This window comes from Labrus mixtus, chromosome 5 (genome assembly GCF_963584025.1).
Source record: "Labrus mixtus chromosome 5, fLabMix1.1, whole genome shotgun sequence".
Classification (NCBI taxonomy): Eukaryota; Metazoa; Chordata; class Actinopteri; order Labriformes; family Labridae; genus Labrus; species Labrus mixtus.
Window position 1 is genome coordinate 26,739,828 of NC_083616.1, and position 205,338 is coordinate 26,945,165.

General features: G+C 41.5%; 4 protein-coding genes and 3 long non-coding RNA genes across 8 annotated transcripts; 2 read left to right on the plus strand and 5 right to left on the minus strand.

The window, feature by feature from the left end:
- Positions 1–9,086: 9,086 nt before the first annotated feature.
- Positions 9,087–37,326, minus strand: rasef (RAS and EF-hand domain containing). The gene is made up of 18 exons (XM_061038847.1): positions 36,877–37,326; positions 32,072–32,401; positions 25,973–26,119; positions 25,050–25,140; positions 23,068–23,163; positions 22,373–22,450; positions 22,168–22,283; positions 20,213–20,281; positions 20,035–20,101; positions 19,518–19,603; positions 16,800–17,103; positions 15,688–15,891; positions 14,709–14,859; positions 14,485–14,566; positions 14,131–14,245; positions 12,621–12,728; positions 12,415–12,491; positions 9,087–11,062 (listed from the first exon to the last, which is right to left on the minus strand). Exons 1-18 carry the CDS (start codon positions 37,197–37,199, stop codon positions 10,960–10,962), a joined length of 2,547 nt encoding a protein of 848 aa, XP_060894830.1. The 5' UTR covers positions 37,200–37,326; the 3' UTR covers positions 9,087–10,959.
- Positions 37,327–52,252: 14,926 nt separating this feature from the next.
- On the minus strand, positions 52,253–56,604 carry LOC132974813 (uncharacterized). Its single transcript, XR_009673143.1, has 2 exons — positions 53,298–56,604; positions 52,253–53,254 (listed from the first exon to the last, which is right to left on the minus strand). It is a non-coding gene; the product is annotated as an uncharacterized LOC132974813 (long non-coding RNA).
- Positions 56,605–57,383: 779 nt separating this feature from the next.
- Positions 57,384–134,862, minus strand: frmd3 (FERM domain containing 3). The gene is made up of 15 exons (XM_061039126.1): positions 133,933–134,862; positions 114,137–114,241; positions 112,444–112,486; positions 107,864–107,942; positions 88,175–88,272; positions 85,107–85,230; positions 81,866–81,953; positions 79,811–79,899; positions 79,486–79,549; positions 76,502–76,590; positions 73,957–74,031; positions 70,346–70,414; positions 70,068–70,192; positions 59,204–59,444; positions 57,384–58,323 (listed from the first exon to the last, which is right to left on the minus strand). The coding sequence occupies exons 1-15, from the start codon at positions 134,035–134,037 to the stop codon at positions 57,843–57,845; spliced, it is 1,875 nt and encodes a 624-aa protein (XP_060895109.1). The 5' UTR covers positions 134,038–134,862; the 3' UTR covers positions 57,384–57,842.
- Positions 134,863–134,864: 2 nt separating this feature from the next.
- On the plus strand, positions 134,865–140,977 carry LOC132974887 (probable gluconokinase). Its single transcript, XM_061039195.1, has 6 exons — positions 134,865–135,106; positions 135,241–135,323; positions 136,325–136,355; positions 136,545–136,631; positions 138,844–138,887; positions 140,448–140,977. Exons 2-6 carry the CDS (start codon positions 135,286–135,288, stop codon positions 140,809–140,811), a joined length of 564 nt encoding a protein of 187 aa, XP_060895178.1. The 5' UTR covers positions 134,865–135,106; positions 135,241–135,285; the 3' UTR covers positions 140,812–140,977.
- A 27,467-nt stretch (positions 140,978–168,444) lies between these two features.
- Positions 168,445–171,191, plus strand: LOC132974999 (uncharacterized). Its single transcript, XR_009673183.1, has 5 exons — positions 168,445–168,884; positions 169,202–169,302; positions 169,343–169,544; positions 169,782–169,860; positions 171,118–171,191. It is a non-coding gene; the product is annotated as an uncharacterized LOC132974999 (long non-coding RNA).
- An 11,709-nt stretch (positions 171,192–182,900) lies between these two features.
- Positions 182,901–203,283, minus strand: LOC132974850 (GRAM domain-containing protein 2B). 2 transcript variants are annotated; one of them, XM_061039142.1, is made up of 14 exons: positions 203,041–203,283; positions 195,977–196,096; positions 194,609–194,696; positions 194,271–194,340; positions 192,605–192,708; positions 191,462–191,557; positions 190,745–190,816; positions 190,350–190,439; positions 190,077–190,188; positions 188,756–188,914; positions 188,404–188,479; positions 187,530–187,634; positions 186,755–186,836; positions 182,901–184,160 (listed from the first exon to the last, which is right to left on the minus strand). In XM_061039142.1, the coding sequence occupies exons 1-14, from the start codon at positions 203,187–203,189 to the stop codon at positions 184,119–184,121; spliced, it is 1,365 nt and encodes a 454-aa protein (XP_060895125.1). In that variant the 5' UTR covers positions 203,190–203,283; the 3' UTR covers positions 182,901–184,118. The 2 variants fall into 2 exon arrangements, with proteins under 2 accessions (XP_060895125.1, XP_060895127.1); XM_061039144.1 differs by lacking the exon at positions 203,041–203,283 and adding an exon at positions 197,974–198,199.
- Positions 185,932–186,748, minus strand: LOC132974888 (uncharacterized). The gene is made up of 2 exons (XR_009673146.1): positions 186,404–186,748; positions 185,932–186,369 (listed from the first exon to the last, which is right to left on the minus strand). It is a non-coding gene; the product is annotated as an uncharacterized LOC132974888 (long non-coding RNA).
- Positions 203,284–205,338: the final 2,055 nt, after the last annotated feature.

The window sequence follows — 205,338 nt, forward strand, 5'->3', positions numbered from 1 at the left end:
TCTCCTGTTTTTTTTTCTTCCTCTCCAGCTGAGTGATTACCCCTCATTAAAAATCAGAATAAAACATTGTTAGCGCCGATCGTTAGGGCGCTCTCTCCCGCCTTCCTCTCACCCGCTACTTGGTCGTTAGCACTCAGCGCCGGCACTAAACGAGCGGCCTTTGAGGAATGTTATTCTAATTCCAATTAGCTCTTCAGGCTTGGAGGAAAGCCAAGTCGACGAGAAAAACACTAAAGCGACGGGCACGCGCGCGCCAATGAGAAGCAAATAAAGGCACACACACACATGCATGCATAAACACACTGGAGTGATGTGCACGCTCATTTTCAAGAGACCAAACACACACTCAAGCGACACACACTGAACACTCTGAGAATAGCAGCGGCTAATGGCTTTGGCAGCACTCTCACAGGGACCTGAAGAGCAATTAGGCTCCAAACTACACATTGTAAATCCCCTCTGATTACCGCGTGTGTGTTTGTGTGTACGTGTGTCCGTGTGTGTGTGTGTGTGTGTTAAGCGCTGTTTATCTGCCACCAATTACCTCGCCCTGCCACAAGAGACGAACACTGGATAAATGGAATCCATAAACACACACACACACACACACACACACACACACACACTCGCATCTTTCAGTGCATGCACTACAGGTAAATGTGCACAGTCATACAGCGGGCAGGACACACAAATGCACACTCACAAACACACACTCACAGAGTAGCTCCCTTATCAGTTTATGTTGGTGCGACTGGAGGATTTAGTCACATGACCTGCAAGACAGGAGCAGCCAGGCGCCAAAACTAATTTCCACCTTCAAAGACTCCCTTATCTCCTCCTCAGACGCCGTGTGTGTATATATGTGTGTGTGTCTGCATGTGTGTGTGTGTGTGTGTGTGTGTGTGGTTGATGATCTGATGTCCTCTGACAGAAAGACTCGCAGCAAATCATGTATCACTGTCTCATCTGCATCAGCCATGCACATGCACACACACACACACACACACACACACACACACACACACACACACACACACACACACACACACACAGACAGACAGATAGATGGACAGAAAGAGGGAAATGACACACACACAGAAACACACGGAGCAGTGCAGGGGGGGAGGAGGAGACGGTGAGGTGATAACAGATAGGGCAAGTGAAGGATGTGAAGCGTGGAAGGAGATGAAGGGAGAGATGGATTTAAAGAGAGGGGGTGGGTAGGGGGGGGGGGGGGGGGACACAAAGAAGAGCCGTGCCGTGCGTCTGATTCTGTCATTTTTCTCTCAAACAACAGATTTTTTTTTTTTAAAACACAACCGTGAAAAAAGCCAAAGTTCAGGAGGACAAAAAGACAACAATCTGTATTCCAACAGCTCGCGTTTCACACGGGCTTCTGGGGGGAAGCAACTCTTATCCGACCTGTGAAGAAAAAATATCAAAGGTTTAGAGAAGAAAACAAGCAGGTGGAAGAAAAAAAAAAAAAACGGCACACCTGGAGGTACGAGCTCCTCCAGCCTCAGCAGCAGCAGCAGTATTGGTAGGGATGGTGTTGTATATTTCATGCTGCTCTTTTGAAGTTGTCCCCGCATTTTTCCACCAGCTCTTCAAAGGTCGAGGCTGCAGCAGCGTTTCATCATCCGGTACACCATGACTTTCTCCATCTCCTCACCACCACTCTCACTGATGTTTCCCTCATGATGTATTCTCTCTGTTCCAGTCCTGCCTTTTTTTTTTTTTCTCCCCTCCCTTAGCTTCTTTCTCCACGAGTAGTGATTTCCCTCAAATCGAATAAAAAATCAGACCATGTTTAATGCTTGGTGACCGATCTGTGATGCTCAGAGGAGGCACAAAGGGAACAGATAGAGCGTGCGCCTTCCTGAACTACATGATAAACCACAAATCAAAACAGACATCGGAGGATATAATGTAAGTGTGTGTGTGTGTGCATGGAGGAGGCCTGAAGAAGAAATACATGTGCTTGATGTGTTTGCATTAGTTATTTACGTTTACACTTTGTACTTTATGTAAACGCAGCTGTTTAAGTGAATCACGTGTTTCCAGGATTCATTATTTCCAGTCTAATTGTCTACCAGGAATCATATACGTGATGTAAAATGATTCCTAATGAGCTAATCGTTTATCATGTGACAGGGAGAGGACTCTCTCGTTAGTTGCTGTAATAATGATATAAACAATGTCAGATAGGAAGGTGATACTGTATGAGCGCGTGCATGATATTCTTCATGTGTGTGTGACCTAGTCATGTGTATCCTTGTGTGTATCTGGCGTGTGTGCAATGCTGTGTGCGGTTTGTTGTCCACATCATATCCATTAGCATCCTCCTGACCTGGAGCTGTTCCAGCCAATCAGATTTTAGTGTGCTGTCAGCAGGTGTCGTCAGCCCGCTGTGAGATTTATCAAAGTGACGGAGCGCACCGCACAGCACGACAGCAACATTTATCTCTCGCTCTCTTTTTCTTGCCGGCTACTCTCTCTCTCTCTCTCTCTCTCTCTCTCTCTCTCTCTCTCACTGTGCACAACACACACAGCAGAGCACCACATGAGAGTCACATCAGCATCACTTTATTTACTGCAGAAGCACAGGATGCTCATGCTGAAGAAGAGAAAGACTGACAAATCGTGTCCGACAGCAACATTGCAACATGCGCACTCACAGTATGAGGCAAAAAAAAAACAAAACAGAATTTTTATGAACCGTCATAAGAAGTAGAAAAGAAAAAGAAAGAATTTAGTATTTTTTTAGTGATGACAGACTTGCTGTAGCTCCAGTTTATGGACCTGCTCTCCTCGCTCTACTACCCAGATGTATACAAGCACACAGAACAGGTAGCATCTCGTAGGAGCAGCGCGGTTCGGCATTATTCTGATCTGGAAATGTTAGATAAAAATGTATGTCAGGTTCAACTGGCATATCAAGCAGAGCAATGCGGAACCACATTTGGCACAGGTATGTGGATTTTAACCTGCATGGAGGACCAAAAAATGGCGCTGCTAATGTTTGTTTATGGCTAAATTATCTCATTTACTTGAGTTAAATTTGCCACACTCAGCAAAGCAAATTACAGGTTTTACCTACAGAGTCATGCATGAAGCATCGTGCTCAAGTTTGACTGTTTTCTGAGTCTTTTCTGACCTTTACACTGATCGGTTACAATTTGATCATCCGTTAAACCGACTATACGGATTATCGTAGAATCGCTGTATTTTGATAATGTCATCTTGGGACCATGTAGTGTGTATCGTATCGTCAGCTACCCTGGGTTTCCTACCCCTTGTCATGATAAAGAGCTTTCAATTTGATGAAATTGTGAGGAACAACAATTGCATTTTCATATTCACATTTGGTTTGATTGTTAATAAACAGTTTATCAGTTTAACACAGTATCACAACATACCACTTACACTATTATCTCTAAATAAACTGTATACTATACTCTGTCCATGAACAAGCAGGAGCAGGAAGAAGAAAACAGAAGCCAGAAAGCGTATGTGCAACGATACCAGTGAACATAAGTTAAACAATGTGCTGGAGATGTGACCTCTGGAAAAACCATGTCCAGTCATTATGTGTCCATTATCTCTTAGCTTAGACGGATTCAGGCTGATTCACCGACAATGTCAGAAAGCATCAACATCCTACCATCACACACACACACACACACACACACACACACACACACACACACACACACACACACACATACACCATGTTTATCCTATTCTGACGGATTGTTTGGTTGCCTGCTGTTTTTCAGTACTCAATTACACCAAATGTGAAACAATAGCTTGTACACATTACACACGCACACACACACACACACACACACACACACACACACACAGACAGACAGAGAAACAAGCACACACACTCATACACACAACACACTTATCAAGTGATTAACTGTCAAACTGCACTGCCAGAGTTCAACAAAGGTCAGGATTGATTTACATAGACAGATGGAGAGCCCTATTAGATTGTGTGTGTGTGTGTGTGTGTGTGTGTGTGTGTGTGTGTGTGTGTGTGTGTGTGTGTGTGTGTGAGGGTTTTATCTGAGAAGGCGCACACACACATGCACGCACACACACACACACACACACACACACACACACACACACACACACACACACACACACTCCCCTGTCACTGTGCTCAGTGTAACTAGTTCATGTTACCATGGAGATGATGAGCTTGCTGTACATCATTATGATGGGGTCGTGGCACAGTGAAAGGTCAAAGGTCGTGGATGGCATGGTGTACGTGTGTTCGTGAATTTACATGTCGTGTGGCGACTCGTCCTTGGAGGAAAGTCTTGTGAAACTTTTTTGGCGTGAAAAATAAATCAGTTTGAAGCCATTGGTGTGTCATGGGTTGATTTGAAAGAGTCTGATGTGCAGAAAAAAGTAACAGAGAATCCAAATTAGATAACTTAATCATCATTTTATTTTTGAGTCAAATAACACACTCATATTCTGAAAGTTAAAAAGAATTTCTGTTAATGCATTTGAATTTTCAAATCAGCTTTATCATTTGAATTCTGATCACTAATCGCTTCCATACCTTCATACGCTTACCTCAGCGGTAAATACAAATGTTCCTTGAAATTTAAATTTCGACTAACTAGTCTAAAGATAAGAAAACACTCAGAAAACAGTCAGAAGTGAGCTCAATTCATCAAAAATTGTCTGCAGGTAAAAAATAGAACGCGTGCAACGTTAGCCGTGCTAGTGCCGCCAGACCTCGGCCCTCCCTTTTAACGTCCACGTTCCTGTGGTTACACGTTGATTTGCCAGTTTAACCTGACAAAGCCTACGTACATTTTTATCTCAATTTTCTAGACCAAAATACCACAAGCGCCCTACAAGATGCTATCCATTCAATGTGCTTGTTTACATCATGGCGGCAGAGCGGGGAGAGCAGGCCCATTAACCCTACAGTACTATTAATTCTGCTGATGCTGTTTAACCGTTTAGTCGACCTAACCCGCACGTCCCTTTTGAATACTGACTAATGAATCAAACTTGTAGCCGTACATCGCCTGAAATAGCGCCCAAAAAATCCATCCAAATGTTTTCTTAAAACTACAGTATCTCTGTAAAGACTACAACCTTTTAGAGAAAGACGAGAAGAGAGAGAGAAATGGGAAAGTTTTCAAAGTTGTGACGTGAACATAGTTGATCAGGTTTCGTCTTGTCCCTGCAGTGAGAAGGACGGAGCCACCTCTGCTGATGTTTACCTCAAGCAAAGTAACAGTGTTTGTGATAAGCTGGAGGGCAGCTGCTCTGTAAACCAAATCTAGGTTACATTCCTGAGTGAACAACACGTCGATATCGGCTGCTCTCGTGTGTGACAGAAGTGGTCGATATGTCAATACAGTTTCTGGACAAGATCTCTATAATGTTGCGGAGGCAGGGAGGGTCATTATGTCAGTGACTGCCTGCTTTGTGTGCAGACACACACACACACGCACACACACACAGCCACATGTCGATGGACTGCAAGTGGTGATAGATTAATGTAAATGCACTCAATCTGTTTTCCGCGCTTTGACTCAGATAAACAACATGGATGGATCTGATTTTTTTAGGGGTCAAAATGTCGTTTTGGAGCTACAGTGGGGACACTTTCTCGATGTGTGTCGTCTGAGGGTATTCAGTTGAAGAGAGAGAGAGACACCGTGGGCATCGACTGCAGCTGGAGATTATTGACAAAACATCAACAAAACAGTGTTTAGACTCTGGGAAGAATTCAGCCTGGCAACCCCCGCCGTCTCTCGTCAACTGCTGTCATATCAACTTATCAGCAGAGACGCTCGCAGACACTGCATGTGAGTGTGAACACACAGTCTGAACTGTACTTTGAAAAGGAGCTAAGATAAAACACTTTGGAGAGATATAAATACGCTCACATTCACAAACGTTCTCAGATTAACCTAATCAAGCTAATCTGTCAGATTAACACACATTATAAAACTGCCGCTAATCCCTGCCCGTCCTTTCTAGAGATCAAACTGAGCGGTCATTGAGATAAACAGAACCCAGGCGTCCTCACTGTCATTAGATATATTTCCTGCTTTAGCTTTACTGTTCCATCACGTTCTCAGAAGTCGGCCTATCCGTCGCTGCTGGAACCATTTAATACAGTTTACTGCTTTATAGTGTAGCATGGCACATGTTAATGCTGATAGTGCTACACACAGGACAGCGGCTTAAATTCTCATTTCAACCCACAGAAAAAGACACGCTTAAATACATTTCAGTTTCAGCTGGAGAAAGATGAAACATAGTCCGGTTATTATAAAGTGCTTCAGGATAAAATCTGTTTATGCTGTAAAAAAAAAATCAACATGAGAGCCTCAGGTGAAGACACATTCAGTGTTTCAGCCGTCATTTTTGTGCTTTATGTAGCCTCAGTGTTCAGTAAAATGAACTATTTGTGTGTATGCTCTGGCACTGCTTTCCAGGAGTTACTTAACAAAATAATTTATCAGTCTCATATTTACGTTTTTACATTTTGATATAAATAACGAGACTCCTTTCATGTATGTACGTGAAAAACCAGCCTCACTGTAAAGCTACAGGACAACATATAACACACAACACAGGAAGCCCGTCTTGTATAACATGAGGCTGCTGCCCTCTTGCCTGCTCGAGTGGAATAGCAACGTATTTAAACACCATCTGCTCTCATGTAAACTTCAAACAGCTTGTGTGGATGCTTTTTTTTTTTTTGTCGGGTTTAAAACTGTAAACGGTATCTTTGTATTAAAAGATGAGCAGAACTTGTACAAGAAAAGTAAGGCATGTTTATTTATATAGCACATTTCAAGAACAAGGCTATTTCAAAGTGTGACACACAAGACATCAGGACGTCGTCATGGCAACGAGAAAAAAGATACGCATTATGGGAGTGTTTAGAAAGTTATTCACACAAGCAAATAAAAACCCCCCTGAAAGGATGAAAAATTAAAAAGAAAAAAAAAGTTACAGTGCAGTGTTTTTATCAATAAAGTTTTTTATTCAAAGATTTGAATTAAAGGCAAACAGGTGTAAACGGCTGCATCTTAAGCATCCTTCATTTAAAAGATGTCAGAGAAAGTTTCGATGTAAATTATTTTAGTTTAGTTTATAGGAATATTTGAAATACCCCCCCCCCACACACACACGCACACGCACACACACACACACACACACACACACACACACACACACACACGCACACAAATCTATGATCCTGGGAGAGAGGGGGGTTGCTAACTGGGAGAGCAGGGTGTCACCATCTGGAAAGATCAGAGGTCAGAAAATGGGACCACTGGTCACTCTGATGACATCTGGACTGGCAGACTGTCTATCCAAATCCACCTCTTTGTCACACACACACACACACACACACACACACACACACACACACACACACACACACACACACACACACGCACACACACACACACACACACACACACACACGCACACATAGTCTGGTGTATCCGATGGATATCTGTCATATTGTTTGTCATGTCTGGTTTTGACACTGCGATCAAAGACCCAAATCATTTAAGCAATGTCTGGCTCATGCTGTGTGTGTGTGTGTGTGTGTGTGTGTGTGTGTGTGTGTGTGTGTGTGTGTGTGTGTGTGTGTGTGTGTGTGTGTGTGTGTGTGTGTGTGTGTGAGTGTGTGTTTCTGCTGATAACAATCAGCTTTTTACGTCTGTTAAAATATTCAGATTGACACTGATCGGATGATTTTTTTTCTGGAGAGATTTGCATATTTTCACGATTCTTCACACACTTAAAAAATTCGATGAAAAATTGTTCGAGTGTTTTAGCGTCTGTTGTGTTTGACCCTTTCTGAACCCGTAAAAGCCGAACAGTCGAGAACCTGCTCTGCCTCCTCTACACTAATATATTCATTACTGTCATTAACCTTCCTGCTACACAGTCCCCTTATCTAATTATCCCCCTTACCACAGAACACACACACACACAACCACACACACACACACACACACACACACACACACTCATCTGCTACTCCCCTCACACCCCTTCCCCACCTACGCTACCCCGCATGTTGTTTGACAAATGAGTGGTCTCGCCTCATCAAGCACATGACAATGTAAACAGATGGGAGGTGGAAACAGGGACCCGTGCCAACTCTAAACACAATTAAACACACACAAAATACACACACACGCACACGCACACACACACACACACACACACACACACACACACACACACACACACACACACAGTGCAATATCCCTAACATATGTTGCATTTATTCAAACAGCTTTGGTTGTCGGGACACTTGCAGACGCTTGGGGAGTATGGCTAACAGGGGGGTCTTTTAGAGCAGCTGAATGATCAGATTTATTGATTTCATTCCTCCTTTGTGCCTTTAAGTTGGAGGACAATTTGCTTTTGAGTTAGCAGCAGACAAAAAGAAAGACGGATACAGTAATTAGAAATTTTTCTGAATTAATCAGCTTTTTTATTAAGGGCCCGACCGATATTTGGATTTTTTGGGACTGATACCGATAACGATATTGAGGAGACAAAAAAATCTGATACCGATATATCGGCCGATATCTTCCTTTGATCTGCGATCGATAAGAAATGCATAGATATCACTAAACACATTTATTGTGTTGATCCCTCAAATGCAGTTATCAAACACTCGTGGAAAAGATTCATGATGACGACAAGATGGCCACTCAACTGGAAAGTAACTGAGCATGTACGTGCATCACCGCTTGACACTCGCTTAAGGATAATGCTTGTTGTATTGCATATAGCGCCCTCTGCTGGTGACAGCCGGAGAACTTCTAGTGTAATACAATGAAACTTAAATGAATAATGGATATGCTAATATCGGCCGATTAATCGGTGGAGCTCTAGCTTTTTCGTCTTTTTGTGAGTGTATATATTCACCCAAACACAGTACCTGTACTTCACTAATTCTCCATATCAGAGTCAGCTTACATGTTGTGCTTTTAGACTGTACATAAAAGGAGTACATAGATACTATATAGATCACAGTTCATGGGCACCACGACCACACATACAGTAGAAGACTACAGTTTATTGAGAAAGTCATTTTCAGATGTGCGTTAGTTCCATAAACAGATATTTCTTGTGACATTAACACACACGGATGCTAAAAATACTTTTTTACCGACTGCAATTGCACTTTATAACGACTCCCCTTTAAGTAAGGACAGAAGACATTTAAACTTTTAAACTTTAGCCTGAGTTGAACATATCATATATCAAACTGTATTGTGTTTTTTTGTATGGGTGGGATATGTATGTATGTATGTGTTGTGTTGTGTGTTTGTATGTATGTATATATGTGTTGTGTTGTATGTTTGTATGTATGTATATATGTGTTGTGTTGTGTGTTTGTATGTATGTATGTATGTGTTGTGTTGTGTGTTTGTATGCATGTATATATGTGTTGTGTTGTGTGTTTGTATGCATGCTGGCTGCTGGAACACCTACATTTCCCTGCTGGGATGAATAAAGTATATCTTATCTTATCTTAAAAGTTCTACCATTGAAGATACAAATTGCTTCATAGACACATGCACAGTAAAGAGAAACTGCAGGTTCTTCGGCGTTTTACTCCTCCAGACTCAAATGAAGGACACAGTCTCTTTAAGTCAGGTGATGACATCACAGGTAAGACTGAGTACCACATGGGCTCTAAAACAACATTTCAGAGGTTTCAGTGAGCCTCAATTATCACAGTTTCTACAAAGGTGCTTCTTATCATTGTTGACGACTGAAGTATTTAACACTTGTTTAAATAGACTCAATCGTCTGGGGGGTGTGGGGGGGGGGGGGGGGGGGGTGGAAGCCTGTAATCATACAGAAATACTATGATTAGATAACGATGAGGATGCTGTTTGAAAATCAAATGAGCATTTCATGTGGCGCATACTGACAGAATAATAAACTGCTGTTCAGCAGGTTGATAATATGCCGTTATTATCAGGATCACATGAATTCAAACTGAATTACAATCTGAGTTTAAGGGCTTTAAATCACCTCTCATATCATTTTCATCAATCATAACACATCATAAACGTAAATAAGGACTTGGTGCCCACTCCAAACCTGCTCATACAAACTGGGCGTATGAAAAGGGAAGTCAATTGAATAGACGTGTAACACTGTAGGGGTAATATAAAGTAGAAAATATGGGTTGTGATTTTATATAAAAAGGTCTCACTCCATAACATATTGCACCAGGGTTCATCGTATACACACAAGCTGTGTGTTTAGCTTTTCTATAACTCGATGCAGACATCAAACTTCTGTTTTCTTTTTGTCCACCGTCATACTGCACAATCCCTTTTGAACCAACACTTACAGATAACTGCTGCGGTTAATAACATGAAGCATCTACTCTTCTTAGTTTGGTGGACTAACCTTCATGCGACGCTAAAACAGTTCTCCATCTTTCATCACATGCACACAAGTTGTCCAATCACATTCCTCACGTTCAGTATCCTTCTCACACATGCTGTCTTCACTTTTCATGCTTTCTTTTTTCTTTCACTGTGAACTCACTTTTCAACAGGGCAGAGCCGGCCTGGGCAAACGGCGCATTCATACACAAATATGTGGAAGGACCTCATGAAAACGTGTGACAATAGTACAATAAAAATGCATCCTAAACATGCACAGTAACACAATACATCATGTTTAAAAAAACGTTGATGAACAAAATAGTGGCACTTGTGGAGCCGTTGATATTCTGCTGTGATCCATTGGGTTAGTAACAGTGATGATTGTGTCTTGTTGCTGCAGCTCTGCAGGTAAATAAATGTCTCATTTCTCTTTTATTGAGTGTCTGCATGTGCAGTCCTTTCCCCACTTGGGCTGAGTTCACATCAAGACACCGCCGCGTTCGAATTCTGATGAATTTGATCAGTTGCAGCAGGAGAAGTTTGGCTTTTTCCTCGGAGCGTCTAAGCTGGGGAGCTTCTGATAGTGACCTTTATCATCAAACGTAGCCTGTTTGATTACTTGCCTGCAGGAGGGAAAGAAGAGAAACAGGTGGAATATGAAATTCAGGACATAAACCAACACATTTCATGAAGGTTAACGGGGGCAGAAGATACAGCACTGAAGCCCCAAGCATGTTTACCTTCCTTTTATTTGTAATGTTTATTTAGACGACGATTGAGAACATTTAGCATGCACACAGCTGTGCAGCTACAAAGAGCATACAGGGTGTGTAGTGAATGATGTCTGCAGAATAAGAAGCACTTGTTGTTACCGTTTCCCCTCAAGATTGGTTCATTGATAGTAACATCAATCTTTATGCTCAGTAACTATTTTAACATTTTATGAAGAGGGATGTGTGGATACATTCATTCACGTGTTAGAAGACAGTTCAATGTGTTTTATATGTTTCAAAGCAGAAGATTGTTGAGCGGATATTTGGGGTTAAATTTCATCGGGTGTATGTGTGTGTGTGTGTGTGTGTGTGTGTGTCTGTGTGTGTGTGTGTGTGTGTGTGTGTGTGTGTGTGTGTGTCTGTGTGTGTGTGTGTGTGTGTGAGAACTGAAGGGAAGCAACTTGATCAGATTAAAACAATAACTGACTATAGGTTAAGTGGTAAATCGACCTGTAATGAAATCCTTCTCACATTATCAATATTTGATTAATTGCAATTAATTATTCACAGAGCTTGTACTTAATTAGATGATTTATTTAATGATAGGACTACATACATCACATTTAGCTGAGTGATACTAAACTAAACAGCACCTTTAACACCTGTGCTAGTTGTCTTTGCAGTATCTTTTTTCCCCACCAGAGGGCAGCAAAGGTCATAATTCCTATTTTTTGTTAAACAGAGTATTTACAGACTTGACATAAGGTGGTAATGATTCCTTTTTTTTTACTCCAAAAACACAATGTACCTCTTCTAATTTTCACTCAGAGTTTGAATGCATATAAGATTTTTTTTTTTTTTTAATAAATATGGCAGAAAACTTTATAAAAGGGAAATCTTTCCTTCAAATTAAAATGTACAGATGGGGCACTGCTGGGACAGTGGTTAGTGCGTGCGACCCGTGTACGGAGGCTGTAGTCCTCATAGCGGGCTGCTTGGGTTCGAATCCAACCTGTGGTTCGTTTCCCACAGGTCATTCCAGTATTTCTCTCTCTACCTGATTTCTGACTCTATTGTCCTACCTCTCCAATAATGAATCAATATTCAAAAAAAAAGTATTACAGTGTAGAATACAAGCCTCAAGCTCCGTTTGAAGTCGACTTTATTATTGTTGTTGTTTACTTTAGTAGATGTTAGTATTGATTAAAATGAATACAGCTGTTTTTTCTATTTTCATTTGAATAAAAAAAGTCGTATCTCACCTGGCCAGGTGTAGAACAGCCTCCACGGTGTTGGAACCGTCCTTGGCACTAGTTTCACAGAACAGAGTGTTGTAGGTCTGTTGAGTGAGGAGAGGAAATCATTGAAGGTTTAGGGCGTGGAATATTAGTTATGTGTGTGAATATATATATCAAATATTAAGAGTCAAGTATGGAATAAACAGTGGTGTTTATCTTTTTGGCGTTACCATGGCCAGTTTTTCTCCATAGCTGGTAGGAACACATGTAACATCCTCTGTTCTTAGATCAGATTTATTACCCACGAGCATGATGGGAATATCCTCATGGGACAAATCCTGCAGGAAAACAAATGCATCAGATGTGACATACATTTAAATAAACATAAAATGTAAAGGTTAAAGAAAAATATGGAATACAAAAAACTACATTTTGCAGAATATTTTAAACCGTTGCTCAAGCTTTGCAGCGCAGTGATTACAGTTTTTATGTTCAGAATCAAAAGAAAAATATAATTTATGATAGAAGTTAAATTATTTGTTTGACACCAAGTGTCACATTGTTTACAAAAGTGAAAGAATTACAAGTACTCAGACCTTTTTCTGAAATTTGTTTTAGAACTTCTATATAACAAAAGTTGTTGCAGCTTTCTAGGTGCAGTCTACTTTCTAATCTTTGATAAAACATCTAAATGCCAAAGTAACCTCCTGACCAGACTGATCAGATAGATGCAGCTGAGTAGTAAAATGTTTGTTTCCAAAATGTGGAGTGGAAGTATAAAATAGCACTAAATAAAAATTGTTGTTAAAAGAAGAATGTGAGACTTTTTGATCCAGTAGATGTCGCCCTTGAGCTCCAGCATAAAACCAAAACAAACTGCTGTTTGGTGAAACCTCCGCTATTCAGAAGCCTCCGCTCTCCTCCAGCGACACACCTCCAAACCCCTCTCCACTCGAGTTCACGAGGAGGAGTTATGAATTAGAACACACCATAATTAAGCAACGTTAAGCGCTAGCGGCGGACAGAAATGTTCTTTGCTTGAGCTGCAATTGCCCACAGTTTGCATTGTTGTGTTAGCATGCTAATGTTAGCACACTTTAGTTAACTCATAGGTTCATATTGCGCATAAATTGACACAGAATGATCGTGATCTAAAGACACCTGTGACATCCAAATAATCAGTGAGTATGTTCTTCTTCTTTTCTCTCGTCTTCGACTAAAACAGCTTTTTATACACAAGGCCGTCCCGATCATATAAACATGATGTAAACACAGATCTGACAACAGTACAGCTGGCGGGACTCGAGCTTCTCTCTCATTGTAGACAGTCATGACTCAGAGAAACATTTACAGGATATACTTGATATCTGCTGTAGTTACGTGTTAAATGTCGCACATTCTTCCTTTAATTATAAAATCAGTGCATGGGTAAAGGTACCTTTCACCACTGGTTTGCATAAAACATTTTTCCAGACAGCTCACAACAATAACAACAAGCCACACACTGCATGCATGAATGAATGTTAAACAGGTAACACACTGTAAGAGCACAACACAATCAGAGTTCATCCAGCACTTACAGATCGGCTGCATGTAAACAGAGAGAAAACAAACGAGATCACTTAGTAACATTTTCAGAGAATTCTTTGAATCACCATCACAGAAAAGTAGATTGGATTTCTAAAACAGACACTAGTTGTTATTTATTCCTCTGTTTGAGAGTGAAGAGGAGTGCGTTACCTCAATCATGTCCACCCACTCTCGAACGTTCAGGAAGCTCTTCTCACAGGTGACGTCGTACAGCAGCAGCACGCCGTCCGCCCGGCGGAAATAAGACTTTGCAATGCTGCGAAACCTGAGACGTGAAATAGATCGAGAGATTCACAAAAACAAATCAACCCTTATGTCTGATTTGTACCGTTATCTATCTGCTTGTATTCGTTTTTTTAAGAAACCCCACATAGGCAACAATGAGCTTTACTTAAATGTCACTGTTAAAAACACGCAAACAGTTCAAAATAACAAAAAGGAATCAAAAAATGATCACACATAAAACACACACACACACACACACACACACACACACACACACACCTCTCTTGTCCAGCAGTGTCCCATAGTTGGAGTAAAACAGCTTCTCCGTCCACAATGAGTGTCTTCATCTGGAAATCTACCCCTAAAAAACACAAAGAAAATAAAAGACAACACGTAAAACTTCAGATTTACGACTCTAATTTTCGTTTTCTTTTACAGAAATGTCCCCCTCCCCCTTCTCTTCATCTTTTTAAACAGAGATGTCTTCAGTTTGTTCTTCTTACCAAGTGTAGCGCTGGTGTTTAATTTGAATTCGTTCTTGCAGAGGCGGAGCAGGAAGCTGGATTTTCCCACCGCAGCATCTCCAGCCAACACGATCCTGTAGGCCTTCTCTGACGTCATGTAGCCCAGGTCAGTGCTGTCTTTCTCCTCTTTCTGGAGAAAAGGAGCAGAGGCCGAGTGAAGATGAAGCAGATTTACAAACTAATGCAAACTGACTGTGACTGCTTGACTGCATTCTGCAAATTCATTTCATGGAAGATGTATTTTGTCCACTTATGGATCACTGACGCTTTCCTCATTTGTATAACATCGGTCATCTCCTCGTTCACTGTTGGTTTATGTCTCATTCTACGTAAGGAGATGTTATGATACATAAAACAAACTCCAGGAGCCCCAAAGCATCAGTTAGAGACAGCAATGCACACAAAGCTTAAGTATTATAATGAACAAAGAACATACAGAAGAGTGTGCTGAGCCTACTGGAGCACAACATTAAATGTTTGTACTGGAGACAAATGTGTGTGTTTAGAAAAACAAGCTGTGTGAGTATGACAATGAACTTTAAAGTCGTTGTTTCTTTAAATGAAATTCTGACAGATGGTCAACAGAATAATTGGGAATGATCTCCTGATCACTGTAGATATTGAAATCAAATTCAACAGAGCTCTGACTCAGAGCTGTTGACCGCGACCGCTAGGATCTCCGTGCACGTAATTAAATGGCTGCATTGTGTGTTCTGTTCATCAGTATTTTGTTTTCTCCGCTCTTTTGTCAATAGTGTAATTCTGTTAAGCTACATGTAGCATTGATATAAAGACAAATATTCTCATTATAGCGTCGTAAAGTATAAAGTATTACCGTCGGGCTAGCCCACCAGTCTTATTGGAGATCAGTCGCTTAGACATTCCTCCTAACCAACCTGTTTCCCTCTGAACTTCCTTCTCTCTGGTGTTTTGATGTGATCACACGTCCCCGTCTTACCTGAACATTGATGGCGCTGAGTGCTTTTCTTTTAGTTGGGGCTGGAGCCTCGGCCACACTCAGGACTTCGGGGGCCACACTCAGGACTTCGGGGGCCACACTCAGGACTTCGGGGGCCACACTCGGGATTTCAGACGGCTTCCAGTCCAAAATGGAGCTGCTGTCCGACCCGATTGCTGATTCAGCGTCCTGTGTCTCTGCCGGCTGTGATGCAGACACATTCAAGGACATGTTGAAACATTCAACGCCCACTCAGACACAAACTTCACCTTGTCACCACGATTCTTAAAAACACCAAACCCCTGCGCAGTACTGTAGTACTGAAAACGTGTTTGAGGCTGAAAACTAGGTGTTGTTCTACATTACAACAGAATTCTCCGCATTACTTTAGGATGAAGCAAAAACTTTTAAAGTGTCTTCCTGGCTGCAGTGCTTCACTCCTGTATGTCTTTTTTTTAAATGTATTGTAAGTGTAGCTTCCATGCAAACCCAATCTCTTCTCCCAGCTCAAACTCTGGTATTTGATGGATAATGAGTCACGTGTCTGCCTACAGATCAGTGCAAATGTATGCAATCCTCTTGTTGTCTTTAAGCATATATCTTATATATATCTATCTGGTTGTTCTTTTGTGAGTTGATCAGTTTGTCCATCACTTTGGACTTGACTAAAAAGTCTAAAAAAAACTATTGGATATTTTGGTAGGGTATGATCATGGTCCCCAGTGGATGAAGCACACTGAGCTATCTCCAGACAATCCCTGTAGCGCCCCCTTGTGGTTAACATTTGTGGTTTTGGGGGAAATATCTTTTGAAAAAGTTTGTAGTGAACCTTTGTACAAATGTTGAAGCTCCCCAGAGGATAAGTCATGATAACTTGTGAATCCGTTGACTTTTGATATTCCACCGATTTCAGAGCAAACTTTCTATTGTTAACAAAATATCTGCCAGTCCAAGACCAATCATTTACTGGAAAGATCTGCTACACACGTTGTCACTATTCATACGCAACATTAGCATTGTTAACATGCCAACAGAATATAGAGAGAGATAAGAGAATAAAACTTTGCAGATGTTAGTGAATGTTCTCATGTGCTTATGAATGGACGTCTCACCTCAGTGTCACAGTTTTCCACCATCACGTTATATTTGTCGTCCTCCTTCTTCCTCTCCTCCCTCGCTTCCTCCTCTTCTTCCTCTTCTTCTGGACCTTTGACCTCGGGCTCTGATTCGTAGCCCTCGTGTGAGCTTCTGAGCGTAGACAGGCCGCTGTCCATGTAGACTTCAGGCAGGCTGTCCTCCTCACACTCACTGCTGTTTCTGCGCTTCAGGCCGGGGTCACACATGGCCAACGCCAGCGTGTCACAGCTGGGCCGGCGGCTGTACAGAGGGAAGTCCAAATCCATACGCTGGGAAAACCTGAGAGAGAGGTCAGGAAATGATCAGTGACATAAAACACAGACAGCAGCCTAACAACAGAGAACACATTCACTGCTTGTGTCTCAGTCGACAACAACATAAGTGAAAACAATGAGGAAATGCCATGAACCTGCATTCCTTCTGTTGGCCAGTAGGGGGTGATAGACTGGTTATACGAGTGAGTCTGGATGTGTAGATGGTTTGTAAATGATCATACTTCTAAGGACTCAGCTGTTTATTCTTCTGTTAATACCTTGTGTTGAGAGCATTTCTTTTTGGACAGCCTAAATATCATCCCAGTTGAATTCAAAGTTAATATAAATTACTGATCTTGCTAGCGAAGCTAACTAGCATATGTATTGTTCCAGCTTAGCGTTCTCCCTAAAATATGGGGACTTCTGGCTCAAAGTAAAACATCAAAATATAGTCCATTAAGCTATGGGTGATGTCCGCAAGTCCACTTTTTATATACAGCTCTCTTAAAATATAAACATATAAATTACCTGATGTTGCCGAAGACATTTTTTAAATGTCAGTTTTGGTGACTGACCCACATTTACACTAATTTTAAACTAAACACAGTCACCCTGTAGCTAACAACTTACTAAGGTAAAGGCCGGCAGCTAGATGTTTGTGTTAAACCTCCTTCAGTGTTTCCCCTAGTGTTTACAGCGTTGGGGGGGGGGGGGGGGGGGGGAATCTTGGTGTTCATGGGTTACTTTTAATGACAGCTGTCCTTTTCTATCAGAAAGATATCCTTAAATGACTTCTTTCCCTAATTTCCGACTATATCCACTATCCTATCCCGACAATAAAGGCACAAAAAGCAATATAATGGTAGGGGAAACACTGTCCTTTTCAGAGAACTTTTCATGGTTTACAATCTGAGTAGAAACTTAGGAAGTGACTGAACTAGAGCAGCGTTAACTGGGACTTCATAGCTTTAGCATCAAGATGTTTGTTTATAGCCTCAGAGAAAAAGATAAATATACCGAACCTGCACGTTCAACCTTATGTGCACTCTGTGTATGACAGTAGTTTTTCAACTGCAGCTCTGTTTTGGCTCCTCAACTATTGTTTATTTCTATGTTATTGTTTACTGCGTGCTCTTTTTTTTCGCTATCCTTGTTCTTTGCTGATGTCTGCATGAACTCAATGTCCACTGAAGCACTCATGGTACGACACTAGTTGGTTTACTACAAGCAGAAACCAGAAATGTTTAAAAAAAAAAGTCATTTAATTATAAAGCGATGACAGTCAACATAATTCATACACTGTAGTATTATATTAGATTAATCATTTTACCTTTCACTTTGATTGATTCCCCAAAAGCTGATGTGCATTAACTTCAGAGAAAACACCTCAAATGCTCCTCTATTTAGATGTCAAAATGTACAGCACAGAAACAGCGCCCTGGTTATTTCTTCTTTATCATATTGAGACCAAACTTTAGTCCCCAATCATGATTTTCACTTCTCGGCTTGGACAGCACCTTAAATAAATGTCTCCCAGTTATGTTTGTACTGTATAAATGTATAGTTATGTTCTGGGACGTAAACTTTATTTGAATGGCCTGTGTACACATGGTGCGCCTCTTGCGGTGGCAGTGCTACTTTTCAATACAGAGACCAGTTTAGCTCAGTGCTGTGAAACGCCCTCAGTGGCAGCTGTTTCTTGTTGCTGTGCTCGCTTCAGCCCTCTCAGTTGAAAACGGTTCAACTCTTCAAACAGTGCTGAGCTCGTCAATGTCACTTCTCCCTCATTGACCAGTCAAATCAAGACGGGCGGGAACACAAGGGTTTGTCAACAACAATGGCAGAGGAGACGCTAGTCTGACTCGTCTTTTCAAGGGTCCAATTTCCAGGTCTAGACTAGAGATGCTGCTGAGGTCAGGACATGACTCCTTAAGATTGTTCTCATGTTTTCTTGGTGATATTTCCTTAAATATTATCTGTAAATATTAAGCACACGGCTCTATCTAAAACACACCGACCTAACGGACTATCAAGAGAAGCAGAAGTGGTGAGAAGCGCTCTGACACTGTCTGCGCTGTCTGTGGACGCAGGTCCTAATGCGTCATAGTTTGATGTTAGTCACTGATGTACTGAGGCAACAATCCCTCCTGCACTGTAGATGTAAACAGAACTGATAAACCTGGTCTGATGTAGAACACCTGCTAACCAGCTGATCTTCTTCAATCTGTTGCATTTCAAACGTCTGTACTTTGATGCACATGTTAGTAATGAAATGTCGGCTGTTGAGTAATCCAGACTCGGCATCACCCCGGTGAGAATTAAACTTCTAAAGGAACCAAATAACATCCTGTTTGGTGTATATACAGACAGGTGGTACAGGTGTGGTGAGGCATGAACAGACATAAATATATCCCTGTCTGTATGAACTGAAGCTCTTACCTATCCATTAATGCATGCGATGATGTGTAGCAGATGCTTTTACTTCTGTTTCTCTTTATCTCTCCTGGTGACCCAGCAGTATTAGACTGAAACACACAACATGTACACATTAGTTTGTGTTTGTCTTTATAACCAGTGTTCAGTACTGTTATACCTGTATAATATGGTTTTTTCAATGTGTTTAAGTTACAGAAACAGGTTTTAGCATGCTCTCTCTCTCTCTCTCTCTCTCTCTCTCTCTCTCCCCCACATTCACTCACACTTCTTTAACTGTCAGAACGGTCATAGCTGACTTCATCGCTGAAGCCCTTTAGAATAACTTGAATGTGTTTTAACTCATAAAAAAAAGAACAGAAAACATCCAGACAAACGACCCAAAGGTGAACACAACATTTATTCAAAGAAGCACCAGAATTATTGTTTCAGTTCAATAAAATCAATCTTTAATTTGGAAACCAAGCTAGTTTTTGATTTTGTTGATTGTTTTTTTCTTTATTGATTAACTGTGCAGTGTTACCCTGGTGATCCTCTCCAGAGCGGTCCTCAGACCATCATTACTGTCGTGGAGTTTCCTGTTGGCTGTCCTAAACACACAAACACAAAAGTAATCATTATCGTAAACGTTTTTGAGTGTAAACAGATTTCTTTCCATCTCCGGTAGAAAAGCTCAACAACAGTCTGAGTGAGTGACTTACTGCAGGATCTCGATCTGACTCTCCAGGACGTCTCGCTCATCAGAGAAATGTTTCATGAGCTCCTCGTCTCTGCAACAAAATATTAACTCTACCGTTAGTATGAATATCAACCAAAACCACAAACACAAAGTTATGAAACTTTAAAAAGTATCAGGAAAAAATAGTTTTTAATGTTTCACAGGGCATGGTGTGCAACTTAAAGAACAAACGTATCATATTCAAACCATCCTGAATGAGCTTACAGACAGGAAGGAAAAAGAAATGTCTCTTTATCCAAGTAAATGTCAATAAAACGGGATTATCTGCAGCAGATCAGCTGATTCACTCAAAGACATGACACACATATTTAATGATGAACATGAGACACCTCAGAGAGAGAGAGAGAGAGAGAGAGAGAGAGAGAGAGGCAACAATGTAAACACTGAGATGGTCCAAAGAGGACAAGTGTAGCCCTGTTGCTTCTGTTGCTTGGCAACGCTCCTGAAGAAGTTATTGTGTGTGTGTGTGTGAAGTAGCTCCAGGATATCCTGTTTCAGCTGTGACAAAATGAAAACACCCCCCGGGAGTGAACGCTCTGTTATTCAGTCAGAGGGGGCCGAGCCTCTGTATGACTCTGGAACCAAACTTTACAACAGTGGGGTCGTTCCATGAGCAGATTGAGACCAGATTGTACAGTTTAATAGTTTTAAGATTCATCATTGATTTATTAAGGGTCATTTGGTGCATTTCACATGTGACAGAGTTTTCTCAGTGAGAAAGTCAACATTATTTTCTAGTGTGGTGAGAAAGAGGTCGAGAAAACCGGCTACACAACTTTTAATTCTAGGTTTAGACTTTCAGAGTTTTCACTGAAAAAAAAAGTGTGTGTGTGCGTACAGTAGAAAGAAAAAGACGATGTTGGAGTAATGTCAATATGATTGCAAATAACCAGGTGCTGTAAATTAGCATTTAGCTATAAACACTTAGAGCAATGCATCTGGGACTTGTGCATCATTAGATGTTACAGCACAGTTACTGTATACCCATGTCAAATAAACAAATTAATAAATAAAAAAATACATTTTTCCATCTTGTGAAATATAAAATGCATCACCTGATATAGAATGAGCGGAGAAAAATCTGTTTATAACATTTGCAAGAAACTATGGGACGAAATCCAAAGCCAGTCTGGATTCTGGATATTACATATTTAATATATATTTATGGTTTATTATAGAAAGGAAGTTATTAAGGAATGTTCACTTCTGTTTGTTCGGAAAATTAATTTCAAATAGTGGAACTTCAACATCAGACAGACTAAAAACTAATGTTGTAACTTCTCATTCTCTAAGTGAGTCGGGCACAGACTTTATTTAAAGGGCTTTAAAGGTCACTTATTATGCAAAATATGCTTGACCATGTTTTTCTAACTCTAATATGTGTCCCTATCTGTCTACAAACCCCAATAATGAAGAAAGTCCATCCTTTCTGTCTTTCCCCTGCTCCACTTTTCAGAAAATGTGTGCTCAAACAGGCCATTTGGAGATTTTCCCTTTGTGACATCACAAAGGGCAGTAACCCCTCCCCCAGGTGGGTGACACTCCCACAGCTAGGTGTTTGTTCTGCCCTCTGACTCTGCCTTCTCACCGTAAACAATAGGACATGGAGCAAGAAAGCTCAAGCCACCCAAACCCTTCCAGAGAGGGGGCGTGGTCAGACACAGCTCATTTACATTTAAAGGTACAGACACAGAAACAGCCTGTTCTGAGCAGGGCTGAAATAGAGGGGTTTATAGACATGATCAAATACAGGATCAGAGTGGATTTAGAACAAGAAACTTCAAAGACATATTCTGGGGAGCTCTGAGACTTATTAAACTTGTTAAAAAAGTATAATATGTGACCTTTAATAAATGTAAATGAAACATATGAAAACACAATAAGGGGAAAAATCAGACCAATCTGAATAAAATTCACCGTTCAGAGGTGATGCTTTGATCTGTTAGTTCTGTCTGCAGCGAGTCCATCTCACTACGAAGACACGCCACTTTGGTCTGAGATTTCATCAGCTCCTGTTTTAACTTCTGGTTGTCCTGCAAAACAGAAAGAGTTAAGTGTGTCAAAAACAATTAGCCTCTTTAAACCTAAATGACCAAAACATCGAGTCACCAAGAAATCTCACCAGCGTCAGCTCGTTGATCTTCTTTTTCAAAGCCGGGCTCTCGTCTTTCACCGTGATGTTTTTGTACTTCTCTTCAATCTGAAGGTCAGGTTCACACATAGGATTAAGATTATTTGACTTTCAGGTAGACCTACATCAGATTGCAGGATTTAAAACAGCATAAACTGAACAGTACACATATACAGTCAAACAAATCCTGGTGGAGTTTCAATCAGTGGGTTCTAGTTGAACAGGGTTCAGTGTTTCCATGAGCACAAAAAAATACATTAGTCCTGGTTTGTTTTCCTCTAAATGCACTCAGTGTTAAAAATGAGAAGTTGATTTTCCACTCTGCAGCAGTACAGAGTGTTTTTGTGTCATGAAGGACAAACAACATGATGTTTATTTGCGTCTGAAAAAAGGTCAAATACGAGCTGCCCTCTGGCAGGAAACAATGTGGTTGACGTGCTCGCACTTTTACAATAAAGAAGGTTACTTTAACTGTAAGGGCTGAGAATTGCACAGCCATAATGCTTCATCTCTTAACTTCTTTTCCCTGACATTATCCCGATGTCTTCTTCTTATGCCGATTAACTTCTGTTCACGTTACATCTCCCCCATGAGGAGTCAAGAAATCAATTTAGTGTGACATATTTACTGACTTCAGTGAAGATGTTGTGTACATGGTGTGCTGTGTAAGAGTTAAATAAACGTACCATTTGCATCCTCTGGATCTTACACTGCAGCTCACATATATCATTTTCAAAACCTCTCTGTAGCTCACTCAGTGCCGCCTCGGTTTTCTTCTTCTCCTGCACACACAAAAACATACAATTTAAATTTTTTAAATAATAATCCACATTAAGATACGTTTGTGATACTATATTTATGAAAGTGTGTGCTTCCTCTTAGCTGAGGATAGACTTTGGACGGAGGCTGCTGTGGAGTTTATTAGAAACTTCTAAAGTTTCCAAACATAAAAACCTCTCTGTTCACACACACACACACACACACACACACACACACACACACACACACACACACACACACACACACACACACACACACACACACACACACACACACACACACACACACACACACACACACACACACACACACACACAGAGTTTGTGTAGAAAAACAAACAGAGGCTCTCCTGAGTCAATGAAGTACACTTACATAAGTTTGTTCACACATATGAAGAGATAAGAAAGAATTCATATTCCTGTCTGTGTCTAAAAAAAGATCCAGCACCATAAATATTATATTACTAATAACAAGAAAATTCAATTAGTTTCTGACATTAAGGGAAGATCTAACCGAGTAGTTATGAAGTGTGGGTCATTATGTCATGGTCTTATTTACTGCTAAATTGATCTTTCTGTCAAGGCGCCGGCAGCTAGGCACGCTAACAACGCTGTGCTGATGTCTGATTAAGACAAATGTCATTAGAGGGAAAAAAATTGTTGTGGGTTGTTGATGCTCTCAAAGAACTGCCACATCGACTGTTATGTGTGCTTCTCTTTATCGTCTGTTTACTGGTGAATTATCTGTCCATGTAACTTTGCTAAATGTTGTTTAGGCCTTTTTGTAAAGTTGGCTCTATAAAAATATATATTTGATTGATTGATTGGTGTACCAAATGTGCACTATGTGACTACAAAATTCCCCCAAGAGGACAATAAAACACTGAATTATTTGTATTACTCATTTCGTTCTCTTACTCAATAAATCCAATCATTGCTAAATCAAAATAATGTCATAATCGGCTTGTCAGTTCTTGGCTTTAGGAGAACAAAAATAGGCCAACAAGGCAATAAAAATATCTAAAAGATGCTCTTTTAGCATTTTTATATTTCACACTAGTTGGTTACAAGGACAGAATTATATTAATTTGTCTTGATCCCACCAAAATCCCCCAAATCAAAACCCAAATCCACCAATCCAAATGAAAATCGCCAAGCTCCATTCCTGCTCTGCCTCATGTCCCTTCTCCCAAAACCACTTTTTATTCCCCTATTTTCTTTGTCTGAACACAGAAACCACTGGAGGCTCCATCCTCAGAGCAACACTAAGCTCAACCCCTCTGGGGTCTTCATGTTGTCCTGGCACCAGCTGACACAGGTCCACCGTCTTCTTTGTCCTTCTGTTTGTTTTAGTTTCCTGTCCCTTAATCCCTCAATCCGTACGCTCGTCCAATCATCCAACACTTACTCAACATTTTGATCTTTGCCATATATTCCGTGAAATCTTGTATTCTAAATCCATTTCCTTATTGCCGTGGTGTCAGTGAAAGAATTCAGTTTGGCTACATGTTGATGGTATATCAGCAGACTAAAACAGCCTGATTCTTTGCAGAGTATCATTTTCATCCACACATCGGTCCTTATCATCGCTATCATAAACAGCTTTATCGTTTTAAACACAGGAGGCTAAAATGTGCTTTAGCACCTTTATCTCTCTGCTGTTTCCTATCTGTGATCCACAGAGCTGTGAAAATCAGCTGATCAGCCGCCGTGTCTGGATCAGTAATCTGATATCCTGCCGTTTGTTTGACATGAGGGAAGAGCTGAACAAACGCCTCGCTTATCGCTTTGCCCACATAAACTCCAGCGAAGCACACACACAAGTGTCGAATTCATATTTTTAAAAAAAAGCAGAAAAAAGGTTTAGTAGAGGTCTGAGTGTGTTCCACCTGCTCTCGTGTTTTCCTCTCAGCAGCATGAATACGTTGGTCCATCTCCTCCTCCATCTCACTGAGCTGCATCGAGGCCTGGTCCTGCGCTCTGCAACACAACACATCCCCGAAGTTTAGAGTACCAGCTGAGATTAAGGGTTTCAATCAAACTTGTACAGATTAGACAGACGGACAGTGGGAAACTCTGCGACCTGTTTCATTAATATAATTATTAGCGCACCTGATGGCTGGGTGGGTAAAGATGCATTTGTTTGAGCACCACTCCATTTAAGTTCAACCTCCGTTTGCTTGTTGTCCCTCATGCACAGCTGTGTGACCATCCCTCTACTCCCCCACTTCTTCCTCCTCCATCACACTTGTTACATAATCTTCTCGCTGCTGGACCTGATCACTTCTGCAATCCCTTTCTCTCTCTCTCTCTCTCTCTCTCTCTCTCCCTGGTTGTGTCCTGTCTCCTCTCTGTGTTTGTACTTGAGCTTAGCCCCGTTCTGTGTTTCAGTATAGAGCACCCTATTTTTAAGGTTTCCAAGGTTTAGATGAGGTCATTCAGGCTTAAGCTTATGGCTGCACCTTTCTTTGCCTGAAATCCTTCCTGATTCAGATCATGAAGTAATCTGTGTTTAGTGCTCTTAAGTGTTCTTGACTGGCTTGAAATGGATTGACTTTATCATCCTGCATGGTCACAGAGCACCTGAAGGCATTTCAGATTTTGGATCTATTTTAAAATGATGGTTTTCTCCTGACATTTATGCCAAGCTAAATACTTTTCAAGTTACCATCATGCATGAAAAACATAGCTGAACACTTCTTCACTTTATGAAAAGTATTTAGCAAACTGAAAGTCCTTTTGGACAACAAGGCTGAATCATTTAAAAGGTACATGTGATAGCTTCTATACGTGTACTGTAGGTGTTTCTCACCGTTTGATGGCGAGGGCGAGGTTCTCCATCTCTGAGTTCTGCTGTTTGATCTCTTTGGTGAAGTTCATGATGACTTTCTCCAGCTGAGGGATCAGCCTGGGCTCCGTCAGACTGATGTTCTGGTACAGCGTCGAAGCTTGTTCATGCCTGCAACATATTCAGATTTGGACATGAATATTATTTGAGGACTTGAAGCGGTTTAAGAATCCTTGTTGGTTGTATTTCAAACAGAACAGAACTTTAAAGAGTTACTTAAACATTGATAGAGAAGGGCTTTGTTTTCTTTTTGTTTGAGTTCAAAGAAAAGTTAAACACAACTCTCCTGTATGTTCAAAACAAATCTTCAGACATCATCAGGTTAGCTTAGCTTAGCTTAGCCATGGTTTAGCCATGAACTGTATAAACCATCATCTCAGTGACGTCACCCATTGGTTTTTGAAGAGGCAATGAAGCCCAACGATGGCGGTCTGGTCGCCATATTGTAGCTGTCTCCACCTCAGTTTCCTCAAGAGGTGGAGCCTCCTGGTCAACAGCTTCCTGTCTGGCTCATCAACCACATCTCTAATTATGCAAACTAATTCATAACAAATGGATAAATGATTATCGAGACCAAAACCATATTTTGTACCAAGCATGTTTATTTCTGCTGTAAGAATTAACGGCTCTAATGGCGATTCCTTTGCTTCTGGAGCCAGCCTCAAGTGGTCATTAGTGGAACTACAGTTTTTGCACTTCTACATACGTAGGTTTTTCTTTTTTTAACACTGGAGGTTGTTGCTTTGGTTTAGCTCAGTCCTCGATGCAATGGCAGGCTGGACTCTGACCCTGGCCCTTTTAATTGGGGCCACATTTGTAAGGAACATGTCGAGTGGGATAAGCAGCAGAGCTGAGTATGTGGGTTGCGCCCATGAAGAACATGCAAAATCATTTTCCAAAATGTTTAACTTTTCCTTTCAAGCTGAACGAAAGTGAAAACTTTTTAAATGAACAATCCTGAAGTTTATATTGTGCATTTCTAGTCTATTATCATCATATTTCCATTTCGACAATAAGAATAAAAACTGAAAAAACACTAAAAAATAATACAAAGTTGTGTGTGTCCTGTTTAGCTGACAGACAGCTTCTACGGATTGTTTTTGAAATGAAACCAAAGTAGCTCTTTCATCATTTGCAATGGTCTAATGTGAGTAAAAGATGAACATCTACTTCAGACCTCGAGTGTGATTCACTTGCTCTGTGATGCTCTCTTCTCTCATCTTTATCTGCCTGTGACTCAGCGTAACTGAGTCACTGACGCTAACAAAACGATCCAGAAACCAGATCACAACGACGAGTTAATGTCGGCGTTCACGCCAGGATTTGCTGCCTCATCACTCAGTCAATCCCGTGTGTGTGTGTCATTCTGAAGTCATTATATAACTCTGTGATTAAGCTGTAAAAGTGTCACATAATGAAGGTTAAAGTGGGTCATTGGTGGACAGTCAGTTTGTGTTTGTCTTCTAACTGGGCGGACCGGTTGTCATGTTAAAACATATAGACACAGTGACATGTCTGTCAATAACTCATGATGGCTCATTAAAGAGTCAGAGTGTCAGAGACACACAAACAAACAAAGATAAACCATTGTTAGACTGACAGCGGAGGAATATCCGAAGCATTACAAACCAAAGTTTGTACAGACAGACTGTAGTTAGGTTGTCATCGGGTGGTTAAAACGTAAGGTCGTAGAAAACAATTTGATTGGATTACTTTTTTTGGGATCTATCACATGGTTAGAAAAACTTAAGTCACAAAGAAAAGGTACAACAAAATGTCAAGCTACCCAAATATAGCGTTCAAACTCTCTCAACTATTTGACTGATAAGCAGTTATGGGTTTTTGTTTTGTGATTGCAGTTTCTCTGTAACACAAAGAAGTGTTCTTTTTCAGTGTGTCATCATAAAGCCACTATACAGAAATGCTTCAACTTGATAAGAAGCACAAATATATTTGAACACCTTTAAAAAGTGAATCACCCACTGATACAGCTTCATGTTAAATGTTTTTAGTCAAACTTTTGCTCAACTGTGAGTCGACATGGGTCAAATAATATGGAAGAAAAACTCTGGCATACTATCATCTTCATTGAATTAACAGGAAATGTATTTATAACAAAGTCTAAGTGCAGAAACCTCTATGATTTTTGTTCTACAAGGCCGTGTTGGAAAGTATCCTCATGTTAATGATGGCAGCCTCTCCTTGGTTTAAAATCTCCTGATCCGGTGCCGACACTCCTCTGTCCAATCACCATGTGAACCAGTCTGCACTCATACAAGCACCGGAAGTGTCTGACCCATCTCACATCCTCCGTTCTTACCATCTGCATGGCACATGATACAAAGTCCCCAAATGTAAACTGAAAACATTTAAAAAAAAAGAATTTGTGCTCTCCTCGATCAAAATGTTATGCAAATCTTGTGCCGAACAGGGAATGTGCTATTTAAGTTGTTTAACGTTTACCTGATTGTTGTGTTTCTTTCTTTTTCTTTTTTGATTCTCCTGTGGAGGACGCTCAGTGTGTGTAGAGATGGAGTCCACGACAAATGTCCTCAACGGGACCAAAAGAAACATATCGTATCGTTACATAGCGTGTTGTGTCATAACGTATCATTTTGTCTTACTTATGTTTTTCTGTTTTTTAACGAGGATCTTTTGCAATTTGGGAAATGTGCAAAATACATTAGGATTGGGAGAATCCTAATGTATTTTTATAACCTGATTCTACACTGAAGCACTGAAGACAAGACCCATTTCCCCAAGGGGACAATGTAAGTATCGTGCCGTGTCATATCATATCGTAATGATCTTATCAATGAGGTTATTATACAAAAATGGACCCGAACATTGTTCTTAACACATTTACCAACTTCACCTACAGAACATGATGTGCTGGACATCTTTTTTTCCAAGAAATCGTGCACATAGATAATATTGCAAACTATTTTTGAACATTAACAGATACAGATACAAAACTAGATGGATGTTTTTCATCAGCTTTTCTCAAGGTACACAGATCATTTTCAAGAACTCTACAGCAAGAACAGATTCTTATACTTTGATACATTTTACCCAACTTTATAAATATGTTATTTATGGCTTTTTAGGAAGACATCGTTCTAGAGCAACTAAACCTAAAATCAGAGTATGGAGGACACACTTCACAGAAGCACTGAATGCCTCAATCAGCTGAGAGGTGTAATGTTCTCGTCCATTACATCATCCTCAGTCAGCAAACCATCATGGTATGTAATTGATTTCTTGTTCTGGATGTGTTCATCTCGTACTTTTAACAAACTTTTCTTTCATCATTTTAAAGCACACTCTGGTCTGATGCGAGCTCTGTGCTACGTTTCAGAGCTGTGGACGCTCAGCTGACTGTTACTGCGTGAAGATAAGAGGCTTCATTCAATAGATGACACCGCTGTGAAAATCAATGCAACGATGCCACGGTACAGAAACACGAGGATCGGTCCCGCGCCACACACACACACACACACACACACACACACATACATAATCATACACATATGTTTATTTGTGTGATATAAACAGACACTCATTTAAACAGATATAACTGCATACTCTCTCTAATGTTTTGAATATGGACTGCAGTACCCATTTTAAACCCTAGGTGTCAGAGTTACGTATTGCTCCTTTAAACTGCAATAGAAATAAATGGTACATTTCCGCTTCAATAACTCAAGATAGTTTGGGATGCAAAGTTTGCAAAAACAAATAAGTAATATTCAGGCAAAGACAGGATAAAGGAAAAATTGTATTCTGTTCAAACGTTTATCTTTTTAGATATAAAATGCTGCGTTCCCACTCAGGCTAAACCTCTGTAGTGTTCATAAATGAGTTTTCTTCTTGGATATCGTTCCACATGACACTAAGTATCTCCTTACTGAAAGATCACAAAGACAGTGATAATAGTTCTTTCACACATGCACTCCTGAAAGTGTATTAAAAATGGAGACAGCCTGAGTTTCTCTTTCCCACATGTCTCTCGCAGCGGGAGAGTTTGCCTTCAGCAGGCAGGAAATGACGCTAAAAGGAGGCTGTGGTGTCTGTAATGATGATAACATATCAAGGGAGGCAGACAAAGCAGCAGAGCATGACAATAACATGACAGTTTGACCTTTAAATCAATGCTTTAAATCAAGTATTCACAGTATCAACGAAAGAGTATAAAGAACACACTGAAGAGCAAAAAAAAAAGTGTGAAGCAGCTTCAGTTCAAGCACAAGAATCAAACCAGGTCGCAGTATACAAACTTCATCACCCCTGTCCACTTGCTCGAGGTGAATTTTCCTGAATATTACCTGCTGCAATCACACATCAGCTCACCATGAAGTTTTAATAAGGGGCTGGCAGGAAAATGTTTTTGGATAACTTTGGGTAAAAAAAAAAAAAAAAGATGTGTTTGCATCAAAGGTAAAATATTCTGCAGGTTTGTGGGTATGATTTTTGTTAATTTGTGAAATGTGTGAACAGTTGTGGGACAAGGTTTTGTTGTTAAATCCCCCTTTTATTGTATGTATAAAGTCACTGCAGGACATTTAGGTCTCTGTATAGAAACATTCTGAACGTGTTTTCAGACGTCTGTAGTGAAGCTGCTGACAGGTTGTTAAATATTTCAAGAGAAGAAGAACACAGAAGTCTGCAGCAGGATTTGGCTTAAAATATAAACAGTATGAGTTTTTGTCATTCAGTGTTGGTGGAAGTATGTTGTGATTAAATGATTAGGGTTAAACTAAACTAGATCATTGAGCTCTTGTTGTTTGGAAGTTTTTGCCAAATAAATGTCAACACACTTCATCAGTTTTGTTGTTTGACTGTACGACATCGTGGCTACAAACATAAGCTGAATCACATATTTTTAAATCATGAGAATGTTTTTGATGTCTTTATTTTGAATTGAGTTCAAATCAATGGGGATAACTTTCAGCTGCTAACCGTCTCTGAATCAAACCAATATCAAAAGAGGTGATGATGTAGCGTTAGAGAAACACCTGAGTGTCTATGAATATGAATCTGTCATTTTAGATTATTCAGTTTACTGCTCACTGATTTCATTGTTTATTGATTGAAATTTTGTAAAATGAAGGAAAATATCCTGAAACAATTCTGGAGTATAGTCTGGTTTTGACTCATCATTTGAACAAAATCTTCAATAGTTTAAATTTACACAACAAGTCAGTGTTTAGCATGTTAGTCTTTGACGTATTGAGTAATTGACTAAACGAGTAATCAAACAAATGATCTGAGAGACATTCAAATAGAACACATCATGCCATAAGGCGATATTTTCCTCAAACATACACAGTGAAACTCGTCTCAGAGTTTGATGAAGTTTAAAGACATTATAACTTTAAAGCTGAACTCTAAACCAAGAGTCACTTCGTCTTTAGTCGCCCTTTTTGTGTCACATTCAGGAAACACCTTGAATTTGATGTTTAATGTGAAACACTACATGTGACAAACTCTGAAGATAAAAATGTTTTCACTTATTTTACACGTAGAGATAATGAACTCTGCACTACTGTAAACCTCACTATTTAAGTAGCACAATTTATCATAAAAAAGGCCAAAGTTATGAACTCAAGTCCGAACTCGTCTGAGCTGTTTTCAATCAGATTTGAGTCTCTTAAACAAAAGAAGAAATCCATGTCAATGATTCTAATTGATCCTAAACGAGTCAATCATAACTTGATTATTTGTTTGTTAATTGTTATAGAAATAAAAGTTATAACAAAGATTTACATTGAGGTGCCTTCACATATTAAAGACTTTTCACACCAGACCACCATCACTGTTTCTTGACACAGTCCACGTGCATGTTATTCCAATAAAACAGGTGCAGTAGCTCTTTCAAGTCCTGTAATGTCTGATGTGACTCAGAGCAGGTGGATTTCCCTGTGGAGAACTTTACGCACACACTGCACTCACTGTTATACATTAAGCCCATATTTTCATATTTATCTCTGCCTGCTCAGAGGACAGGTGTGTGTGTGTGTGTGTGTGTGTGTGTGTGTGTGTGTGTGTGTGTGTGTGTCTCACCTGGGGATGTACTTGGCCTGCTCGCCCATCCTCACTTCGAAGTTCTCCCACGCCACGGACACGTCTCCTCCGTCGGACTCCATCTCCTCTCCGTATCGGTCGTTGAAGCCTATGATGAACTCCTGCAGGGTGACGGTTCCGTTCTGGTCCACGTCCAGCCGGTCAAATATCCGGTCCGCCTCGGTCGCAGGCACCTGCAGCTCGGAGCAGATGGTGAGAAACTCGTTCCTCTCGATGCTGCCCGAGTTGTCTACGTCGTAGGTGCGAAACAGGGCGCGCAGTCGCTCCTGCTCCTCTGCGCTCATCCGTTTGATAGAGGGATGTGTCTGACTGGGGGGAAAAAGAGGCGTTTCAGTGACTTACAGCTGAGACACGAACCACACAGGACGGACAGGGTTTTTATTCTCCGGAGAGCTGAAGACCGTCAAGTTTAACTCCACACTGTCGGTGCGCTCTTATCCAAACATGTCGACAGCTGTTTTGTTTTTTTATAAAAAGAACAGTCGAGTTAATCCATTTCGGACGGTCAATTTGTAAAACGTGGACACTTCTGCGTCTCTGTGTTGTCTTCACCCCGAAAAAATATGCCGGCTTGTTGCAGCCAAAAGCAAGTCTGACGGACTGAGAAGCTGCTGTGTGCGTCTCAGGTAACACCAGTCATCTGTACCTGTGTGCAGTGTGTGTGTGTGTGTGTGTGATCTCTCGATCTCTCTCTCTCTCTCTCTCTCTCTCTCTCTCTCTCTCACTTTAACAAAGCGGTCTAGGCCTCAGGCCAAGTGAAAGTGCTTTCATTGTGGGGAAAAGCTAGTATCCTGTAATGTAGTTCAATTATTATTGAATCCACCTGTATGAACTTCCTGATACACAAGAATGATATTCAGCCTTCACAAGAGGCACACAGTGTACTGTAAGCACGTCATTTGCATAACTGGGAAGGCTTGACTGCATGTTCCCACTAATAAACAAACTTTATCTAGCTAACAGTTTTCGATGCAGTGTATAAAAACTAAAATAATAAAAACAAAAAATGTAAGAAAAAACTTTCCAATACCTATATTTGAGTTTATAAACAATTTGTGTTGCAGTAAAACAGAACAGTCCTGAACTTGATCTTATATCTTTCACTGCCATGTGCCCACATACCTTTGTTTTTAACTGCCTTAAGATTTAAGATTTACTTTTTATTGTAAATTTCTGTTTTTACACTCTGTAAGTCATGCAACACACACACAGGCTGAAATATACACACATGCACAAACAGGATCCTATGCACTAATGGAGAGACGTCAGGGTGACCCACAGCGGGCGCTCCTGAGCTGGTGGTGGGGAGGGGGTTTGGGGGGGTGGGGGGGTGGGGGGCAAGTGCTCAGGAAGTGAGCTTGGTCCATATTTAGTCCGCACCGGGACTTGAGCCGGCGACCCTAGTCCCCAAGTCCCTACAGACTGAGCTACTGCCCCCCCCTTAACAACCTTATACCAGGTGGAACACTTTTATTTCTTTAAGATCCTGTTCATTTCTTCATGTACTGTTAGATAAAGTAATATAAGGGAGGCAGCAGGGCCGGACTAACCCTCTAGGTGGCCCAGGGGCCTGAAAGAGGTGTGGGCCCCTGTTAAGCTCCCTCTGTTAGTTTGGTTCTACGATTACAAAAAAAATGCATCAACAACAATTTTAACTGATTGAAGGTAAAAAGTTATTTTACCAAAAAATTACTTCACCAGAAAATTAATATGTGCAAACAAATTTGAGTATTTGGGCTAAAGTTGTTCAACACGTGACAGGAGACTGAGGGACTGGTTTTATCCATTGGGTTGATTTTGTCAGAAGCAAATCTTCACGGCTCTTTATGATCAGGTAAAATTTTGTTCAACAACTTACTTACAATAAAAAAAACACACAGTAGCTGCTAGGAAGCATTCTGCAATAGTTCCATATATACTGTAAAAAATACTGTGACTTTAAATCAACAAGAAAAAGAATAAAAGGAAACATTTGATTTTAGTGATGTAACACTTAACATTGGGAAGGACATGCAATAACAAGCATTAAGAAAATTCAAGTACTTCATCAAAGTCAGAATATGAAATAAAACAAACTTCACTAAACTGAGTAAAGTTAGTGTCGTCTTCACGCTCGTACCCAACTGTCACAAACTACCAATACACGGTGACGTCTGCTGCTGCCACACACTGAAATACCACTGACAAACAACTGCTGAAATACTCTACTTCAATACTCTTTGTTAACCATCAGGGGGCAGTATCTGCTTCTGCCTTCTCTTGTTTGATGTCTATAGCTGAAAAGAGTGAAGACTCTGAGGCAGAGAGTACGTCTTTTTTCACAACTAACACGATGAAGCATGTGAAACAACGTCACACTGGGAAGCTTGAGACACCTCAAACATAATACATGCTGCACACTTATGATCCCCTTTCCCTAACGGAGTGCAAGAGTCAGAGACACGAGTCCCAGTTCTGTAGGGATTTGGGCGGATGATTAAAAGCTCAGAGGCAATTGTTGTTATGACCAGACCTTTTAAGAACGTGAATGAAAACTTTCATTAGGGGTCATAAAGCTGAGAAACGTTAGTGTCTGTTGGAAACGTTTTGTGCTTCAATGCCAGAAACAAAGATTGCTACTCCCTGCCAACCCCCCCCCCCCCCCACATAACACAGACTCTCATCAGCCCCACAGTCAGAAAAACATCAAAGTAATGCGAATGCTGAAACTGTTCTTTATGCGTTACATTAACGCCCACTGGACTCAAATGTATTTTCTTTACATGCACTCTGTGAGTAGTTACATACACTGTAAAATCTTTTTCTCATAGTCCACTACACAGCTCCTACATTGCACCTTTTGTACATTTTGTGTTTTTGATTTTTTATATTTTACATTTTTTAATTGTATTTTATATATTGTAATAGCTTCTTATACTGTATTATTTAAGTTGTTGCTAGTTCTGCTTTATTTCCTTGTTAATTGTTTAGCACCAATACACCAAGTCAAATTCCATTACATTTTAGTTGTGCAAAACATGTATTAATTTTCTAATATTTTATTTTAATCAAAACTTAAAAAGGTCTTTATGTAAGATATTATTATTATATATTTTCATGAAGAAAACATACGCACTTTCATTGTCGGAGAATGGAAATATAAGAGTCATGTTTATTCATATATTGACTTTAAACGAACAATAGGTAGAATTGTATGACAATGTTTTCATTAAAGGTCCCATATTATGCTTTTTCTGGTTTTATATGCCCTTTAGTGTAAAAGATTTGATCTAAAGTGGATTGTTAGCTGCACTTTAATGCAGATATCTATGTTGATGGATAAATCATATTCAGAAAAATGCAGAAGGGAGTCGGTATGTCATTAGCAAGGATTGGGTTCTGCCTGCTTTTGGTTTCCGTGTGGACGGTTTTTCCTGAACACACCGAAGTTCTCTGCCGATTCCTAAAGCTGTCAGCAGCTGTAGCCTTCGATCTTAAAGGTCCCATATTATGCTTTTTCTGGTTTTATATGCCCTTTAGTGTGTTTTCCCAAGTGTCCTGTGCATGTTTAGGCACATCTATTTGCAAAAATTCAAAGTCTGCAGAAACACGGCTCCTCCTATGTCCTCCTGTTAGCTGTAGCATTAGCTGCATGTAACGCTCGGTTCTAGCCCCCCTCGATAAAAATGTGTCAGTCCGACGTCATTGTCAGTGTGAGATCACTGATCTAAGCCCATTGGCTCTTTGTGGCAAGCCCTGCAGCTCGTTGAAATTTCCCAGACTTGTGCTGAGCAACTGACCAATAACGACAGAGCGGATCGGCAGACCAATCAGAGCAGACTTGGCCCACGTGGGGTCTAACAGTGTGGGCTCAACAGAGTGTAGCTGACGGACTCAGAGCGGAGAGGGAGCAAGGAGGAGCAGTACATGAAAACAGACACTTTTTTTCAAACTTTAGCTATTGTGAACGTACAGAAGTAGGTACATAGATTAAATATACGAACCCCAAAAAGGGCAGAATATGGGCTCTTTAAAATATCTCAATTGATTGAAAATTGACTAACTCTATGTTATATATATGCACTTACATTACCTCATATATTTCCAACAGTTATCAAAGCCAAAAAAATCCGTAATTTTATAGTTGTAACGGGACGTGTCGTGGCGGCCACCAAGACAGGCACAACATGTTTATTGTTGCCATGGAAACACTGGATGTTACGTCAAAGACCGCTGCATAAGGAAGCGGGACCGCTACTGAAAACTGTCGTACTGTTGCTGTTCGTGCTGCTGTGATAAAAAACGGCTAGCAGAGAGCACTCCCTTGATTCCCTTTTTGTTATTGTTTTGATTGAGAGCCCCCTGGTGGCAGAACCTACATACTGTGCCTTTAACGCACGTCTTTATAAACATTTGAAAATCTTTAAAAATGTTTGATCAAAACACATCCTGAACAGGGTATCATTTTACGTGTCATATCGTGATTTCAGTATATTGTTACATCGCGTCTGCTAGCTTGTTGTTGGACGTGAAGTTTTCCTAGGATCGTATATTTAATTCAGTGAATTCAACTAAAGTTTTATAAAAGAAAATCTTGAAACTCTTGAAACTAATAAAAAGTTTCAAAAGTTCAAATAACTTCTTGGATTGACTTCAAAAAATGGAAGTTCTTGTTTAAGGTTGTTAAAAGAACTTTCTTTAAATCTCAGGATCACCATCAGGTAACTTCACCCTTCATGACATTTTTAAGTAATGACTTGTGCACATTATCATTTCTCCAATGAGCTCATGTTTTGATCTCTCACCTGCATATCAAATGTTCGTCATTGTCTGGAAAGTCTTCGTCACTCTTCGAGGAGTTCTTATCCTCATTCTGAGAGTCCTCCTCTTCCTCGTCGTGCCGCTCGCTGAATCCACTGATGAACTCCTCTAAGGTCACAGTGCCGTCGTTGTCCACGTCCAGACGGTTGAATATTCCCTCTGCCTCCTGGGAAGGCACCCAGAGCTCCTGACAAATAGTAAAGAACTCGTTTTTTTCAATCTGCCCTGAATTATCCACATCGTAGGCGTGAAAGAGCGAAGTCAGACGCTGTCGTTCCTCCTCACTCATTCCCCTTTTTGATGCCATTTTTTCTGCTCCCAACGTCTTTGTTGACTTAGCTTTGGGAGAAAGAGTGTTACAGTAGGTTGCAAGAAAAATGCTATAAAAGTCAGAGCCTGCTGGAATTGAACTCAACAGCAAAGTTGAGTAGTTAAACGTAACATTATTTCCTCTAAGGTGAGAATCAGAAAGGGTTAGAAACAAGTTGCCAGGTCGGATGTTTGCTCCTTGTTTGAAAAAATCCCATCACTGGAGGAGGAAAGACCGCAGCTCCAAGATACATCTCGATCCTTCTGCTACCTCTCTTAAATAACCTCCCTCCTCCTTTAAACTCCTGACAAACACTTTTAGACCCCTCACAGATGCTGTTACAAATGCTGTTAGAGCCGTGACGGAATTGAAAGTGGAAGACTCCCTGCAGGCGAGCCAAAAAGAGTGAAACAGTGTGAAGAGCAGTGGTAGAAGGTAACTATGGGTTACACAGTCTCTATTCAGAGGTTCTACATTACGCACTGGGTTGTCAACATACACGGTGTTTTAGACACTGGCTTCCTCCCACAGTCCAAAGACATGCTCGTTAGGTCAATTGCCCGTAGGTGTGGATGTGAGGCTGGTTGTCTGTTTCTTTATGCAGCCCTGTGGTTGACTGGTGAACAGTCCAGGGTGTACCCCTCCTCTCGCCTAATGACAGCTGGGATCAGCTCCAGCTCCAGCCCCCCCGTTACACGTTTGTGTCTCAGTTGTATTGATCGTTGATTGATTGTTTTTTTACCAGGAAAATATTCTCATTGAGATACAAGATCTCTATTTCCAGAGAGTTCTTGCCAAGACACTACAGGATAAAAGTTCCAGACGTAGACCAAAGACAGACATACACAAATGTTACATAAACCAGCAAATCATGGAATCAAATCAGAAGTGTTAAGCAGAGAAATATGTACAGTCGTCACATGATCCTTTATCCGAGTTTTAAAATCTTCACAGCTCACTAAATGCTCTAGTTTAAGTTGACTCTGCAACTCGGAACCAAGATGCACACTCACCAAAGACAGAGCCAGTTCTTTCATGATGAGTCTTTAAGATCGAAGGCTACAGCTGCTGACAGCTTTAGGATTCGGCAGAGAACTTCAGTGTGTTCAGGAAAAACCGTCCACACGGAAACCAAAAGCAGAACCCAATCCGTGCTAATGAAGTACTGACTCCCATCTGCATTATTCTGAAGATGATTTATCCATCAGCGTAGATATCTGCACTGAAGTGCAGCTAACAATCCACTTCAGATCAAACCTTTTCTACTTTAATGACAAATCTGCTTGATGCCGTATCATACAAGCCAATCAGCTTTCAGATTCTCTGACGGCCTGCAGAGCATCAGAAATGATCGACGTGACCGTCATTCAACAAAGAAAGATGTTTTCATCTCCCTCTCTCTCTTCTTGAGGACATGGCAAAGCTTTCCTTTTGAACTTTTTAATAATCTGCGTCAAGAGAAAATAAAAATCTGTGTTTCTGAATGAATGAGATCATAATCTTTGAATCACGAGTAACGAGGTGTTTAGGATTCCCGGCACCTCAGTTGCACTCTATGTGGATGGAGTTTTTTCAGCAATCGCCCTATTGTCTCTTGAGTCACCACATATAGCGAGTCTGAATGCATTTCAGAAGCATCACATCAGAAGCATGTTTTACCGGCACAGCTGACCCTGATCGTTCAGTAGGGGGGTTTGAGATCTAAGTTTCCAATACAATACGATAACAATCCTATCTCTGTTACCTAAATACAAAAGTATCTCCTCAGAGAACCAAATGTCCCCCCGGGGGATTAAGAACATATTTCTGGTTCTGCGTCAAAGCCAAACCAAAAAAAAAAAAAAAAACTGGATTAAACAGTCTGGAAATGTTTGCTACTTGAAGCGTCTGCTAGACGAATTGTAGAAATGATTATTGCTCACACGCTAAAACGGTTTGTTGATCTTAAAGACAACGATGTGTTGTTGAAGATTTGACCAGCCTTCAGTACAAAAAGTTATTGATCTAAGTTTAGATTTTAAAAAAGGATTATAGTCAAAAGCTAGCAGGAACCATTTGACTAAACAACAAGTACTTTTAAATGTGAGGAAAAGAGTCACTCAGTCAGAGATCGTCTGCAGACACAGTTACTCTTTGTGTTTTAAAATGCGTACAGAGGTCACTGATATAATTATGACAAGTTAAAGATCCTGATCAAAACAAGAGACAAAAAACAACAAACTTTCATAGAGTGTCCGAGTGCGATGATCAGAGAACGTTTAAACATTGATCTACAAACACACACAAACTCTTATATTCATTAATAATTCATCATTTATTGTCTTGGTCTTGTCTCGGTCTTGCCCTGCCTTGGTCTTGGTCTTGGTCTTGGTCGTGTCCTGGACTCGGAGCACTCTGGTCTTGGGGATGTCTTGGTGTTCTCTTGACTACAACACCAAGGTCAGCTGTGGCTCAGTGGTAGTACTGATGACACATTACATACCATCAGTGTGTGAATGTGTAGGTGTGACCTGCGGTGTAAAAACACTTTGAGTAGTCAGAAGACTAGAAAAGAACGATAGAAGCTCAAGTCCATTTACCATTAAGTCCAGTTGTGTGCAGATGTTTGTGTGAGAGTCAGTGCAGAGGATAAACTGTTAGAGCAGCGTTCACTTTTCTGATGTCTTCGATAGCGGGGAGACGAGCACAGCCGAAGAGATGAAGAACCTTTAACCTTCAGAGAGAGAAAAAAAAACATGAAATAAAAACCAAGCTTCATTGTAAGAGAATAAGTTACTGAGAAACTTTTCACAGAGATAGTTCAGCTCTTTTTAAAAAAATCTTAAATTCAGACATATCACATTTGTAATTACAGCAGCAGCAGCTGATCTCTTGCTGGAAACCTCACTGAACAGAAGGTCATTGTTTCCCTGGTTGGCAGTGTTAAGTTTCATTTCTCACACTGTGTTCATCATCACAAGGAGGTGGCGCCTGATCGTTGCAGGACTGCAATATGCTTGTATCAAAGCTCCACTGAATTTCATGCCGATCTTTCATGTTTCTTAATAGTATCGTCTTGAATATAGTTATGTTGAATAAAAAGGTTCATCCATGCAGCCAAGCCATTTGTGTTATGTATACAAAAAAGAACAATTTACATGTATTGACATCACAAAGATGTGAATGCACAACATTGGCCGAAATGTCTCTTTGTCTGAAGTTAAGGTGACCTAGAATTGCAAAATATGCACGAAGGCAAGTAAGTAAAAGAGCAAAGACAACAAAAAAACCTCTACATTAAAAACATACACAATTATGAGCATGAATATATTCTATAAATACCAAAGTAAAATAGTTTATTTAAGCAATATCACACACGAAGTCGAGGTGATGTTGTCAGTGCCAGCAATGATTCAGCTGCAGGTCAAAAACAAACAAAAACACACAATATTATTCTGAAAAGTTCCTGACGAGTCTTCATTATCACAAATCATCTGTTGTAATGAATATTTATCTCTCCTCTTGAATATTTACCTCTTGCAGCGTCTGCAGAGCTTCAGTATGCTCTCCACGCTGATGTGACAGAAACTCAGTTTGACTGTTTGAAGGTGACTGCTGCAGTAATTAGCCAGGAGAGTAACCCTGAAACACAAATAAATCTGCAAGTCAGCATTTTATTTATTCGTTTTGACAGTTTAAATCTTCGGATTTGTAGACAAACTAGCAGCATGGGCTGAAATGAAAATAGCATGCCACTCTTACAGAGAGTGAGGAATGACAGCGCCCCCCCCAATCCAATAGACGCCGCCCCCCCATTTCTAGAAACCTTTAATCCTGTTGGATTACGTTTGAACAACGGTGCCCTGATAAAGTTAAAGTTAAAGGTTTTTTTTCAAAATAGCGATTGGTGTAATAACTCATCACTCTCCCACTCTACTACAAAACTACACAAGGTTCAACTTATCAAAAATATTTTTGTTACAGTACATGTAATGGATCCCAAAGTAAGGGTACTGCAAAGGCCCATTAGGATGACTAACATGATCAAAAACCCAGAGAGACAATCAGCTCAGTATGTTGAGTGGGCTGTGATGTACCCTCTGTTTCCTGTGCAGGTGGAGCTGAGATCCAGCTGCTGAAGTCGTCTACATCTCAGAGCCAGAGACTCCACACCGGCATCTGTTACTGCCTTACAGCCGCTCACATCCAGGTCCCTGATACACAAACGTACAACAACTTAAAACCACAATAGAACTGTAAGGATATCAAGATCACATCAGTGGACACATAAGACTGAATGTCCTGAGTCCTGATTCATGGTCTTTAAGATTAAGTTGTTGTTTTAGGGTAAAGGTTTGACATCACTTCTTCAACATTCAGTGATATTAGTCAAATATTGTAGCTGTAGAAGTGTGTGTGTTACCTGATACAAGGTGTGTATTTGCTGATGCTGAGTAGTGTCAGGTCAGTGACTGCAGGACAGGAGCTCAGAGTCAGACTCTGAAGTTTTACACAGCTCTGAAGCAAAGAGTCCACGGCAACATCAGAAACCTGTGAAGACAGAAAGAACAGAGAGCGAATGAAAGGTCGGATTCGAACCTGGACCGCCCGCTTGGAAGACTATAGCCATGCGCCACCAGCCCCCCATCGGACCAGCTTCAAAGACAGATTCAGTGTTTTCAAACGTTCCGAGTCACAAAACGTGAAACTCACCGCCTGTAGTCCAGTCAGATTTAGTGAAATGAGACCGTTGAGCTGTGATGTCATCACTGTGAGACAGTCTGTGTTTACTCGAGGCACTTGTCCGATGTTGAGGTGCTGGAGGCCGGCACACGTCTAAAACATGAAATTGTTTTGTTTGTTTAGCTTTTTATGAATGGAAGGAATGCGTTTATTGAGACAAAAAGACAGGAAGCAAGAAAGTCTTTTCCACATCCTTCAACCTTAAAGTTTTATCTCTTTACTGAACTGTTCTGTACATGTGTGAGCAGTGGGGGTTGTTTAAAGAAAGAAATCTCACCCTGCTGTCTTTTAACGATTACAGTATCACTAGTTGATCATCCACTGTTCCTGAAGTGTGCTGTTTATCACCTCACGTGACACCGTCTGCACAGAATATGTTTGGACATAAAAATAACCATTTGTAAATGGCTGATGCTGCATTTGTTAAAAGTTTTATGCTGATTGTCTCGTCTGCTTCTTAAGCTCATAAAGAGACATAAATGTCGGTTTCATAGCCAGCTAACAACTGCTCACAGGAGCTTTAAACGTGTTACACATATTTTGTTTCGGCACTTTGAAATACAATGAATGGTGTAAGACACATTTTTTAAAATCACGTACCTTAAAAACAGTCTGTAGACAGGACGGAGAGAGGAACTGACAGCCAAACACCTCCACTGCGCAGACTAACGTGAAAACAACTCATGAACAAAAACATGGAACGTCCAGTTTGTTTCCAGAGATCTGAGCATTTAGTTCACTAGACTGTTAATCACCCTCGGTAGTTGGCACCAGAATCACGAGTCGATTTAACAAATTATTTAAACCTCGCCCCACAATGCCTGTCAGGCTGCAGACGCCTGCTAGACGAGGCTGAAGCTTCAGTTAATGGGCCTGCTGGTCGTGCTCTACTACCCTGATGTAAACTAGCACACTGAACAGATAGCATCTTGTAGGAGCAGCAGAGCTGATTGGCAGCATTTTGATTTAGAAAGTGGAAATAAACTGGCATATTGACTTGTCACATTTATCAAGGGCATGTGGATGTTAAGCTGCAGGGAGGACCGGAGGCTGCTAGCGCTGCTTATGTTAGCCACACTCGGAAAACCAAATTACAATTTTGAATAACTTGTGCTCAATTTTGACGGTTTTCTGAGTGTTCTTTTAATCTTTAGACTATTGGGTTAAACACAATTCAAGTCTGTTTAACCAACAACGTAATTAACTGGCTGGGAACATCTGGATGGATTTACAGATGCAAATAAAGAAATGTGATTGTTGAGTCAAATCCAGGAGGAAAACCAAGACAATAAAAAAGCCCAATGAAACACAACCACACAACCAAAACTCATCAGTGTATTAAGTTACAAGATGTTTCTAATATATCTGATATTATAGTTCCCTACTGCTTCATGTTTACACAAGCTTTATATTTTCAGAGTACACAGATAAACTAAGATGTATTCAAACTGACCTTTCTTTGTGCCTCATGACGAGTTTGACGAGTGGGTCATCAGTGAGCTGACAGCCGTTCAGGACGACAGATTTTAGTCTCAGCCTGCAGAAAAAGTAAACGAGAGATAAACACTGTTCATGATGATGACATTTCCAGTTTTCATTCAGCCTCCTGTTGCATTTGTTTTTGTGCTGGTCGAGTGTTATTTTATCACTGAGTGTCTGAGTTTATCTGTAAAGAGTTTGAAGATATAACACAGACTTAATGTTTGTATCTCTGGATTTCAGGGTTAGGGTTATCTTTTGCCGACACTGATTGGAGACTGGCTGACTGACTGAAAGTGTTAGGGATGATCTTCTTTTGTGATCCAGCTACAACAAAAACTGAACTAAAAGTAGCCGGGGCTCGTTGCTCCCCACAACACCGTCCAGTGTGAGCGAGGACCGGCATGTAGGTGAGCTGACCCGGCTTTATGACGTGCCTGTCTTGAGAACCAGTCCTTTCTGTCACTGTCCATTTCATGACTTTCTTTCACACTAGCTTTTTGTTTTATTTATATATGTTGCAGATTAGGATGTCTCCTGGAAGCCTGCTTTTGGAGATTTTCCGGGCACGCCCAACTGGGAGGAGAGCCATCGGTATCCCCAGGAGGAGTTAGAAAATGTTGCTGGGGAGAGGGAAGTCTGGGTTGACTGTACTGCACCTGCTGCGTCTGCTACCTGAATGGATGGATGGATGGATGTAGCCGGTTCAAGCTCTTAACAAAAGGAATAGCTTTAAGAACTTAAACAGGTACTTTATGATGTAAAAAATGAGCATATCCACCTGGTGTTTTGGAACAAAAACAATGAACACAGAGGTAGAGTAAAATGTAAAAGTCTATTAAACAGCATCACTACCACTGAGAAGTTAATTAAAAATAAGATCAAATGAAATGTACCGTATAAATATAAAAACTGACCCTGGACAGCAGTCACTCAGGGCTTTCACTCCTGCGTCTGTCGCTCCACTCCAGCTCACATCCACACTGGTCACATGATCACACAGCTGGCCAATCAGAGGCAGCATCCGGTCACCATGGAGACCAGGACCTGTGCAACTTGTGACCTGGAGTTCCTGTAGTTTACAGATGTAGATTCAGTGATTGACTGAGTATCTGTTGTTTTAAGGGTAATCATTAGCTGATACAATAAGTCGTTTATCTTCCTGCGGTCAACACCTGACAGGCGTTACATAACGCTGCAGGTGATAATGACACACCTAACAACCACTAACTCTTTTATAGAGATCATAAATAGAGATCATAAATGTTACTACCTAAAAGACAACAAAATCATTACATCATGTTTAACATTTAGTTACTACGGAAACCCTAAATGAATATCCATTCAGACGATTATACCAACACTACAAGTTATTTCTAGTAGTTTTTCTCCATGAGATGAGATTTATTTCTTCATAATCTCATGATAAATAAGCTTCTCATCTCGTGGTAACGGGATAATTTTCTGGTGATCTAGAAAACAAATCAATAGAGCCATCACTAATAACTGGTAGAACTTACATAGAGGCAGAAATGTCATCATTGTTGGACTCTAAATTAATTCAATGGACTCTTTCACACAGATAAGAATCAAAATAAAGTTCTGGAGCAAACAAATCAACCATGGCAAATCTCACAAGCTGCAAAAGCACAGCGTCTTCCTCAGAGTCGTTTAGTCCATTGAATAAATGTAACGTCTGAAGTCTTTCTCTGACCTCCATCTGTGGAGGGGCCAAAGCATAAGAGTTTCCTTCTACATATTTAGACTCTGTCATTTCCTCTGTCATGTCAGATTTCTGCAACGTCCCTCTTATGTCATGTCCCGCCCCACTGAGACTCCCTTCCTCCTGTCCGCTGTGAGGGACGTGTGAATAGGCAACTCATGAAGATTTCAGGGGCAGACTGTCCTGTAATTCTGAAGATATTTTCAGCAGTGCACTTGTGGAAAGGGCTTTAGTGATGCTGTGCTGCTTTAGAGACCTGATCTGTACTCTTTATTTGTTTTGTCGTCACTGACAGCCGGCACATGGAATCAGGGCGTGGGCTCATCTCATACACAGTGTCAATAGAAGCATAAAAAATCCAGGTCATTGGCAAATCAGAAGTATTTTTTCTTCTCAGAATAGACTCCGCGGTGGCTAATTGATTAGGATGATCCAACCCTGCAGCCTGGGGGGCGTCACTGTACAATCATGTGAAGGCAAACACCAACCAATACCGCTTTTATTCAACAAGAGGAATTCTGAGTCCCCGTTTTACCTCCAGAGAGTTTCTGCACAGAGTGAAGAACTTGGCCAGCCCCCAGGAGGAGAGTGAGGGTCCACTGCAGCTGTACAGACTCAGGCTGCGAGGACGACGTCCGCCCACGCGGAGGAACCAACGCTGTGTCAGGGTGGAGTTTTCCACTCTCACATCTCTCCCTTCACAAAGAGGTAGAGGTTAATTGTTCAGTGTGTGAAGCTGCTGAGGTGAGTCAGTGACCTACAATGTGTGTGCAGGTAGAGAGCGTGTGATGGTGCCGCTCGGGGGGGGTTATCTCACTGTGTGTTTGTCCAGGGAGTGGTCCAGTACACCGCATCACTGGAACCACTTACATCATGAGAATGCACCATGTGCTCCCACACACACACACACACACACACACATTTTGGAAATCCTACCTGGAAAAGCTCAGGACATTCCACTTATGTAATCAGCTGAGAGTGTGAAGGAATGTAACTAAATACATTTACTCAACTGTACTGAACTAGAGTTAGAGGTACAGTATTTGTGTACCTTCCTCAAATTACGATTGCTTTAAAAAAGGATTACGTGTCCTTTTTAAGCCGAATGAACCTTTAGGAAACAAACGGGCCTGCTCGCCCTGCTGACCCCAAAAAGCACGAACCAGACCGAGAAACAGGCTGTTTTTTTCACGAGGGCCACAAGTCTTTCACATAAATAAACATGGTTCTTTGAGCAAAGCCGACTCACAGAGGGTGTGATCTGCAGCCAGTGAGTGCAGACGTCTGCAGACCTGCGTCGCTCTGCACAGATCTGTGAGCGGCAGCAGAGACAGGACGGACAGCCACACCTCATCAGGCAGACACAGCCAGCGCTCACTGACGGCGACACCTGCTGGCTGACAAATGGAAAAACAACGACAACCATCTACACATAGGACAACTCAATATTACTGTCAGACACAACAGATAACTGATAACTGTGATCCTTATGTATGTATTAATAATGACAGACATGAAGGTTTCTTACTCTGTATATGTTGTCAGTTTTCTCACACTGCCATGAACCTGTAAAGGAAAAACTCTTTACTACTGATTATTTGATCATTAGGACATTGGATCTTTGTATGTTTACCCTTAATCCATAGTCTGGGCTTTTATCTACTTCAGTCTATGAAATTACCTTCCAATTACCTTTTGACATTAAGTGTCAATATGAGACTTGAACTATTTTCAAACTAAAGTGGTCGAGGTCAAAAAGCTCCAGCAACACTTGAAGTATGAAGATCAACATGATTCACTTTATTAGACTGACGTGTTTCTGCCTGTGGCCTTCATCAGGGTCAGAAAGGAGATTTAACTGTGTGCAAAATTAGGATATCAAAAAAGAAATAGAAGTTTAAATCATAAATTTGATGGTACTTTGTAAGACACCCTGCTGCACTGTGTGTGTGAGAGAGGGAGAGACTCCTGTTCAAATTATCACTAACGATTGCTGTGCTGGCCGATCAAGTTTTCATGAGACGTTTGTTCTCCTAATTTTTCCAATTGATTTTCATCTCTGAAACCAGAACAAGCTGCAGAGTCCTTCCCATCCCTCCTCACCTCTAACCTTCTCTCTCTCTCTCTCTCTGGTACACACTGGCATTATTCTCTGACAGATGTTGTTCATCATTATTTCTTGTGTCTTGCCGTTTTTTCTCCTTGATCCTTAAACTATTTCAAAAGTAAATGCATCTGGGCCTCTGATTGAGTCCCTTTTTTTAGTCAGCACATCTGGAAACATCAGGCCAGTAAAAGGGGCCGGGCTTTAAATTGAGATGTGCTGGGGCGTGTCGGTAGCCCAGCGGTTAGTGCCTGTGCCCCATGTTTGGAGGACTAGTCTTCCAATCGGGCGGCCAGACAGGTTTGAATCCAACCTGTGGTTCCTTTCCTGTATGTCTTTCCCCACTCTCTCTAGCTCCCCAATTTCTGACTCCAACCACTGTCCTGTCTCTCCAATAAAAAAAAGAAACCCTTAAATGTAAAAAAAAAAAAAAAAAAACTAGGATGTGTTGTTATTTGAAGTTTTACGGTAAATAAAGAAACTGAAGATCATTGTTCCATCACACAAATCTTTTTTAGATTTGCTGGACTTACGACAAAATGACATTTACCATCCCTAATGCAGCCTTACTCGACACACATAAAACATTTTCCAACATAAACCTCAAAATGAACAGTGGAATCAATGAGGACTTGTTTCGTGCAGCTGATGAGTCGGCATAAAGAAACTGTGTGGACAAACTGTTGTCTTATATCAGCATTAACACAAGAACACACACAGTGAACTCTTTCAAACATAAAGGAGAAAATCCCCCTTTAATCTTCTGACTCGCTGCCTGGAGGATGTCCCATAAAGTGTGAAATTAATTTCAGACACTGTTTCCTTAAAAGTAATGAAGCAAGTCGTTGTAATTAGGGACCCCGTCTAACTGAAGCCGTTCATAAGACTAGTTGAAGAGTAATGATGTCTTTATGTAATGTGATGTTAAACTCACGCACAGCTGATGATGATGGTCCTCGGTCATCAAAGTGTGTCTCTGTTTGCAGCTGACATTTGTGTGTATCCCTGCAGGCTGAAGAAGGCTTCCTTTGGTCCTCTGGTGTGTGTCTGTTTGTGTGTCCTCTAACGAGTGACGACTGAGGTCTGCAGGAGACATTTCATCAGATTCAGATTCAGCTAAAAATGAAAATAAAAACTGTTCCTACCTTTAAAGTTGGTACATTCTAATATTTTAACTGTAAAAAATGGTGAATGGACTTGAGCTTGTTTAGCACTTTTCTAGTCTTCTGACTTCTCTTAGCTCTGTCACACCGCAGGTCACACCAACACATCCACACACTGATGGTAGAGGCTGCTGTGTAGTGAAACCATCAGAAGTTACAAATCCATTAAGACACATTCATACACCGCTGACGAAGCAGCAGGAGCAACTTGGGGTTAAGAGTCTTGCCCAAGGTCACAACGGACACCCTCGACCTTCCGGTTTAGAGACAACCAACAAACTGAGCCGCCCCTAAAAACAGCCAATATTAAAGAACTGGTGAGTGTAGAGGAGGAGATATGGTCTCTGGGTACAGCATCAAATACAAATGAATGTGCAAATATCTTTGTTACCTTTTCAATATTTCATTTTTGGTTGAAGAAAACAGAGAGGCTCCTGATTTGTCACAGAGTTTTAGTGAGGCTCCACGACCCTCTGCTTTTTTCTCGGGCCCGCAGACACCGCCTCCATGTTGTCCACGCACATTAAGTCCCCCTCTCTTAGGTAACAAACCTGAACACAGACAGAGACAAAGACAAAGACAGAGGCTAATCAAAGAGAGACAACACAACTTCACATTGAGGGACGGCATTGCAAATAATGCGAGGCTATTACTACTGGTGCATCAGTTTGCTTTCTTCAAACTTCATATTCATATAAAATGATTACAAAATAAATAAATCATTTCCATCACCTGTAACTAAATCACAATAGGGCCTCTCAAACCTCCCTGATGCACATTTAAATGAATATTAATCGCTGGCGTGATTTTGGCCTTTTCGCTGACACCTCCTTCCAATTATCGGTCTATTTAAGAAACAAGATTTCTAGTCCCTCTCTCGCTGCTCTTTCGCTGCCACCTCAGAACCCACCTGTAGGCTTCGACTGGGGATTTAAGATATTATACCATCACTCAACCAAACAAACGTGAGTTGTCTGCCTGAAATAATATTGGAGACATGAGGCTTTAAAAACACAATCACAGATATTCATGTTAATTTGCGACTCATAGAGGCAATCTGTCCCTCAGGCTTGACTCTATAACTCTACCATTAATAGATGACTCTGAATGGGCTCCTGTATGACCTTTCTGTACCTGAGTTAGTGATGCATGTAGGACGCTTCCCCGCCGCAGTGACATCATCATCATCATCATCATTAGTCCATTTCTGCTCCTTAATAAGATCATCAGTCCCAGTTTTTCTTTCTGCGGTTCCCTGAATCGATTCATCGTATTTGTTACGATGAATGTCACAACGTTTGGTCTGTGCACGCTGATGAAGTGATGCCTTATTTTTATTGAGTTTAGATTTATTCATAACATGTAAAGCTCTCTTCTCTGTGTGTTTCTCTGCAGCTGTAACTCCTTCGGTTCCAGCTTTAGTGAGACGTTTTGGAGCGTCAGGATTCGACGTGGTTTGCTCAGATGTCTTTCCCTCTCTTGCAGGTGACTCTACGAGGCGTCCTGGTTCTGTTGGTTTTCTCTGCCTTGCTCTGAGGTGGTGCAGCTGATCCACACAGAGCTGATACCGCTCATAGACAGTCAGGGTCGGAGGTGTTTTCAAACGACTGAGGCTTGAAGTCTTTTCCACGTGTTCCTGTGTCTTCTCAAACTCAGTTTCACTCGTGTTTCTCTTTGCAGAAGCTAAGCTAGATTGTTGTTCTTGGTTTGTTCCTGCCCCATTTTTAACCATCCTCACATCCTCTGTTATCTCCTTAACTTCCTTCTTTGTCCCCACCTCCCCCTCCCCCTCGTACTTGACTTTACTCAGCTCAGTCCGGCGTCTTGTTTTTTCTCTCCTTGTGTCCGTTTTAGAGTTTAGTTTCAACATCTTGAGAGAGTTATTGATGTTCAATGTGGGTTCTTTGATCAAGCACGTTGCACCATTTGATGTGAAATTTCTGCAGTTTTCTTGTCTCAGAGTGTGTTTGTTGGTGGCGTCCAGGAGCTCCATAGTTTGTAATTTTTCTTGCCAAGTAGCCTCATCTTTCAGGGTAAAAGAACAAGGCGTGTGGGGATCATCAAAACAAGAGGGTTGTGTACATGAACCAAGGTGACTATTTGATTCAAGTTTCCAGACTTTCTCCATACCTTCTTCTTCTTCTCCTCCTCTTCCTCCATAAGCGGTATTACCACCTGCACTACAGAAAACATGAGGGTGGTATCTAGCTGAAGCTGATATTTTCTTCTCTTCATCAGCCAACATCAAACTCTCAGCTTTGCAGAATTCACGGTGAACTTCTGACCCTCCGCTGAGAAAAGTGTGAGCCAAGTCCAACACCTGCCTCAGCTTCTGCTGCTCGCTGAGCAGAGACTCACCGAGGAGATGAAGGCTCAGCTCCTGGTTCGTCATTTTCCTGCAGTTCCCACAATCCTCCAGGAGTTCAGACACAGGATGTCCCGTTGTTGTGTTACGATGCTTCTCCATACTTTGAGTTTGTAGAGTCGTCGGAAGCTCACATCATCACCAAGCTCCTTTTGCATTTTCTTGATACTTAAGCTAGTCTGTTGTGTTGTTAGCATGAGCTAAACAAACACAAACATGTCCTGTTAGAAAAAAGAAAAAAATAAGCTATTTGTATAGAAATAAACATCATGAATAAAATAGGTCTGTGAAATTAACAGCAGTTTGTTATCATGAAACCAATCACAAAGGTGGGAATTTATCACAACCAATGAGAACAATCTTTTTTTAGTGTAAACGAGCAAAGCGTTCTTACTCGACTTGGTACATTTTACTCGTTGGATGGAGCCTTATTTATAAGCGGCCATGCCTTCAGAACATTGTGATGCAGTCATATGAGGCTAAACCACGCTATCAATTACCCTCATATTAATTGGAGCCAAGGCCGCCCATAAAGGGGGATAAAGGGGAAAGCTTTCTGGGGCCCAGTCGCATTGGGAGGGCCCATGGAGGTTAGCAACAACTTGGTGCATCTTCATATGACCAAAATTTACTTTACACCTAAATACTCACCATTACCTCTGAAATCAACTAAAGACACATTTTATGTATTGTTGCGCCAGTAAAATGTACCATTTCAAAATTTCAGCCCCCTCTTCTTCTTTTTTGTTGTTGTAATGTTGCCAGTTGAAGTGAGCCCAGAGGGTAGCTTATGTTAGCCAGGAGGAACACCACTGATCGAATGTGCCTGTTGTTTTAAATCATTTCCTGGGAGGGTCCACTCACTGAGCCTTTCAGGGGCCCAGGCATTTCTGCGGGAGGGCCTGATTGGAGCCATTTAAGCCAACGTATTTAGATTTCTTTTGGCTTCAGAATGGGCATGTTACAAACTAATGCAACATGTTTTACAAAATACCTAATATGCAGTCTTTAGTCTTATTTTTTTTATCACACTGCGTAACCTGGTCACAATATTAAACAAAGTCATCACACATTGAAAATTCTTCTCACATGATAAAACAGCAGCTACACAAAAATCCTACCTTCTTGTGGAGTCAGAGACATAGAGATGGCTTTGAAGAAGTTATCTACTTAAAAGAAGACATGATGGTCAACAAGTCTCCCACAGTACGTCAGCTATCACCACGATCAACTCCTGAAAGCTTTAAACACTCAATGTATGCCAGAAATCTTGTCTCACTTACACAAACATCACCATGGAGACGCCAACACAAAGGTCAATGTCTCTTTCTCACCACATGAGGGAGACAAAGCTCAGGATTTCAGTACTTGCTGACAGACAAAAAATAAAAAATATAAAGAAGATATTTTTAAACTCCTATTGAACAATTATAACATGAGTATAATAGAAGTGATGACACCAGAGATTGAATAATTCACACTTTAGGCAACATATTTCAATATATATTCATCAGGGAGCTTTATTGTGGCAGTATTAACATATAAAACAATCCATGTTTTCTTTTTATAACATACAAACATTCAAAATTTTCACTTCACAAAGTTCATAAGGCTTGGTTGTCCCAGAAGACGGGGGTCATTATTTGGGGCTTTTTTTTTTTTTTGTCTTATTCTTCTTAAATTAAATCTCCCAGAGTTTCTTATTAAAAAGAGACTAAATGACAAAAATAAATAAATAAAATAATCTAACTAAACCAATAAAACAACTAAACAATCAGTCCAACAATCAAAAACAACAAAGTGACCGTGCAAGAGAATCTGCTACTGTACATGCCGACACAACACTGAAATAATACTTGTTTTTCTCTTATACCACGTGATGTCAAATAGATTTGCATATAGTCGACCTGAGTTCAAATATTTAAAATCTTAAATAATCAATCAAAAGTAAATATTGTGTCTTAGGTATTTAATTTAATTTAAGGTTTGTAAATACTTGACTCATGTCAGAAAGTTCTGAATTTGTGAAACTTCAGATATGACATCGACTGGTGGATGGTGTGGATGATGTGTTTTTTAAATCACAGTTTTATGTTCAAACAGGCAACAAAACGTGTTCTCTCAGTCCATGTTTATATACGGTTTAACACAGGATAAGTAGTTCAGTAGCTCCAAACAAGAGCTAAATCTCAAAAGGCTAAAACTCCCTTTTAAACTCAAAAGGCTGCTAACTGTTTCAAGAGCTACATGCTAATGTAATGCTACAGAGTCTTATTTAATTACAGAAACAAAAGGCCTTTAGCTGTTTAAACTGGGATGAGTGGTTACTTTCCATTTGTTCAATGCGGAGCTTTTCAAACATATTTTTCATCTTTGTCAGTAGCATGTGCCGTTAGCAATGACGTTATGTGTTAGCGTTAGCATCTAGCTTTAATAAAACACAAAGCACAATTTGAGAGACGTTTAATATTTTTCAAGCAGCTATCATAAACTAAACTTTTTTTGTGCCGAGACATAAGAACCTTTTTTTTTAGTTTACTGATGTAAGCTAACAAGATGCAATTCTTGTCAAGTTGATAGTTGAAAAGTTAAATGAGAAACAAGCTAACGTAATTCCCGAACTAAGGGCCTTTTGATGAGTGGTTTAACTGAACACTTTAGTTCTTTAAATATTTTAAACAAACTGAACATATTAACCATTCATTCAGTAGCATGTGACTTGTGAGGTTGGATATAAGCGTTACAATTTTAATGAGAGCTTTCACAAAGAAGCTAACTAGCCAAACCTTTTCAGTCTCATCTTTTATCTTTTCAGTAGTCAGTAGCATGCGCCATTTGCAATGAGTTCAGGCGTTAGATGTTAGCGTCTGGCTTTAATGAAACACACAGCGGAAGCAAAATGAAGCTAACTGCAGCCAAACATTTTCAGGCTGCTCTTGAATCTTTCCCATGCCGCCATAATGAATTGATCCTGTTTGTGCTGAGACAAATGTTTTTGTTTTTAAATTTACTGAAAGGAAGCTAACAAGATTAGCAATTTTCCAAAGGTAAGGTAATGATTAAAACAGAACTAAATAAAGAACATGATAAATGAGCTACAAGCTAATTTAATTAGCATTAAAGTGACATTTCTTTATTCCAGAAACAAAAGGCCTTTTGATGTTTGCAATGATTTGAGATGTAGTTTTACTTTACATTTACTCAGATTATTATTTCTTAACCATCTTAATAAACGAAACAGTCCTACAGTTCATTCAGTGTCATGCACCACTCGCAGAGCGCTTAGCTGTTAGTGGCAGCATCTGGTTTTATTGATATACACACAGAGCGAAAGCACAATGAAGCCAACTAGCCAAACATGTTTTCATCTTTTCCAAGCAGCCATCATTACCGTAATTGTTCCTCTTTGTGATGAGACATCGCCCTTACTGTTTTTCTTACAAGAAGCTAACAATATTAGCAGTTCTTTTCAAGTTAGCGGTTAAAATTCAACCCAAAGCACACTGCACGATGCGCTTGGGTGTTTAAATCCTTTAAACTGCTCAGATGACTGATGCCTGATTCTGATTGATGTAAAATGTCCATAAAAGCCTCAAACTCTTCCTCTTTCACCTCCCTCCTCTCGACAAGAACAGAGAACATGCATTAATCCAAGATGATGAAGACAGCCAAGCCTACATCTAAGACCGCTTTACACAGACGAGACACACAGAGGGACGAAACAAGGGACATTTGAACCCACAGTGGGGGTTTTTTTAAGCCACAACTATAAACACATTATTTACAGATGAGCGCATGCAATTTAAAGTGAGAGGTCAGCAGAAGGAGAAGAGTGAGGGAAACTCCGGTGTTAGTCAGAGGAGGATGTGGGAGAAAAATAAAGTACCAAAGCTGGACACACACGATGTCTGTACAGTTTTACATGAAGCCTGTACAATGTATTTAAAATCTACATTTTGCTGCGTGTGCATACTGGAGGAGCAACATGGTGATAGCCCCCCCTCTGTTACGTTTCATGAGATGTTGATCCTTTAAGCAGTGCATACAGATCAGCTCCATCCACCACAGTGAAGCTGTTCTTACACAGTCTGTGAAGTTGAATGCAAACGTCTTCATCATAGTGGTTTGGCGCTTTCGCTTGGTCTCAGCATTGAAGCTCAGTGCATGTACTGACAGTAGGAAAATAAATGCTTTGTCCCCAGATGAGCCTGACTCGGTTGTTACTGCATATTTTTCTACAGTACGCATAAAGCATGTTAATGCATAAAGTCTTCAGAGTTACATGATAATGCAGCTGATAATATGATGTTATAATGAAAGGACTTTGAGGATGATGTTCTCTGCAGAGGCATCCGAAGCAGATTCAGAGTACGGAGAGTGATTTCTAAAAAATAAAAAAACTGAAATACTGTGCAAGAGCTTTGAAAGAGAGATTGGCCAATCCAGACTCCATGTTTCAGCTACTGACCGCAGCATATTTATAATGAAGCAGCATGGAGCTATGATGGCCTGCCTGTAGTCTGTGCTCTCCACAGTAAAGACTTCTGAGTAATGTTTTCATATAAAGACGTAGATGCATATGTATTTGAGGTGAAATGAACCAGCGATGACACAAAACGTCTGCAGCAGTCTCTACATCCAGCTACAGACTGGGAATATGTACACACATAATGTTTCATAATAGCAATACAGCAAGACATGTATGGATGTTATGATTAAACTATATGTGATTAGATGCATTTTTTTTCTTTGTCTTATACATATATATATATTTTTAGACACATATTTGTATTTCACACATAAACTGCAAATGCCCTGTCCTGAGAAGTTGATCCAAGTCCAACAGCATTGAAACCGATAAAACAAAACAAAACAGTGTTCTGATTTTTTTTTGATCTGAAGCCATTTCTCATCAGTTCAGAGCCGTCGTACCTCAGCTGAGGCTACATCCATTAAACTTTTCCATGTCATGTTCAGGCACTGTCTTTATGACGAACAATCAACGCTCTGATGGCTGGAAGTTCCTAAAGCGAGGACGCGTTTTCTTCATCAGGGCTACAGGAGTCTGATAGTCTGATGCCCAGTGACGAGTTTGGTCATGTTAGTCCTCTTGTTTAGCGACAAATACACAAATTATAGGCTATGCTTTGCAAAGACCAACACATCTGAACACCTGTGGTAGGTCACAGTCTATAGTTAATCCTTGTTCTTTTTTATGTTGGTTAACTGAATCCACATTTTAAAATGAGTAACCTTTTGTTTTAAATGCACAGTATGACATTTAACTCAAGGGGTCTCGAAATCAAAACCACGGCTATGTGTGAAATCACACACTATGGAATAGGTTGAAGACATTTTAATGTAGAAGTGGTTTTGTTATTGTTCATCTCTGACTCTGGACCTCTTTAGGAACTTCCAACCATTGCAGCAGTGACCGTCCCAGTCATCAAACTAAACTCTGAAAACCTCTTCAGAGCGTATTACTCCCGAGAAACTTTGTCTAACTGGTCACTGACAGTAAGATGTGAAAATACTGCCATGTAGTCTGTCATAACCTTCAAACAGCTGCAGTGGTTTAAATGACAAACAGGATGCAGGATGGTGAAACAGATCTTCTTAGAAATGGCTACAAATCATTTCTAGTTTTGATTTGGTGACTAACATGAGGGTCTGCCTCGTAAGCTAAATACCTGCAGCTGAACTCCTGCTGTCTCTCTTTTGTTTGCCTCATGAGACAAAGTCCAGACAACAGACGCCCCTGTTCCTCTGAGCACTTCTTACTTCAACAACGTCAAACCCTGAATCACACTTTAACTCACTGTTTCAACACCGGTGCACATTAGCTCATGGGTCAAAACGTCACAACGCTCTCTTTAAAAACTCTGAAGGATGCACTAGTAGCCTTAATTAGTGAGCATGACATGAAGTTCAGAAGACGTTCAATAAAACACACACGTTTTCTCGTCTCAAACACGCTGAAGTTTTCCTCCTGCTGCCCTCCTTTTTTTCCCCCTAAAATGACATCACATAATCTGAAACAGTTGTAATCTGTGGTCTGTGTAAAAGATTTGTGCTCTAGCCTCTGTAGGAAACACCCCAGGGTGCTACGCGGTCAACCAACGCTGACGGTAGTCTGAAAAAATAGCTCGACACCCATCACCTCGATAAACGTCAATAAATTTACTTTTTTTTTTATTTTAGTAATCTTCTGTAAACTGTTAATTTGAAAATAAGCTCAAAGTAGATCCTCTGACTGAAAAATTCCTGAAAGATCTGGATCACATAAAAATGTACAAAACGTTAAAAACAACTTATTTAAGATTGGTATTCATTATCAATATTTCTCTTCTGTTTTTAAATATATATAGAATGTAACTCTGATGGTGGCTATTTTTGCGTTCAGTGACAAATCAATCCTTTAACCTTCTGTCCCCTCCCACTCCGTCATGACTGACAACGCTGTGCGACCAATCGGGTGCTCCGCTCTGTGGGCGAGAACCAATCAGAGTGATGTTTACCAGAGTCGGTGCATCAGCTGATCAGCATCAGGAGCAAATAGACCGAAAACAACTTCTATCAAACCAAACCAACGACTTTTTCACTTTTTTTTTTTTGGACTCTTTTTGTGACTTTCTCTCCGTCCGTTGCTTCCCTCATCTTTTAATTAACACAAACTGTTTCCATAATCTGGCTCTTCCTTTTACACTTGCAGTATTTTTTTTTTTGCCTTTTTCTGTGAAGTCCATCACCGCCATAAATGTTTGTCGTAACAAATAACTGGATCCTATAAGTGAAATGTTATTTCTCTTTCATCTCTCGTTTCTTAAAGACAGTAAAAGATGCTGCCAATGAGGTGAAACAAATCTACTTTTGTCAGGGTTACTCAATGAAATATATAGTTTCTCTTTGACCGGTTGACTGAAATCTTATAAACCGTCAAAATTAACTGATGTGAAAATGCTCTCGTCCTATTGGCAGACTCTCTCTCCTGCTGTTGAAACTGAATATAAGATTATAATTACGTGTTAAGACAAACATTTGACCTTATTTGTTTCCCTGCAGTGACTTCTGTCTCTCTCTCTCTTCAGTCTGACCACAGGTGCTCCATGGCCATGCTGATCCTGCACAGGATCCAGCGCCGCAGCGGGCAGTAATACTCGTAGTGAAACTGCTCAAACTCCGGCGTCTGGCGGATCTCGTGAAGGAACGACACGTCAATGTCCGACTCCAGCAGCAGCAGCAACGTGGGCACAGTGACAAGCAGCACGCCCATCACCACGGCAACGAAGCGGGCCACGCTGAGCACGCACGTGTTGACCCTCTCGTTGGACGACAGCAGGCGCAGGCTGCTGCTCAGGACGCCGCTCACTCTGCTTCTCGACGCCAGGCGCGTGCGCTCGTAGGCCCGGTCCCGCTCCCTCTCGGCCTCCAGCTGGGCCTGGATATCCGGGTCTGAGTGAAGCTCCCTCAGGAGCCGGGCCGGGCTCTGCACCGGGGAGGAGAAGAGGAGGTCCACCCCGCCCTGACTGTCTTCCACAGGGGTGGGCAACATGCTGGCACAGGGGCTGCAGAGGAGAAGAAAAACATCACACCATCAAATATAAAGTCTGAATTAACTTTACACAGTTTCCATCATAGCTGCTCCAAATAACTTAATAATGTCAAGACGTTTGTGTTCATGTTCAAACAGTCTCTAAAGTGTCTTATTGACTTACAGCAGACACAGAGCTCCGTACGCACGAGGCCAAAAATAAGTTCCACTCTGCTTTCATGTGTCATTTATGTTCTCATTTGTTCATTCATTTATTAGTCCTCTCTCTCTCTCACTCACTTCCTCTCAATGGTTCTTTTAGCATTTTCACTTTTAGTATTAACCAACCAGCCATGACCTTAATCATCCAATCATCGGGCTGGGGTCTCATATTTTAAATCAGTTCTCCTCTCTGATGCTGTCAACGGTCATTTTCATCCATCCTCCTCCTCCTCCCCATTCACCTCCAGCTCATGTCACCCCCGTTGTCTGGGTTGAACTCTCCAGGACACCTGATCCCCTCCTGCTACCTTCATTCAGCGCCATCATCAATGTCTACTCTCTCCAACGAGGGGGGGGGGGGGGAGTGAACATGAAGTCATGATCTATTAAACCAAAGATTTTACACTTTTCTCCTTCTTATCAGCACTAAATATTGAAATAGTTTCTGAGGGAAATGTCTGCCTCTCAAGTTGATAAATGATTCACTATTTTTAGTCTCTGTTGCTCTAATGTTTCTGATGTTACGCATTTATTACTAAAGAAAAAAGCTCCCTGCTGACACCCAATGCTTCAACGAGAGAGGTGGGAGTTCACTAAAAGAGGAGATCAAAACAAAAGACTGAAAGACGCTTAAATGTTTTCAATAAAATATAAACTAAAAGTGCTTTTGAATGTAATGAAACTCTACTCACCTGTAGACGAGCTCCGAAATGGTGAGGGGGCCGCCGCCCTCCTTGTCTTCCTCTGCTTCATCATTGGCTTTGGGCGTCTGAGGTCGGAGATTTGAGGTTTCCATGGAAACACGGGAGGGCTGCAGGTCATTGCTCGAAGCAGAGTTTCCTCCTCCGTCAGTGTTTTGTTGCTGTGTGTCAGCGGTTGCAGCTGAAGGTTTGAGAGGAGACAAAGGGACGGAGTCCTTCATGGCTACGACACCTGAGGAGGGAAAAATGAGGACGGCTTTACACGACATCATACTCTGCTTTTACAGACAATTAATCAGCCTTAAAATGAGATTACGCAGCATCATCACATGAGTCGGACAGAAAGGCATATGTTTGGGGGTGGTGGGATCATTTTTCACACAAACTGCAGATACTGTAATAATAAAGTTCATATATAAAGAAAGTAAAAGTAAGTAAAGATTACATATTCTGAGAAAAGAGAAAAGACGAGAGAATGAGCACGTCCATAATCTTCACAACACTTTACTGTAAAAAGTAGAAACTTATATATATGCACCCTTACTCGTGTTTATTCCTTAATATTTAATAACTCTTTCCACAAGTGGAAGTGTACATACCTTGTATTATTCTATTATTGTATTTTTCTCCCTTAATTTAACTGATACATATGTTTGATTTTTAACTTCTTGTTATTTTTGATAATTATATTCCTGTTTCTTGTTTCCTCCATGGGGGATCAATAAAGTTTATCTTTATCTTTATATTCTTGGCAGTCTGGAGAAAGACAGTTTTCCTTTTTCTCCTTCTATTGTTATAAAAGTTTTTGATTATTGCAAATATAGACAAAACTTTTCTATGATCTGAGGATCGATCAGCAGTAAAGACCTCTATCTTTATCACTGGAGGGTCAAAGTTTGATACATTGAGTCTGGTCGCCGAGTAGGCAACATGTTGGTGATATAGATACGTTTAACTTCCCTACTGTTTGTGTTCTAATGTTTTTTTCCCACGACATGTTTACACACCCGGATTGCACGTCAAATATTCCCGTTTCTGTCTGATTCTTCCAACACAGACTTTTGAAAAATGTGACATTTCATTGTTACTGCTGTTTTCTTTGACTAAACTTTAGATATGAAGCCAAATTGTGCTGAATTATATTAAATAGTGTTTGTTTTATTTTCACTTTCAGAGCTGACAATGAAGCTGCTGCAATGTTTTCCACAACCACTTGACTTTTTCTGAGTGTGAGTCATTGTTTAATATCTGCTGTGTGCTCCAGTGTAGTCACAGATACACAGAAAGACAATATTTATGTAGATTTTTTGCTGTGGGAGAAAGGGACAGTTGTGTCTTTTCAGTTGCAGTTATAGACCTCGGCCACACGATGGCGCTTTTTATTTTCTTTAGAATAGAGCTTCATCACACATCATCCAAAGTGATGTTTAAAGATGAACTACACATATTATATATTTGTGCTATGGATCCTGGCAAGGGACAAAAGCTGTGAGGGAGGTAAAGACTTGTATCATCATCTTGACGCAGTTTTAACTCCACTGTGTAAAAATATGAAGATTTAATGTCACTGGAGCTTCATTAAAGTAAAGTAGTGATTCCTGCTGACGTGACGCAGCCTGACGACAGAACGTGTGTGTGTGTGTGTGTGTGTGTGTGTGTGTGTGTTTTAAGATGCACGTCACTCTGAGGTGTTGACAAAATGATGAATTTGTCAGACATCACTGATGCGTAAGGTCACACGATCATCCAGAATACTAACGTCAGTGTGTGTGTGTGTGTGTGTGTGTGTGTGTGTGTGTGTGTGTGTGTGTATGTGTGTGTGTGTGTGTGTGTGTATTTAAATGTGTTTGAGTGTTGAAAACAAGCCCAGCTGTCTTCCTGCTGTGGATTAAGAAGGAGCTGGAGGGTACGTGTCCAGTGACAAAATGACTCAGTCGACACCTTTTTAATCCGGACTCCATCTCCTCATTACACCCACACACACACACACACACACACACACACACACACACACACACACACACACACACACACACACACACACACACGCGGATTAAGATATTGTTAATATTTAGTGTGCAGTACGCTCTTGACATAACACCTTCTAATACGTCTTTTACTACTTAAGACTCACACTCTTATCCAGAGAGTATAAAACTTCACAGATTTTAGAAATCACTCAAACAACAAATCTAACATGTAAGATCTGTGAGAGCGTACATCTTCTACGTTCAGCGACGAGAGAAAGGTCGAGGTGTTTTTTCGATCCGTTTATCAAAAGAGACATTGCCACAGAAAACACAGGGCCAAGCTGACTTATCAGATACCATGCCAACTGATTCAAAAACAACTTGAGAGAGAAATTAAAGGACACAAAGGATGAGAGCGGAAAAACCTGTGGAGCGAGCGGTGACAGCTACCATGGCAACAGAGTCAGCAAAGAGGCATGGAGTGGACGAACTGAGGGAGAAAGGGCAGCGAAGTTAAAAACACAAGGAGGTGGAAGAAAACGAGAGGAACAAAACAGCACAGAGGAGAGACATCTGAGAAGTCAACATTTGTAGAATCGCTGTTATGGCTTTAGAAAGATGAAGCTTGGTGTCTAAATCGATTACAACTAATTTCCAAAGTACAGTTTTACACTACATAAAGAGCAGACATTCATTATGAGAGAAATATAAAAACTCTTCCTCAAAATGACACCTGATGTTTCAAAGTGGCTTTGAACTCAAACTTGAACCCAGGACACTGATGATGGGAGATGTCGGTGCAAGCCATCGCATCTAAATCACCCTAAAATCAATAAAGCGGTTTTACACACGCACAGTTCTCCTGGTAATGTCTTGGTTTTCTCACCGGTCATATGATGTAAACGTCAGCACCCCGCTCATCACATGAGGGGAATCTTCCTGAGTATTATCCGCTACACCTCAGCTCCTGAAACTTTTCTTTTCAGATGTGGAGGGCATTTTATGCAGGAAAGTGGATAGAGTTTGAAATGGGGGAGAGAGAGTAGGGGAAGCAGCCACAGGTTGGATTTGAACCCGGGCCGCCCGCTTTGCAGGACTACAGCTTCCTTACATGGAGTGCTTCTCTTTCTCCTCCCACCATCAGAATATGCCTACACACGTGTTCTTCCCAGAAGACCGTTCTATACATTTCCCAGTAATGTTTAAACATGATTTTATTTAATATGTGCAAATCTAATTCTGACAACCTGAGAGCAGACGGAGCCTGAATTAGAGATCTCACTGAGTTATAGAGGGTAATGAAGGTACCACTTTAGATCTCTAATCCATAATATTAAGAAGAGAAAGAAATAATAGAAAGTCTATTTCTCCTCATCAGAGACCATTATGTGCAGTAAAGGACTGTTTGGATGATTATTTATAAGCTGCACTCTTATGAACTGTGTTCCTTTAAATTAAAAACGTCCCTCACAACCCGTACGCAGACATCTTAAAAAGGACGAACAATATCTTTACAGGTCAACAGAAAGAAATCTTGAGCCATTTTCTTTTTACCAAACATTACTCTGCTGGTTTAAAATACTGTCTGCTTTGCTTCCTGTAAGTGTAGCTCTTACTCTCTCCTTAGAAGAGGTGACTCCCCTACAAGGTGCAACATTCATGAGTGGCATAAAAACACACTAATGAACACACAAGCACTACACACACACACATACACACACACACACACACACACACACACACACACACACACACACACACACACACACACAGAGTTGGTTATGCAGAGCTTTTTCTCGACATGCAACCCCCGTAATTGTCAGAGCACCTTCAGCGCTCACCGTGTTCAACTGAGCTTGTGTGCAAAATCAGAGCGTTTTGTTTTACTAAACTTCTGTTCTTCTCAGCTCTTTTCCTCGTTGATTTCTACCTGTTATTACAAGTTGTTTGAAAATGTATTGAAAGATCTGAAGTCAAATGACTGCATGTGAAGAACACTTGATTTTTATTTTTTATTTTGTTTCCACAGTGCATCAGACGTTATCCTCTCACGAGCTCCTGTTACTGCGATGGATAACACTTACCCCCCCCCCCTTAACAATTTCAAGAGTAAGAACAGGATCATCTGTAAAGCATCCTTTGTAACCTGATGAGGATTCAGTTTCAGGTCAAGGACACTTGAACATGATGAGTTACGACGACAGGAGTGAAACAAAATGTGTACAGTGAGTGAAGAACCCCCCTCTGTGACCATGTATTAATGTCTACATATTTTTTAACCTGAGAAGTTATATTCAAATGTTTGAAGTTATAAATGATGAGCTCGTTATTCAGTGTACAGTCAAACTTCTATTTCAATATCTCACATCCAAATATTCAAATACCTCTTGAATCCTGCAACATGCTCATTTCCTACTTATCTATCTACCTACAGTATCTCTGTTTTTGACCATTGACTTCTTAAAATAGAGATGTAGTCTCAGCCCCCTCACCCATTGGTTTCTGAAGAGGACTCATGACGCCCAACAATGGCGGCCCCGTTATCGGAAAGGCTGACACCGACGTACTTCCAGCTAATCCAAAAAGCCTGTGAAGAGTTGGAGTTGAATGAAATCTTGGTTGTTGAGACACTCACGTCTAGCTCATGTTGCTCGTCATGTTATTGGCATATTCCAAACTATGAGAACAACACGAACAAAGCTGACAGCTTAAGGTCAGAAAGAGGATTCAGCTAATGTGAAGCCGCAGTGACAGTTGATCAATATGGCGCCCCACGAGAATGACCTTCACTGAATGCGATTTTTAATTAGTTTTCAATACAGGCTACACATGCATGTAAAGTTTTAAAAGGGCAAGGTAAACATTATGTCGTTATTTAATCAAATGGGAAATCTGCAACAAAAATGTAGACTTGAACTGATCTAAAGTTACTGATCGATGACGTGTCTCCGGTCTTAGGCGCTAGACTCCAGCGCTCCAGGCCTCCATTGACTTGCGTTAAAAGTTGCACATGCGCATTTGCTTCTCAGCTCCTGAACCCAGAGTGTAAACATGTTTATTTCTGCTGTAAAAATTAGATTTTCAATACGGCCCCTATGAAGATTCTATGACTTTCGGAGCCAGCCTCAAGTGGACACTCGAGGAACTGCAGGTTTTTTCAACCCCGGACGTTGCTGCCTGATTCAAACTTTAGACAGAAAACAACGTCTGCAAAACTGTCTTGCACTTTAACTTTTCACGGTTTCTTATTGAATAGTAAGGATTATATTGAGTAATTACAGGACACATTAGGTCTGTGCATGTTCTCACACACTCACTCAAACACTCAAACACACATTGAAGAGGTCTCTTGAGAGTTTCAGATGTTTGACAGATTACACAGACAGTTTGCGGCACGCGGTTGCCACAACAAACCTGGCAACCCAACTACGTGGCTTGAGAAGCTCTTACATTTACTGCACTTTTCTCTTCTTCAATACTGATCTGAATTTAAAAAAAAGATTTAAAGATCACACCACAAATTTACTAAACTGCAAAAAGCTGCACTGCAATCCACATGCATGTTTCTTCATGTTCTTTGACACATAACTCTGCCTTTGCCACCCGGTCTTACTCTGTTCCAGCGTCTTTGTCTGAAGTCCAGTATGGATCTCGGCGATGCGCCCCCCGTGTCCCACCAGCCGCACATAAACATCCCGTGCCGTGTGATTGGCTATACGTAGATGCAGGCTGCGCCGTGTTGTAATCTTCACCTGGCACCTCAAGGCCTCAGCCACCACCATCTGGTCATCCGGAGTCTCCGCTGGGTGGAAAACTTCCAGAGGCCCGGCCTGTCCTTCCTCCATCCCCTCACCCTCAGGCCTCTCTGGGGTCACGTCCAGCCCGAGTCCCCCTGACCCGGATCGGTCCCCAGCTCCCAGCTCCAAACCGCTCTGCATGAGGCCGGTTCCGACATCATTGCTGCTCCTGTGCTCAAGAACCTCCATCTTTTTCCCCGCGGTTACAAACCTCTGACCCAGCAGTCTGTCCCAAACTGACCGGGCTGCCAGCTGAGCTCTCAGGCTCTGATGGGTACTAACACACACACACACACACACACGCGCCTATTCATACACACCGAGAGAGATGGTGAGAGACAGGCCCCAGACACATTCTCTCTCTCTGATGCAGAGACATGGCGGGCGCTCCTGCGAATGTCAGCGATGCTAACAAAGAGTAGAGGGGGCATTAGAGGAGGATCAGGCCCAAAGCTGCACCCTCTATAAATAACCCGGTGGTCCTGGCTGCAGAGGGGCAACTAATCTAACTCTGATTACAGAGGGGGCAGGCCTGACCCTGGACGGGATGAGGATCACTTTCTTTTCCTCTTATCAGACATATGTATCTCTGATTCTCTCTGCAGCAGAGCTACTTCTCTACCACACTGACTGAGAGGGACATTGAAATGAAATATATTTTTGATTCAGTGAAGTGTGGGCAGTGAAGGGACAAACTCTAGCAGGAATATGAATAGAAGTGAATCGCAGCTGGCTTGAGGAGAAAGAGAAGACGTGTTACATCGCTAACAGGGTCTCATTTGTTTTGATGAGTTTTGGCAGGAGAGTGCATCACGCCTCTAATGTGATACATGAATATGAAGTCTAAAGCCCATAAAACACCCATGAGCAACAGCCTTAACCAAGCATTCCCTGTGTGTGTGTGTGTGTGTGTGTGTGTGTGTGTGTGTGTGTGTGTGTGTGTGTGTGTGTGTGTGTGTGTGTGTGTGTTAGGGGGGATTTGGGGAGATAAGAGGGGGACAGGCTGTGCAAACAGAACAAGGTCATCACTGACCTTGGGTCAGCTTCCTGTTTCCCCTCTTAGAGCTCAGATTAGTGCTCTGAATTTAGACGGGGGATCCTGGAGCATCTCGAGGACACTTTATCCCAGAGTCCTCGCAGCAGCCGTCTTAAAACAGTTACCAAACAACTGTTTAAATGAGCTGGACGACCTGTCATCGAACAGATTAGATACTAAATGATTCAAATGGGGACGGATTTCAGTCGAGGTTTGGTTGTACAAACATAAAGTGATACAGGCATTAATGTGACGATTAATAGACTTAAAAAAAAAACTGCTTATACTTCCTTCTCCAGACAGCTGGCCTTTTTTAAATCCCTCCCAGAGAGTGGAGAGGATACATTTCTAGAACTTTCCCAAATCATAGCATAAGATCTCCTTATCTGAGAAACAAGTTGTCAAAATTGATCGTACAACATCCCAATCTTTAGTCTGTGATATGGGTGTTCCACAAGGCAGCATTCTTGGACCCTTACTTTTTCTTTTATACATCAATGATCTTCCTCAAGTGTGCAAATATTCAAAATGCTTACTGTATGCTGATGATACTGTGATTTTTCTCTCTGACTCAAATCCTAATGTCATGAATTCCAAATTATCGTCTGATCTTCAGTTCTTACATGACTGGTTGAAAAAGAATCATTTGACCATCAATGTAAAGAAAACTGAGTCTATGTACTTTCACTCCCCCAGAAAATGTATTACATTCACTGATCCCATCACCTTTGCAAGCCAAGATCTTGCCGTCACAAAGACCTAGAAATATCTTGGTGTGCTACTTGATTCGCATCTTACATACCGTGAACACACCTCTAAACTAACTACTAAGCTGAGTCAGAAACTTTATGTGTATAATAAGATCAGATCATATCTTTCCTTCTCTGTTTCTGAAACGTACGAATAATTACCAAATAAAATGTCTTCTTTTCATTGAGTATCCAGTCAAGGGTCCACACACAGAGTCCGGAGCTGCAGGAGGAAACAAGCTATCATTACTCAGCCTGTATCCTGTCAGTGGTGCATGAGGCCCTTGATTTGATGAGCACCTCCTGCCCCTCCCAAACTAACCGACCGAGACAGACGAGATGCTTAATGCTGCAGCTCTTTGACCCTGAGCCAAGAAGAATTGATTTTGCTCTTAATGGGATGAGGGGAGCAGAGAGGAAGACAGAGGGAGGAGGATGAGAGGTGGAGAAAGCGAGGGGGGATGACCGTAAATTCTGTCAGAGGAGGCGTTAGAGGGAAAAGTAAATCAGCAGTATGAGGAGAGCGATGGCTCCACAACATGATTGTACTGTACATGTGTGAAGGTCTTAAGAGCTTGCACCAGGTCGATGTGTGAGGATTTGAAGGGAGTGAGGAGGGATAGGGGGAGTAAAAGATGGAGGGAAGGGGTCAGGTATACGGAGAGGAAGGGCTTCAAATCTGTCATGTGTGGAGCAGAGTTGTAGGTGGATGAAAGAGTAGAAAAAAATATATAACCACGGCTATAAGTCAGTAGTATGGACAGCGGAGGTTATCACTTAAGTCTCAGTAGGCAAAGGGTGAAAACATGACCCTCAAGTCTTTATTTCACTTAGATTTCAAAACGCCTCTTTCTCTCCCGGGCTGCAAAAGCCCTCAAACTGGAAATGCTTATACTCTCATCACTTCCCAAATATAGAGCGCTTTTTTATAATTTAGCACCCTATATTTTATAAAAGGCTGCTTTGATGAGCATGAGGAAAAATAACGCAGCGAAACAGAGAATGGAAATATCTTTCAAGTAATGGGAAAACCCTGGAGGGGAACCCTCATGGTGTAAAAACCCCAAAAATGGAGCGCAGCCTGAGTTCAAGCAGAAAGATAGTTCTCTCATACATTCATTTCATTATTTTCATTCAACTTAGCCACTCATTCTCTACCACTCCACCATCTCCCTGCTTTACGCCTTATGGGCGTTTACTCTTTAAGTAATAGTCCAACCCGACTCTGCCACAACCTCTCTCAACCGATCATCCTACAGCGGTCCAAGTTTAAAACCAGTTCTCTCTCTTCCTCAGTCAGTTTAGACATTTCAGTGCGATCGCTGGGACCGTCCTCCAACCCAGTCAGCTCCATTCCAGCTCAGCAGAGTTCAGATCCAGCCTCAGAAACCCCCTCCTCATCACATCCTGCATTCTTCTATCACCACCACCACCAGGGTCTAGACTCCATAGGGGGGTATCCTATCCTGCTGTCGGCCTCGCTACCCCTCTGAGTGCACAAAGTCATCATGATGGAGTCTAATCGCCAAAGACATATATATTCATATTCATCTTTTCCTAAACTGTTCAATATATAATTGTAAACTCTTACTTGAGTCTCTCCTGATTGAAGTAGTTCTGGTCTTAAGAGCTTTATTGGGAGAAACTGTACAGGGGGTTGATGTTTTTAATAACTCGTCCATATTGATTTTGTAAAGACTATAAGTTTTGTATAATTAGGCATATTGAGGAGTGTTGCTGATTTGACTGAAAGGTGGAGGCGGTTTGTCAGGAGGCTCCAACTCTTCGTCCTTTTCTAATTCATCAATAGTTAGGTCGAGTCAGCATTTCCACTACGATGACCGCCTTCATCTGGCTTCATAACGCCTCTTATGAAACCAAAGGGTGATGTCACTCAGATTACGTCCATGTTTCATACAGTCTTTGGTTGTGATCTACAAAGAAAACCTTATAATACAAACTACTCTGAGGGGCTTCATTGGGTTCCCCCTGGGCAGGGTTGCTCTGCTTGGTCACATAACTTTATCTACTACTCTTCTTCACTCCCATGAGGCTCTGAGCTCTGAGACAGGTGTCAACAGACCAGCTGATGGATGGCTTCATAAGCACCAACCCTCATTTACACCTCACCACTATAGAAACACACCGATATCAATTATGAATGATTTAGCGAAAAATGACTTGAATTAAAAACCGGTTTTAATTACTCTACGGGCAAGCATATGATACGACACAAACAGAGGATAATTTAACGTCTCATAAAGGGCAATACGAGTTAGTTAAAACATCTACAGTCAGATATACCCGCCTCCAGGTCATTAAGAAGACCTTTAAAAACATTAGAGGAAACCACCTCCTGAAGATTTAAAGAATCTTGCAACCGATTCCGGTATTCAGTAAGTTATGACTTCAAAATTGTATTTCATAAAAGAAAATAAAAAATCATGTATTCAGTACAATTTATATCATTTTGTTTCTGGACACTTTTCATGAATGTAAAGGGAAGTTTTATGGAAAAAGAAGCTTGTAAAAAAAACCTGATATTTATCTGTTTCGTGCGATAACCCTAACCCACAATAAAAAGTATGACCGGTTTAATATACTCTGATGCTTGATATAGATTTCTCAGTAAACTAACTTCTCTCATCATGTTTGTTTGTGATAGAAGATTTGAGAAGCATGCCCAGGGGTTTTAACAGCAAACATCAAAGCAAGTTGTAGGAAAAGCTGTAAAATAATTAAGAATTAAAAAAACACACACAATAGAGAAGTGCAGACTGTATGCTGTATATATATATATGGTTCACTTGCAACTTGTAACTGAGACAGGTAAGGATGGATGTGATCTACTTTCACTTTTGTGATGCATCCAAAGAATATACAGACAGAAGCAAAACAACGTTTGCAGACTGAATGAAACAAAGATTTCAACAGAACTGATTCAACCGAACAAATCACTTCTAATTGACTTCTCCTCTCCTTTTTTTCCGTTATGTCACAAATTCATGGACACACACACACACACACACACACACACACACACACACACAGGCATGGTGGTAAACTCGGGGAGGATCATGGGAAGGGTATTTTTAGCGTGCTGCGTTTGGTGTCTCCAGGGAGACAGAGGTGATGGAGGAATGGGAACATCAGCTGCTCAATTAACGCTTTCTGTCTGACACTTGTGCATGAGCTCATTGGTACACAAGGGAGAAGCCATGTGACTTCACAGGGGTCTGTGACTGAAGGGCGTGTGTGTGTGTGTGTGTGTGTGTGTGTGTGTGTGTGTGTGTAACATCTTACCGTTGTCTGTGGCCGTCTCCTCGTACTCGTTAGTGGAGGGCAGTGCAGGTACCAGCGGCTCCATGTTCATGATGAGGTTTTTATGGCTCAGAGAGTTAAAGCTTCGACTCTGACCGAACATGGCTCTGAAACACAAACATCAGCTGCTCTCACCGTTTGTTGCATTAATACATTTATCTTACATTTTTAGAGTTCTATATACTTTAATGTTTTACTACCACAGATCAGCAGCAGCATTTAGAATAATATGAGTTCAGGTGATTTGTAATTTGTCTTACCTGCGCACCTCTGGTGGCTCTCTCTGGATCTTAGAGCTGGCTTCTATCACCTCCTTTGCTACTTTTCCACTGACATGGAGACACACACATTAAACGCACAAAAACAAAGAGGTTTAAATGCTGTAAAATTTCTATTTTTCATGTCACATTCTTTTTTTCTAAATTATTCACACATCTCAAAACAGGGAAAGAATATGTATATCAGCTGCAAAATATTTATTTTATGGATAGACTGAGGAGAGTTCTCAAAAAACAAACAGTTAAATGTAGTTAAGAGATAATATCCACCTCTTAGATTTAAGCATAAAACCAATGAGAAGTTAAATAAATGTAAAGTAGATGAAACACAATAACACAGCTTGTGCAAAGATGAGAAAAGAGTCACTTTCTTCGCCCTTCTAAAGATTTAAATGATCATTTTTACATGTTTATGATCTAAGAATAAAACATTTCACAAACATGAATCATCACTGAGCTCAGCAGAGTAGTCATGTTTGTTTTTATCAGTTTTTAGGAGACTAACTTTACGGTATGTAAAGTCGGGGGAGCTGGTGACATGTACAGAGGCTGTAGTCCTCGAAGTGTTCACCCGGGTTCAAATTCGACCTGCGGCTCCTTTCCTACATGATGCTCCCCACTCTCTCTCTCTCCCTGATTTCTGACTCTATCCACTGTCCTATCTCCCCAATAAGGGCATAGAATAAATACAAAATAAACCTTTAATTAAAAAAAAGCATCAACCAGCCACACTGACAGTTAATTTTCTTCTCAAAGACACAAGTATAAAAGAAATTCAAACTGCTACACTCCCAAACCTGAAATCTTACACAGTGTAATCAAAGATATCTCATCACACTTATTATAAGCTACATTCACCTGACAAGTCCAGATAAATGTCTCTATTGTAAAAAGCCTGATTTTCTTCTCAAATCTGCAAATGCAGCAAGCACATTTTAACAGTGAAGAGATGTATCATGTTAATTAGTTAGTCCATCTCGTTTCCAGACACTTGGTGAAATAAATAAAATGTGGTGGCTGTATTGGCAGGTTTATTTTATTCATTAGAAGAAATTCAGGCTTTATTTTTGTACATCTTGAAATAAGATGTTTATCTGGACTTGTCAGGTGAATGAGGCGGCTGTTGCAGCGGCGAATGAATGTGATTGGTTACTTCTGATGGTCTCACTACGTAGCAGCCTCTCAGTCCATTTTAAAAAGTGCAAATCGATATTTTTGACAAACACTTTTTGCAGTGTAGACTCCTCAAGCTTCATTTAGATTAAAATATTCGTCTTCATTTAGACTGTTCTTTGTGTTTAAACCTCGGTATCAATTGTGACTTTCAAGTGCTAGTCTGACTTTAGCTTTATTATTTAGCCTTATTATTTTTCCTCCTATTCAATTGTTGCTCGTGATCAGAGCTGTTTCTGTGCAGCTGAGGAGGCTGTTTCCTGTCAGCAGGGTGTAGCTCCATTAGTCTGATTGTTGGGCGGTTTGAGTTTCTGGACTCTGATCGCTCAGTTTAAAGCCAGCAGGCTCCAGCAGCCCACACATTAGTCTATTGTTGCTGAGATTGATGGTTAGGTTGTAAATTAGAGGGGGGAAATGAAACATCTGGAGGAGTAGGCTTCAACCTGACCGTACAAACACGGTGCTTTCTGCCAAATGCTGGCCCTCTATACTCTGAAAAACGCAGAAAAATCCTTCATGAGGAACAGTAAAGAGCTGATCCAACACAAGTCTGACAAAGATCTCATCTGATCTGTGTTGAGAAAATTCTCTTCGTAAGAGCACCACAAATCTCTTTCTTGTTTGCATGTGCACAAACGTCAAATTCCCATATTTCAGAACAAACTCCACTGAATGCTATAACTCACGGCTGAGCCTTTAAGCCAGACTGCTTTAGCGGGCAGATGAAATGGCAGCAGGCTGAAGTGTGAGTCTAGTAAAGAGCTTTGTGTGAGAGGAGGGTCTGGGAATACAATATACAGCTTCAATAACAGACCCACAGAGAGGCTTTCCTTTGATATCCGGATCAGTAAATCACAGATACAGAGCTGGACTCAGGTGGTGACGCACAAAGGAAAGAAGAAGTATCGGGATCCGTTGATGGTGTGTACGTTTCTCAGAGCAACAGTCACTTTGATTCAAGAACTGCTGAAGTTGATTTAAGTCACATATCTCTGAAAATGGCTGAAATGAAAGAACTTTATCTCATGTAAAAGTTGAACTTAGAAGAATTGGTCACGCTTTAATCTAAGGTCACAATATCCACCACTGATTATTGATTTAGTGGCATTCTGTCTGATTATAAGTCATTATTAAGGGCTTAGTAGGACCTTACTCTACATGACGAGTCTACAGCTACTAGACCATTAATGAAGATTTACTGCTTATTGATAGTGAGTTAGGAAGTTGTTGTACACGAGCTATGATCTTAATATTCTTTGCTTAGTATTGCCCTTATAAGGTCGAAGTAAGAAAAAGTATATTAAGATCATAATTCATATTTTTAACAATTTCCTTTCTTACTATCAATAAGCAGTAATCAGGAGGGTATTGAGGGCAGCCTTTGCAATCCAATTTTTTTGGATCCATAATCCGCATAAAACACCCCGCTACGCACAGACACCTTGCACACTGAGTCCACTTAGTTTATTTTTCTATTATTGCGAAAACAGACAGATGAAAGTTTCGGAGTCAGTGAACAAACATGATTGACAACATAACATCGTATTCCTTTTTTTAACGTGTGTCAATTTTGGACTAAAAAAACTGACTCAGTGTGCAATAGTCTAGTAGCTATAAACTATGGTCATGTTGAATAAGGTATAAAGAAGTGATTAATAATGACAAATAAACTGCCAGTATATTACTAATTAGCATGCTAATAAGCAAACCTTCGCACAGCTATCTCAAACACAGAAGAGGAAAGAGTCCATCACATAGTCAAAAGCAAATTCCTGCACATGCAATCCTGCAAAAATACATTTATAAGCAACCTTTCATTAATAAATCAGACAAACAGTTTGTAAAAGAGGCAGAGCATCTTCCTCTTTATATGAATCATTCAGGAGCTAATGTCATTTTGAATGTCCACTTAACTTGAATGCATGAATTTAAAATGTATTATTTGTTACTTTTTTTAGATTTATGTATCTTAATGGTTTGTTAACTCTCAGTCAGGAAGCAGAAGTTGTTCATTTGTTTATACGTTTATTCATTCAGATTTGATAATATGATGTGTATTGGTTGCAGGCTGTCCTGTCTCTTTGATAAACTGTTCCACTGATGAAGGTCTTAGCAGCAAAACATTGCTATTAAAATGTCTTTTTGCACTTTCTGCAGTGTGCAGGATATTGCTTGCAATGACTAGTGATAGTGGAAGTTGAACTGAGGGTGAATTTTGCATCAAATCTTTCAAGTGACTGAATCCCGCGCTTCGTCTGTGTATCTCCACCTGCAGCCGTCTGCATCTCTATCTCTCACATGCGTAAACTTTTTTTGTCTTTCACTGCTTCCCTTGAACACACACTGCATATGGCTGGAAAAATAAAAAATAAAATCAATCATGCCCACTCTTTACAAAGCAAACCATAATACTTTCTCACCTGTATCTGAACCTGCTGCCTTTGAAGAAGATGTTGCTGCTGGAAACTGTCTTTATCTGACTCGACTTTGCACACCTGTCAGGGAGACAAAGATGTCATAATTATGAAGAATCTGCAGAACAAAGACAGAGTCGCTCGGCCTCGTCAGTTTAAGTCTGTGACTGTGACAGCAACTCTTCATACGACACATTTTTAATGTTCTTTGAGGTGAAGTACCAACAGCGAGTGGTCTCCAGTGCAAACGTAAGCCTCTTAGTGAGAGGAAGAGGGAGATGTTTCAAGGTGTGTTTTAAAGCTTACGCTGTGGGTCAAACCTCGATGTTACGTTCAGGATCATTTATCATGCAGAGCAGCAGGGACTGTGCCAAGGTACACACAAACACACATTAACATACCTCTGCTCTGCTGTATGTGTGTGTGAGTGAGGCCGTATTTTCTCAAAGCTCTGCTTGGCTGCCATTTCCAAACTCAATTCACTTTGATTTGATTAAGATGCTCTGATGCCTGTCTGACATGCACTCCCAGAGAAACATGAGCTACTGTCATTAAGGAGTCAATATTCATGGTTTTACAGGCAGAGGCTGTTATCAGAGAGCTTTAATAACTATGTCTTTCCTTTGTTAGCTTTTTAACTTACACGTAAAGCATCACGGTATAACATCTGCTTTGTGCCACATAGTACTCGAGAAATGTAATCATGAGCTTCCTCTGTTGTTACCGAGCAACGATAAAGTGCAGTGAATTCCTTTTGTGATATCCTCACTGGACCTCGACCGAGGCGAAGCTCGTTCAATTCTGTTTGCGCTCAACCTTGTAGCGACCATGACCGCAAAAGAAATGATGTCTCTGTTCCGTCACTTTCACCTTCACCCCAAGCTTGTTTCCATTCCTGACACGCCGGCAGTGTCGATAGTCAGTCAATAGACGAGCAACGGCCTCGGAGCGATCAGCTGCTCCGGAGTGAAAGACGGCAGCATAATACAGCAGAGCCCCGGAGAGGGAGGAAAATTATGTGTGAAAAATCCATGTGGAAGTGGATTTCTGGAGAAAGCTTTCGAATGGCAGCAGAAACTTTGATAAGGGAAAATTGAGCAGCAAAAGAATCAAAAGAAAAGATTACATTTAAATATGAATAAAAAGCTGCTACAACCAACTGTTCACCTCATCCCTTCACTCATTCCTGAGCGATGTCACCCACTGGTAACTTTATGGGGGCTTTGGGAGCTCGTCGATGGCGGTCGGCTTGCTAGAAATGCTGACTCAACCTAAATGTCAGTCAACCGAACAACAAGCTGAGAGCTGAGGCGGGTCTTAAGCCTCCAGAAAAACAGCGACACTGCACCCGTCCGTCAAGCAGGTCAGCTGATCGCCTGATTGTGAATAAAGCGTATCCTTCATTAAAATAAAAAAACAAAAGTTATCAAAAAATCCGTAGTGTGTGCCAATATAGACTTTTGCTAATCATGCCTATTTTGTTTTTTTAAACCAGGCTGTAAAGCTGTTCATTCTTACTGTAAAAACAGCTTTTTTTTAATGGGGTGTGTATGTGACATGCTGTGCTTCTGCAGGCCAGCCTCAAGTGGACACTTGATGAACTGCAGGTTTTTGAACTTCCTTGGCTTCATATTTGCGCAGCAGAGGTTGACGCTTGTTTTTAAAATTTGTGTTTATTCAAATTTGCTCTTCAGTATTAACTGGTGCTTTCACACAGACACAAACGACTTTCAGGACATTTGTTGGGTGAGCTGTGTATGTCTGATTGCAAATGGCCGAATTTACACCCCAACTTTACCCAGAACTTTCCCTGCTGACCTGCTGGTACATGCTCCGTGTGGGGTCGCGGTGAGCTGATTACCGAACACAGCATGGAACATTCAGAAAAAATACTCTGCACATATGAGTATGGGAGGGGGTGATGTTTGTATGCAGCGACCAGTATGATCCTTGAAACCCCTTCATTATGTTTTTTTTGTTCACAAGAATATTGTTCTTCACTCTTTGTTGATATTGTGAATGTGTTGAACTACATGTAGCGTTGTTATAAAGTCAAAAATTGTCATCAAATATTGTCGGACTCTGCTGCTCTGTCAGTCATTACCACGTTTCCTTTTACACCTTGTCGTGCCTCATGGGACCCCTCACCCCTGTCTGACAGGGAAAGCCTCCTGCTGTGAACAACTAAATCAGGAAGATTCTGGGGACCAGCTGCCTGTAATTTTCAAGAAAATCTAGAAAAAGACTATAGTATCCAAGTACAGCTCTAAAGTATAAAGGGTTGCCTACATGTGTTCTTGTTAACATACACGTTTTTCAAAATCCTACTTAAAATATGTCAATATGGTTTTGTTTTTAATTGTTCTTTTATCTGTACCATTATTTGATTTGAATATTGATTATTCTATTTCATTTATGCAAAGCCTATCACGCATCTTGGGAATACTTATTCATCTTTTAGGACATTTTCTACCAACAACAACTAACTTTTTATTGACAAAGGGACAATTTGTGTGTGTGTGTGTGTGTGTGTGTGTGTGTGTTGACGCACTTGTAAAAGGCCTGGTTCTCCACCCCACACTTCCATAAGTGCTTACACGCTGCAGGGGTCGATGTGTGAAATGTCAACACCAGTTTCTTCTGCAGAAAAGGACAAAAACAGGAGAAAGACAAAAACAGTGAGGATAATAAAAGAGATCACCAAAAAAAAAAAAAAAAAAAAAGAGGAGAGGTGAGAGAAGTGCTGAACACGGTGAGAGGGAGCTGTGCAAAATGCTGACCCACAGACCCAAAGTGGTAAGCTTAGCAGGATGTTGGACAGATAGTGATTTGGCCTCAATGTTCAGCAGTAAAAGAGCTTGTAGGCTGCAGAACACTGTTTTTTATGGACAGGGAGGAGGGGGATATATTCCTGTAAATGTCTGGTTTTCACTCCTGTGTGTCTGGTAATACGAGAGACCAGATCAATGCTGCTTTACAACGAGGGGAGAGGAAGAGAGAGAGGAAATACAGAGATCAATAACAAGGGAGGGAGGTACTGTAAAACAGATACAGCAATGGCTAGACATAACCATTAGTCATATTTATAAAAAGAAACGATAGGGATGTTGAAACATGAACTAGTCTAAAAAACAAAACCTCCACACACAGTTTACAGCTGTGCACTGATGCAGCTTGTTGCTTTTTCTAAAGTCAGCGATATTGCTCAGCCCCCTCAGCGTCACACGTCAGGTATTTCTGTTATGACAAACACACATGTGCTGCAGCGTCCATGTGTGAGAGTATCAGATCTGCATGTTTAAATATAAGTTGTCTTTGGTCCCACTTTGCCTGACATGATAAAAGTGCTTAGAAAGCATGACGTGACATTTTTAACCTTTTATTTATGGCAGTATACACAGAGCATCTGAGAATATCAACAGCATATACGGTTGCAGCAGGTTAATTTAACTCTGATTGAAAGGATTTTCAAGCATGTGCTGCAGTAAAAAGGCCATTTGTAAGTAGTTATCAGTTCAAAGTGGGACGGTTAAGTTCATGTGTTTTCGGCTTAGTAACACCAGTGAGGGCAGAGAGTGAAATCATGCAGTGACCTGTCACATTGTGGAAGACTCAGAATAAACTTCTGATTAATTATAATGAAAAAAAAAAACTCCACACAAATGATGTGAATGTTCACAAAAATACGAACGAACACTTACAGACACATAAGGACAAAATTAGAATAAAGATGTGAACACTTACATGACATTAAGCACATGGAAAGAGTGACACATGATAATCTATTGTTAACTGATAATGGAGATATGAAGCAGTACAGACATTTAAGAACACATGATGACACAAACAACACTGAACAGAGACATGAACGTGGTCAAGATGAAAAAGTTCCCCCAGGTCAAAGGTGAGGTGAGGGCAGGACTGTGAACAGAGGCATTTTAAATCTGAGGTTCTCAGAACAACAATGTTTTGTGCTGCTATTATTTCATGTGTTTACTCACCATTGATGACTATGTTTACACACAGAGAGAAGAGACAGAAACACAAAGATCAAACTGCATCCTCAGCCACTCATGAGTCGCCAAACAGACAAACAGGCAGACAGACTGACGGGCTAAGCAGAGATGAGAGAGCTGGTTTTAAGCCTCTGCAACGAAGAGAAGAGTTATGTGCTGGTTTGGCTGATTGGTAGATTACAGAGCAACCTGGCTGCAGCTAAAGTAAGAATGTGGGTTAATGTGTGAGAGAAACAGCAACGGTGGACACAGTCTTCTCTTTTTTTTAAAGCAGTTTAAAGGTTATATGAAAAGATATGGGGCAATGTGCACCACAGTGCTGCTCAGAATCTACCAAAGCTATGGGCTGCAGGGGCGTGTCCAAATCCTAAACTACAATGAGGCTGTGTTGTTAGAGGCTGAAATGGTAGTTTTGCTTACATTTTAGCATTTAGCATTTGAAGCACAACATTTATTGATATCTTAAATTATAGAAAAATACTTCGCACATGTTTTTCATTACACAGATGCTCAGGGAGAACTGGGTTTTTAAAAAGTTGATAGCAAAGTCCTGCACGTTGTCTTAGTTCCTAAAACAAAACTTATTAAGTTTAGGGACTAAACCATGGCTAATAAGTGTAGTTTTTTGCAAGTTAGTCAGTGTTCAGGAGTTTGCTTGCTTTTTAAGTACCTAAAATAATGACTTTGGACATACTTAAGGCAGTAATTTGTATATGCTGCCACTCTGTTGTGTTACGTTATAAAGTAAAAAAAAAAGTATAATAGCATCTATATGATACTTTTCATGTTAGTATTTAAAATAGAGATGAGTAGTGGAGACAGAAAGTGTTGATAAATTATAATAATTTGGGTTTGTCGCTGCAGGCAAACTTCCCGTGCATTAGTTTAGCCTGAGTTGGGCCACCCCAGTCAAAAAAAAAAATCTGGACACCCCCCTGCTGGGCTGGATGACAAAGATGAGCGTACGGATGAAACCTGTGTCCCAAATGCGAGAAACCTGCGTTTAAAGACAATATTTGCTCTCTGTGTTATTTTCACGTTTCCTGACTGCAGTGAAGGCGTCTCATATTTGGGCCACAGTGGACACGTAATGTGAGCGAGGAGGTTAGTCGTAACACACCCACCATCCTGTTACAGTGCATCCTGCCTGTTAAGGAGATCTGAAACAGCGACACACACACATATACAGTGTGTGTGATGGTGGACAAGATTACACAGACAAACTGTAAAGCACATTTATCTGATGTAACCATTACCCGTATGATGAAAGAAAGAAAGAAAGAGGACAGAGGATAAAACAGTACAGTAGAGTCCTACTGTGAATCTAAAAGTCAGGGGGGGGGGGGTTATCCAGAAGAACAACTCTCTACAAATGTTAGAGGTCGAGGTCATCATCATGCTGCACTTAAGTACAAGACTTCACAATTTGTTATCACAATGGAGAAAACTACACAGCAAATACTGGTGTTCAGGTTTAGCCTTTAGAGGAGACGTTCACGCAGGAGGACGCTGCACTCACCTCTTTCTGAATCCCGATGACGTAAAAGGTTTTCCCCTCGAACTTCAGCTTGCTCACGTCGTTCCTGCAAACAACCACAAGGTTTTATTCTTTTTCATGGAAGGTTTATTTTTGATCTTTTACTTTCATTTTAGAGACAGGACAGTGGACAGAGTTACTGCAGTAAACAAACAATGGGAGAGATGCCTACCATGTTGTTGAAAGGTATTTTGCTATTAAATCGACTTTTAAAATGACTATTTGAAGGTGGAAAAGTTACATATTGTTGCTTTAAGGTTTAAGGTGCCCACATGTTTCTATTTGATAATAAATGTGAAATTTGTACCATTTGAGGAGGTGGATCCTCTTGTTCCCCTGGAAGACCACAAAACCTGTGGCTGTGAATCCGAGGAACGCTGTGGAGCCTGTGAAATCCTGCAAACACACAAACACACACACACACACACACACACACACACACACACACACACACACACACGCAGTGTGAGAGGCAGAACATGGCATTATGGCATACAGGTGGATGAACAGCGGGGCGGGAGTGGGCATCGATAATCTCCATGGTAATGACACCAACACAAATCACTGTTTCGTTCCAAATGTCAACCCCCAAATTCTCCGTAAGTGGCATCAACAGCAAAGAGTGAAAACACAGAACAGTTAGACTCAGTCTGAGATCAAAAAAAAAACAAACATCAACTCCAGAGAATATAAACAAGATGTTCCTGTCACTCTCCGCATGGCTGTTCATGATATATTGACCTCCTTCGCTCTGCAGGAGTGCTTTTCTTTTCCTTCTTTTTTAGCGACTTTATGTTTCCTCACATTTTCTTGCAGGCTCCTTTTGATTCATGATCTTCACAGATCTATACGCGTGTATGATTCATTCCTAATTCTAGCAAACCAAATAAAAAAAGCAAACGACAGAATCTGAGCAGATAAAGGAGATCCTCTCCAGCAGACAGAATTATCCCTTTAATCTGCCAGGCGGACTCGGCTGTTCATGGGACGGTGTCCATATTGCGCAATCTGGCAAGGCGGAGGATGATCAGGAGAGCGGATTGTCAAATATTACTTTTCTCTATCAGATGTAGTCTGATCCATCTCTCATAGGAGTACAGGAAAAAAAACACTAGCAGTGTTCTCATCACAGTCAAATAAAAGCAAAGTTTGCAAAGTAAATGTAACCAGAGTTGTTATGAAAAGGGGAATGACGCTGACCAATCAATAAAAATATACATTTCATGAAAGTAAAGTTGCCATACGAACCAGACTTCTCTTGCTGGGATCATGTTCCCAGATATGAAAGTATAAGTAAGTATAGTAACTTAAAGGAAGAAGATGACTTTTTGATCAAAACCAAAACAACTCACGCTGCATTGTTGTGTTAGCATGCTAATGCTAGCGCTCTTTATTTTGCTTGTATCTTCACACTGCATGTAAATTTACACGACATGACTGTGTCATTCAAATAAGCAGTGAGTACAGTATGTTATTCTTCTTTTCTCTAGTCCCTCAATTAAACAACTTTTATACACAAGGGGATGAGTCAGCCGGCCGTCCTGGCGATGTAAACAAACTGTAGATACAGCTCAGAAAACATCACAGACAGTGGGACTCGGGTGTCACACTCATTGTAGACAGTCATGACTCACAGAGTTATTTTCAGAGGATATACTTGATTTCTGCTACATTTATGTGTAAAACGTAGCACATTCAGCCTTTAAAGGTAAACTCCCACACACTGTCTAACTGGCAAACATTTATCGGTTTTAGGTTGGCCTCTTGAATGTATAGTACAGAAACGTTGCCGCTAAATGTTTGTTTTCAAATTAGACAGTGTGTGGGAGTTACCTTTAAGGTTTTGATGGACACATTGCTCTCCTACACACCGGTCTTATGATATGGCTGTGCGAAGGTTATTTCTAATCAGAAATGAAAGTATGAAAAATGTGACATTTGTCGACCTTCCCTCGTATATCTTGTCAGTCCAACCTCTACTATTCCTTTATTTGGTGAACTCTTTGGTTTGCTGAAAGGCTGCCGGGGATAAAGCTAACCATGTGCATATTTGTCTGTTTAATATGCAAATTAAGAACAAGCAAGCGAGCAAAGTGTAAAGAAGACATGTGACTTTATGTGTGTAATGGAAACAGTCAGAGTGTTCCCCTCTGGGCAACATGCACGGACAACTTCTACTGAAATGAGACTCTATGATGCATCTCACTTATCTACAGTGATTTGTATGAAATACTTAAAGGTGCAGAATAAATTGAACCAACGTGGAGAAAGAGAGATTTGCATCACTTTGTATCACATGGGGACAGCACCAGGCCTCACATAAAGACAGACTGCTCAAGTGGGCGTTCTCTGGTGACGTTACCTTGCAGGGGTGAGGGTCAACTCCGTACGTCTCCAGGCTATGAGCTCTTTGGAGCATGTTCAACTCTGCAAAAGAAGCACACTGACCCCTGAAAGAGAGAAGAGGAGAAACGAATCAACACATTGTCAGTGTTAGGTAGGTGGCTCTGGATGTTTGGATGAAAGTACACTGCAGGTATTATAATGACTTTGTGTTAATACAATTTATTTTTTTGGTTTTGTTCCCCCATGAGTCCAAATTCGGGTTCAGAAGCAGGAACACGCCTAAAACCACACCTCCAATTACCCGGCAAGCCGACTTACACCCGGTCACCTCACTCTGTTTGTCTCAGTTCCTTCAACCCACCCTCCCTTCCCTCCTTCCTCATCCCTGCCTTTTCATCTCGGCACATGCCTCTCCCGTGTCTCAACATTTCAGGTTACAGTCTGGGCCGGGTAGATTAATGCTCGAGACCGAACCCCCACTCTGAGTCTCCCTTTCGCCCGATATCCGATCAACCTCCCAGACCAGCCTTAAAGATGACGGCCATCTCTCACCTACACCCCTCTCATACACATACATCTGTCTCAATATATCATACAAATTCACATTCATTCGTGGAGTGGTCCTTGCTACTGAAATGGACATTTACAACCTATATTTGCTCTGTTCTCATTGTTGTGTTTACAAAGAAATTCAATGATCTAACTATACACCATGAATGATTGTTATTATTAACTCATTGTTTATTTTTCACAGTCCGTCCTGAACTGGACACGCCCCCTTTAATGTCGGAAACATGCCATCAACTTTAGACAATAGAAAGCTTCTTCAGAGAACCAGAAAGAAAAACCACAACGCCGCTGAACCCGGGATAGATATTGTGTTGCCTTCAAGCCATAATGTTGGATGGACTTTTAGTTTGATGTTTGTTTGTCATGCTTGAGGACACAGGTCACTTCCTGTTATATATATATATATATTGTAAACACTGCAGAGGCAATGCTGCAAGTTCAATAAGTAAAACTGACGAGATGTTAATTACATTTTGTGTTAGACAGCGACCTTAAGAGAAGAGGACTCAGGCCTTAGAAGTTTTGTTTGCATTCAAGGATTTGAAAGAGATAAGAAACGTGTTAAAGCAACAACGTAAAAGGTCCCTATGTATAAAGAGTTAAAGGCTCAATAAAAGGTTAGAGGCCGTACAGAAACATAGAAGTGCAGCTGACGAGTGATTTCAAGTTGTGTCTAATATTTTATGTCAGAGAGAGAAGAATAAAAATACTGAGGCCTAATAAGCAGTGATGTTTGCATGTGTTAATACAGGTTGTGTTTGAATGTCTTATATTTGCTTAATGATGTTTTTTAACTCTGTAAGGATTTGAGTCGCTCGATGTATGAACGGTGCTCTACAAATAAACTTGCCTTTCCTAAATAACAAAATCATTCTAAAGTTTCACTTAGAAATTCTTGTTAAAAACAATGGTATTGATTGAGCAACAAGCCCTAGTGGTTATGTTGCACGCCACTTAAAGAGGCTATAGTCGCCATCGCAGCGGCTCAGCCATTTGCTGCATGTCATCCCCCACTCTCTCTCCTCCCAACATTTCCCGTCTCTCTTCAGCTGTCCTATCCAATAAAGGCAAAAGGCCCAAAATAGTAACTTAAAAAAAAACAAAACAACAATGTTGTCATTAAAATGATTTGATTTGATGTAAATGAAAAGCTGTTTAATCAACATGTTCACATGAGGAAATACAAACATGTTCAACAAAATGAGGATAGTTTTCAATCTGTCTAAGGAGCTACGGTGTGCGCTGTCTACATGCACAAACACAGCAAAGAACTGCTTTACTATAAACATACGTCAGACACCGTCTATAACATTTCATTTGTAAACAACCTGAAGTCTCCATGTACAGCTCAGTAAAAATCTACAAGCTGTTAATCCTGTCTGACGGACCAACAGAGGGCTCCTAGCATCGTCTGTTTCTGTGCTTTAGGAAACCAAGGATTTGTCTTTGATGTTCAGTAATCGCTGTAAAGTGTGACGGTCACAAAACTAACAGCATCATTCATGAGCTGCAGCGATGATACAAGTAAACAACCTGGGGGAGGGTTTCATGTAAACATCCCTGTGCATCATGTGATCCTATATACCAACAAGGCACAGAATAAGACAACAAGACAACATCCATATTTTCATCTTTATCACACTCATAGCCACATGCATGCACAAACATTGTGGTGCAAACATAGCCTTCTTCTTAGCTTTCCCCATATTGCTCTTTGTTGCACGGCAAGGACAGAACGTCGCAGACTTTATGAATGTTAATCCTGTCTGAGCATTTTTAGGGGCCACGCCATCTTCTTTCCATATGTAGATCAGAGAGAATCAATCAGGGGATCTAATTTATCCAGATCAGGCCATTTCTTTAACCTCATCAATCCTGTAAGGAAGCTTTACAAAATAATTTAACCTCAGAATATTCTGAAATGAAAAGCATGATGGTGTCCAGATATGGAAATGGAAAATATAAAATGTTTCTTCTTCCTCTGGAAATTAATGGCATTTCATTATTATTAACTTTTTTTTTTATCTGAAATGAAAAATCTTTTGCAATAGGGGTTACTGCCCTTTGTGATGTCATGACGGGAAAATCTCCAAAACAGCCAGTTTGAGCACACATTTTTTGAAAAGTGGAGCAGGCAAAAGACAGAGAGGATGGACTTTTGTCATAAAAACGGATGGTTTGTATACAGACCAGAGACATACAGTAGTGTTGGAAAACATGGTAAAGTGTATTTTGCATGATATGTGTCCTTTAATGTGTATGAGATCAGCAGACTTATTGATGTGTGTCACTTCAGAGTAGGCTGTGAGGAGAGCCAGTCTTTCGTTTGCTGAACTTCTCTTGTTTCTGTCTGCAGAGGACATTTGCTTAAGAAAGAAAATCGGATGTTATGTTAATTTTTTTGTGTGTGTATGAGACGTCCCGAATACATTTATATTTTAACTAAGAAATCTGCAACCAAATGTTTTCCACTCACACCGCCTGCCATCCAGAAATACAACAAAAACGAACGAAGCAACTTACTGCCTGCCGAGAACAAAACTGTCTCTGCAGCATGTTGTGAGAACACAGATCAAAAACCTGAGCATCGACTACTGTCACCAAAATCAAACAGTGAACTGATAACAACGATGCAGCTCCAGATAACAAAGACCTCCATCAGACAAACAAATGCACTGATCTCTTACCTCAGCTCGTTCTTGTGTATTTCTATAATCTTCCTCTCCAGTTTGAGGGACTGTTTTGGGAACAACTTGAAGTCTCTGATATAGTCTGATGGGTGCTCCTCTGGGTCGTAGTCTCCGAGCTCACCTGCAGACAGAGGGTGAAATTAGTGGGAAAATGGTAAGAAGAGACCAAGACAAAAGACAGAACTGTGTAAATGCGTATATCTTTACGACAGGAACATTTTAAGTTTTTCACGCTTTTGCAATTTAACATGACATATTAAAGGGGACATATTATGAAAAATCCACTTTGTGTTTTTGAACATATATTTGGGTAACCTGAGTGTCTACCGACCCCAAAAATGTGAGATAAATCCATCCAGTCTTTTGTTTGTGGTCTGCATAAGTCTTACAACACAGAGAAAATGGCTCTGTTTCAAATTTGCTCAACTTGTGATGTCACAGTGGGATTCTGGTAAACAAAATACCCTCCCCTCCCCTCCACCCATGGACTCCACCCCCAGCCTAGAGCAAAACTTTTGTGCAGGTCCGCTATTTTTATTCTCGCTACAGAGGAGTTATGTCTACTGGGAAAACTCAGGGGGGGCTCATTACATTTAAAGAGACACACACACCAAAACGGAGCGTTCTGATAGAGCTGGTTTATACAGGGTCACAAACCTCCTCTGGTGCTTGATTCATGTTATATTTTGACCAATGCACAGTACAGATGTTTCATTTAGACCACAGGGGGACTGTTTGAAAAGGTATAAAAGGGGTATAATATGTCCTCTTTAATGTCCTAATATTAGGAAAGTAATCTTAATGGCATGGTGTTGAGAAGAGGAACACCACTTAGAAGTTTGTATAGTAAATATGAAGCAAGATCCGGCAGCTGGTTAGTTTAGCTAAGTATAAAGACTTGAACATGTGGAAAAAGCTTGCTTGGCTTTGTCCGAAGTTCATAAAAAAATCTTCCTGACAGCAGTGATGATTCTGGAGTCTGGTGGAGCACTCGGCAAAACTTCACAAGGGGGCCCACCAACCAGCGTTCATCTCTATGATAATTTGATATGAGTAATCAAATAATTCCTTTTCATTATGTTCAGTGACTTTCATTGACAATCTTTTTCTCATAAAGCATGTGATGCTTGGTAGTGCAACAAGAGTTATAGCTTAAAATCTACAAATATCGGTGCATATCTGTGATAGAATTAGCCGATACCGGTATTCACTTGATACGCTAATATCGGCCGATACCATCAGCTGGAAGATTAATGGGTCAGGCTCTATTATATATATTGAAAGATGTTATTTTTAGGAGTAATCAGTTAACTAATCTAAGCTCCACAAAAAAACAGAAGAAACTACTACCCCAAATGTCAAACTATGTCTTTCACATGGATTTTAGAAGCCTTGTGTCATCAGCAGATTTGCTAAAGACAGATCTTTCTCAACACAGGCTGTTATAATTATCACAGCTGAAAATACTCATTAGCTTTATAGATAAAGATATTCCTTATTGAATCAAGAACAAAGTCCTAACAGACACTCATTTCTCTTTTAAATCCTTTTTTAATTAACAGGCATAATGAAGGTTAAAACAAATACTTGCCTGGAGTTTAATTAAACAGTAATCCACAACCTATATTCTCCAGCTCTGTAATCAACACCCTGACAAAGTGGGACCTGCCCTTGTTAAACAAAGCAGCCAATGATAAGCTGCAGACACGCTCTAGGTCGGGATTTCGCAGCCAGTCATACTCTGCTCTCTGGGGATACGAGCCAATCAGAGAGAGTTTGCACAGTTCACGGATTTATGTATCAGCCCGAGGGGTCTATTTATATGATACAGCACTGCTAATTCCACTCTTAATCCATATTGAAGCAAGTGGCTTTGCAATATGATTCAACATTTAAGTGTTACTACTAATTAACAGAGGGGAAAGATGTTTGCATGATTTATTTTCCATTTACCCAAGGGTGCATGCACATCTTGTGATGTGTAGTCTGTCGGAATAATTTATTTTTAACAGTCAGCTTTGTCTGTTTAAGAGATAAACAAAAGAGTCATTTATATTTAGGGTGTTTTAAGATTAAGATTAAGATTTTTATTGATCCCCGCAAGCGGAAATTTCTGTTTTTACACTCTGTTAACCATGCAACACACACATAGGCTGAAATATACACACATGCACAAACAGGATCCTATGGACATGCACTAATGGAGAGATGTCAGAGTGACGGAGCGGCCCACAGTGGGCGCTCCTGAGCTGATGGTGGGGAGGGGGTTTGGTGCCTTGCTCAAGGGCACCTCGGCAGTGCTCAGGAGGTGATCTGGCACCTCTCCAGCTACCAGACCAACTTCCATATTTGGTCCGCACCGGGACTTGAACAGGCGACCCTCCGGTTCCCAACCCAAGTCCCTACAGACTGAGCTCCTGCCGCCCAATTTTCACACCTATAGTTAGTTTGCTCTGGTCCGAATTATGGTTCAGTTTGTCACATTGTTACATAACGACCTCAAGTTTGGTCTGTTTTCACAAGGGGACATTTACAAGTGGACCAAAAGTGTGATACAGAAGTATAATGTTCTCTAATTAGTATTGAATTAATCGCAGGAAGAATCCTGGTAGTAAACAAAGACGAGTTGACTCCTGCCTGACTGCTCCGAGGCCACTTTCCAATTTCAAATTGGACTGAAAACTCCACTGATGTTGGCTCTGGTCATCGGCTCTTGTAAATATCAAATATATATATATATATAGAATATATATCATTTATACATATCTTTGTTGCCAAGTACATGTGCACATACAAGGAATTTGACTTTGTGTGTTGGTGCAAAATTAAGGAAATAAGGCAAAAACAGCGAGAAATTAAATAAAATCCAATATAAGAAGCAATTACTTATATAATAGAACATAAAAAATCTGAAAACACAAGATGTACCAAATGTGCAGTACTCAAGGTCCAGTGAGCCTACAAACCTACAACAAATGCAAGACAGTCGGGATTCAGCTGAGACATGCTTAATCCACACGAGACTGTTAATACCAGAGTCACTTCTTGTTTTCATTTGGCCTCACCCTGTATGATGCACGCTCCCAGATATGCAGCTTCAGCAAAAGGACAGAGGAGACGACCATGGTAGATGTCTCTCTTCAGCTGGAGGTACAGGAGATACCTGGAAACACAGACACGATGGAGAATGAGAAAAACTGAAAATTTAAACTCACAGTTTGTTTGATCTATAGAGCCGCAGAGTAGGGCTGCAGTACCACAGATTGATATAAAAACTTTAAAATATGAGCTGTGCCATTGGTTATCCGGACATCATGTCTCTCAAACATTATAAAAACGAATCAGTTCTGTTGTCATGTCCAATAATCTTCACATTTAACATTTCCTGAAGGTTAAAGGTGAAATCAATCAAACCAACACAAGCTGTTGTTTTTTATTTCATGTTCAATGATCAAGCCGCGTTAATTATATCATTTATAAAGTAATGCCATGAAAACAACAACTGTACAGCGGCGACTGCAACTGTGGTTTCCACGGAAACAGCATCAGGCATGCTGCTGAAAAGTAGGGTTCCCCCCCCCCCCCCCCCCCCCCCCCCCGCATTAGCAAGGAGCTGAGAAATGACAGTGTGGTGCAGAAACTACAGGGACTTGTGTTGCCATGGGAACAGACGGGTTACCGGAGGAGATGAAACCCTGACTTAAAGAAACTCATTAAAATTGTTTTGTAACTTAAGTCAAAGAAGCAGCAAAAAGACAGTATGAAACATGTATGAGAAGCTGGCTGCTCTAGTGTCGTTTCACACAGAGTCTGTCAGTAGAGGTTTACTTTGCCGCCGATATTTACTCAACCTTTTCAGTGTGTTTAATTTTGTCCTTACCTGTTTCCTCTTTGTGGCATTCATCCTTTCTCTGTGTTCTCATTTTACTCTCTGAATATCTCACACTATATCTTTTACATGCTGCTTTTTTTTAGACACCAAGAAGTGCAGTTTGTCCTGAGGGTAGAACTTCCTCTGGGTAATATGAGCTCATTTGTCCAGTTTAATCAATGAAAATATTATACATGAATTGTCTTAAAAACTACAAAATGTAGAATCTTAAAATGTTTACTCCATATTGCTCAAATTTGAGTTAAACTTATCCCCCTCTCTTTTGTGACTCAATGTTTGCCCTCCCTTTTCTTTTTTCTGTCACTTCTTCTCCCACTGTGATTCCCATCTCTTCCCCGATCATATGAAGTTTGTGTAGGTAAGCTCAGTTTTTGCTTAAAACTTTGTGACAACAAAGCAGATTTAATATATGCTAAAATTTGTTCTGAAAGCTTTAGAAATAATGGTAAACTTCCGAAGCAGAAACTTTACTTTTAGTTTTTTGCAAGCAGTAACCAGTGGTGGAGCGTGACTTTTTTGACCTGCATGGTCGAGTTGGGCCGTAATCTGCAGGTGTGGCCGACAGATTGAGTATGAAAAAGTATTTCTACAATTAAAAGTGTGGTCTGGTGATCTGGACTGTTTCTCAAATAAGATTGTATGTCATCCACTTATTGAACTGCATTTACATCAGTATTTAAACCAGTACAACTTATTTAAAAACACATTTTGAAGAGTTTGACTGGAAAGTCAAAATGCGATACTTAAACACCCCATCCATCCCAGTACTTCTGAGTTGTGCTGGAGAGGATGTGGACTTTTTGGATTTTATACACATATGTTGGGACTGCCCGAAAAAAAAAGTTAGCTTCATTAATCCACTGCTGCATTTCATCCTCATGGAGTAGTTTTAGTGTGAAATACTTGTGTGTAGATATGCATTTAGCTTGTTTTGATGCTAAAGCAGCTGGTCTGTAATGATCACATGATTACATTTTACTCGCTAATAGAAAAACATTACATACGAGATTTCATTTTATTAAGCCTGGTGATGGACAACTAAACACCACCTACAGCTCACACAGAGAGGACAGAAATGACTTATTTGTGTATTCATGCCTCGATCTACCCCTGAATAATATATTCTTCCTCTGCACGGACAGTAAATGTGCGTGAAGTGTCCGCTCTCATACAGCCTGTTGAGCACTCCAGTTTTTTCACAAATTTTACATTTTTCCCGACTGTAAGTAAACTGTAAACTTCCATCCTCTATCTATCTCTATCCTCATTGGAGGAGGCCTGAGGTTAACCCACAGGCAGCTCCAGTCTTTAAAAGCAATCACCAGGCATTGCTTCCTTCTTTTCAAGTGTGGTCTGCCGACACCAGAGGATACCCTCTCCAACAAGATGGACTCCAGCATTCGAGACAAAGCCTTTCCTCCTCTTGGCTTACATAGGTTAAACTCCAGAGCTGATCTCCTAGCTCAGTATAGGTAGCTCTTCACATGCTGAATTCAAGCATCAGAGGATTCAGCTGACTACTTCCATGGCATATTTTTAGGAGTTTTGGGCGCAATTAGATGCTATCAGGTTCGAGCAAAAAGAAGAGTTTCTTTCCTTAGATTTTTCGTAAGACGTCATTGAACGCAACTGGACAGGAGCGCTGAAGGAAGCCCACTGATCCCTGAATCCACAAGGACACATAAAGAACTCGGCTCCTGCAACCAGAAGACCCTATAGAGCAGCGCTCTGGTCGAAGATCTGAATCCCGCTACCCTCCTACTACATCTGCCAAGAAGGAACCCTGCCTGAATCTGTTGATTGAACATTCAAAAGAGTGACGCTATAACCAGCTTTGCAACGATCACCAGGAGTTACCCCAAGTAAGAGCTTTGGTCTGGGAAGAAATAGTTTCAGAAATAGTTGTGTTTCTTTTATAACCACTGAAAATTATGCATCATGTGACGAAGCCACATGGTTTTGTCTCTCTCCACCATCATCTCTCATTTACACACACACACACACACATTTACACCTTCCACAAGCCTTGCTTGATAATGTTTGTTGCTTAGATTAGTTTATAATAGTTATTTGTTTGATTAAGTTCATTGATTTTTATTGGTGTTGCTTTGTTTAAGTAAATTCTGTTATAATTTTAAGAGAGCAGTTGTTTGTGATTGGTGTATTTGCATTGTGATATAAGCTGGGTGCGAAGGCTTTGTGTAAGGATTTCACGCCTTCAATTTATTAAATATAGTTATTAATTATTAATAATATTAGTAATTAAATAACTAATCTGAGACTGATTTGAGTGATATTTTGGTTATATTTCCCTGAGTACAGGGTGGTGCCCCAAAACGAGATTAAACATAGTTTAATGATATTTTATTTATATTATTAATAATTAAAAATAATTATTAAAGAATATAACCAAAGTTGACTTGATACAACCCCAACAGCAGTAATGGCGGCTTGTCAACTTCTGGTTTCCCCCGGATTGGTCTTTACATTCAAGTAAAGGGAGAGAATGCTGGTTTTGTTTGTGTTTTGTTTTGTTTTGTTTTAAATGTGTGAACTGGCCCATTAAGATGGAATGTATCATGATGACACATCAAAGAGCTTTGATCTGGATTCCAGAACTCTAAAAGTCTATAAGGTCTCCTGCTTTCAGCATTAGTCTGTAGGAAGCTTCTTGAATTACCAGAGAACACTTCTTAACTGTTGGTTTAATCCCAGCTACTTTTAATTCAGTATTAACAGTAAGGCAAAGTCTTTTCTTAAAGCTAAGAAAATGACCGACAACCGATCAGGCAAACATGTCACCTGGGCGAAAACAGGCTATTCTGAGACCTCAGATAGCTGGGAGATTTCAGAATGCTCTGAGGTGTCAGGATGTTTGGACGCAACGGACAGCGACATATCGGAGATATCAGATAGACCTGAGAAATCTCAGAGAATTACGAGACCTGATGGATGTGGCAGATCGGAGAGATCAGAGGTTGTTGAAGAAAAGATACCAAAGAGATCCGAGGACTTGGAGTACTTGGAAAGCTTGGAGATATCAAATTTCTTGGATACTTCAAGATACTTGGAAATATCGGAGACATCAGATAGAGCTGAGAAATCTCATAGATCTAAAAGACCAGATAGCTCTAAGAGATTCCAGAGAATTACGAGACCTGATGGATGTGGCAGATCGGAGAGATCAGAGGTTGTTGAAGAAAAGATACCGAAGAGATCCGAGAACTTGGAGAACTTGGAAAGCTTGGAGATATCAAATTTCTTGGATACTTCAAGATGCGTGGACATATCTGAGAAATCAGATGGATCTGAGAAATCTCATAGATATAAAAGACCAGATAGCTCTAAGAGATCTCAGACAATTACGAGACCTGATGGATGTGGCAGATCGGAGAGATCAGAGGTTGTTGAAGAAAAGATACCAACGAGATCTGAGAACTTGGAGATGGACTGCTGGGAGGTATCAAATTTCTTGGATACATCAAGAGGCTTAGACATATCTGAGAAATCAGATGGATCTGAGAAATATCATAGATCTAAAAGATCAGATAGCTCTAAGAGATCTCAGACAATTATGAGACCTGATGGATGTGGCAGATCGGAGAGATCAGAGGTTGTTGAAGAAAAAATACCAACGAGATCCGAGGACTTGGAGTACTTGGAAAGCTTGAAGATATCAAATTTCTTGGATACATCAAGAGGCTTAGACATATCTGAGAAATCAGATGGATCTGAGAAATCTCATAGATCTAAAAGATCAGATAGATCTCAGATAATTACCAGATCTGATGGATCTGCCAGATCGGAGAGATCACAGCAATATGCTGATCTCCAAGATGATCTGAGGAAGAAGAAAAGAGACATAGTACCTCTTGAAAAAACCGCCAGATCTCATGAGAATAAAGCCCTGGAGGAGGAGCGAAAACAAAAAGAAGCGCTTTTAAAGGCTCTAGAGGAGGAGCAAGCTAACACACGCAGTTTCAGTGTTGAAATTGAGAGATTAAATGCCAAATTGGCTGATTATAAAAAGTCTCAGAAAGAACTGAAGTGGTCCAAGCAAAAACTGACAGACAAAGTCAGTGAAATGTGCTCTGAGCTCGAAGCCCAACTCGTCGAGCAGCACAAGAAAAGTCTTGAAAAAGACAAAGAAATAAAATCCCTGGATATCAATAATCAGAAATTCCTAGAACTAACTTCTGAGAATACCAGGCTGCAGGACGAACTTGAGGCTGCCCTGACCGAGTGCCGGCTTGCAAAGCTGGATAACAAGACCTGTGAATTGACCGCTGAGCTTGAACAGAAAAATACTGCGATTGAGAAGCTCACAGATCATCTGGAGCAATTGCAGAGTCTGCAAGAAGAATCAGAAAAGCGTGAGAAGGACAATTGTGCTGAAAACAAGCAACTAAGAAGACACATTGATGAGCAGAAGAACAAAATTCTGCAGAAAAACAAAGAAATCAAATCCCTACTCAACAATAATCAGAGTCTTGAAATTGAAATTAAAGGCAAGGACCACATTGTTTCCTCCCTGCAGGAGAAAGTGAACCAGCAGGCCTCCGACTTCAAAGAGGAACAAGCCAATAACTGTTCACTCTTGAAGGTAGTAGAATTTCTGACACAGAAAAGCCATGATCTGAATTCTGAGAACGAAACGCTGAAGATTGTCCTGGACGAGTGCCAGCTTGCACAAAAACAGCTTCAGGAAGACGGAGAACGTAGAAGATTTGAGGAGGAACTGATGAAGGCCAGGTATTCAGAAGCAAATGAAAAGATTCAGAGGCTAGAAGCAGAGCTCTCTGAGAAGACTCTGGCATTAGAAAAAAGCCTAAATATGGAAGAAGGGTTAAGGTCTTCTATCAAAATTCAACAGAAGCACTGTGAGGAGATGATTTTAAAAAGCCAGGCTGAGGTTGAATCTCTAAAACTCCAGACAACCCAGCTAAGAGAAGCCTCTGTGTCCTCAGAGCGTGTCATGTACAACGTGCAGACACTGAAGATGGAGAATGCAGATATCAGGCATAAATTCCAGGATGCAGAGAGAAAGTATGACAAACTTGAGTTAAAGTATTGCTCCCTCTCTGAACGTTTTGCGGAGAAGAAGTCTTCCGTTGATATGCTGGAGCGCACAGTAGACGCACTCAATGCTCATGAGCTGGAGAGCAAGAAAAGACGGACACAACTTGAAGACGCACTCACAAAGCAACAGACGAAGAACTCTGAGTTGCAGCATTGCAGAATTGCCTCTGAGAGAGAAAGGATCACCAGTGGAAAGCTTCAAGATGAGCTGAAGGACACTTTGAACAAATACATAAAGAGTGTGGAGGAGAAGCACGTGCTGGCCGTAGCTCTCCGGAAATCTGAGGAAAACTTCTCCAGGCTTCAAAAACAACAGCTGGAAGAGTCCAGACACGTCGAGTCCACGCTCAACAAGCAAAGAGAAGACTATAAAGACTATAGACCTAGGAACCAGGCACCAACATTGGTGGAGAGTTGGTGTTGGTTACACTAACGCTGACTGTCATCAGCTGTTTACAACTCACAGTGCCCTTCAGGTCACTAGTGAAAGACTCAGCTTTGTATGAGGTTTCACAGAACCAGAATTCATCAATCATTCACAATAACTTTACCACAAAAAATATTACTAAATACTAATTACTAATAATTACAAAAATACTCCACCCTTAAGACCATGGAGTCCAAATTAATTTGACCCAAATTAGTCCAAATCAATTTGACCCAAATATGACACAAAGAGATGTACTTTTGTTCATGTCACCTCACTCTGTGTGTGGTAAAGATTCAAATAAAAAATAAAATAATAAAATAAAAAATTGACCTGCCTCTTACTGGACAAGCTGGTTCATACCATAGATTGTGAATAAAAAAGAAAGATGAGGATTTCTAAAGTATAAAGAATGAACTCTAACATCAGATTTCACGCCATCATGGATGAGATTTTTTATTTATTTATTAAATGTGTTTAGTGTGTTTCAGCTGTTTTCTACTTGTACTTCTGGATTTACACGAGTGGTGCGCGGCAGCAGTGTGAAAATGGTCTTCTTGTATCATAACAACGGACTAGCGCCGCCTGCTGGCATGGAGAGTTGTTTCCTCTCACCCATGTGCAGAACGTATGTGCTGGTTGTCCGTTGGCTGTAGTCTTTGCACAAAGTGCAACTTTTTGGCCAAGCCAAAGGCGTCGTGAGTCACCACAGTCGGCCTTCGTTCAGCCATTAGTTCTTTGCCGTCTGCTTGGTGTGTCAGGGCCTTTATGTGTGTTAGTTAACCCTCTATTTATGTTTTTAGATACTTAGTTACCTTTGTGACATGGTTCCTTTAATTTCAATGTTAAATTATTATCCTGTTTTAATTCTCAAGATTAGTGAATTCAATGTAATGTTCCTTTAACTTTGTTATAGTATTATTCACTGTCAGTGAATTTTGCCACAAAATACCCCACATCGCAGGCCTGGTCAAAGCTGCGGAGTCACGAGCGAGTACAGTTGAAGCTGGTTCACGTTGACCGTGCAGACATAACAGGTGGAAACTCACAGAGGCAGAGTTCAAGGCACTAGAGTCCCAGAAACGCACCTCGATGCTGGTGGGATAGACTCGGGCTAACGGCGAGCTGCTGGCGAGCTGCTGGCGAGCAGATGAGAAGCGGGTGGTGCCAAGAGTGTATGTCTGCACGCGTTCAATTTATTAAATATAGTTATTAATTATTAATAATATTAGTAATTAAATAACTAATCTGAGACTGATTTGAGTGATATTTTGGTTATATTTCCCTGAGTACAGGGTGGTGCCCCAAAACGAGATTAAACATAGTTTAATGATATTTTATTTATATTATTAATAATTTAAAATAATTATTAAAGAATATAACCAAAGTTGACTTGATACAACCCCAACAGCAGTAATGGCGGCTTGTCAACTTCTGGTTTCCCCCGGATTGGTCTTTACATTCAAGTAAAGGGAGAGAATGCTGGTTTTGTTTGTGTTTTGTTTTGTTTTAAATGTCTGAACTGGCCCATTAAGATGGAATGTATCATGATGACACATCAAAGAGCTTTGATCTGGATTCCAGAACTCTAAAAGTCTATAAGGTCTCCTGCTTTCAGCATTAGTCTGTAGGAAGCTTCTTGAATTACCAGAGAACACTTCTTAACTGTTGGTTTAATCCCAGCTACTTTTAATTCAGTATTAACAGTAAGGCAAAGTCTTTTCTTAAAGCTAAGAAAATGACCGACAACCGATCAGGCAAACATGTCACCTGGGCGAAAACAGGCTATTCTGAGACCTCAGATAGCTGGGAGATTTCAGAATGCTCTGAGGTGTCAGGATGTTTGGACGCAACGGACAGCGACATATCGGAGATATCAGATAGACCTGAGAAATCTCAGAGAATTACGAGACCTGATGGATGTGGCAGATCGGAGAGATCAGAGGTTGTTGAAGAAAAGATACCAAAGAGATCCGAGGACTTGGAGTACTTGGAAAGCTTGGAGATATCAAATTTCTTGGATACTTCAAGATACTTGGAAATATCGGAGACATCAGATAGAGCTGAGAAATCTCATAGATCTAAAAGACCAGATAGCTCTAAGAGATTCCAGAGAATTACGAGACCTGATGGATGTGGCAGATCGGAGAGATCAGAGGTTGTTGAAGAAAAGATACCGAAGAGATCCGAGAACTTGGAGAACTTGGAAAGCTTGGAGATATCAAATTTCTTGGATACTTCAAGATGCGTGGACATATCTGAGAAATCAGATGGATCTGAGAAATCTCATAGATATAAAAGACCAGATAGCTCTAAGAGATCTCAGACAATTACGAGACCTGATGGATGTGGCAGATCGGAGAGATCAGAGGTTGTTGAAGAAAAGATACCAACGAGATCTGAGAACTTGGAGATGGACTGCTGGGAGGTATCAAATTTCTTGGATACATCAAGAGGCTTAGACATATCTGAGAAATCAGATGGATCTGAGAAATATCATAGATCTAAAAGATCAGATAGCTCTAAGAGATCTCAGACAATTATGAGACCTGATGGATGTGGCAGATCGGAGAGATCAGAGGTTGTTGAAGAAAAAATACCAACGAGATCCGAGGACTTGGAGTACTTGGAAAGCTTGAAGATATCAAATTTCTTGGATACATCAAGAGGCTTAGACATATCTGAGAAATCAGATGGATCTGAGAAATCTCATAGATCTAAAAGATCAGATAGATCTCAGATAATTACCAGATCTGATGGATCTGCCAGATCGGAGAGATCACAGCAATATGCTGATCTCCAAGATGATCTGAGGAAGAAGAAAAGAGACATAGTACCTCTTGAAAAAACCGCCAGATCTCATGAGAATAAAGCCCTGGAGGAGGAGCGAAAACAAAAAGAAGCGCTTTTAAAGGCTCTAGAGGAGGAGCAAGCTAACACACGCAGTTTCAGTGTTGAAATTGAGAGATTAAATGCCAAATTGGCTGATTATAAAAAGTCTCAGAAAGAACTGAAGTGGTCCAAGCAAAAACTGACAGACAAAGTCAGTGAAATGTGCTCTGAGCTCGAAGCCCAACTCGTCGAGCAGCACAAGAAAAGTCTTGAAAAAGACAAAGAAATAAAATCCCTGGATATCAATAATCAGAAATTCCTAGAACTAACTTCTGAGAATACCAGGCTGCAGGATGAACTTGAGGCTGCCCTGACCGAGTGCCGGCCTGCAAGGCTGGATAACAAGACCTGTGAATTGACCGCTGAGCTTGAACAGAAAAATACTGCGATTGAGAAGCTCACAGATCATCTGGAGCAATTGCAGAGTCTGCAAGAAGAATCAGAAAAGCGTGAGAAGGACAATTGTGCTGAAAACAAGCAACTAAGAAGACACATTGATGAGCAGAAGAACAAAATTCTGCAGAAAAACAAAGAAATCAAATCCCTACTCAACAATAATCAGAGTCTTGAAATTGAAATTAAAGGCAAGGACCACATTGTTTCCTCCCTGCAGGAGAAAGTGAACCAGCAGGCCTCCGACTTCAAAGAGGAACAAGCCAATAACTGTTCACTCTTGAAGGTAGTAGAATTTCTGACACAGAAAAGCCATGATCTGAATTCTGAGAACGAAACGCTGAAGATTGTCCTGGACGAGTGCCAGCTTGCACAAAAACAGCTTCAGGAAGACGGAGAACGTAGAAGATTTGAGGAGGAACTGATGAAGGCCAGGTATTCAGAAGCAAATGAAAAGATTCAGAGGCTAGAAGCAGAGCTCTCTGAGAAGACTCTGGCATTAGAAAAAAGCCTAAATATGGAAGAAGGGTTAAGGTCTTCTATCAAAATTCAACAGAAGCACTGTGAGGAGATGATTTTAAAAAGCCAGGCTGAGGTTGAATCTCTAAAACTCCAGACAACCCAGCTAAGAGAAGCCTCTGTGTCCTCAGAGCGTGTCATGTACAACGTGCAGACACTGAAGATGGAGAATGCAGATATCAGGCATAAATTCCAGGATGCAGAGAGAAAGTATGACAAACTTGAGTTAAAGTATTGCTCCCTCTCTGAACGTTTTGCGAAGAAGAAGTCTTCCGTTGATATGCTGGAGCGCACAGTAGACGCACTCAATGCTCATGAGCTGGAGAGCAAGAAAAGACGGACACAACTTGAAGACGCACTCACAAAGCAACAGACGAAGAACTCTGAGTTGCAGCATTGCAGAATTGCCTCTGAGAGAGAAAGGATCACCAGTGGAAAGCTTCAAGATGAGCTGAAGGACACTTTGAACAACTACATAAAGAGTGTGGAGGAGAAGCACGTGCTGGCCGTAGCTCTCCGGAAATCTGAGGAAAACTTCTCCAGGCTTCAAAAACAACAGCTGGAAGAGTCCAGACACGTCGAGTCCAAGCTCAACAAGCAAAGAGAAGACTATAAAGACTATAGACCTAGGAACCAGGCACCAACATTGGTGGAGAGTTGGTGTTGGTTACACTAACGCTGACTGTCATCAGCTGTTTACAACTCACAGTGCCCTTCAGGTCACTAGTGAAAGACTCAGCTTTGTATGAGGTTTCACAGAACCAGAATTCATCAATCATTCACAATAACTTTACCACAAAAAATATTACTAAATACTAATTACTAATAATTACAAAAATACTCCACCCTTAAGACCATGGAGTCCAAATTAATTTGACCCAAATTAGTCCAAATCAATTTGACCCAAATATGACACAAAGAGATGTACTTTTGTTCATGTCACCTCACTCTGTGTGTGGTAAAGATTCAAATAAAAAATAAAATAATAAAATAAAAAATTGACCTGCCTCTTACTGGACAAGCTGGTTCATACCATAGATTGTGAATAAAAAAGAAAGATGAGGATTTCTAAAGTATAAAGAATGAACTCTAACATCAGATTTCACGCCATCATGGATGAGATTTTTTATTTATTTATTAAATGTGTTTAGTGTGTTTCAGCTGTTTTCTACTTGTACTTCTGGATTTATACGAGTGGTGCGCGGCAGCAGTGTGAAAATGGTCTTCTCGTATCATAACAACGGACTAGCGCCGCCTGCTGGCATGGAGAGTTGTTTCCTCTCACCCATGTGCAGAACGTATGTGCTGGTTGTCCGTTGGCTGTAGTCTTTGCACAAAGTGCAACTTTTTGGCCAAGCCAAAGGCGTCGTGAGTCACCACAGTCGGCCTTCGTTCAGCCATTAGTTCTTTGCCGTCTGCTTGGTGTGTCAGGGCCTTTATGTGTGTTAGTTAACCCTCTATTTATGTTTTTAGATACTTAGTTACCTTTGTGACACGGCTCCTTTAATTTCAATGTTAAATTATTATCCTGTTTTAATTCTCAAGATTAGTGAATTCAATTTAATGTTCCTTTAACTTTGTTATAGTATTATTCACTGTCAGTGAATTTTGCCACAAAATACCCCACATCGCAGGCCTGGTCAAAGCTGCGGAGTCACGAGCGAGTACAGTTGAAGCTGGTTCACGTTGACCGTGCAGACATAACAGGTGGAAACTCACAGAGGCAGAGTTCAAGGCACTAGAGTCCCAGAAACGCACCTCGATGCTGGTGGGATAGACTCGGGCTAACGGCGAGCTGCTGGCGAGCTGCTGGCGAGCAGATGAGAAGCGGGTGGTGCCAAGAGTGTATGTCTGCACGCGTTCAATTTATTAAATATAGTTATTAATTATTAATAATATTAGTAATTAAATAACTAATCTGAGACTGATTTGAGTGATATTTTGGTTATATTTCCCTGAGTACAGGGTGGTGCCCCAAAACGAGATTAAACATAGTTTAATGATATTTTATTTATATTATTAATAATTTAAAATAATTATTAAAGAATATAACCAAAGTTGACTTGATACAACCCCAACAGCAGTAATGGCGGCTTGTCAACTTCTGGTTTCCCCCGGATTGGTCTTTACATTCAAGTAAAGGGAGAGAATGCTGGTTTTGTTTGTGTTTTGTTTTGTTTTAAATGTGTGAACTGGCCCATTAAGATGGAATGTATCATGATGACACATCAAAGAGCTTTGATCTGGATTCCAGAACTCTAAAAGTCTATAAGGTCTCCTGCTTTCAGCATTAGTCTGTAGGAAGCTTCTTGAATTACCAGAGAACACTTCTTAACTGTTGGTTTAATCCCAGCTACTTTTAATTCAGTATTAACAGTAAGGCAAAGTCTTTTCTTAAAGCTAAGAAAATGACCGACAACCGATCAGGCAAACATGTCACCTGGGCGAAAACAGGCTATTCTGAGACCTCAGATAGCTGGGAGATTTCAGAATGCTCTGAGGTGTCAGGATGTTTGGACGCAACGGACAGCGACATATCGGAGATATCAGATAGACCTGAGAAATCTCAGAGAATTACGAGACCTGATGGATGTGGCAGATCGGAGAGATCAGAGGTTGTTGAAGAAAAGATACCAAAGAAATCCGAGGACTTGGAGTACTTGGAAAGCTTGGAGATATCAAATTTCTTGGATACTTCAAGATACTTGGACATATCGGAGACATCAGATAGAGCTGAGAAATCTCATAGATCTAAAAGACCAGATAGCTCTAAGAGATTCCAGAGAATTACGAGACCTGATGGATGTGGCAGATCGGAGAGATCAGAGGTTGTTGAAGAAAAGATACCGAAGAGATCCGAGAACTTGGAGAACTTGGAAAGCTTGGAGATATCAAATTTCTTGGATACTTCAAGATGCGTGGACATATCTGAGAAATCAGATGGATCTGAGAAATCTCATAGATATAAAAGACCAGATAGCTCTAAGAGATCTCAGACAATTACGAGACCTGATGGATGTGGCAGATCGGAGAGATCAGAGGTTGTTGAAGAAAAGATACCAACGAGATCTGAGAACTTGGAGATGGACTGCTGGGAGGTATCAAATTTCTTGGATACATCAAGAGGCTTAGACATATCTGAGAAATCAGATGGATCTGAGAAATATCATAGATCTAAAAGATCAGATAGCTCTAAGAGATCTCAGACAATTATGAGACCTGATGGATGTGGCAGATCGGAGAGATCAGAGGTTGTTGAAGAAAAAATACCAACGAGATCCGAGGACTTGGAGTACTTGGAAAGCTTGGAGATATCAAATTTCTTGGATACATCAAGAGGCTTAGACATATCTGAGAAATCAGATGGATCTGAGAAATCTCATAGATCTAAAAGATCAGATAGATCTCAGATAATTACCAGATCTGATGGATCTGCCAGATCGGAGAGATCACAGCAATATGCTGATCTCCAAGATGATCTGAGGAAGAAGAAAAGAGACATAGTACCTCTTGAAAAAACCGCCAGATCTCATGAGAATAAAGCCCTGGAGGAGGAGCGAAAACAAAAAGAAGCGCTTTTAAAGGCTCTAGAGGAGGAGCAAGCTAACACACGCAGTTTCAGTGTTGAAATTGAGAGATTAAATGCCAAATTGGCTGATTATAAAAAGTCTCAGAAAGAACTGAAGTGGTCCAAGCAAAAACTGACAGACAAAGTCAGTGAAATGTGCTCTGAGCTCGAAGCCCAACTCGTCGAGCAGCACAAGAAAAGTCTTGAAAAAGACAAAGAAATAAAATCCCTGGATATCAATAATCAGAAATTCCTAGAACTAACTTCTGAGAATACCAGGCTGCAGGACGAACTTGAGGCTGCCCTGACCGAGTGCCGGCTTGCAAAGCTGGATAACAAGACCTGTGAATTGACCGCTGAGCTTGAACAGAAAAATACTGCGATTGAGAAGCTCACAGATCATCTGGAGCAATTGCAGAGTCTGCAAGAAGAATCAGAAAAGCGTGAGAAGGACAATTGTGCTGAAAACAAGCAACTAAGAAGACACATTGATGAGCAGAAGAACAAAATTCTGCAGAAAAACAAAGAAATCAAATCCCTACTCAACAATAATCAGAGTCTTGAAATTGAAATTAAAGGCAAGGACCACATTGTTTCCTCCCTGCAGGAGAAAGTGAACCAGCAGGCCTCCGACTTCAAAGAGGAACAAGCCAATAACTGTTCACTCTTGAAGGTAGTAGAATTTCTGACACAGAAAAGCCATGATCTGAATTCTGAGAACGAAACGCTGAAGATTGTCCTGGACGAGTGCCAGCTTGCACAAAAACAGCTTCAGGAAGACGGAGAACGTAGAAGATTTGAGGAGGAACTGATGAAGGCCAGGTATTCAGAAGCAAATGAAAAGATTCAGAGGCTAGAAGCAGAGCTCTCTGAGAAGACTCTGGCATTAGAAAAAAGCCTAAATATGGAAGAAGGGTTAAGGTCTTCTATCAAAATTCAACAGAAGCACTGTGAGGAGATGATTTTAAAAAGCCAGGCTGAGGTTGAATCTCTAAAACTCCAGACAACCCAGCTAAGAGAAGCCTCTGTGTCCTCAGAGCGTGTCATGTACAACGTGCAGACACTGAAGATGGAGAATGCAGATATCAGGCATAAATTCCAGGATGCAGAGAGAAAGTATGACAAACTTGAGTTAAAGTATTGCTCCCTCTCTGAACGTTTTGCGAAGAAGAAGTCTTCCGTTGATATGCTGGAGCGCACAGTAGACGCACTCAATGCACATGAGCTGGAGAGCAAGAAAAGACGGACACAACTTGAAGACGCACTCACAAAGCAACAGACGAAGAACTCTGAGTTGCAGCATTGCAGAATTGCCTCTGAGAGAGAAAGGATCACCAGTGGAAAGCTTCAAGATGAGCTGAAGGACACTTTGAACAAATACATAAAGAGTGTGGAGGAGAAGCACGTGCTGGCCGTAGCTCTCCGGAAATCTGAGGAAAACTTCTCCAGGCTTCAAAAACAACAGCTGGAAGAGTCCAGACACGTCGAGTCCACGCTCAACAAGCAAAGAGAAGACTATAAAGACTATAGACCTAGGAACCAGGCACCAACATTGGTGGAGAGTTGGTGTTGGTTACACTAACGCTGACTGTCATCAGCTGTTTACAACTCACAGTGCCCTTCAGGTCACTAGTGAAAGACTCAGCTTTGTATGAGGTTTCACAGAACCAGAATTCATCAATCATTCACAATAACTTTACCACAAAAAATATTACTAAATACTAATTACTAATAATTACAAAAATACTCCACCCTTAAGACCATGGAGTCCAAATTAATTTGACCCAAATTAGTCCAAATCAATTTGACCCAAATATGACACAAAGAGATGTACTTTTGTTCATGTCACCTCACTCTGTGTGTGGTAAAGATTCAAATAAAAAATAAAATAATAAAATAAAAAATTGACCTGCCTCTTACTGGACAAGCTGGTTCATACCATAGATTGTGAATAAAAAAGAAAGATGAGGATTTCTAAAGTATAAAGAATGAACTCTAACATCAGATTTCACGCCATCATGGATGAGATTTTTTATTTATTTATTAAATGTGTTTAGTGTGTTTCAGCTGTTTTCTACTTGTACTTCTGGATTTACACGAGTGGTGCGCGGCAGCAGTGTGAAAATGGTCTTCTTGTATCATAACAACGGACTAGCGCCGCCTGCTGGCATGGAGAGTTGTTTCCTCTCACCCATGTGCAGAACGTATGTGCTGGTTGTCCGTTGGCTGTAGTCTTTGCACAAAGTGCAACTTTTTGGCCAAGCCAAAGGCGTCGTGAGTCACCACAGTCGGCCTTCGTTCAGCCATTAGTTCTTTGCCGTCTGCTTGGTGTGTCAGGGCCTTTATGTGTGTTAGTTAACCCTCTATTTATGTTTTTAGATACTTAGTTACCTTTGTGACACGGCTCCTTTAATTTCAATGTTAAATTATTATCCTGTTTTAATTCTCAAGATTAGTGAATTCAATGTAATGTTCCTTTAACTTTGTTATAGTATTATTCACTGTCAATGAATTTTGCCACAAAATACCCCACATCGCAGGCCTGGTCGAAGCTGCGGAGTCACCAGCGAGTACAGTTGAAGCCGGTTCACGTTGACCGTGCAGACATAACAGGTGGAAACTCACAGAGGCAGAGTTCAAGTCACTAGAGTCCCAGAAACGCACCTCGATGCTGGTGGGATAGACTCGGGCTAATGGCGAGCTGCTGGCGAGCAGATGAGAAGCGGGTGGTGCCAAGAGTGTATGTCTGCAGCCTGGAGTCTCTCATCTCATGCCCACTCATCTGGAGCCCTCTTGCCTTGAGGGTTCTCGACTGGGGCCCTGAAGCCACGCCCCCTATAGCTTTGTGAGCTTCTGAGTATCAAAATAAAAGCTTGCATCTAATCCGGTTGTTCCAGCTTTGTTGTTTTTGAACTACAGGGTTACGGCAATCATATAATACTATTTTATAATCGCCAATAGAACACTTAAAAAAATATCTCTAACAAATTGTACAGATTATGAACAGATTTTAGTTGTGATTTTTATTTTATTTTTGATAGGCTAGATAGATAGATAGATAGATAGATAGATACTTTATTGATCACGAGGGAAATTCAAAGCACCCAGTAGCAGCTTACAAAGAAACTCACATGACATGAAACATATTTTACATCCAAACAACAACCGCTGCCCCCTGTCATATTTGGGGGAAATGTAAAGTGGAAAAGGGCAGACTTCAAACAACATTCTGGAAACTGGAGCACATGCAGCTCACACACATTAGCATAATAAGATTTGGATTTTGAAGATGGAAATAAAACCCATGATATTAAGCGCTCCACTGGATTTCATCACTGACTGAAGGTCCTGCTGAACTCTCCAACCTCAGCTCCACTTGCATGTGCACTTCATGTTGGTTTTTGCTTTAAATCAAGCTAATGAACAGCCATTGAAAGAGGACTGTGTAAAACACTGCAAGGAGAGCAGCCTAAAAAGAGGAAATGCCAAATTCATGAGGACTAAAGGAAATGAGAGGACAGGGACAATGTGCGGATGTGAGCTGAGCGAGACATCTGAGGGAGGAGAAGGAGCTGTGAGGACAAAGAGGGACCAACAGAAGGCAGGGTGGTGACACCTCAGGGATGAAATCACAGCGAAACGGAGCCGGGAGATGTGGAAGAGAAGGGATGGCGGACGGGGAGGGAGAAATGATGACTGTGAAGGAAGAGCAGAGATGGTGAGACATTGCGGCTCAGATGGGACGGAGAACACGAAAAACAGAGTCCCTGCTGAGTGAGAGTCTCTTAATTATCACTGAGCCAGAGAGGACGTCTGTGTGTGTGTGTGTGTGTGTGTGTGTGTGTGTGTGTGTGTGTGTGTGTGTGTGTGTGTGTGTGTGTGTGTGTGTGTGTGTGTGAGAGAGAGAGAGAGATAGAGAGAGAAAGAGAGACGTTGTATAGACTGCTTAGATCTTCCTCAAAGTAAAATAATCTTTCAATGTCTCATCATTCATTCAAATCATCCCAGGAATCATATATAAGACACCCAAGGGAGGACGGAGTGGATAAAATATGCCAAACTATTAAGACTTTCACCCAAGAGACCAGTGGATCCCTGCTATTTGGTGAAAGTGAAACAGGGATACGATCAGAGTTGCTGTGGAAAAACAATGGCTCTCTGGATGAAGAGAAATATATTGCTAGTTGGGGGGAAAAACAGGAGATTTTTCAAGTTTTTTCCTTTTGTCTTCTCTCTCTCTCTCTCTCTCTCGAAACAACCTCGCTCAAAGGCTGCTAGTGACCTTTTACCGCTCCACAATAAAGAGTGTACTGACATATTGCCTTACTGTGTCAGCAGCTCATAAAAAAGCCTTATAGAGCGTCATCAACAGAGCACCAAAAACATCGGCCTCTTCCCGCGACCTCTCCAGAGCCACATACATTGTTAACGTTGACCTTTTTATTCTGATTCCCATTTCAAAAGTCAAGTGGTAATAAAGTGCTACAGGTAACTTGAACAGTCGTTTTCCCCCCACGGTCATTCACACTCTTAATCAGCATACAAAATGAACAGCTGTTTTCCTCTCTCATACAAACCTTCACTACATCTTTTCTACTCAGATATAACTACCTGGAACTGTGCAAGAACTTACAGTATATGGACTGTGATGACTTCTGCACTTTGGATCTGCCATGGCTACTTATTTATAACCCTCCCAGCACTTTGACTCCGGCTCCTTGTTATTTATTTACACGTTGAATGTGATCGCTTCTTACATGTATGCGTTTCTTTGTATGTAATGTGCTTCTCTGTGAATGTTTAAAACGTATGTGTGACCTTTTAACTTCTATGCACCAACCAGCAGTGGCGCTCTTCGTGCCCACATAAAGGCCAAGTTGCCCCTTACCGTGCCGAAACACAAACCAAGTCCCCCACTAGCCTGCACTCAAATAGCTCCATGTTGAGTATGTTTACCTCTTACATACATCATCACGTTGTACTACTAGATAGTTGCAGATTTTCCCAAAGACCTCAGAGTTCATGTGGGTTTTATCCAGCTGACTCTGAATATTCACGTCTACTCAAATTTCGAGTAAGCACTTGACGTCTGCATCAGAACGACATGAACCCTTTTCCACTATTTTTAAATGGTCATTGAGAGGAACGGTATTAATTTAATATTTAATGTTGTGCACAGTCACGCACACTATTAGGTGTTTTCAAACCCTGGCAGTAGAAGACCACACGCAGTGGTTAGTGTGGGCGCCACATGTATGGAGGCTGTAGTAATCAAAGCGGGTGGTCCGGGTTCGAATCCGGCCTGTGGCTTCTTTCCTGCAAGTCATTCCCCACTCTCTCTCTCTCTGCCTGATTTCCAGCTCTATCCACTGTCCTATCTCTCCAATAAAGGCACAAAAAGCCCCAAAATAAATCTTAAAAAAAAAAAAAAAAAGAAGACCACACAATAGCCCAACACCATCATATTATTTTTTGTAAATTATTGTAAGAAAAACAAACTTTTTGTATTTATTTTCACAATAGTTGGTAAAATATGTAATTTTAAACAATTTTCCATTTTTATATGTTTTTGGAAGGAATCTCGCGACCCCCCCTAACAGTGTCTTGTGACCCCCCCCCCCCCCAGGGGGTACCGACCCCCAGTTTGGGAACCACTGGATTAAGCTATACGTCATGTCCACGTTGTGCACCCATTCTTGTGCTCGTGCATGAGCAACCATACCGTGCTGAAGCCTACATCTTCCAACCGTGCCAGGGCCAAGGAAGTGTACAGAGCTCAAACGAACTGTGCTGGGACACGGTATGGATTGCTTAGTGTGAGTGAACCTGTAATCACGATGTATCCTGTTATACAATAACAATAAAGGCTTTCAGTTCAGTTCAATTCAATTCAATATGTATTTTATATGAATAGCCAAATTTCAGGCTGATTGTTTCTTGCTCGGTCAACCAGAAACCATCCTTTATGAATTATAGTTTTTTACCTTGTTAGCTCCTCCTTGATTTTCATTGGCTCGTGAGGATAAAACTTGACCCGGAAACACATCATGTACGGCTGCTGAGCTGCTGGAGACAAGAGAGAAAAAAAACCTTAGAGGAGAGAAGATGGAGGTCAGGAGAGATGGAGTCGTTTGAGAACAGAGAAGTAAGTAAGTATGACAGAAAAATGAAAGAAGAAAAGTTGATGTTTAGATGGAGAAAAGTTAAAAAGAGGGAAAGAGAGAGAGAAATGATTGAACGATCCAGGAGAGGAGAGGAACAGAGCCATGAGGATTATGTCAGGGACAAAGAAGAAAGAACATTGCAGGCTTCTAATACTGATTAGTCATTCGATAATTACAGTCTTCATTCATCAAAAATACACACACACATACACACGCACACACACGCCTCACTTTGATCTGATTCCTAGAGCATTTAATTTTTTTACTTGTGTGTGTGTGTGTGTGTGCATGCCTGTGTGTGTGTGCGTGTGTGCGACTGCCGAAAAGAAATTAAAGCTTGGCCTCGTTTTTAAATTTGCAAGGTAACATGCACAGCACATTTATGTAAGTGCACACACACACACAGACACACACACACACACACACACACACACACACACACACACACACACACACACACACACACACTCACACACACACACACACACACACACACTGACTCAATGACAGGCTACAGGCCTCGGATCAAACGCCAGAAATAACTTAAACTCCCTCCTGGGGTCTCACAGATACCCCAGAACTGGTTAGAAACACACAATCTCACACACACATGCAAACATTGAAAGTTAAACCTTTGATGTTTACACACACGCATGATGACAGACACACACACACACACACACACACACACACAGAGACACACACACATACACAGTGTGCTAAAGAGGAAACATCAGAAGCAAATGCAATAAGCCCGTTCATTATGCATTCACATATATAAGCTGTAAAAAGAAATCATATAAAATATATAAAAACCTCCATTCTCATGTATTCATTACGTCATGACGAGCTTCATGTTTCTTTACTTTTCATTGTGTTTCCTGATTTGATTTTGTTGTTGTTTATTTTTTATGCACCATGCTAGGATTCCAGCAGTGTATTTTTGCCATAATAAGCACAAACAATTAGAATAAAAATAACACACACTCAGCCTTAGTATGGGGTAATGAAGACTGGGTCCAATATGTTTAATATTATTATTGCTTCTTTTTTTTTTTTTTGGTAATCCTGCTTAATAAAGTGTTGAAAAAAATCAGATTATGTGAACAGTAAAGGACGTGGTTGAACTGACTTTTTTGGGGGGTTTGGTAAGTGTGTTTGAGTATTAACACAAATAAAACACAAATGTAGCGTTTTAAAGCACAATTTCAACCGCCTGACAAAGCCGACTTATCCCACTCCACCCTGTTTGTGTCAGTTCTTCGACCCACCCTCCCTTCCCTTCCTCTCCTCCTTCCTCCTCCTTCATCTTGTTCGTCTAATTCTAAGCACAGTTTTGGCCGTGATCAGCTCATGCAGAATTACGCCTGAGACAGAAACCCCTCATCCTGAGTCTCCCTATCCTCCCAGACCAGTCGACTGACAACATCCTCGTCCATCATAATCGTTATCTCAACACACCTTCATCTGTCTCATCATTCATATGACCATTAAATATATATACGATATCACCTGCTGACTCTGTTTGTGGAATTTATTTTACATCCTCTGCTGACTTTCTAAATTGAATATAATAAAAAAGGGTTTCGAAGAAGAAGTAGAAGAAGAAAGCGGGTCTAACATGGGAGCAGAAGTATGTGCACATTGCCCTCACTACTTGGTCTTTAGAACTGCATCCTCTGCGGTATTATCCTGCGATGAAAAACAGCACACATCTACATAATACATGCTGAAAGACCAAATCCTCCCACCCGCTCCCAAAGAATTTCAGCTTCCTTCTCTTTGCTCCGGCTTAAGGGACCAAGATGGTTTTTTTTGTTTTTTTTGTTTTTTTTTGTAAAAGGTTTTTTAGTGAAAGTGAATTGGCACAAAATGCACACGCACGCACACACACTCGCACAGAGTGACGCATGTGTGCGTAAGCTGAGACGCACAAAGGGAAAATGAAACACAAACCACACATCCTCATTTGAGAGTAAATCCTGCCACGGGGAGAAGTGATGTGTCAGTACGACTCAGATCTGTTCAACACTTATCCTCCATCCCTCTCTCTCATCACTTCTTCTTCTTCTTCTCTCTCTCACTTTGTGTCAGCCTCTTCCATCTCAAGCTGTCTCTTCTTCTCTGTCTCTAGTCTCCCCTAATCTGACTTCTTTCTTTAGCTACATTTTCTATTACTGTCTCTCTTTACTTTGAGTTATCCCGGCACATGCATTTTTCCTTTTTATCAGTCTCTCCCCCTTCTTCTGTCTTCTCCCATCTCACATTTTTACCCATCACCCCCCCACCCCCTCTTGCGCTGCTGTTCTGATGAAGCGGTAATAGCTCCTTTATTAATTTTTTAAGAAGCGAGAAAGAACAGGACGGTCATTAAACGGGTGTACAACGTCAGACACAGACGTGTTTTAGCTGATCACACAAAAATAGACACTTCACTGAGACACTCTGCAGAAAGCATCAGCATCATCAGCAAGCAGGAGATAGAAGACATCAGGATTTAGAAACAGTCCGTTAAAACAAAATAGTCTAATTCTTCTGGATTGGGTGACAATGTGAAAATATGGAGAAAGAAAAAAAAGGCCATTGTACTGCAAGTAAAAATGTTTGCTTCCTGATTTTGTCTCCCTGTTTAAAAGGTTGCTGAAAAAAGCAAAATCTGTTTAAATCTTTTATGAAGCAACGGCAGAGTTATCGTCCCTTGTTCCTTTTTACTCCCCCGTTATTCCAGGAAAACTAGAAAACATTTGCCTGGAGAAAGTTAAGTGGATCTCACAGTTCACTCCGGAGGGATTTAAGTCTGGCCTTTTTAAACTTTGCTGATTGTGCGATGCAATATTAGGTTTCATTGGCTGTCTTTATTTTATTCTTGTCATCGTCCATGAGGTGGTATTAAGGTGATCTAAGGTGAGAGTGTATTTATATCTTATCCCCTTTCATACATGCTCAAAACTCCTGAAAATGTCCAGATATTTTTGGAGTGATTGCTCTCTGAACACTGCATTAAAAAAAGGCTTTTCACTGATTGGCTGCAGGAGCTGAAAAGGTACAGTGGCCGATAAGGGTCACATGCTGAGCAACTGATGAAACGACAAACATTTATGCAGCATATTCAGAAACGCTGCACATTCAAAAGCAAATGCAAACTACCACAACAAACGCAACGGCTGAAACGCGCTGTAAAGACACAAACGTTTAAGGCTGAGCTTACATCGTTTTTGTATTTGCAGTTGTTTTCTATGAGTGTGTGTGTTTCTGACTTAAGTTTCATTTCTGCACTTGCAGCGCGTTTGATGCTTATGCGGTTGTTTTGCCTTTTTTGCAGCGCGTTTTTGTCTTTGCATCTGTTTTGGGAGTTTGCATGTTTTTCTAAATGTTTGTCGTTTCATCAGTTGCTGAGCGTGTGACCCCTACCAGCCACCGTAAAAAGGTCATATCCGGAACAGTATTTTGGTTGGTTTGGACATAACTCTTAACTAGTTAAGATGAAATTTATGTCTCCATGTTTCCACAAAACATGACCCAACTCAAGTTCAAACATACAGTAGCTGGTGCATCAGGCCAATGAGTTCTTCTCAACCCCTGAAGTGACAAAAAAATTTCAAATGTGTACCAAGATGCCCAGACTCCCACAGTTTGCTTAAAATAACAAAACATCACCGAAGAAAACCTCAGGCGACTTTAAACAATAAACATGAAGCCTGCTGACTTGTTTAACATTTGAGTTTTCCATCTTGTGTTTGTGATTCCCTGCCGCCGTTTTCTGTGTACTTGAGTTTGTTTGTGAGTTTATTTCCTTGTTGGGCCACTCGTTCCCTTGCGGCGCTTTGTTGTGTTCCCGCTCTTGTCACTTTGTCGGGCTTCATTGTGTCTCTGCTTGTCTCCCTGCGGTGTTTCTGAGAAAAAGACCTGTCCAACATCGTCTGGATCTGTCACTATTCCGTGAAAATGGTAATACAAGCAGCGTGGCCTGGGGCAATGCTACTTTTAGGGTCAATTCCCTGGATGGCATCAGTTCATTATGGACAGCAGAAGCATTTTTGTTTATGACTTTAAATTGTCTTTGTGTTGTATTCTTTTGAATGTCTAGTGGCTTGTAAGACGGTTGTTTATGTGCGGTCATGACCCCGTGTGCATCCGAGTCCCTGTGGTGCTGTCGGCTCCTTGTAGAGTTTGACCCCGTCACACCGAAGCTGCTCTCAGGAGGCTAACTCAGGCACGCATGCAAGAACATACCACACACACACACACGCACACACACACACACACACACACACACAAATGTGCAACCACCGGTACACACACATAAACACACGTTTGCATTTCAAAGTCTGATTGCTGATTTTTGTATATGTGATGCAAAAGACACAGAAAAAGACAAAAAGAGCAGAAGAGACACTTACACTTCATCTGTCTCACCACGGGCTTATTGGGCTCCAGCCAGTGCTGACGGAGAGAGAGAGAGAGAGAGAGAGAGAGAGAGAGAGAGAAGATAACAGAGAAATGTTACCCAAAATAGGGATACAAACTTGGTTTAAAGCAGTATATGTTTGGGTTTACAGATGGCCTAGATGTTAGGTCGCGCCCCGTGTGCGGAGACAGTAGTCCTTCAAGTGGGTGGACCAGGTTCAGGTCCGACCTGCGGCTCCTTTCCTGCATGTCATTTCCCACTACTACCTCCCCTATACTCTATCCAAAAAACTCCAAAATAAATCATAAAAAAAAGTTTGTCCAATCAAATACGTCTTATGTGGATTTTGATTCATTTTTGGTTGTAAATTATATCAAGTTAAGCTAGACATTTCTGAGTGCACATGAAATTGATGGACGGTGCTGAGTTCTCCTGCTCCCTGCAGCTTCGTCAGCAGGCCTACATGTACCAGGTTGCATTGCCCGAGAGCAGCTACAGCTTTGCACAGCTGTATTTCTAAGGCTGAATATCTTTGGTGATATAGCTGAAACAGCCACCGAAAAGTTTTATTTACCGCACTCTACTGTACTCTGCCTTTTGTTCTGTAACACTTCTTGTTGTATTTGTTTAGTTTTTTTCATTTTAAAAGAAGCTGGCTCCTGTTCACACAAAGAGTCTGCTCTCCTCCGTGTGTGGGATGTTTTAAATATGCAGCCTGATCTTGTAATTACTTGTCACTTGATCCTGCTGAAGTACCGACTGCCATCTGATTAATTTCCAACAATCTTATTTTTGCCATGGTGACTCAGTGGAGGCGTTTCCTGTCACGTTTGATCGACAGTTCCTGCATTTTTGTTTTTCTGCAGACATATGACTCTTTAAAGTGCTCAGTGTTTTAATTCAGTCCTTTTCCCTTCTTGGCGTTAAGATAAAATCAGACATAATAAGAGCGGTCTCGCCAGCGCCAAACAGATTAACCTCCAAATCCTGGGAATAATGATTGAGTTCATATTCCAAGTCCTCAACGGGGATTTCACCCCTCAAGATCCCCGATTTAGAGGGCTGCCACAATTTCTGACCGCCCTTTCCCTCCTCCTCCGCTCTATCGTGGTACAGAGGGGAGGACTCGTCAAAGAGGCATTCTTGCTCTCTGTGCAACGCCAGCACTTTCTGCTCCTCTTCTTTTTCCTGCTCAAAAGTTGTAGTTCTAAAATGTCACCAGGTGCATGATGGGAAATAAACTCAAAAGTAATCCTGTGAGGTCCCCAGTCTTTGTAAAATCTTAGTCTGTGACTCAAATCTCTGGGATGTGCTGAAACATTATCTTTAGACGTCAGAGGGTGTCAGAGGTTAGTCTTTAAAAACACATTTCCAAAAGTTTTTTCAAAGCGTTCTAGTGTAAGGGAGGCATAAGATAGATGACATCGCCATGGGGATAGAATATGTTTTTAATGATGAAATGATCTGATTTCCTTGAGCGCTTTATGACTTTTCCACTGAGGTATCGTGACCAAGTGCTGGTGACCAAAACCTCGTCCTGACCTAAACCCCCAGATCCGCCCGCACGGTCTGAAAGACTGGTGCTAAAGTGCGACATCTACCGGACACCTCCTCTGGAAGTCGCATACTATACCTTTAAAATACGTATCCATTATGTAATCAAATTAAAGACGTGTGATAGTTACCCTCTGTTTCTCGGGGTCCACGTATCGAATACCGAAGTAGTCTTTCTCAAGCAGGTTGTAGTGGTTGCACACATGATCCAACAGGAACTGACCTTTGGTGTCCCTCTGGTAAGACATAAAAACAAATAAACATGTAAATTTGTGAAGATATTTTGCATTTAACGTTAGTAAATCCCATTAACATCCCAGCTGCGTGTGATACCATCTGCTTCACCATAATCACAGCAAACACCCCCCCCCCCCCCCCCCCCCCCTCAATCCTCCTCCTGGGTCGTATACTCTTGTGCTGCACGTGTGGTTTCATCGCAGGAGAACATGTTAATGGAAAATATGTGTCAGCATCTTGAGGTCTCCTGGTGACGATATAATGCCGTGGTCAGATTGAGCCGCAGCGAACATGCCAGTAAATATTCAGTTCATGAACACAGTGAAGACACGGAGATCAATAATCACTCTGCATTTATCACCTGCTGCTCGGTCAATATGTACTGATCGCATACAGACCCAGGCATGCTCCGGGGTTCCAGAGAAGTCTGTGTATCTGAACACAAAACAACAACAATGTCACATTTACACATCAAATATTGTGCTCATGGATGCTGGATGGTATTCATCCCATCTGAACTGTAATCCTCCTGACCTACTGAAAGATAGACATTTGGTGGTGTTATGTGAATCTCACATGCCTTCAGGTGTTTTGTTTGTGTGCACGTACATTTATGTGTGTGTGTGTGTGTGTGTGTGTGTGTGTGTGTGTGTGTGTGTGTGTGTGTGTGTGTGTGTGTGTGTGTGTGTGTGTGTGTGTGTGTGTGTGTGTGTGTGTGTGTGTGTGTGTGTGTGTGTGGAGGGGGGGGGGGTTAATAACTGCTGACAGAGGTGGATTCTGTGCTCAGTTAAGCAGGACTGATTGATTCAGGAGAAAAAGGTCTGTTTGCCCTTGTTGTGATTTATTTACCACTGGAGACACACTTAAACGTAATCATCATAAACACACACACACACACACACACACACACACACACACACACACAGAATTAGACAAAGAGGCACAGCTGTTTTTGGCCTCATCTTGTCATTAAAAACAGTCTGTAAAACTGTCAATCAACACTTATTTCTGAATACGATATAGACTCAATGAGACAAGGCAACATTTAGCTTTTTTAATTCTCATCTTTCACGTCTCGTAGTCTTGTAATGTTTGTCTTTCCTGCGCTTTTGATGCCTTATCGTTGAACTTTGCCGTGTAAATAAACTTGCCTTTTAACAAAGTCTCTAACTGGTCGAACACAGAGAATGTATAAAAAGATGGACGTCAAGACATCTCACCAAAAGTGAAGCCACAACATTTTGATTTTGTAAAAGTTTGTTATTGTCATGCTCATGTCCAAGGGTTTATTTTTCTGAGTAGTTTCTTTTTAAGTAGTTATTTAATGTGAAAAAAAAACCCAACAGATGTAACGTCATGATCGACAGCTCTTTTGACAGATGCGGCTCCTGTGGTGATGTGTGCAGAGGAGCAGAGGAACAGTAAAGGATACATAACAACCCCTAACACAAGAGTCCTTCAACCCTCCCTAACCCAAAGTGTCTGCTTCAAACTGCTCTGCATGTGGCCTGTATACCGACCTGAAGGATCTTTGACGTTTTTATCAATGAGTTCACTTTGTGTTGTTGTCAGCAGAAGAGGCGGGATACGCTCCACCAGCTGATCTCTACTGCACCGTCTCTGGCTCAAAGTATCTCACCAGCGCAACATGTCAGTGTTCGTTACAGGTTTTTTTGGCTTCACTTGTGGAAAGTGGAGACGTGTTGTTCACCTTTATACAGTCAAAGGTCGTACACATCTTAAACTGCTGAAGGCTGCTGTCTTGATTGTCTTGCTTTGACCCGTTTTGTTTCATTTCCTTTTGCACTCAGAGGGTTTTCGGCTTTTCTCTTTCCTCTGGTTTACTTTAACTTGACAATCGACATTTGACGCCACATCAGGAAAGGTTGGTATTCTTTAGTCTTCCTCAGCAAGTAAGACACAGAAATAAGCTTGAACCATTAGCTTTGTTTTTTACTTTTTAATGTGCAGACATTTGTAGCTGATACGCATCAGCGGCTGAGTGATGGCGAACGGTCTCAGCAGATGGACTCCTCATAATGAAAGGCCTGCACCTCAGATGTGCAGCATGACCATGCCAATACTCAGTTAAGCATTCACAGTGAACGAAGTATTTCTCCACTTTTTTAGAAACGTCTAATTTGGTTAAAATATTGGAATCTGCTGCAGGAGGATTTGAGTCTGTGGTTGCTTGTCTCTTTAAATCTTTTTAAAAGGAGATTGAAGGCATTGGAGGAATATGCATCAGGCTTTAGGTGCTTTGATGATTTCTCCTGTGACCCAGGATTGGTTGATCTATGTTTGTGTTTTATGTCTCTAACAGATGTGCTGCTGCTTGTCTTGGCCGGGACAGGTTTATATTTTAGACAGATACAGATCCTTTGATTAGTTTTACAGATCTGCTGTTGAGGTTCAACACAAAACTGACAAGAAAATGACTCTTGGACTAAAAGCCTTTAAATTGCACATATGATGATTTTAGCTCTTAAGTTTAATTTGTTGTCTGTACATCACTGTGTCTGTGTTTATGTTTTTCTATGTACAAGCTGCTTTATTGAATGATTCATTGAGATTGCTTTTGATTTCTGATTTCTTTCTCTCAGACACTTTAACTTTCTGAAGCGTCCGCACAATAACACCCTTAAGATAACACTGATTCTTTTATCTGCTCATCATGTTCAAATTTCCACAACTTTAATACAGACAATGCTTTGACAAAACACTTCTGTGCAGCTTCATAGCATTGGTATCTTAGTGCATGGGTCCAACTTTAATATCTCCAGATTTAATTTCAAACTTTAAAGGGGATTAATCCTGATTTTTTTTTTTATGGATATACAGTAGTTGTCATTTTTGTGCAGCTGTAACTTTAATTTAAGGATGGGTTACATTTACAATACAATCTTCATTTTTCTATTGGTTTAATTTACATTTTTGGGCAAATTTATTATTGTTTTTGTATAACTTTAATCTTACGTACGGTAAGGTAAGTTTAAGTTTCTGTACGAGATACATTTACATTTTTTGACAGGTTAAACATTAATATTTGTTTGCTTTGTTTGATGTTTTATTTCAATTTTGTACAGGTTCAATTTCAAATTTTGCATGGGCACTAAATCTTGGTTTACAGACGGGTTTTACATTAAATCATCTATAAATGTCTACACTTCTATTTTGCCTTCAGTATTATTCCATATGCTCTTTGTAAAGCATCTTGAGATAACAGTTTTTATGAATTGGCACTACACAAATAATGATTGATTGATTGATTGAATATAACGAAGATGCTCAAAGTCTCTCTTTCTTAGTTGCCAATCTAATAAATATTATTTTCTGATTGATCTCTCCTCATTGAACTGAGATCTGAGTGTTTTTACTTCTCCAGTCTCTCTCATCTCCCGGTGATCCCTTAAAACCAACAGTTTCCCTTTTGGGTTTAATACTGCATGGACCATCTGACGGTGAAAGGGAAAAAATGTTATTTGAGGTTCTTTAAGAGAGCACCATGACCTAAATGAGCACCTTACATGACCCTGTTCAGGCCTGAGGGGGCCTGTGTCTCTGCACCTCACTCTATATTGCACCAATACGATCTCCAGTGCATATGTTTTGTTTGGTAAATGCTGCAATCTCTCACCAAGGCAACCTTTTAAATACATTACTTGATGAGTCATGCTCTAGTTCTCAGTAAACAAATCTGTTATTTGCAGTGATTACAGTCTACTGTAGGTGTTTACAGAAGAGCCGATAGCAAGACGTTTCCTCATGAATTTCACAGCAGCCACTCTAAAACATGAAAACAGCAGACTGAGAAGAAATGACAAAAGCAGCGACGACGGCTCTTAACTGTCCACAAGCATCAACACAGCGTCTGTTTGTTACAAACCGAGCCGCAGAGAGCAAACATCATTTCAGTGAATGCGTAGAAGACACGGCGTTGTCAAGCAGCAAACAGATTCAGGTCAATGCATCGAACAATGAGGGAGAATTAAAAATGAAACGAGTACAGTGAACAATACACAGAAGGAGTTCATATATAGGCTAAGTACATGAACACACTTCACAACGCACATTATCAATATTTAACCAGCAACCATTTCCAGCTGTTCAGACATTTTCACTGTAGACTGCAGATTGATTAACTGTATTTTTACCATGTTTACTACTACTCCATCCAATACTCATGGTTTGAGTAGAAGCACACGCTGTGACCACTTTGAAAAATAATTATAAACCGCAGTTGCCATTTTACTGTTTCACTTTACCTCCACAGTGTGTAAAAAAAAAAAAAAAAGGTGATGCAGAAGAGCAAAAAGCTGCAGTTCCTCACATGTCCACTTGAGGCTAGCTAAAGTTAAGCTAGCTCCAAAGTGCAGACTGCTGGTTTAACTGTAATCTTGTTTTCTGTTCATATAAAAAAAGGAGAATGTCTGTGTTTGTTGTTTAAAGGCATCCCGATGAACAATGGACGATATGACAGCTCCCCCAAAGTGAAGCCAAAACATTTAGAGCTCTCTCTGCTGACTGGCTACAGTATGGGTCATAAGATCTGAATCCTGCATGTTAACAGATGGGACATGGATCAAACCAGACAAATAACATGTCAAACAAATATTTCTCAAAAATGGTTTCAGACATTATAGTTCGTTCTTGCCAAGCTGATTTACGTCAAAGCATTCCTTTTCCTGAGAGCTGTATTATTATTATTTTTTTAAACGTCTCCATTTTGAGTTGATGAACGATGTGTGTTATCCATAGTTAGGCGCGTAGCTGACGTGATTGACAGGTCGGCGGGATGTAACGGTTTGTCAAGAGGCCTAAAACCCGCCTCAGCTCCAGCTCTCAGCCTGTCGTTAGGTTGACTGAAAGTCAGGCTGAGACGTGATTTCCAGCATGGCGGTAGCCGCCGCCGGTAGCCGCCGGAGCCCCCCTGCAGGAACAGACGGCTGACGCCACTCAGGCTTTGTCCATCAATATTTACAGTCTATGGTAACAACTAGCGCGCTCTACTTCATTTATACAGTAAGTATACACGTTTTGTTCAATGTGCAGTCAGTAAGAGTGAATAACCACTCATTTAAACAAACCTGCATGACCCTACATCAGTAGCACAGTTACGTGCACGTCTCCTCTGACCTCTGTTACGTCACCGGGGCAACAATCATCGCTCAGGGAGACAGCCTGTCCCAATAGGCCGGTTCAGGTTTACTGTTATATCACCGTGACACAAATGTAAGCTGTAAATCTAATGTGCCTCCCTGTGGGTGTAGTTGTGATTGTGTGTGTCTCCATGCTGGCCTGCCTGTGGTGTTTGGTGTGTGTGTGTGTGTGTGTGTGTGTGTGTGTGTGTGTGTGTGTGTGTGTGTGTGTGTTTGTGTGTCTACATCTCTTCAGGATTTTTGGCTGATCCATGACAACACTGGTACTAAGCTGTTAAATCTGAAGAGCAAACAAACACAGACACACACACCAAGGGAGGAGGGGGGGAAAAAAAAAAGGAGGAAACGGAATGAAACAGGCACGCTGCGAGCCGTTTCCAGTCAGATCATCAAAGGACACCTCTCCTCTGTGTGTGTGGTTCTCAGGGCAGCCGCTCGTGTGGAGAAGAGAGGCCGACTGACGCCCAGAGAGGAGACAGAGAATCGGACCAGACAGAGAGTGAAACAGGGAAAATCACGCCAAGAGGCTGGAAGACTGAGTTGGCAAAGACAGGGGTAAAAAAAAAAAAAAAGGGTGACTAAAAGAGAGATTTGGAGATTGACTGAGACCAGAGAGAAAGAGAGAAAGAGCGATATAAAGAGTTTATGTCATGTCCAACAAGGGCTGAATACATTTTTCATATTTCCAAAGGCTGGGTATTAAAAATTAACATGGTCATCCTGTCTCTACATGATCTCACCTAATGACGGCAAAGTGCTTCTTCTCTCCGCCTCGCTGGAACACACACACACACACACACACACACACACACTTTAAATAGAGCCCCTGTGTGGGGTGTATTCAGTTTAGCAAAGGAAAAGTGCTCTTTGATGTGTATGTTCAAAAGTAACTACTCATCCTCTACCACTTTTCCCGATAAAGCAAAGTTGCTCAGACGCAGACCAAGCAAACAAAATGAGATGGACAAAATAGAAAACCATCAGCATGCTGAGAATAAAAATACACACATGCAGTTTATTATTCATTCCTTCATCTATAATGAATTCACTTAAAACATCTGTTACGCTTTGTTAACTTTTTAACATCCAAAGGTCACAGTGATAATACGAGCTCTGGACTGAAACTCATCCAACTTCAAACATCTTAAAAACAAAACTTTTCTTTATTTTTAAGGAGAGCAGGATATCCTTAAACCAGATTAGATAAAACTTTGCACATCCATTCCATAAGAGAGGAGCGGAGGAGGTCAATGTGGCCATCAAACACTTAAAGGTAAACTCCAGCACACTGTGTAACATGCAAACAAACATTTAGAGGCTAACGGTTCAGTACTAGACCTTCAAACCGTTTGTTAAAAAAGGCGGGGCATCTTAAAAAGGGAGTGGCTACAAGCGTGCAACCGATCATCATTATGACGTCAGCTCTGAACAAACGAACACACAGATAAACATCAGCTTCCTGGTTGAGAGCACACACATCAAAACAACTATACTGAAATACTTACAGGCGATTCTCAATAAGTTATCCATTCATAATCTCCAAAAGATAAAAGACGATCAATACACAAAATCAGAAATGTTGCAGTAGATCAAAAGTAGACTAATATCATTTTTTATTTTTAGACACATAAAAGTCCCATCAAAATAAAATAGTCAACAAAATGGACACAATTGACGAACATGTCCAGAAAACATGTTAATTCTGGGGACAAATTAGAGGCGACCGATAAATTACCTCATCATATCACAAGCTCAGGAAACTACAGTGAAACACTTTCATCGATTTCAAGTTCCCATTAATCGGTCAAAACATTAGGCTCAAGGCTCGCCTCAGCTCCACCTCTTCCTCTGTTAGATCGATTGAAGGTTAGGCAGAGTCAGCGATTCCAATGTGGTGATCGTCGTCTTTGGGGCGTTTCTATCACCTCTTCAGACACCGGTTGGTGACATCACTACGTCCATGTTATACAGTCTGTGGATGAAACTCACTAAGAACGAGTGGAGCTGCAGATTCAGGTGAATAATCTGAGGAGGTTCATCAATACAAGACAAGTCTTTAGTAAGTCTATATTGATTTCACTGACTTTTGGTAAACTGTCTTTTTGTTTTTCACCTTGAATCACTTGTATGGATTTGGCTGTTGCTACATGGTACGGTACAGGTTCTTACTGATAACCAGGTTTTTCCTTTTTTACAAATAAGGGATGTTTACCAATATAGTAGAAGCTTTACTTTTTTCCATTTGTATGAAAATGGCCAAAAGTTAACAATAATCAAATACCTTGTACCAAACATGGTGCTGCGTTGCCGTTTATTTCAAATGAACCAAAAGTTGCAGTCAAAAGCAGACACAATTAGTACGATATTTGGACTCTGTAACAACAAGGAGTCAAGCACTAGGACCCTGGGTGCCCTGGCCCACTTAAACACCGCTTGTTGTTTAATTAATATGCATGCCAGCTCAATTATGACTGGTCCTTATCGACTTCAGCACGATTCATTTCATGACACGGCATACCTAATTGACTGAGCTGAAACGCTGTGAGGAGAACGAGCGTTAAATGCCCGCGATCCCTGTGCAAAGCAAGCGGCACACACTCCTTATCAGCACACACACAGAGCGTGAACGAGGGACGACGACGGAGGTAGAGAGAAGGAGAGAGAGAGAGAGGGGATATTGGCTTTAATGATATGCTCCTCTACCTCCACACAAACCAGTAAAGAGACGCTCACTGGCTGTCTTGACGACATTGACTCATGGCCTCCTCTGTTGTCACTGAAGCTCCTCTTTGGGGGATTGAAGATGCTAGAGGACCAATTTGACAATTATTTGCCAATTAGGATGAGTGTGGGCAAAAGCTTTAAGCCGTGAATTATAACACAGGAAAACATTGTTGTCCTATTTTTAACCGTGCCAGTGTTCCTTAAGCCAATTTGTGTACACCATCCAAAACTAAGCCCCCGAAGCCCCTGAATGGATCGATCCAGAGGCTTTAACGGGACACAACAGACAAATCAATGGGCCTGAACATGTAGTGTAGAAGAAGCAGAGGATCAAAGAAGAGGAGAGTTACAATCTGTCTCTCTCTGTATGAACTTCTCTGCACAATCAAATATTACCTTTCTTAAGTATCTCCAAAGTCTTCTGGAGGTAAAGGCTTGACATGTGCTAGGTTTATCCTCCGAGTGGCTTCAGGCTTGACATGGGCAAGTCAAAAATTTTAACCATTTTCAGCCACCAAAAATGACGGTAACATCCTCAATGTGTCACAAAAAAAGCTTTCTCTTTTAGTCATGATAACTTGTTCGTGAAATGACATTTTTAACAGCATTTCTCCGTAGTTGTGCTGAAAAGAGGAAAAAGAAGATCACACTTGCCCAGGTTCTTATAAGGACAAAGAAACATCCCTGTGTGCTGACTTAGCTGATTATTGTCAGGTGGGTTAAAGGAGTTACGAGGGGCTGGTGAAGGTAAGATTGAGCTTGTTTGCAGGCACCTTGGGATCAAATCCAACCCTGCCTATCACATCTTTTTTGTTGGTTGTTGATTGGGATGCGCTGCACAGTAATACAACCATTTTATCAGCAAAAATACAAATTAAGACTTGATAGTCAGCGTTAATATTTGTCTGAATGGGGACCAATCATGTGACAGGAGCGGATTTCATGGTGAAAGTTTAGTACATATTTTTAACGGTGGCCAACGCTTTCAATGAAAAATGTCTGCCAGGTTGTGTCAGAAACAGAGAGTAGAGTTTATAAACCTGAAGCTTCAGTGTTTAATACAAAAACTCTGGAATACTCTTACAAAAATCAAATTCAACTAAGTCAGACCGATGTCTCTTTCTCTGACTAAGTTAAGTTTTAAGTTTCTTAATTCCGGTAATATTTTGTAATAGGGTGGTTGGGTTTGGAGGGAGGGTGAGCTGAAGCCCCTCAAAGGATAGAATAAATAAAACAACAGTGACGTCACCCACTGGTTACTTATGTGGAATTTGGAGTCCGACGATGGCAGTCGCCATATTTAAAATGCTGTCTCAACCTAACTTTCTGTGAACCTAGACAAAGGCAAAGCGCTGGAGCTGAGGCGGTGCACTTAGCCTCCTGGAAAACAGCAACATGCCCGCTTGCGGTCATATCAGTCAAGCCCCTAATTGTGAATAACTCGTATCCTTCATAAAATCAAAAATCACCCACATGAAGTGATGCAGATAAAGCCATGAGCTATTCAGACCAAACCCGTTTTTTTGCACCTGGTTGTTTCTTTCTGCTGTCGAGAGGGGATTTTTTTTTACATGGGTGTGTATGTGACTTCAGGGGCCTTTGAAGCCAGCCTCAAGTGGGCACTCCAGGAACTGCAGTTTGTTGCACCTCCGCATTGGCTTCATTTGTCGACACTGGAGGTTGCAGCTTGGGTATAGACGTGCAGCAAATGTTTGAGGGTTGGACTCAAACGGGGATGGCCACACGGACAGTGCCATCTGCTCACGAGGCACACAATCTAAACCACTGAGATAAACCAGCAGCCCTTTAACTAGTCTAATACCTGCAATCTCGCAATTTACATTATTTGTAAATCCGTTTTATGCTGCTTCCCATCCCTGTGTGCAGCTCTCATAATGGTGACTGTGACCTTGTCCCAGTGGGGAAGGAGACAAACCAATCACCGTATCATCACCTGCAGAGCTGCAGAAACACACACATAAAGGCACTAAGGAATTAGCCCACATGATATTAAACATGTCGTGCACTCAAGTTCATGGCTGGCCACGCAGACTAATAAGCTTAGAGGTACAGCTGTAAATTATCAATATATGGAGCAGAACCAGTTTCAGCTATAATGTAGCACCATCAATCTCTCCCTCTGTGCAGCTGGACACTCGCTCACAGGAGAGAGAAAGTGTGACGATCGAGGCAGGACTGAAGCAGCAACACTGCTGTTATGAGGGTGTGCACTCGCAGGGTGCATAAAAGCAGCTGTCTTATCTTTGCACCGCAGGATGTGGAAATTTTAGTATCAGACAAACAAACAGTCCGTGAAAGAGAAACTGGAGAACGTGTGCAGAAAACAGAGGAGGAGTTTGAACCTGTGGGCTAATTTGAGAAGTCTGTTTGTATGCCTATTTGCATATTTTTGGTACAAATTAGTGTGTCTCCGTGTGTGTGTGTGTGAGCCGGCAAGTGCCCGTATCCCACAATTCTTATGTCTAACAGTATGAGCATGAAATGCAATTAGGGTGTACAAGAAAAGAGTTTATACACCACGGACACTCTCACCGCGATGAAGAAGACGTCTGCACACAATCAAAAAACAAACTGTACCTTCTACATCAGATTGTGATATGAACCCCACAGTCTTCTCTTTAAATAATGACGTTTCTAAGTGTGAATTGAGGGTTTGGTTAAACCACTGTGAAGGTGTTGAAGAAGTTCGTTCTGATGGATTCTCTGATGGAACAAAATGACTACAGGTACACCTGAGAGTAAAGGGGGTGCAGCTACAGTGACCGGCAACAGCAAAGAAAAACAGCGTAGGTGTTATGGGTCCATCATGTGGTCCCCACTGAACAGACAGGTCATTATTAGTAAACACATAGAGTGTCAATATTAATCGACTAAGCCTGAGTGACGTCAGCCATTTTTCGTTTTTTGTACCAGGTTGTAAACATGTTGATTTATGCTGTAAAAACATATTTTTCGCCTGTTGTGTGACTTCCTGTGTTCCTGGAGCGAACCTCAAGCCTCAAGGACACTCGAGGAACTGCAGGATTTTGCACTTCCACATTGGCTTAATTTTTCAAGACCCGAGGGTTGTAAGAAGGGTTGTATTAAGAGATAATAAGTGCAATAAGAAAACAGATTTATATTTTCATTTCATTGTTCCCCGTGTTATTTTTTATTTTTTTTGTATTATATCTTTGCTTAGCTGTTAATACAACTTGTTTATTTTTACTTTTTTGTACTCTCTTTTTTTCTTACAATGCTATTCTATTTTATATATAATTTTAACTTTTTTGTAGAAGCTGACACAGGGAGAAACGCACAAGAATTCCAATGTACCTGTACTGTCCTGTACCTGTGCAAATGGCAATAAACATCTAAACTAAACACGATCTGAGTCACTGTTTTCATTTGAAAGCCTTGATTGTACTTATTGTAAAAAAAAAACAAAAAAAACTATTGTTATAGTTTTTGCGTCCATCAATTGAGCGTGCAGATATTTAAAATGTGGGTGTAATGTATCTTTTGACACACTCGTATAGAACCGGGCCTGCTGCTGTATGGTTTAAACATTAAGATAATTCAGCAGGTTTTCTTTGCTCATTCTTTTACTTTCAAATCATTAAGATATACGCCTGGCAGAAGATTCCATTTTTTTACATTTAATTTAATTCGATTGTTTTATGTGTACAGAGCAGTAGCCGGAGGGAAGTGTAATAAATACAGAAGAATATCCTGGTGACATACAGGAGTTCATTTAACGTCATTATGTTAAACTCATTACTTGCTGTTTTGTACAGACTCGGCATCGGCAATCTGGACAGAAGCAACTCTTCAAACTGACTGTAATTATTCTGAGGAGCAGCACATGTTGCATTTTACTCCAACAACAAAACAGCACCATGTAAACGGACTATAAACAGTCAAAGCACTCTGACAGTACCTGTCACATTCACACACCGATGACAGGATGCTTTCAAAAGTGTTCATCTGTATTTACTAAAGGCATTTACACACTGATACGCCAGTCAGGGGTCATTTTGGGTTCATTATCCTGCCCACATGTTGATGCAGGAGCTGGTATCAACCTGCAACTGTCAGACTAAGAGTCCTCTCTCCCTTATGGTGTAACCAAACGATCTGCGTGTGGAATGATGATAGACGTATATGTGTTGCTTTATTTGTGTCTTTTGATTAGAACAGAACAGGAGAAGAAACACTTTTATTTTCTATTGTTTTGCATGTAATACTGTAGAAATCTTTTGGTGCTTTCACACATGCACAAAAACTCCTGAAAACTTCCTGAAGTTTTTCATGTGTGGACGCAAACAGCCTAATTTTCCACTCCGACTCTACTCAGAATTTTTTTTTGCCAGCCCCCTAAGTAGATTTTCTGCATCAAGTCAAGGAAATATTCAGGAAAATTCACTGCGAGAGAGAGTGTGAGGGGTTGATGATGTTTAACCACTGGCGACAAACGCACGACCATAGACTGCACACGTTACGTTCTCCATGAATGTAAAAAAAACTGCTTCATGTTTTCTGTTAGCCACTATGTTCTTCACATCTCTTTTGTTGATACTGTGAATATGTCGAACAACACGCTGGATATAAAGGTCAAAATTGTCATAGTGTTCTTTTGACATCATGAACTGCCTCCTGAGACACCCCCACCCCTCCCGACTGAAAGTCTCCCGCTGTGAGGTGCGTGTGTCAACAAGATTTCAGGGGCAGCCTTGCTTGATATTTTCTAGAAATCTTTCAAGAGTGCATGTGTGAAAACAACAGGAGCTCTTACCATCCAGCATGGTGACCGGTGAAAAAAGGAGTCTGTCCCTTCAAAGGTATGATCTGATATCTCCCTCCAGCAGGATAACGAATAACAGTGAGCTCCATGTGTGACCTTATGTGGTCCTTCTACTTTTTTTTAAACTTCTGTTTCCACCATCTTTGTGTATTCTTTTCCGTCAACAATTAGCTCATTTTTAAACTTCTCTCATTCCTGCTTAATCCTTCCCTTTGTATTCCTTCCTTTTTCAAAACCTGCACACATCTGCCTGTCTCATTTCAAATCTGTTTCATGTCATAATCTGCTTAATCTGTTTTTCCCACTGCCGCTGCACCTCATTTCCTTTCCTACACCGTGTCGAGTTCTTGCCGTCATACTCACGGCTCATGTAATGTGACCAAAGCATGTCATCCTATATTTCGTCTTATCAACTATCTCTTTCTTCCTTTTTTCGCCACCCTAACCCATTTCTTTGGACGCTCCTCTACCCTCCGCTCTCTCCCGCTGTCTCGCCTCTGTCTGCTTCCTTTCCACAAGTCAGAAAAAAGGATTAGTTCTTTTTAGTCGTCTTCGGAGGGGCATCAAAGAGGCGCCAGCGAGCTAAGATAAGAATAGAAAACTGATGCTATTTATAACTTGTTCGAAAGAATGCCTACCAGCTGAAACAATCGTACTGCATCAGCATCACACACACACACACACACACACACACACACATTAACACAACCTGTCACAAGAGATGTAGTAAATAAAAGACCTGCACCACCTTTACACACACACACACTTCTCCTTGACCGAGAAAAAGGCAGATGCAGTGAAAAACAACACCGAGTGCATCTTTAAATAGACTGTACTGCTGAGGTATTGATAAGGTGACTCCTGGAGGAAAAGAAGCGATCAGCAGGATAGATTTTCGACCTTTTCAAAGTTCAACCTATTTTGGTTCAGTGCTGTCATTTCTTGCTAAATAGGGTGGATTAATGTCTGTAATCGCAGCACTTTGGCTCAGTGGCTACTTTTAATCTTTTATACGAGGGAAGCATGGTCATCCCAGTCTGACTCACAAATGTATAGTGCGCGCACACACACACACACACACACACACACACACACACACACACCAGTGTCAGAGCACATCGCTGACAGCTGACTGATGTTGGCCTCATGAAGAACAGTGATCACCCTTAATTATACATGATGTGTCACCGAGAAGGACGAGAGAGAGAGAGAGATAGAGAGAGAGAGAGAGAGAGAGAGCGAGAAGGATGGATGGAGGGAGGGAGGAGGATGGTATATATGAGGGATGTGAAAGTGGGAAAAGCTGATCAAATATGAAGCTGAAGGTGGAATAGAGAATAAGCAGGCGTGGTGGTGGAGAGATAAGACCTCAGGAGAGAGAAAGAGGAGAAGGACAGACGGGAAGAAGAGAAGAAAAGGAGAAGAGAGAAGGAGGAGAAGAGGAGCCGAGAGCAGAGGAGGTCACTGTGTTTTCATCTCGACATGTCGCTCCTGCAGCAGCTCTGACTTCACATCACCGCCGAACATAAGAGCAGCAGGCTGCACACGTTCAGCCCCCCAGGCTGTGGACACACACACACACACACACACACACACACACACACACACACACACACACACACACACACACACACACACACACAGCAAAACACACACACAACTGAGCGTACACACACAGACACACACCGTCTCTCTACCCATTTTATACTCTGCTGTCCAGCCATTCTTAGAGTCTCAGTAAACAACGTAAACATAATAATGTTCTGCTGCAGATTGTCATCATGTCTCCTGATGCAGAAGATAAAGTCTTTTCAAAATAGTTTATACCTTAAAGTGTATAGACCACAAACTGTGTATTAAGATGGACAAAGTAACAGCCGTGTGGGAGTGAAGCCAAAATATGCTGCTGACTGGCTGCAGTTTAGGTCATGAACCTCGCCTCCTCCATGTTAACAGATGGAACTCTGCTCAAACTTTTTAAAGATATTCTTTGGACCTTTTGCCTTCATTTTATAGGACAGCTGAAGAGAGACCGGACATTTGGGGAGTAGAGAATAGGGGATGACAGACAGCAAATGGGCCGAGGTCAGATTCTAACCCACGGCTGCTGCGCCGAAGACTATTGCCTCCGTACATGGGGCTCGCTACATAACCGCTAGGCTGTCGGCGCCCCAAACTATAAAATTAAATACACCTCAGAAATATGTTTTTCTCAGTCTAAGTATTGTTGTTTTAATTTTTCAGAATTAGAGAAGATGTGAGGTCATGATCAAGAGCTCTGTTGACAAATGCAGCTCCTTGCAGCGTTCAGTAGAGGAGGAAAGGCGGGAGAAAACTAACATTACGTTGAACTTTGTATACCCGTGAGTATCTGTCAAATCTGTTCTGCTGTGAACTGTGCACAACTGAGGGATCGTTTGTGTTTTATCGGTATTTTAAATGTTTGCTTTGCTTAGAGGAAGGGCGTGGCGTCAAGTTAGCATTCTAAAGATCTTAAGATCTCAAACAAGGAAGCACTCAGTCACCTAAACTGTTTGTATCCCAGCACGGCTGTGCAGAACTCTGACGCCCTGATGAAGGCCTTCAGGCTGAATATCTGTGTTTTCTACTCTTCCTTTTCTTATCCTCTCCCCCACAAGCGTGCCTGTAACCGCTTCAGAGACCACTCCACTACACTGATGTAAGCTGGTTGGCTTTTTTCTGTAATTTGTCCCCACTACAGCGCACCTTTTATTATCAAATATTACCGGACACACTGAGCACGCCAGCTTCTGTCCATTGTTTCACCTGGAGATCTGTAGCTCTTCTTTTTTTCGTATTTCTCTGCTTTGCTATTGATCATTCTTAAAATGTAAATTGTGTCGTTTGTTTTCGATAAGTATCAACAAAGTATTAAAAATTTGTAAAAAAATAAAAATAAATAAGAAATCTTTAGGACCTTGATGCTGCACAAAGAGGTCACATAAAGGTTTAAAAATAGCAGAGTAGAGAAACACTCAAAGTTTCTAAAACAGATATATAAGAGAATATTAAAGTATAAATTACATAATGTTTAATCTTTATGTTTCGTAATTATTGTTTCTCTAAGTTTGGTGTTGAAGAGGTGATATTTTGTAGATAGAATTTGAATAAGAGGGTGTTTCATTGTTTTGTCGTCACACGACTCAAATTCTTCCCTGACTTTGTTCAAATAGTCAAAAACATTACTTGTATGAAGCGTGATATGCAGCTTGTTATAGTTTTGATGAACTTAGATATAACCTCACACGGTTTGAAACCCCACTGTGTTTGACTCTGAAAAAAGAAATCTTTGAAATCTGATAAAATTCAACATTTGAAGAAACTACATCAGAAACAATTTCAGCTGTGACGAGATTTACAGAGAATGACATCAAATGTGACAACAAATGAAAACTCCTGCAGCTGAAACTCGTACAACATTGAAGGTCTACTCTACAAGATGAGCTTTATTTTTAAACACTTCTGTTGGCTCTTTTATTGAACACATATCTTGTACTTTATCCGCTCCTTTTATATTTATAACTTCTGTTTTATTTCATTGATCTCTTCACTTTTTATCTTGTCTTTCCTTTATCCTGTTTTCTACCTTATCTTTTCTTACTATGTTTTATTGACTGGTGGTAAATTCTTATTCTTATCTTGCTTTTATTTTTCTTATTCTTACAGATGTGTTACTTTATCTTGATTTTACTACTACGAGCTTTTTCTCTTTGAGCACTGTTGTCACTTCATGTTTTGTCCTGTGCTGGAGGCCGACTCTCTCACTGTAAACCAAATCTACCAACGAGTACCAATACCCTACCTTACTCTCAATACTTTTATTTAATGTCCTTTTTTAAAAACCTCGTCCCTTACGTGTGAAGCAAAGCAGTTTGCCTTCTTGAAAGCTGCCGTACAAACTTTCCAACATTTTATTTTTGCACTTGCAGTGATGAGGCATGTGTTACGCAACGTCCACTAAAAGTCATAAATATTCATCCACTTTTCAGGCGTAATTTCATAGTCTATTTCCTTAAGAATATTCACATTTACTGTGGCTTTTTAAGACATTTAACGTTTTTCATTGAATCAGGATTAATCCAACGTTTTGCCCCCCGAAGGAGACCTGCAGCTAACGTGAGCATATTTTATGCAAAGTCAAGAACTGACGCCTTGGAGGAAAGTTAAAGGAAATCAGGACACTGCGGACGTTAAAGAAAAATGTTCAGATGATGATTTGTTTTCTGAAAAGCACGATATTATCCCAAGAATTATTATTTTTTTTTATGAAGCCATTCAATTTAGAGCCGTCTCTGTTACCTCATCCTGACCTACTTATTCAGCTCAATGGAGAGAAGCAAAAAGACGACAAAATAAGGGAGACAGGCAGGAGCAGGGGAAGAGGGGAGCAGCAAAAGCAGCGGATAAAGTGAGAGATGGGAGTGTGTGTGGTTGAAACAGGAGACGTGCTGTTGTTGAGTAGAAGTGTAGCATGAGGAGCGCAGGATGTCATGAAATATGTAGGAAGGAGCCGCTCGGCAAACGGAACACAAAGCCATTAAAGAAAGTCCTGGAAAAAGCAGTCAGCTAGAAGTATAAATGTCCATTTCCTCATCACACACAAGCACACCTAAAAGCACACACACACACACACACACACACACACACACACACACACACACATTCGTTCACAATCTGTGACTCTTTTATTCATGCATCTCCTGGAGAAAAGCCACACTTGAATGTTCGCTGACGTGAACACAGATGTTCGACACACTTTTGTGCTTTAAAAGACACAAGCCAGCAGGTAGACATGTGTGCAACACAAGCAAGCGGACACACGACCTCTCTCTCTCTCTCTCTCTCTGCCTCTGTCTGTGCACTTTGTGTTATTTTGACAGGAGGCTACATGTAGAGGACAGTGAGACAGTAAGTTTGACAGGCAGCTAGTTTTTTTTTGCTCATTCAGGGTCAGACAACGAGGCCGAGGCAGCTGTCGACGTCCTGCAAAGATCAAGCTGAGATGATTGACCTGTACGATGAGGCACTCATTATTTCACATATCTTTCAGTGTTGTCCTGAATTCAAGTTGTGGGTGCTCTAAACATATGAGTAAGACGTTGGCAAATACAACAGTCTTGGATCTTGGCAGCAGCTCAGGAGCCACACAGGATCTAATTTATTTGTAAACAGGAAAAATCTTATTTTGCTTTGTTGAGCCGCCAAGAAAAAGTTTTAATGTGAGATCTCAAGCGAGAAGAGTCTCTCGCACTTCTTAGTTCATTCCTTTTAAAGAAGTTTTCATGCTGGCTGCACTTCAGTTTAAGGTGATGGTTAAGCTTAATCCAACAGAGGGTCTCGTGGGGCTGCAGCAAAGACTGTATAAAACATGGACGAGGTTTCACTGACATCACCCATTTGTATCTGAAGGTTTGTTATGAGGCCAAACGACGGCGATCACCAGGCTAGAAGCAGACAAAGAGGTGAAGCAGACAACTACACACACACACACCTGTCAGTCAACTCAGCAACTCTTTGTGCTTAACTCTTTGCCTTAATATAACCAGATGAGTTACAAAAAAGTAATCAACCCCCCGCCCTCCGCACAGTTTTTACAAATAAAGAAATGAACTACAGCAACCAGAACCAATTAATCAACATCTGCTGTAGGATTTAGCATTTTAAGAAGCGCCCATGGTCAGTTAGGGTGTGCCCCGTGTTCTGAGGTAAAAGTCCTCTAAAGCAGGCGGCCCGGGTTCAAGTCCGTCTGAGGCTCCTTTCTTGCACGTCTCTCTCGCTCTCCAACAACTTCCTACTTAAATGGGTTTTAAGTAGGAAGTGGGAGTTTTAAGTTTGGTTTTCAAGCCAGCTTCAAGTGGACACTCGAGGAACAGTAGTTTTTTGCACGTCTGCTTTGGTTTCATTTTGTAATATCGGAGGCTGCCACCTGGACTGGAGCTGATATTAGTTGACATTGTGCGAGAGGACAGGTGATCAGTCAGTCACAGCATGTCACCCTAAGACAGACGATCATTGATTACTCGCCCTCACACATTCGAGCAATTTACAGAAGCAGCTGACTACAACCAACATGGCTTTGGAGTGCATGGAGGAAGACAATTGGTATATTTTTTTCCTTCCTTTATTCGTGTATATAGCCTGTTAAATCAAAATGAAAATGTGATCACAAAACAGGGTAAAGGTATTCTGAAAGAAAATGTGGTAAATTAGTTTTACATCTCTTCTGCCGAATTTTACAGTCGACTGTTAGATTTAGATTATTGCACTTGAAGGCGTAGTTTTTAACTTTTCTTTATGTGGTATTAAATCATTTTACTTCAATTAAACCTTCATTTAAAGGAAACAAATACGCACAGTAATATCCCTAGTTTTGGTTTGCAGTCACTGCAATGACTCTCACAATATGCTGTCTCATCATTTGAAATCCAGCATGTTGGAAAACGACATTTATCCCATAACCTCTACGACGGCAGGCCCTTCTCTCTCTTTAAATATAGACACACAGCTTCAATCGACAAACTGCAATCAATAACCCAAACAGCAGACCTCTCTGCCCTCATCACCATCACTATCATCACCGACACCACCACCACCACACCCATGTGGACCATTTCCTCTGCTGTGGACCAAACTTCATCAGAACTTCTCTCCATGTCAGTCGCATTAAGCTTAGATTTTAAACACACTCATGGAAATACACAGCCCATGTTCTTCCCTCCCTCCTCTATATCTCATAAAGGCAAAACGGAGGAAGCCTAAATCACATCAGCATGGAAACTAGAAGAACAATAGGTCCAAATGTTCTCTGGTTGTACAAAAATGTCTATAGGCTATGACCAGTATTATAATGAAAAATATAGGCTGCAGCCTCAATTCACGATTTGCAGTCTCTGAGCAAATGTGAGGTTATTCATCTGCAGCCTCCACGTGTTTTTGCATCAATCTCAGTATAGCCTACATGAGGTGTGTGAGGAATTCTCACCTGGATGCTGCAGGAGATCTCGGAGTCGTCAAGTAACCTGATCGTGCACAGGACCTCCTGGTCCAAGGAGCGGATGCTGGGGCTGCGAAACCGGAGCATTTTCATCCTCCTGTCGTTTCTGTTTCAGCTCCTCATGACAGCGGATCCACGCGCAGTGCAGACGCTATAACGCAGCCTACATACAATGAGGATCTACGCAAACATGCATGCATGCATGTATGCACCTCTCCGTCGGGTCTCGTCAACCCCCTGTGTGACGCCCTTGAGGATGAACGATTGGATAGAGAGAAGGATGGATAGATGGATGCAACAGGGCTGGAGGGAGGAGAGCTTTCATCCGTCTCTTGCCTGCCACTGATGGATTCACAGGAGAGGATGGCTTTTTCCCCTCCCCTCTCTATCTCTCTCTCTTTCTCTCTCCCCCTCTCTCTTTCTCGCCCTCTCTCTCTCTCTCTCTCTCACCCATTCTTTCTGTGTCCAAATTACAGCATGAACCTTCGCACTAATGTGCATGGTGTCAGATTACCAAAATGTCTGTCCATTGATTGTGCTGTTTTTTTTTAAATGTTTTTAGACCTCTAGATTATTTCAATATTTTATAATAGGCCCATTCGTTGAATTATGCAGCCAAAATGTGAAAAATAATGAGACATTTTCATTTTTAATATAGGCTACAGTGCATTTATCCACACGTACATTTGGATAAAAAATAGTAATAATGTGCGGTTTATAAAATTATTTCATACTGTTATCAGAAAATTATTAAAACTCATCTCAGTGAGATTATTTTTTCAACAACAATGACGTCAAAGGCAAATTAGTATCAACGTAATGAGAGCGAGCGCGCCCACAGAGCAGAGCGCTGTCTCTTTAACGGCGCACGCAAACGTGCGTCATCACGTATAATAGTCACGTGGTATCGTCTCTTTTAAACATGAGAGAAGTGGCTACAGTTTGTTGTGGTCGCCTTTCCTCTCTATACCGTCGAAGTTTTCCTCCGCTTGAATAACAAATGTAGCGTTTTTATTCTTTAAATAAGCGACCGGATACTAATTCTGTTTTTTTGGGGGGTGGTGGGTTTCTCTAGCCTTTTCGTTGTTTTTTTGTGGTGGGTTACACCTGTGCAGGGATGAGTTCACAGCACCTGAAGTAGCAGCACAAGTCCATTACATGGGTATGTTTCATCACATGAGAGCTCGTGTTATTCCTTCATATTCCTATGGTGGAGTTGATGATTTAAATCTGTGTTAGAGGTGTTAATAATAATCTGCAGGTACAGCCCGCTTCTTTCTTCTTTGACCCACTTAGGGTCGTGATCTACCTTTAGGAGTCTGAAGATCCACGGAGAGAACAATGATCTACGTTATCATGGGAGTGTCGGGCTGTGGGAAGTAAGTGTAGCCTGTTGAGAGGACACACACATTCACAGCTTCACAAGGTTGCATTCAATATAGAAGCACACTAAAGTCATCTCAGTAAAACAAACAATGCAACAGTTTTACCTATAGCAGTTCATTACAGGTGAGCTTAACGTGGGCTTTACATTGTGGATTGTTAGGATTCATTTAGTCACATGATGAAAAAAAAGCTGTGTAGGAGCTTTGGAGGGGACAAGGTGAAAGTTTATTCGCTGTTATTGTTACATTACATAACAGGTTACAGTACACCTGTCAGGTATGAGGCCAGCGCTTCATAATGCCAACTGTAGGACTGTGCAAAAACAACTGCTGTAGACTTGGTTAATCCACTCCAGGTGTGTGCAGACTGCACTGGTTTATGCACGTGTCATTAGGTATGTTTAAGTACACTCTTACCCTTTCTTTCTCCATGAATCTACTTTCACTTCTAACACTTAAGTCTTTTGAAGATGTCATATTCAGTCGTTACTTGACTAAAGGTAACGTGCCGAGGAAAAACGCAGAGAAAGCCCAAAATGTAACAACGACCCGAAATGTTGTAAAGAAAATATATATAATAAAACCTGAAATGTAATAACTGGTCGATAATGTATCAGGATGCTGAGCCCAAAACTTAACAACTTTCTGCCTAAATATTTTTCTCCTAATAGTGTAATAACTTTATTACATCATAGTGAGTTAATCATTTCTGGATTAAAGGCTTTATTGATTCAATGTGTAGTATCATACACAAATATATGTATATTTTAACATATCATTCAAGGACAGTTTTAATTCATTATCTAAATATTTAGTTTAAAATACTTTTAGTCTTGTGCTGCCAATTATTTATTTATTAATTTAATACTTTTGGTTTCAAGGAGAGCGAGTGAGGTCAACATGCATTTCATTACACTGACTGTGATACACTCTTTAATATGTTTGACAAATTAATTGTGTTGTTAAATTTACGCCTCGTCTTTTTCCTTGAACAGAAGTAGTTTCGGGGCCTTCCTATCAGAAAAGGTAAGTGGATCCACTCACTTCTCCACATATACAAACACTCTGAAACCCCAGTCCTCCATCATGTTTTTGCACACAGAAAATCTTAACACTCAATATTTATATTTGTTTGTGTGCATGTGTGTGCGTGCGTGCGTGCGTGCGTGCGTGCGTGCGTGCGTGCGTGTGTGCTTGTGTGTGTCGACTCTTCAGCTGGGCTGGCCCTTACATGAAGGAGATGACTTCCATCCACAGGAGAACATTGACAAGATGGCTCGTGGTGAACCATTGACAGACCAGGTCAGCCTGTGTGCGTGTGTGTGTGTGTGCGTGTGCGTGTGCGTGTGCGTGTGTGTGTGTGTGTGTGTGTGTGTGTGTGTGTGTGTGTGTGTGTGTTCTTGTGTGTGTCGACTCTTCAGCTGGGCTGGCCCTTACATGAAGGAGATGACTTCCATCCACAGGAGAACATTGACAAGATGGCTCGTGGTGAACCATTGACAGACCAGGTCAGCCTGTGTGTGTGTGTGTGTGTGTGTGTGTGCGTGTGTGTGTGCGTGTGTGTGTGTGTGTGTGTGTGTGTGTGTGTGTGTGTGTGTGTGTGTGTGTGTGTGTGTGTGTGTGTGTGTGTCTGTCTGTGTGTCTGTGTCTGTGTGCGTCCATGGAGGTGTCTTGTCAGCTCAAATTGAATGTCAGTCATTGTTGGAGTAAGCCATTTGTCTCCTGTCATGGATATAAATCACTCTCTCAGACTTGCAGCCACGGAAACACAACAAGTGTCTGGAGCAGCTTCACAGGAGCAGACAGTGAAAGCAGAAGGGGAGGAAACTCACTTTTTTTACTGGTATTTATCGTTTGTTTTCGAGTCCTCCAAACAGTCGACTGGCTACCTGCCAAAGTTGAGTTTGCACACGCTTACAGGCAGAGCGAGCCCGGCCAACATTTGGCAGCAGATTGCCTTAAGCGCTGTTTGGTGACTGATGATAACCTCCCACTCAGAAATCAACTTTCAAACGAGGGGAGAATTAACCTGGGACGCTCTCTGTTTACTTCATCGGCATGTTTGGAAAATACTCAACAGTTGGCCTTTGAATGTATGATGAAGTGGAGCAGAAATGTACATCCGGGATTACTGTCAAAAATCCGCCTTTCATGTACTCCAGTTGAGGTGGTAAAACCCGAGTGGGCAGAGCGGGGTCCCCCTGTTTGACTCAGCTTAGCTCTTCATATTAAAGCCCCTGCAGGATGACTAAAGATGGGATTCCAGCTCAGTTGTAACCACATTTGGACAGACTCTACTTCTGATGGCAGTCTAATAGTGTGTTTATTCTGTTCTGTGTGTCTAACTCACCAGCCCAGCTGTATTAAAGGGCAAAGCCAGAATCTGCCGTCATGATTGTGACCCCAAAAGTGGGGCCAGTGCCTTCTCTTCTCAAACAACCAAAATGCTCAATTTAATGAGATGCATTCCCTCCTACACAGCCGTGTTTAAGGCTATATGTAAACTCCACCTTACACACGTTCAAAGAGATTTTTCTACTCACTGTTTTGCTGCCTGGCCCGAGTTAAGAAAAGGGATCATATCAGACTAACAATGTCTGCCTGATTAATGATAATGGTACCGTTAGTGTTGGTGTTGTTCAACACAGACTTAAAAAAGTCAGAGAAAATGTCGGTATGTCTGCTGCCCTAAAGCGACCAAAGATAATCTGTTCTTTATGTTTGAGAAATTATCGATGCCTCTTTCCTAAAGGAAGAATGTGCGACATTGTACACATAAAAACAGCAGAAATCAAGTCCTGTGTAAATGTTTCTCTGAGTCATTACTGTGGACAATGAGTGAGAAGCTTGAGTCCCGCCTGCTGTACTGTTGTCAGAGCCGTGTTTACATGGACGGGACGGTCCTGCATATAAAGCTGTTTTAGTCAAGGACTAGAGGAAAGAAGAATAACATACTCACTGATTATTTGGATGTCACGTAAGCGTCTTTCTGTGTCAATTTATGTGCAATATGAAGCCAAAGTGTGCTAACAGTAGCCTGCTAACACAACAATGCAGGACACAGGTGATTGCAGCTCGAGCAATGGACTACTTCCCCCCCGCTTGCGCTTTAGGGTGCTTAATTATGGTGTTTAAAGGTGTGTCGCTGGAGGAGAGCGGAGGCTTCAGAAAAGCGGAGGTGTCGCCAAACAGCAGTTTAATGCTGGGGCTTAAGGGCTACTGGATCGAAAAGTGGCACATTCTTCCTTTTAGAAGAAAACATAGATCATAACAGACTGTGAAGTAAATGTACAAATATGATTTTTAAAAATAGAGAGCAGCCCCATGTGAAGACTATGCGCTCCTCGAGTCGGGCGGCCTGAATTCAGATCCAGCATGTGGTTCCCAACTCTCTCTCTCTCTCTCTCTCTCTCTGATTTGCGACTCTATCCACTGTCAATGAAGGCTTAAAAAAGCCCCCAAATCCTAAAAGTAAAGAAATAACAAATAACCCATAGTTATTCCTTTCCTTTAGGACAGACTGCCCTGGCTCCTCAAACTACATGAAGTCATTGAGAGGTAAGGTTAAGCTAAACTTTCAGACGCACAGACTGTTATGCACACACGCACTGATGACTTAACCCACTTTTGTGAAGAAGAGGCTGATTGGTTTAGAGAGAGGGTGTGAGCCCAAGAGGAAAGCAGCGAGGTAAGAATACGCCGGCGTGAAATTGTCGGGAAAAGATCAAAAATATCACTGATGGTTTTGAAAATCGGGCTGAAAACCAGGCAGCGAGGAGAGACACTTTGGGAGAGTAAAGACAGATTAAGAGAGTGAGAGTGAAGAGACGAGGTGAGGGAGAGCTGAAAACTGAGCCGTCTCTTTCTTAAAGCGTCTGTGGCAACATCAAAGACTCTTCCTTCCACTCCTCCACACTCAGTCACAGTTACTTTTCTCCATCTGCCCATCTTGGCCTGCCTGCTTTTCTCTTAACCTACTTCTTCTGTTTAGCCACATTTCACCAGAGTTCATTTTAAGTTCGATAAGTTTTCCAACTTTTTGAAAAAAAAAATCAAAATAAAGTAAAAATCTGTGTGATGATCTACAGTTTTTTAAAGCTCCAGTGACTGATTTTCAGTTTGTCTTGATTTTGGCTCCCTCTTGTGTACACAGTATATATCTTATCTCTTTGCTGATTTTGGCAAAAAACTATTTAAATGTCTTACATTTACATCCAACTAATTCAACTTTAACTTCATTATTTTCTCGAAGGAAATTAGATCTGCAGCAGGCAACAAGACACGACAGGTACAGAAAAGATGACATGAGAAATACAGACGTAAACAGCACCACACTGGTCCAGAGGCTGAAACAGTTCAGACACACAGCATAGGAAAGTGAATTAGGTCAAATAAAGTGCTGTGTGTCGGTAAAATAAATAGTTCTAATGAATTATCAAGCTAAAATATGTAAGAGAACAACAAAAAATCTATTAAAGGCTTTATATGTGATTTTTTTTTGATCCAGCAGATGTCGCCCTTGAGCACCAGCATGAAACCAAAACAACTCGCGGTGCATTGTTGTGTTAGCATGCTAATGCTAGCGATCTTTATTATGCTCGTATCTTCACACTGCATGTAAATTTACCTGAAATGAGCGTGATCTAGAAACACAGTTAAGCAGTGAGTACAGTATGTTATTCTTCTTTTCTCTAGTCCCTCAATTAAACTACTTTTATACACGAGGGGAGGAGTCAGCCGCTGTCCGGGCGATGTAAACAAACTGAAGATAGGACTCTGAAAACATCACAGACAGTGGGACTCGGGTGTTACACCCATTGTAGACAGTCATTACTCACAGAGTTATTTTCAGAGGATATACATGATTTATATTACATTGAAGTGTGAAAATTAGCCAATCAGAATAAAGTAGGCTTGTAGGGAGGGGGGCCTTAAAGAGACAGCTCCTCAAATGACTTGTGTCAGACAGGAGCTGAACTGAGGGATTTCATAAATAAGGAGACGGTTGAATTGTAAATGCAGAGCTGCTTCAGATGTTTCACTGAGTTAAACTCAAAATGAGCTTTATACGGCTACTTGAATAATTTACTCCCCTCTGTGTGTGTTTTATGATCCCAGAGAAAGGTCTTCCAGCTGTGATGCCCTGGTGGTTTGCTCCGCCCTGAAGCATCTGTACAGACACATCCTGCTCCACGGCTCCAAAGCCCTCGCTTCTCCTTCCAGTCCGAACCGAGATATCCTTCGTCCAGCCACTCCCGATGTCTTTTTTATCTTTCTGCACGGTGACTTCGATCTGATTCATCAGAGGATGGTGGACCGGATGGGACATTACATGAAGGCCGACCTGCTGCGCTCCCAGTTTGATGTTTTAGAGCCTCCGCTGGAGGAGGAGAACTTTTTGACACTGGACATCCGTAGGAGCATCTCTGACATGGCCGTGGAGGTCGAGGCACACATCACGAGCCTCAGGTCGATTCCTTAAACAAAGCCACGGCAGCCGATCAGAGGCAATCATCAGTGTGTTCCTTTTTTAGAGATGCTGGTGGTGTGTTTGTTGGGATGTTTGTGAGACGGCCTGTGTAGATGGTTTGCATGAAATGTTATTTGGTTAATGAAATTTTAGTTAAAATAAATTCTTACAACCTTCATGAATTCCCCTTTGAATTATTTTTCTTTTGTCCCTACAACGAGGTAGACTTCTGTGGTTTTAAGTAGCGGTGGGAATCACTGGATAACTCACAATATTATATCCATCCATCCATTCATTATCTTTCCATTCTGTGTGACGGGGGGTTTGGAGCCGATCCCAGCTGTCATCGAGGTACACCTTATTTGCAGATGATCTTTTATTGTACATAACTAACTTTGATAATTCTGTACAGCATGTGCTTAATATCATCTCAGCAGATTCTCGGGTATCAGGTTATAAAATCAATCTAGGAAAAACAGAAATAACGGCAGTATGGGAAATCCAAAAACACATTACTGTGCCTAACATTCAACAAGCTTTAGGTGGACCACTAAAATTAAATATTTAAGTATGTGTCATTAATAAAAACAAGTGTCAGATATATCAAGATAATTATATTATATTAATAATAACATGAAATCTGACATGACAAAATGGCTAAATCTTCCTTTAAATTTCACAGGAAGAATTAATTCATTTAAAAAGATGTGGCTTCCTGTTACGTTCCCCAAGACGGCTATGGGGATGAGGGGAGTAACAATAAAATGAAACCCAGGGAAAAGTAGGAGGAACTAAATAAAAGCACATTTAACAATCATTTATTTACATGATCACAAAGTCTAAACAACCAAGAGCAAGCTTCTTTTTAAAAAACACAACTAAAGAGAAGCCTAACAGTCTTTAACAAAATACTTTAACCAAAACACACTTAGATGAACAATCTGCACAAAGTCTTTCCCACTGGAGAAACACCCTCCTTTATGAGTAGTCTCTGTCGTTTGATAACCTTTAGGCCTATTAGAGTTTTCAACTGGGTTAAGACATGCTACTTTGCATACATGCTCCTTGTATCCCTTTCTATACCACAGAAAAAAGGAGCAAGCGGAGGGAAGTTGCAGTAAAAGTAAGCTGCAGCACAAAGAAAAGTCATAATAGATTAGTTTTGGTGTGTTGTTTAAGCAATCTGAGATCAGGGAAGAATCCGGATAAGTTTTGGTTCAGAAAAATTCAACCATTAATTATTTTTAACTTTTTAATAGTGAAATGTTTTTTTTTTTTTTATCCATCTCTAACTTCTGTTTGGCCACGCAGGCTTAGGACAGTCTGTGCCTTTGAGTTATTTACTGAGATCACAAAGAGGCCGAAAAGGACTCTTTATCCCAGAATCCCCTGCGGTACTTCACACCTACGTGTGACGTAAAGGGGGGACTGGAACCTGAGGTAAACCCACAGGCAGCTCCAGTCTTTAAAAGCAATCACCAGGCATTGCTTCCTGCTCTTCAAGTGTGGTCTGCCGACACCAGAGGATACCCTCTCCAACAAGATGGACTCCAGCATTCGAGACAAAGCCTTTCCTCCTCTTGGCTTACATAGGTTAAACTCCAGAGCTGATCTCCTAGCTCAGTATAGGTAGCTCTTCACATGCTGAATTCAAGCATCAGAGGATTCAGCTGACTACTTCCATGGCATATTTTTAGGAGTTTTGGGCGCAATTAGATGCTATCAGGTTCGAGCAAAAAGAAGAGTTTCTTTCCTTAGATTTTTCGTAAGACGTCATTGAACGCAACTGGACAGGAGCGCTGAAGGAAGCCCACTGATCCCTGAATCCACAAGGACACATAAAGAACTCGGCTCCTGCAACCAGAAGACCCTATAGAGCAGCGCTCTGGTCGAAGATCTGAATCCCGCTACCCTCCTCCTACATCTGCCAAGAAGGAACCCTGCCTGAATCTGATGATTCAACATTCAACAGAGTGACGCTATAACCAGCTTTGCTACGATCACCAGGAGTTACCCCAAGTAAGAGCTTTGGTCTGGGAAGAAATAGTTTCAGAAATAGTTATGTTTCTTTTATAACCACTGAAAATTATGCATCATGTGACGAAGCCACATGGTTTTGTCTCTCTCCACCATCTTGTTTTCTCTCTCTCTCTCTCTCTCTCTCATCTACACACACACACACACATTTACACCTTCCACAAGCCTTGCTTGATAATGTTTGTTGCTTAGATTAGTTTATAATAGTTATTTGTTTGATTAAGTTCATTGATTTTTTTTGGTGTTGCTTTGTTTAAGTAAATTCTGTTATAATTTTAAGAGAGCAGTTGTTTGTGATTACTGGTGTATTTGCATTGTGATATAAGCTGGGTGCGAAGGCTTTGTGTAAGGATTTCACGCCTTCAATTTATTAAATATAGTTATTAATTATTAATAATATTAATAATTAAATAACTAATCTGAGACTGATTTGAGTGATATTTTGGTTATATTTCCCTGAGTACAGGGTGGTGCCCCAAAACGAGATTAAACATAGTTTAATGATATTTTATTTATATTATTAATAATTAAAAATAATTATTAAAGAATATAACCAAAGTTGACTTGATACAACCCCAACAGCAGTAATGGCGGCTTGTCAACTTCTGGTTTCCCCCGGATTGGTCTTTACATTCAAGTAAAGGGAGAGAATGCTGGTTTAGTTTGTGTTTTGTTTTGTTTTAAATGTGTGAACTGGCCCATTAAGATGGAATGTATCATGGTGACACATCAAAGAGCTTTGATCTGGATTCCAGAACTCTAAAAGTCTATAAGGTCTCCTGCTTTCAGCATTAGTCTGTAGGAAGCTTCTTGAATTACCAGAGAACACTTCTTAACTGTTGGTTTAATCCCAGCTACTTTTAATTCAGTATTAACAGTAAGGCAAAGTCTTTTCTTAAAGCTAAGAAAATGACCGACAACCGATCAGGCAAACATGTCACCTGGGCGAAAACAGGCTATTCTGAGACCTCAGATAGCTGGGAGATTTCAGAATGCTCTGAGGTGTCAGGATGTTTGGACGCAACGGACAGCGACATATCGGAGATATCAGATAGACCTGAGAAATCTCAGAGAATTACGAGACCTGATGGATGTGGCAGATCGGAGAGATCAGAGGTTGTTGAAGAAAAGATACCGACGAGATCTGAGGACTTGGAGTACTTGGAAAGCTTGGAGATATCAAATTTCTTGGATACTTCAAGATACTTGGACATATCGGAGATATCAGATAGAGCTGAGAAATCTCATAGATCTAAAAGACCAGATAGCCCTAAGAGATCTCAGAGAATTACGAGACCTGATGGATGTGGCAGATCGGAGAGATCAGAGGTTGTTGAAGAAAAGATACCGAAGAGATCCGAGAACTTGGAGAACTTGGAAAGCTTGGAGATATCAAATTTCTTGGATACTTCAAGATGCGTGGACATATCTGAGAAATCAGATGGATCTGAGAAATCTCATAGATCTAAAAGATCAGATAGCTCTAAGAGATCTCAGACAATTACGAGACCTGATGGATGTGGCAGATCGGAGAGATCAGAGGTTGTTGAAGAAAAGATACCAACGAGATCTGAGAACTTGGAGATGGACTGCTGGGAGGTATCAAATTTCTTGGATACATCAAGAGGCTTAGACATATCTGAGAAATCAGATGGATCTGAGAAATCTCATAGATCTAAAAGATCAGATAGCTCTAAGAGATCTCAGACAATTACGAGACCTGATGGATGTGGCAGATCGGAGAGATCAGAGGTTGTTGAAGAAAAGATACCAACGAGATCTGAGAACTTGGAGATGGACTGCTGGGAGGTATCAAATTTCTTGGATACATCAAGAGGCTCAGACATATCTGAGAAATCAGATGGATCTGAGAAATCTCATAGATCTAAAAGATCAGATAGATCTCAGATAATTACCAGATCTGATGGATCTGCCAGATCGGAGAGATCACAGCAATATGCTGATCTCCAAGATGATCTGAGGAAGAAGAAAAGAGACATAGTACCTCTTGAAAAAACCGCCAGATCTCATGAGAATAAAGCCCTGGAGGAGGAGCGAAAACAAAAAGAAGCGCTTTTAAAGGCTCTAGAGGAGGAGCAAGCTAACACACGCAGTTTCAGTGTTGAAATTGAGAGATTAAATGCCAAATTGGCTGATTATAAAAAGTCTCAGAAAGAACTGAAGTGGTCCAAGCAAAAACTGACAGACAAAGTCAGTGAAATGTGCTCTGAGCTCGAAGCCCAACTCGTCGAGCAGCACAAGAAAAGTCTTGAAAAAGACAAAGAAATAAAATCCCTGGATATCAATAATCAGAAATTCCTAGAACTAACTTCTGAGAATACCAGGCTGCAGGACGAACTTGAGGCTGCCCTGACCGAGTGCCGGCTTGCAAAGCTGGATAACAAGACCTGTGAATTGACCGCTGAGCTTGAACAGAAAAATACTGCGATTGAGAAGCTCACAGATCATCTGGAGCAATTGCAGAGTCTGCAAGAAGAATCAGAAAAGCGTGAGAAGGACAATTGTGCTGAAAACAAGCAACTAAGAAGACACATTGATGAGCAGAAGAACAAAATTCTGCAGAAAAACAAAGAAATCAAATCCCTACTCAACAATAATCAGAGTCTTGAAATTGAAATTAAAGGCAAGGACCACATTGTTTCCTCCCTGCAGGAGAAAGTGAACCAGCAGGCCTCCGACTTCAAAGAGGAACAAGCCAATAACTGTTCACTCTTGAAGGTAGTAGAATTTCTGACACAGAAAAGCCATGATCTGAATTCTGAGAACGAAACGCTGAAGATTGTCCTGGACGAGTGCCAGCTTGCACAAAAACAGCTTCAGGAAGACGGAGAACGTAGAAGATTTGAGGAGGAACTGATGAAGGCCAGGTATTCAGAAGCAAATGAAAAGATTCAGAGGCTAGAAGCAGAGCTCTCTGAGAAGACTCTGGCATTAGAAAAAAGCCTAAATATGGAAGAAGGGTTAAGGTCTTCCATCAAAATTCAACAGAAGCACTGTGAGGAGATGATTTTAAAAAGCCAGGCTGAGGTTGAATCTCTAAAACTCCAGACAACCCAGCTAAGAGAAGCCTCTGTGTCCTCAGAGTGTGTCATGTACAACGTGCAGACACTGAAGATGGAGAATGCAGATATCAGGCATAAATTCCAGGATGCAGAGAGAAAGTATGGCAAACTTAAGTCAAAGTATTGCTCCCTCTCTGAACGTTTTGCGGAGAAGAAGTCTTCCGTTGATATGCTGGAGCGCACAGTAGACGCACTCAATGCACATGAGCTGGAGAGCAAGAAAAGACGGACACAACTTGAAGACGCACTCACAAAGCAACAGACGAAGAACTCTGAGTTGCAGCAGAGAGTTGATCAAATTGCCTCTGAGAGAGAAAGGATCACCAGTGGAAAGCTTCAAGATGAGCTGAAGGACACTTTGAACAACTACATAAAGAGTGTGGAGGAGAAGCACGTGCTGGCCGTAGCTCTCCGGAAATCTGAGGAAAACTTCTCCAGGCTTCAAAAACAACAGCTGGAAGAGTCCAGACACGTCAAGTCCAAGCTCAACAAGCAAAGAGAAGACTATAAAGACTATAGACCTAGGAACCAGGCACCAACATTGGTGGAGAGTTGGTGTTGGTTACACTAACCCTGACTGTCATCAGCTGTTTACAACTCACAGTGCCCTTCAGGTCACTAGTGAAAGACTCAGCTTTGTATGAGGTTTCACAGAACCAGAATTCATCAATCATTCACAATAACTTTACCACAAAAAATATTACTAAATACTAATTACTAATAATTACAAAAATACTCCACCCTTAAGACCATGGAGTCCAAATTAATTTGACCCAAATTAGTCCAAATCAATTTGACCCAAATATGACACAAAGAGATGTACTTTTGTTCATGTCACCTCACTCTGTGTGTGGTAAAGATTCAAATAAAAAATAAAAAAATAAAATAAAAAATTGACCTGCCTCTTACTGGACAAGCTGGTTCATACCATAGATTGTGAATAAAAAAGAAAGATGAGGATTTCTAAAGTATAAAGAATGAACTCTAACATCAGATTTCACGCCATCATGGATGAGATTTTTTATTTATTTATTAAATGTGTTTAGTGTGTTTCAGCTGTTTTCTACTTGTACTTCTGGATTTACACGAGTGGTGCGCGGCAGCAGTGTGAAAATGGTCTTCTTGTATCATAACAACGGACTAGCGCCGCCTGCTGGCATGGAGAGTTGTTTCCTCTCACCCATGTGCAGAACGTATGTGCTGGTTGTCCGTTGGCTGTAGTCTTTGCACAAAGTGCAACTTTTTGGCCAAGCCAAAGGCGTCGTGAGTCACCACAGTCGGCCTTCGTTCAGCCATTAGTTCTTTGCCGTCTGCTTGGTGTGTCAGGGCCTTTATGTGTGTTAGTTAACCCTCTATTTATGTTTTTAGATACTTAGTTACCTTTGTGACACGGCTCCTTTAATTTCATTGTTAAATTATTATCCTGTTTTAATTCTCAAGATTAGTGAATTCAATGTAATGTTCCTTTAACTTTGTTATAGTATTATTCACTGTCAATGAATTTTGCCACAAAATACCCCACATCGCAGGCCTGGTCGAAGCTGCGGAGTCACCAGCGAGTACAGTTGAAGCTGGTTCACGTTGACCGTGCAGACATAACAGGTGGAAACTCACAGAGGCAGAGTTCAAGTCACTAGAGTCCCAGAAACGCACCTCGATGCTGGTGGGATAGACTCGGGCTAACGGCGAGCTGCTGGCGAGCTGCTGGCGAGCAGATGAGAAGCGGGTGGTGCCAAGAGTGTATGTCTGCACGCCTTCAATTTATTAAATATAGTTATTAATTATTAATAATATTAGTAATTAAATAACTAATCTGAGACTGATTTGAGTGATATTTTGGTTATATTTCCCTGAGTACAGGGTGGTGCCCCAAAACGAGATTAAACATAGTTTAATGATATTTTATTTATATTATTAATAATTAAAAATAATTATTAAAGAATATAACCAAAGTTGACTTGATACAACCCCAACAGCAGTAATGGCGGCTTGTCAACTTCTGGTTTCCCCCGGATTGGTCTTTACATTCAAGTAAAGGGAGAGAATGCTGGTTTTGTTTGTGTTTTGTTTTGTTTTAAATGTGTGAACTGGCCCATTAAGATGGAATGTATCATGATGACACATCAAAGAGCTTTGATCTGGATTCCAGAACTCTAAAAGTCTATAAGGTCTCCTGCTTTCAGCATTAGTCTGTAGGAAGCTTCTTGAATTACCAGAGAACACTTCTTAACTGTTGGTTTAATCCCAGCTACTTTTAATTCAGTATTAACAGTAAGGCAAAGTCTTTTCTTAAAGCTAAGAAAATGACCGACAACCGATCAGGCAAACATGTCACCTGGGCGAAAACAGGCTATTCTGAGACCTCAGATAGCTGGGAGATTTCAGAATGCTCTGAGGTGTCAGGATGTTTGGACGCAACGGACAGCGACATATCGGAGATATCAGATAGACCTGAGAAATCTCAGAGAATTACGAGACCTGATGGATGTGGCAGATCGGAGAGATCAGAGGTTGTTGAAGAAAAGATACCGACGAGATCTGAGGACTTGGAGTACTTGGAAAGCTTGGAGATATCAAATTTCTTGGATACTTCAAGATACTTGGACATATCGGAGATATCAGATAGAGCTGAGAAATCTCATAGATCTAAAAGACCAGATAGCCCTAAGAGATCTCAGAGAATTACGAGACCTGATGGATGTGGCAGATCGGAGAGATCAGAGGTTGTTGAAGAAAAGATACCGAAGAGATCCGAGAACTTGGAGAACTTGGAAAGCTTGGAGATATCAAATTTCTTGGATACTTCAAGATGCGTGGACATATCTGAGAAATCAGATGGATCTGAGAAATCTCATAGATCTAAAAGATCAGATAGCTCTAAGAGATCTCAGACAATTACGAGACCTGATGGATGTGGCAGATCGGAGAGATCAGAGGTTGTTGAAGAAAAGATACCAACGAGATCTGAGAACTTGGAGATGGACTGCTGGGAGGTATCAAATTTCTTGGATACATCAAGAGGCTTAGACATATCTGAGAAATCAGATGGATCTGAGAAATCTCATAGATCTAAAAGATCAGATAGCTCTAAGAGATCTCAGACAATTACGAGACCTGATGGATGTGGCAGATCGGAGAGATCAGAGGTTGTTGAAGAAAAGATACCAACGAGATCTGAGAACTTGGAGATGGACTGCTGGGAGGTATCAAATTTCTTGGATACATCAAGAGGCTCAGACATATCTGAGAAATCAGATGGATCTGAGAAATCTCATAGATCTAAAAGATCAGATAGATCTCAGATAATTACCAGATCTGATGGATCTGCCAGATCGGAGAGATCACAGCAATATGCTGATCTCCAAGATGATCTGAGGAAGAAGAAAAGAGACATAGTACCTCTTGAAAAAACCGCCAGATCTCATGAGAATAAAGCCCTGGAGGAGGAGCGAAAACAAAAAGAAGCGCTTTTAAAGGCTCTAGAGGAGGAGCAAGCTAACACACGCAGTTTCAGTGTTGAAATTGAGAGATTAAATGCCAAATTGGCTGATTATAAAAAGTCTCAGAAAGAACTGAAGTGGTCCAAGCAAAAACTGACAGACAAAGTCAGTGAAATGTGCTCTGAGCTCGAAGCCCAACTCGTCGAGCAGCACAAGAAAAGTCTTGAAAAAGACAAAGAAATAAAATCCCTGGATATCAATAATCAGAAATTCCTAGAACTAACTTCTGAGAATACCAGGCTGCAGGACGAACTTGAGGCTGCCCTGACCGAGTGCCGGCTTGCAAAGCTGGATAACAAGACCTGTGAATTGACCGCTGAGCTTGAACAGAAAAATACTGCGATTGAGAAGCTCACAGATTATCTGGAGCAATTGCAGAGTCTGCAAGAAGAATCAGAAAAGCGTGAGAAGGACAATTGTGCTGAAAACAAGCAACTAAGAAGACACATTGATGAGCAGAAGAACAAAATTCTGCAGAAAAACAAAGAAATCAAATCCCTACTCAACAATAATCAGAGTCTTGAAATTGAAATTAAAGGCAAGGACCACATTGTTTCCTCCCTGCAGGAGAAAGTGAACCAGCAGGCCTCCGACTTCAAAGAGGAACAAGCCAATAACTGTTCACTCTTGAAGGTAGTAGAATTTCTGACACAGAAAAGCCATGATCTGAATTCTGAGAACGAAACGCTGAAGATTGTCCTGGACGAGTGCCAGCTTGCACAAAAACAGCTTCAGGAAGACGGAGAACGTAGAAGATTTGAGGAGGAACTGATGAAGGCCAGGTATTCAGAAGCAAATGAAAAGATTCAGAGGCTAGAAGCAGAGCTCTCTGAGAAGACTCTGGCATTAGAAAAAAGCCTAAATATGGAAGAAGGGTTAAGGTCTTCCATCAAAATTCAACAGAAGCACTGTGAGGAGATGATTTTAAAAAGCCAGGCTGAGGTTGAATATCTAAAACTCCAGACAACCCAGCTAAGAGAAGCCTCTGTGTCCTCAGAGCGTGTCATGTACAACGTGCAGACACTGAAGATGGAGAATGCAGATATCAGGCATAAATTCCAGGATGCAGAGAGAAAGTATGGCAAACTTAAGTCAAAGTATTGCTCCCTCTCTGAACGTTTTGCGGAGAAGAAGTCTTCCGTTGATATGCTGGAGCGCACAGTAGACGCACTCAATGCACATGAGCTGGAGAGCAAGAAAAGACGGACACAACTTGAAGACGCACTCACAAAGCAACAGACGAAGAACTCTGAGTTGCAGCAGAGAGTTGATCAAATTGCCTCTGAGAGAGAAAGGATCACCAGTGGAAAGCTTCAAGATGAGCTGAAGGACACTTTGAACAAATACATAAAGAGTGTGGAGGAGAAGCACGTGCTGGCCGTAGCTCTCCGGAAATCTGAGGAAAACTTCTCCAGGCTTCAAAAACAACAGCTGGAAGAGTCCAGACACGTCGAGTCCATGCTCAACAAGCAAAGAGAAGACTATAAAGACTATAGACCTAGGAACCAGGCACCAACATTGGTGGAGAGTTGGTGTTGGTTACACTAACGCTGACTGTCATCAGCTGTTTACAACTCACAGTGCCCTTCAGGTCACAAGTGAAAGACTCAGCTTTGTATGAGGTTTCACAGAACCAGAATTCATCAATCATTCACAATAACTTTACCACAAAAAATATTACTAAATACTAATTACTAATAATTACAAAAATACTCCACCCTTAAGACCATGGAGTCCAAATTAATTTGACCCAAATTAGTCCAAATCAATTTGACCCAAATATGACACAAAGAGATGTACTTTTGTTCATGTCACCTCACTCTGTGTGTGGTAAAGATTCAAATAAAAAATAAAAAAATAAAATAAAAAATTGACCTGCCTCTTACTGGACAAGCTGGTTCATACCATAGATTGTGAATAAAAAAGAAAGATGAGGATTTCTAAAGTATAAAGAATGAACTCTAACATCAGATTTCACGCCATCATGGATGAGATTTTTTATTTATTTATTAAATGTGTTTAGTGTGTTTCAGCTGTTTTCTACTTGTACTTCTGGATTTACACGAGTGGTGCGCGGCAGCAGTGTGAAAATGGTCTTCTTGTATCATAACAACGGACTAGCGCCGCCTGCTGGCATGGAGAGTTGTTTCCTCTCACCCATGTGCAGAACGTATGTGCTGGTTGTCCGTTGGCTGTAGTCTTTGCACAAAGTGCAACTTTTTGGCCAAGCCAAAGGCGTCGTGAGTCACCACAGTCGGCCTTCGTTCAGCCATTAGTTCTTTGCCGTCTGCTTGGTGTGTCAGGGCCTTTATGTGTGTTAGTTAACCCTCTATTTATGTTTTTAGATACTTAGTTACCTTTGTGACACGGCTCCTTTAATTTCAATGTTAAATTATTATCCTGTTTTAATTCTCAAGATTAGTGAATTCAATGTAATGTTCCTTTAACTTTGTTATAGTATTATTCACTGTCAATGAATTTTGCCACAAAATACCCCACATCGCAGGCCTGGTCGAAGCTGTGGAGTCACGAGCGAGTACAGTTGAAGCCGGTTCACGTTGACCGTGCAGACATAACAGGTGGAAACTCACAGAGGCAGAGTTCAAGTCACTAGAGTCCCAGAAACGCACCTCGATGCTGGTGGGATAGACTCGGGCTAACGGCGAGCTGCTGGCGAGCTGCTGGCGAGCTGCTGGCGAGCAGATGAGAAGCGGGTGGTGCCAAGAGTGTATGTCTGCACGCCTTCAATTTATTAAATATAGTTATTAATTATTAATAATATTAGTAATTAAATAACTAATCTGAGACTGATTTGAGTGATATTTTGGTTATATTTCCCTGAGTACAGGGTGGTGCCCCAAAACGAGATTAAACATAGTTTAATGATATTTTATTTATATTATTAATAATTAGAAATAATTATTAAAGAATATAACCAAAGTTGACTTGATACAACCCCAACATTTCACTTGGCTCAGTAGATGTTGTTGTTTTTGTCAATAATTGTGCACTTTCTGGCTTCTCTTTGTCGGCAGGGTAACAAGAAAGGGAAGAAAGGCTCGGAAGTGGATCTATGAATGTTTCAGAAGTTAATGCAAAACGAATGAACGAACAAATGAAGAAAAACAATAATGATCACAAGCATGGTCCTCTTTCTTTATGTTTTTTTTTTTTTTTAGCTTGGACTTGATGTCAGCATAAAATGCATGCCCCTGTAATTATTAAAACACAAGTGATTTAGAAGACCAGAAGTTATGACAAGAGGTTTCTAAAATGTTAAAAGGTTGTCTTTGCTTACAATGCTGCCCTCTGCAGGCACAGGTGTGTCACTGCACGTGCAGCTGAGGGCTGTGTGCCTGACCTTTGTTTGGTTTCAACTCACAACTTACAGATGTGAAATTTATGTTTTTGTTCTCTTTTTGTCTTTCCAACTGTCAAGTAAATAAAATCATTTTTGAAAAACTGATTCCCACTTTGGTGTCCTCTTTGGACACCAAACGTGTTACCAGTTACAGTGTAATGTCGCCCCCTAGAGGCTGCAGAGTGCATCACATGTCTAATCTTCCCGGTTCAATGAGTGGCCTTTTTTGTCTTTGTCTGATTTTAAATGAATTTTAACCCCAAATTAAAAGTGAATCTTTGTTTAGTTGATGATAAAGACAGAGGTTAGTTTGACCTCTCCACCTTTTAGAGGAGAAAACTGTTTCTTTAAATCTCTGTCGCTTCAACGAGCCAAACTACTTTCTTCTTCTCCTCTTGTGTCTGCTCTCTTCTTCTTCTTTGTCGTCATCTTCCTGTTGTCCACACTTCCTTGCCGCTGAGGTGGAGGTCGGAGCAGGACGTTCATGAATGAGGACGGCGGTGGCTGTGGGGACGACTCAGTCTTATGGTGGAGTCTGGGCGTCAGGGACATCAGGTGGTAGTAGAGCCCGATCAACTCGCCTCCTGGACTTCTCACACACTGACGCCAGCGCCAAGGGTCATCGTCATGTTTTCAATCCTTTAAATGTTCAATAAGATAAAAAAATAAACTCTTTAAATGTTTTTATCTTGCATGAAAGATGTATTAACTTCTGAATAAACGTCTTTACTTTTCTGTGTGTGAAACGTTGGATGTCAGAACGTTACATGTGTGGACTCTTTCACTTCCATGAAATCTCTAAAAACTCTTCCAGCTTTGATGACTGATCATCTTTGAATCGCTCTCTTCCGATCTTCTTCTTTTCTGTTCATGCTCGCTGTGAAACACTTTGGTACAAAGCCTGTTTGTTTTTGACCTTTGACCTTCTAGTGTGTAACTGGTGATAATGTCAGTGAGCTCCTCCCCTGTTACTCTTCTTTCTTCCCCCCCCCCCGAGCAGAATAAGAGAACCTGTTTCTGGTTTCACATGTTAGAAATAAAGATGTAGAAATACTCAGTGAAGTTTGGTGTTTGGTCACTGACAGCGTCCAGAGAAGCTTCACTCTGACAGTTCAACATGAGGAGCAACAATAAGAACAAAAATACTCAACTGTGCAATCAAACTGTTGTTTTTTATTTATTGATTTTCTTTGTTGTTGCATTGTTGAAATAAGAGCTTTCTCCCTGAGGACGGATTCTCTCTCAGCTGCAGGAGGAAGTGTTAGAAGAGGTGACTGCAGCTTCAGCTCTCTCTTCTTCTCCTCCTGCAGGACGTCTGCTTGTCTCTGACGATGACCTTGATCATCACCATGGTAACACCTGCAATTTGATAAAGACTTTTAGAGTTTTCAGGACTTTTCAACTCCAGCAGAGTTCTTAGTGTGTGCATCAGAAAGGACTGCAGCTTCACACACTTACAGGAATTATCAGCTGGCTTTAAACACAGCAGATTGATTTTTATTTTTTTTAGTTTTGGATGTGATCTCTGAGGCCGTGAGAGCAACTTGTTACTTTTTCTCAGAGAAGATTTCAACATTCTGACAGTGAAGAGGGAGACAACAACAGGAAAGCAGCTTCAACAACTAGTTTAAGTTTTGTGAGATCATTTTAGGTCTAAATCAACTTACAGGTGGAGAAGATGAAACTCTTCAGGCAGTGCTGGGATCAGGAAGCTTCTCTCACTCCCTCTTGCCTGGTCCTTCCTGAATGGAATGATGGTGTTGGTGTCTCCAGCGCAGGAGGGTCTCTCACTCCCTCCTGCCTGGTCCTCACCCCTCCGCTCGTAGTCTTCACTGATCATGAAAGGGTGGATGTTGTACCCAAACGGAGGTCTCTCACTCCTCCGTTTGGTCCCTTTCATGATGGTGGGCGGCTCGATGTCTCCTGGAGAGGAAGGTCTCTCACCCCTTCCTCTGGACTTCTTCCAAGGCCTGGAAGAGTCCAGATCTCCAGGAGACAGAGCGTGGACCGTGGTCTTGCATCCAAATAAATTCAGGAACATACTTTCTAATGGCTTGCCAATGTCGATAAACTGCAGACACGAAGAAAAACAAACACACACACGGTGGTCATTTCTCAGAGAATCAGCGAGTTTTGAACACAGACTTTCACTGACTTTACTTTTTAACTCTTGAAAAACATTCTGGTTGTAATTGATTGATTGTAGTTATTTACGTGTCACGAGTGCCCAACCCTCACGGGTTCGTAAGACCCCAGATGTTCAGCTGCAGCGGTTCAACATTTCACAACATTACAAAGTGTCACCCCTTGGTCTCGTCCTGCCTTGGTCTTGGTCTTGTCTCGGTCTCCATCACTAAATGTCTTGGTCTTGTCTCTGTCTATTCCTGCCTTGGTCTTGGTCTTGGTCTTGACTCAGTCTTGATCCCTAAATGTCTTGGTCTTGTCCTGGTCTAGTCCTGCCTTGGTCTTGGTCTTGTCTCGGTCTCCATCACTAAATGTCTTGGTCTTGTCTCATTCTAGTCCTGCCTTGGTCTTGGTCTGGACTTGGTCTCGATCCCTAAATGTCTTGGTCTTGTCTGGGTCTCCATCCCTAAATGTCTTGGTCTTGTCTGGGTCTCCATCCCTAAATGTCTTGGTCTTGTCTCAGTCTAGTCCTGCCTTGGTCTTGGTCTCAATCCCTAAATGTCTTGCTCTTGTCTCGGTCTCTTCCTGCCTTGGTCTTGGTCTTGTCTGGGTCTCCATCCCTAAATGTCTTGGTCTTGTCTCAGTCTAGTCCTGCCTTGGTCTTGGTCTTGACTCGGTCTCGACTCCTAAATGAGAAGAAAAGCGCTGCACGTCCGTCCAGTCTCTTAACAGCCGCTGTATGACCGACACTGCTCCCTTACTTTTTACTGCATGTTTTATATTTGTGATCGTTTATTTCCCGATCAGACACGGAGCGAGGAGGATGTGAGTTAAAGACACGATCCGTAGGCGGCAAAACTACGAGAATATCGTTCATTTGGAAAAGAGCGTTTTTTGACGTAATGTTGATAACGTGATGAAAAATACGATCGCGAGTCCGTATATTGTGTTTTATTTTGAAATTGACCGGATGCTCTGTGCGTTTCCTTGTCTGACTTCCTGTCCGGGCTGTCATATTCTGTCCAGCTTGACGCGAACCTCCCGCACACTCCGGCGAAAATAGACTCGCTGCGTATTTGAAACGGAGCAGAGCGCAGTGCCGTCGATGGCACGCTCCGGAGACGGACCGCAGCGCGCGCTGTGTGAACACAATGATTGACTAGAGTGAGTGAACTCAATATCGTCGGTTGACGGCTTGCCAGAACAACCCCCACCCCACCACTACCCCCTCCCCACCGGATCGTGGGTTGGCGGCCTGCCAGAACAACCCCCCCACACCCCATCCCCTCCCCACCGGATTGCTGATGGACGGTCTACCTCCCCCCACCCCCTTGCTCTCTATCCCTCTTCCTGCATCTTATCCCATCTCTCCCCCTATCCCTTTCCAAGCCCGGCGCAGTCTAGGCCTGTGAAGACTGTTTCGTCATGAGCCGGGGATCCGGCCGAAGATTTCTGTCTTTTAATAAGGCAGTTTTTTCTTACCACTGTAACTTTTGCTGCTTTGCTAAAGTGCTCATGATGGATAGGCCGGATCTTTGTAACATAACAATGAGTAAGGTCTTTTACCTGCTTTTTGTAACATAACAATGAGTAAGGTCTTTTTACCTGCTCTTTTGTAATGTTAACAGACAAAGAGTAAGGTATTTTACCTGCTTCTTGTAAAGTGTCTCGAGATAACACTTGTTATGAGTTGACGCTATACAAATAAAAGTTGATTGATTGATTGATTGATTGATTGAAGGCTAAGTACAACGTAGTGCGCGGCACTGACGGACCGCGGCGCACGGTGTATGTGTGAATTGGGCTTAAGCCTTGACTGCGTCACGTGTGTGGTTAAGGAAACGTTGTTGTATGTACGCAAGGTAATTGATCCAATCTGTGTTTTTGTTTATGGTAACCCACCAGAAGAGAGAGGATTCAAAACCTGCTGCAATCTGGTTTCTGGCCTTAAATTGTTCAGGAACTCCACGAGGAACACCTATGGCGTCTATATAAATGTTACTGTGGTTGAAACCGGTGTCGAAGAGAGGAGCATCAGTGGTACTGCGCTTACTGCGCTTATTAGCTGTTTTATTCTCTGTTAAGTAAAGCAGCCTAATTGGAAGCAACAAATTGACCATGTTGACATGTGCACACCCAGTTTTGGGGTAAAAAAGATCTAAGTTTTTATACCACCGCACCACCACCAAACATCAGCAGTATGTAAGCAGTACTGAGTAATCCGTGTAGGTGTATTTACAATTGGTGGCACAGCCTACATGTACAGAGCCAATTGATCTACGATAACATTCAAAGGTGACATCAGTTGTTGTTGTTGAAGAAGAAGAACGGTGATCTGGACTCGGGTGCCGGGGAAAACAGATAATGTAACGTCTTGCACTTAGTAACAGGGGCAACCTTTTGGGTGAACAGCCAATGCATACAATGGGTACCTTCAGCGTCAGAGGTCAGATTTAGCGCAAATGGTACTAAAGTGAGGGTCAGACGGCTTTGTGCGCAGACATAACAGTCATGATTCAGAGTTTGCTGCGCTGTATGAGTCACCCATTGAAGCCAGCTGAGGCTTTATTACCTTGAGTTGGAATGGAACAAGGGTGTCCTTTCCTGTCTGGACGATACCCACGTACCAGAAACCTGCATCATCAGATGAGACATCTTTTATTGTTATTTTGACAGATACACACTGTGTGGTGTAACAGGACGTATAGGGTACATATTGCTTGGTTATGGACCAACGGCTAACATATTTGGTGTAAGGGTTTACGTGGTTTAGTCTATCTGAATGAGCAACAACGTCGTACCAGGAGTAGCATGGTTGAGGACAGACGTATTTAAAATTTGTAATTACTGCTCTGCTCTCCGATGTGGCCATTCTGTTAATTGTATCCAGCCATAGCCGGAAAGTAGGTGTTGTACCTGAGGTCACTATGACCTGTTTGGGCTGAGGAGTGACGCTGCGCTTTTTACGTCTCTTCTGAGTAAAATAATGTCTGTGGACCTGGAGGGGTCCACGAGATGTAGGTGTAAACTTACATCAAGGGTCAAGTCAGTTGGTAGTCTGCTCGGGCTGTGAAACACAAGTCTGTATGTTGAACCAGATAAAGGGAAACATAGTCAGCATTGTAAAAATGAACAGAATAAATACAATGCCCCGAAGGCCACATAGACCAGGTTGTCGATAGGGATGCCACCGACGTCTCTGCTCCATGGTGTCTGTTGTCGTCTCCTGTGTTGCTGGTTCTTCTGTTGTGGCCTATCTGGGGTGGAGAGGTTACTAGGAATTCACCCTGGTTTTTTTTCTTTTCTAACAGTGTGTGTGTGCAAATGTAATGTTATTTCTAAGCTGAGGGGCGGTTACCAGCACACGTCACCCTCTTTTAGGCGCTCATCAGAGGGCCTTTTCTACCTTTTGATTTGCCTACTGTTTTCTCTTTTCCATCAGAGCTGAGGTCCGCTCAGATCTGTCGTCCGCTGCTCCTGCTGGTGCATTGACTGTCCTGCAATGGCTTGCGTGTATCCACGTTGCTGGTTCAGCGACCTTCACAGCTGTGTGTGCTGGAGCACCAGCATGAAACCAAAACAAACTGCTGTTTGGCGACACCTCCGCTTTTCTGAAGCCTCCGCTCTCCTCCAGAGACACACCTCCAACCCCTCTCCACTCACGTGGAGGAGTTATGAATTAGAACGCACCATTAAGCGCAAGCGATGGACAAAATTGTCCTTTGCTCGAGCTGCAATTGCCTGTGTCCTGCATTGTTGTGTTAGCATGCTAATGTTAGCACACTTTGGTTAGCTTGTAGCTTCATATTGCACATAAAGTGACACAGAATGACCGAGATCTAAACACACTTACGTGACATCTAAATAATCAGTGAGTATGTTATTTTTCTTTTCTCTAGTCCTGGACTAAAACAGCTTTATACACAAGGCCGTCTCGATCATGTAAACATGACTCAGACAACAGTACAGCAGGCGGGACTCATGCTTCTCAGAGAGACATTTACAGAGGATATGCTTGATTTCTGCTGTATTTATGTGTTAAATGTCACACATGCCTCCAAATGATGCAAACAACAACAAGCAATACTTCCCTCTGACAGTGTATTATTATCACTTATCCAAATTCAAACATATGTTAATAGTTGATCAGAGCTTAAAAAGTCATTTTTCTACAAAGGAAGCTTGTACTGTATGTAACATGCCTCTTAATGTGCCTTTTTTAATTAAAAATGTGTATTTTTTTTAAACATAATCTTTATTTAAGTAGAGGACCAGAGCTCTTATTTCATTCTGAATAATGTAAATGTTGTGACTTGTTTACCTTCTCATGAACCCTTTTCACACATACGGAAATCTCCTGAAAAACTCCGGAGATTTGGGTTCTTTATGTGTGAACGCAAACAGCCGCATTTTTCGCGTGGACTTTACCCGGAGTTTATCCGGCCAGACCCCTAGTATTTTATCCGCAGAATATCCGAGTGAGCTGATGTCTGAACGCGGCCGAATATACTCCGGATATTTCAATTTCAGCCAATGAAAAGAGAATGACGTTTACACAGTGACTGCATAAAGTGTCTGCCCGCGACCACTACGATCTCCGTAAACGTAATTAAACGTCTGCATTATGTCTTCTGTTCGTCAGTATGTTGTTCTCCTCTCTTTTGTGGATGTTGTCATTCCATTGGATTACACAAAGCATTGATATAAAGGCAAATATTCTCATTATAACGTCGTGTAGCGGACTCTGTTGCTTCGGCCGCTACTTCCGCGTTGTTTATTTACGTCACGTCTTATGTCGGGTCTTACCCCCGACCCCCCTCCCCTCTGACAGGGAAAGTCCCCCGCTGTGAGGAGCATATGTGAACGGCTAGGTCGGGAGAATCTCCGGAGAAGTCCTCTTGTAAATATCTAGATATTATCCGGAGTGCATATGTGAAAACGGCTATTATCTGTAACTGCTGTAAGGTGCAGAACGGGGTTGAATGACCACATGCAGACTCTCCGCTCCGTTAAACAAGACTGCTCACGCCTCATTTTAAGAGGAACAACATCTTAAAATACACAAACGAGCACTTGTCAAACATTTGCCACAATGCTGTTATTAACCCTGTTACACAACAAGTTACAGTGAAACCTGCAAAGCTGGTCAGAAAATGCTGAATTAAATGTATGCACACCTAAATATTTGTGAGAAATTGCAATTTTCTTTAAAATTTCAAGAAAGAAATATCTGTTTTCTCATCTTCGTGTTTTATTCAATAATATATAAAAACTTTTTTTTCTAGTTTTTAGCAGATTTAAAGTTGATATTTCATATCAATGTTGATTTTTATAAGCATTTTTAAATCATAATTCTACCGTGTTTAACATTTTGTGTAATAAAACAATTATTTTGAACCTGTTCTATTTTTCTGTCATAACATTATATATAACAGTATATTCAGTATTTCTATAGTTTGGTCACTTCCTCATAGAGCCACGGGGGGGGGCAGCGGAGCAGCATTACTGTAACAATAAATACATGAAAGGAGAAGTGAAACTTAACTACATTACTCTCTGACCTAATATGTAAAAAAACGTTTCAGCCCATCGAATAATCAGACAGTTTTTAATCAGCTTGGAAGTTTAATAAGAACTACCAGAATCCCCGCCCCCCCCCCCCCCCAAAAAAAAACAAATGTAGGGATGGATTAGAAGTATAAAGTGGAATAAGTTAAGTACAAAAAACTTTAAATTTAGCTTTTTTTATGCTTTCTGCTACTTGCAAGTAAACTATCTATACATTTTCCCATTTTTTTCAACGTTTTTTGATTTCATGATGTCGTAGGTTTTTCCCAGAATTCCACTTTCTAACAATTTATACAGCCAGAAAGAATATTTAACTGTACTGTGTGTCTCTCCACCCTGCATATCTCTAACTGAGACCTGCCTTCATCTGTCAAAATTTGCAGCAACACAAGGCTAGTAACGGGAACAAGGCCTTAAATTGGGATGGGCTTTTATTTGAAGTTTTACGGTTCATCAAATAGGGACGGTGGCCTCGCTTTGTGCACGCGGCGCTCTGCAAAAGTCATAAGTTGATCTTCAGTTGAAATAATTGCATCATTTCTGAGTGATTTGAATATTGTTCTTTATTATTACAAATAACGTTTTTATGGCTGAGGCTGTGTTTGGTTTAGAGGACACATTTCACAGCTGGAACTGAAATGTAAGACTGTGAAAACTCTCTTTGTCTCTTTTTCTTAATTTGACACTTTCTTTGTGAGGCAACTCCAGAGGACCTTTCTGTTTCTTTTTCTCAGCTCTTCAAAACACTTGACAACTTAGAGCATCAATAACAGATTAGTTTAGTTTCAAGCTGCTTCTAATCATCATCATGTTCTGATCGTATTTAATCTGTCAAACCGCTTTTCATGCGTTGACATCTCTTTCCTTATCCATCATTTTATCTTTGAGTACAATCTTCACAGCGAATACGCACAAAGAAAAATGATTAGAGGGATTTAGATTTAACGCCTTAAAGTTACACCACACTGCTGAGAGGCCGGTTGAACTCCTGACCGAAGTTTGTCTCTATGCTAAAGGTGAGATCAGGTCGAGGCTTTGTGATGATCGCTGATGACTCAGTATCTTCAGGAGACACACACACTAATGTCCATGACCAGGATGCCCCACACACACACACACACACACACACACACACACACACACACACACACACACACACACACACACACACACACACACACACACACACACACACACACACACACACACACACACACACACACACACACACACACACACACACACACACACACACACACACACACACACACACACACACACACACACACACACACACACACACACACACACACACACACACACACACACACACACACACACACACACACACACACACACACACACACACACACACACACACACACACACACACACACACACACACACACCTCTATTTAGCAGTGTGTAGCTGTTTTTCAGTGGTGTGACTCATCTCCAAACCGCAACACAAATATTTTAGGAGCCTCTAATCCCCCAAAAACCCCTTGGCTACTCTCATGCCTCACACTACCAGGGCACACACACCCTCGGTCTGGCAGCAGCAGACGAATACACAAAGGTTGTCAAGTGGATCACATGAATATATGTCTGATGTCGGAGTATGAGAGGACACAGAAGGAGGAATTAAAAAAAAAAAAAGAAAAAAAAAGAAGCACACAAACACATCGTGAACTTCTATTTCTCGAGGGGGCTGAAGAAAACTTTTAAAGATTACTTTGTGGTTTTCTTGGTTTTTAAAGAGATAAATTATTCACTGGGTGTAATTAAAGTCAGACCCCGGACTCATAATGAACAGTAAAGATATGATCTGTGCCAGAGTTCAAAGTAAATACTTTGTGCCTGTGCACATGCTCAACAACACAAACATACATCAGACTGCATGCAAACAGAAAGAGCTGCTGGTGTTATTGAAGAGATTGAGCTGCCCTCTAGTGGTTGTGTTTAGGAGACAGTCAGTAAACAGAACAGAATGATTAAATCTGCATGTGTTAATACTTTGATGAAGGAGGGGGGGGAAGTGGAAAATAAAAATGTAGAGACATAAAAACATGACTTGCTTGTTTTCTCATCGTTCAAAAATGGCCGACCAGTTTTTTGTTTCACTTGTTTCTTCTTTGAGACTTTTTAGTGATGCTAAATACAACATGTGTTCCCTACTGTTTTATTGAAAGTAATTAGAGACCGCTCCAAATGTCCTTAAAATCCAAAAAACTTCAAAATGCTTCAAACTTTTGCACCCTCTTTTAAACGTCTGCACCAGTGACTCAGATCGTGGTTATTACATCCATGATCGGATGGTCATGACAGGTGCACATGACCTGTCTGTTCAGCTGGGACCACATGATGGACTCATAACACCTACACTACTTTTCCTTTGCTGTTGCCGATCACTGTAGCTGCACCCCCTTTAATCTCACGTACACTGTAAGTCATTTTGTTCTAAGCGGGAATGGAAATGAGGCCTGAGATATCTATAATAATAATACTTTAATTGTAGGGCACTTTTCAAGACAGATGCAGATGCATTGAATATGACAATACAGCAATCTTAATAAGATTTGTCCTCAAACAGATTACATCAAATCTAAAAGTCAGCTAGATGAGTAAAAGTGTTTCTCAGTCGGCGACGGATACAAAGATAACCCTCCTACAGCTCAAAATCAGTGTGGTGCAGTGTATCAACTGGAGCTCTACTGAATATAAGCACAACAACAAAACAATAAATCAAAGTAAGAGGTAGGCATCAAAGGTTTATTGGAAGATCAGAGTTTATGTGCATGTGTGGCTTTGAGATAAACATTCAACCTTTTTATTCAGGCACAACGTCAGCCTCTCTCTTTTAAATGCATCGTTAGGAGCCAAGACTACTTTTGGAGACAAACTTTTTATTTATCTTTTTTATCTTTACTGCCCGTGATGGCGAAAAACACTCATTCAAGCAGCGAGGGAACAAGCAGAGCAAAAAGATTGTTCTCCAATTTTCAATCTGAGACGAGGAGTTTCAGGCTCTCAGGCTCTCTGAGGAAGCCTGAAATCTATTCCTTGTAGTCCAACTCCCTTTCTCCTCTGTCTGTGCAAAGTCACAACACTTTTTTTTATTTGCACACACCAAGATCAAGATTATACAAATATTAAAGGTGTGTCAGGAGAGTGGACGCCAACAGGCTTATACAAAGGGACCCTTTCTTAATAGATACAATTTTAAAAAATACAATATTAATTTTAGTATGATATCTTCCACTCGTTGAGCGCGAAGTAGTCAGCCTCTCTCTCTCACTGATGCACCTTTAAGAGTGTGGAGTCACCTGGTGCAGGTAAAAAAAAAAAAAAAAAAGGCATCATCTCTACAGGTTATCGTTTTATCATAGAACCAACCAACTTGAGTTCTTTAACCTTTAATAGTAGATCAGATCAAACAGCACATCCAAACATTTACAAATACCGTGCTGGCTTGTTGGTAAAAACATTTCCACCCAAGAATGTGCAAAAACCAGTTGTCTTTCTTTTGCTGCATTTACCATTTATCTCAGCATTTTCAGATGCAATAAACTTAAAATCAAAAACTTAAATCAAATAATTTACACATTTTATGAGGTGCTCTTACTGGTTCTCGGCAGCTTTCAGAAAACTCCCGGCCTCAGTGTAGTGCTTACACATCTTTACAAAGTCTTTTTCTCAGTCCATGGACCCTTGAAGGGGGCTGTTCACATCAAAGTATAAATTAACTTTAAGCAAACACACAATCTTGATTTAGTTCAGTCATTTTTATCTTATCACTACTTACCTCTGTTTCCCATGTGGTCCCATGCTGCTAAAAGAGGCCAGTCCAGCACTTCCTGGGTATTTATCAGATTGATGATGTCATCGCTGACATCACTGGGGCAGACCATCGGAAAGGGTTTTTATTTCTGAGAAATGTTTTCTTTCTAATCATTTCTTTCATGTTTAAGTTCCTGGTAGAATGTAATTTAATTATTTAAAGTTCATTTAGTTGAGTTAATGATCTGAGGTTAGTTTAAGGGTTTATTTAGATTTATTTGCTTTAAGAGAAAAGTGTAAACCCACTGTTTGAGTTGTGCTGCACCCAGCGGCAGCCATTTTGTTAATGGGGCCGTCTATAAAGCCATGAGGCATTTGTTCTTGCATGAGGAGAGGTGAGTACATGCTGCCTTTAACATGTTTCTTAGTCTGATTTAATCATGACTTAAGTTGCCTTATTTACATTGAACTTTTGTTGTTTTGTTAAGTTAACATGTGTTGGTTTAATCACTGTAAATAAATACTCACCTCTTAGAAAAACATCATCTGCTGAGTTGCCTTTCTACCACCTTTCTAGAAACTTGTGCTAACTACTTTACAAACATTGAGATTGACATTTCTTTCCATGTATCCAACTCCGTGAAATGGCGATGTGGAGTGACGTTGCGCTTCTCACGAACCAGGATACTAACACTGTCCGTCTCAAAATCTTAACTGCCACTGAGGTAATGCATGTCAATATTTACATGACTTGTAGTGAGACTTTATGGGGCACATTTCCCCTCTGAGTTTCAAAAAATACTTCTGTAGTACAATACAAATGTTTTATTTACTTCTACATACTCTATTAATCCACCTGTGAAATTGTGAGACATGCTTCTCACACAGATAGGACCGACTTAGGGCTTCAGGTGCAATCTGTTTGTAATTAAGAAGTTTTCCAGGAGAATCCTGGGAGAACAAATTTTGTTGGACATGATATTGTTGTTAGAGAAAGTGCTTCTGTGAGAAGATTAAGTTACAGGATCCCCGTGGGCCTGTCGGCCTCACTGAGGAGGGAGGTTGACCTGATGCTGTCCCTGGGATCATCGAGTGGTGTAACCCAGTGATGCTCGTACCAAAGAAGGATGGAAGCATAAAGTTCTTAATTGATTTCACGTACCTGAATTCAATTTTTCACAGTAATGCCATTTGGGTTGCATGGCTCTGCAGCAACTTTCCAGAGACTCATGGACCAGGTACTTTTGTGAGTTCTCTGGTTTTGCTGCAGAATATCTGGATGACATTGTCATTTACAGTAACACGTGGCAGGAACACCTGCAAGCTGTCTTGGATTGCCTTCATTCTTCCGGGCTGACTGTCAACCAAAAAAAAAAAAAGTCCAATTGAACAATGTGAACACTAGTGTGCCGATTTGTAATTGTGAAAATGTTGTTTTTATTTCAGGTACAGGCAGATCCCAGTCTCTCCTCCTCCAGTGGTTGAAACTGTAGTATTGTTGTTGCTGATAAGATGGTTATCCTGTTTTGATCAGAGTTATCAAACCATTCTGCTTCATTTTGGTCATCTCAGTAAGTTCCTCTCGTCTCTGACTCACTGTTTGCTATCTGTCCGGGGCTCGTAAAAATTCAGTTGATCATCAGACCAGTCTTCTCGCCGACTGTCTACACTACTGGATTACGCTGGATAGGAGTGGAGCTTGACTGTGGAGGACGGAATTGAGGCTCCTCATAACGGCTCTGTCTAGGAGGTAAACCTATCCGAAATGAAGGCTCACAGGGTGAGGCCTCTCACCCCTAACAGCTGCACCAGATGCTGCTTTGAGCCTGATCTCCTGGAGCTCGTACATCACTTTGTCCAAGAGGTTTGTCACATTGCTTCTTCCTCTCCAACTGAGGGCATGGTGTGGGCAGGTGGAGGAATGCAGTATGGCCACTCGCCCAGAAACGACCTTGTAGATGTATGACTTAACGTAGCTGGCTTTGCTTGCTTGAGGCTGCACACAGTCTCCACAAGCATCTTCATGTTATCTTTAAGGGAGTGAAGTTGCTCAAAGTCCCTATGGATGGCTAGTTGAGATTGTTGAATCTGTGAGTTCTCTTCCCTTATCCGCTCCAACTCCTGGTGAATGCTGTAAGAGCTATACTGCTGCTCTCCATTACCTTGACATGAATAAGGGACTGAGGAGGAGTGAGAGGTCATCTTGGCTACTCCCTCCAGTAGCTGATACTCATCCTCTTCACGCTCATGTTCGTATTGTACTGTGCTCGGGCAATGTGTAGCTCGTGGTCTACGGCTTTGATTATCTGATACAAAGTCATCAAACCGACGTGGTAGATGTCTATCCCGTTTTTGGACAAGCTCCGCTGCTATATTGTTGCATCTTCATCCTGAAGTAAAGCTTAGAATCCGGCTCAAAGGACCTCAATGTTACGGCGGTTTAAAGGACTGTATGAATTGGATAACTGGCTGAGTCGTATTTCACACTTTGCTCCAGGTGTGTCTTTCAAAATACGGACGCAGACGACTTCTCTCCTTTTTAAGCTAGCAAGTACCTGAACTAGCTGTTGGGAGTGTTGATGCCTTGCTCAGAGATACCTTGGCAGTACTCAGGAAGTGACATGGCACCTCTCCAAATTCCAAGCTTTGGTTTGCAGGGACTCAGACTTTGTCTGACAATAAAGTCCAATCGATCAATGTGTGCATATTTGAAATTGTGGAAATGCTGGGTTTTTTCTTTTTTTTTCAGGTACAGGCAGATCCCAGTCTCTCCTCCTCCAGTGGTTCAAACTGTAGTATTGTTGTTGCTGATAAGATGGTTATGATCAGAGTTATCAAACCATCCTGCTGCTTCTTCACTTTGGATGTCTCAGTAAGTTCTTCTCATCTCTGACTCACTGTTTGATATCTGTCAGTGGCCAGTATCAGAAAGAATGTTCAACATATTCTCACGCTGTTTTTGAAACATCTACTATACTTAAGTACGTACTAATTTCTCTGGCCAACAATTCAGTAGATCATCAGACCAGTCTTCTCGCTGACTGTTTCCCACAATTCAAAGATTGAAAAGATGGACAGCAACGGCTATCTTCCAGAGAAAATATATAAAGCTGATAATTTCATCAGATATTGCAATCTCTCCTCCTCTGTATACCTACTGAAATTTTTATTTTTTTTGAAAATAATTAATTTAACTGATTCTATAGGTTTCTGTTAATGACGACTCATGAGTCACTTACTTTGCATTTCAGAAACTGATATGGACGCCATTGATGTTTGCCTGGACGGACAGTTTCTGGTGGTCTGAAAAAAATGGAAACCTTCATTTGATCTACTATGTTTCTGTGATGGCAAGAGCCACAAAGGGGTAATATCACTCGCGTCAAATCATAAATGAGTATATCCTGCAAAATGGCATCCTCTATCGTCAGCGTTGCAGCTAGTGGTTCCCCAAGCAACTAGAAAGGCAGGTATGGTGTTTCCACTGGCCTGGCCTGCACAGATGTTGCTCAGTTTTGAGCACTGAGGGCAGAAGTTGCCCTCAGTGCCAAATAACATCTGCTAAAACAACCCCCAGGGTCTACTTCAACCGCTGCCCATTTGAGCACCTTGGGGTGGACATTGTTGGTTCTGTTGAGAGAAGCAAAGCAGGAAACCGTTATATGCTGGTTATAACAGACTATGCTATCAAGTATCCAGAAGTCTACAATTCTTCTTTTGGACATGAAGTTAGGGGCTGTTGGCACTGTTGAGAGAGATCTGGGAGGGTGGGATCTGTTAATGTTGTATCCTATGTCATCCAGATCAGAGGGCAGCTGGAGAAAATGGGTGAGCTGGCCCAATCGCACATGGCGGACACTCTGCAGCAACAGAAGTCCTAGTACGACAAGTCAGCCAGACAGAGAGCCTTCGACCCAGGACAGAAAGTGCTGGTGCTCCTACTTAGTGATGACAACATACCATTGGCTAAATGGCAAGGACCGTTCCACATCCTATAGAAACTTGGGCCAGGTATAAACACCAGGGCACTCATGCTCCAGTAGGGTACTACACATAAATCTCTTAAAAGAGTGGGTGCAGTAACCTGAAAGAAAAACAGATATGATGCTACTAAGAAGTGTGCTGGCTGAAGAAGAGGTGGATGAACAATACTTACCTCTCTAGTGACCCGGTAGACCATGATCTCAGTAACCTCTCAGACGGCCAAAGGTTTCAGGTGAGAGCCATCTGTAATTCAGAAGTTTTCAAGGACAATCCTGGGGCAACAAATAGTGTTAAACATGACATTGTTGTTAGAGAAGGTGCTCTTGTGAGAATATTACGTTACAGGCTCCCCGAGGGCCTGTCGGCCTCACTGAGGAGGGAGGTTGACCTGATGCTGTCCCTGGGGATCATCGAGTGGTGTAACCTAATGATGCTCCTACCAAAGAAGGATGGAAGCATAAGGATCTGCATTGCTTTCAGGTACCTGAAATACATTTCTTCATTTGATTCCTATCCAACACCAAGAATTGATGAACTGCTTGAAAGGCTAGGAAAGCCTTCAGGACACCATGGGGCCCTTTCCAGTTCATAGTAATGCCATTTGGGTTGCACGGCGCTCCAGCAACTTTCCGGAGACTCATGGACCAGGTACTTTGTGATTTCTCTGGTTTTGCTGGAGCATATATGAATGACATTATCATTTACAGTAACGTGTGACAGGAACACCTGTAAGCTGTCTTTGATCACTTTCATTCTGCCTGGCTGACTGTCAACCCGTCGAAGTGCGTGTTTGCTGCTGCAGAGACGGAGTACCTGGGCCACGTCATCGGCAATGGGGTTGTACGCCCTCAGGTCAACAAAACCCAGGCCATGGAGTCCTGTCCCCTGCCACAAACAACGCAGCACCGATCCTTTTTGGACTATCCGGCTTCTATCACCGCTTCATACCCTATTTCTCCAACCAGGGCAGCTCTACTCACAGACTTGACTAGATCCCGGAGGCCCAATCAGATCCAGTGGACAGAGGAGGCAGTGGCAGCTTTCAGTGATATCCAGCAATCACAAAGTAAGCAACCTGTTCTTCTGCAAACTGATGCTTCTGACAGCGGTTTGGGAGCTGTGTTACTCCAGGGACCTCTGAATGATCGGCATCCAGTCGCCTACATCAGCTGGAAACTGTTCCCCAGAGAGGTTCGGTATTCGGCGGTGGAGAAGGAGGCACTGGCTATTAAGTGGGCCCTTGATTCCTTCCGATACTAACATCTTGGTTGAGAGTTCACCTTGGAGACAGATCACAAGGCCTGTTTGGTTTTCTATTTTTTTGGGTAAAATAAAAACCCACCTTTTCTTTAAATTTGTCTTTTGCCTCACTGCTCGGTCCCTAACAGTCCCCCACAAGAGAATCCTTCTCACCAGGGTAAGAGAAGGATTGACAAGTGTAGCCTGTCCGGCCATGAAATGTTTGTCTGATTTGATGATTTCACCAGTTGTAATCATTCCATGACTTTCATTACCTACATTAAGATGTGGGTTCTTCTTTTTTAGGCTTTGGTAGAGAAACCATCCAGTGGTGACGAGCAAACGTACCACTAGCTCCTCACACCGAAATACGAGGGTTCTGAAGGTAAACTTTCTATGATTCTGAGAAAACTCTGCACGGCTTTTTTTTATTGGTACAATGTAACACGGGGGAATTAAGAATCATATCTGTCTGTGTTGAGGATTATTCTCTGAATCGCTGCTCTGCATGGTTTTGTCGGTGTGATGTAACGGTATTATGTTTTTATCAACAGGGATATACAATGCGTTTCTACTCATAAAGGACGGGTTTTTCCACATTTCAATCCTTGCAAAGGTCGAGACAGGTATCAAAGAGATTTTTTTATTTTATTTTACTTCTGGCTTTTAAATCATTAAATGGCTCAACAGCTCACTACCTAAGTGAACTACTACATGTTCATGCTCCATCCAGAGCACTAAGGTCCTCCAACCAGCTGCTCCTGGACGTGCCCAAAACAAGGCTCAAAACTAGGGGGCGATCGAGCCTTTTCTGTTGCAGCTCCGACACTTTGGAACAGATTACCATTTAAAATAAGATCTGCTGCCACAACTAAGCAGTTTAAGTCACTTTTAAAAACCCATTTCTTTTCCTTGGCTTTTACCTCTAGTTGAGTGTTTTATCCCAGCAGCAGTGTCTATTAGAACTTTTATTGTTGTGTTTTAAATTTTTGCTTTTACATGTTTTTATGATGTTTTGGATGCAATGTATTTTGCCTGATTTACTGTACAGCGCTTTGGTCTTCCTCGGCTGTTATAAATGTGCTATATAAATAAACTTGACTGACTCACTGGATGATGGACCCTCATCAGGCCAAGACCTGCTTTTACTCTCTATAGCCGTTTGCACACATGCACCTCTGAAAATATCTAGTTAATTTCAGGAGGACTGCTCCAGAGATTCTCCTGACCTGGCTGTTAACACATGCTCCTCACAGGGGGAGACTATCCCTGTCAGAAGGGAGGGCGGGCTGGGGTCTCCTGAGGTAAGATAAGACAGGAAAAAAACAACGCTGGAGTAGCTGATGGCGCGACAGAGTCCGCTGTACTATGCTATAATAAGAATCCTTGTTATCCTGAGTTTTCTGCAAGTGTGAAAGCCTTATGTCTTGTTTATTGCGTCATTTTTGTTTTGGGGTTTAATTGAGACCTTATTTTTGTGTATTGTTGGGATTTGTACATTATGTAAAGCACTTTGCATTGGTGTTTGTGCTTTGTATACAAACTTTTTGATTAACTAATAGAACCAGTTGGACTAAGTTAAAAGGCCTGTTGGAAAAGATTGTGACAATTGTTTAATATTTTCTCTATGTTTGCTTTAAAGGAGTGAGCATGGTGGTGGAAAATCTCCTGTATGTTGACAGTGAGGTAAGTTCTGTGCTCTTAATTGAAGCTGTGATAAGTATTTGAGCCTCTTTGTTGTTTTCTTTTCGTCTGGGTAAGGACACTCTGAGGCTTTGGGACCTTCACTTCCTGGTCATGATTCACTGCTGGCCCGATCTGGTTGTTCATGACTTTGAACTCACCACAGAGTGCGACTCTGCCTCCATGGTGGCGTATGTATCAGTGATGTAAAACATACTACAGCTGTGATTTATACAGAGGAACGGGACTTAAATAATGATGAAATATCTGTTTCACAGCCAAGACAAAAGCAGCATGAGGATGATTACACTGACTACACAAGACGACTGTCAGGTATTTGTACAAACGCTTTTGAAGAACTGTGATATGTGATTTTCACGAGGCTGTCCTGAACTCAACATAAAGCTTTATGATTTTTCAGATCAACTCACTGCAAATACGATTTCTGCCCACGATGACTGTTTGTTACTCTGTGGATGTGTCTCCTGTCTCGTCCAGACAAAAATAAACAGGTAAGCAATCAACATTTATTACAGTGGTAAATGGATCTTGCATGCATTAAATGTAAAGATTTCTTCACATTTAAGTAACATATTTTACTCCTGATTTTGACACCATAGTGCCAACATGCTCGTCCTCAGTTGGCTCAAAACATCACTTAATAAATCCTTCAAATGGGAGCTTCTTGTTGTGCAGATCTTGTTTTTACTTTCCTTGCCTGCTCAATACTCAAGAATGTGATAAAACTTTTAACATACTAAGCGTTTTTTTTGTTTGTTTGTTTCTCAACAATAGTCGAAGAGAGCCTCTTCTGTTAACGTCAGATGCTTCAGAGGGTTTGCCCGAGAACAGGTACTTAACTTTATTTGGATGCATTTTTATGTTTCTTCCATTTTGTAAACTATTTTTTATTAATATTTTGTGTTCACACTATATTATAAAATGCCCATTGTTTCACAAATGCTCAACTTCTCTCTCCAAATGCAATCATAAAACATTTAAAAGCCATCCCCGGGCCGTCTGTGACCACTTCTGCTCCCTGCCCTGTTTGATATTGTTAGTTCTGTTACACTAGTTATTTTTATTTATAAGAAATATTAGAGTTATTACCATTTTATTCATGTTTGTTTAGAAGTATTTTTTTATTTTTTAAATAAAGGAATTCTGTTAAATATAAAGATGTATGCCAGTTTTCTTTAAGTCTATGAATATTGTATTTGGTGGTCAAACTGTCTGCAATATGAGGGTCAACCAAAATTGTTATGGCCAGCTCTGTGTCTACAACTTAAAGGTCACATATTATGCAAAATACACTTTATCATGATTTTCTTACTCTAATATGGGTCCCTAGTCTGTCTACAAACCCCCCAGTTATTAGAAAAGTAAATCCTCTTCTCTTGCCTGCTCCACAGGGGTTACTGCAGCTAGGTGTTTGTTCTGTCCTCCGAGTCTCACAGTAAAACATTGGGCATGGAGCGAGAAAGTCCACACAAAGTCACATCCTCTTCCAGAGTCCGGGTCAGCTACAGACACAGAAACAGACTGTTCTGAGCAGATATTGTCGGCTGGCTGATTTATCGGTCGAGCTCTGGATGATAGTGTAGCCTTTGCATGCAACTGACATATAACCACATAGTCTAGTCCAAACTAATCACAGTTAAATGTCTACATGCTGAATTAAAGCATTGCTTGTCTGCATAAATACAATGTTATTCTGACTATAGCGATGTGATTGTTGCAAATCCTTTCATTCGGATAACGATGTAACTGCACTTACTTGCACAGCCCTATAGCCTGCCCTGACCTTTGCTTTAATTTTGTTCTTTTTAAGGAGGATAATTATGATTCCAAAGAGGTGGAGAATCTTAAGTCCCTGGTGTCTCACCTCCGTCAGCTCCTGGACCTGCACAAGAAATACGACTGCAGACTTTCCCTTTCAGTCTATGAGAAGGTGTGTCTTTCATGAAAAACCCATTTTATGATGTGCAAGTGTACGACGGAGGATTAAGGCCTCGCAAAAAAAGAAAAATCTAAAATGAGATTGAACTTGTAAATTTACAGTGTATAAGATTCAAACAAATCAGAAAATTCACAGCAAGAAAACAAGGGCTGAAATATTGATACAATAAACATGTAAACAATGATACATGTTTAGTTTTATTTTAAGACAGAGATAATGCTTTGTGTTGGTGTATCATGAATTAAACTGTATTGGCATATATCTTTGCTGCCTCGTACAACCACACGTTAACCACTGATGTTTTTCCGACGGCATTTTAAGCTGGTTTTGGCTATAATCATTCTAATTGACTTTCACAGGAAAGTGTTTGGAGTTCTTCATGATTCTTGCCGCCACAGTGGAAAGCAGTATCCTGTGACGAGCTTCTTCTACAGTATATCAAGGTAAGACAACACCACTGCTGGAACATTAACCCTTGTGCCCTCCGCAAAGTTATTCATATTTTTCTGCTGTGAAGTTAAACAACTTTGAACTTGCTCAAAACTACCAAACATCCAATTGTTTTCAGGATTTGTATAATTTGCTATTTTTCTGCTTTCTTTTCTGGCTTTTGACAGAGGGAAAGACTCGCCCCCGGTCTCAGGGGTGCGTGAGAGACAGGGCGGCTTCGGGAGAAATCTCGCGCGAGAGTTCTCCCAGGGTACATATTGCTTGGTTATGGACCAACGGCTAACATATTTGGTGTAAGGGTTTACATGGTTTAGTCTATCTGAATGAGCAACAACGTCGTACCAGGAGTAGCATGGTTGAGGACAGACCTATTTACAATTTGTAATTACTGCTCTGCTCTCCGATGTGGCCATTCTGTTAATTGTATCCAGCCATAGCCGGAAAGTAGGTGTTGTGCCTTAGGTCACTATGACCTGTTTGGGGTGAGGAGTGACGCTGCACTTTTAACGTCTGTTCTGAGTAAAATTATGTATGTGGACCTGGAGGGGTCCGCGAGATGTAGGTGTAAACTTACATCAAGGGTCCATCAACAATCCGGTGGGGGGGGTTGTTCTGCCAGGCCGTCAACCAACGATCTCGCGAGCTCCCAGGAAAGTAGGTGGTTATTGACTGAGATTTATAGACACACACATGCAGTAATATGATGTACTGTATATGCACAGAGAGAGAGAGAGAGCTCAAGGTGCCAGTTCCAGCCCTAACTACAAGATTTATTAAAAAGGAAAGTTTTAAGTCTATTCTTAAAAATGCAGACTGTGTCTGCCTCCCGGACCCCGGCTGGAAAAATGATTCCAGAGGAGAGGAGCCCGATAACTGAAGGTTTTACCCCCCATAGTACACTTAGAGACTGTAGGTACCACTAGTAGGCCTGCACTCTGAGACCGTGATGTTCTCGAAGGGAGTACGGCACTAGTAGCTCCTTAAGATAAGATGGTGCCTGGCCATTTAGAGCTTTGTAGGTGAGAAGAAGGATCTTGAATTCTATTCTAGACTGTATAGGGAGCCAGTGCAGAGAAGCCAGGACAGGAGTAATGTGGTCCCTTTTCCTGGTTCTAGTCAGTACACGAGCTGCAGCGTTCTGGACCAGTTGAAGAGTCTTTAGAGACTTACCAGAGCACCCTGACAAAAGAGAATTACAATAATCCAACCTGGACGTAACAAATGCATGAACTAGTTTTTTTGCATCATTTTGCAACAGGATATTCCTAGCACACTTTGGTTAGCTCGTAGCTTCATATTGCACATAAATTGACACAGAATGACCGAGATCTAAACACACTTATGTGACATCTAAATAATCAGTGAGTATGTTCTTTTTCTTTTCTCTAGTCCTGGACTAAAACAGCTTTATACACAAGGCCGTCTCGATCATGTAAACATGACTCAGACAACAATACAGCAGGCGGGACTCATGCTTCTCACTCATTGTAGACAGTCATGACTCAGAGACACATTTATAGAGGATATGCTTTCTGCTACTTGCAAGTAAACTATCTATAGATTTTCCAATTTTTTTCAACGTCTTTCGATTTCATGATGTCGTAGGTTTTTCCCAGAATTCCACTTTCTAACAATTTATACAGCCAGAAAGAATATTTAACTGTACTGTGTGTCTCTCCACCCTGCATATCTCTAACTGAGACCTGCCTTCATCTGTCAAAATTTGCAGCAACACAAGGCCTTAAATTGGGATGGGCTTTTATTTGAAGTTTTACGGTTCATCAAATAGGGACGGTGGCCTCGCTTTGTGCACGCTGCGCTCTGCAAAAGTCAAAAGTTGATCTTCAGTTGAAATAATTGCATCAATTTTGAGTGATTTGAATATTGTTCTTTGTTATTACAAATAACGTTTTTATGGCTGAGGCTGTGTTTGGTTTAGAGGACACATTTCACAGCTGGAACTGAAATGTAAGATTGTGAAAACTCTCTTTGTCTCTTTTTCTTAATTTGACACTTTCTTTATGTGAGGCAACTCCAGAGGACCTTTCTGTTTCTTTTTCTCAGCTCTTCAAAACACTTTTTAAAAATCTATGCTTTACATTTCATGACAACTTAGAGCATCAATAACAGATTAGTTTAGTTTCAAGCTGCTTCTAATCATCATCATGTTCTGATCGTATTTAATCTGTCAAACCGCTTTTCATGCGTTGACATCTCTTTCCTTATCCATCATTTAATCTTTGAGTACAATCTTCACAGCGAATACGCACAAAGACAAATGATTAGAGGGATTTAGATTTAACGCCTTAAAGTTACACCACACTGCTGAGAGGCCGGTTGAACTCCTGACCGAAGTTTGTCTCTATGCTAAAGGTGAGATCAGGTCGAGGCTTTATGATGATCGCTGATCATCTGGCGAGTATGGCAGACTGGATAGCCTATGACGGGTAAGATCCCCCCCTGCTGAACCTGGGGACGACCTAAGACAGGCACAGCCACGAGTACTCGACCTGGACGCCGCTGTGAGCAGGCACAGTGAGCAGCAGCATCCGTCCTGTTCTGAAAGAAGAACAGCTGATGTGTCAATCATCATAAAAAATTAAAACAAAAACCTCTGCAAAGACGGAACGATGACGTTAGAGGGGGATGTAGTTTGTGCTTTGACCTCGGGTGGTGCAGGTTTATTGATACCTGGGACTGAGAGAGAAACCCCATCACTGCTCTCTGATACTCTCTCTTCAGGCTCTGCTGCCCCCTGGTGGTGGGATGTTTAAACACACTGATCATGAGACGACCTGAGACTGAACAGCATGACGTTTATATGAGAATTGTAGTTACAGCTCGAACACTTAGAAGATATTTAAAGGATTAAGAGTGTATGTAATGTGAACGTCTGACACACAGATTCAACGTGACGGGGTCGGCCTGCGAGCTCAGTCTGAAACAACTCTGATCACAACTCCAACTTCATTATTATCGTCACTTCTACTACTGCTGGTATACATGCAAATATAAAGAGAGCTCTGGAAAACAGACCAAAGTAAGACTCAGTGCTTCAATAAGAAAAAAAGAGAGAAATGACGCACAAGTTTAAAACTGTGAGGAGTTAAAGAAACACTGATCACCTCTCAGCTGTGATATAAAGACGCTTAAAGCTGATAATCTGTCATGTGTGATGTCTATGAACACACGTCGCCACACTGCAGGTGATGAGCACTGACACGTTTCACCATCTCCCTCTGTAAGGGTGAGGGGTTTGGTTGAGTTTCAGTCTGAGGTAAAGAAGGAATGATTTAAAAAACAAAAACACATCGGCAGGTTTGATAAAGGACACGTTTAGGGTTAAAAACTGTGGACTGGCTCCAGTCACTGACTCTAAAGTCTCCGTACAGTCCTGATCGATGTGACATGAAAGAAGAGAGAAAATAAGATAGAGTAATTTTCTGCTCTGAACTCAAACAGCTGAGTTCCTCTCTGTTCTCCTGATCGAGGTTTAGTTCAGTTTAAGAGACAGGTCTGATAAAGATCCTAAAACAACACCTGGTGACGGTTAAATGAAGGTCATGGTGAGGGTCAAAAGAAGTCCGAGCTGACCGGCGATGAAATGTAACTTCATTCACTCCGTCCCCCCCCCCCCCCCCGACTCGCCCCTCAGAGGGCGTGAAGCCGCTTTAACGTGGTCACACTGCAGGTCAGCTGTGAGTGAACGAGTGTGACTCAGGTGAGGACGGCCCTCTGCTCACCACACTGTGCCTCCTCGCAGACAGGACACCTTTTAATATCTGCAGAGAGAAAACAAAGAGCTGCACAGTGAAAGCATCAGACATGACAGCAGAAGAAAGATGCTGCTTGTTAAAAACAAACGTTAGGTGGTTGCTGCTCCTCTTTCTCTCTCTCTCGCTCTCTCAAAAACAAACTCTGGTAAAGTTCAGACGACTCTCTGCTCTCAGAAACGATGACACTGAAGATAAAGCAACTGTTTCCTGTGAGTTGCCTGAGTTTGTTGCTTCCTCTGGTAGCTGGTTGTCACTCATGACGCCTCACCTCTGCTCATGACCTCCAAATGTCTCCTGAGTCCTCCTGCTCCTCCTCCTCCTGTCCACCATTCAAAGATCTCCTCCACCGCCCTCCTGGTGTCTGTCAGTCTGTTACAAACCTGGACAGAAACCTGCTTCACTCCTCAGACCTCCTCAGTGAAGCCCCGCCTCTTCCTCCTCAGTCACCTGACAGGTCATGACGACACGTGTTCGTCCTCCTCAGACTCCTCCTGCATCATAAGTTCCACCTCCTCCTTTTACTTCATGTCTCCTCTGCACCTGAAAAACCTCCAATCAAACCCACCTTATCTCTCCACCCCTCACCTCCTGTTTGAACACTAAACCCTCTTATTAAGTCAAGTCTGACTCTGGAACAACAGAAGTTGCAGTCGTCTTTGTCTGCTCCTTCACGTGTCGGTATTTCTCCTCTTCTGTTAAAAATCCTGCACAAAGTCCGGCCACCTCTTCCTCAACATGTGACCGTTTCAAGTAGCTGATCACGGTCTCCTCAAACTCCTCCTGCACCAAACCTTCCACCTCTGCAGACACAGCCGTTCTCTCAGTCTGCTGAAACCTGCAACAACACTCCTCCTCAGCTAGCCTAGCTGGCTTTGGTTTAAAGTCCTCAGCCTCCTCGTGAGATTTGTTTAAGAAGCTCAAACTGTGGCTCCCTCCTGCTCAAAGAACTCCTCAGTGCTCCTCAGTCCATCACCATGCTGTCAACTCACTCCTGATGGTTTCCTATTCAGCACAACATCAGTGAGCTCTGACACAAAGGTGGACAAGTCCTCCAGCTTCAGTTTGTCCTTCTAATGTTCCTCATCAGTCAGTAGTTCTCCTTTAAGGCTGCACAGAGAAAAACTCGTCCTCCTCTGACTACAACCTCTCTGAGATGACGTTAGCTCCTCCTGAAATCTTCTTCTTACATCCAACCTGCAGTCCGTCTGCTCTGCTGAAACATGTCTGCTGACCGTCCTCCTCCTCTGCTGAGAGCTGCTTTTTAAAAGTCTGCCGGCCTCCTGCTGCTCAGTCGTCTAAATGTCTGTCGCCTCCTAACATCTGTTTCGACCACAGAACAGCTGAGCTCTTTCTCATCTGCTGACAGAAATCCTCTCAGCTTTGGTTTCAAGCAAGAAACAAAGTTTGAACAAGCAAACGCGCCAAATCAAAGCTGCATGTCTCTGCTTCACCTGCGCCTCGTCTGCTCCAAAATGAGAGTCCGTTAAAAAAAACGGGCCATGGCGTGATGTGACAGTTTGACGCTGATCTTCTGCTGAGAACATCGTAGGAAAAGTCCTGCCTCCTGCTCCTCAGATCCCTGAAAGCTTCCTGATCCCAGCACTGCCTGAAGAGTTTCATCTCCTCCACCTGTAAGTTGATTTAGACCTAAAATGATCTCACAAAACTTAAACTAGTTGTTGAAGCTGCTTTCCTGTTGTTGTCTCCCTCTTCACTGTCTGAATGTTGAAATCTTCCCTGAGAAAAAGTAACAAGTTGCTCTCACGGCCTCAGAGATCACATCCAAAGCTAAAAAAAATAAAAATCAATCTGCTGTGTTTAAAGCCAGCTGATAATTCCTGTAAGTGTGTGAAGCTGCAGTCCTTTCTGATGCACACACTAAGAACTCTGCTGGAGTTGAAAAGTCCTGAAAACTCTAAAAGTCTTTATCAAATTGCAGGTGTTACCATGGTGATGATCAAGGTCATCGTCAGAGACAAGCAGACGTCCTGCAGGAGGAGAAGAGAGAGCTGAAGCTGCAGTCACCTCTTCTAACACTTCCTCCTGCAGCTGAGAGAGAATCCGTCCTCAGGGAGAAAGCTCTTATTTCAACAATGCAACAACAAAGAAAATCAATAAATAAAAAACAACAGTTTGATTGCACAGTTGAGTATTTTTGTTCTTATTGTTGCTCCTCATGTTGAACTGTCAGAGTGAAGCTTCTCTGGACGCTGTCAGTGACCAAACACCAAACTTCACTGAGTATTTCTACATCTTTATTTCTAACATGTGAAACCAGAAACAGGTTCTCTTATTCTGCTCGGGGGGGGAAAAGAAAGAAGAGTAACAGGGGAGGAGCTCACTGACATTATCACCAGTTACACACTGGAAGGTCAAAGGTCAAAAACAAACAGGCTTTGTACCAAAGTGTTTCACAGCGAGCATGAACAGAAAAGAAGAAGATCTGAAGAGAGCGATTCAAAGATGATCAGTCATCAAAGCTGGAAGAGTTTTTAGAGATTTCATGGAAGTGAAAGAGTCCACACATGTAACGTTCTGACATCCAACGTTTCACACACAGAAAAGTAAAGACGTTTATTCAGAAGTTAATACATCTTTCATGCAAGATAAAAACATTTTAAAGAGTTTATTTTTTTTAATCTTATTGAACATTTAAAGGATTGAAAACATAGCGATGACCCTTGGCGCTGACGTCAGTGTGTGAGAAGTCCAGGAGGCGAGTTGATCGGACTCTTCTACCACCCGACGAACCTGACGCCCAGGTGTGGACAACAGGAAGATGACGACAAAGAATCAAAGAAGAAGAGAGCAGACACAAGAGAAGAAGAAAGTAGTTTGGTTCGTTGAAGCGACAGAGATTTAAAGAAACAGTTTTCTCCTCTAAAAGGTGAAGAGGTCAAACTAACCTCTGTCTTTATCATCAACTAAACAAAGATGAACTTTTAATTTGGGGTTAAAACTCATTTAAAATCAGACAAAGACAAAAAAGGCCACTCATTGAACCAGGAAGATTAGACATGTGGTGCACTCTGCAGCCTCTAGGGGGCGACATTACACTGTAACTGGTAACAACAGAGTCTTTCTTTTAAAATGTTCATCCCTCCATTAGCAGGGTGACTCCTGTATCATGAATAAAGGTTCAGACTTCAGGTGTTTTGGTGTTTTTTAAGCCTTTATTTAGAGATAGGACAGAAATCGAGGAGAGAGGGAACTGGGTACATCGTGCAGGAAAGGAGCCACAGGTCAGAATCCAACCTGGGCCGTCCGCTTTCGGGGACTTCAGCCTCTGTACATGGGCATCAAGCACTAAAGACTACCCGCACTCCGATCAGTTTCAGGTTTGGTAGAGCTGCCTGGTCGTCACCACAGAGCTGTTGTACCTGCAGTAAAACAGAGATAAAAAAGATGTGATGAATTATTTTCATTTCATTCACGACTTCATCGGCTTCCCTCAAAAGTTCCTGGCTTCATAGCTTGTCTAAGGGCGCATCAAACTGTGAGGGCGCTCACACTACTCACTGAGGTTGGGGAGGGAATCATCTCAGTGCAGAGTCAGGTGTGTGTGGCTTGACCAGGTGTGGGGAGCTTATATAGACACGCTTGACCTCCAGCGCTCTGTGCTGACTCGTTATCTCACCTTCAGAGGTAGTGAGAGCGTCTTCCAGTTTCAGTCTGTATGAGCACAACCAAAACCTTTCAGTGTAATATGCTCACCATCGTCGGTCTCTCTGAGTGTTACTTTGTTCTGTGGTTTGTTTCTGCTCCAGCCTTTTGTGCAGTGTAGTGGCTGGTCAATAGAGGGCGCTATAGGTCACCGCCCAACCACTCCCCAAAAAGAGAATCGATAAATACGATTTTTAAAAATTGGCTAAACATTCATGTACAGTTATAAAAGGGTCAAGTAAATATAATGAAGTTATCAAGTAAATTGTTTAACCTGCAATAAAAAAAAAAACAGGTTTAAAATGTTTGACGTGTTTACAGTCTTGGGGGCTATAATTCAAAACGCCGGGTCTCCTTTGACTCACGTTATAAGTGGCACATGCTCATTTGCTCCACTTCAATAAAACAGATAGGAGCATCGAGGAGTGCAGCAAAAATGTGCTCATACGGACATCACACACGAGCACCCAAAAGGAGGCAGCACAGGGACACGTCCCATGAACTGAGACATGAAGAGCGAGTCATGCAGCGTCACTGGATCAGAGCACTGACTGTTTATAAAGATGGATCAGAGCAGCAGACCAGACGAGCATGAGTCAGCAGTATTTTTTAAATTTGTCTCTACAGAGTGTAGGACACATATGCCTGTAAGCACGAGTGCAGATGGTTAAGTATGTTAAGGAAAATAGATTGTTTCCTAAGTTGAAACATTTCAATGCTAATACCGTTAGCCAGTTAAAGGCATTTCCCTGTATGTGTTAGCATCAAGCTAACAAACTAAGATCCAGGCACCAGCCGCCACTGCTCTGCACCCCCGACACCCCTGATATGACTTTAATGTAGCTTCTGACGTGTTTTACCTGGAGAGGTGGGAGGAGTTATGAGCTGTCAGTCCTGTCTGGCTGAACGGAGCAGAGGAAGAGGAAGAGGAGGAGGAGGAGGAAGAAGAGGAAGAGCACTGTGTGGAGTCCTGACTGTGACAGAGACGCTCCTGACCAGAGAGGCACAGAGACTCCTCAAGAGGAACGACGGGGATCCCTGCAAGAGCCGCGTTCTGACACACACACACACACACACACACACACACACAGTGAATTAATGTGACAGTTTGCAGTGAGTTGCGTTTGTCCTTTCTGGTATCTACCTTAATCAGGACTCTCTGGTTCTTCATGTCTTGTTTCCATGGCATCACATACAGTTTGGGTATCATGGGATGTCGGGCGGAGAACGTCGGGATGTGTGAGCAGGATCGCCTCAATACCACAAGATAGTTAGTTTAGTGTTCAGGCTATGTGTGTAATGAACACGTACGATGAGGCCAACAAATCTACCTGTGGTCTTTTTTTCCCTCACTGAAATCATTTCAGGATGTTTGGGTTTTAACTCTTCATTAAAAAGTAAATTAATGAAAGCTTCTGTGAGGACTTGGTTATGAAAAAGATTGCAATCTGAAATGAACACTGAAGCGTCTTTATGACCTGCAAAAGCAAACCAGACCACCAGCGACTTAACTCAGTTTTTTGTGCCCCACCAAATGCTGCATGTAACAAAAGATCAGAAGAGAAAGCGACAGACTTCCTTTAAGATGAAGTCTGAATGTTAAATTAAATGTTCACATCTAAATTAATTTTGAATGCATATTTAACTTTAACAGTTCAGCTTCAGAGTACAAATATGAGACTCACTCGTGTTTGGTGGAGCTCCCTCCAGCAGCAGCAGCAGCCATGTTTGTTGACTGTGAGGGTCGCCTTAGAAACCTCCCAGTGCATGGTGGGTAGTGGGTAGGATTACAGGAGTAGGCTTTGAGAATAATGAATTACTTTTAACGCATGATTAAAGAGAGATGTTGTGGAACTAAGGTAAAAAAAAAAAAGAAAAAAGAATGCATAAACATGACAGCAAAAAACCTTTTATTTCAAAATAAACCTTTTATTTATTTTAGTTATTCACATCTCTGTAACAGTCGGCTGTTTGAAAAGACAATGACTCAGAGTTAACTCCAAAGTGTTTCACAGCTGATGCATCAAAAGTTCATTCAACCAGAGGAAAAGTTCTGGGACCACAATCCCCATGTGGAAGATTTAGAAACCACTACGGTAGTTTTGAAATCTCTTAACAGTGCCACCCGGTGGTCATGGGAATAATGACAAATTGTCTGCAGTTAGAGTTCGGTGCATTCAGGGATGCTCAGACAAATCAGGTTGCAGGTGAGCCACGAGATACCTGTAAAAATTAACTGAACTTCTCCTTTGACAAGTTGAGATGGGTTTACATATTTTTAACCATACTGGGTTTAAAGGCGCAATATGACACCTAGTGTTTAAAATGGGTACTGCGGTCCAAATTCAAAACATTGGACAGAGATGCTCAGAGCCTCTTTGAACAAATGAAGTCACTTTCACTCCGGGATCGAGGGTATTACTGGAATACGTTAACAACGATGAACGGGAGGAGACCGTCGACCTGTACGCTCTCGCTCAGTGGATGGATGATTTGACAGGACTGCCAAAGCGGGAAAGGCCCGCCAGACAGTTACACTTTTCTGATAGAAAAACCAAGTGTGTAAAGTAAAGACAAACTCAGGGCGTATAAGTCCTTAGATACCTTTAACTATGTTGTAATGGGAAATGTACAGGACTTTATATCCCGCCATTTAACTCGTGACATCCTTGGTCCAAAGTTCTGCCCAGGCAGCAGCGAGGACAGAAGATAGTCACGTACAAGGTTTGGGACATTGTGAATAGAGCAAACAGCTACATCATGATGGTGAACTGTGCTTGCATTACTGGGTATGTAGTGAACCTACAGCAACATGTTTAACAACTCTCATAATTAGCCACACTTGTCATGTTAGCTATGTTATGAGCCAGTTTGTTTTGCCTCCAGCTAATCGTCATTGTGACGTATACAGTAGGCCCGAAATGCAACATAATTGACTTAACTTAACCAGATGATGTGCTAAGATTTTTGTGAATTCTCCTTTTTGAGCCCTTGATGTGACTTTAATAAATCTCATTACTGTCAGGGTGTAACATTTACTATAATTAACTACATACATATTTACAGAATATTTACAGAGCTTCACACAGTATTTTCAGGTTTTCAGTACATTCAGATGGCCTCGTCCAGCAGTCTCTGCAGGTTCTTCTGCACCTGGAAGAACAGATACTTAGTGTTATTGTAGCACCGGGCTGCATGACATGATACTCAGATTCACTTTAAAATCTGTTCTAATGATAATTAATGTGTTTGCTTAAACCAGTCAGTTTATTTGGATAGAATAATTCCAGTGAAAGGCTGAGGCTCGTTTAGGGGAAGTACAGCAGCGGCCTGATCCGGCTGGGTTGGGTGCTAGCCCCAATCAGGGCACCTCACCCTGGCTTTGCTTCACTCGCCCTTTCTCTGAGATCTCTCTACAGACTCTCCTCTTGTGATCTCTTTGCTGTTCTTCTAAAAAAAAAAGAAACTTGCTGTCAAAAGTGCTTTGAAGAAGAATTTCCCCTTGGGGACAATAATGTCAAAGTCTAGCTTTCTTTTTCATGTGCGATGTCGGCACCAGGAATAGTTGCATTTTGGGTGTGGGGGTCATTAGGGGCCATGCGGTAGGGTAAGTCGTATCGGCACAGCCTGGGTCTGTTGAAGGTGGCAACACTGTTTGGGCTGTGATGGCCATGTGTTAGAGTATGTGTTGGTGTGGTGGGCGGTGAGATCTTGAATGGAGTCGGGTGACTCTGGGACGCTGGAGATCACTGTCAGGCCTTCCCGAGGAGTTGTGGGACTGACTGGACTAAACTAAGGTGAAGGGAGGTTCCTACTTGACCACCCTGGTGATGTCCTGGCTCTTGCTACTCATCAGACTTCATGGTTGAGTTGTGGGGGGGGGGGGGGGGGGGGGGGGGGGGCAGAAGGGGTTAGAAGCCCAGGAGGCCTTGTCTCAAGTAGACGGAGGTCCCTGACGCCCAGCCACCACCATCGGACTGTCATCCCCATAACCACCAGTGTCCTCATTCATGCACGGCCTGCTCCGACCTCCACCTCAGCGGCGAGGAAGTGTGGGCAACAGGAACGCCAGGACTACAAAGGAGAAATCTACCTGATAGCTTACATAAACAGAGCCTGGGTCTGTTGAAGGTGGTAATGCCTTTTTGAATGCAATGGCTACTAAGGGCCACGTGGTAGGTTATGTAACTTATCGGTAGGGCAGGGGCGTCTTCACTGGGCGCTAATCCTTTCATCAGAGCACTAGTATCTTGTGTAAAAATTCTCTTATGTCTTATGCCACGACTCAAATCTACACCGAGTGCACTAAGCCTAGCTGCACCCGGTGCATCCATGTGAGTCTGCAGAGAGACTGAGTGTTGCCAAGTAGAGTGTTTGACTTTTACCATCAAGCTATCGACAAAAGATATGGCTACCACAAACCAAACGACGAAAAAAAGTATAGCATCATGGGTAGAAAAATAAGAGAACTCAGAGAGCATGTGTGAAGAACTTCAAAATAAAAGTCCTGGCGGCCTTCGCTGCCCGCTCATGTGTTTAAATAATAGATAAACCAAAGTTGGTGAAAGATTATCAACAACCAGAGCAGCAGGCTGATATGACATGCGGCTCTTTCTGATACACTTTTCCACGTGATCGCGGCTGTCAGCGGCGGCTGTCAGCGGCGGCCTGTGTGTGAGGAGACGGGCGTCAGCCTGAAATGTTAATGTTGCTCAGTCAGTCGCGCTGAGTGCGGACTGACAGATGAGAGACGAGCTCCTCTTACAGGTGACGTCCACGTTTCTCTATGAACAGATCATTGACTATAAATGTTTGATTAATAGAAACCGGTTATAGAGTCCGGTTACACGTCGCTCTCTGGAAACGTGTCCTGAGGCTGCTCTGCTTCTGACACAATGTTTGGTTTCACAGCTCGATGAAGGGATTAACGCACGCGTAGACGCTGTCTTCTAAGTACAGTTACTGAGTTTATCAGGCTGAAAGTGAAAGTCTTTACACAGCTACACTCCAGTGGGAAGAAATAGGACTTAATAACTGTTTAGGTAGAACATCTCGAGTACTCATGGATTGTGCCTGAGACCACCTCTTCATGCATACTCGGACACAGTACCCGAGTACGGTATGAGAACAGTAAGTTTGTCTTCACACAAACAAATGAACCAGATTTTGGGGTCAAGTGTACTCGGATCCTTTGCACCTTTAAAAAAAGCTAAAGACCCAGCTCTGACCTTAATGATAATCATGATGATGACTGTGTTAAGGATGTTTTGATGCTGATTGGAACTGTTAAGAACTGCTGTCGATGTTGTGCTCTGCCTCTGGTCACTTCCTGTCAGCACCTCTGGTCACTTCCTGTCAGCACCTGTGCTCTGCCTCTGGTCACTTCCTGTCAGCACCTGTGTGTCTGATCAGACTTAAAGCTGTTTGTTTGCACTTCCTGACCTTGTTTCCTCCTCTCTAGGTCCTTGCTTGTGTTGTTCTTTCTCTCTGATGTTCATCACTTTGGATTAAAGCGTCTGTTAAATTGTAGCTTGCTTAGATTAGAGTTTTTGCAGTCTAGCGTCAAAGATATTTTACTTTTGTAAACACTCTTCTGAGATTTTTGTAAATTGGCTAAAGAGCAGGTTATTCACCCATAAACTAAAACAAATTTTGAAGAAATGTGGATTACAATGGGAGCTAATCCAGTGTTTTCTTCTTAGATCTTTTCTAAATTGAACGTGTTGGACACAGACAGACTGACTGACCTTCTCCAGCTTCAACAGGTTGATGGTGAGAAGTTCAGAGAAGAGTTCCGAGTTCACGTCACTCCCCGGCAGAAAATCATTTCTGGAACAAGAACATGTTGCATATTAATTATCGGATATCCATAAACATGAGAGAGTGAATGTGTTATTAAAAAACGATTTAAACTTTTACAAGTATATACCGTTTTACTTAATATGTCTGTTTTTCTGACACGCGTGTTTATTTTTTTTTATTTCTTGAATTAGAGTCTGCCATGGTGGTGCAGATTGTTTTTAAATACATTCAAAGTAAACTTCATGATCACACGGTCTGATGACAGAGCTGACGGCGTGCGTTTAGTTCAGAAGCTGGTCTAACTGAGGGCTGAAGGTAAAGAGACGCGGTGTTGTAGTACTTGATATCGTTTTTCAAGGTCTCGGTCTCGTTTCGGAATAAAAAGCTGCTCTTTTTCGGTTCACCTGTGTGAGTTCAGTTTTTCTCACATTATCTCATCAGTTCACGGGTCGAACCTTGGGAGACTTACATTTTGGAAAGTTGTAGCTTTTTCAGGTCCTACTGATACTGCGAATGTTCAGACTACATTTACAACAACTGCAGCTCTGTTTCAGCTCCTCCATTATTCAATCGTGCAGCCAAGATGTGACAACAAATAAGAAAACATTTAAATAAAACTTCCCCCCCCCCGACTCTTCCTCATCAGTTTGAAGAACATCTTTGTGATGTTTCGAGGCCTCTTCGCACAGACTTTGTGTTTCTGACAGGACGTGGACTCACTCCTGGCGGGCGAACTCTGTGACTGAGCCGAGCGTCGACAGTCTCTGCTCCAACGAGACGATCTTCAAGGCGAGGTAACAGGAGGACAGGACCAGGACACATACTCTGGGAAAACACACACACACACACACACACACACACACACACACAGCCGATAATCAGCCAAAGAACAGTTCAACACAGATAATAAAAGCAAGCTCTGCATATAAGAGCAGCTGCAGTAGCTGTAGACTTAACGTGCAAATTGTTTGACCTACTTTCGTAAAATTCTCTGAATTAATGAACAAAATCAAACAGTCTGATAACGGACCAAAAAGAGGACATCTTGAATTACTGTATTTAGGATATGTACTAATTACTGAATACATTCTGCATTATCAATATATGTTTCAAAACACATTGAATTTTCTATTGAATGAATTTAATGTGAAAATTCACAATTGAATGAATGAACATGTACATAACAGAGAACTGCTGGATTGAATGGACCAACAAACTGAAGGTAAGCCTTTACAATAAAAAAACAATTAAAACATTGGAACATTACTTGATGTAATGAATGAATAAATAGAGGGATAAATACATTTAATTTTTGGATGAATGCATGGATGGTGTCAAGATTTGTTTCCGTTTAGGCAATCCTCTTCCTTGTGGCCTGAGCCGCTAATGTGAACTTTTGTCTTTTTTCCCAGTTTTTGGATTTGTTGGACTTTGTTTGAGCTTTAAGATTCTCTAAGAGTAAGCTTTCTGTGTTCTGCCTTTATCTTTGCTGTAGGTTGGGCCGTCTGTCGTTGTTTTGATTTTACTAACCGGATTCAAAGATGAATGAACGTTTTTAAAGGACAATGAATGGATCAATTGGTGGTTAACTCACAGAAAGAGGTAGACAAACAGCACAGTGTTGAGTGAAACGGGTTTCAGTGTTCTTGTGTTGATCACAACATCTGAGCCTGAAACAGAAAAAACACTCACTCATTGAAACAAAACAAACAAATAACACATTCAATTCAATTTGTTGTTTGTGAAAAAAAAAAAAAACATCTTGGTAGTTATAACTTCAACAACAGTCCTATCCCAACAGAAAACTATCATTATTCTAAACTTACCTGAGGAGATCTGGGGAAACTTTGGATTACTGCTGGTTAAAATGTGTAGTTGATATATTTTCAGAGATAATGGGTTTGTAGTTTTTACAGTAGTTATATTTACAGACAGTTTGTTTATACCGGTGGGGTGTGTGTCGTGCTGCTTGCTGTCTGGGCTCTGCTGGTTCTGATGTTGGTTCTGATTCTGATTCTTCACTTTGTGTTGATGGCTCGGATGTTCAGGAGGAGCTGAACCGTCTGTTTGCTTCAAAACGTCCAAAAACGGAGGGACGGGGAACTCTGCAGCGTTCAAGAGACAGGAAGTTGTGAGGACAGGAAGACTCTGGAGACTTGAAAACCTGACTGATTCTGCAGATTAGGATATTTTACAGACTCATAAAATATACATTCAAGAAAACTTAATGGATCTTTGTTGGTCGGTTGTTTAAATGAATGTTTGGTTATTAAACATTTTGCAGGTTAACTGGTTTGTTGGTTTATTGATTGGCTACTTGATTGGTTATTGGTTGGTTTGTTTGTTTGGTTGGATGGTTGGTCAACTATTTGTCTGTTTGGTTTGCTGGTTGATAAGTTGATTATTGGGTTGGATTGTTTGTTTGTTTGTTTGTTTGTTTGTTTATTTAATAGGTTAGTTGAGTTAATAGTTGGTTATTTAATTGGCTGTTTTGTTGGTTAGTTTGTTGGTTAGTTTGTTCCTTGATAGGTTGGTCAGTTGGATTTTTTTTGTTGGGTGGTTAACTGGTTTATTGTTTGGTTTATTGTTTGGTTTGTGGTTGGTTGGTTGGTGGATTGGTTGAAGGGTTAATTTGTTGGTAAGTTGGTTTGCAGTTTGTTTTGTTTGGTTATTTAATACATTGGTTGGATAAATGGTTATGTTGGTTGATAAATTGATTGTTCGGTTGGATTATTTGATTGGTTGGTTGGTTTAATGGTTGGTAACTTCTTGGTTGGTTGATTTGCTTGTTCGTTTGTTCCTTGATAAGATGGGGGCTTGGTTTGTTTGTTGGTTGATTGATTGATTGGTTGGTTGGTCGGTTGGATTAGTTGTTGGTTTGTTGGGTGGTTAACTGGTTAATTGTTTTGTTTGTTGGTGGATAAGGGTTAAAGGGTTTGCAGTTTGTTTGGTTATTTAATACCTTGGTTGGATAAATGGTTGGTTGCTATGTTGGTTGATAAGTTGATTGCTCGGTTGGTTTGTTTGTTGTTTGGTTTGTTTGTTGCTTGGTTGGATGCTTTGTGTGTTCGGTTGTATTGTTTCTTGTTTTGTTTTTTGTTGTTTGGGATAATTTGTTGGTAAGTTGTTTTACAGTTTGATTGTTTGTTTGGTTATTTAATACGTTGTTTGGTTAAGTGGTTGGTTACTTGGTAATTCCATTGGTTGGTTGGTTGAAGGATTGATAAGTTTGTTACTTGGATAAGTGTTTTTTTTGGCCGGTTTTACCTGCTATCTTGTCGTAGTCTGGTGTCTGGGAGTCGGAGCTGCTGCTCTCCTCCATCTCCTGCCTCCTCTGTCTCACTGCTCCGTCCAGATCAGTGAAATCACCCGTAAAATCCTGCAGAAACAAACACGACATGTTAGCTAAAAGAAAAACCGAACGAGGTCTCAGCTGATGATGAATGTCAGAGAGGAGACCTTCAAGGCAGTCGTACTACAATATGGTAAAGATGGTTCTTTACACTTGTTTTAGTTTCAGTGAGTATGTATCTGACCTACCAGAGGAAAGCGAGGTGACAGAGGTGACCTTTGACCTCTGAAGCTGCTCTCAGCAGAGGAGGGGAAGGGGCTACTGCACGGACTCTTCTCCTGTTCAAACACAAACCATGTACAGTCAGATTTATGAGGTCATATTAATTCAGTATTCACTGAAGAAATTGATCAAACCAAAAAAGAACATACATTTAGCAGATTTTTGAAAACGAAATGAAAGGAGGACAAGAGAATCAAACATTCAGTAAATCATAAAACACATTTCATATTTAACTCAGCAATATGTTCTCTTTATGAGGAGATTTTCTCCTGTTGGAAGAAACCCTCTTCTCTTTAAAGGTTGTCTGCCTAGCAACAGTGTGAATGAAAATATGTGGCTGCATGATGGAGGTCGGTCCTACCTCCAGATGAAGACAGACGGAAATCAGGATCTTGTAGGTGTTGTCTCTGGACAGGAAGGACACAAACATGTACTGCAACAAAAACAAACAAACAAATAAACAGTTTACCATCAAGTTAGCACATTTGGTTCTTATTGTTTTCTGTGAGACTTTGAAATGACCAAACTTTAAAACCCTGTTTAAAACAAACAGAAACACTAACATATCCTCGAACATGTGGAGAAGCCAACGCACAATTTGGGGTTGCTCTGTGGAAAAATGTAGAAACAAATCCTTGCACACCTGAATGTGTAACAGGTGTGTCGGAGGAGTTTAAAACTTAAAGGCAATGAGAAAGTCTCCCGCACACTGTCTCGCTTTACACTGACGTATTCATTAGATGGTACAACGTTTCAGTCTAACCGACCTCCGTTGGGTATAATGGCAGCAAGAAAACATGTACATGTATTGGATGCACCTTTCTAACTAAGCATTCGCTAATAACTTGAGGTTTGCTCCCTCCAGAACCCGTCCTCTCGACCAAACATGGTCACCATGCTGGTACTTTTCTTTATGTTGTAAATGTAGTAACTTTTTTTTGTATGTACTTTTAGTCGTAAATAAATTCTTTGTCATGCCACCCCTGCAGAAGTCAGCGCCCCAGGTGGGCCACCCTAGTCCAAAAAGTCTGGACACGCCCCTGTCCAGTACATTATTTCACAAAGTAATCTTTCTCACCCTGTCGTTTGCGGTTGCGATCACCAGAGCGTTTGGCACCAGGATGGCAGTTTTGGTCTTTTTGATGTGAGTGACGGACATCACTGGGATGGCGATCTGAAACAAACAATCACGATGATAACCAGTGCAGTCCTGATGGGATTACAGTTCCTCTCATCCTGTAAAACATCCTGGAAACAGTGTTCATACTGTCAGCAACCTCATCCTTCAAAGAATCATATCAGGTATTCAGCTAACGGCTTGTGTTACAGTTTGAATAGAGACCAATTGGAGCGGGAGCGGGGACTTAAGATAACTTCTATCTATTTATGATTAAGGACCTGATCACACTGGCACAAATAAGACAAGCTGCAACCTCCGCTGTCGAACAATGAAGCCAAGCCAAGTCAACTGGTTACTTAGCAACTAAGTGACCAGAGGCAGAGCACAACATCGACAGCTGTTCTTGAGAGTTGTAATCAGTATCGAAAACATTCCTAAATATCATCATCATCATCATCATTAAGGTCGTAGGTGTTCATAAAGAGCTGGGTCTTTATCTTTTTCTTAAAGGTGCAGAGGGACTCTGCTGATCGAATGGAGTTAGGAAGTTTGTTCCACCACCGGGGGGCGACAGAGGAGAAGAGTCTAGTTAGAGATTTAAGACCCTGTTGTGAAGGTTAGATCAGACGCCTTTCATTGGCAGAGCGTAGTGGGCGGTAGGGAGTGTAGACCTGGATGAGAGTTTAGAAAAGAAGGAGCCGTTTTTGTGGCTGTTTTGTAAGCGAGCAGCTTACATCTGTGTTCTGACAGATTCCTGTGAAGCTTCAGGTACATTTGAATAATTAAGGCCAACGTCTCTCCAACAAAAAATCAAACCTGCAGCTGTTGGCACCTCACTGAATTCATATATAAAAGATTACAGCTAAGTTTTGACAAAACGTCAGCAAACACAGACAGTTTGTTGCAGCGTGAAGTTCCTGTTTGAAAGGGAAAGAAGACTAAAGAGAGAAAGTCTGAGCGCCTCTGTGATAAAAACCCCCCGGGGAAAGAATCTTTGAATTCTTTCCACAGAGCAGAGAAGTTGAAGCATGATGGTAACCACACACACACACACACACACAGACAGCACTCTGCAGTAATGTGTGTCCCCTGTGTCGTTACCTTTGTGTCCTTTCCGAACACTTTGGAGTGGAAGCAGATCCAGTGGTCAGAGACAAACATGCGGCCCTGGTAGAGGATGTCTTTCTGCAGAGCACAGGTGTAACCTGACAGACAGTTCAGTGGAAAAGAAGATGGGAGAGTGTAATATTTCAGTCTTAAAACAACAACACTGACATGGTGAAATACACTTTCACATGTTTCTTTATCAGTGTCAACATTTCCTCCGTCCGTACGGCTGCTGCTTTAAATCTGCTGCAGTATAGACACATGTGTAATAGCATTAGTATTTGTATTTGTTTGTGTTTATTCAGGATGTCTTCTTGGATGAAAACCAAGCTAAAGTTTCACCGAGAAGCTGCTGCAGAGGGACAGAAAATATAAGAGCTTGAGCTGTCAGAAGATACTTTAGATAGATTCTTTAATCACATTTAATCACGCAATTTCAAGTTAATAGCATTTTAATAGCATGTTTGAAATTCCAAAATTTAGCATTTCAACACAGTTAATTTCAGGCTTTTATTTTGTATTTTTGTACTGTCTTAAACAGAGTGTACATTACTTGGATACAAACCTGCTTTCATTTTGAAAGAAAACCAGGAAATTCCGGTAAATCAAAGGTTACAAACTTAAGTTAAAGGTCACATATTCTCCTCCTCTTCAAACAGTGTAAATAAGTCTCAAAGCTCCTCAAAAAATGAAGTGAAGTTTCTTGTTTTAAATCCACTCTGATCCTCTATTTCAGCCCTGCTCAGAACAGGCTGTTTCTGTGTCTGTACCTTTAAATATGTAAATGAGCTGTGTCTGACCACGCCCCCTCTCTGGAAGGGCTTGGGTGTACTCGGGCTTTCTCGCTCCATGTCCTATTGTTTACGGTGAGAAGGCAGACTCAGAGGGCAGAACAAACACCTAGCTGTGGGCGTGTCACCCACCTGGGGGAGGGGTTACTGCCCTTTGTGATGTCATGAAGAGAAAATCTCGAAACGAGTGGAGCAGGCAGAAGACGGAGAGGATGGACTTTTCTCATCCTTGGGGGGTTTGTAGACAGACTAGGGACACATATTAGTGTGAGAGAAACATGGTGAAGTGGATTTTACATGATATGTGACCTTTAACCAGAGAAACTGATGATGTATTGAAAAGGAAATGAAACCGCTAATGGGATAGATCGAAGCTTGATCCAAAGGCAGAGAGCCTACACAGACATACGGCTAGATATAGTACTAGATATGCAAACTGAGTATTTGCATCAGGAAGGGGCCTAGCGAATATATCCCGCACCCCATGTAGAGAGTCCTTGAAATGGTCCTCATCCCAGTGGCTGAGGGTTTGAATCCGACCCCGGGCCTTTGCTGCATGTCATCCCCCGCTCTCTCCTCCCAACATTTCCTGTCTTTCTTCAGCTGTTCTATCCAATAAAGGCAAAAAATGCCCCCCACCAATAATGTCAGGAGGATGGCAGTGTTGCAGCAACTAAACTAAAACCTCATGTCAATACCCAAATAGTCCAGTGACATCAGTGTGAGTGAGATCTCTATGTGAACCTCTCTTTGAAATCCTCGTCGTCTCTTGTTAAAGAAAAGCTCAAAGTGTTGAGTGTCTGACTTTGATCGAATCCCTCATTCAGTATTTAAGGTGGAGTGGAGAGATGTGATCATGAAAGACTCACTCTGTCGCAGCTGCTCCTCTTTGCTGATCTCCTTAAATATTTTATGGTACTGACCGTTGCTCTTCGACAGCTGAAACACAACGCATGCACACACACACACACACACACACACACACACACACATGAAACCATGTTACATGCACTATACTTTAAGAGATCTGAACACTCATCATAAAGATATAAAAAGAGGAATAAATGAAATATTGGGCGATCAAAGCCAGTTAGAATAAATACTATGATATCACTCAGCTGTAAAAACCGGAGATTAATCACCCCCACACTGGGACTTTTATATGTGTCATAAAATATGTATCAGAGTGAACTTAATGAGAGCTCACCTGGCTGTATTGAGACTTCTTCCTCTCTATCTTGGGGTCGGCATCAGTCTGAACCTGAGTCAGCAGGGAGTGATCGAAGGTCTTTGACCTGCAGGCAGACGGTGGAGACGTCACTCATGTTATATATCACAGCCTACAGGAGCGGCTGTTCATAGGACACACTTTGAACTCTGGTATATTTATACAACACCATTCATTAAAGCTCAACAGTTCAGATTACAGATGTGATACAGAAGAGCTGTGATGACAGGAAACCATTTAACCCTTTCATGCATGAATTCTTAAATAATGAGTTTTCTGAATGTCGTTTTTTACTTTAACGTGGCTCTAATACTCCGTCGTTCTTTTCTCTCTTTTCAAAGAGAGTCCAGGCCAAGACCAAGCTTATAGTTAGGGCTGGGTGTAGACCAGCTCCTAGTGATGCTGCTATAGGCTTAGACTAACGGGGGAACTGGCACCCTGAGCGCCTCTCTCACTCTCTCTCTCTCTCTCTCTCTCTCTCTCTCGCTCTCTCTCTCTCTCTCTCTCTCTCTCTGCGCTTTCACATCATATTACTGCATGTCTCTATCTAATTTAATATACTAACCACATCTTCTCCTGGGAGCTCCAGAGCTCTCATGTCTTGAAGGTTCCTCGGGATTGTTGGTGGAGACGGCATGCTGCTATGGACCCCCTCCCCCCCTCTGTTTGACCCTATCTTCTTCCTGCATCTTATCCCATCTCCCCCTATCCCATTTTTCTCTCGTAACATAAGAAAGAGTATGGTCTTACCTGCTCTTTTTGTAAAGTGTCTTGAGATAAGATTTGTTATGAATGGGCGCTATAAAAATAAAGATTGATTGATTGAAGACAGCAGCATCAAAGTTAGAGAAATGACATGAACCAGAAGTGTTGAGCAGAGAAACTTGTGCATACAGCGGTTTGATGATCCTTTAACCCCGTTTTTTTAAAAACCCTCCAAGTAGGAGTAGGAGACTCTGCAGCTCAGAGCAACATGACAGAGCTTTAGAAATAAAACTTGCCTTGTCTTAAGTTTTTTATACATCTATCATTTGAAGCACGCTTTGAGAACGACGATATCGTTTGGGCGCACTATGAAAATATTCACATCATGGGACTTCAGGGGCTCTGATTGGTTCTGATTCAACTGGCTGCCACCCTGCGAGTCCAGTCCACCTCACTGATAACATTATTTTTAGAACGATGATAAAGGCTACATGTTCAATTTGAAAAGGGCAAAGTAAATATTCTGAGCTGGGGATCGAACCCCTGATCATCCGGTGGAGAGAGGACCGCCTCTACCACTTACCACTCGTCGATGGGCGGAGGTTAATGATGGGTGGAGATACCAGGGGAGGGGATGAATACCTGACTAACGCTGGTTTCCTCCTGCTGGTTATCTCCTGCTGCTCCGCATCGACGGTCTGCTGAGGCTCACCGACCATCCTGTCATATCTGAGCCGCTCCTCCACGTTTTCTACGTCTGAGCTGCAGACACACAGAAAACATCATCGTTCAGACTGCATGCTACAAAAACAGCTGTGAAATACATTTTTATACCGAGCAGCGCCCTCATCGCTTCTCTTTCCTCTTTCTCGAAACGTGTCATAACCTGGCTCAAGGTAAACCGTTGAACGTATAATTCCAAACATGGCGTGTGACCGTCAGTACAGTCAGAAGTGTAAATGTGGATGTGTGGCATAATGAAGTGTGGGATGTCGAGAAGCGAAACATGAAGGTTGCTTTCATACAAAACCATAAAATTCAAATTGTGTGCAGCCATTGCAGCTTCCTGCAGCCGGCCGGGGTCAGGGGATCAAAGGACGCTGCTTCATCAACTGGGCGGCTGTGGCTCAGTTGGTAGAGTCGTCACCTCTCAACCAGAAGGGTTCAATCCCCAGCTGGGCAACATGTCTAATGTGTCCTTGGGCAAGACACTTAACCCCAAGTTGCTCCCACTGCTTCAGTGGTGGTGTATGAATGGGATTAGTTACTTCTGATGGATGATACTACATAGCGATCACTACCATCAGTGTGTGAATGTGTAGGTGTGACATGTGGTGTAAAAGCAATTTGAGTAGTCAGAAGACTAGAAAAGCGCTATATAAGCTCAAGTCCATATATCATCTTTGAACGTCTCCTTTCACTGTAACAAACTCTCAGACAGCTCAGCTGACGAGTCCAAAGTAATATCCATCTTATGACATCACACATTGACCTTTGCGATCCATAACGAGTTCCTTTTTCGACAGTTAAGTTTCTAACTTTCAAAACTACAGGAAGTTCTGCTTTTTCTGTCAAACAATGCAGGCTTGTAATCCAAACAGGAAGTAAAGCAAACTTAGCTCATTGGCAGGGTTGGTCATTTTCTAAAAACTAGCATGATTTTGAAAGTAGCATTCACTCAGTGCTCCGTCTTCACCCACCGCCCCTCCCCTCTGTGCTCCCTCTAAAGCCACGCCCCCTCTCTTACATGCACGAGCGCCGTTGCTCCAGAAGCGGACCTCAGCTCATCTCTTGCATCGTGTAGAAACTACGTCGTCTCATGTCTCATTCAGTGCCCAATTAGGTGCCCGACTTGACGTTAGAATCGTCATCAAATGAGGGGCAAAATATGTTTTGTTAATCTTAACATATTTTTTATTAATTCACGTATTGCACATCAACTTTTTGCTCAAATGTAACTTTTAACAGTCACATTTCACCGATCTTCTTCGTAGCATCAACGCTGTTTTACGCCGACATGCCGACTTTCTGAACTGATATCACGTGAACACACTGAAGTCGGAAGAACGACTTCCCAACCTCGGAAACTTGGACCACCCGAGCAGCACCTGAATGCAGCATAAAGAGCAGGGAGGCGCCTGATTGGTTCATCAGATTGGTACCTCGAGGCAGACATTGGTCGAAGTTTTCACAGGCTTACAAACTGATACAGATGACGGATTTTCTTCGTTCCTTTTTCAGAGAACACGGGTTATTAATTTCTGTCAGGACCTAAAGACAAGTTCAACCAGAATCTTAAAAAGTGGATCTGGAGAAAATTACTAACCCTGCCTTTAAGCGCAATGAAAGCCGAACAAAACCTGTTAAGAAATGCAAAATAATGGAATTTCAAGCATGCAATTGAAATGCGATTAATCATGATAAACTAATGCGATCGATTTGGTGATTAATCAAACTTTAAAAAATGAATCATTTGACAGCTCTAGTTGTAATATATGAGCTCAACTACTTTTGCAACAACTTCAACTTGTACCTGTTGCTCCCATGCAAAGAACTTCTCAAACATTATATTAGCACCACTCCACATGTCCTGAGAACATTTTTCAAATGTCTGAGCGTGCTTGCAGTCACACACTCACTGATAGTCTCTGTCCTCGTGTTTTGCAGATCCTCTGTTACGCCTCCGGGTTTCTTCCTGCTGGTTCACACTCTGTTCTGTCATCACGCTCAACAGTTTAATATCCCGACTAATCAGCCGTCTGTCCTGCTCTCCTGTCAACCTGTCAACCTGTCTGTCTGTCTGTCTGTCTGTGTGTGTGTGTGTGTGTGTGTGTGTGTGTCTGCTGCTGTGAGAAATGGAACTAACCCTGCAGCCTGATCCTCTCCTGCACATTCACCTGCTTGTGGGCGTGTCTCAGGGGCCTCCTGGTCTCTCATGTCACAGCCAATGAGGGCGCAGAACAATGTGGTGTGTGTGTGTGTGTGTGTTTGTGCAAGTGTGTGAGCATGAAAACCTTTAATCAAGCCTTTTTCAGAGCTTAGTTCGGAGCTTCATTTTTGCTTTAAAATCGAGCTCTTTCGCAGTTTGAGTAAAGTTTGAGTTCACGAGCAGGCAGCAGTTTGTGGCTCAGGTTACGCAGAAACAGAACTTTGTTCCATTTCCCCCCAACAGGAAGAAATCTGCAGAGTTTCCCTTTGACACAGAGTCTTACTTTCATTTTTACTTTAAATATGGATGCCATACAGGAGGGTGCCAAACACCTGATGGATCTCTTTACACAGACTGCAGTCCTGACCTTTGACCTCATGGTTACTTCACACGGACATTGTGAGTTTATCTTATTCCACAGTGTGTGTTACAAAGAGAAAGGAACGATCCGGGGAACAAGACGAATCAGTGTTTGCTCTGACAGATCAACCGGGCTTCAATCAGTTTGGGCTGGCAATAAACCAAACAAAAATGGTACCAAGCAAATGGACTTGAGCTCGGACAGCGCTGAACTAGTCTTCTGACTACTCAAAGTGCTTTTACACCGCAGGCCACACCTACACGTTCACACACATTCAGGGGAAGAGGCTGCTGTGTCCGTCAGAATGAAGTAATCCCATTCATTTTGTATTTAATGGCACCAATAAAATTAAAAGATAACTTAAAGTTCTGAGATGTTGAACATGTGAAAGAAACATGATAACGACTTTAACTGTGTGAACCTCAGCATGAATGAGGAAATATGATCCTGCTATTATCCTGCTTCTTTTGTGTGTGTGTGTGTCTGTGTGTGTGTGTGTGTGTAATATGAGCTGACTGATATGAGCTGTGGGTCAGTGGGCCACAATAACCGTCAACATGTTTACAGTCTATGGTTCATACATGTCTTCTCTGTGAGCCTGGACTTTAGATTTCATTCTCCTACTCTCGGACTCACTAGAAATTATTTTACACACACACACACACACACAAGCACGCACGCACACTCACACACACACACACACACACACACACACACACACACACACACTGACTCCCAAAGAAAAGATTTCCAAGACTCAAGGTCCACAGTTGCACACATAGAGTCCTAAATCACAAAATCAAACATACTGGCAGCCTGCAAGTCTAAATGTGTTGATTCATCATTTTATTTCTGACAGTTAAATCAGGAAAAGGAGAAATCTCACACCCGGCTTTAAGTACGGACGATTCAGGGAAGTTTTCGGCCACGTTTAGCAGACAACCTGTGAAAACTTCATAGAGTTTGTAAAATGAAGTTCACGTTATTGTTGTGTTTAAATAAATGTTGTATTTTCCAAAGGTTGCCTTTGTTTGTTTGTAATGTTGTCTTATTGTTTGAGATGCTGTTGGGTTTTGACCTTCAGGGCCCCCGAGCACGTCTTCATAAAGGATCGTAAATCACTAAAACACTCAAACACAACAGCCTGCACTTTGACACTCTGCTCAAATGTTACCCATTATTGTAAAAAATGTTTTTACAAAATGTAGTTCAATTCTAATTAAAATTTTGCAAAGATGTAAAGTGCGTTACAAATTAAATGTATTATTATTATTATTATGGGTGGAGATACCAGGGGAGGGGAGGGTATTTTTTTTTTTTTTTTACCAGAATCCCACTGTGACATCACAAGGAGAGCACATCTGAAACAGAGCATTTTTCTCTGTGTTGTAAGACTTATGCAGACCACAAACAAAGGACTGGATGGATTTATTTCACATTTTGTGGGTCGGTAGACACTCAGGTTACCAAATATATGTTCAAAAACACAAATTGGATTTATCATAATATGTCCCCTTTAATATAGTTTTTATGCTGTTGTGTTCTTTTGTGTTTGGATAGGCCTAATAGAAGAAACAGAAACAATTCTGGGGGTCCCGAGCTAAAAAAAAAGTAGGAAGCTGTGCTCTAAACGATCATAAAATGCTGCAGAATCTCTTCTTGAACAACCTATTAGCTCTCATTTCTCTGTGGTTGTTACTGTAATGTTTCCATTTCTGGACCCGTTAATTCCCTCTCTGCTGGAGGAACAGTTGAGTGAATGTAATTTACTGCAGTTTGTTTGATTGAAACGGATGAAGATGAAGCGACACGCAGTGAGGCGGTGATCACTGCTGCAGTCTGAGTCTCCTGCATGCTGAGCTGTGCAAACAGACGCCAGACGCCCTTTGAAACACAAACACAAACTGAATGAACTGCAGCTCGGGCGCCTCTAATCATGACATGTCAGCACATTTGTCTTGCAGGAAAACCAAGACTCCATATATTACTTTTTTACCACTTTCAAAATCCAGTCCCGAAAGAAATTAAAACAAATAAATAAAATGTGGTGTTGATTCCCCGGAGTGCCCCTCGCTCTTTTCTGGTCACAACAAACAACCTCAGTGTTTATGTGGGTTTAAGCCAGAAGGTGGGAATGTTGTTAATAATTTAATGCACAAAAGTGGAGTCTGACTCAACACTGCACCAAGATCGATGTTTGTGAACAGTTCTTTTCTTCTGTTGCGACTACAAGCTCCTGCTGGTTCAGCTGGGTTTACTAGAAAATCCAGACAAAAAGCATTTTTTGTGTGTAGATGTTTGGGTGCACTTGTGCATTTTTGAAAAATAAGTCAAAAATGGTGTTGTGTCTGCAGAGGGAGCTGTCTGCATTCTGACAAACGCACTTAAAGATACAGACTTCTCCTAAAGTGAAGCTGCTCCATCGTCCCTTCTGGGCCTCCGTACATGTGTGGTGGTGACTGTGTCTGCAGAGACTCTGTCCTCTCACTGGATTTTACTGTTCTGGTTTGTTGACTCGGGATGTTTCTGGGTGGGGAGCTGGTGTGTCTCCTCCAGCCAATGAGAGGGCAGCAGGTGAGTTTAGGAGTGGATACAATTGGGGTGCCGGTAGCCTAGTGGTTAGTGTGCACCCCCCATGTACAGAGGCTATAGTCCTCCAAGCGGGCGGCCAGGGGTCGAGTCCGACCTGTGGCTCCTTCACAGCATGTCATTCCCCACTCTCTCTCTCTCTCTCTCTCTCTCTCTCTCCGATTTCTGACTCTGTTCACTTTCCTGTCTCTAAATAAAGGCAGAAAAGCCCAAAAATCAACCTTTAAAAAAAAAAAAGGAGTGGATACAATTCAGCGATTGGACGCGACTCAAACCAGCGAATATGACGAACGTGGACGTAGCAGCAGAAAAGAGAAACTATAATCAGAGTGAGGAAAAACACAGAGTGGATAAAGCTTGTTCTAAAACGATAGGTGAGCCTTGTGTTGTCTTTTACCCGTGGACGTGGAGTTGATCTGCTTCCTGTTGGACAGGCAGGTGACAAACACTGGCGGTTAGCTTGCGCTAGGGTGCGTTAGCTTGCAGTGTAGCTACATACAGGAAACGTACACGCTATGTCCTGCAGTGAGGGTGAGCTTCTGGGGGCGATGAGGCCAGGAGGAGGAGGAGGGGCCCAGTTTGAATGTTGTGTTAATTCTACAATTCAGTTGGCAGACGCTTTTATACAGAGTGACGTACATCCGAGAGTAAGAAAAACACAGGCACAGGAAGTGCAAACAAACAGCTTTAAGTCTGATCGGACACACAGGTGCTGACAGGAAGTGACCAGAGGTGCTGACAGGAAGTGATCATAGGCAGAGCACAACATCGACAGCTGTCCTTGAGTTCTAATCGACATCACATTTATCTGATTCTGCAGCATAGACAGTTAAAACGAAGTCAACCCTGCAGTTTTGATGTCACCCAATTCTTGAATAACTATGAAACACTTCTGTATTTAGTACAACCAAAAGCTGAAAAAGATGTTTTTCAGGTCGGCTTAGTGACTTGTCCAACACCAGGTAACCGAACTCTATAACTCCTCCCCTGCTTTCTCATCTATTTCCCCTTCTTTCGACCAAATGTCTTTTCAGGGAACTTCACCTCAAGGAACTAAATGTGTTCCTGTAACCCAAGTTATCAGCATTTCCACCGCAGCCTGAAGTCCCCGGAAGGTTATGACAATCAGGCCGATGACGTGTGGAGAAGCAATAAAAGTAACTGCACTACACCGCCAGACCAGTAGGTGGCGGTAATGAGACAAAAGTCATACAAGAAAGATGAAGCCATGCAAGGAAAGTGTAGAAGCACGATCAAATATAAACAGCGGGCTTGCAGCTGCAGTCTTTGAAACATGGTGGGCGACCTACAACGCTATGAGTGCCTGACCAATTGGAGACGTTCAACACTGCAGGCCCTGCCTCCCAAAGTCCCTGGACCTTTGGAAGGTACTACCCATCAAGCAGGGTCTTTTGTAGGGGTAGATCTATTACCCCAGAACTACATTTAGACCCTGGTTCCTGCAGGGTCCAAATGCACATAGTTCCTCAAAAGGTCCCTTGTTCCTCGGGAAAGTTCCTGCGGTGGAAAAGGGGTCTTTTGACTCTAAATGGGACCATCATTTAATAAATGAACATCGTTCTGTATTGAAGACGACTTGAAACTAGAAATTCAGACAATAAACTTCTTTGTGGATTCAGTGGAGTAGTCTCAAGACCACATTAATCGAGACCACGACATACCCGAGACTCAGACTCAGTTAACAGATGTTCAGTGTGGAGAGAAAATAACCAAAGCAAAAAGCTCAACACGCAGAAACAACCTGAAAGTGTTGTTACATCAAATCTGGAGACTTTTTGAAGACACTGTTAATGAGATTCATCTTACCGGTGATGTCCGCTGGTGTTGTAGAGAGCACAGCAGTGTTTGGACATTGTGCTCTTCGTCTTTAACCGAAGCAAGTCTTCTGGACTGTAGTTCTCCATCGCAGCCACAGGATCACTTTGACAACGTTTCTCCGAGCAGACCTGATTCATCAAGTATGTTGTTTTCAGATTTTTAGAAAACCTAAGGTGCTCTGTTTGTATCTGTCTGTACTCCACTTTCTCCTCAAATATATACCGACCAATGAAACGCCTCCTGGTCGTCTGCAGAATAAACATCACCTAGCAGTCTGTGACTGGCTGTACAGTGGCTCTGTTTGTTTGCTTTGACAACAGTACAGTGTGTCTCAGTGATATAATGTAGACTTTTTCATGCTGCCCCAAATCTCTTATCAGAGACTCTGGTCAATGATAAACAAGCTGGAGGTGTTTTGGACTTTCACTGTCTGACAACACACTTCTTTACATTTTAGAGAGCCTGACAAAATGTTGGGAGGGACGCTCGCTGGAAACAGTTTCTTACTCTGACACCGAGTGTTTAAAATGGGTACTACAGTCCAAATTCAAAACATTGTAGAGAGCGGTGTCCCCCCCCTCTCTAGAGTCGATGCTCACGCAGGTCACCATGTGGTGGACACTGAAGCTTCAGTGTTTATCCAGCTCTGCATCGGTCTGTAAACCTTTCTGTGTTCTAACCTCTCTCCATTTTTCAAAAAGCATCTCCAATATTGATCCTAGTTTGAGCACGTTTCTGCTCGTGGAGCTTATTAGAAACATGCAGAGGCTTTTTAAGTCGACACAAACGGAGTAGACGGAGCTCCCCCAACCTTCAGCGAGGTGATCGGGCACTAAACCACCCCATGTCCCTGACGCCCGGCCACCACCATCGTGACTGTGTCGTCCCAACAACACACACCCACCGCCGTCCTCATTCGTGCACGGCCTGTGTTGACAACAGCAACGCGAGGAATACAAAGGAGAAATCCTTCCTGCATATCATCCCATCTCCGCCATCTCATTTTTCTTAACAATGAGTAACGTCTTGTACCTGCTTTTTGTAAAGCGTCTCGAGATAACACTTGTTATGAATTGGCGTTACACAAACACTGATTGATTGATATCATTTTGTCTCCATAAATATTATTTTACTTCTTTCATATAAGAAAATAAATGAAAAAGGAGGATGTTAGTGTACGTGGTGAATACACTCTAATCTCTCAAAGACACTCAAGATTAACATAGATAAAATAGAAACATGTTTTTCTCAGTGCTTTATTAGACTTGTGGCCGTATGATGCTTGATGTAATGTGTGCAGTAAAAGTAAAATTCTAATTTTACCAAAAAATCCCAGTAAGAGTGCTGAAGGTTATAATGTACGATTCTAAATAACCACTTAAAAGACATCACAGCGCCCCCTGTGATCAATCAGCGCAACTGCAAAGACCCAGACAGAAGCAGCTGATGTGATGAATCAGTCCAATCACATCCAATCAGTAATGTCTAACCAATCAAGCACTGCAGCGCCCCCCTGTGGTTGACCACTCTCATTTTCTTAAAGGCGTTATATTTCTTTTTTAACTCAAATAAATTCTCTTTTTTTGTTTCTGTCTGTTTGTTTTTTAAATAAATGTGTAAGGGGAGTAAAATAAATTCAACTTTTATTTCCCCTGAAGAACAAAGAATGTGATTCATGTTTTATTTATAGCTATGTTTTTGAAGTGAGATGTAAGACTGTGCGCATGTTGCAGTGTTTGTGATGTGATTGTTACTTTATTTTTTCTTGTTTAATTTGAATTATTTTACTCATTGAGCATTCTTATTACAAATCCGAGGTGTACTCCATATCCCGAGCCCCCTGTCTCTGTGAGACCCTCAGCTGTCTGTCAGTCCGTGTTGGAGTTTGTGATGGAGCAGGCCTGACCCAGCAGCCTGATCCAGCAGTCTGATCCGGACCTCCGCTCGGTGCTCGGCGCCTCACTGCGGCGCTGCGATGACTTGAATGCTGATTATTGTGAAGATCGACAAAGGACACGAGGAAAGGAGGAGATGAACCGTTTCCTCCGAGCTGGGGAGAATGGAGGGCTGCTGACGGACTGCAGGGAGCTGTCACCCAACCACACCGCCTCCTCCTCTTCCTCCCCCTCCTCCATCACCTCCTCCTCCTCCTCCTCTTCATCCTCCAGCGCCGCTGGCTCAGCCGACAGACACGCGGCCCTGCCCTCGCTCCAGACCCGGGGACCTGTGGGCAGTGGCGGCGGCGGCGGCGGCGGGTCGGAGCCGAGGAGATCCGCGTTTAAGCGT

Excerpts from the sequence above, each read along its gene's own strand:
- rasef (XM_061038847.1), bottom strand. The coding sequence starts at position 37,199 with ATGGCATCAAAAAGGGGAATGAGTGAGGAGGAACGACAGCGTCTGACT. Across the intron at positions 22,451-23,067 it reads AGATCCAGAGGATGCAAATG|ATTGAAGAGAAGTACAAAAA; the intron begins GTACGTTTATTT and ends CCTGACCTTCAG. Across the intron at positions 12,729-14,130 it reads AGTGGGTGGACATGATTGAG|GATTTGTCCCATGAGGATAT; the intron begins GTAACGCACTCC and ends GTTTTCCTGCAG.
- frmd3 (XM_061039126.1), bottom strand. The coding sequence starts at position 134,037 with ATGAAAATGCTCCGGTTTCGCAGCCCCAGCATCCGCTCCTTGGACCAG. Across the intron at positions 107,943-112,443 it reads CGTGGTGAGACAGATGAAGT|CTCAGCAGCCGTACATGATG; the intron begins GTAAGTGTCTCT and ends TGTCTCCAGCAG. Across the intron at positions 79,550-79,810 it reads AGGATCCACCTCCTCAAATG|GAACGACGTGAGCAAGCTGA; the intron begins GTACAAATTTCA and ends GGTTGTTTGCAG.
- LOC132974887 (XM_061039195.1), top strand. The coding sequence starts at position 135,286 with ATGATCTACGTTATCATGGGAGTGTCGGGCTGTGGGAA. Across the intron at positions 136,632-138,843 it reads GTGAACCATTGACAGACCAG|GACAGACTGCCCTGGCTCCT; the intron begins GTCAGCCTGTGT and ends CCTTTCCTTTAG. Across the intron at positions 138,888-140,447 it reads CTACATGAAGTCATTGAGAG|AGAAAGGTCTTCCAGCTGTG; the intron begins GTAAGGTTAAGC and ends TTATGATCCCAG.
- LOC132974850 (XM_061039142.1), bottom strand. The coding sequence starts at position 203,189 with ATGAATCAGGTCTGCTCGGAGAAACGTTGTCAAAGTGATCCTGTGGCT. Across the intron at positions 191,558-192,604 it reads TGTTCGGAAAGGACACAAAG|ATCGCCATCCCAGTGATGTC; the intron begins GTAACGACACAG and ends TGTTTGTTTCAG. Across the intron at positions 187,635-188,403 it reads CTGTTTGTCTACCTCTTTCT|AGTATGTGTCCTGGTCCTGT; the intron begins GTGAGTTAACCA and ends GTGTTTTCCCAG.